The sequence below is a fragment of the Lagenorhynchus albirostris genome, chromosome 2, assembly GCF_949774975.1.
Source record: "Lagenorhynchus albirostris chromosome 2, mLagAlb1.1, whole genome shotgun sequence".
NCBI lineage: Eukaryota > Metazoa > Chordata > Mammalia > Artiodactyla > Delphinidae > Lagenorhynchus > Lagenorhynchus albirostris.
The window spans coordinates 108,196,108-108,484,465 of NC_083096.1; the positions used below are offsets into that span (position 1 = coordinate 108,196,108).

Genomic DNA, 288,358 nt, shown 5'->3' on the forward strand with positions numbered 1-288,358 from the left:
TCCTTTCCCTGATTCTATCTACAACCCTATTATCTCTTCCTCTTCAGGGCAAAATTCCTTCCTTCCATTTTTTTCTCTCTCCCTCCTGGCCTCCCTCCATGCTTCATTTTTTCCTTTAACAAATATTCATTGAACTCCTAATATGTGCCAGGCACTGTCCTAAGATATTCAGGCACTTAGGATATATCAGTGAACAAATGAACCAAAGATCCCTGCCTTCTAGGGCTCCCCTAGATAGGGGAGAGACAATAACTAAATCATAAACATAATGAAATATATTGTAAAACTTATACATGGCAATTGTATGAAGAAAAGAAGTAAGGCAGGGTAGAGGTTGGAATGAGAGTTTTAGGGAAGCAAATTGGAATTTTAAACAGTGTGGTCAGGTGGGTCTCATGGAGGGGACATAGAAGCAGACTTAGAAGAAGAGAGGGAGAGAGCCTTGTGACGATCTTAGGGAGGAACATCCCAGGCACAAGGAATAGCCAGTGCAAAGGCTCTATAACTGGAGGGTGTCTTATATTTGATGAATACCAAAGGTCTGCTGTGGCTGGATGGAATAACCAAGGGATGGAGTAGCAGGTATTAGGCCAGAGAAGTAACATAGGACCTCAAGGACTGGAGTAAGGATAATGGTTTCGTGCTAACCTATCCGTACCTTTTTTTGTTGTTGTTATGTAAAATAATGTTTATTGCAGCATGGTTTATAATTCCTCCAAACTAGGAACAACCAAAAAGACATGAGACTGGGTACGAGCGCCAAATATGTCAGTATTAGCAACTAAAGGGGACTGATGACCTCGCTCTAGATTCTTGAGAAATTTTACTGCAAAATGGAATAACTTGAAAACGTTTTCCTCATTTGATGATTTCACTTTCTCGCACACAAACACACACTCCTCACTTACCCTCAACCCGCTATAGTCTGGATTCCATACCCATTATTGTTCTAAGTTCTCTAATGACCTCCATGTTCTTAGGTTTAAAGGAAACGTCTCAGTTCCATCTGGCTTTACCTCTAGTGAAATACCTGCAGTATTTACCACTGCAGGCCGCTTGGGCCTTCCTAAACCCTAATTTTTTTTTTTTTTTAGATCCTGTGGTGCTGCATGTTCATCAGTTGCCTTTTGTACTCTGCCCTTCTTCCTTCATCTCCTTTGCCTGTTTCTTAGATATTGGTATTTTGTCTTTCTCACTAAATAACTTCATTTACTCGGTATATGCTAGTGACTCCTAAATCTGTAACAGCCTAGTTCTATCTGTTGAATTTCACATCCAGTATCCCATTCGTCATCTCACATAGACATTTTATAGGCAAACCCTATTCAATCTGGGTTCCTTATCTCAGTGAATGGTGCCACCAATCCAGTTGCTCAAGTCAGAAAACCTACAAGTCATTTTTAACTTTTCTCCCCACATCCAAATCCTCTATATAGTACCCTGCCTCTCTTCAATCCATCACTTCTCTCTGCTCCAATTGCCCCTACTCTGGCACCAACCAATGTCATTTCTCAACTAAATTACTAGTCAACTCTTAACAGTTCTCCCTGTCTTGCTCCTTGTAACTTATCCCTGTGGCCCAAACAAGCTTTATAAAATGCAAATGTGATCATGTTACATAGATTAGTTAAGATTATTCCTGTTGCAAGTGACAGAAAGCCTAACCTGTATGGGTTTAAATCAAATAAAAAGGAATTGTCTGCCTCAACATTTTAGGAGTAGTCTAGTTGCAGTTACAGCTTGATCCAAGACTCATATTGTAATATATCACCAAGCTCCATTTCGTAGTTCTGTCTTCTCTGTGTCAGCTTTATCTCCACGTTGTACCTCCTGGATAGAAACACGGCTACAGCAGTTTCTGAGCATCATATGGTGACAAATCCAGCAAATCCAGCAAAAGAGGACACTTTCTCCGAAGCTCCAGCAAATGATATATTGTGTCATATTGGCTCATTCCTGAGCTAACCGCTGAGGCCAAGGGGATTGGACATGCTAACTAACTTAGGCCAATCCAAGGTCAACTTCACATGGACTACATTGGTTGAAAGAAGGGACAGAATGACGAAGGGAGGAAATGGATGAGAAAATGTCTTAAGTGACTTAAAATCTTTTACTCTCCATTGCTCTTAACATAAATGAGTTTTGTTGCTGTTGTTTTGGGTTATTTTGGTGTTGGGGTTTTTAGACGATCATTCTCTGATGCAAACCATTTATTTATTTATTTGTTTGTTTATTTATTTATGGATGGCTGCGTTGGGTCTTTGTTGCTGCGCGCAGGCTTTCTCTAGTTGTGTCGAGCGGGGTCTACTCTTTGTTGTAGTGCGAGGGCTTCTCATTGTGGTGGTTTCTCTTGTTGTGGAGCACGGGCTCTAGGCACGTGGGCTTCAGAAGTTGTGGAGCACGGGCTTAGTTGCTCTGCGTCATGTGGGATCTTCCCAGACCAGGGCTTGAACCCGTGTCCCCTGCATTGGCAGGCAGATTCTTAACCACTGCGCCACCAGGGAAGTCCCGCAAACCTTTTTTTTTTTAACATCATTATTGGAGTATAATTGCTTTACAATGGTGTGTTAGTTTCTGCTTTATAACAAAGTGAATCAGTTATATATATATCCCCATATCTCTTCCCTCTTGCGTCTCCCTCCCTCCCAACCTCCCTATCCCACCCCTCTAGGTGGTCACAAAGCACCGAGCTGATCTCCCTGCCACAAACCCTTCTTGATTGAGGAAAGAATGAGTTCATTACTTAGTCAGGTAAGGGAATCACCCCTGAAGGTCATTTCTCCTCAGTCACTTAGACTCTCCTCATCAGGGCTTACAGTGCCCCGTATGATATGGTCTCCCTCTTAATCCTCCAGTCCATCTTTCCCGTCTTTTCCTACTCAAATGTCTAGTCTTACTGAACTCATTTCAATTTCTAAATGAGCCCTATGCTCTCTACCTTTTAGCAGATGTTATTTCCTGACATTCAGGCATGGTTAATGTAGGTGGTATATTGGTGATGCTTAATTTTATGTGTCAACTTAGCTGCACCATGGTGCCCAGATATGTGGTCAAACATTATTCTGGATATTTCTGTAAGGGTGTTTTTGGAAGAGATTAACATTTAAATCAGTAGACTTTGAGTAAAGCAAATTGCTCTCCATAATGTGGGTGGGCCTCATCCAATCAGTTGAAGGCCTTAACAGAACAAAAGACTGACACACCTCCCCCACCTCCCCTCCCCAACCTTACCACCCCCCGCCCCTGGGGCAAGAGGAAATCCTTCTAGCAGAGGGCCTTCAGACTTGAACTGCAGTATGGTCTCTTCCTGGGTCTACAGCCTGCAGGCCCACCCTGCAGATTTTGGACTTGCCAGCCTCCATAATCATGTAAGTCAGTTTCTTAAAATGAATCTCTTTCTATATATATATATACATACACACACACACACCTTATTGGTTCTGTTTCTCTGAAGAATTCTAATACAAGTAGATTAGCAAAAATGACCATAAGTTGTCTACAAATTCCCAAAGTTATGTAAGAACTCATTTTATGACATTATACTGTATTATAATAATGAGATATGGACTTCACACAATAATGAATTTTTAAAGATTTTTTTTGGAAGATAGGTTTGCCTATCCAAAAGCCAATAATAATCCACCTTCACCTTTGACTACTTCTACTATGGAGGCTAAAAGCCAAAATATCCAATTTCTCAGCTTCCCTTGCAACTAGTCAAAAGTGCCTGAGAAGAGCTTCCCTTCATGGAAAAAGATGAGGCAAAGTTATCCTGAGACTTCTTCGTCTTTTTGTCCTCTTCATTCTTCTACTTTATTCCTACCTGGAATGTATTATAGAAGTAAGGGTTGGAGGTGCAGCAGCCATCTTGCATTCAGGCAGCAACTGGCATCAGAGTGAAAGCCTACATAATAAGGATGGCAGAGCAGAAAGACAGAAGAGACAGACCCTGGAAGCAATTTGGAGCTACTGTAACCCCAGAATTTGTAATGCGTGAGACAAATAAACCCCTGTTTTTTAAGCCACCAGAATAGAGTTTTTTTATTATTTACAGATGAATGAATGAATTACTACCTGATATAGAAGATATGGTACGCAGATCAAATTTTTCTTCTAGAAGATAAACTGACCTGGGCCTGGAGGTAGTGAGAGAGACCAGTCAGAAGGCTCCTGCAGGAGCCCAGGAAGGAGATGGTGAGGTCCTGAAGGATTTAGTATGAGAGAAAGGTAAATCATCACAAATATTTGTCAAACTCATACATTTTTCCCATCATTCTTATGATAAAAACGATTATATAACTACACAGTTACCAAATATTTTAAATCAAAAATTGTCTCCAGATAAAACAAGAAGTCTTCTTGGTCTCAGTTGGTTAAACCCAAGGATAAAATAAAATGAAACAAAAACCTCAACCACATTCATGAGACGTGAGAATTTCATTTTATTACTGCTCTGAGAATACATCTAATTACTCAGTCATACCAATTAAATAGTAACTTCACCTGCTGACAAACAGCTGTATTGGGATAGATCAAAATAAATTGTAGAAATAATTAGATTTTCTAATCGATATTAACTTCATCATATTATACAGCTGCTACTTTCTTTGACATTTAATACGGCATCTTTTTTCTTATATTATGTAAAACTTGTCATTTGTTGCAAAATCTCATAGTAAAAAAGATGAATAATAGTTTTGTCCTTTTGTCAATGAGAGTGGTTATCCTGAACTATTACTTTTTAAAATCTTTACCCCTCTTATTAATTATCCATTGAAAGTATAAACATCATATTTTAGTTGAAATCTTAGAGCTATAGCTTGTAATACCATAAGCTCATTTTCTGTGTAAATTACTGAGAAGACTTTTTTTTTTTTTTTTGCCACACAGCATGGCTTGCGGGATCTTAGTTCCCTGACCAGGGATTGAACCCGCACCCTCAGCAGTGAAAGTGCCAAGTCCTAACTACTGGACTGCCAGGGAATTCCCCCAGATGACTTATTATAACACCACTTTTATAATTATTATTTTTAATTTTTTTTAAATTTATTTTATTTATTTTTAAATAACTTATTTATTTTTAAATTTTATTTATTTTTTGGCTGCATCGGGTCTTAGTTGCGGCATGCGGGACCTTCCTTGAGGCACGTGGGACCTTTCGTTGCAGCACACAGGCTTCTCTCTAGTCGTGGCATGCGGGTTTTCTCTTCTCTAGTTGTGGCGCATGGGCTCCAGGATGCGTGGGCTCTATAGTTTGCGGCACGCGGGCTCTCTAGTTGAGGTACACGAGCTCAGCAGTTGGGGCACGGAGGCTTAGTTACCCCACAGCATGTGGGACCTTAGTTCCCTGACCAGGGATCGAAGCCGCATCCCCAGCATTGTAAGGCAGATTCTTTACCACTGGACCTCCAGGGAAGTCCCTATAATTATTCTTGAAGCATTCTGCTGACCAATATATGTACAAAAGGGTACAAAACTCATGAAAACCATTCAGTTTTCTAAAGATTTTTCTCTCTCTGGAATGCCCTGGTAAACACTAGTCTGCCTGCTCTACCCTGGGAACTGACCACTTTTGAAGGAAAATCTGTGCATGACACTTCACTGGTGAAAGCCCTTCAATGCCACTCAGTCTCACTCAGAGTAAAAGCCAAAATTGTCTCTCTGACCTTGGAGCCCTGCATGACCTGACCCTGCTCTTCCCTAACCTCATCTACTACTCCGCCCTTCCCTCCATGCACTGCTTGCTGATCACCAGGGCTGTTACAGATTAGGTCCGCTGTACCTGAGGTTCCCTCTGCCTAGATACTTTCCACCCAGTGTCCACCTGGCTACCTCCAATCTTTATTCAAATGTCATCTCAGGTGAACTTATCTGACCTCCCATTTAAAATTGTAAATCCTGGCTCTCCTCATCCCCTTTCCCTGCCTTATTTTTCTCCTTAGCACTTACTACCGTTGAACTTAAAATGTTTCTCTCATTCTATTTATCATTTTTATCCCCTCCTAACATACGTACCATGAGACCAAGGATTTTTATTGTTTTGTTCATGGCTGTATCCACAACACCTAAAGCAGAGTCTGGCATAAAGTAGCACTGAATAAATGAATTTCTGCAAATGGAATTTGGCCCTCAGAACACCACTGGTTTTTTGATGTTTTGTTTTTAACCTTGGGTCTCTGTTTGGCCCATGTCTTTCACTTATTAATAGTTTTCTGAAGTGCCAAATATTGTTCCTAAAACTGCAGATATGGTTAGCCAGGCTTCTGAATCACCTGTGCTGAAAGCTTCAGCTAATCAATAATGTGGGACTCTATCTGACCTCTGGAAACCCAATCCCAGGATACAGCACTCAAAGTTGCACTTGGCTCCTGGCTCCAAGACAATTAGATTTAATAGAGTAGTGGTATGCAAGCATTTTTAAGCCAGGGAGTGCATATGTTCACATGCATACGTGCACACATGTACACACATGTACACACACACACACACACACACACACACACACACACACAAGCTTGGAATTACATCTATCTCCTTTTTGCCTGGCAAATAAATATCTCTAATGAGGGCCTGGTTCTCAGTCTGAAATGATGCTGATAACGCTATCTCAGCCCCTGACTTCCAAACCTGGGGAAATGGACACTTGAATTGGTGCAACATCTCTGGAGGGCCATTTCACAATATCTATCAAAATGTTGTATGAGCATGTCTTTTGATGCCCCGATTCTGTTGTTCGGTATTTACACTTTGAACATGCAAACTTTCACCCACAAATGTGAACAAGAATGTTCATGACAGCGTTGTTTATAATATCACAAAACTGGAAACAATCAATTCCTCCATTATTGGCGTAATAGTTCAATAAATTATGGTATCTAGTCAAAGAATGCAGTTCATCTCTGTTACTTGAAAAAAAATGAATAGACTCTTGAACGTGATCTGCTTGCGCAAATAAAACAAAAATACATTAATAGATGATTATCCCTGGGCACGATATGGATGTATCTTTCATGAATTTGAATTATGCAAATTAGGTGTTAGACCACATCAAAATATTAATACAATCTTATGCTCAGAATTTTAAATAATTTTCATTTCCTCAAATAAAAAATTTGTTTGAAAAAGTACGTAACTTCAAGACTGGCAGGCCTCTTGCTTATACAATTGCAATATGGCAGTGTCACCTGAGCTGTAAACAGTGCCATCTTTTGACTAAAATGCTGAGGTTGAAGGAGCTTGGAAAGTCAGAGGAACTGAATGACTGCCAGTGTGGTATGACACCCTCATGCGTAGCCTTTGTTCAGGAAATGGGAGTAGCTGTCTACAGCACTCAACAAATTATCTTAAGAAGTCACATAGTCTTTCTCTTTATTTCATAATCAATTAAATAGAAGTGTATTTCCATATTAATACATACAAATACTTTTGAGTTCCAAATAAAAGTACTCAAATAAAAGGAATGATCTATCACAGAGTATGTAGTTGTTTGAAAGCAAGCCATAACTAAATTCTCATTAACTTAAAGTGTAGCTCATATCATTTTACTCTGGAACAATTTTTTGAAAATTTGAAAGACTCAAGCAAGTTTAGTTATTTTAAATGTAGAAAGTTGCGACCATTTAGTTTAGTGGGAAATTCTTAGGATCTCTATTGTAAAATCAAACTACTGACCTTAGGTTTGTGGGGATTTTTTTTTAACATTAATTTCCACATACCAGAAAAGAAAGCAGAAAGATATACCAATCCCTCATTTGCAAAACAGACAATCATGTCAGACTACAGCCAGAGTTTAACCTAACTGAAAAAGTAAAGATGATAGTCCAAAGACATATTAGGAGTGTGCATTTTGATGAGAATGCTACAAAATTAGCTTGAAAGGTCCAAACATTGGGTGGGAACAGATGAATGCAAAGAGTGGCACGGGCTTCCTATGCAGCTTTTATACTGCATTTGGTTGCAAATGCCATAAAGTCATTAAACAGTGGAAGATTGCTAAACCCTTGTGGGTTTTGTGGTTTTAATAGAAAAACTACATTCAAGTTAACTTTCATTTTTTTTTTTAACTTGAAAAAACCCATCCCAATAAAAGTATTCTAAGTAACTGATGGTGTACTGAATACCACCTCTATTAAGCTATATATGGGAACTGCTTATCTTACTGCCATTTAAAACACTCAAGAGTGGGCATGTTGTTAATACTCAGAAAATAATACTAGTGGTGATAACGTGGACTCTTGTGATGTCTGAACATGAGACACTGAGTAGAGATTACCCATTTTGGCTAAGATCAGTGGCAGAACAGTGGGTGGCAAATGCTTTATTTCACAAGTGTGGGGCGGGTCCTTTCATCTCGTTAATGTGAAAGAGCAAAATCCTAGGTAGGAAAGGTCAGAAAATAGTGAGAATGAGCAGGTATAATGGACAATTTTGTAGAGGAGAGAAAACACTAGGGTAAAAAGAAAGGAAAAGCTAGCCTTAATGGAAAAACCCTCTTCATAAACCTCACTAATTTGGTTTAATTACTCTGAAGAACAGTCAGAATAATGATATTTTAAAATACATTATTTCATTCAATCAATCAATAACTCACACAAACCACAGTTATTGGATGTCTTCTCTATGCAAAAGATTAGTCACAGAGGTCCAAAGGAAAAATTTGGATGCTTCAGCCCTCAGTGAGCTCACCACCATTTATTTTCAAGCACCTGTAGTAGTAGAATCAAGCATGGTAAAGCATTGCTTAGAAAAGGGTCTTGGTACATGAATTGGTTTTTACCACCTAAATTGCACTAAGACCTTAGGGACTGTGTGTATATCATTTTCCTATTTCAAAGGTAAATGTTGCCTCTGTTTCATAACGTTATAACCAAAATTACAATTTTCCTATTTTTAGCATTTATCTTGCTTCCAATGTTATTGTAAAAAACATTGCAATGGACATCTTCATGAATATAGTATCCCATATTTTAGGTTATTTCCTTACTCCAGTTCTCAGAAGTGGGATTACTGGCTCAAGAGGTTTTCACATCTAAATCATTCTGGAGTATTGCTGAATTGCTTTCTAAAAGGGTTGTATCAATTTATAATACTGTGAGCAATATGTGGCCATCATGAGAGACAGTAATGAGAACAATTTTACATTCTCATCACATGGTCATACCTTATAATTAATGTGGAGTTTTAATTTAATACACAAATAATATGAGATTTCTTGAAAATAGGTAGTTATTTTACACAATAAGATTTTTAGCATGTGATTTTCATGGAAACAGTAATGTTAAAATTCTCTCTTTAAGAAAGTGTCAAGTAACGAGTCACATGAATGTTTCATGTTCTCATTTTCCCCCAACAGTTCATTACTTGAAAACCATTAATAGGACTTTAAAGACAAATTTCATTTACACTAAAATAAATATACTTAAAAAACATTTTTAGGAAATTGTACTCTCATATATCATTCAATCTCCCCATGTTTTTTATTATAAAATGAGAACGTTGTTATTTTGGGAAAAAATATTAGCTTCAAAACATTTAATAAAACAACACTAAATAGCATAGTATAACTTTTGAAGTCATACTTAATGGCAAACGATATCTTTTTGGAAAAAATACTGATTTTAAAAGTCACAAGCTACTAGCGTGAACCCTTTAGAGTTATTTTGTTTTGTTTTGTTTTTAGCAGAGTAATTTAGAAGTTTAAAAGAAAACTATTGCCCACTGAACATTGAATTAAAAAGTGAGTTAATTTCTAGTTTTCTATTTATAGATTATTAATGTTTTAAGCCTATATTCTACTTTCTACTTTCTTTTCTCAGTGAACAAGTAGATTTATTCTCAAATGGACAACAAGCTGCCAGTACTGGAGAATCAAAGATTTCAAATAAATCAACAAACAAGTTGAAAAGTTCAATTCAGGATCACATATGCAAGTACATTTAGCAATGGGATATGAGCCAGGCACATTTCAGTTTAGGTAGCACATGAACTGACAAACACAAGTGTCCTTAGGCAGACAGCTGGCCAGAATATTTTAGAGTACAGCTGCCCCACAAAATCAGCCCACATGATAGCTGCAGGTGCACTGCTTGTTGAATCCATTTCCTGATCTTAAGGTCTATAAGGTGAGTTTCTGTATGTTGAGTTTCTAATAGGAGGCATACTTCCGGGACTCTGGAGCCAAATTGCCAGGGTCTAAATCCCAGTTCTACCATTTACTAGCTGTGTGATTTCAGGCTAGTTACTTAACCATTCTGTGCCTCAATTTCTCCATCCATAAAGTGGGGACAATAATAGTATCCAACTCATAGAGTTGTTGGGAAGATTAAATGAGTTAATATATGCAAAGCCTTAAAATAGTACCTGGCACATAGTAAGCACTATATGAGTGTTTACTGATACTATTAATATCATGATTATTGTTTATTGCTACTTCTACCTGTATTCAAATAAAGCTTTATGCCTTTATTAAAGACTAAAAGGATAATGAATGCTTCTAAAAATATAATCTGTATTTCCCAGGGCACAGAAATTTGGGCTTAAAAATATAGTCTTGCAATAACAGTTACATAGTAGGCATGCATAGAAGTGGGACAGTTTTAGAGTCAGTCATTCCTGGCTTTGAATTCTATCACCACCACTAACTTATGTGTAACACTGGGCAATTTATCTATTCAACCTCTCTAAGACTTTAAAAGGAGAATAATAATACTTGCCTGACAAGATAACGAAGAACTAGATAAGATAATGAATGTGAGGTGCCTGACAAATGGCCTCATGCAAAAGGACCTCAGGCCTACTTTCAAGAACTCACCTAGTTCTTGCAGCTCCATGCGGGGCCCTCCCTTTCCCTCTCTGGCTCTCTGCCACCTTCAGCAGGGTTTTACCTTTCTGCCCAGTGAAGCCAAACCAGCAAGAAGCAGGCCCAGGACAATCACCAACTGAAAACTTAGTGAGTAAAAATATCTTTGGTAATTTAGGAAGTATTATAATGCTTTATAAAAAAGGTTTAAAAGTCCATGTTTTTTAGAAATGTAGACTAAAGTATGTATGGGTCAAAGTGATATATGGGATTTATTTTTAAAATACTTTAGTAAAGGGAGAAAAAAGGAAAGAAAAGTATACACAAACAAATTTGGCAAAATCATGATAATTGTTTAATCAGGATGATAGGTATATGAGGATCATAATATTATTGTCTCTAATTTTTAGTGTTTGAAAATCTTCATACATAAAAAAACATTTGAAAAATTAAAATACAAACCCCTCACATTTCTAGAAGTAATACATATGGCCCCTCAGCCACCAGTAAATGAGGTTTGTCTAATATTCTAGACAATTCATCTCATTTCCAAGAGTCCCAGTCAGAGCTGGTCATACATTTCAGTGAATCCTCTATTCTTCCTAGTCCAGCAGAATATGTCATATGACATATTTCAAATATTCTATAATTTCCAATCAAGTATTTGTCAAACCTTGCTTAAGTTAGGAAATTGTCATCTTCTGCAATATCACCATACAGACACTTTTATAACATACTTTTATATATCAGTGTTTCCACAAGCAAGGCCACAGGTAAATCTAAGGAACCTCCATAACATTACGCCAAGAGGAAGAAGCCAGATGTAAAAGACAACATATCATATGATTCTATTTACATGAAAAGTCCAGAAAAGGCAAATCTATAGAGACAGAAAGTAGATGAGTGATTCTTGGGGCTGGAAGTGGAATGGGCATTAACTGTACATGGGCATGAGTGATCTTATTGGGATGATGGAAATGTGCTAAAACTGGGTTATGGGGATAGTTGCACAACTCGGTAAAATTAATAAAAATCACTGACTTCTAAACAGGTAAATTCTATGGTATGTAATTATACCTCAATAAATTTAAAAAATATATATCTAGTTGGGTCACAAACTTTAAAAAATCATTTATTAGGTATGTAAAGCATTTTATACTTGGGAAGAATTATAACCTATCAAGTTGTGATTTTACAGTAGTGACATAAACTTAAAATTTTAGTTTAAAAGTTTAAAAAAGATGAGTTCGCTTAAATAATTGATTTAAATAAATAATTTTATTTAATTCATATAGTTAAGTTAAATAAAAATGATGATATTAACAAGCCGGAAGTTTTGGTAAATGATAGTCTGGGTTATTGATTCCTAGGTGACACAACCCCACCTCTGTGTGTGTGTTTCAATCTCAGGATCAGATACAAAGATTCAGTGGGATTATGTTGATGAAAATGCTTTATAAATTGCCAATGCTGTACTAACAACAAAAAGAGGAATGGCCTACCTAAGCTGCTTCTATTTTAATATAAAAGAAATCTTAACTAGGTTATGACAGACATTCTGGGGCGGGGGCGGGCAGGAGTAATTAACCCGTTGCCCAGCTTCCATCCTCTGGGGTTTCAATTTGTCTGATGGTTTCTTCCTTCCACAAACATTATTGAATGCCTACCGTAAACCATTAGGTGGTAGGTCCTTATCTTGATTCTCAAGAGGTGCCCAGTTCCCTTCCTCCTCCTCTCCCTCTTCTCCCAAGCCAAGATGCTCTACTATGAAAACTTCCTGCTGGATTGGGGTGCAGCACCCCCAAGCTCTTTCGTGGTTGCATTTGGCACAGCTGAAATAAATTGGCATTTTGAAACTTTACCAGATATTGAGGGAGAAAACCCCCCATAAAAGTACAAAAGTACAGTCAAGTTTTTAAATTACAGCACGGAAGACCAAAAAAAAAAAAAAAAAAGCTCTCCCATCCCCATCTGGATTTCAGTTCCTAAACTTCTGCCTCTTGTTCTTTCTAAGGAAGCGAGTCTTTCCCACCTTTCAAGAAAACAATGGGGGCTCAGTGGCATTTAAGTCCCATGCCCAAAAGAATAAAGCAGCCACTATATCCTAAGTTCTCATCCCCAAAGAAACCCTTTTTCCTCCGATTCCCACAGGGCCAAGGGTGGTTTGTTTTCAGCCAAGTAGTGATAGTGTTGCTGTTATTTTTAGTACTATTCTGACATTAGTTTGGCTAATTAATAAATCTAGGGAGCTTTTGCAGTATCTAACCATTTTTGCTAAGTTCTCTATATTTCAGCTATGCCAAATTTGCAAAGACCATGAAAACAGCAGTCAGGTTAGGGCCCACATCTCCCTGCCTCACGGTGTAGTGCTCTTACATGGTTTTGTTTCATCTCCTGCCAATTCTAAAAGGGTTTGCAAGGCAGATACTATTACCCCTTGCACCAAAACGCAAAGGGACGTGCCTAAGAAGACACAGCTTGCTAGCTGATGACAGAGCCTGAATTGACACCTGTTCGGGCTGACCCAAGTGAATTTCTCTTTATTCCAAGTACCTTGGTGGAATCACCCCTCTGGACAAGTAAGAACTGCGCTCAAACTCGAGTAGCTGACTCCGGGCGGGGGGAAGGGTGGTTAGCCATCGGGAATGCAGGCTTTGCCCTCTCCACGATGCCCGGGTTATCTTTGTGTTTTAACTCAGTCAAGTTGAGGGTACCTCTGGTGTAGCTCGTTTGCAGGGTGCCCTTGTGAATTTTCCTAGGTAGTTTCCTCGATTGGCTCAGGCACCATAGTGAATGACCGAAACTAAATAGGAAAATAAGAAAACGCAAAGAACGTGGCGTAGCTCACTTTTCTTGGCCTTTCTCCCGACCCGTAGCCGCGCCCTATTACGACTGCGTGGGCGACTCGCCTATAAAAGCCAGTCTCGCAGCGTTTCTCCGTCACAATCGCTTCCTGTTTGCGGTTCGTCCGTCGTCCTTGGTGGCTGGAATTGCAGTGGCCGTGAAGATGGCGTCTACCAGCCGGTAAGTACGTCCAGCCGAGTTTGGGCAGCTGAGGGGCGGGCGGCGAGTGCGGGGGCTTGCAAGGTGGCCGCTGGCACTTCCGCGTCGGGCAAAACGCCGCGGAGGTGCGGGGAGAGGCGGCAGGACCGGCCGGCCGCCTCGGACAAAGGCACTCCCAGAGGCAGGGCTGACAGGGGTGTTGCAGGGGGTACCGAACCGCCGGCATTTCTCCGCCAGCGTCCTAGGCCGTTTTCTCACCCAGGCACCACCGTGTGAAGGCTCATGTGTCCCCAGCCCCTGGCCTCGCGTCTTTTACGGATATTTCACCCGTCCTTTTTTTCTTGTTAATTTTTTCTACGCTTGGTTTTCCATCTGTGGCTCAACAAGCCCGAGGGTCCGTGAATCCTCCTCTCTAAAGGGAAAGGGTTAATTTTAGGCCCCTATTGATCTGACAAGTCAGAAAGTTAGGGACGTCAGCATTGGTAAGGCTGAGGGAAACTGATTGCCATCCCCGAGGCCTTTTGAAGTGGAAGCTAGGGCATTTCTGAAGAGTTGATAAGTTCTCTTCTAAGAGATTTCTTTACAGATGTTGTCTGCATACTCTTGAAGAAGATCTTGCCTGCAGAAAATTACGTATGCTGGGTAGTCACTCTTTAATATTATATTTTTAAAATGTGATGTACCCGTATCTACAGGAAGTGCATACAGTGCCGTTAGAGACAGCCTTTACTCCTGTGACATGAAAAATGTTTGCAGACCCTAATTATATCTCTCATGACCACTGTGAGGTATATGTTAGGATTTTTGCGTAAGTGTAAACTGAGTCATGCCAATGTTGACTTATCCAAGGTTAGTGTTAGAACAGAGTGTAGAGTCTCAGATATCTATTTCCTGTTGTCACACTCGGCCTCTAGTTAACTCATGTATTAAAAGTATCAAATTAACTTCTGTAGCTTCTGGAAGGCAAGGTAGCTCTGGCATAATTTTTCTGAGCTTGTTATCATCTCTGGAATTGAATTCGCGATGAAAGCCATTATCACAAAATAGTAAGCTGGAGAAATCCAGGCCCTTTCTGGTAAACTACCAAGGCTTACTGCTTTATGTTACTGTATTTTTAAAAGGTTGGGGGAGGAGGCAGCCTTAGCTAAAACTACTTGGACACAGCTCTTAAAGCCAGGGACACTTGTTCACTTGTTACTGAATTAGTAAACACTTGTTTGCTAATTCAGTGTTTGAATGCTAAGTCATTCTAACTGGGTGTGGCTCTGCCAGGTAAGGCTTCCTTGTAGGTAAATGGAGAAATAGCTTCCCAAACCACTTATCTATGACTTGTATTCTCTCATGGCAGTAGATCTGAAAGGTAAACGTGGTCATATTTGGGCTAAGCTTTTGTATATAATAGAACAGGGAATGGTATTTGTAAGAAATGTTGTAATAGTTAAATATAGTAAATTCACTTGATAGATTCTTTACCAAAAGAATACATTTCCTTTGTGTGCCTTTATTCTCTTCATTAAAAAAATCTTTGAAATATTTCTTTGAAGTAAATTTTTTCTAGGCATGTCCAGCTCTTAAATGTATGTCATTGCTGTCCATCTGTTGAGTTTTTCTACCAGTGAGAACAATTAGTATTTCTGTCCTTAGCTTTTTTCCCCCTGAGGAAGATGTACAGTGACTAGGCTATGAAACTGCTTGGTGTTTTCACAGAGAAGAACACAAATGTTGTGACTTAAAATCTAAACTCCACCACTTATTAGTTCTGTGATTTTAGGAAAACCGTTTTCTGAGCATAATCTTTAAAATGGAGGTAATGCTTAATTTTCAGAATTGCTAATGAAGATTAATAATATATGTATAGTACTAGACACATAGTAGGCACCTAATACATGACAGCTATAAAGTGAAGTTTGGCATTATGTGGCTTCTTAGGCAGCCTGAGTTATTTTAATCTCCGTGGTGGTGGTTTACTCCATTCCTTCCCTCTTGTTTCTCTCCCTTACTTCCCCACCACCCCACTCTTGTGCTTCTTCTTTTGTATTACCCTTGTGGGTAATTTCATTAAAATTGACTACTTGAGCACAGTTTCATTTTATTTTGGATAGGTAACACAGGCAAATCATAGAAAAGCAAGAAGAAAAGTGAAAAGCAGTTCCTTCTTTCCCTAGCTCCTAGCCATCTAATTCTCCAAAGCAGTCATTATAACCAGTTTCTTGGTGTTTTCATAGTGATTCTGTGGTTTCACAAACATATGCATATAGTCCTAACCTCTCTTCTTCGAAAAAGTAGTCTAATATAAACACTGTGTGCTACCTTGCTTTTTACCTTTTTTGTGAAATTAGCACACACATTTTAAGTGTACAGTTCAATTACAAAGTGAGCACATACACATAGCTACCACCCAGGTCTAGAAATCAAATACCACTAGCACCCTGGAAGCCTGCCTCCTTTATGCCCTCAGTCATTACCCCTTCCCAAACCTAACCACATCCTGACTTCTAACACCATAGGTTTGTTTTGCCTGATTTAAACTTTATATGTAAATGTATATGTATTCCTCTGTGTCTGGTTTCTTTTATCAGCATTTTGAGATTTATTCATGTTACTGCATATAACTGTAGTTCATACATTTTTCAGTTTTCTGTAAAATCCCCACCTTACTCTTTTCACTTAGGATATCTTTGAGATGTTTCCATATCATTTTTATATACATATACACGCACACAATAGTATGTCTGCTTATTAATAGTATGAAATATATCAGTCCTTGGTATGCTGTGTGCCACATGGCTGCCCATTTTATGCATTTGTAATTACTGTTACTTTACTAACATTTTCCTTTATTTTTACATAGTTTTCTTTAATAATTTATACTAATTTCTTAATGTTTTATTTGTCATAATTTATTAAAATATTTTTCTAGTAGAAATTTATGGAATAAACGTGAATATAAAACAAATCTCCATTCCCTCTTTCCGCAGTGAAAAGATCCAAGATGTGTTCTGGTTAACCTGAATATATAAATTTTGGGAATATGGATTACTTTATCATTTTTTCTGTGGGTATCACCTATGTTGAAAGTTAACATTCTGAACTGTTTGCTACTTTGAGAAACTTTATCCAAAACCACAGATACCTATTTACATACTTTAAGAATGCTTGATGTTGTCTTTTATGTGTATATTTGTGGTGGTCATAACATAACCTTGTTCTGTATTAACTTCAGGTGAACTTTTAAAAAGGGCTTATTTTCAGTGATACCAGACATTTGTGATTGTAAGGCCACACCCACAGAAATAATTACTAAATCTATGTTAAATATCTTTGATGCTTTTTAGAACTGATTCTGTTAGGTCATTTAAGGCTGATGTGTCTTCCCCAGACTGCCTTATTTTCAAAATAAATTAATCAAACAAATTGTTAATATCACAGATTAAAAAGTAGATCTTGAAACAATTTCTTGAGGGCTCACAAACTTAGTTCTGGTCTAAATGAAATCATCAGGTCCTAGCCACCTCTACCACCCTCATTTGTATACCTTTTAGGTTCAGTGTACTATTCTAAGTGTATTACTAAGGTATGCAGCACGTAGAAAACAAAGACTTGAAATTCATTATCTGACCATAGAAGTAAGTGGCAAGGGTCACAAACCCAGATGGTTATGTGTAAATGTTGCACCGTTATTATGGTAGCTAGTCATTTCTATGTTAATCAAGGTTTATAAACATTTTAGTAGCCTACATGTTAAAAGAAAAAAAACACTTGTTTTCCATTTAAGTTTTTAAAGCCTTCCATTCTGCAAACCAATAACTGTTCTTACAAAAAACAATTCCAATTGTATCTGTTAATACTAGCTAGGATTTAAAGTAACCTAACCTAGGATTTTTACTTTGAGAATTTAGCTTAAATATATTATAAATGTAAATGTATTATAAATTTATTGGAAAAATGTTCAAAATCCTCCTCTTTTTCCCCCCAAAATATTAGTACTTTGTTGCATGTTGGTTAGGAGGATATTAAAAAAAAATTTTTTTTTCATTTAGTTTGGATGCTCTTCCAAGAGTCACATGTCCAAACCATCCAGATGCGATCTTAGTGGAGGACTACAGAGCTGGTGATATGATCTGTCCTGAATGTGGCCTGGTTGTAGGTGAGCAGTTACTATGGTTTTAACTGAAATCACTATTTGGGGCATTTTGTTTTTGTGTATTTTCCAAACTCTCTTTTAATGAATACATTCTGACTTTTTCCCCCTACAGGTAATTCATATTTATTGTAAAACAAAAATAATTAGAAAAAAGGAAATAAGTAAGAGTGAAATCAGAGACACCGTATTTTATTGTCTGTACAAACGCATATATTTCATAATGTGGGGTAGGAGGGAACATCTAAAATTGAGATAGCTGATCCAGAAGAAAAGGCCCTTAGTCCTTTGTCTCCTGTATCTGTAGTCTTAAACATTTGCACTCTTGTGCATATGAAATAATGAATAAATGTAATCTAACTTTTGTGACTTTTGTATATTTAAATATGATTTATTTTAGAGTAATAAAGGTAGATAAGCATGATTTATGTTGGAGTAATAAAGGTATATCTTTATAAAGGTACTGAGTGTCATCCAAGGCCTTTTAGTCATCAAAAATGATTTAATTTTCATTTGCTCATACAGAATGATTTGTTTATGAATTTCTAGTGTGAAATTGTTAGTGTCAAAATAATACTTCTTAAAATATCACTTTTATTTCTACTTTCTCACTAATCTAGATATGTAGCATAACTTTAGGATAGAGATAGTCTGTTCAAAAATTTTCTTATGGTGGGGTTGCCGCCAGCACCTGAGAAAAGGAGTACTACTTGAAGTTTGAAATACTCAAGGTTGAAACTGCTAGTAGGATTGTGGGAAGTATAACAGAAACATGGGTGGGGATATACTGTGGAAGTGTCTTGCTTGGAGGACATCTGTAATATTCATGCAAATAGACTGCTTGCCGCAGACCTCCAGTGGGAGTTTTAAATCATAACAGAGTTGTTAATAGGAATCGGAATCCATTTGCAATTATATTCTGCTCAGTAAGCAGTATTAACAGTTAATATACTTATATGCTAGGCACTGTTCTAAGTGACTTACATATTCACTCAGTTTATCCTTGGAGACACTTGTGAGGTGTCTTCATTTTAGAGGTGCAGAAACGGGAGTTTAAGTAGTCTGGCAGTCTAGCTCCACTGCCTGCATGGGAGCCAAATTTCTATCCTGCCGTTGTCTTTTGTAATAAAATGAGTTCAATCTGAGATTGGCAAACTGTGACCTATCACCTGTTGTTATATGGTGTGTGTGCTGAGAATGACTTTTATGTTTTTTAATTTTGAAAAAAACGAGAATAATTTTGGGAACACATGAAAATATTATCAAATTCAAACTTCAGTACACATAAATAAAGTTTTATTGGAACATAGCCACACTCATTTGTTTATATATTGTCTATGGCTGCTTTCGTGTTACAATAGTGGAATCTAGTGGTTGCAACAGAAACCATATGTGGTGCTCTCATCACATCACACTGCTGCTTAGTGCACTACAAATCCCAGTGAAGCAGTTATAAACCCACAGCATTTTTGAGTGCCAGGCATATCTCCATACTGAAACATTTTATTTATTTATTTTGTTACCATTGCATACCCATCATGTCAAAATGAGAAAAAAAGCTGAACTCTGAATGTCATGCTTTTAAGGCACAGTGGAGCGTAGGTTATTTGTTACTGAATTAGGTGGCAAAGCATTGTGTTCATTATGCAGTGATACTGTAGATGTGCCAGAAGAATACAACAGACGTTGACATTACCAGACTAAGCCCTTATCACAATACTACTAACTCAGGAAAACAATGGTCAGAAAATTTAGAAAATATATAGTGGAATATCTCATCACAGCAGAATTTCTTCACAAAAATAAAAGAATAAAAATAAGTCAGTTTGGCCTCTTGACCTGCAAAGCCTAAAATATTTACTTTGGCCCTTTAAAGAAAAGGTTTGCTGACGCCTAAGTTAAATGAGAGCATTCTGTCTCTTCCAAAGTATTAAGATTGAACTGATAATATGTAAGAGTGAGACAGAGACAGAAGACTGAAGATAATTTCAGATTCTTGGCTCTCCTAACTTCTGTAGACACTTAAAAAGAAGTAGTGCAAAAATACTGCATTATATTTCCAGTCTTTCCATCAGCTTCACTTCCACTTTGACTAGCAAGATAGTTGGGTAAATAAAATTAAGCAACTGGAGAAGGAAGATATAATTCTCAAGGCTTACCTGCTTTTTTGTGCTTGGAATCCTTAATTTTTAGTTGCATTTTTCTGTTATATCAAACCAAGGGAAGTTAATTTTCTTTTAGTTTTGCTTTATTATTAGTCTTGAACAGCATCAAAACTACTATTTTTCAATCTAACTAAACCTACTAGGCTAAATTTTAAGACCTGAAAACTTAAAAATGTAATCTGATTAAACTTCTCTATATATAGAAATACCTGTTTATGATACTGTTTTTTTGATGTAAAATATAACAAACACTTGATTTAAAATATACAGTAGCCTTATTCACAGATATTGTGGTTAAATGTGTAATATGATGTCCTGCAAGTGAAGAATCTATTCCATGACTAGACAAGGGGAGGCAGGCAAGAGTCTGCTAAAAAAGTTCTGTTTTGCTAGGGATATCATCAGTCAAATTATGTTGAGAATAGTTTAATTGATCATGACATTCCATGGGTCTAAATTTTAAAAATAACATATACATACGTACATACACACACAAATGTATATCATTGTCATATATCAATAATAAATTTAGATTTGCATCATCTTGCTGGTTTAAAGGCATATGCTTTGCTGCCAGCTCAATTCAACCTTTATCTCTAATACTATGGAAATGGGGAAGAAATTAAGCTGGACAAATATTCTGCAGTCCATTGAGGGCATAAAATTTGTGGCTTCTTTCATGTTTGAGATATTGATGTTCATAGAGATTTATATCTAGACAACATCATCATGTGTTTCCTAATAAATAATCTTGGTGTACATAGTTTGATTGTACTTGCCATGAAATTTTACATTGTCTGAAAGTTTTTATATTATAACATATTTATTGAATAAGCATTTTGAATAGCTTTCTCTTTAAATAATCACCAGACAACCTTAGAAACAAACTCTTTTAGAATTGTTTTTGGACCACTCTGTACTTACTTAATATTTAATATGTTCTTGAAACTTAAAGCAGCCTGTTGTCACTAACTCCCCTTAATTTTAAACCCAAGACTAGATACTGCTCAACTGTTACCTTCAGAGCCATATATTATCCCTCTCAACTGAGTTATCAAGTAGGAGAGCCCATTACTATTATCTTTTTAAATGAAATTCATAATACAAAAAATGTTTTATATAATATACCTTTTTTCTAGTCTCTAATAACACCTTTCTCACTGTCCTTCAAACCTTCATTGGTAGACTCCTTGAGGCCCACCACTCAGTCTTAAAACCAGTGCCATGTGTTTTAGAACTTTCTTAAAGCAACATCGTACTTTCAGGAACCAATTTCTGTTTCAGTAACATGACAGATCACCTCAAAATTCAGTGGCTTATAACAACCATTTCATTTTGCTCATAATTTTATTGGTCATTAATTTGGGAAGGATTCATCTGGGCCATTGTTTTGGCACTGGCTAGACCTGGAGGATCCACTTCCATAACGGCATCTTCATCTGCATTTTGATGCCTTTCTGTTCCTTGACCTCCCCACAGAGGTTTGTCATCCTCTAAAGCTTCTCCATAGTTGTGTTAGAGTAGTCATATTTCATACATGGTGGTTGGTTTCTACGAGAAATATCCCAGGAGCAAGTGTTTTCAGCGAGAACGGAAGCTGGACTCAAGTAGTTAAGGGCTATGCCTTGGAACAGGGTCACTTCTGCATTCTATTAGTCAAAGCAGCCCTAGGACCCACCTAGATTGGAAGGGGAGGAGAAATAGCCCCACCTCAATGTGAGGGTGACAAGGTCATGTTGCAGAAGAACATGTGGATGGGAAATATTATTGCTGCCATCTTTGGAAAATACAATTTGTTACATGTTTGATGTCCTGTTTAATTTTTCCCCAGTATTTAAATGGTTGTGTAGTATTTAGTCTCTCAGGTAATTTAGGTTGTTTCCAATTTTTTGTAGCTGTTTGTAGTACTACTTATAACATGTAATAGTTTAATTGACTTTCCTCTTGTATTTGAATTATAAGATTGTTATTTTAGACGTATGAAGTATTATGATTTGTCATTGGCTGTCTCATCAGTGACCCTTAAGATATTGGTAGTGATCTCTAAAATAGGGCCAATTTTTAAAGCAAAGCTTTGTCATTTCTACCATGTTGGCTGTAACAGCAGCACTGTGTGGGTTTTTTCCCCCAAATCCTGTGTGATTATGACACTTTAAAAGTTGAGCACTAGGTGGCAGTATAATCATATTTAGATTATCACTTTGTTCATAAGTTTGACCTTGTATATTGTTTGGGCATGATTTATAGGCTGCAAAGTGTAAGGTTAGTAAGCTGTCGTAACAGCTATTAAAACATGAAATTGGTTATCAAGACTTTGATAAATTAGGATTTCACAATGAGGTGTTGTTTAGAACTAGTGGTATCATTTCTACTTAAAGCCACTTTTTGTGTAGCATTTAAAATGGAATTCTTCCATTGATTTTAAAAGTAATATAAGGAGGGCTTCCCTGGTGGCGCAGTGGTTGAGAGTCCGCCTGCCGATGCAGGGGACACGGGTTCGTGCCCCGGTCCAGGAAGATCCTACATGCCGCAGAGCAGCTGGGCCCGTGAGCCATGGCCACTGGGCCTGCGCGTCCAGAGCCTGTGCTCCGCAACGGGAGAGGCCACAACAGTGAGAGGCCTGCGTACCGCAAGAAAAAAAAAAAGTAATATAAGGAAAATACCGGAAAATAGTTTAGATGAATTTGAAAGAGAAAAATGAGTCGATTTGACCTTCCCCTCCTAAGTTCATTCTGGATATTGTTTATACTAGTGAATCTGAGACATGAACGTGAATGTACATTAAGAATCAGCTGAGAAATATGTTTAAAAAGATTCCAGGCCCCACTTCCAGAAACCCTAGCTCAGGTCATACATTGGTAACATGTTAAGAAACACAGATCTATCCTGTAAACTTTATAATTTGGCACATTCTTTGTGATCTCTGTACAGTTAGGCTTCTCATCTTTGCTTTCATATTTCCCATGTCTCCAGACCTAGACTGCAAATTCCTATAAGATGTGTGTCCATGGTTCCTAGGGTAACTAGGAGTCAATGGCCCTGGAGTCTAGACTTGACTCTACTACTTAATAAGTTATGTAACTAAGGTTAAGTTACATAATTTCTCCAAGCTTAACTTTCTTTATGTGTAAAATAAGTACACCCCCCCCCCCAAAAGGACATGTACCATACATCTCAGATTTGTTAGGAATTGTTAAGAATAAAATGAGATAATGTATAAAATACATAGTATAATTTTAGTATGAGATTTCAGTGATACGTATTTTAGGGATATAAGTACTCCTTTTTTCTTAACCTTGTAGAAAAAAAGGGTGATTCCAAATCTGAGATGCCATTCTTCCTAGCAAGTCAATTGCAAAATGTGTTTTAGTGATTGTTATGGGTCTGGCATATTTAATGCTGCAGTTGTAGTATTTTAAACATTATCGGATTACCATCTTTAAATTTGCATTAGCAGTGTTTCCTAAAGGAAAATATTCAGCTTTAGTTTACTATAGCCAAGTCATATTTTAAAATTAAGGAATATTTGTATTCACTTTCAAATTCTTGCTTTGTCATCTCTTGTAAGCCCTCAGACACAGCCTTTTTACCTAATTCAGAAATTTTTAATTTAGATGCTACTTTCTCTTAAGCATCAGAGAACCACTAATTTTACTTGGGTAACACAACCATTCTGAGGTAGTTTTTTGATTTTAAAGAAAGGGAAACTGAGGCTTGTAGTGTTTGGGTAATTAGCTCAAGATTCTACACCTAGTAAGTGACACAGCCACTTAAATCCAGATTTATTGGACTTGAAAAGCCTTTGGTCTTTGTACTGCATGTTTCCATTAAACACTGTGCTGGTCAAGGAGAGTGATAGAAAGATGAGGTGCTATAACCAAGCTCTGGACCAATTCTTTGTCTACTGTGTGGAAAGGAGGAAGGTAAATTAAAACAACAAAGAGTTGTAAAAGTTCTATTACAGATCTTCCAAGTTTGGTGAGAACACGTAGGAAGGAAGTGGTGACTTCCTAGGGAAATTACTGTTGAATTTACATTGAAAACATGATCATTAGAATGAGTAAGGGTTTATGGAGGAAAAGTCATTCCAGGTAGAGGGGAAAAGAAACATGTGCCATAAGATGGAGGCCTGAAAGTATCAATATTAGTATGTGAAGGACTAAATGTATTGTGACTAAGTTAAGATGCATCTTCTACCAGAGCCAGGGCTCCTTAGCTTAGATGCTGCTGCTGCTGCTGCTGCTGCTGCTTGCTGCAGACCTGCCCGTATTTCAGGAAAAGCAAGGTCTGTTCACATATTCAAGGATGGAACTTATAATGTATTTTCCTTTACAAACTGTTTTCCTAATGGTAGTTACACTGTTGACTTGTACAGGGGTGTTTTTGTTTTTATTGTTTTTTAATGGTCTAAACATGGATAAAATAGGATTTTATGGGCTGGTCTGGGAAATTAACCATGATATGGTTTGTTTCTAGTGGATAATTCATTTTGGGTTGGTACCCAGTTTACATTGTGGGAACATAAACTGATTTAGAGACTGACTATATTATTAATAGTATTTCTTTATAAAATATCTCTTGATCAAAGTTCCCTTCAAAATTATCTTTAATGCAAGATTTCTGATAAGAATGTGTAGTAACCCTAGACTAAAAATCAGGATTCTTTGAAATGTGAGAAGGAATGGTAGGAAGGGTTAGGTGACTGAGGAAGGTGTGGAAACTAATGATGCATTTCATTTTCAGCATTAGATTTAACAAATACAGTGTGTTGGCTTAAACAGTTTTCCAGAGCACCTTGATTTTTTTTAATTAAAAAATTCAGTGCTTTGGATTTATCCATCTTGAATAATAATACATTTTGATTATTGAAGTTTTTGACTTAGCACATTTTGAAAACTTTTGTAGTTTTAAACTAAATGGTTTTAGATAAATCTAGCCTATGAAAACAAGTAGCTTGGGGGATATTGTTCTAAGACTCTTACTTCTGAATTCCCTACCAAAGGTGGTATGCCAAAATGCTTACAAGATGGCAGAAAGAATTGAAATTCTGGGCAGTTCCTCTTAATATTCCCTTTTTAAAAATTCCTTTATTGGGACTTCCCTGGTGGCATGGTGGATAAGACTCCACGCTCCCAATGCAGGGGGCCTGGGTTCGATCCCTGGTCAGGGAACTAGATCCCACATGCATGTCACAACTAAGAGTTCAAATGCCACAACTAAGGAGCCTGCCTGCTTCAACTAAGACCCCACGCAACCAAATAAATAAATAAATAATTTTAAAAAAATTTCTTTATTAATTTACAATAATAAACAGAAAACAAAAATATCCTGAGTCTAGGTCAGGTTGGAAAGTCAGATTATCTTCAGTATTGGCTTCCTGGCTGCTTTCGATATGTTGCAGTTTTCCCCTTTGTTAAAATTGCTACCTTAAGCCATTATGATTTTAATATTGTACTACAGAATATCTTTGGTTGTATTTACCATTTATAGCTTGCCTGGTAAGAAGGTTAAATGTCTGTTTAATTTGTCTTTGTGTACTGTTTCCTTTATACTATCAAGTAAAGTACCTTGTTTCTACAGGACATCCTTTCTTATCTCTCTCCCCTGCTCCGGCATTATTCCTTGTAGCAGAAGATGTTGGTTGTTTCCCAGTATCTATTACCCAACTCTTTCTTTAATAATAAGAATCCACTGGGCCTGTGGCTGCTCAGCTAGACTGTATTTATTTCCCAGCTTCCCTTCCAGTTGGTTATGGCCACCTGATTAAGTTCTAAGAGTGCACTGTAAAGTAGAAGAGATTTGTGCAATTCTAGATCCTGCCCTAAGGGATGTGCTCTCCCTTTTTCTCCTTCCCATTGGCTAGAATGCAGACATGATGGAGGGAACTACCAGCAGCCATCATACACTACAAAATGCAAGTCATGATGAAGATGGCTTATCAAAAAAGATAGGAGGAGCCTGGGAGTCACACTAATCCAAAACTATTAACTATGGTAACCTGAGAAAGTTCTATCTCGTTGAAGTTGCTGTTGTTTTTGCTTTGATTACAGACCTACCTGTATCCTTCCTAATATATTTTTGGAATCATATTGGGAGTTTATTTTTGTTTGGATTCTCTGTTGTCTGCCAGGGATTTGTGAGTACCCAGAGAGGCTGGGAGTACTTAACAGTGGTGGATTGGAAGGTTTTCCAACATCACTGCCACCACTGGACTTGGATTGATAATTCTTTATTACAGGATGAATAAGCATAAACATCAGCCTGAGGCTTTTGAATACAAACTACAGTAAAGACGAACAGTGGTCCTATGGACTTAACAGAAAATTCTGATTCTGATACAGTTTACTAGAAAAAAGTTATAGAAAATAACTGCTTTTTGTGATCAGTGAAATAAAGCTTCCTTAATGTTTCTATTAAAAGTGGTCAGAAATAAAGAAGATAGTACAAGGAGACAAACACAGTAAAACTGTTTCGATAGCAATGAGCTGACTTAACATTCTAGAAAATCGAATCAGTAAAGCAGAAAACAAACCTGAGAATATAAAGAGTGAATTTTGGAAAGTGGTAAAGACAAGATAGCCACTATGGTACTACTTGAAGATCCAGCTGAATATTGTAAAATATTAAAGGTGCAATAGAAGAAAACTTGACATTCCTCACAGAAGACCCTTAGGGTTGCACATCAAGATTCGCACGCACCACTGGGGAATGTATCCTTTTAACATTTAAAAAGTTTTATTAATAAAAATTTGCAAGCAACCAACCAGTAAAAACATTACTTTGAAGGGACCTAAAATTTTATTGATGGAATACAATGAAGTTAAGTCTGATTCCTGTTTGTCTTGTGACACAGAAAGGAGGTCATAGAACAATCTTTTTAAAATAAATTTATACATAAATCCACAAAAATACAAAGCTGAGTTTTATTTGCTAATTGTCATGTGGAACAGTACTGATGACTATTCCCTGATATTTCTGGTTCTTCTCTTTTGGGCCACATGGTGCAATTGTATTTCCCCACTCCCGTTTGAAGTTAAACATCACCACTTGACTGGCTTTGGCCAATGGTATGTGAGTAGAAATGTTACTATTAGAAACCTATTTCCCTAGCATGGTGACTGGCATGTCTCAAGTGGTAGGAATTCCATCAACTTGAATAAGGACTGCATAGAAAGCAGTCCTGGGCTTTCTATTCATACCATCCTCGGCCAGCTTTTTTTTTTTTTCCTCCCTGATCCAACTTGTCTTTTTTGAGGCAGTACAAAGCAAACACTAAAAGAAACTCATGCTAAGTTACTTTGGGGCCAAAAGGAAAATGTTATGAAATGAAGCATGTTGGCTAACTAATACTTTATCTTTAGAGTTCTAGAGAGACTTAAAAGATGTGAGTTAGTAAAGATAAAGTATTCTCTTTTTTAAAAAAAAATTAATTTATTTATTTTTGGTTGTGTTGGGCTTTCGTTGCTGTGTGCGGGCTTTCTCTAGTTGCGGTGAGCAGGGGCTACTCTTCGTTGCAGTGCACGGGCTTCTCGTTGCAGTGCACGGGCTTCTCGTTGCGGTGGCATCTCTTGTTGCAGAGCACGGGCTCTAGGCACCTGGGCTTCAGTAGTTGTGGCACTTGGGTTCAGTAATTGTGGCTCGCGGGCTCTAGAGCGCAGGCTCAGTAGTTGTGGCACATGGGCTTAGTTGCTGCGGACCAGGGCTTGAACGCGTGTCCCCTGCATTGGCAGGTAGATTCTTAACCACTGTGCCACCAGGGAAGTCCCTATTCAGATCAATTGTTTAAAATTAATAGACTATAAAAGTGGTTGAATATAAGCATATAAAAGTGGTTGAATTAAAACCACTGGTTAAAAGTGGTTGAATATAAGCATATAAAGTACTATAGCAATTACTAGTTAGAAAATGAGATTCTTAACAACAAAAAGGTCTAAATGTGACATACATGTAATCTGAAAGAAGACCTTGAGAAAGAGTATACTCCCTTGTCCAAGAAGATAGATAAAAATTGTTCTGTCACTCCCCCCAAAGTGTATAGGTTTGATACAGTTTAATTCAAATTCAACAGTATTTTGGTGGGGGTGAATTTTAATTTTTAGTTTATTAAGGTATAATTGCAGACAATAAAATTCAAAGATCCCAAATGTATGGTCTTAAATTTTGTCATTGCATATACTGGTGTAACCAACACACTAATCAAGATATTTAGGGACTTCCTGGCAGTCCAGTGATTAAGACTCTGGGCTTCCACTGCAGGGGGCATGGGTTCTATCCCTGGTCAGGGAACTAAGATCCTGCAAGCCTCACGATGCAGCCAAAAAAAAAAACCAAACAGACAAACAAAACATGATTAGACCATTTCCCTCATCTCAGAAGTTCCCTTATGCCTTTTTCTAGTCAGTCACCTCTACCTCGCCCCCCACCTCCAACCCAACCCAACCCAGCAATCCCTGTACTGATTTCTATCCTCAGAAATTGTTTTGCCTGTTTTTGAACTTCCTACAAATAAAATCATATAATATGGTTGGTTTTTCTTATGTGTGACTGACTTTTTTTTTACTCAAAATAGTGTTTTCGAAATGCACTTGTTACTGCATTATTAGTAGTTTACTTGCTGAGTTTTCCATTGTTTACATTTTCCCATTGATGGACATTTGGGTTTCGAGTTTTTAGCTAATATGAATAATGCTGCTGTGCACATTCTTGTATGAGACTTTATTTTAATAAATTTATTTTATTTCATTTTATTTATTGTTTTTGGCTGTGTTGGGTCTTCGTTGCGGTGTGCGGGGGCTTCTCATTGTGGTGGCTTCTCTTGTTGCGGAGCACGGGCTCTAGGCGCATGGGCTTCAGTAGTTGTGGCTCATGGGCTCTAGAGCGCAGGCTCAGTAGTTGTGGCTCATGGGCTGTAGAGTGCAGGCTCAGTAGTTGTGGCTCATGGGCTGTAGAGTGCAGGCTCAGTAGTTGTGGTGCACAGGCTTAGTTGCTCCACGGCATGTGGGATCTTCCTGGACCAGGGATCAAACTCGTGTCCCCTGCATTGGCAGGTGGATTCTTAACCACTGCGCCACCAGGGAAGCCCTGTATGAGACTTTCTAAAAAATATTTATTTATTTATTTTATTTGGCTGTGTCAGGTCTTGGTTGCTGCGTGCGGGCTCTTCGTTGTGGCGCGTGGGCTTCTCTCTCGTTGTGGTGCTTGGGCTCCAGAGTGCGCGGGCTCTCTAGTTGTGGTGCTCAGGCTCAGTAGTTGAGGTTCACAGGCTTAGTTGCCCAACCAGGGATTGAACCTGTGTCCCCTGCATTGGAAGGCAGATTCTTAACCCCTGGACCAGCAGGGAAGTCCCATATTCTTGTGTGAGATTTTTGTAGGCAAATACTTAGGAGTGGAATTGCCAGATCATAAGGTGGGTAGGTGCCAAAGTAGTTGAACGGTTTTAAACTGGTGTGAATGATTTTGGCAATTATTCTCAATTTCTTCTTGAAAAAATAGATGAAACTCGTTGTAGAATATAGTATAATATCTTAGTTAATACTCTTTAGACACCACTGATATGTGGATTGAGAACTGTGCATGTGTGTAATACCTAGACGTACATATTGAATCTGTTTACCTTTTTGGATGGGGAACTTGATCAGAGTGTTAGAGATCATACTCTATAGATGGAGGGAGGAGTAGTGCTATTATGTACACAACAATCCTGCTATGATTTGGGCTATTAAAAACCTTTATATATAGATTTTCTATCTGGTGTTAATTTTACAAAAATCAGTGTGTGGTTAAGAAAGGAACTGGTGAAAGTTGGCGTGTTTCTCTGTTTCTAGAATGTGGAAGGCTTTGTGAGGTTGTGTGTTATGCGCACATGTGCTAATTGGCAGGCAGCTTCTTGTCAAAGGTTGAATATGCCCAAACAGTATGGCTGCCTTGTACACTTACTCCTTGAAAAATTCTGTAATGCAGTTTCCTTCCAGAACAGCTTTTAAAAGTGCGACCATTTAGATGTTTTCCAAGAAAATCCTTTATGTATTCTGACTTTTTTTCTGAATGATCTGCCCTATTTCTTGTTACTCATGCACTTAATCTGGTGGTCTAGTTGTAGTTTCATGATGTGCTTTTTGAGTTATTTTGGAAATTTTATTTTTTACAAATGCTATGGTTTGAGCAGTAACATATAAAATGAGGGAATAGCTCTTAGCACAAACCACAGATTGTTGAATGAGTCATGTAGATCATTCCCGCGTATGTGGAAAAATTACATCACTACCCAGTTCTGGTCTTTCTATTTATACTATCCTAGGCCAGCTTTTTTTAAAATTTATTTTCTCCCTAATCCAGCTTGTCTTTTTTGAGGCAGTACAAAGCAAGCACTAAAAAAAACTCATGGTAAGTTACTTTTGGGCCAAAAGGAAAATGCTGTGAAGTGAAGCATGTTGGCTAACTAATATTTTATCATAGTTAGAGTCCCAGAGAGACTTAAAAGATGTGAGTTAGTAAAGATAAAGTATTCTCTTTTTTTAAAATTAATTAAAAAAATTTTAACATCTTTATTGGCGTATAATTTCTTTGCAATGGTGTGTTAAGTTTCTGCTTGGCTGCGTTGGGTTTTTGTTGCTGCGTGCGGGCTTTCTCTAGTTGCAGTGAGTGGGGGGCTGCTCTTCCTTGTGGTGCACGGGATCCTCATTGAGGTTGCTTCTCTTTGTTGCGTAGCATGGGCTCTAGGTGCGCGGGCTTCAGTAGTTGTGGCTTAGTGGTCTCTAGAGCGCAGGCTCAGTAGTTGTGGTGCACAGGCTTAGTTGCTCCGTGGCATGTGAGATCTTCCCAGAGCAGGGCTCAAACCTGTGTCCCCTGCTTTGGCAGGAGGATTGTTAACCACTGCACCACCAGGGAAGTCCCTAAAATATTCTCTTAATACAGCCATTGTGTTAATTAAGATATTAAAAGTTAATGATGACATTTGATTTTTTTTTAACTTAAATTTATTAAGTAACCGTAGATTTGAAGGCCACAGTAGTTTTTTGTTTTGTGTACATTTGTGTTTTCATTTCACTGACTAGGAAAGTTGGATTCACTTTTCTCCCTTTGAAAACATGAAGCATGGAGACACTGTGGTATCACTTTGGTCAGTGGATGCTATTAAAGGGACTAAACTTTGTCTAAAAATCTTGTTTTGGGGGACTTCCCTGGTGGTCCAGTGGTTAAGACTCTGGACTCCTAATGCAGGGGGCCCAGGTTCGATCCCTGGTTGGGGAACTAGATCCCGCATGCCGAAACTAAGATCCCGCATGCCACAACTAAGACACGACACAGCCAAATAAATAAATAATAAAAATAAATATTTTCAAAAAATAAAAATCGGGCCTTCCCTGGTGCGCAGTGGTTGAGAGTCCGCCTACCGATGCAGGGGACATGGGTTCGTGCCCCGGTCCGGGAAGATCCCACGTGCCGCGGAGCGGCTGGGCCCGTGAGCCATAGCCGCTGGGCCTGCGCATCCAGAGCCTGTGCTCTGCAATGGGAGAGGCCGCAACAGTGAGAGGCCTGCGTACCGCAAAAAAAAAAAAATAAATAAAAAATAAAAATCTTGTTTTGGTGTTTTGATAGAAATTTAGTGAAAAGAGCTTGTAGTGGAATAGGCACAATATGATATAATTTTAATCTTACAAAAAAACATATATATACACATGAATGAAAAGACAGAAAGAATATATGCCAGAATATTTACAGTGGCTGTCTTTGGATGTTGGTAATACAGGTAATTTTGTTTTGCTTATGTAACTATTTTTTGTAAGCAGCTATTCTGTAAAAAGGAAGAAGAGTCAAGTCTCTTTAGAGTGGTCTCTTGGAGACATGGGCCTTGCTTATTAGTATTATAGTAAAGTTCAGTGCACAGTTACAGATTTTATGTTTCTTTCAGGTAAGTTTTAAAAATCATTATTAATTTATGTAATTAGAATTGCTTCCCAAGTTTAGTGATGTTTGCTTTTATGAGGAGGAAGCAGTGAAATCCATCATGACCATCCCATCAATTTAACTTTTTCTCCTTATTTTGGGCCACCTGCCCAATCTCTGATCCACAGAAGTTGCCTAAACTGATCTCCCTGCTTCTGCTTCCCTTGGTCATTCTTATTGCATAAGGTATGACAAATGGGGATCCTAGCTCTATCCCAGTTCCCTAGTGACGGACACACGATAGTCCAAGTGAGATCTGGTTATTCCCAAGTGACCTGAGCGTTCAGAGAAAAACAGATTTTCCCCAAACCATCAGGAATGAATGATTCTGTTGTGTATTTACCTGTTTTCTTAAATATAACACTAAGATCAGATCACTGTACTCTATTTATAAGCATTTTAGTTAACGTACCATATATAAAAACGTTTAGAAGATTTAGCACAATCTACATGTAGTTCCTTCCTTCTGTTCTCTCCCTGCCTCCTTTGCTGTCCTACTGATCCTACTGATCAAGTACTGCAGCAAAGCACTCTGATATTGATCCTGTAAAAGTCTAATATGGAGATTAATATTTTACAACTGGTGCTCTTCTTATTCAGAATGAATGTCAAAATGTCAGAATGTTTGTTATCTTATTATTTTTATAGCAATAAATAGCTAATATCAAACAACTTACTTTGAACTGGTTTTTAAGCACTTCATGTGTACTGAACCTGTATGAGCTTATTTAATGTTTAAATCTTTAAAATGAGGTTATTGGGGAAATTTAAAGCTGAGGAAGTGAAGGCACAGAAATGAGGAAATTTGTCCAAAGCTAAGCAGCAAGAGTCCACACTGTTAACCATTATATTAATTGACTGTCAATACCAGACTTATTTTTTTTTTAATTCCTTCCTTATTTTTTTTTTATTGGAGTATAGTTGCTTTACACTGCTGTGTCAGTTTCTGCTGTACAGCAAAGTGAATCAGCCATGTGTATACATATATGCCCTCTTTTTTGGATTTCCTTCCCATTTAGGTCATCACAGAGCACCGAGTAGATTTCCCTGTGCTATATATTAGGTTCTCATCATTTATCTGTTTTATACATAGTAGTGTATATAAATCAATCCCAGTCTCCGAATTCACCCGCCTCCCTTGGTATCCCTACTTTTGTTCTCTACGAATACCAGACTTTTAACTACTGAGGTAACTTACTTCTGCCATTCCTTTCTCCTTTGTTTGCTGTGTATAGGCACAGATGAAAATGATCTGGTTCCTGCTTTCAGTTTTATCACAGCTGGTGGAAAAGCTCATGTTTTACGAATGCAGTATAGAACAGATTTTGGAATCCCATTCGCGTTTCAGTTTTAGCTGTGTGATCTTTGGCAAATTAGTTTTATTTCTAGTGTAGCAATAAAAGTGGTACCTACCTTTTATAAGGCTTTCAGTATTGAAAGAGAACATTTACAAAGGGCACAGTCACTAGCATATGCATGTGTTCATGTTAACTCTTGTCTGTGGTTGGAGGTGTTACCAGCCATTGAGCATTCCCCCCAAAGCAGTAATCTACATCAGATCTACCCATGTCTGGCTTCTTGCTTACTGATTTCTAGGCTTAAAGTTTATTCTGTATGAATTATTTGGCCCAAAATATTTTTTCATCAAATAGTTACTAAAACATACCCTTAGGCTTAGATCTTTGCAGAGCATTGCCCATGAAAACTTTGTAATTTTTTAAATGTTAAACTGTGTATATTAATACCATTGTGAATAGTGTTTTCTGTTTTTTTCCATGCCTGTTGCACATTTTGGTTCTTCATGGTTATATTACTTTATCTTTGCATCACATATGAATAGCTTTATTTTGCTATTTGTCCTTATTTTGACTAATTCTTTGTTCCAGGAGTTAGAATATGATTAATCATAGCATAATGTTTAAAGAGGGTTATTATTGGACTGGCGCAATAGGAATGCTATAGGACAAATGCCTGAAACAAGATACTTAAGCTGAAACCTGATGTTTGTGTTGAGATTTTCTGGGAATAATAGGGCCGAGTTGGGCATTAAGTGGCATTAAATAAATCCCATCTTGACAAAACAATTTAGACTTGCACTTATATTCTCAGGTGACCGTGTTATCGATGTAGGATCTGAGTGGAGAACTTTCAGCAATGATAAAGCAACAAAAGATCCATCTCGAGTTGGAGATTCTCAGAATCCTCTTCTGAGTGATGGAGATTTGTCTACTATGATTGGCAAGGTAATAAATCCATTTGGCAGGAAGTACCAGGTGCAGACTGACTAAAGACCTGTTTGGGAACTTTGCAAAAGTATCAGTCTGCCCCAGTGAGTAATCTTGATCTGAGAATAAGATTTGCCAGTACTACTATTGTGAATGATGGTTGCCTTATGCATTTCTTCCATCTTAAATGGGAGACCAATAGATTGAAGTTACAGGCCCTTGTTTTCATGAAGCAGTTTTGCACAAAAAATTGAGTGTAGTATGTTCTTTGAGTTTATATTGACATGTTCCTTGAATATGAATGTTTCCTCTTTTCCCTCGATACCACCTAAGATAAATTGGATCTCAGTATAGACTACTTTCTAATATTGGTGAATTTACTTTCCTCATCAGTAAAGTGAGAATAATACTACTTTATAGAGATATTGAGGGTTACATGGGAATGTATGTAAAGTATCTATAACACATGTAGTGTGTAGAATGTGTTCAATAGATGGTACCTGCTGCTATTATATAAAGCAGGAGCATAATCTTCCTGGCAGCCTGGCTGTTTTTTGCTCTGTTATCTGAATTGGAAGTAGTAGTGGCATTATTCCAAAGGACTCATCAAGGAAGTGTATGCTATTTTAGGACTGAATCTGTATTACTGCATAGTCTATTTTTAAGAAAGTATTCAAAAGTAGGTCATTATTTTTTCATGGTCTATAAATTACATATTAAGTTTGAAAAATGGTGTAGGCTAATTTAAAAGGTTTATAATATTCAGAAATATTTTAAAGTAGGAGGTTTCTGTGTTTGCTTTAGCTTTACAGGCTGGAAAAAAGTATACTAAGGACAGTTATAAATGTTTAAGATTGCAACTAATTAATGCTGTGACTTTTTTAATGTTTAATTTTTTTCAATAGGAAATACATGATTCAAAAACAAAAATGTAAAAAAAACCACAGTGGTTTTTCCTCACCCTTGACCCCTAAACTCTGTTTCTGTTGCAGCCCCCCTTTCCCTGTCAGAACAGGTAACCACTATTAGGTTCTCCTGTTTCTTTTGAAAGTTGTTTATGCCTATATGGCAAAGAAATTTTTTAAGATGGTACATTTGTCATATGTTAAATTTCTGAATGTATTTGGGGATATTTCTGGACTTCGCATGCTTTCTCTAACCTGGTCTAGTTAGTCCAGTGCCACCCCACACTGTTCTGATATCTGGCTTTATTGTCCTTTTCCAGCATTTTCTTCACTTGTCTTTTCCATTTAAAGTTAGGATAACTTTGTTTAGTTTAAAAACAAAAAAACAAAACTTGGGTATTATTTCAACTGAGTTTTGTTAGATTTGCAAATTGCCTTAGGGAAAATTGACTTCTTAAGGAAAAGATCTTGTTATCCAGAAATATAGTATGCATTTTCATTTCCTTAGGTCATATGTGTCCTTCAGTGGATGTTTTAAAGTTTTCTTCATCAAGGTCTTGCATGTTTCTTAAGTTGATCCCTAGATATTTTATCTTTTTTGTTGCTGTTGTAATTGCAGCTTTTTCTTTCATCTTCTAACTGGTTGATTACACATATGTAGGCTATTGATTTCTATTTGTTAATTTTGAACTTGCCCCTCTAATGAATTCTCTTATTATTTATAGCAGTTTGAGTGATTTTCTTGAGTATTCTAGGTAAATACAAAGGTAGTATCTGCAAATAGTTTATCACTTCTGTCTCAAATTTGTACTTCTAATCTTTCTCTTGCTGAGTTTTAATATAATTATACTAATGTAATTAATATAATTGTTATATAATAACATTATATAATTAAAATTACATCATGTTGGTTAGTTTTTCTAGTACAGTGTTAGAAAATGGTAGCGGTAGGAGGTGTTTTTGTCTTCTGACTTCAGTGGTAATGCTGCTAATGTTTCTTCATTAATCATTGTGCTGGCTTTGGACTTGGGAGTTTTGTTTGCTTAACTTTTTTAAGCACCTTTGGAGATTATCATGTGACTTTTCTCCTAGGTCTATTAATATGATGGTTTATATTATTAGATTTTCTAATATATTTACATTTAAAGTATTTGCTAGAAAACCTCTTTAAAACCATCTTAACCTGGTACTTTTTCTTTTGAGGAATAGAGAGGTTGCTCAGGGTAGATTTCTTGGGTAATATGGAGTCAGATTGTATAAGTTAAGTTTTCTCAGAAATTGTTCATTCAGGTTTTCAAAGTTTTTTGTGTAAAGTTATAAAACTTTGTTTTATAGGGTACAGGAGCTGCAAGTTTCGATGAATTCGGTAATTCTAAGTACCAGAATAGGAGAACCATGAGTAGTTCTGATCGGGCAATGATGAATGCATTCAAAGAAATCACTACCATGGCAGACAGAATCAACCTCCCTCGAAATATAGTTGTAAGTTCTTGTCTTTAAGCCATGCTGGCTTTGACTTAGCATAATTTAGTGAAAACATGAAATTTTGCTATTGTGGCTAATTAAATGGCCTAGAATTAATTAAACTTAGTTTCTCTGCTTTGAAGGATCGAACAAATAATCTGTTCAAGCAAGTGTATGAACAGAAGAGCCTGAAGGGAAGGGCTAATGATGCCATAGCTTCTGCTTGTCTCTATATTGCCTGCAGACAGGAAGGAGTTCCTAGGACATTTAAAGGTAAGTTTTTAGTTGCTTAGATATAAATGTTATCTATTTCATATTAAAGTGACAGACCAAAGTCAAGCAGCTTTGACAGTAGGTAGATAAGTCATGTCTTCCTGGTTACATACAGTAATCCACCTAAGTACCTTTCTAAACACCACCTTATTTTATTCCTTGACAAAAATTCTGTGATCATACTGATCATGTTCTTTTCAGGCTGTTTCCCATGTAAAGTCATGTTAGTCCATGTATGCCCTCTGTTCTTTGCTAGTAGGATATTCTGACTATATCTTGTGCTTTTTGAGGCCTGGCATCAGAAGCCTTTGTAGTAAGTCCGTACACTGGATGCACAGAAAAGTTTACGCTCCCAGCACAGGTCTCTACAGGTGAGGGAGTCAAGCCTTAGAAAGCATGAATGAAACTTTTTCTCTTGAGTTAGACAGTTTATATTTTCACACTTCGGTTGGAGGCTTTGCAAGAACCAGTGTTTTTCATCTAATTTGTAGTTTACCCATGAAAACATTACAGCTTATCCACAGTGTTGCTGTGATACTTAGCACATTTTACCTTAAGACTATAATTACCCTTCATTCATCCATGAATATTTTTTACGTTTTCTTGTGTCAGAGTGAAGAGGCAGTGACCATTATCATTACCATCTTTTGGGTTATTACAGCTAAAACTAAGGCTTTTGTTAAATTTATTCTGAAAGTGGTAGTTGAATTTTTAGAATAACAGGGTCAAATATTTGATCTCATTTTTCTATAGCCTGTAATCTCAGGGATTGCATGTACGTATGACATTGTGTAACTTGAGAAGCCTTCTTTAGTTTGAGTATTTTCTTTCATCTTCTTGACATACTCCTTACAACAGATTAATACATAAATATCAAAGAAGTTTTTGATTGGTTGAAGAAACTTGCATGAATTGAAACTTAAGAGAAGTTAATATTTTGAAATATTAAAACCTACATTTAACTTTTTAAAAACTTGTTTTAAGTGTAATAAACATTTAAATTAACAGAAATTTTAAATTAGCTCTATGAGAAGTATCACTGAGAGGATTAGAGATTGATCTTTAAGGCATGATTGGATTTTGCAATTAGAATATATTACTTTTATAATCAGAAATGATAGATTTTACAGTGAACTACATGGCCTATGTGGATTTATTTATTTATTTATTTTCTCTTTTTAGAAATATGTGCCGTATCACGAATTTCTAAGAAAGAAATCGGTCGATGTTTTAAACTTATTTTGAAAGCTTTAGAAACCAGTGTGGATCTGATTACAACTGGGGACTTCATGTCCAGGTTTTGTTCCAACCTTTGTCTTCCTAAACAAGTACAGATGGCAGCTACACATATAGCCCGTAAAGCTGTGGAGTTGGACTTGGTTCCTGGAAGGAGCCCAATATCTGTGGCAGCAGCCGCCATTTACATGGCCTCACAGGCATCAGCTGAGAAAAGGACCCAAAAAGGTAGGATTGTTCATCAGGAAGGGTAGTGATGAAATTAATGAAGGCTGTAGTATGTGATTGTATTTCCATTTTAAGTACGAAGCAGGTACAGGCCTACCTGGTTCTGTTGCACTTTGCAGATGGAAGGTTTATGGCAATTCTGAATTGTCAGATGATGGTTAGCATTTTTTTAGTAATAAAGTATTTTTTAGTTGAGGTATATGCATTATCTTTTTAGACATAATTCTTCTGCACATTTAATAGACTACAGTATAGTGTAAATACAAATTTTATATGTATTGGGAATCCCAGAAATTCCTGTGATTTGCTTTACTGCAGTATTGGCTTTATTTCAGTGGTCTGGAACTGAACCTGCAATATGTCTGAGGGATGCCACTAAATATCTAGAGCCCATGTTTAAGAGGTAGTTCCTTAGCATCAAAACTTAAGAAAATACAGCATTTTAAGTGTCTCATAAATAAAAATATTTGGAGGCATAACCCTGTGTACAGACTTAACTTTTTTTTTCATTTGAATTAAGTAATTAATTTTAGTTTGTACATTTTTCATTTTTAGAAGTTTTTATTTGTTCCCCCTAAATTCTCCTGGTTATTTTGAATAGTCTGTTTTTCCCCTCAAAGCTTAACTTTTTAAATCTTGAGAGGAGGTGGCCATGCTTTGTTTCTCATTGGCTGGCATGGTACCCTACAGAGAGGCACACTATAAATATGTGTTGACCATCAAGTTTTAACTTTCTGTGAAACCTGTTCTCTTTCTTCTTTTGTATGCTATTCACAATTTCTTCGTGAAAATGCTAACATAAGCAGTTAAACCTTCTGCAGCTATTTTTGAATTTACTGTTGTAGAACTTTCAAGCAGAAGTATTAAGTGAATTTCTTTACAAGCATGCATTCCTTAATTAGTTCCATGATCCTCAAAAAGATTTATAAAGAAAAGGGAGCAGTCAATTCTAAATTTAAAAGTGAGGTAGTGAAATTACTTGCTGCCCAGCACCCAGTTGACATTCACATAGTTGACATTGATTGGTATTTATGTCTAGAAAAATATAATGCAACATACGATAAGGAAATTTAAAATTAGCTAATTGTGCACTGATGGCAGCATCCACACTGAAAAGCTGTAAAATCTCACTGATTTGAACTGGCTCTGAAAAGATGGTAAAATGAGTTTGTATTAAAGGGTGTGTTTAAAAAATCTATTTTGATTAAGTATAACTAACCAAATAATTGTCAAGTGGCAGTCCTTTGGGGCTTGGTTTAAAAAATGGAAGGAAAATATGACACTGACTTTGAATGGTAAAAGTGGATCCTTGGATTCTGTAATAGACTGTAGAAATAACTCATGTGAGCTCAATATATATGCTCAAGTATGTGTTTATAATAGTGAAAAACATCTATATCATGCTATAATATACAGCTGTTTGACCTCAGATATGTTAAGTAGAAAAAAGAGGCTGTAGAAAAATACTTACAGGGACATCCCTGGTGGTCCGGTGGTTAAGACTCCAAGCTCCCAATGTAGGGGGCCTGGGTTCGATCCCTAGTCAGGGAACTAGATCATCATACATGTCGCAACTAAAGATCCTGCACGTGGCAACGAAGATCCCACGTGCTGCAACTAAGACCCAGAGCAGCCAAATAAATAAATATTTAAAAAAAAAAAATACCAACATGATCCCATTTTGGTTTTAACCTAACGAGAACCTCTTAATAGAGGTTTAGCTAGGGGAGACGTTGCAGGGGAACTTTTAAACACAGAACTAATAAAGTGAATTTCTTTACAGAAATGTATTCATAGATTCTGTGATCCTCAAAAAAATTTATTGTGAAGAAGTCAGTTCTAAATACAATGAGCAATATAATAGCTATCACACATTGTGCTATGCCTTGAGCACTGTTTAAATGTTTTCCGTATAGTAAACCTTTTAAACTAATTCGACAATGCTTTGCGAAAAGTACTAATACCATTATTATTGTTGTTACTGTAGCCCTGCTTTCTACTTTTTAGTTTTTGAAAGTATTTTTGTTTTCTTTTTCACTTAAGACGTTTTATAGTACCATGTCTCACAAACGCAGGTAGTAGAAGGGGAGGTAGGATGGAAGTTAAACTTAATATTTTGATTTTTGTCTTTTAGAAATTGGAGATATTGCTGGTGTTGCTGATGTTACAATCAGACAGTCCTACAGGCTAATCTATCCTCGGGCCCCAGATCTGTTTCCTACAGACTTCAAATTTGACACCCCTGTGGACAAACTACCACAGCTATAAATTGAGGCAGCTAATGTGAAACTCCTATGAACACTGAACTTTTGCCTGTTGTACATAGCCTATACAAAGTGCTGGATTGAGCCTTTAATAAGGAAAAACGAAAGATATGGTACGCATTCCAGGGCTAAATATTAATTGCTTGGCATTCATATGTATATACTAGTGAAACATATTTAATGACATTTCTTATTCAATTTGCTTCCTTTTGTAGCAATCTAGGAAACTGTATTTTGGAAGATATTTGAAATTACATAATTCTTGAATAAAACATTTTTCAAAACTAAAGGTTTTGTTACAGTTATGTTACATGTAATTTATAATTTATATAATTTATAATTACAAATAATGCATATTGTAGCTAATGAAGCTGATAGAGGTCCTTGTTTTCCATTATTTTTTCATATATATTTAATTTTCTTATTTTAATAAAGTTATGGAAATAACAGGCTTTTGAGGAACCACTGTTGAACATATTTAGTTTGCAGTTTAAAAGGAGGTGTGTGTGTGATTTCTTAATATATGTATATTAAAAAACAAGAAGTGATGAACAGGGCCTTGAACGGCACTGGCTTTAGAGATATAAGAATGTTTATGTGTTTTTTCTCAGTGAGCTTATTGAGCAGAAGATGATGCTAGTAAATAATTAGTAACAGAGACAGATTTCAATTTCCAAATGTTTACATTTCACTGTATAGAATCTGTGTATCTACAGTTCTTTGTTATTTCTACTAATTGGGATACTCATAGTCTAAAGAATATTTAAAATGGAGATTATTGGGCCTGAGGATGTCCAGGAATTTGTTTAACCAGCACCTTCCCCCTAGGTGATTGTGATGTGTACATGTTTTGCATCTCAGTCCGAGGAACACTGATTTAAGGTCTCTTGACTGCTAGGCAATGTAAGCGAAGACCAACAACGTTTTGCCCTTTTGCCAGCTAGGTAGTTTGTACAGGGGACTTGAATCCATGCTAAACAAACATACCCACTGCTATGAAACAGGTGTCATGGTTCTTACACATTTGTAAAAGGGTTAGCACTAGATTAAAAGGACAATCTCCTATTGTGGCCTTGGTGGGCAGATTGCAACTCCGGTCCAGAGAGGAACTTTCCCCTCTGTAAGATCAGACTTCCACTGTCATTTCTGTTGACCATGGGAGGGGGATAGGTATTGGACCACGAAGACAAATGGTATTTCTCCCTTACACAAAATGTAGGACACTCAAACACTACTACTTAAAGCTGTGGAAGAACACCAGACAAATCAACACAAGAACAATATAACCCAAATACAGGATTGCAAGGATAGTGATGAAATGTATACGCCAGGCACGTAGAACCCATCTTACCCGGAGTGAGACCGAAGAAGGAAAGAAATCCTAGGTTTATGTCCCTAGGTTAATGTTTTGGTCCCCAGCACCACACATCTCCATCTTGCCAAGTATGAACTGAGAGCAGTAGCCTCCCTCCTCTAATGCTCCCCAGTTTCTAGTGATTGACCACAAAAGTCCCATTCAGTAATGCCTGACTCTGCAAGCTGCAACCAGTTAAGTAAATCTTAAAATAGTTATTTTTGCAGTTATCGAAGGTTAGTGCATGCACATTATAGAACATTTGGGAAATGCATAATGAAAACATCCATGAGCCACCCAAAAATAGCCACCAGCGTTTTGGCATTTTTCTTCTTTCCAGCTGTTTGCTGTGCTTTATTTTTAAAACATAGGTGCAGTTCAGGTATAGTAATGTGATTTGTTTAGTTTCTTCATTTTCCTGGCTATGAAAATGTATTAGATAACTAGAAAAATGCAGCTAAGCATAAAGGGAAGGGAGGGACCTAGCTCCTGCCACTCAACTATGTCAACATTTTGGTCTATTTTTTAGAATACATTTTAAAAACATGGATCAATAAAACTGATTTTAAAGAGTAATCTGTGGGCAGAGGGGTGTACTTGCTGTTTTAGAGAGTGGAGCTTACAGCCTTACCTCCAGGTGTGGAAAAACTCCCCATACATAGGTGGGCAACCACCTCACTGGGAGCTGATCATACGTAGAATGTGAAGCCTGTTTCTGTTTGGGGCCTGCATTTTTAGCAGGTTAGGAATATTAGTGAGCTATGCAAGGCCATTTCTATGAAGATAAAGTAGATCCATCCTGTTCATGCTAGCATCTTTAAACAAAGAGTTGAAAACTTGGTTACTGTGGCCCCTTCCATTCGGGTATTTAAAACAAAGACTTGCTGGAAGCCACTTTTATGAACAATTTCTATTACTCTAGTTCAGGGATTTGGTAAGTTTCATGGAATCTGAGTTTGCTGCCGTCTGATCTCCCCATTTTGTAGTTCAGAGAAGCCTAGAGAAACCAAAAGCTTTGTCCAAGTTCACTTAGCAGAGATGGGACTCACTCAGGTCTCTTGATCACTCAATCCACTGCTCCTTTCCACTGAACCATACTGTTGAAGCTTACTTCACAGGAAGCTGCTTCAGGCCTGACTTAAGTTGTAGCTTTCAAATAGACTTCTTTTCAATTTATAAATGAACAGAATTATTCAGTGCAATACATGTATCTGGCTCTTTGGGGAAAGCTCTTCAGAGTGAGTTTTTGAATTATTTTTAAATCCGCTCAGGAGACAAGGAGTTAATAGCTAGAAATTGTTCTTTTAGCTCTTCCTCCGAATGAAATGCTTCTTAAACTAAATATCTCTTGATAGTAAGCCTCTGTTCAAAGCAACAAATGTACTTTACCTAGGGTTGTCTTTGGTTTCTGAGCTAATTTTGTATCACAGGTGCAAGATTTACTTTGATTATCAAGATGAACAGCTGGGAGGGGTCAGCCTATTACCCATCTGGTCCTAATCCAGCCAAGAGGCCTCTCTGCCCCATGCCAATATTTCCAATTGTCAGTGGCCCTGACTTTTCCTGTTGCTGGAGTTTTAATCTCATTTGCAAATTATGGAGCTACTGAGAGATTTTTGGCCCCCTGAACACCCACCTCACTCTCTCCCTCCCAGGTATTACACATACATACTTCTTACATCGGGATCTCAAGGTCCTAAGGTGTCATGCAGAACCACTATTTGGCTGATCTCTAGGCCGCAGGGATGCCAGCATCTCTCAAAAGCACAAACTTCCATTCATAATCCTTACTGGCATTTCTCTGGCTGGGGGGACTTTTAACTGCCATTCTAGGACGCTCAAGCTTATACTTGGTGAAAGAGGAGCAGGGAAAAGGTGACCATGAAACTTCTGCAGAGTATCACAACCTCATGGTTTTTCTCTGATCTGCAACAGCCTATGGCTGCTATAGCCGTTTTGGGGTTTTTTTAGGTCATCATTCCTCTTTTTTTAAGTGAAGTCGATTTACAATGTGTTAATTTCTGCTGTACAGCAAAGTGATTCCATTATATATACTTTAAGATTCTTTTCCATTATGGTTTATCATAGGATACTGAATCTTTGGTGTACAGTAGGACCTTGTTGTTTATCCATTCATTCTATATATAATAGCTGCTAACCCCAACCTCCCACTCCATTTCTCCAGCAGCCCCCGCCTCCTTGGCAAGCACAAGTCTGCTCTCTATGTCCATGAGTCTGTTTCTGTTTTGTAGATAGGATCATTTGTGCCATATTTTAGATTCCACATATAAGTGATATTATATGGTATTTCTCTTTCTGACTTCACTGAGTATAATAATCTCTAGTGGCATCCATGTTGCTGCAAATTAAATTATTTCATTCTTTTTTATGGCTGAATAGTATTCCATTGTATATCCATTCATCTGTCAGTGGACATTTAGGTTGCTTCCATGTCTTGGCTATTGTGAATAGTGCTGCTATGAACACAGGGGTGCATGTATCTCTTTGAATTAGTTTTGTCTGGATATATGCCCAGGAATGGGATTGCTGGATCATATGGTAGTTCTATTCTTAGTTTTCTGAGGAACCTCATACTGTTTTTCCATAGTGACTATACCAACTTACATTCCCACCAACAGTGTAGGAGGGTTCCCTTTTCTCCATATCCTCTCCAGAATTTGTTATTTGTAGAGTTTTTAGCAATGGCCATTCTGACCAGTGTGAGGTGGTACCTCGTTGTAGTTTTGATTTGCATTTCTCTAATAATTAGTGATGTTGAGCATCTTTTCATGTGCTTTTTGACCATCCATATGTCTTCTTTGGAGAAATGTCTGTTTAGGTCTTCTGCCCACTTTTTGACTGGGTTTTTTGTTTTCTTGTTGAGTTGTATGAGCTGTTTGTATATTTTGGAAATAAAGCCCTTGTCATTTGCATCATTTGCAAATATTTTCTCCCATTCTGTAGGTTGTCTTTTCATTTTGTTGATGGTTTCCTTTGCTGCTCTGCAAAAGCTTGTAAGTTTGATTAGGTCCCATTTGTTTATTTTTGTTTTTTATTCTATTGCCTTGGGAGACTGGCCTAAGAAAACATTGGTACAATTTATGTCAAAGAATGTTTTGCCTATGATCTCTTCTAGGAGTTTTATGGTGTCATGTCTTATGTTTAAGTCTAAGCCATTTTGAGTTTATTTTTGTGTATGGTGAGAGTGTTCTAACTTCATTGATTTACATGCGGCTGTCCAACTTTCCCAACACCACTTGCTGAAGACATAACAACCGACACTGCAGAAATACAAAAAACCATAAGGAAATAGTATGAACAATTAGGCCAACAAATTTGACAACCTAGGAGAAATGCACAAGTTTCTAGAAACACAGCCAACCAAAATTGAATCAAGAAGAAATAGATAATTTGAACAGACTGATCACTAGAAGTGAAACAGAATCTGTAAAAACTCCCTACAAAGCAAAAGTCCCCTCCAAACAAAAGTCCAAAACCAGATGGCTTCACAGGCAAATTCTACCAAACATACAAAGAACTTATACCAATCCTTCTCAAACTCTTCCAGATATTGAAGAGGAAGGAATACTCCCAAGGACATTCTATGAAGCTACCATCACCCTGATACCAAAGCCAGACAAAGACACCACCACAAAAAATTACAGGCCAATATCTTTGATGAATACAGATGCAAAAATTCTCAACAAAATATTAGCAAACCAAATCCAGCAACATATAAAAAATCATATGCCACAACAAAGTGGGATTCACCCCAAGTTCACAAGGATGATTCAATATACACAAATCAATCAATGTGATACACCACATAAACAAAAAACACATGATCATCTCAATAGACACAGAAAAAGCATTTGACAAAATTTGACACCCATTCATGATAAAAACTCTTACCAAAGTGGGTATACAGGGAACATATCTCAACATAATAAAAGATATTTATGACAAACCCACAGCCAATATACTGCTCAATGGTGAAAAGCTGAAAGCCTTCCTGCTAAAATCTGGAACAAGACAAGGATGCCCGCTCACTTCTTATATTCAACATAGTTTTGGAAGTCCTAGCCACAGCAATCAGACAAGAAAAAGGAATAAAAGGTATCCAACTTGGAAGGGAAGAGGTAAAACTGCCATTATATACAGATGACATGATACTATATATAGAAAACCCTAAAGACTTCACACAAAAACTACTAGAACTGATAAATTCAGCAAGGTAGCAGGATACAAGGTTAACATGCAGAAATCAGTTGCATACTTGGGAATAAACCTGACCAAGGAGGTGAAATACTTATACTCTGAGAACTATAAAACATTAATAAAGGAAACAGAAGATGATTCAAAGAAATGGAAAGATATCCTATGCTCTTGGCTTGGAAGAATTAATATTGTTAAAATGGCCATACTACCCAAAGCAATCTACAAATTTAATGTGATTCCTATCAAATTACCCATGAAAATTTTCACAGAACTAGAACAAATAATCCTAAAATTTATAGGAACCATGAAAGATCCAGAATTGCCAAAGCAACCCTGAAGGAAAAGAACAAAGCAGGAGGCATAACTCTCCCAGACTTCAGACAATACCACAAAGCTACAGTAATTAATCAAAACAGCATGGTATTGGCACAAAAACAGACACATGGATCAATGGAACAGAATAGAGAGCCCAGAAATAAACCCACACACCTACAGTCAATTAATCTTTGACAAAAAAGGCAAGAATATACAATGGGAAAAAGACAGCCATTATTTGAAATAAATGTTTTGAGACATCTGGGAAAGAAGATCATTGGTATGTAAAGTACTTAACAAGAGTAATAAAAACAAGCAAAGAGTGATATTATGTTGAATTTAAGATTCTGTCAAAAGATATTTTGTTTTAAATTGACATAGTTGAGAAAGTTAAAACCACAAAAGAATTGGGTTTAGTGCTCTTAAAGACGTTGGAAAGGCTACTTTGTTCTATACTGTTCTGAAAGACAGGTCTAGGATGCAAAAGTTGCATGGAGCTCCCAGACGACCATATGGTCAGGTTGAAGACTTCACTGAAGGTATTTAAGCAGAGACTTAGCTGATCTGTAAGAGATTTCTCTGGAAAGACCTTACTGCCTCTGTGGTTCCTTCTAGCTCTACAGCTATGAGACACCAGAAAACTTAATGATGGACTCAGAACTTTCAACATCCTCCTGCATTGCTGTGGCCCAACAAATATTATCTGGTATTTGAACAACTCCTCTTTCACTGTCCTAATTTGTCATTGTGAGCAGAGGTCTTGCTCTTCAGTACAAAAGAGGGGCTTGGATTTTGGCCCTTATACCACAGTTTAGCTCAGTGACTTTGAGTCGACCATCATATTGGAGATGGTCAATGACAGCTCTAAGGCATTTAATTAAGGGTCTTCTAGTAGCATGGACATCAAACTGTGTAGGCTTGGGGCTTTGACGGAAGACCTCAGAATTAGTTCCAGTGAGTGACAAACTGGGCCCTCAGCCTGCTTCTGCTCTGACTTTGTTATGTGCTGGAGTAATGCTGAAGATTTTGTTTGAAAACGAAGGTTAAAAATCAATGACCTACTATAACTTCGTCATTTTACAGATGAGAACATTAGGGTGAAATGTTCACATATCACTAGTAAGGTGAAATCACTTGTCCAAGGTCACACTAATAGTAGCAAAATAAGGGCTAGTCCTAGGTCTCTTTGCTACCTCCATGTGATGATTTTCCAAGTGGCTATAAGGTTTTGTTTTTTTTTTTTTTTGTGGTACATGGGCCACAAAAAGGAGAGGTCACTGTTGTGGCCTCTCCCGTTGCGGAGCACAGGCTCCAGACACGCAGGCTCAGCGACCATGGCTCACGGGCCCAGCCGCTCCGCAGCATGTGGGATCTTCCCGGACCGGGCACAAACCCGTGTCCCCTGCATCGGCAGGCGGACCCTCAACCACTGCGCCACCAGGGAAGCCCGCTATAAGTTTTAAGTGACAGCTTATATGTGGAACTTCTCTACAGATTAGGAAGAACTAAACTTAAATAAGGGATGACTCTTGTGGTGGTTGTCAGAGGGACACTTTTATTATGTTGGAGCCCAACTACAATTCATATCAACAACTAATCGTAGGCTGAATCTCAATCACTCATAGAAACTTCCTAATATTTTATATTATTCTAAATGTCTTTATATAGAGCAAAGCAGGCCATTCCTTCATCCTCCACTATGAAGACTCTGGAGATACAAGATACAAGAGGTGAATAAGGCATGCCCTGTCCTGACGCTATGAGCGAGTATAAGATGGAGGTGTGTACAAAGCCCAAGGGAGTCAGAGAGAAGGAGACATTCATTGTACCTGTGTGGAAAGAGCAGGGCACAAAGAGGAAAAAAGTACTTAACTGGAAAAGGCCCTTAAAGGATAAGTGGAAATCACATTGCTTGGGGAGACATTTCTGTGATGTGGTTGGTATATGGCCCCTATGGGCTACCTGTAGTCAGTCCTAGTCCTTTGTTTCTACCACCTGAAGAGGCTTTATTCACCCACTTTTCTCTCTCCTGACTGCCTTACCCTAGTTTAGGCCTTTATCATCTCCCACAGTTGCTGAGGTGGCTCCAAGCTACTGCTCCAGGCTTCAGACTTGAACCCTCTGATCCATTCTCCCCATGCAAATCTAACCACATTTCTCCCAGCTGAAGATGCTTCAGTGGCTCTGAGGCATAGGTGATTTATCAGAAAGCTAATGAAACTTAAGGTGCACTTGCACAGACCCCTTCCAAGGCTCTGAACTTAATTCTGTAGCTATAAATACAAAATCATGGATTTCTTAAAGATGGCCCCCCAAATTGTATATACTTTTGGCCCCACAAAATTTAGATCTGCCCCTATGACAAATAACCCTTTCTGATGTGGAGAAATGGGAACCCTCCTACACTGTTGGTGGGAATGTAAATTGGTACAGCTACTATGGAGAACAGTATGGAGGGTCCTTAAAAAACTAAAAATAGAACTACCATATGATCCAGCAATCCCACTCCTGGGCATATATCTGAAGAAAACCATAATTTGAAAAGACACATGCACCCCAATGTTCATAGCAGCACTATCTACAATATAGCCAAGACATGGAAGCAACCTAAGTGTCCACCAACAGATGAATGGATAAAGAAGATGTGGTACATATATACAATGGAATATTGCTTAGCCATAAAAAAGAATGAAATAATGCCATTTGCAGCAACATGGATAGACCTAGAAATTATCATGCTAAATAAAGTCTGAGAAAGATGAATATCATATGATATCACTTATATGTGGATTCTAAAAATAATGGTACAAAGGAACTCATTTACAGAACAGAAACAGACTCACAGACTTCGAAAACAAACTTATGGATACCAAAGGGGAAAGGTTGGGAGAGGGCTAAACTAGGAGTTTGGGATTAACATATACACGCTGCTATTTGTAAAATAGACACCCAACAGGACCTACTATATAGCACAGGGGCCTCTACTCAATATTCTCTAATAACCTATGTGGGAAAAGAATCTGAGAAAGAATAGCTATATGTATATGTATAACTGAATCCCTTTGCTGTACACCTGAAATACAACATTGTAAATCAACTATACTCCAATATAAAATAAAAATTAAAAACAAACGAGCAAAAAAACCCACCTTTCTGAACACAGCCCACAATGCCTGCATTTCCTAGTCTTTACTCACCTACTCCATTGCAGTTTTTACATATACTCCAGCTACTGTGAAGTTTCATTTCCTCAAAAGTGCCATGTTCTTTCATCTGTATCATTAAGCTCTTGGAGCAAGGTGTACACAGATGAACAAAGAGAGCATGGATGTTAATCCTTTTTGTCTTCTAGAAAGGAAGAATAAGAAAGAAGGCTCCAGTGGTTAACAGTCTGGAAGTTTACATGTCAGTTTTGCAACTGTTCCATTTTTTTTTTCCCAACAGAAAGCATTTATTGAGCAACTAACTGGACACTCTCAGTATGTGTTATGTTTAACAAATGGTGTGGTAGTTCATTTGTGGGAATTTTGTCCTTCTGAATTCCTTGATACCCATCCATTCATTCATTTATTCAATCTTGCATTGACTATAGTGAGCTTAAGAGCATGAATCTTGCTAACAGACTGGGTTTGAGTCCTGTCTCTTCCACTTACTATGTGACTTTGCACAAGTTACTTAGCTCTCTTAAGTCTCAAGTTTCTTATTTATAAAATGAGAATATTACAGTGCTTTTTTCACAGAGTTGTTGTGAAGATCCAATACGGTAACACAAAATACCTGATTTTTTTAAATGAAGGTTATTGCTTTATAAAAGGCTATTACTATTTATTGAACACTACAGTGTATCAGCGACAGAGCTGTGCACTTGGCATCTAAGATGAATAAAACACAACTTATGGAGAAAAGAGACATGTAAACAAATAAATGCAATAAAGCATGGAGAGTATTTTGCAGGTTATGGTGGGGACACAAGAGGATTTGATTAATTCTATGTTGGGAGAGAATGGTCAGAGAAAGACTGTTTTACTTTAGCAGAATCTGGAAGATGATTAGCACTTAAGTTCACTGGGTTTAGCCCCATCTCTGGGAAGAGTGAAGATGATCACCATGAATTAAACAAGGAGGCCTCATACTGCATGGTTCTGTGGGGATTACAAGCAGTGTGGCTGGCTTGCTCCCTCCCATCAACATGTAAACACATTCCAATGTCTTCTGTGTCCTAAACTCCTTGATCCCTGGCACTTTCTTGCTCTTCATAGCCAAACTTCTTGAAAGATTCCCCCTCATTCCCACTGTAAAGCATTGCAGGCTAGTTTCAGCCCTGGGCACACCAGTAAAACTACTCTCATCATGGTCTCAAAAATATCCATGTTGCTAAAGCAGGTGGAACATCTCAGACCTCATCTTCACCAATTAACGCTTCACATTGTTGTCCATTTTCAATCCTCTTTGAAACTCTCTTTCCCTAGGCTTTCATAATACTAATTCTCTCCTTATTTCCTTCCTACCTCTGGTTACTGCTTTTAGGTCTCTGTTGAGTCTTCCTCTTCTACTCATCCCTTAGAATTTTGTCCTTGGTTGACCCTTCTATCTTGTTGCTCTCCACACTCAACCCTAAGTGACCTCATCTACCCCTGTGACTTCAGTTACCATCCAACGACCCTCATATCTCCAGCCCAGTCCTCTTCCTGAATCCTATGCTTGGACATCTCTACATGGATAAGTATAAGACATAATACAGAAAAAAGAAATATATATGCCTTGTTTTATTTAATTTATATAGGTTTTATTCACTAAACTAGAGGTAATTTCCAGTTCAAAACAGTTATGCACACTTCAATTCAGACTGCTCTTTTCTTCAAAGGTCTCATTTCAAAGGTCTCCAGTTTGGAGTGTTAGCTTCAAATGACAACATTTAAAGGCCATTTTGGCATTTATTTTCTACCTATTCTAACTAGACTATAACACAAACAACTTGAGGGAGGAGTAAAGCAGTAGTATCAGTGTGTAAAGATAAAGCAGGTACCAAGGAGGCATCAGGGGTTCTTTAGAAATCGAATTGCAATTTATTTACTTTATCCAAAAGATCCTGGGCTTTGATGAGTCCAGGATGGTGGATTAGAAAAAGCTACAACTCTTTTTTACAGTGTTTAGGTGCTAGAAATCCCTGGACGTCTACTAAGTGGTTTACATGCAGTTTGGGGGTCAGAGATAAAATTACTGGGATTAAGGTTTTTTCACACAATTTCAAATTTGTAAAAGATAAAAGCAGTTACTATTTCCATAGAAACCTAACTCTTTTGTTAATACTTACACTCTTAAATATTTCATGCATACTACACAGACTGCGTTTATCAGATAAGGCAATAAGGTATTTGTCTTTTGCATATTGTTTAGTTTCGGTTAGTACGCATTTTTCATTATTTTTATTGTATTGCATTATGTCCATATTTCAAGAAGTAAACCAGCAACTCAAAAGTAGCTCACTGAAATATAAAAGCATGAAGAAGCAAATGCTACAATTCAGCATAATGCTGTAAATGTCAAAAATACTGAACTGGATTCCATTGAGAATCTAAAATGTGAATCTGTACGCTTGGAGAAGTAAATGTGTGACTGTGATGACTTTGTATAAACAGCTAAAAAGAAAATAGAAATTAGGAATTATAACAACAATCACCTGAAAACGATTTTTTTTTTAGGACCACTGCTTGCCTATTTCCTACTGAGGCATTGAAAGTAGAGACATGAGGTTTTTAAACTTTCATATTAATTATATATATTTTTTTGGCCGAGCCGCACAGCATGCGGGGGATCTTAGTTCCCCGAACAGGGATCGAACCTGTGCCCCCTGCAATGGAAGTGCGGAGTCTTAACCACTGGACTGCCAGGGAAGTCCCTCCTATTAATTTTCAAATAAAGTATACTGATCTCTTTGGTAAACTGAACAAATTTTTCTAAAACAAGTAAAAAATAATGCTTTCTAGTATGAAATTGAATCACCATATAGACTCTTAAAAATGAGGGTCTATAATGGCAGAAGAGAGATGAAAATATGAAATGAGGTTAAATTGAAAAAGAATCCTGTGAGGCTCCATTTAAATTAGCATGAACTCCTGATTTTCAAAGAGGTTTATTTTCTTCGTCTATCAACTGAAAGGGTCTAGATATCATGACTTCACAATAGCAATCAGATTTTAGTTCCTAAATATTCTTTCTCAAAAAAAAAAAAAAAAAAGGGGCTTTCCTGGTGGCACAGTGGTTGAGAGTCCGCCTGCCGATGCAGGGGACACGGGTTCGTGCCCCGGTCCGGGAAGATCCCACATGGCGCGGAGCGGCTGGGCCCGTGAGCCGTGGCAGCTGAGCCTGCGCATCCGGAGCCTGTGCTCCGCAACGGGAGAGGCCACAACAGTGAGAGGCCCGCGTACCGCAAAAAAAAAAAAAAAAAAAAAAAAAGGCTAATTCCAGGTTTGCAGGGAACACACAAAGTGGGCCTGGAACATCTTATAGTGCAAGAAAGCAAGGAGGTACTCAAAGACAAATGGGCTCAAATCTGGGAACAATTTAAGCATCCAAGAAAAAAGCAGTAATAGTAATGGATTATAACACAATGATTTTAAAAAGTCCTTGCATCTATAGTGATACTCAAATTTAAAAAAAAAAGTGAGGTTATGAGGAAAAAGGAAAAGCTTAAAAAAAACAAGAACAAGAATGGCAGCTAATGCATGTAGATGAAATACTAGAGTTGGGAAATTATTTTGCAACTTCTAGTGTAATAATTTACTCAGATGAGTATTGGGAGGAAGGTTTTTGGAAATCAAATGATCCTCAAGTATTACCTCGGATTGTCTATTAGTTATAAGGGTAAAACGGTATCTTCAGAAAGAGAGATCTGATGATCACCACCTCAACCAAGTGATCAAACTTAGTGGAAAAATTTGAGATTACTATCTCCCGATGTGATGCAGTAAGATGTAATACCACTGATGTAGTTAGTATTCCTGGGGGAAGGGAGAGGGGAGTTTTAACTTTATTCTGTCTTCATCTTACTTTCAGGGGGAGTTAACTATTGACTGGTCTAATTTAAAACCAACTTAAACAAAAAGTTTGTAGTGTAACAGAAAAGGTACTGGGCAAGGAAAGGGTCATAGTTCTGGCTCTGCCACTTAGCAGCTGTGTGAGCTGGGGCAACTTACTTCACTCCACCAACTTCATAGGGTAGTCTTGGGGATTAAATGAGATCATATATGGGAGACTAAAGTTTTAAAATACACTATTTTACTTCTAAAAACAGAAAAAGATGGTAATACTAATGTCACAAGCACTCAATGGTTTCAAGTCAGAGAACTGATTAATACAGGATGACAAGCAAGTGAATAAAGTAGATCTGAGTAGAAAGGGGGAAAAAAAGGCAAGGTCTAAAAAGTCAGTGAAAATAGGAACAGTTAAACTGCCCTAGAAAGTCCAGTGCCAAGATGGTGATCTTGATATCTTGGATTTCTGGCTTTCTGTTTATGTGTGTTCATGCCTAGGAGATATACAGTGCTGATTATCTGAAGGGAGGAGGGGTATTTTACAGATTAAATAGGTATTTAATTTATACAAATACCTACTTGGCATGCACACACACACAAGAAAGAAAGAAAAATAAATTTTGTAACCAGTCTTGTCTCTCATTCTACTCCATCTCTTACAACATAGTTCCTAGATGTTAGCCCATCATTTACACCTATTCTCAATTTAAGAATAGCAATGTGTTTTGATGCTAGAGGACAAACTTATTCCTTTGACATAAAGACAGTATTTCTGTCTCCAATGTAAAGGAAAATAAAGCTACAGCAAAATCAGCAAGCAATCAAAATTGGAATGAGAAAAATGTCAAGCAAGAAATAAAAAGGCATCCAAATTGGAAAGGAGGAAGTAAAATTGTTGTTCGAAGATTATACGATCTAAAGAAAACCCAAGACTGAACCAAAAAAACTATTAGAACTAATGAACAAGTTCAGTAAAGTTGCAGGATGTGAAATCAACATATAGAAATCAGTTGTGTTTCTATACACAACATCTGTATTACCCAAAGCCATCTATAAATTCAATGCAATCCCTATCAAAATTCAAATGACATTTTCCACAGGAAAAAAAAATCCTAAAAATTTGTTTGGAGCCACAAAAGACCTCGAATAGCCAAAGCAAACCTGAGAAAGAACAACAAAACCAAAGGCATTCACATGTCCTCATCTCAAACAGTACTACACAGCTATAGTAATTAAAACAGCATGGTACTTGCATAAAAATTGACATAGAACAGTATAGAGAGCCCAGAAATAACCATCCCCTGCATTTATAGTCAATTAATATTTGACAAGCGATCCAAGAACAGTCAATGGGGAAAGGATAGTTCCTTTAATAAATGGTGTTAGGAAAATGAAAAAAATGCAGAAAAATGAAACTGGACCTCTCTCATACCACTCACAAAAGTTAACTCAAAATGGATTAAAGACTTAAAACATAAGACCTAATACCATAAAACTCCAAGAAGAAAACATAGGAAAAAAGCTCTTTGACATTGGTCTGGGCAATGATTTTTTAGATATGACACCAAAAGCACAAGCTACAAAAACAAAAATAAGTAAGCAGGATTACATCAAACTAAAAAGCTACTGCACAGCAAGAGACAACTAACAAAATGAAAAGGCACCCTACAGAATGGGAGAAAATGTTTGCAAACCGTGTATCAGATAAGGGCTTAATATCCAAAATATATAAAGAACTCATACAGGGCTTCCCTGTTGGCGCAGCGGTTGAGAGTCCGCCTGCCGAGGCAGGGGACACGGGTTCGTGCCCCGGCCCGGGAAGATCCCACATGCCGCGGAGCGGCTGGGCCCGTGAGCCATGGCCGCTGAGCCTGCGCGTCCGGAGCCTATGCTCCGCAACGGGAGAGGCCACAACAGTGAGAGGCCCATGTACCGTAAAAAAAAAAAAAAAAAAAAAAAAAAGAACTTATACAACTCAATACCAAAACAAACAATCTGCTTGATGAAGCCCATGTACAAATCCTTCCAGTGATTCTGATACACCGTAAAGTTTGAGAACCACTAGACTAAGGAAATTTAGTATTGACTCACTTCATGGTAGTGAGATGAGTTAGCATGGTTGTTCAGATGCAGAAATAGATTTAACAGGGGTTTGGGTGGGAGTTTAACAGGGTTGTACAAAGAAGCAAGAAAGGAGCAGGGAGCTGAGGATCACATACGTGGGAGAGTATGATGGATATGGCAATTTAAGGTGGAAAAGGAGAACAGTGAGGACTCAAGATGGTGAGGAGTATATTATTTATTAATATACTGAACTGATTAAATCACCACCCAAACTGATGACCTAAAATACTACCAGCATCTTCTACCTGTCAGGATATTCTGCACCACTATCATATTCTTCTGTCTCATCAGATAACCCCTATCTTAATTTTCGTTCAACAATTACTTGCTTTAAAAAAAAATCACATTTATGTTTAGTTTGGCTTAGTTTTTAAGTTTTAAAAAATACCAGGCTGAGTTGGAGGGGAAGATGGCGGAAGAGTAAGACGCGGAGATCACCTTCCTCCCCACAGATACACCAGAAATGCGTCTACAGGTGGAACAACTCCTACAGAACACCTACTGAACGCTGGCAGAAGACCTCAGACCTCCCAAAAGGCAAGAAACCCCCCACGTACCTGGGTAGGGCAAAAGAAAAAAGAATAAACAGAGACAAAAGAATAGGGACGGAACCTGCACCAGTGAGAGGGAGCTGTGAAAGAGGAAAGGTTTCCACACACCAGGAAGCCCCTTCGCGGGTGGACACTGCAGGTGGCAGAGTGGGGGAAGCTTCAGAGCCACGGAAGAGAGCGCAGCCACAGGGGTGCGGAGGGCAAAGCGGAGAGATTCCCGCACAGAGGATCGGTGCCGACCTGCACTCACCAGCCCGAGAGGCTTGTCTGCTCACCTGCCGGGGTGGGCGGGGCTGGGAGCTGAGGCTTCAGCTTCCATCAGAGCACAAGGAGAGGACTGGGGTTGGCTGCGTGAACACAGCCTGAAGGGGTTAGTGCACCATGGCTAGACGGGAGGGAGTCCGGGAAAAAGTCTGGACCTGCCGAAGAGGCAAGAGACTTTTTCTTCCCACTTTGTTTCCTGGTGCGCGAGGAGAGGGGATTAAGAGCGCTGCTTAAAGGAGTTCCAGAGACGGGCGTGAGCCGCGGCTAACAGCGCGGACCCCAGAGACGGGCATGAGACGCTCAGGCTGCTGCTGCCGCCACCAAGAAGCCTGTGTGCAACCACAGGTCACTATCCACACCGCCCCTCCCGGGAGCCTGTGCAGCCCGCCACTGCCAGGGTCCCGGGATCCAAGGACAACTTCCCTGGAAGAACGCACGGCGCGCCTCAGGCTGGTGCAACGTCCCGCCGGCCTCTGCCGCTGCAGGCTCGCCCTGCACTCCGTGCCCCTCCCTCCCCTCGGCTTGAGTGAGCCAGAGTCCCCGCAGCAGCTGCTCCTTTAACCCCAACCTGTCTGAGCGAAGAACAGACGCCCTCCAGCGACCTATACGCAGAGGCGGGGCCCGGGAGCTGTGAGAACAAAGAAAACAAAGGGAAATCTCTCCCAGCAGCCTCAGATGCAGCGGATTAAAGCTCCACATCAACTTGATGTACCCTGCATCTGTGGAATACCTGAATAGACAACGAATCATCCCAAATTGAGGAGGTGGACTTTGAGAGCAAGATTTATGATTTTTTTCCCTTTTCCTCTTTTTGTGAGTGTGTATGTGTATGCTTCTGTGTGAGATTTTGTCTGTATAGCTTTGCTTCCACCATTTGTCCTAGGGTTCTATTAGTCCGTGTTTTTTTTTTTTTTTCTTTTAAAAAAATTTTTTTCTTAATTATTTTTTATTTTAATAACTTTATCTTACTTTATTTTACTTCTTTCTTTCTTTCCTTCCCCCTTCTCCATCCATCCCTCCCTCCCTCCTTTCTCTTTTCCTTCCTTTCTTCCTTCCTTCCTTCCTTTCTTTCCTTTCTTCCTTTCTCTCTTTCTCTCTTTCTTTCTTTCTTTCTTTCTTTCTTGTTTTTCTCCCTTTTATTCTGAGCCGTGTGGATGAAAGGCTCTTGGTACTGCAGCCAGGGGTCAGGGCTGTGCCTCTGAGGTGGGAGAACCAACTTCAGGACACTGGTCCACAAGAGACCTCCCAGCTCCACATAATATCAAAGGGCGAAAATCTCCCAGAAATCTCCATCTCAACACCAGCACCCAGCTTCAGTCAACGACCAGCAAGCTACAGTGCTAGACACCCTATGCCAAACAACTAACCCTGCCCATTAGCAGAAAGCCTGCCTTAAATCATCGTAAGTCAACAGACACCCCAAAACACACCACCAGACGTGGACCTGCCCACCAGAAAGACAAGATCCAGCCTCATCCACCAGAACACAGGCACTAGTCCCCTCCACCAGGAAGCCTACATAACCCACTGAACCAACTATAGCCACTGGGGACAGACACCAAAAACAACAGGAACTACGAACCTGCAGCCTGCAAAAAGGAGACCCCAAACACACTAAGATAAGCAAAATGAGAAGACAGAAAAACACACAGCAGATGAAGGAGTGAGATAAAAACCCACCAGACCTAACAAATGAAGAGGAAATAGGCAGTCTACCTGAAAAAGAATTCAGAATAATGATAGTAAAGATGATCCAAAATCTTGGAAATAGAATAGACAAAATGCAAGAAACATTTAACAAGGACCTAGAAGAAGTAAAGATGAAACAAGCAATGACGAACACCACAATAAATGAAATTAAAAATACTCCAGATGGGATCAATAGCAGAATAACTGAAGCAGAAGAACGGATAAGTGACCTGGAAGATAAACTAGTGGAAATAACTGCTGCAGAGCAGAATAAAGAAAAAAGAATGAAAAGAACTGAGGACAGTCTCAGAGACCTCTGGGACAACATTAAACGCACCAACATTCGAATTATAGGAGTTCCAGAAGAAGAAGAGAAAAAGAAAGGGACTGAGAAAATATTTGAAGAGATTATAGTTGAAAACTTCCCTAATATGGGAAAGGAAATAGTTAGTCAAGTCCAGGAAGCACACAGAGTCCCATACAGGATAAATCGAAGGAGAAATACGCCAAGACACATATTAATCAAACATTCAAAAATTAAATCCAACAAAAACATATTAAAAGCAGCAAGGGAAAAACAACAAATAACACACAAGGGAATCCCCATAAGGTTAACACTGATCTTTCAGCAGAAACTCTGCAAGCCAGAAGGGACTGGCAGAACATATTTAAAGAGATGAAGGATAAAAACCTGCAACCAAGATTACTCTACCCAGCAAGGATCTTATTCAGATTTGGTGGAGAAATTAAAACCTTTACAGACAAGCAATAGCTGAGAGACTTCAGCACGACCAAACCGGCTTTACAACAAATGCTAAAGGAAATTCCCTAGGCAAGAAACACAAGAGAAGGAAAAGACCTACAATAACGAACCCAAAACAATTTAGAAAATGGGAATAGGAACACACATATCAATAATTACCTTAAATGTAAATGGACTAAATGTTCCCATCAAAAGACACAGATTGGCTGAATGGATACAAAAACAAGATTCATATATATGCTGTCTACAAGGGACCCACTTCAGATCTAGAGACACATACAGCCTGAAAGTAAGGGGAGGGAAAAAGATATTCCATGCAAATGGAAACCAAAAGAAAGCTGGAGTAGCAATTCTCATACCAGACAAAATAGACTTTAAAATAAAGACTATTAGAAGAGACAAAGAAGGACACTACAGAATGATCAAGGGATCGATCCAAGAAGAAGATATAACAATTGTAAATATTTATGCACCGAACATAGGAGCACCTCAATATATAAGGCAAATACTAACAGCCATAAAAGGGGAAATCGACAGTAACACATTCATAGTAGGGGACTTTAACACCCCACTTTCACCAATGGACAGATCATCCAAAATGAAAATAAATAAGGAAACTCAAGCTTTAAACGATACATTAAACAAGATGGACTTAATTGATATTTATAGGACATTCCATCCAAAAACAACAGAATACACATTTTTCTCAAGCGCTCATGGAACATTCGCCAGGACAGATCATATCTTGGGTCAAAAATCAAGCCTTGGTAAATTTAAGAAAATTGAAATTGTATCTAGTATCTTTTCTGACCACAACGCTATGAGACTAGATATCAATTACAGGAAAAGATCTGTAAAAAATACAACAATGGAGCCTAAACAATACACTACTTAATAACGAAGTGATCACTGAAGAAATCAAAGAGGAAATAAAAAAATACCTAGAAACAAATGATAATGGAGACACGACGACCCAAAACCTATGGGATGCAACAAAAGCAGTTTTAAGAGGGAAGTTTATAGGAATACAATCCTAGCTTAAGAAACAGGAAACATCTCAAATAAACAATCTAACCTTGCACCTAAAGCAATTAGAGAAAGAAGAACCAAAAAAAAACGCCAAAGTTAGCAGAAGGAAAGAAATCATAAAGATCAGATCAGAAATAAATGAAAAAGAAATGAAGGAAACGATAGCAAAGATCAATAAAACTAAAAGCTGGTTATTGGACAAGATAAACAAAACTGACAAACCATTAGCCAGACTCATCAAGAAAAAAGGGGAGAAGATTCAAATCAACAGAATTAGAAATGAAAAAGGAGAAGTAACAACTGACACTGCAGAAATAAAAGAGATCATGAGAGATTACTACAAGCAACTCTATGCCAATAAAATGAACAACCTGGAAGAAATGGACAAATTCTTAGAAAAGCCAACCTGCCAAGACTGAAACAGGAAGAAATAGAAAATATGAACAGACCAATCACAAGCACTGAAATTGAAACTGTGATTAAAAATCTTCCAATAAGCAAAAGCCCAGGACCAGATGGCTTCACAGGCGAATTCTATCAAACATTTAGAGAAGAGCTAAAACCTATCCTTCTCAAACTCTTCCAAAATATAGCAGAGGGAGGCACACTCCCAAACTCATTCTATGAGGCCACCATCACCCTGATACCAAAACCAGACAAGGATGTCACAAAGAAAGAAAGCTACAGGCCAATATCACTGATGAACATAGATGCAAAAGTCCTCAACAAACAGAATCCAACAGCACATAAAAAGGATCATACACCATGATCAAGTGGGGTTTATTCCGGGAATGCAAGGATTCTTCAATATACGCAAATCAATCAACATGATACACCATATTAACAAACTGAAGGAGAAAAACCATATGATCGTCTCAATAGATGCAGAGAAAACTTTTGACAAAATTCAACACCGATTTATGATAAAAACCCTGTAGAAAGTAGGCATAAAGGGAACTTTCCTCAACATAATAAAGGCCATATATGACAAACCCACAGCCAACATCATCCTCAATGGTGAAAAACTGAAACCATTTCCACTAAGATCAGGAACAAGACAAGGTTGCCCACTCTCATCACTCTTATTCAACATAGTTTTGGAAGTTTTAGCCAAGCAATCAGAGAAGAAAAGGAAATAAAAGGAACCCAAATCGGAAAAGAAGTAAAGCTGTCACTGTTTGCAGACGACATGATACTATACATAGAGAATCCTACAGACGCTACCAGAAAACTACTAGAGCTAATTAACGAATTTGGTAAAGTGGCAGGATACAAAATTAATGCACAGAAATCTCTGGCATTCCTATACACTAATGATGAAAAATCTGAAAGTGAAATCAAGAAAACACTCCCACTTACCATTGCAACAAAAAGAATAAAATATCTAGGAATAAACCTACCTAAGGAGACGAAAGACCTGTATGCAGAAAATTATAAGACACTGATGAAAGAAATTAAAGATGATACAAATAGATGGAGAGATATACCATGTTCTTAGATTGGAAGAATCAACATTGTGAAAATGACTCTCCTACCCAAAGCAATCTACAGATTCAATGCAATCCCTATCAAACTACCACTGGCATTTTTCACAGAACTAGAACAAAAAATTTCACAATTTGTATGGAAACACAAAAGACCCCGAATAGCCAAAGCAATCTTGAGAATGAAAAACGGAGCTGGAGGAATCAGGCTCCTTAACTTCAGACTATACTACAAAGCTACAGTAATCAAGACTGTATGGTACTGGCACAAAAACAGAAAGATAGATCAATGGAACAGGATAGAAAGCCCAGAGATAAACCCACGCACATATGGTCACCTTATCTTTGATAAAGGAGGCAGGAATGTACAGTGGAGAAAGGACAGTCTCTTCAATAAGTGGTGCTGGGAAAACTGGACAGATACATGTAAAAGTATGAGATTAGATCACTCCCTAACACCATACACAAAAATAAGCTCAAAATGGATTAAAGACCTAAATGTAAGGCCAGAAACTATCAAACTCTTAGAGGAAAACATAGGCAGAACACTCTGTGACATAAATCACAGCAAGATCCTTTTTGACCCAACTCCTCGAGAAATGGAGATAAAAACAAACAAATGGGACCTAATGAAACTTCAAAGCTTTTGCACAGCAAAGGAAACCATAAACAAGACCAAAAGACAACCCTCAGAATGGGAGAAAATATTTGCAAATGAAGCAACTGACAAAGGATTAGTCTCCAAAATTTACAAGCAGCACATGCAGCTCAATAACAAAAAAACAAACAACCCAATTCAAAAATCGGCAGAAGATCTACATAGACATTTCTCCAAAGAAGGTATACAGACTGCCAACAAACACTTGAAAGAACGCTCAACATCATTAATCATTGAGAAATGCAAATCAAACTACAATGAGATATCGTCTCACACCAGTCAGAATGGCCATCATCAAAAAATCTAGAAACAATAAAATGCTGGAGAGGGCGTGGAGAAAAGGAAACACTCTTGCACTGCTGGTGGGAGTGTGAATTGGTACAGCCACTATGGAGAACAGTATGGAGGTTCCTTAAAAATCTACAAATAGAACTACCATATGACCCAGCAATCCCACTACTGGGCATATACCCTGAGAAAACCAGAATTCAAAAACAGTCATGTACCAAAATGTTCATTGCAGCTCTATTTACAATAGCCCGGAGATGGAAACAACCTAAGTGTCCATCATCGGATGAACAGATAAAGAAGATGTGGCACATATATACAATGGAATATTACTCAGCCATAAAAGGAAATGAAATTGAGCTATTTGTAATGAGGTGGATGGACCTAGAGTCTGTCATACAGAGTGAAGTAAGTCAGAAAGAGAAAGATAAATACCGTATGCTAACACATATATATGGAATTTAAGAAAAAAACATGTCATGAAAAACCTAGGGGTAAGACAGGAATAAAGACACAGACCTACTAGAGAATGGACTTGAGGATATGGGGAGGGGGAAGGGTAAGCTGTGACAAGGCGAATGAGAGGCATGGACATGTATACAGTACCAAACGTAAGGTAGATAGCTAGTGGGAAGCAGCTGCATAGCACAGGGAGATCAGCTCGGTGCTTTGTGACCACCTAGAGGGGTGGGATAGGGAGGGTGGGAGGGAGGAAGAGATATGGGAACATATGTATATGTATAACTGATTCACTTTGTTATAAAGCAGAAACTAACACACCACTGTAAAACAATTATACTCCAATAAAGATGTAAAAAAAAAAACAGGCTATATACAGTCTTTAATTAGCTTCTTTCACACATTTTGCTCTTTTGTACTGTTCACTATAAGGGCAGCTGATTTTCATTGCCCTATAATATTTCATGGTGTAATTATACTATATTTTATTAAACTGTTCTCTTCCACTGATGAGCATTTGGGTTGTTTCCAGTTTTTGCTTACAAATAATGCTAGGAAAATTCTTGTTCATGACTCTTGGTGCATATGTAAAAAGTTTCTTCAGGATACAGTACTCAAGTGGAATTGCTGGGTATCATGTTCAGCTGTACAAGACAATACCAAATTGTTTTTCCAGAGTGGGTATTTCTATATACTCCTCACAGCAATTTACATGAGATCTCATTTTTCCACTCCATCTCCATTACTTGATATGGTGTGAATTTAAAATTTTTGCCAATTGAATGTGTGCAATTGTATGTGAGTATGGTCTTGAATTTGTAGTTTCTAACTACAGTTGAGATTGGGCATGTTTACTGTCCCTGTGAAATATCTGTTCATATCTTTTGAAATTTCCCATTGTTTTCCTTATTGAGTTTCAGGAATTTTTAATTTATGTTAGCTATCATTCTTTCTCTGTTACATGTGATGGAAATAAATCTACTTCTAGTTTGTGACTTGCCTTTTTACTTTATGATGTCTTTTGATAAACAGAAATTTTGAATTTTATTAGTTGAATTTATGAATTTTTCTTACATTTTAGTGCTTTCTTCTCCTACATATATTTCCAAAGTTTTAAGTCTTACTTTTTATTTCATTTGAAATTTTTATAACGGTGTGACACAAATTGTTTTTTTCCCTTTCCATATGGATAAACAATTTTCCTAGCTCTACCTATGGAACATTTTCTTTTTTCTCCACTAAATTAACATATTGTTTCTTTTACATATCAGTTTCATATATGTGTAGGTCTATCCCTTGGCTCTCTTTCTCCATTTGTAATATGTACCAATTCTACAATAATTGCTACATTTTCATAATTCTTGATATGTGGTAGGGCAAATTCCCTCTCCTCCTCTTTGTTCTTCTGGAATTTCTTAAACTGTTCTTTACTATTATTGCCCTTTTGCTCTTCTACATAAATCTGAGAATGGGTTTGTAAAGTTCTATAAAAAAATGTTGAGATTCTGACTGGAGTTGCATTAAATCTACAGAGCAACTTGAGGAGCACTTGACATCACACCATAAGATGGGATATTCTACATTCACTTAGGTCTTTAGTGTCTCCCAGTGAAGAATTAGAAGCAAAACAAAACCAGTCTTGCACATCTTTTGTTAAATTTATTTCTAGGTAACTTAGTTTTGTTGCTATGTAAAAGTTGTGTTTTAAAAATATTATGTATTCTAATTATTTCGTGATGGTCCACAGATAAGTCACTGACTTTTTTATCTTCATCTTATAACCAGAATCTTGGATAAACTATGATTGCTAGCAAATTTTAGTCTTTTGAGTTTTGTAGGTTGATAATCATATCATCTGCAAATAATAACCATTTTATATCCTCCTTTTAACCCTTATATTAAAGGAGTTCAATGTTGAAAAGAAGTAGTAATGACAGGCATCCTAGTTCTATTCCCCAATTTTAAAGAGAATGTTTCCTCGTATGGGATGATGCTATTGATTTTAGTTACTTGTGTTTTTTGTTTTACTATAGATACCACTTATCAGTTTAACCAGCTCTGTCCCACCCCATTAAAGCAAGAATGTGATCAGCTCTTTCTAAATCTATTACTTTTTCTCCTTTAATCCGTTACTATGGTAAATGACAATTATAGATTTTCTAATATTAAGCCATCCTTACATTACCAGGATAAGCCAAATTTGCTAATGGAAAAGTGTCTTTTGCATACATCACTGAATCTGAGTTGGTAATATTTTGTTTAGTATTTTTAAATCCATATTCATGAGTGAAATTTGCTAGTAACTTACTCTTCTTGTATATTTTGTTATCTAGATTATACTGGCTTCATAGAATGAGCTAGAAAATGTAACTTTTCCCCATTATCTCAAAAACTTTCTATGTGGTTAAAATAATTTCTTCCTTGAAATTTGGAAGGATTCACTTGTAAAGCAATCCAGACCCACTGTTTTCTTTGTGGAAAGACTTTTAACTTCTGCTTTTATTTTTTTAATTGTTATGAGATTATTCAGTCTTTTAATTTCTTTCTAGGTTAGTATTCTTATCGTTTTCAAAGATTAACTCCACTATTTTAAGTTCTCAAATTTATTTGTGTTATGCTGAAGTATTTTCTTTCAATTTTAATTAATTATTTTTGCTGTGTTGGGTCTTCGTTTCTGTGCGAGGGATTGCTCTAGTTGTGGCAAGCGGGGGCCACTCTTCATCGTGGTGCGCAGGCCTCTCACTATCGCGCCTCTCTTGCTGTGGAGCACAGGCTCCAGACATGCAGGCTCAGTAGTTGTGGTTCACGGGCCTAGCTGCTCCGCAGCATGTGGGATCCTCCCAGACCAGGGCTCGAACCCGCGTCCCCTGCATTAGCAGGCAGATTCTCAACCACTGCCCCACCAGGGAAGCCCTCGTTTCAATTTTAAAAAATCTTTCTCGCACTTGCATTTTCATTTATAATAGGTAGTATTTTTTATGCCTTCTCTCATTTCATCTTTTCAGAGCTGTGTCTACTTTGTTAGCATTTTAAAGGAACAAGATTTTGGCTTTTGTTTCTATTATATTGACTATTTTTACTATTTACTTTGGTTATTGGTGTTTTTTTTCCCCTATCTTTTTAAACTGAACAATTTGATCCATTTTTAACCTTCCTTTTTCTAATAAGTAGTTAGTTTATAAAGTTCCCTGGAAGAACCACTTTTGCTGCATCTCAAGTTTTGGTATGTAATGCAATGTTTTTACTATTACTCAGTTATAAGTATTTAATGATTACTATTATTTCATTTTCTCCATTATTGAAAGGGTAAATTTTTTTCTCAAATACTTTATATACACACACACATATATATACATATATGTAATTTTTTTGTTCTAAGCACGTAGGAAATATAATTGGTATAACTATACTCTGTAATTTTCTGCCATTTGTTTTATGGCTCAATTTTTGTAAATGCTCCATATGTACTTGAAAAAAACTGTGGAATCCCTTAATTGTTGGAGGCAGAAATCTATGTACGTCCACTGGACCAAGTTTACTGTTTTCTTCTAACATTTTATATCTTTGTTGATTAGAAAGTCTGTTGTCCAATAATGAGTTGAATTCTTCCACCCTGATGGATATTTGCTAGTTTTTTAAAGTAGCTCTAAGAATTTTTGCTTTATGTATTTAGAGACTATTTTATTAGATACATATATGCTTGGAATTATTATATCTTTTTGGTGAATTGAATCTTTTATCATTGTGTAGAAACACTCTAAGTGACACATTTTTTTCAAGATGGGTCTAAAATCAGTTTTGTTTGATATTAAATAGAGCTACCATAGCTTTAGTTTGATTGGTTTTTGCATTATATGTATTTCCTCCTACTTTTACTTTTAACTTCTCTGCGTACATATGTTTTAGATTTATCTTTTTGTAAACATTATAAAATCAGATTTCCTTTTAAAAATCTATACCTTGGTTTTAACTAGTGAGTCTGCTCCATTTATATTGCTATACATTTAGAGTTCTACCATGTTACCTTTGGTTTGGAATTTATACACACTATATTCTTTCAGTGAATATCCTTGACATTTTATGATTGTATATGATATACCTTGACACGCAGCTTACCCTTCCCTGACAAAGTGAGAGAGTGGCATGGACATATATACACTACCAAATGTAAACTAGATAGCTAGTGGGAAGCAGTCGCATAGCACAGGAAGATCAGCTCGGTGTTTTGTGACCGAGCTGGTTAAACTGATAAACTGATAGAGGGGTGGGATAGGGAGGGTGGGAGGGAGACGCAAGAGGGAGGAGATATGGGGATATATGTATATGTATAGCTGATTCACTTTGTTATACAGCACAAACTAACACACCCTTGTAAAGCAATTATACTCCAATAAAAATGTTAAAACAAAAAAGACCTAGACACCCCAACAACACAATAGAATACTTTAGCTCTGATCTTCTCTATTTCAATTTTCTTACATCTGTTGTCCAGAATTTCTGTTGACTTAACATAGAAAAAAAAGGCTTCTATGTATGGATTTGGTTTATTTAGATTTACCTAAGTGTTTACCATTTTATTTGCTCACAAGCCTTTTTTGTATCTTTGATCATCTTGGGGGATCATTTTCTTTGTTCTTGAAGCACTTCCTTTAGAGTAGGACCTTGATCATAAACCCTCCTTTAAAAAATATTTTAACTGATTTCATTCTTAAAAAAAGTTTACGTCCTACACAATTTCAGGTTGACATTTTATTTTCCAGTGCTCTGAAGGCAATATTCCACTGCTTCTATTATTGCTATTGAAAAGTTAGCTGTTAGTCTTTCCTTTCTCCCTGGGTATTTTCAAAATGTTGTCTTTGTGGTCTGCAGTTTCACTACAATGATTCTATGCATAAATTTATATTTATTCTGTATGGAGAATATTGTACTTATTAAATGTTTTTCTTCTCTGGGAAATTTGCAGCCATTATGTCTTTACATATTGCCTCTCTTCCATTTATTCCAATTGTGTCTCCCTTCCATCTTCCATATCTCTTAACTTTCCTTTGATATCTTCCATTTCCTTATCTCTTTATTTGATTTACTTGGGATTATTTTTCAGATGTATCTTTCAGTTCTCCAGTTCTTTTTTCACCTATGTAATCTGCTGTAATGCTTCCACTGAGTTTCAAATTTGGTCATTTATATATTTTTTTTAATTTTTGGATTTAAAAAATGTTTGTTAATTTCTTTCAAATTTCATTTTACATATTTATCCTGGTAAATTTTAGGTATATAAACTTTTTTATATAGTTATTTTAAATTTTGTATATGAGAATTCTAATATTTGCAATCTTTTGGAGGGGCTGTCTATATTTACTATTTTTATTGGCTTCATTCAAGATAACTTGCTGTCTCTCATGTAGTTGGTGATCTGTGATAGTGTATTACTTGATCTTAACCTGTTGAAATCCTATATATTTCCATCCAGGAAAGCTTTCATTGAGAAAGTATTTGATTCTACTGGTAGATGGAGAGTGATCTGCAAAGTAGAACTTGAGCTCCTCTAGAGAATTTTAGCACAGAACATATAAGTTCTACTGCAATTCCAAGGTGTGTTATCCTCATAAAGATATTGCTATAGAAATCCATCCTTGGCAACTCCACTTCTGGGTGTCTGCATTTCCAAAGTCAGCTCCCTGCCATTTTGGCTCTTATCCTCTCCAACTTCCTACTTCTCTGGCCTAATCTGTGGACTCAAGCTTCCATCCCAACCTCTGAGTATTCTCACTTTTGTGCTTGGATATTCCCTAACTCTTAGGTGCTGAAGCCCTAGTGTGTGCAGATTCATGCTCAAGTTTGTTTGCTTACTTTGGGGTGAGGGGTTGCCAGAGACCACTCTTATCTTTAATGAGACCAGCAATGACTCAAATTATGTTTCGTACTGGATGTCTGAGAGTTTCTACTTAGTCAAGATACTAGAAGAAATTACACAAGATTTTTGACACTTAGAAGTTACTTTACAAACTTACCTCTATTTATATATGTATATATTTACATACATATATTTATAAACACATGTAGTTATATATGTATATACATATAAAGCTTATATCTCAGAGAAACACTAGATCTCAAAAGATAGCTAGAAGGTAAACAAGAATTCTATATTAAAAATATGATCCGGCATTTGTTCTTTTGGGTTTCTCATACTCACCCTCAGTTGCTTTGGGAAGATCAGCAGCACCTGTAAAAATTTTGTTAGATTTGAATCTATAATGCAGCTTTCACCTAGTCAACATACAATGGTGATTACATTATGACCTTAATCTGTGTCACAGAGATAGCAGGGTTCTTTTTACATTTCTGAAATATTCCATTTGTAATTTTTGAATAAGATGACTATAAAATAGCTAGTATTCTGTTTTCATTTACCTATTTTCTGAAAGGTCAGATTCTAAAATTAAATAAGTTATTCTCAAACAAGAGAAAAGTACATATAGTACTAGTGCTTGCATTTTAGCATTAATGTTTACCATTCTTCATTTATGAAGACTTTGGTGCCTTTTTTTTTATCACCTTTCTATCCTTAGTGTCTAGCACACAGAAGACGTCCCATAAGTAACCACTGAATGAAAGATGCTACTAAACTTACAGGAACAGAATGCAAAATTTCCCCACTGTTACCAGTGAAGTAGACAATTTGGTTTGACTCTTAATGATTTTACCCTTCCCTAGGACAAAAAGTACCTGCAAGAAGGCTAACTAAAGTTAACTAGTCTTTGAGATCTTGAATCTAGGAAAGCTAATACATATTCTGACCAATAGGAAGTTTCCAAAAGGAAATAATACTTAAAAACAAAGTTACAAATTACAATCTAATAAACTTTAATTTGTGCATTTGTGGTAATTTATGACTGCAAAACACTTTTTCTTAAAATGACATAAAGGCACATTTAATTTGAATGCATAGTGTACCATTCTAAAATATCTTAATTTCCTTACAAAGTGCTTGAGCAGTCACTTACACATACAGTAATAACAAAATATATTTACATTCTATAGAGTTTAAAAATTTTTAATCTGACTAAAATATATATATTTTTGAAACTACAGAAAAAAATTAGTGCTTTCTTCAGCTTAATTAGTGAATATACCCTGCCCTCTAATTTTTTTAGTGATTGACTTCAATTAAAAAAAAAATTCTGTACACTGTGTAGTTACAAAATGCTATGTCAGTTTTTAATGCTAAACGCCTATTTTAGACATTGCTTTCTATGCATATTTGAGAACCAGAAAAGGTGAGCAGACTGTACCTCAAAAGTATTTAGTGTTTTTTTTAATGTTGTGTTAACACTGTTTACATTAAAACCAGACAATTAAGCTAAGATCCTCTACTGTCCTTCACCAAGGAAGTTAACTGGCATTTTAAAAGAATTTTAAACAACATATTGCTGCTCCCTCTTCCTGTAAGATTTTCCCCCAAAGGATCATGGGTAATAATCAATTTGTAAGGAAACAGGAATTATCTCTGAACAATTTAACTGTTCTCAGAGTATAGCAAAAACATGCCAACACATCCTGGCAAGGCTGAAATATTCATATATGTTTTAAGCTTAATTCTCTATAAATCAATGTGCTTTCATTTTTCTCATAGGATTTAAACTTGAACAACTTTTGAGACATGAGATCATAGTGATTAAATGGTTAACTCAGTATGGTTCGTTAACAACTTGCTATTCCTGAGGTATGATGGCCCTAACATGCTAAGCACAGAATCAAAGATGTTATTACTGAACTAGGGAAAAACAATAAAGTCAGACTAGGAGGGAAAACAATTAAAACAAAACAAAAAAACCCAAAACTCCAGGCAAGTAGAAAAGTCATGGCTTGCAGAAAGACTTCCCTATCCTTATAAGAGCATTAAAAAGCCACAAATGGATCCTCTGAAGAGTTGTAAAAAAGTATTTGATCAAATTATTTTTGAGACTTTTGAGGTACAGCTTTAGTGTTATAATAATTTTTATAAAATATAGACTGTTTTATCAAAAATATTTATACATTCTGTTATAAAATATTGCTTTTGCCCTCAGTAACTGCCAATATAAAATCTGGATCCAGTGGCCTAAAATGTACAAATGCACTTAACGTAAATGCTGGAGTCTGAGGTGTCTGCTTGGCCACTGTACAAAAGTGATGAAGTGGTGAAATTAAATAATAAACCTACAACATAGAATACATTACAACTTGCACATATACATGTTCACAGCATGTATACAATGATAATCCCTATGTTTTAACAAAGATATAGTTCCCTTCTACAGTAGACACAAGAACAAGATGAACTAGGTTGATAAATGTACAATATCAAAAAAAGGAGTAATCAGTTCACTGGTTTGGGAAAAAGGTATGACTGAACATACTGAGTATCTAGACTTTGGGAATGCATACAGGTAACAGTATCTTGGTTCAGGCTGATAGTAAGTCCTCATTCTTAAAATTTTAAGTAAATGTAGATGTTTAGTTGTTTCTGTTTGTTTCAGCATAGTTGGTTTAATAAACATAATTGTTTGGCAAGTAGCTCTGTTGGAAAGCTATGAGGCTCTGTTACACGGTTGGTAAAGATAAGGCAATAAAAATTTTCTCCTAATAAATATAGAAAATTTATAATACATCAACTCATTCTGTTAAAGAAAAAAAGCCCCAAAATGTGCACAAACTAATTTTTTTGATATTACAGTAATTTCTTTACAAAAATAAGAGCATTTGCCTTATTCAAACAGAATCATACTATGTGTGAATAGTAATAGCATCCCAAGCCCTTTTTTCCTCTTTTTGTAAAACACAGCTAAGGAAAGTTAACTGATTAATTTTCCTTCCATTTAAGACAGGAGTACAGCAAAGCTAGGGACTGTAGAAGAGTGGTTTTCTTTGTTTCTTCCTTTTTTTAAAAAATAAGACTATTGATCCAAAAGTATTCATTTCTGATAGATTTTCATGGCCGATGTTCATTCAGCTTAAACTCCATGAAACTGTTTCCAGTGTTCAGATTTACGTTGAAAATACATTGAGAAGCCACTTTTCAAGAAGGTATTAGAATAGTATTTTTAAACACATCTTCATATGTTTAAAAAAAACTCAGAAGCTTTTGTTGGCACAGAGAGCAAATGAAGGGTTGCTATTTTTAGGAGGTCTTCTTATGAGTCAGTCTGCTTGGTTTCACATTGTGTAGCAACTTAACACCAATCAGCAATGTAGTCAAAATCTCTGAACATTTCTTGCTCCTCTTCTGAAAGTATCCTTGGTTCTCGAGGTGGAGTCAGAATAGGTGCTTCTGAGGTAAATTCATCATCAAAATTACTAACATCTTCCCGCCCTCTAATTGTAGGTACAAACGGCGGCTTTACTTTTTTGTCCATCAGAGCACTCCAATCAATTAGCTGGATTACAAAATATAAAATGACCAGTTTAGTTTCCTACTCCTAATTGCTACAGTTTCATAAAAAATTTTAAACTTTCATACTTACTCGGAAAAATGGGTGCTTTTTTACATCCTCTGCATCTTTTTCACCAGCTCCAAGGCGCCGCTCAGGATTTCTTCTTAATAACTAACACAATATAAAGGAAGAAAGTTAATATAAGACCAGGGACTCATTGACAAGGATTCTCATAACTTGCAAAGCTTTAGATGTTTCTTTTGGTATGTGTTTGTCTAAACCATGCAACATCTATACCTGAAAAACAACTTCTAAAATTCTACTGGGAAATGTTCTTTAAAAACTTTCAGTAGTTTTATAAATCATTAATTCTTACCCTTCTCATTATTGAAATGGCTTCTGTAGATAAGAACCTTGGATACCTTACTTCATCATTTACAATACTGTCAAAAACCTCCTCTTCATCATCACCAGGAAAGGGAGACTAGAAGAAATATCCTTGAGTCAGTCAAAATGAGTTTCAATACAGTAAAATCATCTATTCAAAGTTCCGAAGTACAATCAAGAACCAGATAGTGAGGAAAATAAGAAAAAGGAAAAACAAAAAAACAGACCCACCAAAACATCAAATAAGGACTACAAGAAATCACAATAGACACACAATAGATAGGTAACTACTAACCAGAGGATACACCATATACTCTTATTGAAATCTTCTTGTGGAAAGACAGAAGGAAATGGGTAAGGCAAATACAGTAATACATGTTACTACAGAGGGAAGCACAGACTTTGTAGAAATACATCAGACATGGATGTGGTTTGAATTTCACAGTCAACAGCAAATTAATGGTGGCAAAACACAATTAGAGACTGCAGGCATAATGACTGCACTTAGAAGTAACTGCCGGGACTTCCCTGGTGGTACAGTGGTTAAGAATCATCTGCCATTGGAGAGGACACAGGTTTGAGCCCGGGTTCGAGCCCCGGTCTGGGAAGATCCCACATGCCATGGAGCAACTAAGCCCATGCGCCACAACTATTCAGCCTATGCTCTAGAGCCCATGTGTCACAACTACTGAGCCTGCGCCCTAGAGCCCACGCTCCACAGCAAGAGAAGTGACCGCGGTGAGAAGCCCACGTACTGCAACGAAGAACAGCCCCCGCTCATCGCAACTAGGGAAAGCCTGCATGCAGCAACAAAGACCCAACGCAGCCAAAAATCAGTAAGTAAATAAATAAAATAAACCTATTAAAAAAAAAAGTTCAAGTATGTCAGAGCTTACAGAAACAACTAGTATGAGTACTTCTGGCACTCACAGAAAATAAAGACCACTGTGGATTAGGGATAAAATATATCTTTCCATCTTTATGCTTTTCTAAATAGAGGTGAAAAATTCAGATCTGAACCCATGGTCTTAAGAAAAGAAATAAATTTGGGTATATTAAATACCCTATCCTGCAGGCAGCAAACCACAATGGTTTACAGACAGGTTAAAATCCCAGCTCTACCATATGAGAGCTGTGTAACTTTAAGCAAGCTATTAACTTCTTTGTGTTTCTATTTATGCATCTGGAGATAAACATAAGACTACTATTGAGCTCATTAAAGTTTGCTGAAAAATGAAATGAGCTAATACTTATAAAGCACATAGAATAGTGCCTAGCACACAGTAAACGTTTTAATTTGCTATTTCTTTTCCTCCTTTTCCAAGTTTCCACTCCAATTTGACATATCAAAAGGTACTGTCATTGGATGAACTAAATTCATTTATTTACTTGTTTGGTATAAGTGCCACTAAATGACAATCACAGGGCAAAACTTCAGAAATGTCTGACATTCAATAATTTAGTCATTCATCATTCAGCTACTAGTTTTTTCATGCCTAGAATGTTCAAGGTTGGTCATTGGCATCAGGGAAACGGCAGAACAATGAACCAATGCAAGGTAATTTTTCTTGCATCTCAAGATCATCAAACCCATCTAAGTAATTTTCAATTACTTGTCTAAATATTTACTCTTTTTTAATTCCACCCTAATTTATCATTTCCAAAAATTTATAACAAAATAGATTAGTCTCTTCTTACTGCTTTATTAATTAGATATAATTCACTGTTTTCTAAGTGTAACAATTTCTGTATACAACTAAGTTACCCCCAGAAATTTATTTTAAGTTAATCTAAAGAAAATAGTAGGAAAAAAAATGTTAATCTTTTCAATTCTACTGTATCGCTTTTGAAGGTAACATTTATTTTTGACTAATATATAGCTGACCTTTCTTTACAGGTACAGAGTACATTCCTTTTATCAGTCTTCTTGCTTTCTATTTCTTATGAAACAATCAGTTATGTGTGATTGTGTTTAAAAATATAACCAGAGCAACACTGAAATATAAGAATCTATTTTTGAAGCATTGGTAAACATTCCACAGATAATATAAAAATCTAAAAAAGATGGTGAAGGTAATATAGGATCATAGGCAATTACTAATATATATATAAATATTTATGAAGCTTAGGTTCTACTTACGCAGGAAACATATTAAGTGGTTTTATAAGTGACATGCTTTGTTCTTTCAATCACGTTTCCCTTTTACCTATTTTATACTGCTTACCTCACCAACGAGCATTTCATATATAAGTACGCCAAGGCCCCACCAATCTACAGCCCTTGTATAGGATGTTTCTGTTAATACTTCTGGGGCAAGAAATTCAGGAGTGCCACAAAATGTGCTTGTCCTATCTCCAAACCCCATTCCTGAAAAAGGTAAAATTCAAATATTTGTTAGCAAAGAAAAAAATCTGGCAAAAAAATTAGAAGATATCCTTAGGAAGCAAAATTAAAGGTGTACATTTGTGCATGGTAATCAAACTCAAAATACATTAAAGACTTTAGCTAACTCGTTTTCTAAATATGTTTCTCAAAATTTAGTAATAAATTAGTCAAATATACATTCTACATATTGAAGAAAATGTCTCATTGTATTCTAAACTGCTAAAAGCACATTATACACATCATCTTATGAAAGCTGACTTGTTAGTTGGGATAGGAGGAGAGGAGCCTCAGGTAACTTATCTGCAGAGGTGACACCTGAGTTGAGTGAAGGATGAGCAGACATTAGTCAGCAAATAGAGCTGAGATGAGTGATAGTGGTGGAGAGACAAAGACTGTAAGCAGTTTATTGTTGTTGCAACAGAAAGTACTAGGCAGACAGCTACAAGAGATCTGGCTGGAGAAGGAGGCAGGCAGATCAGGAAGGGCAATGTATATCACATCTTTGCCACTGAAGGTTTTCAGTAGCGGCGTACCATGGTCAGATTTGTATTTATATGTGCCCCTTTTGCATTTTAGCAATTACATGGCAGACTGATTTGAGGGAGAAAAAGAACAGAGACAGAAAAGTTAAAAGGCTATTAAAGTAGTCTTTTCAAAACAAGATGATGGTTGGCAGAGGTAGAGGGAAGATGAAAAACTTAAGAAATATTAAGGCGGTAGATGTCAGCACAATTTGGTGATTAACAGGATGTAGAAAGTAGTGAAGAGGAGAGAGTCCAGGATAATTCCACATTTTCAAATTGGGAGATTGAGAGGATTGTGGCACCATCAACTTCAAACGAGACTGAGGAAAAGAAACTTGCTTGTGCAGCGTTTGAGGTACCTGCTGACCAAGTAAAACTGTCTAGTAGATAGTTGACTATATATGTCAGGAAAGGAAATAATAGATTTGGAAATCATTAGAATATAGTTGCTAGTTAAAAACTACCTGAGAAAAGCAATGGGCTAAGGCCAGACTCTAGAGGAACAAAAGCATTTAAGTCAATAGTGTCCAAAAAAAGAAAAAAAACTTTCATTAGATTCAATAATTAGGAGGTCAGTTGGTAACTGATGGACACAGATTTATAAAGTTCATTCATTAATTCATCCAATTACTTATTAATTAAGCATTCACTGAATACTTAAGCTGTGCCAAGCACTATACTATATACTATGGAAAGAAAGCTGAATAAGAAACAGGAAGCTATCAGAGTAGAGGGGGAGACAGACAATGTTTGCTACAATACAGTGTATTAAGTGTACCTATTTACATACTTATCTCTAATTCTCATAATACTCCTAAACAAGAAGGATTATATTTATTTTATAGCTAAGGAAACAGACTCAATGAGGTTAAAAGTAACTTGTCCAAAGACACAGGGCAAATAAGTGGCAGCGCCAGGATTCAAACTTAGGACTGTGTGGTGCCTAAGCCCATGCTCTTTCTATTTTCTTATGCTACCTCTTGATTCAAATTTCCCCAGTTTACATATTTATTTACATATGTTTGTGTGTGGACTCACACACGTATAGGTACATAAAAGATTCTTGAGGCATATGCATATATTTTTCCTATTTTAAATGTTAAAAGTTTTAAGAAGCAGGAGAGAAGTTTTTAGGCACGCATAATTTACTCTGCACAATCTCAGCAAAGCAAAAAATTTGGTGCTTAACCAATGCTTTCTTAGAGTAGAGAGAATTATTAATCATACAAAGAGAATCTTATTTTTATACTATGATTTCTGAAAACCTAACCTTATTCATATTCACAGAATAAATTCTTAATAATATGATAATTAGGTTATATGAACAACCTGTAAGTCTCAATAAAGAATAAGTTAAAGTTTAATTTTTAATAAATTAAAAAATACATTTTGCTCTCCACAGACAAATTTGAAAACTTCCAAAGTACAAAGGAATAGTAATCTATTAGAAAAGGCACTTTAAAATACCCAATTACCTTCTTTGCAAAGACCAAAATCAGCAATTTTCACAAAGCCCTCTGTATCTAGCAATAAGTTATCCAATTTCAAATCTCTGTTCAGGATAAAAAAAATGCAAAATGAAAAAAAAATCAATAAAATCAGTAGATAATATAATAAAAATATCATTTTAATAGGAGCCGTACTTTCTCTTTACTAGAAATGAATTTTTTCAAGTTATGGTTTGAGATTTAAATACTATATTACAAATGTTCATTTTCTTCCTTTTGGCAAGTTTATTACTTTACAAAAAATAATTTCTGAATATTTTCCCCGTTATGCAGAAAAGGAAGAATGTATCTAAAAGAGAAATGTTTGATCTATTTAAATATATATTTTAAAGCTCAGAAGGAGTTCATGGATCTTTAACTCAAGTTTAATTAATTAATTAATTCTTTAATTAATTAATGGCCATGTCACGCAGCTTGTGGGGATCTCAGTTCCCCTACAAGAGACTGAACCTGGGTCACGGCAGTGAAAGAGCCAAATCCAAAGCACAAGACCATCAGGGAGCTCTCGGACTTGGACTAACTTTGAAGTTTGCCTACACGCCATCCATAAGAATGAATTATCAAACAAACAGTATAAGTAAGGTATAAGGGAGCAGGTTTAACCTTCTAAGAGAATAATTCAAAATAAAGAGGAAGCTATTAAGTCATATTAAATGATTACAAATTAAGTTGAAAATATTTTATTCTTTAAGTTAAATAGGGCCATTAGGAAACTGTTATCTTGGAAACATTGTTAGATGTTTGAATAAACTGATGTTTACAGTCTTTTAATTCTTACTGGCCTTCCCATAATGTGTCTGATCTAGAGCAATGTTATTCAAAGTGTTAACCATAGACTAATTGCTGGGCTATGAACTATTTCGAACTAGTCTGCAATTTGGTAAGGAGTTTGTGCCAGTACCTAAATCAGGTATGTCACCAAGTACACTGTCTAGTTGACAGCAGGCTCAATGAAGGAAGCAAGGTGATGTTTTATAATCTGGCACAAGTGGATCAGCTGAATATAAAGTATTCACCAGGATGAATATTGCTGGTAAATTGTGTTATCATAGGTCAACTTATAATTTGACTATTCTAACTAGGTAATGGGCAGAGGACCAGTAACAAAGAAATTTATCATTAATTATTGTGTTAACCATGTCTTTCAAAATTGGAGTTTAACTTTTTTAGTGATCAGTTATCATACAAAAGAGAAAATTAAGAAGCTGGTTAAACAAAATATCCTTCTTAATTATCTTTAATTCTACTTCATATCAAAATAAGCAATTAGAAAATATCAAAACTTTACTTACCTATAAACAATTTTGTGTTCATGTAAATACTGCAACCCAAGAACTACACATGCAGCATAAAATCTGTTTTAAGAATTAAATCAAAAGAAGTTTAATAAATTCCACTACTCATGAATCCCAGTTTATACTTTTATGCTTCAAAGCAGAACTCTGTAGTTAACTAATTTCACAAGTATTTATTTAGTCCTTACTATGTGCCAGACATATAAGTAAGATATGTGCTAAATATTAGGGGTGAAATTTAAAAATAAGAAAAATGCAGTCTCTAAAATGGAAGCCATTAACTTTGCCTGGTGGAGTCATTGAAGCCCTTGGGGTAGACATTTGATCTGGTTCTTCGAAGAAAGTACAATATGCCATCATAAAGGCAGGACGGTATGAAAGGTAGAACTTTTGTATGGGAAATATAGGGTATGCTCCTAAGAGGGAAAGGAATAGGCGTGTAAAAGGCATAACCTGTTTGACAACCATAATGAGTTTGTTGTGGCTGAAGTAAAGGATGAGGAAGAAGTAGCGGGAGATGCAGCTGAAAAGATAGCCTGAGATCAAGTTGTGAAGGACCTTGAATGTCATATTATGAACACAGGCATACCTTGTTTTACTGTGTTTTTACTTTATTGTGCTTCACAGACAACTGTGTTTTCTTACAAATTGAAGGTTTGTGGCAACCCTGAATGGAGTAACATTATGGGCTCCATTTTTCCAACAGCATTTGCTCACTTCAGGTCTCTGTGTCACATTTTGGTAATTCTCTCAATATTTCAAGTTTTTCATCATTATTATTTTTGTTATGGTGATCTGTGATTTCTGACATTATTATTGCAAAAAGATTACGACTTGCTGAAGGATCAGATGATTGTTAGCATTTTTTAACAATAAAGTATTTTTTAATTAAGGTATGTATATTGGTTTTTTTTAGACATAATGCTATCGAACACTTAATTGACTACAGTATAGTATAAATGTAACCTTTTTTTTAAAAATTTATTTATTTATTTATTTATGGCTGTGTTGGGTCTTCGTTTCTGTGCATGGGCTTTCTCTAGTTGTGGCAAGCAGGGGCCACTCTTCATCATGGTGCGCAGGCCTCTCACTGTCGCGGCCTCTGTTTTTGCGGAGCACAGGCTTCCAGACGCGCAGGCTCAGTTAATTGTGGCTCACGGGCCCAGTTGCTCCGCAGCATGTGGGATCTTCCCAGACCAGGGCTCGAACCCATGTCCCCTGAACTGGCAGGTGGATTCTGAACCACTACGCCACCAAGGAAGCCCTGTAAATGTAACTTTTATATGCACCAGGAAACCAGAAAATTCACGACTCATTTTATTATATTTGTTTTATTATGATGTTTGTTTCAGTATGGAACTGAACCTGCAATATCTATGAGGTATGCCTGTACTGAAAATTCTTCTCTTAGTGATAGCAAATCAAACAATTTTAATCAGGGCAGAATAATCAGATTTATGTTAAAGAACTTTCTTGATAGTAGTATGAAGTGGAGTGGAAGTAGGTAGATATCCAGAGGGAAAAGGAACAGATAAGGCTAAAATGATAGTACAGATGAAAGATCATGAGTACCTCTAATGTAGTGGCAACAAAGAGAATAAGAGATGGATTCAAGAGAAACTTTAAAACGAGCATGATAGGACTTGGTGTCTCATTAGCTATAAAGGATGAGGGAAAGGGAAAAGATGAAGATAACTCTCAAGGTTTCCTTTTTATTGTAATGAATAGGTGGAGAAATACAGAAGTAGCCAAAGTTTTGTGGGGAAAGTGAGTTTGCCTTTACACATATTGACCTCAAATTGCCTTGGGACAGGTGAAGAGGTCTAGAAATTGGATAAACAGGTTTAGATCTTAGAAAAACTTCAACCCAGCTAGAATATTAACTCTTGAGGGATCGGACCATGTTTGTCTTTTTCAGTGTTTAGCCTAAATGCTTAGCAAAATGCTTGATACACAATAGCCTTACTGAATAAGGAGGTAGGTAATAACTAAATGAATGAATTAAAAAATGCAGATCTGTCTTCAGTGTAGAATACCCTATAAGGAGACACTTCGGAGAATCAGTTCTTAATTTTACAAGTAACACATGGATATTTCCTCTATAAAATACACATAATACCCCTACCCTAAAGCACAATTTTTCATTCATCCATCTCCATTTCACCCTGATGCCACTACTATCCATAAAGGTAACTACTTTTGTTAGTTTGGTGAATGTCCTTCAAATTTTAGAATGCATTTACGTGTACATGTAGATATGTTTTGTGTTTCTTTATTTTTACAAAAATGGAACCATAATTTGGAGATTTTTTAAATGCAACTATTTATAAATATTTGATTATACATTAGATCTTATGTAATTATTTATCATAAGTTTAAAAGATTTAGCTTAAGTCCATTAAAACAAATGTGATTCTAAAATTGCTTAAGGTAGTTTTTTTTAAGCAAACTTATTTTGGTGGCAAAACAATACTGTAACAATCATAAAAATACCTGATTTCTCTTTTGCTCCATTATTTGTAAACAGATTGTCCTAATGATACTTAATAAATAACTGGGTATACTGGGTATCATCAAATCAAACCTTTAAGATAAATATTTTACAGAAGCAGAAAATGAAGCTCTCAGAAAGAGTAACTAATTTATCTAAAGCGACATAGCCAGAACACAGCAAAGCTAGGACTCAAATTAATTTCGATGCCTTCATCTCAAGCAATAAGAATACAATGTTTGCCTAGCATATGTGAGTCACCCTTCTAGGTGTTCCACTAGTACATAGAATACACATAGTCCTTGTTGCTCCCCTTTAGTGAGGGGAGACAGACAATAAAAATGTAAAAAATAAATAAGGTGATTTCAGGTATAAAGTGCTATGAAGAATATAAAATAGAATAGAGTGTGGCCTGATTTAGACGTTAGTGATACAGTGGTATTTTAATTAAAGTAATGAGGAAAGACCTCCAAAGGAATGACATTTGAGGTGAGATCTGAATGATTAGAGGGAGGTACTTTAGATATGAAGTATTGCAATAAAGCGTTTTATTCTTGTATTTCACTGGGCTTAATTGTTTCATTGGTACTATATAATTTGTACTCTCAGCAAAAATAAAAAGTTTGTTAAGGCAGAATAGGATTTTATATTTATTAAAGAAAAGGCATAACAAAATAAATTCCCAAGGCAGTTAGCACAAGGCTAGTAGTAGTAGTCTAGATGCCCTGCTTTTAATTTTTAAATATTAATTTTTAAATATGCAGGGAATTAATTATTAGTAGCCTTCTATTATTTTGTGGCTTTTGCCTCCTTTTCTGAAAGCTTCACTATCCATCAGAACTAATGCCCTAGTACTACTATCTGCTGTATTATACTTCTGATGGTTATGAGAATCAAATAAAGGAATGAAAGTAAAAATGTTACACAAATGTCAGCTGTCAGAATACAGACAAGTGATAAAAATTCAATAAAGTTTTACTACTGGTTTATGATTTTTATGATTTGGGTTATGTTTTGGAGGTAGAATTTGGATGTTGCATGTAAGGAAAAAAGAGAATCAAGAATGACTCCTGTGTTTTGGCTTGAACAACTGGTAGATGGTATTGCCATTTAATAACAGAGAAGCCTAGAAGAGTAACAGGCTGGGGAGTGGTGGGTGAGGTGGGGGAAAATGGGAAATATCAGGCGTTCATTCTGAGATGTTAAACGAGAAATACTTATTAGCCATATAAAGGGAAGAGTCAAGTTGGCTGCTGAATGTTGTTGGAATTGGAAGTTTAGGTAAGAGGTAAGGGCTGGAGATATACATTTGGTAAACACCTGCATATACAGTGTAGCTATTAAGAGCATTTTCCTAGGTTCAAATCCTAGCTCCAACACTTAAGAGCTTCAAAACTGGGATAACAACAGGGGAAGAATATATATAATTATGTTTAATCACAAATGTTTGCTATTATTTATTCTTTTGCATCTGAATAAGTAAAACCTTCATATAATATCAAATTCAAAAACTACAAAAAGGGGTTTAGTGATAAATTAAAATATTTAACACAGTACCTGACATCCTGTAAGCATTCAGTGAAATATATATTTTAAACAGTATACCCAGTTATTTATTAAGTATCATATCTGGATTCCATGCCTTTCATTGGAGGCGATACGCATACCAATTTCTTTTATATTCTTTAGAGGTATTGTAAGCACATGCAAGCAAACACTTAAGACATATTCTTTTAAATTACCCTTTAAAATGCAAATACAAATATGTCATACAAATATATAATACAAACTCTTCTACATTTTCTTTTTTCACTTAACAGTGTACTTTGAGTATAGTTAATATTTAAAGCCATGGTCCTAGATGGCATTCCCTAGGGAGAAAATATACTGGAAAAAAAGAAATTTTACTAAAATAAACCTAAATTGTATATCTAAATTATCAATTGTGATTTAGGGTAATCCATGAAATTTTCAACATGAACAACAGAGAAAAATAGATACATTTTTTTATGGCAAAAAGGTAAGTAAGGAGTTCTATTATTTCTTCATCTATTTTCCATATGAGGGAAAAAAATAAATCTAAAATTCAGAGAGCTTTTTTCCTTCCCAGAAAGAAATCAGTCATGAAGAAACTCAGAGAAATGCTAAATACTCACACAGCTCTTGGTTCAGAAAAGACATCAGTATGAATGTGCATCATTAGGTCCCCACCGGCAGCATATTCCATTACAAAGCAAACATGCTCTTTGGTTTGGAAACATGCAAAAAGGTTCACCAAAAAGGGATGCCTTACACTATTCACAGTTTCAAAAATTCTTTTTTCACACATCAGGCTGTAAGAGAAAACATTTAAAAATCACTGGTATTTTTTTTTAAAGTTCTAGTTGGAAATAACATTCTTTAAAAATTACTAAACTCTAAAATGAGCAAAGTTCTTAACCATTATAACTTTAAAACCATAAAACGTGTCCTAGTTTTGCTACAAATGCTTTGAAAAATTTGGGCTACTTGATATATATAACTTTAATAGAAATATATTAATGAAAACTAAATATGATTAGCATGACATAAGTTCACATTGATAGTATCAGAGTAGCACACATATGGCTAGTGGTAACAGTTAATAAAAAAGGCTTAATTAGGAGTGAATTGTGAAAAATTTTCAGGAATTGGTCAAAGGATTTAGCAACCTAAAGCATAATTTTAAAATACAAATTTTCTGCTCAAGGCAATTTCAAGGACAGTATATATTTATAATTCACAAGCTATGGTATCCAAATATTCTATCATATAATATATGAAGCTGAGAGGTAAAGATACACTGCATAAAATTTTAATTTAGAAGGCTAACTGGAAAATAAAGAGGTTACATGGAGAATTCTATAACATACTTCAAGGAAGCTCCTGGAAAATGATACAATTTATCTATAAAATCTATAGCTATCACAGGTTTCCCTGTAAGAACTCTTACAAGCTGCTTAAAAGAACAGTGGTCAAACTTACTGACTCTGAAACAATTTTGCCTAAATAGCAAAAAATACCACTCTTCTTCCCCCTGAAAATATTTAGTAAATCAACCTGACTTAAAACTCAAAGCAGACATGTACACACTGCTGTATTTAAAATGGATAACCAACAAGGATCTACTGTATAGCACAAGCAACTCTGTTCAGTACTATGTAAAAACGTAAATGGGAAAACAATATGAGGAAGAATAGATACATGTGTATGTATAACTGGGGAAAAACAAAAAAAAAGAAAACAAAATCTAAACAACAACAACAAAAAACACCTCAAAGCAGAAGAAAACCAGGTCAAATATTATTCAAATACAACTTGGAATTAACACTTTAAACACCTGATCAAAATAAATATACCTACAGACGTATTTTATTACCAATTAAATTACGTTTATGTTTCTAATACAAAATAGGCATTTTTGTTTGTTTTTGAGACTGGAATCAAAAATTGACATTAACGTTTGTTGAAAAGCATTAATAATGCTTTCATTTTTAAAATTAAAGAACTCCTTAGATGTGTGTGTGTGTGTGTGTGTGTGCGTGTATTTGGTTATTGATTTCAAAATACCAAACCAAAAGTCTAATGTTAGAAGGAGGTAGACCCATTCTCCTTTCTTTTGGATCTCTTCAGAGTTAATTTTAAAAAGTTTAACTTAAAGATTAAAGCATTTGTTTGGGTATCCAGATTATACTGCTATGAACATTTAAGAGTATACCTGTTGTGTAGAAGGAACATGGAATTTTTATTGCTCTGTTAATATAGTCATATTCTGAATTATGAACTAAAACACCTGTTCAGTTTTAAATACTGACAGTAAATGCAGCTATTATGAAATAGTGTTTAAACTCCATTTAATATGGTCACATTCTAGATGAACTCTTACCCTCTTATTTCACACAATCTGTTTACAACTTTACATATACTCAAAACAGAAAGCCCCACTGTAATTGTTTCTAAAGTGTTGGGCTTATGTCTCCATACATTTGCAAGGTTTCTAAATGTTACTACAAATTAAGTCACTATTAGAAATAAATTCACAGAAGATTAGAAAGAACAGTTAACAGCTTTGACTATCACCATTTAAATTTATTGGAAAACAATGTCTAATTGGGCAAGATCTGTAAGACAGATTCTAAAACAATTGATTTACTATGTCAATCTAAATTTTGGCTAATGAGGATAAAATATTCGGATGAAATAAGACAAACTGGCAAGATGTTTTGGGCTCAACTAGATGGCAAACGTGGCCTCTTCACTGTGTATGGTTTATGGGTGAATTACTAATCCACTATGGGTGAATTACTAATTCTCCGCTGGATAAGTATAAGGTTAGACCTGTGTTGAACATGTAAATGGTCTAAAGGATTAACCAGAATTCCTCTTAAAATGGTTTTAATGCCATTCATAGAATTGTTTGATGAGGACTGACAATATTGATGAGGGCTGGATAGATGTTTTAGGACTATTAGGTAAAGGAGGAAGGATCTTTATAGACCCCAACAGGAACAATAATTTTAATTTTAAGCATTATACAGCACACCAGAAAGCTGCTCCGTAAGTCTTTAACTTTTCCCAATCTAATCTAAATTGTATATTCTCCTTAAAAGTCCATGAAACAATCCAACCTTATTCAAAACTTCAAACTTCATTCTGTCCAGAACATTTTCCTCTATCTTGTCATTTCTCTCCTCTCCATGTTCCCAAATATCTTCCATCTGCCAAAGATCAGCACAAATCCAATCTTCTTTACAAGGCCTTACCTAAATCCACCAGCACACCTTCATTTGATGTTCCCCCTGTTATGAGCTGCGATTATCTATATTGTTCAGCTTAAACTCAAACATATCTAATCTGTTTTATTTATATAACTAATGTATTTATGTTTTATCTCCCTAAGTGACTAGTTCCATTCTAACATTTTTTGGTGTACTTCCTTCAGTACATTATTAGACATGATAGAAACTTAAAAACTATATAAATAGTTATTTTGGTCAGTGGAAAATTACAACATTAATAAGGCTAATCTTAGGATTAAATCATATATACATATATATGATATATATAGAAAATCTGGCTAGCTGTGTTTTTGTTCTGCAACTACAAAAATATACTTCCAAGTCTATCCTGTTGTTTTGAAATGTGAACTGGTAAGACAAGGAAGCTGAGTGAGGCATAACAGTAACACACATTTAACATTCCTACTCAGGAGTGGGGGAAGATGGCACTCAGAAAGAAGTTCTACTAATGGTAGGTGGAAAACGTGATCTTTGTACATGAATTACATTACTTTGAAGTTAGTGCATAATTTGTGTTCCTTAATAAAGATGTAGATTTGTGGTTACCAGAGATGGGGTGAGGGGAGGGGAAATTGGATGAAGGCAGTCAAAAGGTACAAACTTCTAGTTATAAGATAAATAAGTACTAGAGATATAATGTACAATATGATGAAGTTAACATTGCTGTATGTTATATATGAAAGTTGTTAAAAGAGTAATCTTAAGAGTTCTCATCACAAGGAAAATTTTTTTTTTCTATTTCTTTAATTTTGTATCTCTATGATGTTCACTTATTTTGACAATCATTTCATGATGTATGTAAGTCAAATCATTATGCTATACACCTTAAACTTATACAGTACTGCATGTCAATTATATCTCAATAAAACTAGAAGAAAAAAAACCAAACCAAATAACAACAAAAAACAAGTTGATTTGGAATTTTCTATAAGTAAAATAATAAAATTCACACTAGAAAGAGAAAATTTAGAAAGGAAAACTGTCGTTAAGAAACATCAAGTATTTCAGAAACATCTATAGGAAAAAAACCCCCACTGATATGCAATAACATTGAATTCTATGGCTCTATTAAAAGGATGAGATAGAAAGTGGATATAAAAGATTTCTGCTTAGTTGTTTACTATTCAGACTTGCAAGTTATATAACTTTTAAAAACATGCTGGTCTGTTTTCTTATTTCCTAAATTAATTTTTTTTCTTGTCTTCCTCTAATTGCTCTCTTTTCTGCTGCCTTCCTCAAAGTCCTCTAAGAGTGAGTTTTATTTCTCACTCTGAATTTTACATTTCTCTGTTTTTCTGGTTCTACTGGAGATTATTTTACTTCTATGTTACTGAATATATGGATTTATAACTGAAGTTAGATAAAGATTACTCATCAACTTTTCACTAAGGCTGGATTAAATTTAAGTAGGGGTAATGTCCCAGGTTCTGGCTAAAGCTTCATCCTCTAATCCAGACATTCTTCTTTAATAGTAATAGTAATATTATTCTATCTATATTTAATTAGGAAGTTTTTTCCTACAGAGACGTGGCTCAAAGTAGTAACAATGTAGCAGAAAGTTATATAAACCACCAAGTAATTACCACTTTCCCATTATTAACTGGGTAGTACCAGTCTCCTATTATTTTAGGATATAAATGAATTTACCATATATGAATCTGGAATAAAGCAAACATTCTTCCAGAAAAGAAAAACACTTGACCTTACTATTATTGTAATTAAAACAAACTGACAGTGTAATTAAAGGTTTGCTTTAACTACTTATGTAACAGAAATATACAGTTGTTAGCATATACTCTAGTGTTCAGAATATTTCAAAAATATTATGCAAAATCTCTCTAAGTAGTTTTAGATCAGGGAGGAGTTTATTTTTATATAATTGAGAAGTATGAGAAATGGATAAAAAACAAATAGGCAAATCCAAAAAGAAAAGATTTTTTTTTATATAAAGAAACCTGCATCTTTTAAGATCTATCCTAATTCTAAGAACTTCCCATATCACGGAAAAAATATTAAAAATAGCAATTTGATATATCTATATGGCACTTAATATAATTCGGTAAGGCAAGTATTACCAAAAAATATATTTTAAAAATATGTGGGTTAACTGAGGCTCAAAGATGTTCAGTGAATTGCCCTGGGATCAAATCATTAATTAAGAAGGAACAATCAGAACTAGAGAAGTCTTCTCACTGATAATCACAGGCTGTTCTCATTATACAGGGCTGTCTTCTATTAATATCAACTGGTGCTTCCTTAACTGGTGGTTTAAGAAAAATACTGCTGCTTCTAAATATCAAATGAAAGCCTCATTCTGTAATAAATATGCCATTTTATTATACAATAATTTCCATGTTGAACCACTCCATTAATTTGAGATAGTCGTTTAAAGTATATTCTCTAACCTAATTACAATATTATCCCCAAAGTCCTTACGTTTTAATAATTGTAGAGGCAGAGGTATCCGTATCAATGTACACCCAGAAATGTAAGATGCTGTGGTCAAAAAATACCATTTTCAGAAACATAGAGCAAAAAATAGATGTAGGTGCATTTTCAAAAGCAAAATATATTAACCATTCAGTTAACTGAAGATTATTTGTAAATGACATCTTATTACTTCTGTAGTATGAACAGGAAATAGCCTCACCAAACCACAGATGTATAACAGTTCCTATTCCATATAAACAGTTTAAAATTTCCAAGTATAAAAGCTTATTAGAATTAATTTAAACATTTCATCATCTTTCCTTGGTATTCACTCAGCAGTAAAATGTCTTAAGAAGGGGAAGAGGGAGTTAGCTAGAAAGAAAAACATTTAATTAATGCCTACCTTATGCATTAATTTATTTAGTTTCTTTACTTATTACAGTTGACCCTTTAACAACATGGGGGTTAATTCGTGCATAATTTATAGTCGGCCCTCTGTATCTGCAGTTCCTCCACATCTGTGGATTCACCAACCATAGACCATGTAATATTGTAGCATTTACTGTTGAAAAATATCCATGTTTAAGTGGATCCATGCAGTTGAAACCCATGTTATTCGACGGTCAAGTGTATTAGGAAAATAGAAAGTTTTGTTGTTGCAATACATACACTGATTTTTCACGATAAGCTACATTTTCAGAAAAATAAAGGATTTCATTTTTAAAAAACTAACCTGTCTACTTCATCTCGAGCCACAATGTCTCCTTTCTTTAAGGCTTTTATAGCAAACATTTCATTAGTGTGTTTATATTCAGCCAAAAGCACCTGAAATGAGATTAAAATAATTATTTCCCATGTGAGTTATTACTTTTGTAGGCATTCCAAGAAAATTTAAAAGATTACCTTTCCAAAATGTCCTCTACCCAAGACAGCACAACACCGGAAGTCTTGTAGATTAAACTGAAACATTTGTTGAGATCTGAAAACAGTAATGTCAATCAAAAATAAGGCAAAAGTATGGGACTAAACATGTAGCAAAGCTGTGTACATATTCTTTACCTTCTGTCCTCAAGTTCATGAATATCACTATATTCTAGGCCTGATTGAGGAATATCAGGCTCATATTCAGATTGAGATTTTGGAAGTAGTCTATTTCTGTCATTCTCAGTATCAAAAACTGTTTCTGAAACCTGTAAAATATTAAACACTCATTAAATCATAGAAACATTCAGAAAACAACTTATTAGGTAAGGATAGTTAAAGAAAAAAATGTTAAAAGTTGATATAAATATGAGTGAGAAAATAAAATTCAGATATTGGATATTCATTTTTATGGTTATTAATTATATATTACTCTTATCTAAAAAAGGTAAAAAAATGAATACATTGGAAAAAACAAAAACACTAATTTGAAAAGATACACGAGCCCCAATGTTCACAGAAGCACTGTTTACAATATAGCCAGTTACACAGAAGCAACCCAAGTGGCCATCAACAGACGATTGGTTTAAGAAGATGTGGTACATACAGATGGCCAACAGGCACATGAAAAGATGCTCATCATCACTAATTATTAGAGAAATGCAAATCAAAACAACAATGGGGTACCACCTCACACCAGTCAAAATGGCCATCATTAAAAAGTCTACAAATCATAAATGCTGGAGAGATGTAGAGAAAAGGGAACCCTCTTACACTATCGGTGGGAATGTATTTAAATTGGTACAGCCATTATAGAAAACAGTATGGAGGTTCCTCAAAAAACTAAAAATAGAGTTGCCATATGATCCAGCAACTCCACTCCTGGGCATATACCCAGATGAATTCTAATTCAAAAAGATACACGCACCCTTATGTTCATAGCAGCACTATTTACAATAGCCAAGACATGGAAACAACCTAAATGTCCACCAACAGATGAATGGATAAAGAAGATGTGATATATATATATACACATATATATATATAGCACACACATACATACAATGGAATTACTCAGCCATTAAAAAGAAATAATGTCATTTGCACCAACATGGATGGACCTAGAGATTATCATGCTAAGCAAAGTAAGTCAGAAAGAGAAAGACAAATACCATATATCACTTACATGTGGAATCAAAAATAAAACACAAATGAACGTATCTATGAAACAAAAACAGACTCACAAATATAGAGAACAGACTTGTGGTTGCTAAGGGGGAGGGGGTTTGGGGGAGGGAAGGATTGGGAGTGTGGGATTAGCAGGTGCAAACTATTACATATAGGATGGGTAAACAACAAGGTCCTACAACATAGCACAAGGAACTATATTTAATATTCTGTGATAAACCATAATGCAAAGGAATATGAAAAAGAATATATATATGTATAACTGAGTGACTTTGTTATACAGCAGAAATTAAACACAACACTGTAAATCAACTATACTTCAATAAAATTTTTAAAAAATGTGTGTGTGTGTATACACACACACACACACTGGAATATTACTCCCCCCCAAAAAAGAATGAAATAATGCCCTCTACAGCAACATGGATGGACGTAGAAAATATTATGCTTAGTGAAGTAAGTCAGACAGAGAAATAAATAGTATATGATATCACTCATATGTAGAATCTAAAAAATAATACAAATGAATGTATATACAAAACAGAAACAGACTCATAGATTTAGAAAACAAACTTGTGCTTACCAAGGGGAGGAGGAAGGGGGGAGGGACAATTTAGGGGTATGGAATTAACAGATACAAACTACTATATATAAAATGGATAAGCAATAGGATATACTGTATAGCACAGGGAATTATACCCATTATCTTGTACTAACCTATAATGAACTAGAATCTGAAAAAATACTGAATCACTATGCTGTACAGCTGAAACACAATGTTGTAAATCAACCATATTTCAATTTAAAAAAATGAATACATTACTTTCATCTTACATGCATTTTCAAAAATCATGTTAACCTAGTTAGAAGATGCACAGTGTTTCAGGCAACAGGTCATCCAATATCAGCCATGCTCCTGTGCTCCTAGATTAAGCAGCCTATTCCATCTCTCCTGGCTCATGAGCATCCAGAGGTTTTTATGTTTCATTCACAAGAAACATAAACAACACAGTTCACACAGGCATTTTTTAACTAAAATGTTAAATGAGATGTTTTTAACATCTCATTCACTATGATGCTTTTACTGGTAATTCATTTGGTGAAAAGGAATTATACAAGGTTTAAAATGCCTTACCTGTCCTTGTGTATCCAAATCTCTTAATTCAGCAGATTCATCTATTTCTCCAAGGGAAGAATCACGTGGTGGGGCCAGAGGAGGTTCAGGTTCAAGATCAAAGTCCAATTTGGTTACTGCAGAATCACTTATAAAAGATAAAGCAATTCACCAAAAGCAGTAATCAAAAGTATATATTTTAAATAACTTTACAATTAAGGCAAACAATTTTATTGTTTTAAAAGTAAGCAGAGCACTAGTTTCAAAATACTATTTGGAAAAAATGAGACTTTTAATAGGCTCACTGTAATCAATATGTACAAATGTCACAATAACTATTTTATAAAAGAAATGCTTAAAAATCTTAAGACACATACCTAGCTGGAGGTGCTAGTTCAGGGATGTGCACATCAACCACTGGCACTGTAGGAGGCACAGGGGCTTGAGGGCTGAAGGTGCCAGAATGATTTACTGTAGGAATAGCTCTTCTCACTAGTCTTCCCCAAGTGGCAATATTAATATTCATTTGAGGAGCTCTGAGAAATGTTTTGCCTGTGGATATTGTAAATAAAGAAAACAGAACAAGTATTTTTTAAATATATTACCAAAAGCCATAATTTAAGAATTCATATTCATCGGTTTATAACTTATGAAGAAAAAACAATATTTGTCACTTAAAAAACCAGTTCCTAACTATTCATTATTAAAGGCTAGTGCAAAAAAGCAAAATCAGTTTTAAAAATAAATACGTAGGAATTGCTCATTTAAGTCTAGTAATGGTATGTGGTTAAGGTTTTAAAAACAGAATTCTTATCTTTTAGAGATACTAACTGTAATATTTATGGATGAATCTATATGATGTCTGGGTTTGCTTCAAATAATCTGAGGAAGCTGTGAGTGATGGAACACAGATGAAACAAAATTGGACATAACCTGACTGTCATTGAAGCTGAGTGATGGCACATCACACTAGTCTCTATACTTATGCATGTTTCAAATTTTCCGTAACAAAATTTAGAAGTAAATAATTGAACAAATAAGAAGAAAACAAAAAGAAAAGATGGATATCACTTTTTAAATAGTATATACATTTTTAAAGTATTTAAGATAACACCAAAACACTTTGTACTTGATTTCTCAGTAATTACCTTGTTGTTTCGAAAAAATTTTCTTTTGTCTTTGGAGTTTTGGTCTTCTTTCAATAACTGGATTAAAAAAGGTAACCTGCAGTGAAGAAAATTCAAGTTGACATGACTATAGCATTAGATTTATGGTTCACGAAATTCAATAAACTTGCAAGTTTGAAAACTTAGAGAATCTGAGATATAATTTAGTTCCATCTCCTCATTTTCTAGATGAGAAAACAGACCTAGAGAGGATAAATGACTTGTCTTAGGGTAACATACCTATTTAGTGGCAGAGTTGAGCCAAGAATTCAAGGTGTCTGCCATTCAGCCTAATACTCTTCCCACTTCTACATCATGTTGCCTACATATATAATTTCAATGGTAGTTATGCATATTTAATAAAATACATTTATTACCTCTGCAAATAAAGTACCCTGCGGTTCCAAATAGAGACACATGCCATGCCGTTGGTTGTCTAAAAAATCTTCTAACCTCAGAAATTTTACAGCACACAGAGATCGCCAATCACGCCAATAAACTGAAATTTCCAGTTCACGTGACTAGAATAATTAAATAAAAAATAAAGAAAACAGGGAACACATCATTGGACACACATGTGAATAAAATATTATAAAATATATAAAATACAAATACAATAAACAAAGATAACATATACAACGGTTGCACTATTTTAAAGAGTGCTTTTATAATGTTTCTCTATTATATATTACTTTAACAAACTTACACATTTTAACTAAAAGGAACACATTCATATCCCAACATTCTCCAGTTAAGGTATTGCTTTTAGATAAAGAATACACAACTGGGAACAATCAATACATTTGAATGACCACCGAAACTCTTTCCATCTCAGAGCTTCAATCTTTTGGATTTTCCTTCTCCTATTGGCTTCATAGGCTGTGCTGTTGCTAGACTTCAATGTTCACCTCAAAGAACCCATTTCAAACCTTCTTATTTCTTTATCCCAATGTTGATCAGGAAAAGGTCTGTGAATAGCATTTATTCTCCACTTTCAGTGTGCCACACACTATGCCAAACACTTTAAGAATGTTAGGTCATTTAATCTTCTAAAGAATACCACCGGGTAATAAGACCAGTGATTACAGGGGCCTGCGTAGGTAGGTAGCAAACAGGAAACTAAGTTTTATACAGAAAAATGTTCATTTATTACAACATCAAACACAACAAAACGAAACAAAAAAGCCCCCCCAAAACCAGGGACAACTTAAGAGTATTATACCATATCTACATGAGGGAACATTCTGTAGTCATTAAAAATAATGCTTATGTGGAAAATATATTTAAGGTTTTAACCATCAATTATTAAATGTACTTGTAGGACACAGTTTATAAGCTGGAGGTCAAGCCATAAATTGACCTCTACATATAAGTCATAATCTGCATATATTTTAATTATAAAGCATAAGACTTCTCCATTATTTTGTTTTTCAGGATTTTGTGGATCACCCACAAAAAGAGATAAATGTTTTTCCCTTTAGGCTCAACAAAGTAATAAATTACTTCTTTCAAATAAAAACTTTCAATTTGTGAACTTATGCATCTTATTATCTAAGCTTCTAGTAGGCATAATAAAAAGCCATTTGACTTTAAATAATAAAACTAGTTGATGCAAATGAACACAGAAAACACTTATAAAAAACAGAACATGAAAAAAATGAGTCAAGACACAATGTGCCAAAAGGTCTCATAGACAGAAAAAAAGGACTAGAAAAAGATATCTTGGCAGTGAGTATATGAGCTCAGGACTTCCTACCTCATTGCTTCTCTCTGACACATAATTACTATGGGAGAGAATACTTGTCAGGAAAGGGTAAGGATGAGTAGAGGATAATTATTTTAAGATCAGCAAATGGCATTTAGAAGTGGTGGGTATTAATGCTATAATATTCCATTCAAGTTAAAATTTTAAGTATTTTGAGAACAGTTATTTTGGGAAATAAACTGCATAACTGAACCAGGGGTTGGTAATTTAGACTACTTTATTTTAGATTAGAAAAGGAGAGGTCTACTTTCTCCTATCTTCTTCCACGGTATCAGGGAGGAAAACTTGTTATGGATAAGGCAAATGCAAGTGGTATAGATACTAGGGACGAAATTAGTAATTCTTAAAAGTGCTTATACTTTTCACACTGCTAAAATTGTAAGAGTATATCTTTCTCTGGATGAGAGAAGGTCAAATCACCTCCTTTATATTTTTTCTAGCCACTCTGGTAAAACTCACATATTAACTCATTTCTCTTTCCTCTGTCTATTTATTCCGTTCTTCAACCTGAAGTATGTTAGAAACACCTGAGATTTGGGATGGAAGGTTATCTTAAGGCCTACATTAGCTTTCCTGGAGTTCTACATGAAATTTTAGGTATAAAGCTCTTCACTTTTTGTTACTTTGCATTGTTCCCTGTATCACTCTCTCTACAATTTAAGGGGGGAGAGTGGCTACAGTCCAAAGCAGATTAAGATATTTTATGTCTACTCATAACACTGTTGCATGGAACCCCAATCCTCCTTTAACTCCTAACATCTACTGCAATTCAGTAAAGCAGGGATATAGTATCTGAAAAGCAAAGTACTCTCTATATAGGGAAATGCCACTGATATTTATTGAATTTAAACTGCAAGTATGACTGCTCATTTGCTGGCAATTTTCCAGATGAAGCAGGTCCATTCCATAAAGCAAGGGCATGTTTGTAGGTAATGTCAAACCTCAAGAGCAACAAAATTCTACATGGAGTAAAACCACTGCCAAAATAGCTGAGCGGTATGATCTGAGCTAAGTACAGATTGGCAATACTGGCAAACTGTCCCAACTTGTGTTTCATTTTGTCGTCTTATGAATCTGAACCTAGGATCAAAGAAGAAACTGTGGTAGAACTAAGGAATCTATGGTTTGTCTGAAGTCTCTGTAAGGCCCAAAAGTAAATAGTAGCTACTTTTTCTAAAGTAGTTGGCATGATGATTTGATACACATATACATATATATACTAATAAAGAATTCCTCCCATCTAATTAACACATCTATCACCTATTTTACACACACACACACACACACAAAATATTTATATTTGGTAAGAACATTTAAGTTCTGTTCTCTTAGCAAATTTCATTCACACAATATAGTATTATTAACTAGTCACCATTATACATTGCACTACACATTAGATGCTCAGACCTTATTTATCTTATAACTGAAAGTTTGTACCTTTTTACCAACCTCTCTGTACAAGCATTTTTCTACTCTTGGTTTCTATGAGTTTGACTTTTTAAGATTTCACATGTAAATGGTACCACGTAATATTTGTCTTTCTCTGTCTGACTTCTTTCACTTAGGATAATGTCCTCAGGTCCAACCATGTTGTCACAATGGCAGTTTTTCCTTCCCTCTCATGGTTAAATAATATTCCATTGTATATATGTACCACATTTTCTTTATCCATTCATCTTTTAATGGACACAGACTGTTTCCAGATATTGGCCATTGTGAATAATGCTGCAATGAACATGGGAGTGCAGATATCTCTTCAATATCCTGTTTTCATTTCCATTGAATATATACCAAGAGTTGGATTGCTGGATCATATGGCAGTTCTATTTTTAATTTTTTGAGGAACCTCCATACTGTTTTCCACATTGGCTGAACCAATTTATTCCCACCAACAGTGCACAAGGGTTCCTTTTTCTCCACATCCTCGCCAACACTTATCTCTTGTTTTCTTGATGACAGCCATGCTAACATGTGATATCTCACTGTGGATTTGAATTGCATTTCCCTGATGATTAGTGATGTTGAGCATCTTTTCATGTAATTGTTGGCCATCTGGATGTCTTCTTTAGAAAAATGTCTATTCAGTTTCTTTGCCCATTTTAAATCAGATTATTTTTTTGTTGTTCTTGCTATTGAGTTGTGCAAGTTCTTTATATATTTTGCAATATTAATTTCTTATCTGATAGATGACTTGCAAATATCTTCTCCCATTCTGTAGATTGCCTTTTCATTTTCTTGATGGTGTCCTTTGCTGTGCACAAGCTTTTTGTTAGTAACTACTTCTTTTTTTAATTTAATTTTAATTTTTGGCCACACTATGCGGCTTGTGGGATTTTAGTTCCCTGACCAGGGATCGGACCCGGGCCCTTGGCAGTGAGAGCATGGAGTCCTAACCACTGGTTGTCAGGGAGTTCCCAGTAACTACTTCTTAATAAATGGAACTACTGGGCATTTCTTTTGGCCTAGAGACGCACTGTAAAAAAATTACTGGAACACTGAGGATGTTGTGAATCGAGAAAGTTTGGGAACCTCTGATAGGTGAAAATGAGAGGGAGATTTCACTGCTGAAAAGGAAAGAAAGGGCAAAAAGCAAATTTTCTGCAGCTACTAAAAGAGAGAAAATTATTCAAAGCATGGAAAATTCAAAAGCCAAGGAAAGGTGAGATTTGTAAAGGTGCACATGTCAGGTGTCACATTAATTGGTCTCTTCCTTTGATTATTTGGTCTTCTATGGGCTTCTGAGGACAACATAGGCTTGGGAAACATCAACCCAGCAGTAAAGAGACTGCACACTCAAAAAGAGTTTAAGTTTTAAAAATTGGCTATTTATGAAGGTAAGATTCAGGTTAGGGAATCAACAAGGATGGAAGTATCTGAGGATTAGCTACAGTAGAAATCTATTACCACTCCTAGCCTGAATGAGCAAGAAGAAACAGTTATCAGAATTCAGTGAGAACTGGATCTTGGAAAAGGGACTGTCAAACAGGAACTGTAGCCATAGATGAACACTGCTGTAAAAAAGGGAAGGAGAGAAGGAAACAAACACCCTGATTACCCTCTCCTCCTGCCCTTAGATCGTCTAACATTGTCTCCCCTTTCATGTCAGAGCCCACTGATTCAAACCCGCAGCTATCAGCCTCCAGAGACAAAGAGAGGGACAGGGAAGGGGACCATCAGAATCTACTATGCGGCAAAGAGAAAACTACCACCTCAGGAAACAGTAATATCTGTTTTCAGTTCAGGAGTTCAATGAGGGTGATTCTCAGCTGGAACTAATGTGACAAAAAGAAGGAAACCTTAGGATCTTTTGGGAAAATGAGAAACACAGAGAAGACTGAGACTGAGATAATGGAGAATACAAAGCTATGACCTCTGCTTGAAAAGTCTGCCCCCTATAGATGTGGGAGCAGAAAAGAAAACAATTGTGATACAAACTATTTAGTGCTGTAACAGTTATATATAACTGCACCCTATATCAATTCACATCCTAGAAAAAGTTCCAAAGACTCACTATTATTCCAAACCTATTACAAACTTTTCTGCCTCAGTGTATACACATATAGTTCCTATTTCTAATCATGTATCTTATTTCCCAACCAAAACCTACATACCTATAAAGACAAGGTTGAAGGATACTGTGGGGGCATCAGTAAGGAAATGGTAAAGGGTAACAATAGTTTTAGGGTAAACAGAGAAGAAAATGAAATTTTCTGATGGCCCCTTCCTAAACTCCTTCCTGAAGAATCAAGGAAATGGAAATGTTTGACCAAACATCTAGCTGTGTGGTAACAAAGAAGTAAAAGAGCCAGAGGAGTAACAATAATAACATAAGCTATCATTTACAGCAAAACCATTATGTACAAGGGGTTAAACTAGGTGCTTTATGCAGATTTGGTAACAGTTTAGGATACTAAATTTAAGATTTCAGAACGATTCATTGCTAAAATGACAAGGAGCAAAGGTATACTGGGGTTGATGCATTCAAAGAAGTTTGAAATAATATGTTAAATGGGTTGTTGTTTAGATAGTTAGATGTTTAAAATCCCCCATAATGATGATGGGATGCTGGAGTGAAGAACCAAAGTCCTTAAGGATACTGGCAAGTGCCTGGTGGTCAAGAGATGATAGAGGGATGGGGGGAAAAGAGAATTATATATATAGTTCATTGGCTCAGAGAACTCATATAGCCTCAGAGGATATGATGTGTCATTTGATAGTAATAGAATTGGAAGCAGCAAAAGAGGTAAAAAGGGTAAGTATTATTATAGCTCCATTATAAGTTAAAAGACAGCAACTCAAGAATAAAATACCTAGGAATAAACTTACCTAAGGAGGTAAAAGACCTGTACTCAGAAAACTATAAGATACTGATGAAAGAAATCAAAGATGACACAAACAGATGGAGAGATATACCATGTTCCTGGATTGGAAGAATCAACATTGTGAAAATGACTATACTACCCAAAGCAATCTACAGATTCAGTGCAATCCATATCAAATTACCAATGGCATTTTGCACACAATTAGAACAAAAAACTTTACAATTTGTATGGAAGCAACAAAAGACCCCGAATAGCCAAAGCAATCTTGAGAAAGAAAAACCGAGCTGGAAGAATCAGGCTCCCTGACTTCAGACTATACGACAAAGCTACAGTAATCAGGACAGCATGGTCCTGGCACAAAAACAGAAATACAGCTCAACAGAACAGGACAGAAAGTCCAGAGATAAACCCACGCACCTATGGTCACCTAATCTATGACAAAGAAGGCAAGAATATACAATGGAGGAAAGACTGTCTCTTCAATAAGTGGTGCTGGGAAAACTGGACAGCTACATGTCAAAGAATGAAATTAGAATACTACCTACACCATACACAGAAATAAACTCAAAATGGATTAAAGACCGTTCTGAATGTAAAGTCAGATACTATAAAACTCTTAGAGGAAAACATAGGCAGAACACTCTTTTATCGCAGCAAGATTTTTTTCTACTCACCTCCTAGAGTAATGAAAATAAAAACAAAAATAGACAAATGGGACCTAATTAAACTTGAAAGCGTTTGTACAGCAAAGGAAACCATAAACACAACTAAAAGACAAGCCTCAGAATGTGAGAAAATATTTGCCAACAAAGCAACTGACAAAGAATTAATCTCCAAAATATACAAATGGCTCATGCAGCTTAATATCAAAAAAAGAAACAACCCAATCAAAAAATGGGTGGAAGACCTAAACAGACATTTCTCCAAAGAAGACATACAGATGGCTAAAAAGCACATGGAAAGATGCTCAACATCACTAATTATTAGAGAAATGCAAATCAAAACTGCAATGAGGTACCACCTCACACTGGTCAGAATGGCCATCATCAAAAAATCTACAAACAATAAATGCTGGAGAGGGTGCGGAGAAAAGGGAACCCTCCTACACTGTTGGTGGGAATGTAAAACTGGTACAGCCACTATGGAGAACAGTATGAAGGTTCCTTAAAAAACTAAAAATATAGCTACCATATGATCCAACAATCCCACTCCTGGGCATATATCCAGAGAAAAACATGATTCGAAAATATACATGCACCCCAGTGCTCACTGCAGCACTATTTACAACAGCCAGGACATGGAAGGAACCTAAATGTCCATCATGGAGGAATGGATAAAGAAGATGTGGTACATATATACAATGGAATATTACTCAGCCATAAAAAAGTATGAAATAATTCCATTTGCAGCAACATGGACTGGACCTAGAGATTGTCATACTGAGTGAAGTAGGTCAGACAAAGACAAATATATGATATCGCTTATATGTGGAATCTAAAAAAAGGGTACAAATGAACTTATCTACAAAATAGAAATAGAGTTACAGATGTAGAAAACAAACTTATTTGTTTACCAGGGGGTTACCAGGGGGTAAGGAGGGGGGTGGGATAAATTGGGAGATTGGGATTGACATATATGCAATACTATATATAAAACAGATGATCAATAAGGACAGTACAGCACAGGGAACTCTACTCAGTACTCTGTAATGGCCTATATGGGAAATGAATTTAATAAAGAGTGGATATATGTATATGTATAACTGATTCAGTTTGCTGTACACCTGAAACTAACACACACTGTAAATCAACTATACTCTAATAAATATTAAAACAAACAAACAAACAAAAAATAGCATCTCAGATTAAACAATATGCCGAATGTGGGAATTCCCTGGCAGTCCAGTTGTTAGGACTTGGCATTTTCACTGCAATGGCCTGGGTTCAATCCCTGGTCAGAGAACTAAGATCCTGCAAGCCACGTGGTACAGCCAAAAACAACAGTAGTATGCTAAATGTTAGCTCACACATGGAAGAAATTAAAATTTCTTTGTATTTGTATTCTATGGCTTGTTCTATATTAAGATGTTTCACACCCCATTTAGATGTTTGCATGCATTTTTATCCTTTTATAGGGAGGAAAGCATCTTGCTCATTATCATGGTTTCTATGAGGAATAATTTTCATTATTCTCCTAAATATCTAGGTCTCCACCTTAACCCTCTTATTCATCTCCTGGAGTGAGTTATCTGATAAAAGACTGGGAGAGAAACAGGACATGAATAATCCAGTCCATTTCTTCCTTCCTTCCTTGAGAGCTGGGCTGTTAAATGGAAGTATACAATTTGTTTTTCTCTGCTATGCCTTAAGTTTTATATGAGCTGGAGCCCACAATGATCTAAGGGACTGAGTATAGCCCCATTATTGTTGCACACCCAACCACATTTTCAAATATCAGCTCATAATGACATTTTACTTTCCATTAGTCACACCTTTCTTTATTTTAACTAGTTCAGAACTTGGGTAAGGAAGAGCCCCACATACAAAACTTCCCATCATTTTCTTAACGGCTCATTTTAAGACAGCCAAGGGTGGCCATATATTTCACCAAATCTGCAATATGATAAACAGAGATTATGAAATGGATCTCAGGATAAATAAAGACAATTAATTCAGGGAGAAGAAAACGTAAAACTGATATCCTCTAAAATGTAAGAGAGGATATTATCCCCGTGAGAGGAAAACAAGATATTTAAAAGAATAAACTTTTAGAAATTAAAAATATAATATCAGATATAAGTTTGTCAATCAAATCTTGGCAAATAAAAGTATCAAACTTTCCCAGAAAGCAGAACAAAAAGACACACTGACAGACAATAGATAAAAGATAAGAAAATCAGAGGGTCAATCTAAAAGGTTCAATTAGCAAGACAGACACTGAAAATGAAGAGGAAATTATCAAATAAATGCGATTTCTCAAATATGAAGAATGAGCTTTCAAAACTGAAGGTGCCACACAGTATCACAAAGAGTGAAAACCACCTACGCCTAAGGTACACCATTAAGAAATCACAGAACCCCAGGGAAAAAAAGATAAAAATCTTTAAAAAAGAAAAAGCAAATCAAAATCAAAGATTAGAAATCAAAGACACGTAAGCAATCTCAACTACAATACTAGAATACAATTCCTTAAAATTCTTAATGAAAATAATCTCCAACCTAGAATTCTAGACTCCAAGCATGACAGCAGAATAAAGATATTTCAGATATGCAAGATCTCTAAAACTTTCATTCACTCTTTTCTCAGCATGTAAATGTGGGATATGATCCACCAAAATGAGGAAGTAAAACAAGAAAGCTGAAAGAGAAATTCAAGACTCAGGTGATCCAATAGGATTATGGTGAAAGATAAAAGCTATATGGCAGTCATTTAAATTGGAGCAGAAAGATGTAAGGCTCCAGAAAGGATGTTGCTGGGGAGTAGAGTGGGTCCCAGGATGACTGACAGCTTGCTGATACAACTGCCTACATAGAGTTAATTCTAGAGTCCTTCTGGAGATTCTGGTGATAAAGGATAGGTATATACAAAACTAAGCAAAGCAAAACAAAATAAACAATTAAAAAAAGGGCAATTATTTGCCCAAAGTGAGTCTTGGTACTAAAAAGAGAATGTAATCATGGTATGGAACATGGTTCATCTGTAAACAATATTTACATAGTCATAATAATATAAACACTGAGTTACTGATTTAACCTAATTATTTGGAAGAATGAGGATAGGAGTGTGGATGGTTTAAGAGTAGTATGTATAGGCAATTTCTGAAAATGTGAAACCAATAAATAATAAGAATCCCTTGAGTTCTTGGATACCTTAGCCTCTCACTCCTACCAATATCTACAATCTTTCCACAATCTCAGCTGTTTGAATCCTTCTCTCTGACCATCACCTCCTAACATTCTACTAGCTCACTCTTTCTAGTCCCTCAACATCCACTGGTCCTTCAATGCCACTGTTACTTCTAATCTATTAACCCTATTACATTTTTACTGGCTCTCACTTCCTGGATGTTCTCTTCTTCCTTTTCCATTGATCAGTGAACGTTCTCTAGTACTCTGCTCTTAACAGAGCTGGCTCCTGCTAAAATTTTTCTAAGTTTCAGTTCATCCTGTTTCTAATATTCATAAAGATCGTTCTCTATTACATTAGCAAAGTAAATCAAAAGGAAATGTGAATGGGAAAAGGTTAGATATAAAGGGTCCTGCTTTTTATTTCAATCTCTCATGGGAGGATTAAACTTTTACAGCAGGAGGGCTGAGGGAATTCAGAAAAAATGTGAAATTACATAGCTACTGTGTTTATAATAAACATTAAGAAAGAACAAATTTTATAAGAAAATATAAAAAGGGTAACCTGATAACAGAAAGAACACAGAACTGACAGGACACTTCAGAATCCTAGATTATAGCTCAGGCTAGTTATTTAACCCCTAGGCCATAATAATATCCTTATTAATCTGTAAAATGAGGGGGCTGGATTACACCAGCAATTTTCAAAACTTTTTTTTTTTTAAAGCGGCAAATTCCAAATGACATCTTACCCAGAATCTCAAAACAAAAAGAAAAAAAAAGGGTCTGTGTTGCCATCTGAAATAATTCTGCAGAGCCCTGAGCTCCCAGGAACATAATTGAACTTTTCTAGATCATTCTAGATCTAGATAATTTCTACAGTATCTCAAAACTCAAAAAAGACCTATCTGGGTGTTCCCTGGTGGCCCAGTGGTTAGGATTCTGGGCTTTCACTGCCATGGCCTGGGTTCAGCCCCTCGTTGGGGAACTGAGACCCCACAAGCCACGTGGCGTGACCAAAAATAAAAAATAAATAAATAAAAAGTCCTATGAATTTTTGTATTTTGGAAAGGATAGAAACAGTATAGACAACTTAGTTCCAGAATGTCATAGGAAAGAAACTTGACATTTGAGGCAAAATACTGAGCATGAACATGTCAGTTTAAAATAATATTTTCTATAAATGTTTCTATAAACATTTTCTATAAATAAATATTCTATAAATATAAGGAATAAAGTAAAAGACTAAAAAAAGCACATGAAAAGTAAAATGTACTGTGTAAACAGAAGGATTTATCACAATAAGGAATGTGGACTCCAAAGAGGAGCTTATAATCCAATTAGGGATACATAACATGCATATCAGGAACCCAGAAGGTCTAACTGGCCTCTGGGAGAACAGCTTTACTTAGCTATGCAGTGTCTTCAACGTTTTTAAGGGAGGGTTACTCCAAAGTGGGAAGAAAGTCTGATGCCATGAAGAAGAAAAACAATTTTAGGTGAGAATTAAAAGTGCAAGTAAAAACAACCAATCAACAGTTATCAGTCTTTCTAGTTTTCTAAGCTTGTAGCTTGGGTAATATTAAATTATTTTCTCTTTACCAGGCTTTCATCGTCTTCTGCTGTTTCTTCCTTTTTGCCACTAACTTTCTATCTCATACAAATCACCACAGAGGAAAGAGCAGTTTGAAGGACACTCGAGGTCTAGTACCAGCTCTGAAATTTATCAATATGTAATCACTATGGTTCTCAGTTTCCTTAATTATAAAATGATGGCAAGACACTTAACTACTTTTAAGTTCTATTTTAAATACAAAACTCTAACACAATAACCTGGCTACAAGAGAAATCTTCTAACCAGCCATTTTCCCTTTAACAATAAATGTCTTAAATTTCATTTTGATCATAACACTCATTAAAATCCTATAATTACTTTAAATAGGCTCTGAAATGAAAGAAAATGACATTCAACCAGTTAATTTCCCATTACTTAACATGCTCTTCCATTATACTCAAATTCATAGCCACATGTCACAGCCTAGGGCTAAAGAAAGAACTAAAGTCACTGAGTAGCTAAATGTGCCAGGCAACACAAAGCATTTCTTCTTAACAGTCCTGTAAGGATTATATTTTATCCCCATTTTAGAGATGGTGAAATAAATGCCCAGTAGTAAGGTTATGTATCTTGTCTACCATCAAATATCTAATAAGTAAGTGAATCCAGTTTGTCTGGCTTCAAGACCAATGTTATAGCAAACCTATTAATTTAAGAATGAATGGAAACTGAAATATTTTAGAGTCATAAATATTACATGTATTCACAGTTTAGAAGGAAGATGCAAATATAACAAGACATGTATATAACGATATCCATATACACTAACAACCTCAACTGCATTTCCCTCTCTGGTGGGCTTGACTGAATTATATTGGTCTAACTATTTAATTAAACAGCTAATTTACAGCATGTAACAATACTAGTTCTAGCAAATATCAGAGCTGAAAAAAAATCAGAGTTGAAAAACAGAAAATATCAGACTTGAAAAAAATCTTGGAAGTGTAATCTTTTTCTGATACAACAATTCCCTTAAATCTCTCTTATATGAGTTGCTCATTCAACTTTATTGAGAGAGCCTTAAGAAACTAAAAATAGAGCTACCATATGATCCTGCAATCCCACTCCTGGGCATTACCCGGAGAAAAACATGGTCCGAAAGGATACATGCACCCCAACGTTCACTACAGCGCTGTTTACAATAGATAAGACATGGAAACAGCCTAAATGTCCATCAACAGAGGAATGGATAAAGAAGATGTGGTACATATACACAATGGAATATTACTCAGTCATTAAAAAGAATGAAATAATGCCATTTGCAGCAACATGGATGGACCTAGAGACTGTCATACTGAGTGAAGTAAGTCAGACAGAGAAAGAGAAATATTGTATGACATTGCTTATATGTGGAATCTATAAAAAAAAAGATACAAATGAACTTATGTAAAACAGAAACAGACTCACAGACTTAGAGAACTAATTTGTGGTTACCGGGGGGCAGGGTGGGAGGGAGGAATAGTTAGGGAGTTTGGGATTGACATGTACACACTGCTATATTTAAAATGGATAACCATCAAGGACCTACTGTATAGCACAGGGAGATCTGCTCAATATTCTGTAACAACCTAATTGGGAAAAGAATTTGAAAAAGAATACATACATGTATATGTATAACTGAATCACTTTGTTGTACACTTGAAACTAACACAACTTTGTTAATCAACTATACCCCAATATAAAATAAAAAGTTAAAAAAAAACTTTACTGAGAGAGAACTTACTACAGCAGCTCAGTTCATTTTTTAATAGTACTATTCTTTGTACTGAAATGAAATCTGCCATCATTGACTTCTGCTTTGTCTTCCACACCCACAAAGTATACAGTCAATCCAAGGATGGAAGGAACCTGTACTACGGCTTACCACTTGCCCCTTTTCCAAGCATCTGGCAAACACTGCTACTTGATCAGCATAAACAAGGACCCATCCAGTAAACCTTGACAGTGAGCTCCAGAAAGTTACCACCAAGCCATCAGAGTCAACACACACAAAAGGAAATCTCATTGCTATCACTAGTTTAATTCTTGTTTTACGTGTTCCTCCTTTTAACTTTAAAGAGTTACCAAATCTTTGTTAAATCTCTTCTTTAATAGATTTTAAATCCCATTTTCCTTCAAAAGTTCCATATGTAACAGGATTTTCATCACCTCACCATTCCAGCAACTCTTCACTCGATAAGCTTTTATAAGGTTAAGATCTGATCTAGGGTATGATCTGATCCAACCCAGAGTTTTCTATTTCTCTTTGGCAAACCTTCCTTCTCCTCCTGTACTTGGAACACTACTTAAGATTTGATTGTTAGACCTTTTTATTCTTTCTTTATAAACTCTTTCCCATTATGGGCTGCTAACTCTTTTATTAGCTTCTATATTTATATTATTTCTATTTGATCATCTAAATCAGATGATGAAAAATCCCCTATTAAAAGTCCTTCACTATCTTCTAATTTATTGACTATAAAGACCCTAGTAATCTGACACCCACCTGCCTCTGCTCTTTTACTTCTTTACACTGATCTCTGTTCATGATTTTTATTCTTGCAACACATCAAGTTTTCTCCTACCCCAAGGCGTTGTATGTTTTTTCTCCTTTGCTGGGAACACTCTACCTGGATCTTTGTAAGTCTGGCAACTTTCCCCCCATTGGTTTCAAGTCAGACGTAGCCTTCTCAAAGAGACTTTCCCTAATTATGTCCTCTACCTAAAATAGCCCCCACCCCCTTATTTACAATACTTTATTTACTTCCTTCATTGCACTTGAAGATTTAAAAAAAAAAAACTCGTTAACTATTTGTCTTCCCTCATTAGAATATAAGGTCCATAAATATAGGGACTTTGACTATTTTGGTCAATCATAACCAGCATCTAGAATGGTGCCTGACACAGAACAGAAAATCACTGACTATTAAGCCTAAGAGTTCCATTACAGCAATTCCTATATATATATCTCTTTCTTTCTATTCCTACTGCCACATTTTACTTCAAGTTCTCTTCACCTTACAGTTGTAGCACTGGAGTAACCTCCTGACAATTTATATGCCTTTAGTCTCTATTCTCTCAAATTCATTCTTCATACATACCCCAAGATCAATTTTTCCATTATGTCTCTCTCATCCCCACTACCAACAAGTATAAACACCTTAGCCTAGTATTCAATGTCCTCAATATCTTTTTAACTGAAATCATACACAGTTTCAGACGTAATGGTAAAAAGTCTGCAAATAATCAGACATATACTGAGAAGCCACTGAGGTATAAGTTCCTTAAGGAAATCTGGAGAGATCTTGTTTATATTGTTTGTTGCTAATCTATCACCTGGAAGTGCCTGGAATACAGTATGCATCAAGGAATAAATGAACAAATAATTTCATAATAATTTTTAATGAATTAAATGAATGATCCTAAACTAGAGAATGAATGCCTAGATGAAAGTATTATTCTTTGAAGATCAGTCTGGTTCTCAGACACATGGAGATTAGTTAGTAAATTACTTTAGTAAAAATAGCCAACATTAATTGAGTTCCTACCACTAGCCTAAGATTTTTACATGGATTTAATCCTCACACATTTCAGTGAGGTAGATAGTATTAAAGATAAGGAAACTGGTATACATAAAAAGTTAAGCATTTTGTTCAAGTACATTTAATATTTATGTGTCAGACACAGTATGTGAACCAAGAAAAGCAATGATGAGGGCCTGATTAAGATACTGGCTGTGAGACAGAAAAAAATAAACTGGAAAAAGTATTTTAAAAGTAGAGGCCAGAGCAGTAATTGCCACCTCACATCATCAATAAGCACTGTAAATCTGCTCTCACTAATATATGTAATTTTATTTTTTTATATTTGAATTTTATTTTATTTTAGTTTTTTACACAGCAGGTTCTTATTAGTCATCCATTTTATACATATTAGTGTATACATGTCAATCCCGATCTCCCAATTCATTCCACCCCCACCGCCACCCCCATATATGTAACTTTTAAAATGACATATGTACCATCAATCTGAATACTAAATGATAAAAAGCTTAATATCTTTCTTATTTTTTAGATAAAATTATGATTAAGTTTTAATATTTTCTTCCCACACCCCAACGGATAGATTAGAATCTAAATAATAAAGTTATCATCGTGGATTTAAATCTACTGTGGACCAAGTTAACTTCTGCTGGGTTCTACAGCTACAGATTGCATTCTAGCCACTCACATTATTCATGAAAGCCACTGAGATACATGGAGGAATGGTTGTCTGAGCACAATAGCTCACTTCAAATCCAGCTTTGATAATATAACCAACAAGTGGTGAGTCAGAAGAATCACCTTAGTTGTCAGAGAGCACACTATTAAAATAAAAAAAATTTCAATATTAGATGTCACCTGATTGCTGATCTTTCAGGGTAGTACAAAGTATACATTTTCAAATCACTGCACAAATGAAAACTCCTGCAGCAATCTGATAAGGTAGATTTATGTATACCTCATCAGATGAGAAATGTCAAAAATACCTAGGTCCTTCTTATATGCTGTTAAGAATAAAACTTACCAAAGTCTTCTAAAACAAAATTTACATTAAAAATGAATTATAAATATAATGAAAATTCAAGTAAAAAGTTTCTCATCTTACCCTGTCTAGTTCCAGTGTAAACTTCTGGTCCCACGACTGATTGGAAATGGGTTTCCAGCTAGTTTGGCCAACCACAGTATTATCTAGCTTCAAAACTGCACAGACATCATCTGTAATTACAATTTAAAACTTGCTTAAATATTTTAAAACCTTTAAAATAGAAATGCCACTGTTTAATATCAACAAAAGTCTTATGATCCTTTGAAAATAAGTTTTTCTTACTCACTACTGAAGCTTTTGAATCTTAAATGGCTAGTTTTATATATACACTCCCACTAGACCCTCCCAAGTTATCCTTTGTGTTTCACAAAAACACAAATAGTAATCACTATTTCGTTTATATTAAAATGTAACTGAAAGGACTAACAGGTGACCAGTAATTGTTTGTCAGGTGTGTGTGTATATTTATATGTCAATATCAGTCATCCAGTTTTTCTCTCTCTACATTTGCTATTTATTAATGTTGTTACCTTAAACAATTTTTATTTTCACATTTTTCCTAAAGTCTCTCTCTAGATACAGGAAAGCACAGACATACTGTACTAGGCTGAATTGTCACATGCCTTTTCCACCAGTTGTATAATTACATCATAGTTTATGATTACTTTACAGTGTCTCCAAAGTACTTCATAAACCTCTCCCATTTTACTTTACCACCTTTACCCACTGCCCCATTTCAGTTTACTTCTGGGACCCAGTCCTAGTTAAACATGTTTAGTTCAGTGGTTAGCTATCAGAATTTCAACGTTAGTTTAGAGGTGTCATTATACCATTAAAAGAATCAAGATGTGACACAAAGAGTTTGACATAAAGATGTTCAATATTTCATTATTCCAAAAGAATTAATGTTATATGTCATTCAGTTTTCTAACATATTTTCAGCAGGGTAAATTTTGTAGTCTTTTAAATTTTCCTGTCATTATAGCTTTTAATATTTTAAATTTAAATTATGGAAATCATAATTTTAAAGTTTGTTGTCCAACTCTAACTCGTCTCACTCTTCTCTGTCCCCACTGCTCAGCCCTTTGTATAGGTCCTTTAATTTGTTACATGATTGATAAAAAAATCTGATTACTGAACTGGATAAGTCATCGGTTTTTAGGAGATTTCGACTACTTCCACTTTTACTTTTACTCGTTCTGCTCATGAAAGATGATCTGGTTTCACTTGGACTCCAACCAGGTAGTGCAACCGATGCTGCTTTTGACCGTCCGGGGACATTCTCTAGGATATCTTGACAGCCCATTAGACGAACTTCCAAAGTACCTGTAGCATGAACAAATATCAAATAAGAAAACATCAATACTCAACATATAAAATGATGTCGTTGTTACCTATTCAGAAATAGGGGGGAAAAATATCTGCTAAAATAACAAAATCTCTTCTTCCAGAGCATCTTCGAGGTAACTATCATCTTTACTGCTTTATTTAGAGAAACCTATTAAAAATTCTTAATTAAAACAACTATAAAAAATGTATAGAAAGAACAGCACCAGCTGTCGGGCATAGAACAAAACTAGTTACTTAAACTTCCTGTGTATCTGAATACTCATTTCTATAATTCCATGGAAAAATTACAGAATTATGTGGATAAAACATGTGGGAGGGAAACATAAAACTAAATAATATGCCTACTAAAATAAACATAAAGAAATTAGAAACAAGGAAATCTGACAATGTAAATAACAGTTGTGTTTAATAGTTATATAGCTAACACAGGAAAGGACTATAGGGGTTTTTTTTTGGCATAAGTAGATGGAGTTCTGTTCTATTTGAGATGTAAAATAACATTATCTTCTCACTTTAATAGTTTAGTTAGTCAAATAATTATGGGCTATAATTATCTAAGCATAAAGTAATTATAATTTCCTTAGGCAAATACAAACTAAAAGTGTTCAAATGAAAATGAGGAACTGTGAGCTTAGGCATCTGGAGATATGGCTTTGTCATCATCTGGGCTAGACTTAGTGTATTAAAATTTTAAATGGTGCCTCAGTATTAAAATTTTAGATACTGCCCATAGTATAGCACTTTAGAAAGAGTATTTCCTGGTAGAAGCTGTCCTATTAAACTTAAATAATTAAAACTTAATTTTTTAATTATTTAAAAGTAACCAAAGGACTCTTTCAACAAAGTAAAAAAGTCTGTATTTAATCTCAACTCAACCAAAAAAAAATAATCAGACAAAAAATATGAAAAAAACAGTGTTAAAGGAAAGGGACATCAGGCAATGAAGAACAGTGATCCCTGAGAGAAGAGTCCTAAGATTGCTTACTACCTTGAGAATATCTAGGACACAGCACAGGGAAGGAGAACTCAGGTGGAGCCAAGTGGACTACCTGAGTTAAGGAGACAGAACTGAGAGTATTGAGGCTGAACTGACTGAGGTGGCGAGATTTCACAGGCAGAGTAAAGGAAAAAATACAGCTGTCCAAAGACAGAATCCCTGAGATGTGCAGAAGGTTCTCCAGACCAAGTCTTCAGTCTTGCCCCAGGAGTAGAGAATAGTTACCCTTAGACTAAATGATGCTCTAGTCCCACATAACAAATCTTAAAAGCATTACCCAAAAGATCAAACTGTTTCCAAGTAACCTAACTATGACCCAGAACAAAGCTCAAAAATATTTGTAATATTTGTAATATTTGTAGGAATACAAAAATACCCAGCACCTAACAAGCTAAAATTCCAAATGTCTGGCATTTAATCAGAGATTATCAGGTATATTTGTTTTCTATTGCTGCATTACCAACTATCACAAATGTAGTGGCTTAAAACAACACCCATTTATTATCTAACAGTTTTGTAGGCCAGAGTTTGAGTGGGCTGGTCTGCATTCTCTGTCAAAGATCTCATAAGGCTGAAATCATTGTGTCTGCCAGGCTAGGCTCTTATCTGGAAGTTCTAAAGAAGAACCTGCTTCTAAGCTCATTCAGGGTATTGGCAGAATCTAGTTTCCTGCAGCTGTAAGAATAGGGATCCTATTTCCTTGCTGGCTGACAGCCAGGGGCTGTTTTCAAGTTCTAGAGTGGACCTGCATCCCTCATCATGTGACCGCCCCCCCATCTCTATGCCAGCAATGGCACATAAAATCCTTTTTATGATTCATATCTGACTTCCCCTTCTGCCACTGGCCAGAGAAAATTTTCTACTTTTAAGGGGCTCATGTGATTTTATTAAGCCCACCCATATAACTGTCCTTTACGATAACTCAAAGTCAACTGATTAGTAACCTAAATTACATATGCAAAAATCTCCTTTGCCATGTAATGTAATATTATCACAGAAGTGATACCCCATCATATTCATGGGGGAGGGATTCTGGGGGTCATTCTTAATATTCTGTCTATCACACCAGGGAAGCAAAGAAACAGAAAAGTGGGACCCATCAAAAAAATAAAATGAAAACCAATACAAAACTGATATAAATGTTAGGATTAGCACACATTCACACAGTTATTATAAATATATTCCATCTGTTCAAAAAGTTGAACAGGGACACTGAAGAAGTCAGAAAAACACAAAACAAATTTCTAGAGATGAAAATAACATTGAGATTTTTTTTAAAAACCCCAAAACTGGATGGGATTGGTGGCACATTACACACTGCAAAAGTAGAGGCTACTGAACTTGAAGCCAGCGCAACAGAAATGATCAAAAATAGAAGACAGAAAGCAAAGATTTGGAGGGCAAAACCCAGCACATATGTGAGCTGTGAGTTTAACTTCTAGTGGCCTAATACATGTGTACTTGAAGTCCCTGATGAAAAGCAAAGAGGATAGGGAACAGAAAATATATTTGAAAAAATAATGACTGAAAAATTGCCTAATGTAGTGAAAACTATAAATCTAAGAAGTATCCAAGAAGTTCAATGAACGACGAGCAAAAGAAAAATAAGTAAATTACACCAAAGCATAACATAATCAAATTTCTCAAAACAAACAATAAGAGAAAGTATTAAAAGTAGCCAGAAAAAATGACATGTACATATAAGATTAGGACAGCAGCAGATTTCTCATTAGAAACAATGAAAGCAAGACAGAGAAGCAATATCTTTAAAGTACTGAGGAAACAAACCATGAACTTAAAATTCTAAGTCTACTAAAAATTTCTTTCAAAAATGAAGCTTTTTCAAATATAAAAATGGATAAAGAACCCATTATCAGCAAATTACCATGTGATCCATCCACACAATTCCTAAGTATTTATCCCAGTGAAGTGAAATCTATGTTTACACAAAAACTATACAGGGATCTTATTAGCAGCTATATTTGAAAAAAGTACAAAATGGAAACAACCCAAGTATCAATCACAGGTGAATGGATAAACTAGTTATGGTATATTCACACAACTGAATACTACCAATAATAAACAGAAAAGAACTACTGATACATGCAACATAGACAAATATCAAAAGAATTATTCAGAGTGAAATGGCCAGATTCCCACCCCCAACAAAAAAAAGAGTATGCACTGTATGATTCAATTTATATACAATTCTACAAAGTGAAAACTAATATCTAGTGACAGAAACAAGCCAGTGATTGCCTGGGGACAGGTGTGGGGAAGGAAAGCATGAGAATAGCAAGAAAGAGAGATTACATAGAGGCACATGAGGATACTTTTGGGGATGATGGATATAATTATCTTGATTGTGGTAATAGTTTCAAGACTTTAAATAGATGACAAAACTTGTCAAATTATACACTTTAAATATGTGCAATAAAACATGTTCTAAAAACTGGATATTGATAATGGTGGCTCAAGTATATGTATTTCCTAAAAATTTAAAACTATACTTAAAATCGGTGAAAATTTATATACTATAGTGTATAAATTATGTCCCAATAAAGATTCTAAACATGAGGGGAAACTTCAATCTTACGTTTGGTTAGGCTATGGAAATCTTATCTTACTGTAAAGTATTAAGGCAGATTAAGTATAACGGAAATCATTTCAATTCTGGTTCAAAAGAAGCAACTTGTGTCTGTGTGTTTTATTTGTTTTTTTGTTGTTGTTAAGGTAGCAAACTTAGTTCATTTCCACTGTAAATGCTCAGATGTAAAAGTCATCCTGGGAAAACTGTAAACATCTGGTTACTACTTCAAACCCCGGTAGCATATAGCTTATTAAAGATTTTAGTAATTTCAATGTATTAGGAGATGACAATGTTCAACACCTGCTTTCATTTGGAATAAAACCTGGAGGGATTTAAGATCTTTATTAAGTATCTAGAAGTTTCTTTCTTTTATGAGGTGACACAATTGCTATTGCATATAACCATGTAAGAAGTGGCTTAAAATTACATTTTTTACTTTTATGACCCATAATATGAAATTTTAAAAACAAGCAAATCCAAAAAATAAATGTTTGTATTCATAAGCAATAGCTAAAATTCCATTAGGACTAAATACTTTTTTATTTCTTTTAACTTTCTGGAAAAACTGTTTTATATCAATTTTACTAATTCAGTATTTCATCTTGGTACAATTAACTTTTCTTTAATTCTGAGGAATCTTCTTTTATAAAAACTAGTAAATGTCTCAAAATTTGGACTAAAAATTAAATTATACTTTATATCAAAATAATTTGCAAATTTTAGTATTATAATCATACAACCACGAAAGAAACCAGAGTATAAATGAGATAAACCACAAATAATAGCATACAGTAAAAACTCAGGCCAGTAAATACTCCTACTACTTATCTATGCTAACACTTTATCATGTCTAATCCTTTATTAATACCACTACTATTTCTCTTCCTAGTTAACTCCATATTTAGTTTAAGGTCTGGTAGATAAAGGAATTTAAAAAAAAATTTTTTTAAATTTTTAAAGGAATTAAAAAAAAATATCTTAAGAATTATAAGATACTTACTTTTAGACTGGTGATTTACATCACTATGAGTAAAGTTCATTAAGGGAATGAAGAACAAGGAAAGAGAGAACTAAAAAGAGGTTAAAGAGTTGGGAAGAGCAGCCAACCACAATAGAAAAGGAAAATAATTTCCAGCCATATCAGCTGATTTTCAAAAATGCGGCTTTATTACTTTTCTAAAGTAACAACGATATTTTAACCAATAGATCATTCTGAAATTCTTGAATATTAAAAACATGTTCAGCCCTGAGCCATAAGATGGTGAAACTTGGATGTACAGTCCCTGCCTTATTATCAAATGACATTTACCAAATATCTACTGAGTATATAAAGTATCTTGTGATAGGGGTTAAGATTACATGTAGGTAGACGACAAGGTCTTCATAGGTCTATATCCCAGTTTTGATTTAAAAAAAAAATAGTAAGAAATGGATAATAAGTCAAAGACATTAAATAGGCACTCTGCACTAACCAGATTAATTGTAATAGAAGATTCATGGTAGGAGTTATAGAAGATGTGGCTGGAAACATAAATGCTTTATTTTATTTACTTATTTTTTTAATTGGAGTACAGTTGATTTAAAATGTTGTGTTAATTTCAGGTGTACAACAAAATGAATCAGCTATACATATACATATATCCACTCTTTTTGGATTCTTTTCCCATATAGGCCATTATAGAGTACTGAGTAGAGTTCCCTGTGCTATGCAGTAAGTCCTTATTAGTTATCTATTTTATATATATTTTATATATAGTAGTGTGTATATGTCAGTCCCAATCTGCCAATTTATCCCTACTCCCCCTGTGTTTCCCTCAAAAACTTAAAATATCCTGTTGTACCCTCGTGAATTCATTTTGGCATCCCAGGGTACCTCAGATTTAGGAACTCAATTTGGTAACTGCAGATTTAAACTGATCTTAATAGTGGCAACAGCATTGTTCAACTGTAAATTTCTCTTTCAAGGTTGAATGTAAAAGTCTGCCATAATATAAAGCTGATTAATGGTACCCAAAAGTACTAAAATGTGATAGTATGCTATGCAATTCTGAAGAACACTTTCATATCCTCAAAATATTTAATGACGATTGTTTTTAAGGTAAAGCCCTCTCTGACATTCATATTGATAAGATAATTTAAGGATTCCTGGAGAAGAGGGAGGCCTGTGTATCAAAAATATGCCACATTCACATGGGCCATAAAAACCTTTGTAGGTAATGGTAAGAAAATGCTAGAGTTGCAAACTCCAAAGGCAGTTTCTCCACAGAAACACAGGAAAACAAACAAATAAAACCGGGAAACTACTTATAATCAACTTGAACAAAAATCTGGGAAACAAAGGTTTACTGCAACCAAACAAATGCTTGATCAAAAAATGCAATGAATACTTGGTAGGAGAGCTTTCTGGCATTTTACTTTATCTTTGCTTCATCCCTCCTCCCCCCAACCCCTAATGGTTTGGTGATAGTCCTGAAGATAGCAGGCTGCATTCCTGGTACAGGGTCCCAGTGCCAGAGGGAGCAGAGAAGACTTCATACTCAAAGAACTGTGGATGCCTGCTTTGACCTCTCTGAAGGCTCCCTGAAGGACTAACAGAAAGGGTTTATCTTTTTTTCACCTAAGAAATCTCTCAGGACAGAGAAATAGCTAAGTGGAGGGCATTTAAAGGCAAATGAAACAACCACTGAAGCCAGGAGCAAAGGATATCAGTTGTCTATATTGTTTAATAGACATCCTAGAGTCTTGGCGAAAAGCTAGGGAGTAAACTGTTTTAAGGAATAAGAGCTTTGCAATGTTTCCACGTGTTACTGGAAAACTAGAAGGCTAGATGCAAAAGGAGACATACTCAGAAGAGATCTGAAAAGGCCCTAAGCTCTCACATCTGGCAGATCTTCAAGCTCTGTGCAAGCAAAGGCAGAGTTACAAAATGCCTGGGTGAATGCTGAAGGTATGCCTTGGCACACAAACACAGAATTCAGCTGCAAACATGGCAAATTTTCTTTCTGCTTGCAGGCATTTGGAAGTCCTAGCCACAGCAATCAGAGAAGAAAAAGAAATAAAAGGAATACATATTGGAAAAGAAGTAAAACTGTGACTGTTTGCAGATGACATGATACTATACATAGAAAATCCTAAAGATGCCACCAGAAAACTAGAGCTAATCCATGAATTTGGTAAAGCTGCAGGATACAAAATTAAGGCAAGAAATCTCTTGCATTCCTATACGTTAACAATGAAAGATCAGAAAGAGAAATTATGGAAACAATCCCATTTACCATCACAACAAAAATAATAAAATACCTAGGAATAAACCTACCTAAGGAGGCAAAAGACCTGTACTCGGAAAACTATAAAACACTGATGAAAGAAATTAAAGATGATACAAATAGGTGGAGAGATATACCATGTTTTTGGATTGAAAGAATCAATACTGTGAAAATTATTACACTACCCAGAGCAATCTACAGATTCAATGCAATCCCTATCAAATTACCAAGGGCATTTTCCCCAGAACTAGAACAAACAATTTTACAATTTGTATGGAAACACAAAAGACCCCGAATAGCCAAAGCAATCTTGAGAAAGAAAAACGGAGCTGGAGGAATCAGGCTCCCTGACTTCAGCCTATGCTACAAGTATAGTAATCAAGACAGTATGGTACTGGTACAGAAACAGAAATATAGATCAATGGTACAGGATAGAAAATCCAGAGATAAACCCACACACCCATGGTCACCTAATCTATGACAAAGGAGGCACGACTATACAATGGAGAAAAGACAGTCTCTTCAATAAGTGGTGTTGGGGAAACTGGATAACTACATGTAAAAGAATGAAATTAGAACACTACCTAACACCATACACAAAAATAAACTCAAAATGGATTAAAGACCTAAATGTAAGGCTGAAGACTATAAAACTCTTAGAGGAAAACACAGGAAAAACACTCTTTGAAGTGTTTTGAAGTGTTTGAAACACTCAAATCACAGCAAGATCTTTTCTGACCCACCTCCTAGAGTAATAAAAATAAACAAATGAGACCTAATTAAACTTAAAAGCTTTTGCACAGCAAAGGAAACCATAAACAAGATGAAAAGACAACCCTCAGAATGGGAGAAAATATTTGCAAATGAAGCAACTGACAAAGGATTAATCTCCAAAATATACAAACAGCTCATGAAGCTCAATATCAAGAAAAACAAGCAACGCAATCAAAAAATGGGCAGAGACCTAAATAGACATTTCTCCAAAGAAAACATACAGATGGCCAAGAGGCACATGAATAGATAGATGCTCAACACCACTAATTATTAGAGAAATGCAAGTCAAAATTACAATAAGGTATCACCTCACATTGGTCAGAATGGCCATCATCAAAAAATCTACAAACAATAAATGCTGGAGAGGGTGCGGAGAAAAGGGAACCCTCTTGCATTATTGGCGGGAATGTAAACTGATACAGCCACTATGGAGAACAGCATGGAGGTCCCTTAAAAAACTAAAAATAGAACTACCATATGACCCAGCAATCCCACTACTGGGCATATACCCTGAGAAAACCACAATTCAGAAAGACACATGTACCCCAATGTTCATTGCAGCACTATTTACAATAGCCAGGACACAGAAACAACCTAAATGCCCATCAACAGATGAATGGATAAAGATGTGGTACATATATACAATGGAATATTACTCAGCCATCAAAAGGAACCAAATTGGGTCATTTGTAGAGATGTGGATGGACCCAGAGTCTGTCATACAGAGTAAAGTCAGTCAGAAAGAGAAAAACAAATATCGTATATTAATGCATATATGTGGAACACAGAAAAATGGTATAGATGAATCTATTTCTGCAAGGCAGAAATAGAGATGCAGACATAGAGAATGGACGTGTGGACACAGAGGGGGAAGGGGAAGGTGGGATGAATTGGGAGATGAGGTTTGACATAAATACACTACCATGTGTAAAATAGATAGCTAGTGGGGACCTGCAGTATAGCACAGGAAGCTCAGTTCGGTGCTCTGTGATGACCTAGATGGGTGGGATGGGGGGGAGGGGGGAAGGGAAGTCCAAGAGTGAGCGGATATATGTATACATATAGCTGATTCACTTTGTTTTACAGCAGAAACTAACACAACATTGTAAAGCAATTATACTCCAATTAAAGAAAAAAAAAAGTCTGTCAAAGCACTAGTTGACCACTAACTTAATGGAGACTTCAGTGACCACACATGACAAAAAATACAGTCTTTAGCAAATAAAGTCACTAAACAACTACACCCTGTTTCAAAGAGCAATAAGAAATTATAGAAAAGGGGAGTATCTTCCAGTTACACATTATAATACTCAACATATCCAGCTTTCAATAAAAAATTATGAGGCAAGCACAGAAATAAGAGAGTATGGCCAATTCACAAGAAAAGCAGAAATTCACAGAAACCATCCTTCAGGAAGACATTGGATTTACTAGACAAAGACTCTATACCCACTGTCTTACATATGGTCAAAGCTTATATGTGGTCAAAGACCTAAAAGAAACCAAAAGGAAAAAGACAGAATAGTATTTCAACAAATAGGGAATATTAATAAAGATAGAGAATTTATAAATAAGAACCAAATAGAAATCCTGGAGTTGAAAAGTATGCTAACTGGAATTTTAAAAGTTTACTAGAGATGTTCAACAGCAGATTTGAGCATCCAGAAGAATAAGAAAACTTAAAGATAGTTGAACTGAAGTATCCAGTCTTAGGAACAGAAAGAAAAAAATGAAGAAAATTCAATGTAATTCTATGTTACTTCAATAATTGGGGAATGAGGGACATTACATGAAGGGAAACATTGATAGGAACTACAGCTGACTTCTCATAATATTGGGTTGGCCAAAAAGTGCCTTCGGTTTTTAAATAAAAATGAAAGACACATTTCACACTTTCACCAAGAACTTTATTGAACAACATATTCACCCTTTTGTTCCACTACCTTCTGCCATTTTTCAGGCAACTTCATAATTCCATCTTCCCAAAATGTTTTATCTTTTTGAGCAAAGAACTGTTCCAGGTACCTTTTACAGTCTTCCAGGGAATTGAAATTTTTTTCCATTAAGAGAATTTTGTGAAGACCTAAATAAATGGAAATATGAAGGTGCAACATCTGGTGAATACAGCAGATGAATCAGAACTTCCCAGCCAAGCTGTAACAGTTTCTGCCTGGTCATCAAAGAAACATGCGGTCTTGCATTATCCTGATGGAAGACCATGGTGTTTTCTGTTGACTAATTCTGGACACTTGATCAAGTGCTGCTTTCAGTTGGTCTAACTGGAGCAGTACTTGCTGGAATTAATCGTTTAGTTTTCTGGGAGGAGCTCATAATAGAGGACTCCCTTCTAATCCTACCATATATACAACATCACCTTCTTTGGATGAAGACTAGCCTTTGGTGTGGTTGGTAGTGGTTCATTTTGCTTGCCCCATGATGTCTTCTGTTCCACATTATTGTACATATCCACTCTTCATCGCCCATCACAATTTGTTTTAAACATGGAACACTTTCATTACGTTTAAGTATAGAATTGCAGGCAGAAATATGGTCAAGAAGGGGTTTTTTGTTTAACTTATGTGGAACCCAAACATCAAAGCAATTCACATAACCAAGCTGGTGCAAATGATTGTCAACACTTTATTTGGTTACTTTGAGTATGTTGGGTATCTCCCGTGTGGTATAACATTGATTCTTCTCAATTAATGTCTCGATTTGATCGCTATCAACTTCAACTGGTCTACCTGACCATGGAGCATCATCCAGTGAGAAATCTCCAGCATGAAATTTTGCAGACCATTTTTGACATGTTTCATCAGTCACAGCACCTTCTCCATACACCGCACTGGCATTTCAGTTGTGTTTTAACCTTTCTTGAAATAATAAAGGATAATATGCCAAAAATGTTGTTTTTTTCTTCCATCTTCAATATTAAAATGGCTACACAAAAATTCACCAATTTTGATAAGTCATCTTTAAAATGCAGGCTGATATAACAGCTGCACATACAAGCTAACAAAATTGTTTTGAATGAAGTTAACGACAACTAAGTGCTACTAGAGCCATCTTATGGAAAAAAACAAAACTTTTGGCCAGCCCAATACAAAGAGGAAAGCTAGAAGACAATGAAATCACATTTTTAAAGAGCTGAAAGGAAAAAAACACCTATAAAGGTTTTCTACCGACAATATTCTTTAAAAATGAAGATGAAATAAACAAGAAAAAAGTGGAAAAATTAGACTCTACCACATCTTCACTACAATAAATGCTAAAAGAAATGGCTAAGGGCTAAAGGAAAATTCTAACAGGAAATCTCAAGTACAACAAGAATAAGTGAAGAATAACAATAAGGATAAATGAGCCATTAGATATAAAGAACAATGTTTTGTTTTGTTTTTGGAAAAATACTTTGTAACGAAGTAAATTAGAGTTGACCCTTGAATAATGTGGGGGTTAGGGGAAATGACCCTTCTTGCAGTCAAAAATCCACATGTAACTTAACAGTAGGTTCTCCATATCTGTAATCCCACACTCACAGATTCAATTAACCACGGATCATGTATATCCTTAAAGTTCTTAGCTCTTTAAGTAAAAACAACACTAGAAGATGTACAGTGGAACCTTGAACAACATGGGTTTGAACTGTGCAGGTCCACTTATACATGAATTTTTTTTCACTACATACATAACTACAGTACTGTATGATCCACAGCTGGTTGAGTCCACAGACATGGAGGGCTGACTGTGAAGTTATATACAGATTTGTGACTGCACAGAAGGTTGGTGCTCCTAACCCCAGTGTTGTTCAAGGGTCAGCTGCAGATTAAGGCACAGGTAGAAGTAAAATATATTACAATGAGGATAAACAGGGTGAAGTGGAAGAATTTGCAAATATTTCTCCATAAAATTTTTAAACAGATTTGGAAGTAAGAGAGTACACTGTGATCACAGACTGTAATAAGTTCAATATGCATACTTGAATCTCTAAAGTAAGCAATAAACACACCACACACATGCACAGGCGTAATTAAAACACTGTTATGGGACATGAAAAGGAATAATGGAACTATTTGCTTCAAAAACAACTACAAAGAGAAAGAAAGGATGAACAGAGAAAAAAGAGTAAATGCAATTCAAACATCAAGAATTGAAGAGTTAAATAAATATCAAAAATAATATTAAAAGGACAGTTTATAAAGGGTACATGGAAACTTTTGAGGGTTGATATGACAAAAGTTATCAAATTGTACATATCAGATACGTGCAGTTTATGTATACAAATAAAGCTGTTAAAAAATATAAGACTAACAACTTCAATTAGATTTTCAGGTTAGATAAAAAGAGACATCTATATGATGTACATAAAATATATCACTTTAAGTAGAAAAGAACAAACAGGTTGAAAATAAAAGGATGGAAAACTTCATTAGGTTAACCTTAGGCATAAAAAGGATAGTATGGCTCTACTAATATCAGACAAAGTAAACTGTAAGTCTATTTTCAGAGATAAAAGGAAATATTTATAATGATAAGAGTAAGTTGATCAGTAAGACATAAAACTAAATGTGTATGCTACTAATTAAAAACAAGACAAAGCAAAGCAAACAGAAGGTAAAACTCAACAGACTTAAAAATGATTTGCAATCGACCTAACTAATTTGATACCTGGCTTAATATGTTAAGAGACTTCATGAGAACTTCTCTTTGAGCTCTACTAAAGATAGGTTTTGGGAGAGATCTTGGTGTTCATGTTTATGAACAGGCTCATGGGAAGTTGCTGGTGGGAGGACTCCCTGAGTTCTGCTGCTTGTCTCTGCTTCATAATATTTGATATTCATGAAAGCTGATGCTTGTTTCTGTGTTTACATCTGTCTCTGAGCCCCCCTCAAAATGTCTGTACATCAATAAACATTTGTTCTACACAAACAAATAAACAAAAAAAACCAGAGACTAGGCGATTTCTGGGATACCATAAAGACTACAAAAATACACATTATGGGGATCTCAGAAGGAGAGAAGAGAGAAAATGGCAGAAAGAATATGTGAAGAAATGATGGCAGAAAACTTCCCAAATCTGATTAATGACATGAATCTGCACATCAAGAAGCTCAAAGAATTCAAGTAAAAAAACTCAAAAGAAATTACCATTCTGAGATGCATTATAATCAAATTGTGAAAACCAAAGACAAAAGGGAATATTGAAAGCAGCAAGAGAGAAGCAACTCGTCACTTAGAAAGAATCCTCAATAAGTTTAAAAGTTGATTCTTCATCAGACAGCATAAAGGCCTGGAGGGACTGGGAGGAAATTTTTAGAATGCTGAAAGAAAAAAGCTTGTCAACGAATTCTATACATGCAAAACTAACCTTCAAAAATGAACAAAATAAGCGATTCCCAAAAGTTAAGGGAGCTTATCACTAGTAGACCTTCCTAGAAGAAATGCTAAAACAAGTCAACCAGATTGAAATGACAGGACACTAGACAGTAACTTGAAATCACAGAAAAAATAACACCAGTAAAACTAACTAGGTAAATTAAAAAGCCAGTATTACTATATTTTCAATTTGTAACTTTGTTTCCTGTATGACTTAAAAAACAAATGCATACAACAATGATTATAATCTAATATATAATAATATAATATAAAGGGCACACAATGTATAAAGACATAATCTGTGTCAACAAAAATATAACGATGGGGAGGCACAGCTGTATAGGAGCAGAGCTTTTGTAGGCTACTGTGATAAATTTAGGTTGTTAACTGTAACCATTAGAGTAACCACTAAGAAAGTAATTTAAAAATACACAGAAAAGGGGGAAGAAGTCAAGATGGCATTCTGGGAAGACACAGAGTTAGCGTCTTCCCACAACTAGGGTGCCTGCCAGTCGCTGGTGGGGGACTCTGACCCCCAAGGACATGGGAGGAACCCCAGAGTGAACTGGTAGGACGTAGGGGGACCAAGGGGAGAGAAGAAGTAGAGGCCAGACAAGATCAGCCCTCCTGAGGCCGGGGAGATCAGGAGAGGCAGGCCGGTTCCCCCACCTCCAAAGCCCCATACAGGCAACGTGGGTCCTGGGGGCATAGGAAGGAGGCTGGGGAGATTAGGAGAGGCAGGTGGGAGGGGCACCCTGGGAGGAGTGGGTGAGGGGAGGAGGGCGATTGCCCTGCCCACTGGGGCCCCGGGAGCCTGCTGAGCTCCCAGGCCAATCCCCTGCCCTCAAAGCCCCCTCCAGGTTGCCTGGGTCCTTGGGGGCATAGGAAGGAGGCCAAGGGGAGGAAAGGAAAAGAAGGCAGGAGGTGCCCTTTGGGAGGAGCGGGAGAAGAGGGAGGGCAATTGGCCAGCCCACTCAGGTTTGGGGAGCCTGCTGAACTCCCAGGCCAATCACCTGCCCTCCAGGCCCCCTCCAGGCTATGTGGGTCCTTGGGGGCATAGGAGGGAGGATGGGGGGATCAGGAGAGGCAAGCGGGAGGGGCCCTCCCAGACTCCAGACTGGAGGAGCAGGAGAGGAGAGGGCGTTTGTCCTGCCCACTCGAGCAGGAAGCCTGTTGGGCTCCCCGGTGAGGTGCCCTGACCTCTGAGGCCAGGGGTGGGGGACATACCTGGGCCCCTTCTGTTCCTTGAACCTAAGCTCCACCCCCCACAGCCCCCAGGGCCTTTTCTAGCCCTTTGGGTCCTGAGCATTGGCCCCACCCACTGCCCAAACCTCACCCTTGCCTAGGCCCCACTCTCCACAGCCAAGGCCTCCCACGCCCCCCACCCCTTTTTTTATTTCTTTTCCCTCCTCCTCTTTTTTATGATTGTGGTACTGATGTACCTTCTGGGTGTTGATTCATCTATATTTTTATTTTTACATTCTTTCTAATAACATATCTGTTAGTTTCATAGTCTAATTTTATTTTTTACTTTGTTACTTTTTGTTTTTTTTTGCCACCCCACACAGCTTGCAGGATCTTGATTTGCGAGCCCAGGGTCGAGTGGAAGCTCCTGCAGTGGGAGCTCTGAGTCCAAACCACTGGACAAACAGAGAACCTCAGACACCAGGGCATATTCATCAGAGTGAGGTCTCATAGAGATCCTCATCTCAACACCAAGACCCGGCTCTACCCAATAGCCTACTCCAGCGTTGGAAGCCTCAGGCCAAATAACCAGTAAGACAGGAACACAATCCCACTAATAATAATAATAAAAAAATGAGATGCCAAAAAAATATGTCACAAATGAAGGAGTAAGGTAAAAACCTACAAGACCAAATAAATTAAGAGAAAATAAGCAACTTACCCGAAAAAGAATTCAGAGTAATGATAGTAAAGATGATCCAGAATCTTAGAAATAGAATGGAGGCATGGATTGAGAAACTACAAGAAATGTTTAACAAAGATCTAGAAGAACTAAACAACAAACACACAGAGATGAATAACACAATAACTGAAATGAAAAATACATTAGAAGGAATCAGTAACAGAATAACGGAGGCAGAAGAACAAATAAGTGAGATGGAAGACAAAACAGTTGAAATAACTACCAAGGAGCAGAATAAAGAAAAAGAAATGAAAAGACTTGAGGACAGTATCAGAGACCTCTGGGACAACATTAAATGCACCAACATTTGAATTATAGGGGTCCCAGAAGAAGAAAAGAAAAAGAAAGGGTCTGAGAAAATATTTGAAGAGATTATAGTGGGAAACTTCCCTAACATGGGAAAGGAAATAGTCACCCAAGTCCAGGAAGCACAGAGAGTCCCATACAAGATAAACCCTAGGAAAAACACACCAAGACACATATTAATCAAACTAACAAAAATTAAATTCAAAGAAAAAATATTAAAAGCAGTAAGGGAAGAAAAACAAATAACATATACAAGGAATCCCCAAAAGGTTATCAGCTTATTTTTCAGTGGAAACTCTGCAGGCCAGAAGGGACGGGCATGATACACTTAAAGTGATGAAAGAGAAAAAACCTACAACCAAGATTACTCTACCCAGCAAGGATCTCATTCAGATTTGATGGAAAAGTCAAAAGCTTTTGAGAGAAAAAAAAAGCTAAGAGAATTCAGCACCAGCAAACCAGTTTTACAACAAATGCTAAAGAAACTTCTCTAGGTGGGAAACACAAAAGAAAAAGACCCACAGAAACAAACCCAAAACAATTAAGAAAACAGTAATAGGAACACACATATCGATAATAATCTTGAATGTAAATGGATTAAATGCCCCAACCAAAAGACACAGACTGGGTGAATGGATACAAAAACAAGACCCATATATATGTTGTCTACAAGAGACCCACTTCAGACCTAGGGATTCATACAGACTAAAAGTGAAGGGATGGAAAAAGATATTCCATACAAATGGAAATCAAAAGCAAGCTGGAGTAGCAATACTCATATTAGATAAAATAGACTTTAAGATAAAGACTGTTACAAGAGAAAAGGAGGGACACTACATAAAGATCAAAGGATAAATCCAAGAAGAAGATATAACAATTATAAATGTTTATGCATCCAACATAGGAGCACCTCAATACATAAGGCAAATGCTAACAACCATGAAAGGAGAAATCGACAGTAACACAATAACAGCAGGGTACTTTAACACCCCACTTACACCAATGGACAGATCATCCAAACAGAAAATAAATAAGGAAACACAAGCTTTAAATGACACAATAGACCAGGTGGATCTAATTGATATTTATAGAACATTCCACCCAAAAGTGGCAGAGTACACTTTCTTCTTCAGTGAACATGGAACATTTTCCAGGACAGATCACATCTTGGGTCACAAATCAAGCCTCGCAAAATTTAAGAAAATTGAAATCATATCAAGCATCTTTTCTGACCACAGCGCTATGAGATTGGAAATCAATTACAGGAAAAAAAACCTGGAAAAAACACAAATATATGGAGGCTAAACAGTGCGCTACTAAATAACCAAGAGATCACCGAAGAAATCAAAGAATAAATTTAAAAATGCATAGAAACAAATGACAATGAAAACATGATGACCCAAAACTTATGGGACACAGCAAAAGCAGTTAGTTCTAAGAGGGAAGTTTATATAGCAATTCGATCTCACCTCAGTAAACAAGAAAAATCTCAAACAATCTAACCCTACACTTAAAACAAATAGAGAAAGAAGAACAAAGAAAACCCAAAGTCAGTAGAAGGAAAGAAATCATAAAGATCAGAGCAGAAATAATTGAAATAGAAACGAATAAAACAATAGCAAAAATCAATAAAACTAAAAGCTGGTTCTTTGAGAAGATAAACAAAATTGATAAACCCTTAGCCAGACTCATGAAGAAAAAGAGAGAGGACACAAACCAATAAAATTAGAAATGAAAAAGGAGAAATCACAACTGATACCACAGAAATACAAAGGATTATAAGAAACTACTACAAACAACTATATGCCAATAAAATGGACAACCACGAAGAAATGGACAAATTCTTAGGAAGGTACAATTTTCCATGACTGAACCAGGAAGAATTAGAAAATATAAACAGACCTATCACAAGTAATGAAATTGAAACCGTAATTAAAAATCTTCCAGCAAACAACAGTCCAGGACCAGATGGCTTCACAGGTGAATTCTACCAAACATTTAGAGAACAGCTAACACTGATCCTTCTCAAACTCTTGCAAAATATTGCAGAGGAAGGAACACGCCCAAATTCATTCTACAAAGCCACCATCACCCTGATACTAAAACCAGAAAAAGACATCACAAAAAAATAAAATTATAGACCAATATCACTGATGATCATAATACTAGCAAACAGAAATCCTTAACACTAAGACAACTTGACTATGCTAATTCTTTTTTTTTTTTTTTAATAAAAATGTTAACTGGAATTCCCACCACATACTCCTATCCAGTGGAAAGAAAATTCCAGACCTGCAGAAGCCTGGATGGGAGTAATTTGATGATAAGTACTCTTGATAAAAAGTTAAGTACAGGTTTCTATACATCCCAACTCTTTTATTTGCAAGTGAAAGTAACAATGTTGACCACATATATTTTTTACTGCCACTTAAAAAAAAAAAAAAAAAAGAATCCAACAGCACATTAAAAGGATCATACACCATGATCAAGTGGGATTTATCCCAGGGATGCAAGGATTCTTCAATATATGCAAATCAATCAATGTTATACATCACATTAACAAATTAAGGAATAAAAAAACATATGATCATCTCAATGGATGCACAAAAAGCTTTTGACAAAATTCAACACTCATTTATGATAAAAGTTCTCCAGAAAATGGGCATTGGGGGAATGTACCTCAACAAAATAAAGGTCATATATGACAAACCCACAGCAAGCATCATTCCCAATGGTGAAAAACTGAAAGCATTTCCACTAGGATCAGGAACAAGACAAGGATGTCCACTCTCACCACTCTTATTCAGCATAGTTTTGGAAGTCCTAGCCACAGCAATCAGAGAAGAAAAAGAAATAAAAGGAACACAAATTGGAAAAGAAGAAGTAAAACTGTCACCATTTGCCGATGACATGATACTATACATAGAAGATCCTAAAGATGCCACCAGAAAACTATTAGAACTAATCAATGAATTTGGTAAGGTTGCAGAACACAAAATTAATGCACAGAAATCTCTGGCATTCCTATACACCAACAATGAAAAATCAGAAAGAGAAATTAAAGAAACACTTCCATTTACCACTGAAACAAAATGAATGAAATACCTAGGAATAAACCTGCCTAGGGAGGAGAAAGACTTGTACTCAGAAAACTATAAAACACTGATGAAAGAAATCAAAGATGACGCAAACAGATGGAGAAATATATCATGTTCTTGGACTGGAAAAATCAATACTGTGAAAATGACTATACTGCCCAAAGCAATCTACAGATTCGATACAATCCCTAGCAAACTACCAAGGGCATTCTTCACAGAATTAGAACAAAAAATCTTACAATTCGTATGGAAACACAAAAGACCCCGAATAGCCAAAGCAATCTTGAGAAAGAAAAACGGAGCTGGAGGAATTAGGCTCCCTGACTTCAAACTATAGCACAAAGCTATAGTAACCAAGGCACTATGGTACTGGCACAAAAACAGAAATATAGATCAATGGTAGAATAGAATAGAATGCCCAGAGATAAACCCACGTACATATGGGCACCTAATTTATGACAAAGGAGGCAAGAACATACAATGGAAAAAAGACAGCTTCTTCAATAAGTGGTGCTGGGAAAACTGGACAGCTACATGTAAAAGAATGAAATTAGAGCACTCCCTAACACCATACACAAAAATAAACTCAAAGTGGATTAAAGACTTAAATGTAAGACCAGACACTATAAAACTTTTAGAGGAAAACATGGGAAAAAACACTCTGACATAAACCACAGCAAGATCTTTTTTGACCCACCTTCTAGAGAAAAAGAAATAAAAACAAAAATAAACAAATGGGACTTAAAAGCTTTTGCAAAGCAAAGGAAACCATAAATAAGACAAAAAGACAACCTTCAGAATGGGAGAAATATTTGCAAATGAAACAACAGACAAAGGATTAATCTCCAAAATATACAAACAGCTAATGGAGCTCAATATCAAAAAAACAAACAATCCAATTAAAAAATGGACAGAAGAGCTAAATACATATTTCACCAAGGAAGACATACAGATAGCCAAGAGGCACATGAAAAGATGCTCAACACCACTAATTATTAGAGAAATGAAAATCTAAACTACAATGAGGTGTCACCAACCACCAGTCAGAATGGCCATTATCAAAAAAGCCAGAAGCGGGCTTCCCTGGTGGCACAGTGGTTGAGAGTCTGCCTGCCGATGTAGGGGACATGGGTTCGTGCCCTGGTCTGGGAAGATCCCACATGCCGCGGAGCGGCTAGGCCTGTGAGCCATGGCCACTGAGCCTGCGTGTCCAGAGCCTGTGATCCGCAATGGGAGAGGACACAACAGTGAGAGGCCCGTGTACCGCAAAAAAAACAAAACAAAACAAAACAAACAAAAAGCTAGAAGCAATAAATGCTGGAAAGGGTGTGGTGAAAAGAGAACCCTTCTGCACTGTTGGTAGGAATGTAAATTGATACAGCCACTATGGAGAACAGTATGGAGGTTCCTTAAGAAACTAAAAATAAAAGTACCATATGAAACAGCAATCCCACTACTGGACATATACCCTGAGAAAACCATAATTCAAAAAGAGACATGTACCACAATGTTCACTGCAGCATTATTTACAACAGCCAAGACATGGAACCAACCTAAATGTCTCTCAACAGATGAATGGATAAAGAAGATCGGGCACATATATATAATGGAGTATTACTCAGCCATAAAGAGAAACAAAATTGAGTTATATGTAGTGAGGTGGATGGACCTAGAGTCTGTCATACAGAGTGAAATAAGTCAGAAAGAGAAAAACAAATAACATATGCTAATGCATATCTATGGAATCTAAAAAGAAAAAAAAATGGTACTGATGAATCTAGTTGCAGGGCAAGAATAAAGAGGTAGACATAGAAAATGGACTTGATGACATAGGGTGGGAGGGCAAAGCTGGGATGAAGTGAGAGTAGCATCAACATATATACACTACCGGATGTAAAATAGTTGGCTGGTGGGAAGCAGCAGCATAGCACAGGGAGATTGACTCAGTGGTTTGCAATGACCTAGACAGGTGGAATAGGGAGGATGGGAGGGAGGCTCAAGAGGGAGGGGATATGGGGACACATGTATGCATATGGCTGATTCACTTTGTTGTGCAAAAGAAACTAACACGGTATTGTGAAGCAATTATACTCCAATAAAGATTTGAAACACACACACACACACACACACACACACACACACACACACACAGAAAAGGAAACAAGGAGAGAATAAAAAAGGTAAACTAGAAAAAGTCAATCAAACACAAAAGAAAGCAAAAGAATTCAGGAAAATAAAGATTAAGACTTACAGAAAACAATTAGCAAAACGGCCAATGTAAGCTTCTTTGTTCTATAATAATGAATTTGGCTGGTTTATTTCCCTGGTTCTTAAGAGGGAGCTTTTAAACCCTTGCAATTTCCCTAGTAATAGCAGCATCTTTCTTATTCACGGTGGACTCCTCAGACCACATGTGGGTTTATGCTAACAAAGTGACTCTCGGTAGGCCCATACACAGTTCCAGAATGGGCGCTGGCTATACCATAAAGACCAACTACATAGTTAGAGGGCTCATGCTTTGAGCCACATATCAACCTGACCTTTGGTCTTTCAGAAAAAGGTTGGGGGCTGGAGATTGACTTCAATCAAAGTGGCCAATGATTCAATCACTCCTATGTAATAAAGCCACAAAAAAAATTCTGAATACTCACAGCTAAAGTAAGACTCTTGGCTGGGGACACAAATTGATGTTCTCAGAGGGTGCTGCATGCTGAAAGCAAGGAAACTTTAGGTACCCTGCCAGATCTCTCCCTAAGTGTCTCTTCTTTGGTCCTAATTTGTAGCCTTTGTAAGAAAACTGTAACTGTAAATACAGAGCTTTCCTGAGTTCTGTGAGTTGTTCTATGGAATTACTGAGCATGAGGTGGTAGTAGGAACCCCTGAGTTTGCAGCCAGTTGGTCAGAAGTGTGAGTGTCTGGGGAAACTCCAACCTGGCAGCTTGTGTCTGAAACGAGGACAGTCTTGTGGGGGACTGTGCCATGAACCTATGAAATTTGACCTAACTCTGGGGAGTCAGCATCAGAATTGCTTTACACTTTATCAGTAATTATCTTAAACACATATGGATTAAACGGCTCAAATTAAAGGCAGAGAATGGCAGAATGGATTAAAATACATAAATAAACCCAAACTATGATCCAATTATATGCTGTCCAAAAGAGACTCATTTTAGATCCAAAGACACAATCAACTGAATGAGAATGAATAGAAAAAGATATTCATGTAAACAGTAACCAAAAGAGAGCTGGAGTGGGTACTCTAACGTCAGACAAAATACTTTAAATCCAAAATTGTTACAGGAGAAAAAGGATATTATATTTTGATAAAATAGTCAATACATTTAGAAGATATAAAAATTATAAACATATATGCACTTAACAGAGCCTGAAAATATATGAAGCTAAAATTGACATAGCTGAAAGGAGAAATAGGAAAGTCTACAAAAATAGTTGGAAACTTCGCTACCTCACTGTCAATAATGGACCTAGTAGGATGGCAATAATAAAAAAAAAAAAGGGGGGAAATAACAAGTGTTGTTGAGGATGTGGAGAAATTGGAACCCCTGTCAATGTGAAATGATGCAGCCCCCATGGACAACAGTTTGATGGTCCCTCAAAAACATAAACATAAAATTACCATATGACCTAGTAATTATACATCTAGGTATATACCCTAAATAACTGAAAACAGGTGTTCAAACAAAAACCTGCACACAAATATTCATAGAAACACTATTCACAGTAGTCAAAAGGTAGAAACGACCCAAATGTCCATCCAACAGATAAATAAAACCAGATATATACCTGTAAAACAGAATATTACTTAGCCATAAAAAGGAATGAAATATTGATACATATTACAAGAAGAAAGAACCTTGAACAGTACAGAAAGTGAAAGAAGTCAGACACAGAAAGCCACAAATTATATAACTCCATTTATAGGAAACATCTATAATAGACAAATCTATAGAAACAGAAAGCCAATAGTGATTGCTAGGGGTTGAAGGGAAAGGAGGAATCGGGAATGACTACTTAATGGGTACTGAGTTTCCTTCTGGGGTGATGAAAATACCCTGGACTAGAAACTGGTTATAGTTATACAACAGCTTGGATATACTAAATGCCTATGAGTTGTGTATTTTAAAATGGTTAAAATAATAAATTTTGTTATGCGTATCTTACCACAATATTTAAAAATTCTGTAAACACATTTTTATTCATTTATTAAACCAGAACCAGATGTAGATTAAAAATGCACGAAAAATAAAAAAAAAATCAGGATGATATATGCTACGTACCTGTTAGTGCTGCTGGTTTGGATAGGGTACTGTATTGGTTTTGTGTAGATATCATACTTTGACGTGGACTTAGTGTTGGTGATGCAACAAGTGAAAGTTCCTCAATAATAATACTGCTTTTGGGATGATTTTTGGGAAGTTCATTTAATCTTTGCTCTAATGAATACTTCAAAAGGTCCAACTTCTGACTTGATTCATTAAATCTTGCTTGAGCCTTAAACAGGGAAAAGACAATGGTGTCATTTAAATAGTTATATTCTTTGACTAACATATTTATTAAGTTAAAATTTTTATTTAAAATTACTTCTGAAAGTGCTTTTCTGTCTGTTACTTTTCCTGAGCCAAGTAATTTCATTACATTCTTTGCACCTTCTGCTACTGCAAACTCTATCCTAAAATGATGCCTTAATTCTTCCATCCGAAGTTCAAGAGGACTTATGACAGGTTTGGCTAGAGGGGGACAAAAAAAAAAACAAACTTAATTGAACCATTTGTTTGACTTTCTAATACGTAGGGATTAAAACTCAAGAAAAAGAAATAAGTTCTTACAACATTAAAAGTTAGTTCTTAAAAGTCAATAAACACTGAAGTAATACTTAATAGACACAATGTTAAAATACAGTCTTTCATCTTAGCCATCAAAACTCAAAGATAAAAACTCAAAGATAAAAACTCAAGATAAAAACTCAAGAATGCCTCCTCCTCCTTAATTTTGAACCACCACTTCTTTCCTTAAAATTTATTTAGCACTATACATGCCCATAATAATAAGAATGACAATTTATCTCTGTTCCATCACCATTATCAAAAGCCAATTCATTGGTCTGGACTGCCTGAAGAATCTGCATTCGTATCACTTCTATTTTTGTCTTGCTGTCTTGGAGCAGCTGTTGAGCTGTGCCATGGAGTTTCCGATCCTATTAAGAATAAGTTTGAGAAGGTAAGCAGCTACAGAGACAAATAAACCATTTTTATAACTTCTTAAGTAAGATCAAATGACATCAGCAAGTGAAAAACAAGGGTCAAAAGAATACTGTGAGCACTATAATATATATACTTGGGGTAGATACATTTATTTTGAAAGGCATCAAACTGATAGGGTGAAAAATAAGAAAAACAACTCCATTAGTTAAAAGTTAGGGAGTAAGTTATAGTGAATAAACTTCTATCATGTCTAAAGACTTCAAGAAAGGTCCTGATATAAGTGAAATAATGTTACTGTCCTACCTCCCAGTTTAGTTCCAGTAATACTGAATCACAAAAAACTTACCATTTAATGACCCAACCCAAAGATGTCCATGTGGCAATCCCCAGAACCTTGTGAATGTTACTTTACATGTGAAAGGGAAATTAAGATAGCAGATGGAACTGAGGTTGTTAATCACCCAACCTCAAAATACAGAGGTTATCCTGGATTATCCAGATGGACCCAATGTAATCATAAGGGTCCTTAAATGTAGAAGAGGAAGGCAGAAGAGGAGGTCACATGAGAAGAACCGGAGCCACTGTTTCTGGCTTCAAAGACAGAGGAAGAGGGCCACGAGCTAAGGAATATGGGCAGCCTCTAGAAGATGGAAAGGGTAAGGAAACAAATTTTCTCCTATGCCCTCCAGAATGTGAAATCCATTTTGGACTTCTCAATTATGAAACTGTAATGTAATAAATTTGTGTTGTTTTAAGCCACTAAATTTTTGATAATTTGATACAGCAACCACAGAAAACTAACAGAATTTTTTTCAAACGTTTCATGAGAAAAGTAACAGAAGTTAATGCCATCTCCTACTTAGTTATATTAGTTGTCAAAGTCTAGTAGGCTTCAATCCACAAAAAAGAAATGATAAAACTAAGCATCAAGTTAGGAAGCACTTATTCACAAGAAAGACCAATATTTGCATATTATTTAAGCATCTCTACTTTTATCACTGAGGCAGTCAGTATTAATCTGGAAATAAAATAGCATACAATCAACCTATATTCTCCAGAAGACTCAAAACTACTAGCTAAGAGACAAGCATCAGATGTGCAGCATCATATCAATAAATCAAACACACACAGTACATCATGACACTGAATTAAGGGGAGGATGGAGATACTTGTGATGGGAGAGACAATACATACGAGAAAAAAATAGTGAGCTGAAATATATCACATTAAACACCAATACAACACATTAAAAAAGTGAGCTGATATATATCACATTAAACACCAATATAACTAGTTAAACACGTTATATACAGTGGAGGAAAAGCAATTAGCAAACTTATGAATTTTTCTTTCATTTCTCTCCTGTTCCCATGGTCACTCATTTAGGAGAGAGTTTCTGGTCAGATTTTGTTCTTTATTAAATAAAATATTTGGATTTCACATTGAGTTGGGCTTAAATAGTTTACTAAGTCCCTTAAATATTCATTTACAACATGAAGCACACACACACACTATACTTTTTTAAAATTATGCTTTACCATTAAGAACATTAGCTTGAATCTGGTGTTTGTCTATGACTCATTAGATATGCTTTTATGAATATACCTATTAACCTTCCAAATTTAAAATAAAAATACTTTTTAATTCCTCTTGTTATCCAGTATCAGGAACATCAAACTGAAGATATGAAATAACTTTTCTATTTCTCTAAGACCAGATTAGAGTAAGAGAAAAAGTTAGTATTTCAAATTTAATGGGACAAATTTAATGGGACAAATAGGTTTCTTGAAGAAACTATGTAAGCAGGGATACCATTCTCTAAAATACAGAGCTTCTGTAAGCATTAGATAAAACTAAAATTATATTGCCTAGCATATGATTGGCATTAAAATGTTCTCTTTTAGAGGAATAAAAATAATGATTAATTATAGGATCTCAATGAAGTTCTAATGTAAAAGTATAAATATTTATATATGCTTTTCAATTAAGCTACTCCTTTTATTATTTTATCACTATGCGAAAAGACAGTAGTTCTGTCATTTACTTCTTTAGAAATGCCCTTCTTAACTATTTCAATTCAACGTGCAAGGAAAAGCATTTGTATTTCATTTTAAAAAGTAAATGATTTTTCCCACACATATTTCTGGAAGATGTACATAGATGTCAAAGTATGATAAAGGTTTTTAAAACTGACATTGGATATTACCTATCACAGGCAATTTACAGTTACTACATGTCAGTCTTATGCTTTCCAGCATTCAATGAATTTTTATTGTCAGTTTTATGTTTTCAGGCATTCAATGGATTTTTGTGTTGCGCACCTAATATGTTGAAGAGGAAAGCTAGATCCAAAGCATATGAACTGGTTTATATATTAGAGAAATACTGGCTTTTATGCTAAAACTATGAGAAGATTTTTACATATATAGGTTGAACCATATGAACATGCCAATATGATTCTAAACTAAAAAAACAGCAATTTCATATGGTTCAAACTAACAGACTAGATCAAGTCGTTAACTATTAGTAATTAGCATACTACATTCTACAAGTAATTATATTTCAAATGTACAATATTTTACAATTATAAATAAAAATCAAGTACATTTTATATTTTCAAATTATACTTTTTTACTTTATAAAAAATAACTTTTTGTTTTAAAAGTCATAGTGTGATATTATAAATAATAAACTACACTATACACACAGCTTTCAGAAATAAATAAACCAATTATCTTTATTTTTCCATTACATATTTATGGCTTACTTTGCATGAATTAAATGTTGCCACATCCAGTAAAAATACAAAGATTAATCAGTTAGAATGCTACCCTATAAAACTTATAGTTTGAAGAGATACAGATATTATTATATGTAACAGAATGTTAAAAGTAGTCACAGAAAAATTCACAGGAAGATGGGATCAGTTTTAGTGGACGGAATCCAGAAAAATTTTGTGAGCTTTTAATATAGGTTAAGACTGGAATATGTCAATTTTGGAAGATCTGAGAAAGGGAGGCCTAGATAGATGGTCCAGTACTTTCAAATGAGGAAAAAGAAAAGACTTGGAAGCATTTAAAAAAAGAAAAAAAAAAGTGATAGAGGCTAGAAAGAACCCCAGATATTAATAAATAGCTTAGTTTGTCATATGAATATATGAACAGGAAACATTTCTTCAGCATGTCTTATCAACTCCTCAGAGATTATTCTGAAAACCAGTGGTGCTACTTAGCCATGAAATTTACATTCTAATGTTGAAAATAGATGATAAAGAAATTGATTGTTATTTCAGGTAGTGGTAATGCAGTGGTAATGCAGATAAGGAAAGACATGGGTTGCTATTTTACATAGGATAGTAATGAAGAGCTTGCTGAAGTGGCAGCATCTGAGTAGAGATTGTAATGAAGTGAGAGAGAAAGTCATGAAAGTACTTGGGAGAAGAGCTATCTAGGCAGAGACAGTAAATGCAAAGGCCCTGAGGTAAAAGTGTCCTTGGTATGTCCAAAAGATAGCAAAGTAGTCAATATGGCTAGAGGGTAATGAGAGAGAATGAAAGAGTTTTGGAAGATAAGATTGGAAGGTAGCCAGGGGTAAATCATGTATGAACTTGCAGAATCACAGTAAGGACTCTGGATTTTGTTCTAAAATAGCTAGAAAGCCACTGGAGGGTTTTGAACAAGCATGTGAAAATATCTGACTTAACTTTTGAAAAGACAACTTTGGCTATAAAATGTTCAGGGGTAATAATTTTATCATACAGAATCCAATAACCAGAGTTCTGAAGAGGACTATCTACTGCCAAGCTGAGTTAATCATACCTATCACTAAATTTGCTCCCCATTATGAATTACCTATCATTGTGAAGGGTACCACCATTCATCAGTCTGTTCACATAACCAATCTAAGAACCATCTTCAATTCTTCCTTCTTCCTCATATCCAGACACCACACATTTATTCTACCAAAACTGCTTGACTCTCTCTTCTTTGCTTTCATTGCTGTTACAAAAGGCATTAAGCATGTTTAACCTGGACTACCACAGAAGCCTCCTTAAACTTGCTGCCTGTAGACTTGACCCTCTCTAATTAATTCTTCAAGTCTGAGGAAGATGGATGTGAACTTTCTAAACTGTAAATCTGATCGTGTATTTTCTTTGCTAAAAGTCTTTCAGCAACTCCCTACACCTTCTAAGATAGAATCTCAACTGCTTAATTTTGTACAAAGTACTTTATAATCTGGTTTGTCTTTCATTATGCTACACCTCTCACTATACTTCATGTGCTTAAAGCTCTTCTGGTGGGGAACAGAAAAAGTCCTGTTGGATTCATCTGAAGGACTTTTCCCAAATAAAAGGTGTCTTTCTGCAGATTCAGATGTTACCCCAGTAGGGCATGGCCTTTCATTGAAAATAACTGCTAGAGTTGATGACTGTTACCATTAGAAGTGCATCCTACCTACCCTCAGGTATGTCAGATAAGAAATTGCCATACGAAAGCACATCCTTAGAGCAAGCCACTCTATCCCACAGTTCCTTACCCTGTATATACTGGGCTTACCCACATCACTATCCCTAGAAAGTAATTCCTTCTTAAACTCTGAATCATCCTTCAAGTCTTATACTAAGACTTTAATTATTTCTTCTGATAGTTAAGTGATTCTTCTCCACTGTGCTTCTAAGTAACTTGAACATACCACTATTATATATTGTAGTTATTTATACATGAGATCTGCTTTTTAGGTAGTGTGTCTCTTGAAAGCAGGATATTATCTGTTGAGTACCTACTACGTATAAGACACTACTTTTATAATATTCATACTCCAGAGCCCAACATAATAGTTATCAAACTGTTAACTACGTAATGACTAAATTAATATTCTACATAACTTCAATGTACAACTTTCCCTATTCTCATAAAGATATACTTTGATCCTATGAGAAGTTTAAAGATGAGAAATGAAACAGTTACCACCAAATCTCGACAAGAATAACTGGCAGGCCTACCTCAGAGACTATAGCAGCTGTTAATATGCTCTGGACCTCCACTTGACCCCTTCTCAAATTAATGGATCTCCTAATTAAAAATAAAAGGCTACTGGAACTTATCTATTTGTTTTAGCAGGCTTACTAGTAGCCCTGTTTATTTTGGACTTGTGGTTATTGTAAGTTATCTATTTCCCTTTTAATACATCCATAAACCTGTTAAATTTGGGAAGTGGGGGTGTTGGTTACAGACCACTTTGAGAATACAGTGAAACCTATGGCCCTCTTATTCATCCATTTATCAATATACACACTCACTTTTCCTATAACTTCAAAGGATTCATGAACCTCTCAATCTAGTCCAGCAACCGTAGGTTAAAAAACCTTACTCCAGAGGTGTTTTAATTTTAAAACACTCAGCATAATATGGTGCATTCACAGTTCCAAGAACGCAGTATTTGCCTTAAAAAAAGAAAAAAAGCCCAAAGTAACATCTGATAAAAATGAAAAAAAAAAAACACCCCAAACTAAAGGTCAATATTAAAAACAATAGAAAAACCAACTCTACCATCCCATAATAAATGTTCAAAGTTATTGAAGTCCCATAATAAATGTTCAAAGTTAGTGAAGTAGTATACTATCAAGTATCGGATCATGTAAGTAATACATCAAGTAGGAATAAATACATTTCTCTAAAAATAATTTAGAAATTATTTTGAAATATGGCATACAATTGAACTAATTTTCATAAATAAGGTTAAAAAAATCTTATACATATACACATTTCTCTCTTTTCAGCATCTTCACAAATTTCATCTGAATGGGTACATAGGGTACTTGTCTCCAAGCAAAGATTCCTACTGTCTCCTCCACTCCCCCCAATTTCAAATTCTTCCTAAACTTAAAAAACAAAAAGAAATACCTAAAACTTTTATTCTGAAATTACTTAAGATCTATTAAAATATGGAAGAAACTGATTTGCAGAGGCAAAAATCTTTAAGATAAATGAGTTGAAAGTAGAATGGTGGATTTTATAATAAATCAACCTTTCTAAGACGTTTTGCAAATTATAAAACTATAGAACCTTAGATTGGAAAGGACCTTCATGTTAATCCGGTTCAGTTGTTCCTATCATTTTCTCTTCCACATTATATCTCAGAAAAAGGACACATTCCTATTAGTAACAAGTGTTCCCCGTAACACTGGTTTTTAATTAGGAGTTACATGCCCATACCAGATTCCCTGAGAACCCAAAGATCTAGTCCAAACAATCATTAATGACAGAACGTCTTCTCTTTTCATTTGTCCTTTCTTAAAGATCTGTATGTAGTGATGGAAAACTCATTATAGCCAAAACGTTTTTAAATAAATTTTTTGTTTTAGAATAATTTTAGATTTACAGAAAGTTGTAGTTTTCTGTGGAGAGTAGAGAGTTCCTGTGTACCCTTTACTCACAATTTTACTTAAAAATTTTTTATTGATTGATTTTGGTAGAAATAATTTTAAAAATAATATTTTAGAAATCTTTTGTTTCCAATTTGTTGTATTGTCAATACACAGATTTGGAGGCTAAAATGATCTCAGAAATCCTAATACAGCGTTTAAACAGCAAAATCATGAAAAGCAGAAAAACGCAAAAAATGTGGTACTAAATAGGCGATGAAAAGGATACTTGTTTACAGCATAAGAGCTTAAACAAGAAGAGTATCATCTTGTTCAACATAAGCTGTGAACGTTCACATCAGATAACTCAAACTTTTTACCCCTCTGTGCATTGCCCACAAATGACTGTGAAAGTACCACAAGTACTGATGTTGGGTTTCAAATAAATTTTATCAGGTAGGTTAATTCACACATGTGGAATCGGTGAATAACAAGGGTTGACTGTATACACACATTTATTTACTGTACTTACCTTTGAAGATCCATTTGAATACATCTGTATCATATTCTCTGCACCTTGCTTTACTTTAAGTTCTATATCCAATTGTTTTTGTAAGGCCATCAGTCTATTATTGCTGGTGGAACAACGAGGGTCACTACTGGGAGTATCTGGAGTCCTTGGGCAATCTGTAAGTTAAATAGTATATTAAAAATTATTTACTAGGACCAACTGCTGCTTAAAATTGGAAGTTAATATTTTCAAAGAATTACAAGGTTTGAGATGAGCTTTAAGTCACTTAAATGGAATCTCCTTATGCTTACAGAAAATACAAGAATTCAAGTCAAGAAAATATTCAAGTAGAGTTGTAGAACTATCTGCCAGGGATACTGCAGAAGTGACTACATTGAGTCTGAAGCTGAGTTAGATCATTGTCCAAAGTTTTTCTAACACAATTTCTTTAAAATTAAATCAAATCAATTTGACTAGCGTATTTAAGAATTAAACTAAATTCCCTACTTATTACCTGATTGATTAGAGAACAAAGCATACTCAAAATTATACAAATTATACTAAAATAATTACCTATAAATAGGACTAAGGGTACTTCAAATATAATGCTAGCATTAATGAAAATAATCTAAGTGTATGCATAAAAGTCTTCACATTTTGCTTTCTACTATGATGGTAGGGGGTGTAGTCCACTGCTTTTCATAAAGCATACCATGGTGCTTCTATTTTGAAACAAAAACAAAAACTTCAAAATAGAACACTATTCTCAGTAATTCATTAGTGTTGAAACACATCTAATAATTCTACCACATAACTAAATTTCTTCATATTGAAGTTATTTTGTGTTTTATCCACACCAGGTCTCTAGATTAAAAAAATAAATAAATAAATAAAGCTACAAGACTAGGGTAATAGACCTGGTTTAGTTATAAGTAGCTTGGTAATCACCAGAAAACTGCTTAAACTGCAAGTCATTTAACCTTTGTGCTTCAGGGTTCCCTTCTCTCTCTAATAAAAGATGGTGTGACTAACCAATTTTAATAAATATGTTTCATATTTGGTTTTATACTTCTTTAAAAAAAAGTCACTAGTTCAAAAACATTTGAACATAATTTGTTAATTAACTTACAAAAATACAGATGCTATGTTAGATACTGATATAAAATAATATTATTTTATCATTTACATACTACTTTACAAGGTCTAAGTCCTGATCTAAGGGCTTTATTGACTCATTAATCCTCATAACAACCCTGAAACAAGTATTACACCTATATTACTGAAAAGAAAACTAGAGCACAGGGAAGTTAAGAAACTTGCCCAAAGTCATACAGGTAGTAAGTCAGTTCTGTTCCAAAGTCTAGCTTAATAACTGCTGTGCTATGCTGCCTCTTTGCCATTTAAAAGCCTTGTAAACAGCTATACTAAACACTGTGTGTATGTGTGTATACTTACATATATAACAGTATAATTATACACACACACAAATGTGTATGTATGCATATTAATCCTTAAAATAACATTTTGAGACAGATATTATCCACACTTTACATATCAGGAAGTTACAGTTATTAACTAGGATTCAAATTCAAGAAAGGTTTCTATTGCTACTGAATTCCCAAATTACAAATGAGCTGCTCCAAAAGTTGATTTTTATAAGTTGACATATGCTTAAAGAAAACTACTATAAAAGGTAGACAAGCTTTCAGATCAGGCACACAAAAGAACTACTTAACATATTGCTATGGTCGGAATGTTTGTGTACCCCCAAAATTCATACATTGAAGCTCTTACGTGAGGATACTTGGAGGTGAGGCCTTTGGGAGGTAATTAGGTCATAAGGGCAGTCTCCCTGTTATGTAAGGATATGGTGAGAAGACACTGTCTACACACCAGGAAGAGGGCCATCACCATAACTCTGACCATGTTGGCACCTTAATCTCAGAGTTCTCAGCCTCCAGAACTATGAGAAATAAATTTCTGTTGTTTAAGCCATCTGTCTATGGTATTTTGTTAAAGCAGCCTAAACTAAGACATAAATAAATACACACACACTCTCTCTCTCTCTCTTTCTCTCTCTACTGGCTGTGCCTAAGTCTGAATCTCAGTTTTGGCACTGAGATTTAGTACAAACCATGTGATATGGGATAAATTACTTAACAGCTCTGTGCCTCATTTTTCTCATCTGTTAAATAGTGAAAATAACATCTACCTCACAGGATTATTGTGACTAAATAATTTATGTATAAAGAGGTTAGAAAAGGCCATGGTGCATAGTAAATATCCAGTAAACAGTAACTAGTACTAGTCAGTGTACAAGTGTCAAGTATATCTCTGTTGAGTCCATAAATGAAGTGCACATTTATAGCAATGACTGAAAAGTGCATTCAGATCTGTGAACAGATAGGTTTTCTCCCCCACTTCCTGCTTTTTTTTTTTAACATAAATGATACAAGACTCTTGGAAGAAACTGAAATTATACAAAATTTGGTACATAAAGTTAATTTATAGCAAGCACATTTTTAAAAAGAACTGGAATGCATTCAGAGTAGAAGGACCTCAGCTGAGAAAAGTATGGAAATTTGTTGTCTGTAAAATACTTGATGGTGTTTAGCCTAGGGTAAGAGAAATGATTCTTGCCTAAACATTTAAACAACTGTCCATAAAAGAAGCTGTCTTCTTACTATCTCCTCACAGGGCAGAGAATTAGAACCAAAGGGTAAATGTAGTGAGTGCAAAAATTTCATCCCAGGACAAAGAGAAATTCCTTATAAAGTTAAATGGTTTACCTTAAAAAATGTAATAAAATCCCTTGTCTCTGGAAGCATTTATATAGAAGCTAGATTACAAACCATTGAAGATACTATATAAGAAATTCTTGCACATTAAAGAAGGTTGTCCAAGACACTGAAATACCCACTGATTCTATCGGTCTGTGAATTCGTAATAATATTATAATATCTAACACTGTTTTCATGGAAAAGTATACTTTCAGTTTTAATAAGAATTTTAAGAACATAAGAAATAACACAACGGTTAAGAGTCTGGGCTCTTGAGGTCAGAATGTCTGGGTTAAAATCCTGTGATTGTTACTTATTCGTGTGATCTTGATCAGATACTTACTTAATATGTGTTATAGTTATCTAACCACAAATTTGGGGTTACTGTGAAGATAAATCCTGTACAGTGCTTAGACTAAAGTGTAGGGCTCAATAAAATTACATGTCAGGGCTCAGTTAAGCAGCTATTTCTGCCATCTAATCTTCAAAGGAACTAACAATGGTTTGTAGTATAACCTTATTTTAGAAATAAGAAAGCAAACTCAGAGAGGTTAAGTAATTTGCAACGGTCACAAAAGTATATGCCAAGCCAGAAATTTAACTTGAGAAATGTCTTGTTTTATAAAGACCACTTTTTACTCATTTAGAGATTAGAGAAACACTTTGCTGTCTTCCTTAGATTTCACCTATTTTCCCTTTCAAACTATTTTTCTTCCTTCCATTTTTTTTTAATTTTTAAAAATTTTAATACAATTTTTAAAGGTTACTTTCCATTTACAGTTATTACAAAATACTGGCTATTACTGGTGTTGTACAATACATCCTTGAGTCTTACACCAACAGTTTGTACCTTCCACTCCCCCACACCTATATTGTCTCTCCCACCTTCCCTCTCCTCACTGGTAACCACTAGTTTATTCTCTGTATCAGTGAGTCTACTTCTTTTATGTTATATTCACTTATCATATTTTTTAGATTCCACATATAAGCAATATCATACAGTATTTATCTTTCTGTCTGACTTACTTCACTTAGCATAATGCCCTCCAAATCCATCCATGTTGCTGCAAGTGGCAAAATTCTGTTGGCCATTTTTATGACTAAGTAGTATTCCATCATATGTATATATATATATATATCACAGCTTCTTTATCCATTTATCTGTGGATAGACACTTAGGTTGTAGCCATACTTTGGCTATTGTAAACAATGCTGCTATGAACATTGGGGTGCATTCATCTTTTTGGTGTTTTTGTTTTTTTCAGATATATACCCAGGAGTGGAATTACTGGTTCATATGTATTTCTATTTTTAGTTTTTTGAGAAACCTCCATACAGTTTGCACCAATTTACATTCCCACCAACAGTGTATAAGGCTTCCCTTTTCTCTACCTCCTCGCCAACATTTGTTTTTTGTAACTTTTTGATGATAGCCATTCTGACAGCTGTAAGGTGATACCTCTTTGTGATTTTGGTTTGCATTTCCCTGATGATTAGCAATGTTGAGCATCTTTTCATACGCCTGTTGGCCATCTGTATTTTCTCTTTGGTAAAATGTCTATTCAGTTCTTCTGCCCATTATTTATTTATTTATTTATTTTTAATGTTGAGTTGCATGAGCTGTTTACATATATTGGGTATGAATCCTTCATTGGGTCATATCATTCGCAAATATTTTCTCCCATTCAGTAGGTTGTCTTTTCGTTTTGTCAATGGTTTCCTTTGCTGTGCAAAAGCTTTTTAGTTAGGCTCCATTTGTTTAATTTTGCTTTTATTTCCTTTATTTTAGGAGAAGGATCCAAAAAATAACTGCTGTGATTTATGTCAAAGTGTTCTGCCTCTGTTTTCTTGTAGGAGTTTTAAGGTTTTTGGATTTACATTTAGGCCTTTAATCCATTTGGAGTTTATTTTTGTATATGGCGTTAGAGAACATCCTAATTTCATTCTTTTGCATGTAGCTGTCCGGTTTTTCCAGCACCACTTATTGAAGAGACTGTCTTTTCCCCATTGTATATTCTTGCCTCCTTTGTCATAGATTAAGTGACCGTAAGTTCATGGGTTTATTTCTGGGCTTTCTATCCTGTTCCCTTGATCTATTGTCTGTTTTTGTGCCAGTACCATACTGTTTTGATTACTGTAGCTTTGTGGTATAGTCCGAAGTCAGGGAGCTTGATCCCTCCAGCTCTGTTGTTCTTTGTCAAGATCGTTTTGGCTATTCGGGGTCTTTTGTGTTTCCATAATAAATTCTAAAATTATTTGTTCTAGCTCTGTGAAAAATGCTATTGGTATTTTGATAGGGATTGTACTGAATCTGTAGATTGCCTTGGCTAACATGGTCATTTTAACAATATTGATTCTTCCAATCCAAGAACACCGTGTATCTTTCTGTTTGTATCATCTTCAATTTCATTCAACAGTCTTTAGTTTTTGGAGTACAGTTCTTTTGCCTCCTTCGTTAGGTTTATTTGTAGATATTTAGTTCTTTTTGATGCAATAGTAAACAGATTGTTTCCTTAATTCTCCTTCTGATAGTTCACTGTGAATGTATAGAAATGCAACAGATCTCTCTGTATGTTAATTTTGTATCCTGCAACTTTACCAAATTCATTGATGAGCTCTAGTAGTTTTCTGGTGGCATCTTTAGGATTTTCTATGTATAGCACCATGTCAGCTGCAAAAAGTGAGTTTTGCTTCTTCCTTTCCAATTTGGATTCCTTTTTCTTTTTTTTCTCTGATTGCTATGGCTAGAACTTCCTAAAAATTATGTTGAATAAAAGTGGTAAGAATGGGCATTCCTGCCTTGTTCCTGATCTTGGAGGAAATGCTTTCAGCTTATCACTGTTGAGCATGATGTTAGCTGTGGGACTGTCATATATGGCCTTTATTATGTTTAAGTATGGTCCCTCTATCCTCATTTTCTGGAGAGTTTTTTTTATCATAATAGATGTTGAATTTTATCAAAAGCTTTTTCTGCATCTATTGAGATGATCATATGGGTTTTTTTTCGTTTTTTTTTTTTTTTTTTTTTGTGGTACGCAGGCCTCTCACCGCTGCGGATCACAGGCTCCGGACGTGCAGGCCCAGCGGCCACGGCCCACGGGCCCAGCTGCTCCATGGCACGCGGGACCCTCCCAGACCGGGTCACGAACCCGGGCCCCCCACATCGGCAGGCGGACCCCCAACCACTGAGCCACCAGTGAAGCCCCTGATCATATGGTTTTTATTCTTCAATTTGTTAATACTGTGTATCACACTGATTGATCTGTGGATATTGAAAAATCCTTGCATACCTAGGATAAATCCCACTTGATCATGGTGTATGATTCTTTTAATGTACTGTTAGATTTGGTTTGCTAGTATTTTGTTGAGAATTTTGGCATCTATGTTCATCAGTGATATTGGCCTGTAATTTTCTTTTTTCGTGATATCTTTGTCTTTGGAGGACATCCTAGGAAATTATAATTCTACAAAAATAACTCAAGAGATAACAATTACCTATAAAAATCAAGGTGCTACAAGGCACCTCAAATAAGTTATAGAGTCAGAAGATATTTGCAATCTTTAAGTACCTAAAATGGTGGGTTGACTAACTTAATACTCCATGTGCAATCTCCTTCTCTCTTGCTTAAATTAAGAGCAGGTTAAGGGGACAAAGAAAACAAAAAAACAAGATTTCTCAGACTTACTTGCATTTGGGGGATAGGGAGAAGGCAGTGAATGCATGGTGCATGTGACACAATCCCGGGACAGATATAAGTAGACATTTGTACCTTTGTGCTTCTGAGAATGTTTTTGCTTTTCTGAACAAAAGAGACTTATTAGGCTCTCATCATCCTGATGAAGTAAAGCTTGGATTTTAATAAGAGCCCAAGAAAAGGCCCAAGGACTCTTAGAAAGTAGGCAGTCAGATCAGGAAAAACATGATTAAAGACAGGAACCTAAAAAGTTGTCATCCATAACAGGTGAATTATTTGTTGACTTGCTTTTGGCTTGGGGTGACTGGCGGGGAGGGGAAATGGATATTCTTTAAAAAAAAAATTCTTACTGCTCTCATACAGGTTTGAGGCAGGAAATCATACTATCTATGTGCCCCCCCAAAAATTAATCATAAATTTTATTTTAATTGACCTCAGGTTGATAATGCTTTCAGGCATCTTACAGAAACAAATGCAAGTCCTCTTTGAAAGAAAGCACTTTAAATCCAGACCTAAAATAATTCCCACAGATAAAGTTCCAATGAAAATGGTCCCATAACTAGAAATCACAAAGTTCCGGCAGAAAAAAAATTCATCGTGAGTTAGAAAAAAACTACAGGAGTAGCACAGTAAAGATTTCATTTGTTGTCATAACCTCACACAAAATGTGAAAAAGTACATTTTATAGGTAAAATTAAATAGAAAGGCATCAAAAGAATGACGAAAACAAGAGACTATCAAAAATTACCAAGATTAACAAAACAGAACTTGTAGTAGTAAGTATATATATATATATATATATATATATATATATATATATAAAAAATACATACACAAAACAGAAATTAGAAATACAATATACTTGGTCAAGAGCAAACTGGACACATGGAAAGAATTAGAGAAATGGAGATAGACTTGAAGAAATTATCATGCATCTAACTGGAGTTCCAAAATGAAAGAGAAGAGGGAATACAAGACATGCAACATTCAACAAGATAGGCGCTAAGCACTTCCCACAATCAATGAAATACACAAATCTCAGATCCAGGAAGCCCAACATATCCCAAGCAGATCAAATGAAAAGAAATCTATACCATTCAGCAGAACACTGCAGAAAAAGAGTTTCTTAAAAACAGCTAGGGAGAAAAGGCAGAATATCTGCATAGTTTAACCATTAGATCAGTAACTGCCCCCTCAAAAACAACAGGGGAATCCAGAAGACATAAAATAATAGTTTCCAGGTACTGAGAGAAAATAAATGTCAACCTAGAATGATATACCCGTGGAAATATCTTTCTAAAGTCTACACCTTTAGGAAGAAAAAGAAACAAGATGAAGGAAGGCCTGAGAAGCATGAAGAAATGTTGAACAAAGAAAATGATAAACACGTGGGTAATTATAAACCAACAATGACTATATAAAACAATAATAATTAATGTAACTTGTGGAACTGAAGATAAAATGATAGAACTAGAATATGAACAATGACAGCACTTAGGTCAACTGGAGTTAGGTAGATTGAAATTAAAGTATTCTAAGTTTGTTATATGGTATGTAAAGAAGGTATACCATTCAGTCTAGTTGACAAACAGAAACCACACTAGATATTTTGAACAAAGGGAATTTAACGCAGGGAACTGGTTACATCATACATATTCAGGTATTGTGCAAAGGACTTGAGAAAAAAATTCCTTTCTCAAAGGGCTTAGAGTCAGGTACAACCTCTATGTACCTATATAAATGGGTATGTGTGTCTATTCATGCAACAGTGTATGTGTGTATATATGAACATTTTCAAATATACTGAGAAGATGATAGAATGGTATAGTGAGCACCCATAAACCCACCACCTAGATTTGCCAATCTACACACACACACACACACACACACACACACACACACACACACACACATACACACACACGTGTAGAAAGATAAAAAAAGAGCAAACATAAATGGTACGAAGAAAGATGGGAAAATTAGATTTGGGAGGAACAATTTCAATCAGAAATTGAAGTTACTAGCAGAGGCCAGATTATATGAAGGGCATCTCTGTAATGCTATTAATTTGTACTGTATTCTGTAGGGAATGGAGAGCCACTGAAAGGTTTAAAGCAAGAAAGTAACAGGATCAATTCTGAATACTAAGTAAAAAATATTGGTAGTAGTGTTTAGGTTGGATTAGAGAAATACTTAACTTGCAGGCTTTAGCAGTAAGGATGGAGAAGAGATACAGATTTGAGACCTATGTCAGAGGTAGAATCTATAGGGCTTGGTGACTTGACTTACACTGGACAGTGGAAGTAAAGAAAGACAGACATCTACAGTAGAAGTCAGATTTTAGTTACAGATTATAGGGGTCATGCCATTAACAGGACAGAAAACAAAAGGGAAAGATTTAGAGGCAGTGTCCCAGGAAGGAAGAGTTCAACTTTAAACATGGTAAGAGGCAAAGCCAACAGGATAATAATACCTATATTCAGGCAATATCCATAAGGTTATAAGGCTGTAAATTATGAGATGAAGCCCAGAAAATCCATTTTGGTTTGAAATACTACTTTGAAAGTCAGCAGAAAACACAACGTGGTTAAAATCTCCTCAGGGATGAGATTTTCCAAGGCTAGAATGATGAGTAAAAACTGAATTTGTTAGTAGTTTTCCCAACAATGTGTAGAGCAACAGATATGCTGTTTCTGGTATTTTGTATTTTCTCTAAATCCACAACTGAGCAGTTGGCTTCCAAAATGAGTTAAGAGTTCTAGAAAACAGGAGCAGTCCCGATCCTTAGAAGGCTCCTAAATAAGGTTTAGCCTTAAACTGGTTACTTCATTCTCGTGGAGGTTAGTAACGTAATTGACCTTGAATCTTTACTTCCTAGCCCCAGGAAAGCTTCCTCAGATTTTACTTACATCCAGAGGTTTCATGTTCAGAATTAGAAAAGCTTAAACGCCTCATACTTGACCTTTCCTCAAGCTATTAAAACCCTTGTTCACAAAACACCATAGAGAGAGCATATACAGTCTCTATTCTCTGTTTTATGAACGAGAAAAACAAGGCCTGGAGGGGTTGCAAGTGATATACAAACACATAACTATGTAACGATCCAGCTGGGATAAGACCTTGGATTATAGAAACTTTGTTCTTTAGTTTATACCCAGCTGATTCCCAATGCTCAATATTCATAAAGTGGTACCTGTACAGCCAGAATGTCTGTTTATGGAACAAGGCTATTTATTTCATTCACAAAAAAATAAGAGGAAATATAACTGAAGTAAATCTAGCCAAATCTAAATTAATAAAGGTAGTAGTATGAGTATGCTGACGCACTATCTTACTATTTAACTATCTCCACAAACGTCCATCTCTAAGTCTCGTAGTTACTGTTCACTGGTCAACATTTTGGTTTTCACTTAGTACTTACAAACAGATATTTTTTAAAAAAGCTGCTCCAGATTCTTGACATGTGTTACAATTATATTAACTGTTTATATTTCCCCCCAAATCCATCTTTCTTGTTTAAACAGATATGCTTACCTTATATAGTCATCTGGAAACTGCTCAGATTATAATAAATGCTCACTAATTATTAATGGATTCTTAAATCAGTTATTTTGTGTACTCAGGATGACCTATGTCAGATGTCACCAACTGAACTAATTTTGCTGAAATATTTTATAACTAACACAACTTTTGGTTAAGCTTTCTTAGTATTTTACAAAAATAGCACGGATAAGATTATGGGTTGTAGTGTTTTTATTTAAGGTAAAATAAGCAACCTAGGCATTAAAATTTCAGCACTGCCTATATATGTTACATTATATTTTTTAAAAAAAATTTATTTTATTGAAGTATAGTTGATTTACAGTGTTGTGCCTAAAACTGGCTTTTTACATAATGAAGATTTTTTCTTTTCTTTTTTATTGGAGTATAACTGCTTTACAATGTTGTGTTAGTTTCTGCCGTACAATGAAGTGAATCAGCTATATGTATATCTATATTCCCTCCCTCTTGGACCTCTCTGCCACTGCTCCCCCTCCCCCAGGCCACCCATCTAGGTTATCACACAGCACCAAGCTGAGTGCCCTGTGCTATACAGGTTTCCACTACCTATTTTACACATGGTAGTGTATATATGTCAATCATAATCTCCCAATTTGTCCCACACTCCCCTTCCCCCACCCCCCGTGTCCACATGTCTGTTCTCTACATCTACATCTCTATTCCCGCCCTGCAAATACATTCATCTGTACCATTTTGCTAGATTCCACAAATATGCATTAATATACGATATTTGTTTTTCTCTTTCTGGCTTACTTCACTCTGTATGACAGACTCTAGGTCCATCCACATCTCTACAAATGACCCAGTTTCGTTCCTTTTCATGGCTGAGTAATATTCCATTGTATATATGTACCACATCTTCTTTATCCATTCATCTGTCAATGGACATTTAGGTTGCTTCCATGTCATGGCTATTGTAAATAGTACTGCAATGAACATTGGGGTACATGTGTCCTTTTGAATTATGGTTTTCTTGGGGTATATGCCCAGTAGTGGGATTGCTGGGTCATATGGTAGTTCTATTTTTAGTTTTTTAAGGAAGCTCCATACTGTTCTCCATAGTGGCTGTATCAATTACATTCCCACCAGCAGTGCAAGAGGGTTCCCTTTCCTCCACACCCTCTCCAGCATTTATTGTTTGTAGCTTTTTTGATGATGGCCATTCTGACCGGTGTGAGGTGATACCTTGTTGTAGTTTTGATTTGCATCGCTCTAATAATTAGTGATATTGAGCATCTTTTCATGTGCCTCTTGGCCATCTGTATGTCTTCCTTGGTGAAATATCTGTTTAGGTCTTTTGCCCATTTTTTAATTGGGTTGTTTGTTTTTTTTGATATTGAGCTCCATGAGCTGTATATTTGGGAGATTAATCCTTTGTCAGTTGCTTCGTTTGCAAATATTTTCTCCCATTCTGAGGGTTGTCTTTTTGTTTTGTTTATGGTTTCCTTTGCTATGCAAAAGCTTTCAAGTTTAATTAGGTCCTATTTGTTTATTTTTGTTTTTAGTTTCATTACTCTAGGAGGTGGGTCAAAAAAGATCTTGCTGTGGTTTATGTCAAAGAGTGTTTTACTCTAAGAGTTTTACAGTGTCTGGTCTTACATTTAGGTCTTTAATCCATTTTGAGTTTATTTTTGTGTATGGTGTTAGGGAGTGTTCTAATTTCATTCTTTACATGTAGCTGTACAATTTTCCCAGCACCACTTATGGAAGAGGCTGTCTTTTCTCCATTGTATGTTCTTGCCTCCTTTGTCATAAATTAGGTGACCATATGTGTGTGGGTTAATCTACAGATTCAATGCAATCCCTACCAAACTAACAATGGCATTCTTCACAGAATCAGAAAAAATTTTACAATTTGTATGGAAACACAAAAGACCCCGAATAGCCAAAGCAATCTTGAGAAAGAAAAACGGAGTTGGAGGAATCAGGCTCCCCAACTTCAAACTATAATACAAAGCGACAGTAAACAAGACAGTATGGTACTGGTACAAAAACAGAAATACAGATCAATGCTACATTACATCCTAATGTTTAAAAACTGCATATTGCATATCTCTGGTAGGAAAGACTTCTTCATTCTGTACATAACTCTGTACCTAGGGCATGCGCAGTTCTTTCATAAATTCTCCTTAAGATGATGCTATTTTATTTTTCTTCTTTCCTCCTCCTAATTACAATAATATATATCATCAACCACTATACACCTGTTAGACTGGTTAAAAAGTACATTAAGTAAAAAGTACCAAGTGCTGGAGGAGATGTGGAACAACTGGAACTCTCATATATTGCTGGTGAGAATGAAAAATAATATAGCCACTCTGGAAAACATTTTTGCAGTTTCTTATAATATTAAACATATTCTAACATATGACTTAGGAATCACACTCCTAAGTGTTTACCATGGTGAACTGAAAACATGTTCACACAACAACCTGTTAATGGGCAGTTACAGCAGCTTTACTGATAACTGCCAAAAACTGGAAAACCACCCTAATGTTCTTGGTGAAGGAATGGATAAGTAAATTGTGGTACATCTATAGAGTGGACTACCACTCAGCAATAAAAAAGAATAAACTATTGATAAATGCAACAACCTGGATGAATCTCAACAAGCAATATGTTGAGTGAAAGAAGTCAGTCTCAAAAGGTTATAAACTTTATGATTCCATTTATATGTTATTCTTGAAAAGCAAACTATAAGTGACAGAGAACAGACCTGTGGTTGACAGGGGATATGGAATAGGAAGAGGGTGTGACCACAAAGGGATAGTACTGTTCCTTTTCCTGATTGTGGTGGTGTTTAGATGAACCTATATGTATATTAAAATTCATGGAATGATGTACCCAAAAAGAATCAATTTTACTGTGTATTAACTTAAAAAATATATATACCAAAGAATTCAAGTATTAGGTGTCTATGAATCATTTAATTTCATGATTTTAAAGATGAGAAAACAAACCCAGGGGCATTAAAAGTGCCTTGTTAATTAACGATCACAGTTACCTACTTAACAGCAATCCTTTACTTAAGAGTACACAACTTGTGCCTCCCTGGTGGCGCAGTGGTTGAGAGTCCGCCTGCCGATGCAGGGGACACGGGTCTGTGCCCCGGTCCGGGAAGATCCCACATGCCGTGGAGCAGCTGGGCCCGTGAGCCATGGCCGCTGAGCCTGCGCGTCCGGAGCCTGTGCTCCGCAACGGCAAAGGCCACAACAGCGAGAGGCCCGCGTACCACAAAAAAAAAAAAAGAGTACACAACTTAATACAAAATGTGCTTACCTCAAAATGAGAAATTCAATCAGAAATAAGGAATATGTAGAAACTGTATAATAAACCAGGCCACACAGATTTTAATAAATATAAAATTCAACTATAATTTCTATGCTACATTTAGGTGGATAGGCCAATAATAAAAAGAAATTTAAATTCTCACTTCTTCTCATTCAAGAAAGACTTCATAAACTACATTTCAGTCATTAAGAAGACTCCCTCAATATAGATATATCTCTGGGATTTAGAAGAATTTCCAAGGTTAACTCCAAAAAATTCCAGGGAATTCCCTGGCAGTCCATTAGTTATGACTCTACACTTCTACTGCAGGAGGTACGGGTTCGATCCCTGGTCAGGAAACTAAGATCCCACGTGCTGTGTGGTGCAGCCAAAACAAACAAACAAAAACAAAACAAAAAAACCACACACAAAATTCCAATACTAAATCAATATTTTCTTTCTGAACACTATATATTAAAGAAAATATTCATTACCTCAAAAGGTAAAAATCAATCTAAGCTTGGTGGGGTCTGAGAAAATGGAAATGGGAAGAGGTACAAGAGAAGGAAGTAAGATAAAAACAGAGGGAATTACACTACACAAATTATTAGTTATACCTAATAAAATATGATAAATATTCTTGTCCTCTTCTTTAGGGATGATATATTGAGTCCAAAGATTCAGAAAATTAGTTCTTTCTTAAATATTTCCTTTCAGAGTCTCAGGTATCAACTAAGGCTTAGATTACTAATCCACTTTACAGAGCTCCAATAACTTTTTTCACAAGGTGCATTCAGCCTCATTTTATAATATGTTTATAATTTCCATGTGGGAATAATGATAATACTCTATGATACTATTCTTGAAGTATATGGAAGGTGAACAGGAAGCTTAGAGTATCATGGGCATGAAGAGAACATCAAACAGTCCCAAATGATCTGATCTTGACATTATAATAAGCAACATTTCGGAGAGTTTTATAGCTAAAAGTCTTTAAGTTCATTTGATAAAAGTCCTTATTTTACAAATTAGAACCTAATGGTTAACAGAGTTAATTATTGCAGAAGTGAGTTAAGAACAGGCCTCCTAACTGCTTACATGGTAATCATATATACAATGCAAATTTAAATTCTGTCCCTCTTTCCTTGAATCATTCATTCTGCTTACATACCCACAAGACAACAGGAATTAGCCGAATACTTCTGCACATACTTATTAATCTACATACTTTAGAGAACTGAAAGCAAAATGCTAGGCCCTTGACCCTTTATGTCAGATCTAAACAAATTAAATGATTTTGCCTACTTTAGTACACAATGTAAAACATAAAATTTTATGGCAATGTGACCTAAAATTAACATTGAACTACCTTTAACCCTCTGTGTTGTTGTTCATTTTAATGCAGTCAAATAAGTAGTATGAGAAAAAAAACAAACAAACCAAAAAACAACTTATTACCAAGATGTGTGAATATGCCATTTGCAAAGAGAACTGTTTTTTTAATATATTCAAACTGTAACCAACTTGTCAAGTTCATTCCAAACAAACTGAAGTGTTAAGAAGTCACAGTAGAGAGTTATATTTCATATAACATTCGCCCTGCAGTTATCTGATAAGTCAATAACAGCAAAGAAAGTTTCTGGAATTATTTCTCCTAAAACTTTTATTTAAGGCTTTATTCCCTAAGTATTAAATATTTAAAGTACCATGATAAATTACGCTTTGGTATTAATTACAAAAACTAATACAAGGTTTTTATTTGTTGGGATTTTTTTTTTGAGATATAATACTCTCAACTAAATACCTACTATACTCCAGGCTTTATGATAAACCTTGAAAATAAATGAATGAAAACATGGTCCTGTCCTCAAGGATCATACAGTTTAGTAAGTGATATAAAAATGTACAGAAATAAACTGTAATACAACAATGAGTGGACAAAGTAGAATAGAAAGATAATCAGAGAAAGTCAAGGAAGGTTTCATAGAGATATCCAAATTGGCTTTTGAGGTAGAAAAGGAATTTGATAGTAGGCTAAAAGGTCATTTCTTTATAGGAAACTCTAGGAAAGACAAATCTAATCTAAAGTGATAGAAGGCGGACCAGTGGTTACCTAAAGCCAGGGATGGGGACTGGAGATTGATTGCAAGTATGTATACAAGAGAACTGAAGTGATGGTCAGGATCCCTAGTTGTAGTGATGGTTACCTGGGTATATACATTTGTTAAAACTCATCAAATCATATACTTAAAATATGTGCATTTTATCATATGTAATTTACATACTTCAGTAAAGTTAATTTTTTACAAGGGACTGGGGAAACCAAATGGGCTACTCTTTGGGTGGCAAAAACACTTCTATATTCCAATTACAAGGTAGTTATTGGTATTCCGTGATTATCAAAAATGTTTTCTCTAAACTGAGTTTAAAGCTCCAGCACAGTTTCTTATTTTAGACCTCTCCTAAACAAGTAATGGGCAAAGAATGTAGAGCTCGGTAGAGTTCCAACAGAATAGGCTATATCTAAGTTTATATGATATTGCTGAAGAAAAAGCATTTCATAATACAAATTTCCATTTATAATGTAATTACTGAATTTGTGGGTAAGAAAATACTAGATTGAAGAGTTCTTTATCTAGTTTTGTAATTCTGGGCAAATTAATTCACATCTTTGGGATTATTTCAGCTATAAAATAAGAAGGCTGGTTTATGATTTCTTTCACTTCTAAGATTTAATTATTCTTACAAGATTGAAATCTCTACATAGACAGTCTCCAATTGAAACCCCTAAGGTAAGTCCCAGATGTTGAAAGTAATGCATTAAAACAAGCTCTGTAAGTACACTGAATATCAGAAGCACTGTACACAACTTTTAAGATTAGAAATTTGTGGTTCCTGGTCAGATTTATGTACTTCCTTAAGCAAATTTAATTTTACTTATATCTGTTTTTTCTTGGCTAATCATACAGGTTCTTCTAAAATTTCTGTGGTGCTAGATACATCATTCTACGTATACCACTCCTTATCTTTGCAAATGAAGAAATTAAGGATTTAGACATTAAATAACTAGCTCAAAATATCCTCTCTGCAAAGACAAAACTATTAGATCAAATGTGTCTTATACGATTGTTAAGTAAAAAGGTTTAGAAAGAATGTATATATGAATGGATGGACATTGATACAAATATAGAATTTTTTTTCTGGAAGGACATAACAACAAAAAACTTAGTAATGCTACCTTTAGGGAGTGGGCCTAGAGTGGATAGAGGTCATTTTTCTATTTTTACTTTCTGTACCATTGAAAAATTTCCAGCATGAACATCTGTTAATTCTACTGTTTAAAAATTATGCTCTTAGGTTGGACTTATAGGTTGTATTTTCCTTTCATTTTCTATACTGGAGAAAAAAAAAAAAAAGTAATGTTTGGCTTTTTAAATTTTCTTCTTTTTTAAACAAAATGCCTGGTAGTGTAGTTGTTAATTCAGTTGCTTAGAGCTCAAAGAACAAAGGTCATAGGTTTGATTAACTATATTTGCAAAAAATAAAAATATCCCTTGGTCACAGAATGCATTTTTAACTTTAAAAAGTCATCTGGCAAACTCGTGCTGCTGATCTCAAGGATGAATCAGGTAAGAGCATATGGTTGACTCAATACAAAACATAAATACTGGAAAATAACTTTAAGTAATGTCTTCGTGACAGCTAAGAGAGTAGACAGAGAATTACTCATCTCTAAGTAAACGTTTTAATTTTCATATTCATCAACTCACTGCACCTTCTGAATAGAATATAAATAAGACCTTAACTGTAGGAGAAAATACAGTCCCTGTACTTTCAAAAAAGTTAAAGACTATACATGTCACAAATCTTATTATTTTTAAAATAATACATTTCTTATTAGTATACTATATAAACATCAAATAAAATACCTGTAACATCTTCTGGATCTGATACAACAATATGTGCATTTAGTTCCTGTAGCTTGTGATGCAATTCGTCTAATTTTTTATTTGATTTTTTCAAAATGTTGTCCACATAAGCCAAACTTTTTTTATCTGTTGTGACTTTCCTCAGATTTTCAGCTCCTTCTTTGATTTTCAGTTCTTTTCTTATTTCTCTCTTAATTCGATCCTTGATATCATCCAATTTCTGTTGCACCATTGTATCTGAAAAGTCTAATTTTTGAACAGCACTCACATTCTCAGAAAAGGGAAGACTTCGGGAATCTCCCTACAGAAAAAAAATAAACACACAAATGTGGGAGTTTAGGAAAGTTAGCTGCTCAGTAAAATAGGCCATATAAGAATACAACTGTACTTAAAGCAATTCTTCAAAAACTCTGCCCACTCACTAAATAGCATTACCTGACAATTTTATATTAAAATAAACACATCTATACACAAAGACAACTTTGGGCTGTATAAACAGACAATGAATTTTTGATATTCCGTGAACCCAAGTTAGATTCCAAAATTCTCTACACTGTGAATCTTGAGCAAGTTATTCAACCTTTCAAATGCTCAATCTAATCGTGTAAAATCTAAATAATAATATTAGGCACTTTTCAGAGATAATGTGGTAATTCAAAATATTGTATGTGAAGCTCCAAATATAATTCTTGGCCCACTACAGTCACTTAATAAGTGAAGATTATTATTAAATTCCATAGGTGAGATAAAATTCTATTTTATCTTCTATAAGAAACCTCTTGAAAATAAACTAATATTGGCAAAAATAAAATAAAATTATATCCTTATAACCACTTTTTAGTTAAGCAATTAAATGCATTAGGGCTTGGGAAGACTAATTTCAGAATTCTATTCATATATTTCATGACTATCTATCCCAATTGATAATTTGGTTGACTGACTACATAAACATCACTACTAAAAAATGTCTAAATTATGTCCTACTGACAGAAGCTAAGAGAGTACACAGTATCAGTTATTCAACTTAAAATGAAAATCAAATCAGGTAAGTACATCTAATCTACATTTAAAACAGGCAAAGTTATGTTCTGGCTATTTGTATATCATTCACTATTTTAAACTCCATTACTACAATACTATTGGTTTTACATTTTTAATTTCTGAAACACAAGAAACTAGAGTTAACTTTTGCTTTTGGGAAGAGGAATCGAGCTTGTGAAGGACACAGAAAAGAGATTTATATTTCACTGTGCACCCTTTATGTATCTTTTGAACCACAGGCCTAAGTAATTATAAGATTTTCTTTGACTTCTTTGGGAATTCATCACACCCATAAAATAAGTTCTATTTAAATACTTGGTGCAAATACTCTTTACGTCTAATTCTTCACCTCTGAAAAACATGTATTTTGCAAAACAGTGAGACAATGGATGGTAAGATACAGGATTTAGTCTTGGCATTGGTACCAATTTACCTGGTGCCAACAGGCATACTATGCAAAAAATGAAGTAGTTGATGTATAAATTTGTTCTTAACCTTTTTAGGGCCAACAACCCCTTTGAAATTGACCAAAAAAGAGTAGAACAAAGAAAATTCATGTTTGTATGTACTATTGTATGTACTATTTCCAGGTACCACAGATCTTAGATTCAAAATTCCTGAAACTGGTGATCTACATCTATTGGCCTTAAATTTCTGATTCTTATCTATACGAACATAGAATGATCTCCTATCTGGGCCAAAATAATGTCGAGGCTTTTCACTATTTATAATGGACTATAAGTCATATCAATCCATTTATTCGGTTTCCAAAGTTTATAAATCCACCTTTGTCTGGTTATCAAAAACATATGACTATTGTCAAAAGATAAAATCCCAAATTTCTATTGTCTACCTTCAGGTAAAGGGAACGGAGGCAAACAATTCTTAAATGAGAAAGCTTAAGCTAAATGCATTCCTCTAGATAGTTTTATTTCTATCTTTATAAACTTAGAAAACACTACATGAATTGCTTTCACAAATCTGTACTTTAATATTAGGTACTAAGCCAGAACGTTAAGTGTCTCAGTAATTTTTTCTTTATGATGCATAGGCTAAAAGAAATACCTAACAATTCCATTTATTAAGTAGTAAGGTCCAAATAACTTAATCAATACTTATAACAACTTAGTAGCTGTCTGAAATAATACAAATTGAAAGAAAATTACATTTGTATTTCATTCTTTAATAGCCACAGTTACTTATTAATGGGATATATGTCTGCTATTGGGTACTTCACAATTTCTCAAAACTTGAAATCAGTTGCACATTCCCACCTTCATCCTATGCGGCCAGTACAAAGGGGTTGTAGAATATCCTTAATATTGAAACTTTACTGACTCTAGTTAGTCCACATGGTATCCAACAAATGGTGTCACTGTGTTTCCCTGAAATTTTTAAAATATACTGCAGCACCCTGAGAGCTTGCTGAGGCACTCCAGAGAGCCTTGTTGCAGAGTTTGAAAATCATGGTACTAATATTTAAAGGCTGTTAAAAACAAAACAAACAAAAACAACAACCAAAAAACACTGTTACCCTTGGCTACTTCAACTTCCACTTTCCAACTTGCTCCCTAAATGCCACTCATATCAAATTACAGAAATTTACTGCCAGAGACAATCTCTTTTGGCTCAGCTACTACGCATGCTGCACCTTTCGGATGCATCATGGGATGCATCATTTTCCCTTCTTTCTTCAACTATCTCTTCCTAGTCTTTCTTTTCTTAGTTAACTTTTACTTTGTTTCAAAGTTTACCATAATTTTTTCCCCAGGAAAGAATTTCCTGCCTATGCCCTCTCTTAGAATTTAGATTAAATGCCTCTCTCCTGTGTGCTCTGATAATGTGGATTTTATTTAAACAAGTATTCCTTTCCTTATCTGACAACTCCAAAGACTGTGAGCAATTTGAGGGCAGAGCGGTTTTATTTTCTTAATGATTTGATTACATTATTTAATATTCTTATTTCAGAATTCAGGAAAGTCTATCACTGCTAAGGAAGTCATGCTTTCCTCTTTCTGGTAAAGAGAACTCATACTCCAGGAAGCTCTAAGGCAAAACTGATATTCAATCATAGCAACTATACTGGCTAAAATTAGATATTAGATATAAATTGTATATGGTTAGCATGTTTGCTTCCTCTTCCTAAAAGGCCTGAATTTCTAGTAACCATATTTTTACTCCCATCTTTTGTTGTGACATGGCTCAAATACCTTTTGGAAAGGAGCAGGAGATACATACACCATAATCAATAACTTAAGATAAACTATGCCCCCTGACAGCAGATAGGAAAGGTTACAGTACTTTCTATTACTCTTTTCCTAAAAATTTTAGTTGCAATAAACTGTGAAAGTTATTGGAAAATACAATTTTCTTGCATTTGGAACAACTGAAATGAGATATTCCATCTATTAAATTATGTCTCTACCCTTAAAAAAAAAGAGCAATTATATCATAAATGGAATCAGTACTAGGCAATGTAATAATATTCTTGACACAGTAAAATAAATCAGCCTCAGGAAAAAAAAAATAGCTATTTAAGCAGTGAAAATCTTCAGCGATAATCTGTCTCAGTAGGTTCTCTTAGAGGCAGTAGTAACATTATAGTAATTTATGTTTATAAGCTTTACCCTTTCATCCACCATTCAACTCTTTGTACTCTATAGTTCACACCTCCCCCAAAAGTAAACAGTAGATACCTTTTCTCATGTTTTCAAAACCAAGCAAAGTAAGATCCAACCTCTAATCACAAACTCCCTTTTAAATTCATTAATATGCTCAGAAAGAAATAAAAAAAGAAAGGAAAAAAACACAAAAGTAATCCTAAACATAAAACTAAACTCCTAGTAGTATTCATGATTCTCTACCAATCATATATACATAAAAGAAACCCCATTAATTCTCAAACCTTTTGTCACTGAAATCAACAAGCTTAGTTAGCCACTCCATTCTAGTCAAATTAATCTAACACTTTGCTGTTATATTCTCTTACCCATCCATGTCTTTCTTTCTTATACCCTATTCCTTTCACTATCAATCGAAATCCACCATCATGTTTAAAAATATTTCAACTCTTTCATGATTAATCCTACCTATTTTTAATGTATTTTATATCATCTATATCCTTAATGCAGCCTTTCAAATCAGATGGGCCAAATCCAAAAACAAGGAAACCATTAGTGAAATTAATACACTCAGGATTTATAGTAGTACCATCGAAATGATTTTTAGGTTAAGTAGATTTCGAGCAGCTAAATAAATAAAAGAAGGAATAGAGACTTCAATGAGTAAGAAACAAAGAGTAAAAATTAGATGGAGTTCAAAGGAACCAAAATAAATTAAAAACTCAGTGGACAGGTTAAAATAGCAGATTAGACCAAGCTAATGAATTAGTATCCTGGCAGATAGATAACTTGAGGGAATTACTCTGAATTCATCATACAGCAATATGAGAAATTTAAAGGCATGTAAGACAGAATGAGAGGATCCAAGATCCTCGCAGTAAGAGTTCCAGAATAACAGAATAAAGACAATGGGGGAGAAGCGCTACATGAAGAGAGAAATGGATGAGAATATTCCAGAGTTGAAACATGATATATCCTTAGACTGGAAGGTCATACCAAGTTGCAAATAAGATAAATGAAAATAACGCAGCAACTACAAAGTAAATAGAGAGAAAAAGCGTTTTTATCTACAAATGAATGATAATTAGATCAACAGAAAACTATTCTTAATAACAACAGAGGCTCCAAACTAGCAAACTTCTACACGATTTTCAGCCTTTATCTTCATATATTGCTAAGGCTTTCTCCAAAATTAAAAAAAAAATTAAAAACCAGCTGCTTCAAATGTTAACATTCTTGGGGAAATGACAGATGAACTAACCCAGTGCCCATGTTACACTTACATCATTCCCCTGCTTACTCTCCTGTGTATGTTCACTTCTATTGAAGAAAAAAAACTTGTGCTATGGAAGAAGAGACTGTACCATTTTTACCTCTTAAATTGACAAAGAGTTTTCTAATCATAATGTTGGCAAGAATCCAGATGTAAGCTGTAAAACTTTGTAAGTTGGAACTATACAAGAATCTTTAAAATAGTGATTCCCTTTGGCCCAGTAATTCTAATTCTAGAAATGTAAACTAATAAGATAATTAGGAATTATTAACTATATAGAATGGTAAATACAATAATTTTTAAAATAATATATGCTGGGCACAGACAGACTCCCTTACAAAACTTACAAGTAGCAGGGCTTTAAACCAACTTATAGAAAAGAGAAAGTTCAGGATATAAGTGTCATAACAAAAGAATTTCAAACAGTCTAGGGAATAAGGAAAGGTTTCTTTTATTTATACTCTTTATTATTCCTCAGCAGTATGTCCAGCTCAATGTACTGCTACTATGTACACAGTTTTATTTCAAATTATGTTTAAAATAAGAATGGACAAAAAGAGACTGGGAGGAAAGAGATTAAAATATTAACAATAATTATCTCTGGGTAAAAAAATCTAAGAAGATTTTCATTTTGTTCTTCCAAGTTTTCCATATTTTCTCAATTTTTTTTTTAGCAATTAATATATACTGCCTGTCTAATAGGAGGGAATTACATTTTTTAAAGACATCAAAAGTAACTTTCACTTTATTTCAATTTTGGTAAATGCAAAAGCTTATAATGATACTTTACACTCTACAGTATATTTGCTATTATTTAACTAGGTTATTTTGAGTCAATATAGTTCCACTGCAAAGGATGAGACTACACATTCCACTCATTATAACTAGACCACGTCATATGCCAGTCAAGTATTCCAAGTATGAAAATGTGTTAATATGTATTTGATAAATACAACTATTTTTATTTTATGAAATAACAAAATTCTGATCTGTAGAATAAAATATAAACTGACATTTTCTATTTACTACATTTCAACAAACTCACAGTGAAGTTAAGAAAAACACTAAAATAAGAACAGGATCAGATTCAAAGAACAAAATGAAGAAAAAAGTCTGTCACTTATGACCAAGTACTTCATTTAGGGAGAGACAGGAAAGGATGTTTACTTCTCACTGGCCAAGTTCCCAGAGAAGAAGTGAAAAAGCTGTTACTTTCTTTATATTATAGAAATATAAAACAGTCTGACCTGATAGATGCCAAGAAATGTTAGAGCACCCATAAAAACTCAGTGGGTACTATGATTCATATACTGTTTAGCTAGAAGGAATTTCAAAGATCATGTAGTGTAACTCCCTTGATTTTAGTTTTGAAGAAAGCAGGTTCAAAGCAGCTATGCAACTTGCCTAAGGTCACAAAGAAAAGTCAGTGAACTGGCTGGGTTTAGCATACTAGTCTCCTGACTCCTAGTTTGGCGCTCTTTTACTCCATACCACCTTCTTATCCACTTCCCTTTATTTGAACTACACCCTGACCTAACTGATTTGCATTAATTAAGGGATATTATGTGCCTTAATTCAGGGGTACTGGCAGGACATATTTCCTCTTATTCTCTCATATCACCCTAATCCAACCTTCTGTGTCTAAGGGGAGAATGCTCTCACCAGAGAGCAAGAAACCAGTTCTTACACCAGCTCTCTGTCACTAGCTATGCAACCCAAGCATGTTATTCCATCTCTGTACCTGTTCACCCATCTGCAAAATTATGTTTGGTTCTCCCACCTTTTAGTTCCTTTAAAACTTCTTTATTCAAAATATTCACTGAATGCTAGGTAATGGAAATGACACAATCCTGCTTTCTTTCAGGTATTCAATTTACTAAAGAAGACAGACATGAAAACCAAACAAAATCTGAAGCAGTAAAGCTTTAAACAAATGTAGGCTATATTGTGTGTGTGTGTGTGTGTGTGTTTGTGTGTGTGTCTTAACAGAAAGCTCAGTTAGAATGTAGTATGATGGAAAGAACTAAGTATTTGGAGTCAGACTGGCCATGTATAAATTCTGATGCTGCAACCATGCTAAAGCTTTAATTTCTTTTTTCTGTAAAATGGAATTATTACAACTACCTTGACTGTATTATTTCTAAGTCTCATAATGGCTGTGCTAGGAATAAGAAGTATGCTTTCATAGCAATAGTATATTTCCTACACATAGTACTGAGAGATAGTGCTGGGTGCCTACATAATATTCAGCCTCCCCCTTTTCCTCACTAAGGAAATTTCCATTTTGGTAGATGCAACAAAGTGCTGAGATAAAATTCTCACTTCACCAGACTCCCTTGCAGCTAGAGGTAGTTACATGACAATTCCTGGCAAAGGGAAGCCCAGGATTTTGGGGAAAGCTTCCAATTTTCCCTTTCTTTTTGCCTAGAATGCAGACCCAAAGCCTAAAGGTGTAACAGGCAAATAGAACAGAACAAGGATGACAAAGCAGTGTGGAAGAGCCTAGGACCCCAATGGCTTTACTGAACTGCTACACAAGTCCTAGACTGCCTACTTTGGACTTCTTGTCTCAGATGAACTATAAATCCCTCTCTCACTAAGGATCATATAGGGCCTTGTAGGCGAATATAAAGACTGGCTTTTATTCTGAATGAAATGGTGTAGGGCTTAGGGAGAGAAGTAATGTTGTATGACCTCCTGTGTTAACAGATTTGAGGGGGCAGGGAAAACTGCTATGAAGCTATGGTAGATTGTTACTAAATGGACTCAAATGAATCTTGCTTTCCTACATTCATATCATCATGTAGCCTCCTTCCACACTGACTCAAAGCTAGCCTTCTGACTTACTCTAACAGTGTAATGGAAGTGACATTCTGATGATGGGCAGGGAGCTTCAAGAAGACGCCTCAAGAGGACTCATAGCTTCTGTCTTCCTTCTTGAAAACTCAACTACTATTTAAAGAAGTCCAGATTATTCTGCTAGAGAGAGGACCCTGGAGGATGAGAGAGGCCATGTGGAGAGAGGCCATGTGGAAGAGAACCAAAGTACTCCAGCTGTCTCATCCATTCCAGCTGAGGCAACAGACCTGTGAGGAAGGCCACAGTGGACATTCCAGTCCAGTTTAGCCACCAGCTGAATGCAGCTGCATAAGTGAGCACAGGCAAGACTAGCAGAAGAAACACCTCTTATACCCACAGAATTCTGAGATGAGTTTATTACACTACCAGAGACATATGATACAGAGGCTACTGCAGCAATCCAGGCAAGATAGCTCTTAGAGCCATAATGATAGCTCTAAGCAGTCTCTTCAATTTTGATTATTAACTACTTTTTGTTGACTCTCAATAGATAAAGGGATGGGGGCGTTAATAACATCATTATGTTAAAAAAGAAAAAACAATTTTCCTTCTTTCCCACTTTATACCTCTCCATCCCAACACTTTGAGAAGATGTAGATAGAGAAAATCAGTAAGGACACAGGTTGAGCATCTAAATCCTTAAATCTTTAAACATGCTTAAAGCAAACATACCCTCATGCCCCTAAACTCATTAGTCATAGTGCCAACTAATTCATTTTTTGCTTAAGTTGGTTTGACTTAAGTTTTCCCTTACCACAAATAAGAGTCCCAAATAATATTGATAGGTATATCTCCCTGCTCTGAAACATGAATTTTTTTTTTTTTCTTCAGTACGCGGGCCTCTCACTGTTGTGGCCTCTCCCGTTGCGGAGCACAGGCTCCGGACACGCAGGCTCAGCGGCCATGGCTCACGGGCCCAGCCGCTCCGCGGCATGTGGGATCTTCCCGGACCGGGGCACAAACCCGTGTCCCCTGCATTGGCAGGCGAACTCTCAACCACTGCACCACCAGGGAAGCCCTGAAACATTAAATTTTATCTCTGTAATATAGTAATGATACCTGCAATTCCAGATCTATATATATATGATTTTTTTCCAATATCAAGACCAATGTTCCCCTATAAGTGTTTGTGTTCTCTACCACTCTAATCTCATTTTATACCACAGAACTGAATTTAGGGTCACATTTCCACCCTTGTTCCAAAGGATGCCACTAGTAATTTTTCATCTTATTTTGCATACTCTTCTCCCCTGAGCTTCTGGGAATTTTTTTTAAATAAATTTATTTATTTTTGGCTGTGTTGGGTCTTCGTTGCTGTGAGTGGGCTTTCTCTAGTTGTGGTGAGCAGGGGCTACTCTTCTTTGCAGTGTGCGGGCTTCTCTTCGTTGCAGTGCGCGGGCTTCTCTTCATTGCAGTGTGAGGGCTTCTCCTCGCGGTGGCTTCTCTTGTTGTGGAGCACGGGCTCTAGGTACGCTGGTTTCAGCAGTTGTGGCTCGCGGGCTCTAGAGCACAGGCTCAGTAGTTGTAACACAGGGGCTTAGTTGCTCCGCGGCAGGTGGGATCTTCCCAGACCAGGGCTCGAACCCGTGTCCCCTGCGCTGGCGGGCAGACTCTTAACCACTGCGCCACCAGGGAAGCCCTGGGAAATATTTCTTATCTCACTCAAACCATGTGTTTCTAGTGAGGTCTTCAATGCTCTTACATGATCCTATAGATCTGTGGCCACAGTTGAATGATCTAAGGATGGACACCTCACTAAATTAAACCAGAGTTGTCCCACATCCTGGCCAAACATGATTGATCCATTCATCCTGCAAATATTTACTGAATACCTATTATATGTGCTAGATGCTGTACTCAACACTGGACATACAGTGGTTTAAAAAAAGACATCCGTATCTACATTAAGCTAAACATGAGTTCATAATGATGCAGAAAAAGCATTTGACAAAATTCAATGTGCATTCATAATTAGAAACTCTCAGTAAACTAGAAATAGAGACCTTCCTCAATTTGATGAAGAACATCTACAACAAACTTACAACTACCATTATATGTAGTGCTGAACGACTAAATTCTTTCCCCTAAGATCAGGATCAAGACAAGGATGTCTACTCTCAGCACTCTTATCCAACACAGTACTGGGCATCCAAATCACTTCAGTAAGACAATAAAAGGCATACGGATTGAAAAGGAAGCGATAAAACTGTCCTGTCCCTATTAGAAGATAACATGGTCATCTACATAGAAAATCCCAAGAAATTTACCAGAAACTTCTAGAATAAAAGAGTTCAGTACTATCACAGGATACAAGAACACTCAAAAATCAATCATACTTCTGTGTACTGACAATGACCATGTGGACACCAAAGTCAAAAACACAATACCATCTAATAATTTTTGCTTAGATGCTCCTGTGAGATGATCCACAGTACGCGTGCACATACCCTATCATATTGCTTAGAACAACTTAGTTTGTCTTCCCTGCTTGACAATAAGACAAGCCCTCTCTAAGTACAGAGGCATTATCTGTCTTGTTCATTACTGTGTCCCCAGCATAGTATCTGGTACATCATAGGTAATTAATAAATACTTTTAAGGGAATTTAAAAAAAAGAAGAATATGCTTCAAGTTTCCTAAGTAGAATAGCAATCCCCCATATCCAAACCCAAAACTCTACCCTCCCCCACCAAAAGCTCTAGTTATAGAAAAAGTTTCAGGCAAAAAGAAAAGGAAGGTATTGAAACACACAAACAGCTGGAGTCAAAAATCAAGAAAATCCTCACATTTATAATATGGAAAGGGCTTTCAGACACAAGTCTTTGTTCTTTTCAATTAAGTCATATATATTCAAGCAGAAAAAAAATTATACAGCGAGTAAAATCTGAATTTTGTTAGTAACTGTTCTTTTAATGACTTAGGTTAATTTTCCTTTGTTACTTTTTTCCTTTATTTATTCAAATTCTTAGAACCTTTTAGGTTTCATTATCAAGTGACAGACATTAGAGCTATGAAAAACTAGTATAGTGTAATCACCATTCCACTGATCAATTTTACCAATTTTCCAGCAGTGGTTCTCAAAATCTTTTTGTTTATGTGGACTGGGGTGAAGGTAAGTTTTGTTTATGAAGGACTGGGGGGCGGGGCACAGATTACAGATCTACTCTGGGATCCAGATGGAAGCAATGGACTCTCAGAAAATTCTATGTGTGCAACACACACACACACACACACACACACACACACAGTGGCAGGAGGTTAAGGGGTTCACAGATCCCTAAGCCCATCCAAGCACACCAAGTTCAGAGCCTATGTAGGTCTAGCCTTTTGTCAACCAGTTCCAGCTATTAGCTATTTCTTAGGAACCTAATATGCAAAAAAGACTTTTAAGGAAAATATACCATATTCGCAAAAAAGGCATACAATAAGACCTTGATTAACTGATTTCCCAGAATACCTCCTTTATATAAAATTAACCATGTTAAAAATTTAAACAACTTCAAAAATTATATTAAGCAGAGCTCCAGATGACCAGAGAAACAAATCCTTCTCAGTGCCTAGATTCTATTTGTTCTCACATTTCTGAAGGTAAAACAGTTGATCTTCGTTCTGAACCTCCCCCATTCCTGAGCTTCCCAGGAGATAAAACATACAAACCCTGTTTTGTGTCCACAGTCCTAACAGTATAAGAAATAATGATAATAGTTTCAAACACCTATTACTGACCATTATACTTTAACTGAAACTCTTAAAAACAAAGGGTAAAAAAAAAATTTTAAAGGGCTATTTGCACATTATATTTTTCTTTCATCTCTAAATGTGAACCACAAGTCATTTCCCCTAGCCAGAGCTTCTGTTAGGGACTTCACCACCTCCTAGGATCATTTTGGAAATATTTGGAAATTCTGGTTGTGAAGATGACAATAGGATAGAGACAGACGATAGGCAGGGAAGTGACCAGGCAGAGCCAGCTACTATGAAATAGAAAGCCAAAAAACTCCAATAAAATAATAACACCTACAAGCACATCAGAACAATCAAGATCAATCAAGATTTTGTCTCAAAGGAATACAAAATGATTAAATTAGTAAAATATAAAAATCTTTGTCACAGTATCTGACATTTCTCATTTAGTCAATTATTACCATTATGACTAAAAACAGTCAAAAAGTGAGCAAAGGATAGTAGGATATCAAAATGAAGAAAATATGGGACAAAAATTAATTTTTATTTGTCATGCTTAATTTAGAACAGATCTATCACACAAAAACTCCAATGTGCTAAAGTGTTAAATATTTTTTAGAATGACTAAGCGTAAATGAAATAGATAACATGTAGCATATCTACTTCAAGCACAGTGTTAAGAATTTGGGAGCTTAAGAATAAAGAGATATTAAGAGAAAAAAGACTGCAAAGGAAAAGCCCAGAGATGCTCTTGTTGTTTGAAAGTATACAATAAAAGACAACCAAACTAAGACTTTAAACAGACAGATAGATGGACAGACAAATATGGAGAGAAAAAGGGAGGGAGGGAGGGAGGGAAAAAGGGAAGGAGGGAATCAGACTGGGGCTCTCATTAAATGCTTTATTTCACTGATTAGGACGAAGAAATAGAGAACAAGTTGTCAGTTTCTCAGAGCTGGGCCTGGGAACACAGCAATGAAACTATACAGAATACAAAAGAAGGTCCCCGAGGAAGTAAAACTAATTAGTCAATGCAAGATAAGTAACAGCTATTTACAAATAGAAACAATAAGAGAGCCAAGAGACTTCGTTGAAACAAGTTAAAAATTAGTGAGTGATAAAGTGTTTTAGTGGCAAATTGATAGAGATGTGGTACATGAAAGAAAACAAGAGCAACCTTCCGACTGTCCTTCATATTGGCCTTCATGTCTGCTGATGACACAAGGAAAAGAGGGTTTCAGAGCTAGAGATTTCATCAAGAAACAACTTCTGGTGAGGAAATGATTTATAAATATACCAGATATGGTATAGTAGTTGGGGGTGGAGGGATGGGAAAGGAAAGAAATGTCAGAGAGAGGTATCCAGAAAGCTTCATTCGACTGCATTGGTAATGTGTATTTCTTTAAATCGGTAGTGAATACAATGGTGTTTTATTACTCCCTATGTACCTTTTGGTATGCCTATAACATTTTGTTAAAAAATGAGGAAGGAATGATACAAGAAACTAAAGGAGAGCACTATCTAACAGTAAAGATACTGGATTTCATTGCTGAGAAAGTAGTTTCGGAAGGCTATAGAATTCTAATGTAGGATAGTCCCCTGTCTGGAATTTTGGAGGTAATGGCCTCCCAACCTCTTAAAATTGTTCTACTCTGAGAGTACATTTTCTTAAAAACATGATAAGAATTTTTAAGTTTAAATGCCATGTTACTGGGTATATTTCAATACATAAGAAACATTAAATATATATTTAAATTTGTGACCAATGTAATACATAAACTTCTTTTATAATTCTTAAAAATGAAGTTTCTTAGCTATTACTTAACTACATTTTTAGTATTATCTCACTGATTTTTTCTCATATTATAAAGCTGGTGTCCACAAATATTAATATATCAGATAAAACAATTAAAATGGCACAAATGTATTACGAGTCAAGTTCGTGTCTTAAATGGATTCTGAATAACAGCCTTAATTTAAAATATTTATACTTTATGGTATATTATTTTAATAACACTGTTTTTAATAATTCATAACAAACCCTGGTTATTACCCATCTGAAGGAATCATACACATTACATTATTAGCAATTCAGAATATGGAGTGCTTAGTTCTCTTAATTTTATAGTAGTATATAATAATCATAATTGCAACCATGTTCCTCCTACAAAAGTCATATTCCATGAGGTACTACAAAAACATACATGGGAAGAAGTAGCAGTAGCCAACAGTAGTCTGTTCAGATATAAACCATAATTTGGGTCTTGACAGGTAGGAACTCTCATATACCTTCTGTCCTACAACTTAGCATACAAGTTTGTGTTTTAAAATCTGTTTCATTCAGCAACAATTTATTAAATGTCTACTACGTGTAAAGTTCTATTCTAGACACTGATGATACAAAGATGATCAAGCCAATCTTCCTATAAAGTAGTGGCTCAGATCTAAGTTCACAGAAGCGTTATCTACTTTAATATAACTTTTTTAAAAACTTTAGTCATGTTATCTTAAAAAGCATAATTTTAAGCCACTAAAGTATACGTAAAACAGAAATAACTTTTTAAACCAATAATGTGTCACAAAAGTTTACTCATCTTAGCAATAGAATTATGAAGGCACAGGAAAAAGAAGTAGGTTAAAAATGATTTCTCCACATTGTATCCATTTTCTTACCAGGCCTACACATATATAAATATACCAAGTATAATAATTTTATAAACCAACCAAATCATAAATATGTTTATATTAGAACTGTAGAAAATTACATAAAACACAGTTCCTTCCTCCCCAAATTTTGATTACCTTCCTCAAACCTCCTTTTAATCCAATAGGTTTGAAATTATGGAGATTTCATCTCTCTACTTCTTAAGCAATAAAAATGATCACATTTCTATCTACAATTGTAGTGTTTTATAAGCATTCTAGAAGTATATACATTTTATTAAAATGCCTTGTATATCCAAAGTAATAACTTAAACATCTATGATTTAATCACTTCATTAATATGGAAATCATTGTTTCAGCTCAATCATATCTCCTATTTAATATTACTAAAATTATTATTGGTAAAAATGACATCTCAATTAAAAAATGTAGTTAAAAATCATACCTATTTTAATAGCATGTGCAAATCTCAGGCTCTCACATGCTTCCAACACAGAAACACTTTTCACAACCAAAACTATCCATAATGATTAAGCAAAGGTAGGATATTAAAGGCAACAGAGAGAGAGAGAGATTATGAATAAGAAAACCGAAATTCTAGTCATGGTTCTGTCACTGATTTGCTATAAGACCCATGGCAAATTCTTAAACTGTGTTTCAATCTTTTTTTTCTAAAACAGTCATTTAGCTCTAATTTTAACTCAAACTTTACATTATATCCATTATGAATCCTATAAACAACTTTTGCTGTCATGATGATTTGCGATTGTATGCTTCCTTTTTCCCCCATTCATTATTTAAGTTTAGTAGTAAGTCCCAATATCCCTGTATAATTACTTAACGTGTATCTTCCCTTCCACAATTTAAGTTCCCTGAGAGAAGGAAGTATATTTGATCACTATTAAACATTTTGAACCTTATTTTATAACCAGGCCCCAGAATAATGCTTCGAATACAGAAAGTGCTCAGTCAATATTTGTTGAATGGAGAAATGGCTGCTCAAAGTTGACATACTGAGTAAGAAGTAATACCTGAGAGAAAAAGAAGAAGAAGAAAAAAAATAGAATCATACTAACCACTAAAGTCATCTGGTACAGGAATAAGGAGTACTACATATTTCAAGAAAGAGTCAAACTTTCTATGTATGTTATGTAAATCAGGCAGCAAAATGTGACATACACTACATAAATGTAATTTCTAAAAACAATGTTAAAAATCAGTGCTTCATATGTTTAAAGGGTTAAGAATACTTTATTTGGAAAATATACTTCATTCCCCATTGATGAGACATTAAAATATGACTGAATACATAATAAAAGAAAACTACATTTTAATCACAATTTAAAATTGGTAATTTTGAAGTATGACTTGATATCGTATCACAACACATTCGGTCACATTCTCCAAAGTGAAGAACCAACTTTTCCGCTGGTATAAGGAGCACCCCAAAGGAAGATAAATAGTCACAATAAGACTTCAAGCTATCTTATTCTTTACTACCAAATAGAACAGAGTTTATAAAATGACATGTTCCATTATGGGTGGGGTTAGATAACAAAAACCTACAGAGAACCAGTCAATAGCCGTAACTAGTTTCCTTTTATCTATTCACATTAACACAAGAACTACAGGTTAGACAGGCTGAACCACAAAAACATAGACGATAACAGGTAGGCTATAACTGAAGATCTACAGAATTTCACTAAGGCATTATGTATAAAGGAAACACTTAATAACAATAATAATAATTTGAGATTCCCCTCCCCCACTCCAGGTTGTCAATCAGCATTAGTGTTACTCATGCTACTGAATGTAACCAAATGGCAATAACTTTTGTTCCCATATACTGTCCAATAAGCTGGATTTCCTTCAAATATACAAAACAAGTAAAAATGCATCAAAAGAAAAATATAAGAACAATTATTGACCCAAGTACTGTAGTAATTCAAATGTAAATTATTCATGGATTACTTTTGCCATTATCTAGAGCACTCTGGGGTAAACAAATGTGAAATGTTAGAGTCGCTTTCCCTCAATATTTTGGTTAAAAAAATATAACCAGGTAGAATTCAGAATGGACAATAAGCATATGAAAAACTACCAAACCTCTGTTAGGAGATGCAGTTAAAATAATGAGATATTTTTCATACCAAAATGAATTATTTCTCTCCCAGGCATTTACCCAAGAATGATAAAAGCATAAATCCACTAAAATACTTGCACACAAATGTTCATAGAAGCTTTATTTGTAATAATCAAAACTTGGCAACGACCCAAATATCCATGTACAGGTAGATGGATAAACAAATTGTGGTATATCCATACAATGGAATATTACTCAGCAATAAAAAGGAACAAACAATTGCTATATACAAAAGCATGGTAGAATCTCAAAAATCACTATGTGGAGTGTACGATGTTAAAAAAAAAAGTACACACTGTAAGATCCTTTCATGTAAAACTCTAGAAAATGCAAATGAATCTATAGTGATAGAAAGCAGTTTTCTAGGCCTGGGAATTGGGGAAGAGGGTATAATGGCAAGATTACAAAGGGACCCAAAGAAACTTCAGGGAGTGATAGACATGTTCATTGTTGATTGCAGTAATGGTCTCGTGAGTGTAGAGGTGTGCCAAAACTTATCAAATTGTGTATTTTAAATATGTGCAGTTTATTGAATGTCAATTAGATTTCATTAAAGAAAGGTTTTTTTTTTTTTAAAGAGAAAGTCTTTTTAATTATCTTATTCCCTTATTGTAGACATGGTCATATTTTCCTTTTATTAAATTCAAGGTTGTTCATTAAAAATCTCTACTCAAGTTAGGATATCTTGGTTCTAGTCTCAGCTCCCTTACTTAGTGATGGCAGACAAATCACTTAACCTCTCTGGGTCTCATTTTTCTTATCTGTAAAATGAGTTTAGGCTAAATTGATATATGCCCATCTCAATATTTTATGGATCTATAGACTAGTAGCCTCAGCTTTTTATCATATTATGTTGTATGCCCATCTCACTTAATATTTTATGGATCTATAGACCAGTAGCCTCAGCTTTTTATATTATGTTGTATGCCCATCTCACTTAATATTTTATGGATCTATAGACTAGTAGCCTCAGCTTTTTATCATATTATGTTGTTCCAAGAATTCTATAGTAAATCAAATCACATCTGTGATGGGGGAAAATGTTTATTACAAAATTCAACAGTAAACCTCTGTAATTGTTTAAAATATTAAAATATAAACTGTATAGTGAAAAGAGCATTGGTTTAGATTTAGATAGAGCTAGTTTCAAATTCCAGTTGGGCTAACTTGCTATGTAACATGAACAAGTAATTTTATTTCTCTATGCCTATACAAGATACAATAACCAAGATATGGAAGCAACTCAAGCACCCATCAATAGATGAATGGATAAAGAAGATGAGGGGTGTGTGTGTGTGTGTGTGTGTGTGTGTGTGTGTGTGTGTGTATAAAATGGAATATTACTCAGTCATAAAAAATGAAATCTTGTCATTTTGACTACATGAATGGACCTAGACGGTATTATGCTAAGTGAAATAAGACAGAGGAGAACAAATACTATGTGATTTCACCCATATGTGGAATCTAAAAATTAAAACAAATGAACAAACAACAAAATGGAAACAGAGTTATAGATACAGAAAGCAAACAGGTGGTTGCCAGAGGGGAGGGAAAAAATAGGTGAGGGAGATTAAGAAGTACAAACTTCCAGCTGCAAAATAAATGAGTCATTGGTATGAAATGTACAATTTGGGGAGTATCGTCAATAACTATGTAATATCTTTGTATGGTGACATATCCTAACGAGACTTATTGCTGTGATCCTTTGAAATGTACAGAAATACCAAAGCACTACGTTGTGTAACAAGAACTACCATAGTGTTATAGGTCAATTATATTTTCAAAAACAAGCAAATGGGGCTTCCCTGGTGGCGCAGTGGTTGAGAGTCCGCCTGCCAATGCAGGGGATACAGGTTCGTGCCCCAGTCCGGGAAGGTCCCACATGCTGCGGAGCGGCTGGGCCCGTGAGCCATGGCCGCTGAGCCTGCGCTCCGCAACCGGAGAAGCCACAACAGTGAGAGGCCCGCGTACCGCAAAAAAAAAAAAAAAAACCAAAACAAAGAAAAACCAAAAAACAAAACAAGGAAATGAACTCATAGAAAAAGAGATCAGATTTGTGGTTACCAGAGGTGAGAGGTGGAAGGAGAGAGAAAAGTTATTTTAAAAAGTTATAAAACTATTTGCATCCTTTAGACTTTATTGTAATACATGAAAATAATTACCATTTATTAGCATAAATTAAAACTACCACTTTAAAAAGTATCTCTCACTATACATTTTAAAAGACAAGAATTTGGTTACTCATGATGATGATGAGGAAGGTTAGACAAGAATACTTATTGAGTGCCCACTAAGTATCAGGCACATAAAGTAATAAATGCTTTATTTCATGTAATCTACATAAATAAACCAAGAAAACAGAAGGGGGATAAGGAGTGCTGGAAGGTAGGGTGGGAAGTACTGCTACTTTTATATAAGATAATCAAGGAAATGCTCTCTCTCTCATAAGGATTATTTAACAGGGATTTTAGTATATTTTAATTCATAAATCATTTTCCTACTCAAAATATCACTGCATCAGTAGTCAAAGATTTCCCCGGCTAAACTACTTAAGAAGTCATCCCTTTAAATTGGTGTATGCATGAACAGAATACAAAATATTTCAAACACCATGCTGCAAGTTAAATTCCCCCAAAGAAAAGATCCAACAACTACTAAACAGAAAAAGTTTTCAACTGAAACTACGATACCTCATGAAAACTAAACATTTGAGAGCTTTCATTTGCTTTTCTCTTAGCTCTTTGAGTTAAAATATCTTTCATCATACGAGAAAGAAGTCATAATTGACTAAAAAACTTATAAGTGGTGAAATCTGCATATTCCAAGTAAAAGGAGTAAATATGATATAAAGGAAAGCTATTTTTTAAAAAATAGGCTTTATCAGTGTTAGGTTCACAGCAAAACTGAGTCGAAGTTCATAAAGCTATTTTTTAAAAGTTCACATTCTTTACATCTTCTTGGCTGTTGACCTCAAAGAATAAAAACAGCACGATGCCTTATTTCTCGAGCTGTTGACAAAAGTTTAGAACCAGCAAATATATCAAGGCCAATTTCAATTATTAAATAATGTGCCTGTTAAAATACAAAAAAAAAAACAAGAAACATAATTTTGGGCAGCCTTCTAAACGAAAAATAGGAAGTTTTATTTAATTTTCCCTGCCTGCATGCATTTGGGTCCCATTATCCCACTCTCCTAGAACATCTTTTTCTCTTAATAAAATTCCACCTATCCCTTGAGCCAGTTTAAATTTCACCTGCTCCCTAAAGTTTATCTTAAAGTGACCACTCCCTTCTCTGAAGTCCTATAGCAACTGCCTGTACAACTCACTGAGAAATGGACCTCCAGTCATCTCTTCCATTGCTATCCTGAAATATAACTTCAATCTTGTACTGATGGTCCATGATGGTCTTAGCAACTGAATTTAGTTTCTAGAGCACCACTGTCAGTGAACAGTCCCTAACCACATGCAGCTGTGTATATTTAAATTTAAATTAAACTAAAAAGACAGTTCCTCAGTTGCACTAGCCACAATTTACATATGGCCAGTAGCTACTATATAGGGCAATAAACAAAATGATATATAACATTTCTACCATCCCAGGAAGTATTATTGAAGAATGCTCTTCTAAAGGGTAGTGGCCAGGTCCAATGTTCATTTGTATATACCAGAGTTCTTAACATAGTACCTGAATATGGTAGGCACTTCAATATTTGATTTAATAAAGACAAATTACTGTAGTGGCAGAGATGATCCTACAAACATGTCTTGTTTGATTAGAAGTCTTTTAAGAATTTAAACAAATATTTTAAAATTTAGAGTATATCTCCCCACAAAAAGGCAATGAGAGCCCATATGGAAACAACCACAGCCAAGAAATGACTGACACCAGCTGCTTTTATACTTGTCAATTCCACATTGTGTATATGTTCCCTACATTCACCTGCTTCACTATTTTGTTACTTGCCTAGATCCTGAAGGCATGTTAGTTGCGACGTCTGCTCTATATTCTATGTACATTTAAAAATTATTTTTTGGGCTTTCCTGGTGGCACAGTGGTTAAGAATCCGCCTGCCAATGCAGGGGACACAGGTTCGAGCCCTGGTCCGGGAAGATTCCACATGCCACAGAGTAACTAAGCCCGTGAGCCACAACTACTGAGCCCGCGTGCTGTAACTACTGAAGCCTGCGCACCTAGATCCTTTGCTCCGCAACAAAAGAAGCCACCACAATGAGCACCCACTGCAACAAAGAGTAGCCCCCACTCGCCGCAACTAGAGAAAGCCCGCGCGCAGCAACGAAGACCCAATGCAGCCAAAAATAAAAATAAATAATTTTTTTAAAAATTTATGTTTTTATTAATATAAGAATTAATTTTGATCAGTTTTCTAAAGCTATAAATAGTGTACTTTAAATTGAATGGCTCCAGTTTGATACATAATCCTTTCAACAATGCAAGCCCTTAAGTAAACTGTTCTTTTTATATAAACGAAAGGTTCTGAGTAAGAAATTTTCATACGGTGTCTAGTTGGCAATGCCTGAATCATAAGAATTAATCGCCTTTCAGGGAGAGCCTCTCAAATACATGTCTTAATAATGCAACTTTTGAAGTTAACTTCTTTAAAACGTTCCTTTGGGGACTACTGAAACAAAGAGAATGTGTCTATTTTAACTTCACAATAATACCAAAATTCATTTGCTCAAATATGATTACAACAGTAGGTACACAATGGCATTCCTATTGACTGAATTAATAAATTATATCCTTGCCTAGATATGAAAAAACTTGTTGCAAGTATCATCAGATAAAAACAAAATGTTAGTGTTCAAATAGTGAACTGTGAAATACTGGTTTTATAACTCTTTCCTGAACTAAATATTTGTTATTTGTTTTTTGCTATTTGTAGGTGTTTTATGGTATCTACATACACTAGATTTTAAAAATTATCTACTTTCCTCAGCTTCAGCCACTTCTCATTATCACATCAGCTCATTATCTGTAACTGCAGAAACCCAAGTTATTAACAGAAAAACAAAAGTTTCTGTTTTACAAAGAGCTGGAATGTGAACTGGTATCCTTTCTTAGCTCAACTCCAATAATTAAGCCTAAAAGGATATCTTTTCCAGAGTTGTTTATTGTCAATAATCACTCCCTTCTCTTTCTACAAGATCAGAACAAACAACAGCCTAAGTTTTTGCTCCTTAATACTAGTTCTAACTAAAGATTGTTTTTAAACTAATGCAATAACAGTTAAAAGTTCTGATATGGAAAAAGTCATTTGATAGATTTTTAAAAATGAGATTAGATCAATTTCCTTTTACTTCTGAAAAGAAATACATGAACCATTATTCTAAGAAATGAGGAATTTTATTTTTGGCTTACAGTCTTTCAAATAAGATGCTCATAGAATTAATAAAAAGTTAAAAAAATTACTTTTAAAATGCTAGATTTAAATGAGCTCAAGCTCAAGCACTTATTCAGCAATAAAATTAATTTCTAAACATAGCCAGCAGGTTCAAAAACAGTTTCATGCATTTTAAAATATACTGTGATACATTTTTAAAAAGTAATCTAAAAAGATAAGTCGATAAACTGGTATTAATAAAAACACACAACACAGAGTAATAAAGGGAATGCTACACACACACACACACACACACGCACACACGCACACACGCACACACACCATCTGCCCCACCAGTTCTCTAAAGATGGCATTTGAGGTTGTCAGCAAAAAAAAAAGCTTCATCTAATTTCAGTGATAGTAAAAATGCTTAAGAATACAGTACAGAATTTCTAGTTAACAATACTGTATAGTATACTGGAAAGTAGCTAAGATAGAGCTTATGAAAGTTCTCATCATAAGAAAAGAAAAACTTGTAACTATGTGTGATGATGATGTTAACTAGCATTGTTGTGATAATCTTTTAGCAACATATACATGTATCAAATTGTTATGTTGTATACCTAAAACTATTACAATGTTATACGGCAATTATATCTCGATAAAAAAATAAAATTTAAAATACAGAATTTCTAGAATAAGTTGTTTTAAGATCTCAACATGAAGAAACTGGACAAATTACTACTAATCATCGTTTGCTGTCTTCTACACCTGAGATCAATTAACTCCAACTCCTAAAAGCAAACACAACACATACTCTCCTAACTAAGAGAATAATGGATATAAAATATGATTTCAAACTCAGTCTACTTTCCTGTAAATCTCTGATATATACAGATATATACACTTTACATATTTTTAATATATTAAACTTCTAAGACATTGTTTTACTTCACTTGAAAACCAATTTAACATTCATTCAGCACAAAGTACTTTAATACTTTCCAGTCAAGAGTGTGAACCCAAAACTCTTGACTCACTGCAAAAAATGTCTTTAAACAGATATAATTATTTTCTAAACAAAACTAAAACATTTCTTTATTCAAATATAAATAAAAATATTTCCATAATTCACAAGAGACTTTTCTGTCTTCCTTAAATTCAAGGTATTAAAATAAGCCTGTGCATTCATTATACAGCACTGTTAATAGAACTTTCTGTGATGATCAAAATGTTCTATATATCAATGCTGCCCATATGGCAGTCACTAGCCACATGTGGCTACTGAGCACTTAAAAATGTGGCTAATGTGAATGAAGAATTAAATTTTTTTTTTTTTTTTTTTTTTTTGCGGTACGCAGGCCTCTCACTGCTGTGGCCTCTCCCGTTGAGGAGCACAGGCTCTGGACGCGCAGGCCCAGCGGCCATGGCTCACGGGCCCAGCCGCTCCGCGGCACGCGGGATCCTCCCAGACCGGGGCACGAACCCACGTCCCCTGCATCGGCAGGCGGACTCTCAACCACTGCGCCACCAGGGAAGCCCCAAGAATTAAATTTTAAATTTTATTTAATTTCAATTAATTTAAACTTTAATAGCTACATATGACTAGCGGCTACTGCACTGAACAGTTATACCCTATCAAACGATCACAACTAGGTACAATACCTCAGTGCAATATATATTAAAAAAAGATCATCAAAGGAAGCAAGCCAAGGGTCCATTAATGGATGAATAAACAAAATGTGGTATATACATACAATGGAATATTATTCAGGATTAAAAAGGAAGGAAATTCATGCTATAACAAAGATGAACCTTGAAGACATTAAGCTAAGTGAAAAAAGCCAGTCACAAAAAGATATACACAGCATGATTTCACTTATATGTCAAATTCATAGTGACAGAAAGTAGAATAGTTTTTGCCAGGACCTGAGGAAAGGGGGTAGTGAGAAGTTAGTGTTTAATGGGTACAGTTTCAGCTTTCCAAGATGAAAGGAGTTCTACAGATGGATGGTGGTGATAGTTGTACAACACGGTGGATGTACTTAATGCCACTGAGCTATATACTTAAAAATGATTACCATGGTAAATGTTATGTGCATTTTACCACAATTAAAAAACTTTTTTAAGAGCATCATAATCTGATCAAATAAGTACTTCTGATAAAAGAGCTAACTGGAAATCTAAAGTCACCAAAAAAGGAAATACAGTGCTTTTTTTTAACAGAAGAAAACATCAGATTTGCTGAAAAAAAGTTATAGTAACCCCATTAGGAATCAAGTTGTATTACATTATCCCATTATAGCCTAGCCAAGAGCTGAGCATTTTACTTCTACAGGATCTAGGTGGACAGAGAATATTGTCTTTTTTAAGAAGGCACAAGGTTAGACAGAGTAAAGTCAAAGCTGAATTGCAAAGTATTGATACTTAGTGTTTTGTTGTTTGGTTTGGTTTGGTTTTAGGCACTGGCAATAGAGCTGGCCTTGAGCGAGCCACATATTGAGCAACAAGAAAAATAAAACCCAGAAATACATTCAGTTAACTGTATAGCTATTTTTAACTTCCTTAGAAGATAAAATGAATTCTATTTTAGTGGTAGGGCATAATAAAAGTACAGTTCTCAGTCTGTAAAGAGCGTAGCAAGGAAAAACCAGGGTAGGGATGAGAATACTACCACTAATAAGAAATTACTTAGGCACAAGAAAGGAGGATAAAATTAATGTAGATAACAAAAACAAATAGATCATCCTTTTTCTCACAAATCTATCTGAATGTATTTAGGCCCAAATACTATGATCACTAGAAGTGTTAACATGTTACAACAAAATATTTTAGGAAAGTTATTAGATGCTCAAGTGGAAAAGGGCTTATAAAATGAAGTTTATTCTAAGGTGTTTTAAAAACTTTTTTATTTAAAGCAGTTTATTACTATAAGATATTTGCCCCCACAAACAAACTTAGAAGTAAGTGCAGACTAAATTTTAACATCAGAGAGATATATATTATTCCTTTAAAAGATATAAAATGAGTAATTTTTCAGTGCACTAATATGTCTCATGCATATAAAATACTCACTTTGCAAGTCGATATTGTGGGTAACATGATTGGCCTATTTAAACATATATAATTTATAAATATAGAAAATATCATTCAACTTTATTAGTAATAAATTCTTTAAATGATTTTTAAATTATGTATAAACTTTAAACCATGATAAACTCTCCAGAAGTTACACACTACTACTGCTGGAATCACTATGCCTCTACAATATTTTTATCTTATAAAAATTCTACAAAGGACTTTGATACTACCGTGAATACTCACAACTAGGTGGCAAACTATATATTGCCTTTATAGCTGTTCTGTTCCCTTGAAAAAAAAATGACATTCATTTTTAAAATAGCTTTAAAAATGTTAACCATTTTTTAAGCATAGTAAAGAAAAAGATTACAACTTTAAAAGTTAATAAAACTAGAATTGTATAGAGTACTAAAATGAGGGATAGGAGTCAGAAGATAACGGTTTAGGTTAAAGCAGGCATTGGCTGAGTAAACATGAACACCTGAAATAATACATATAAAAGTGCTTTATAACTCAAAAATGCTTCACAAACAGAGTGATATTGCTATTATTAATATTACTCATATTTTTTCTACATCTTCCTTTATTTTGTATGAGGTAACCAACCAACACCAGTTTCATTTCTATAATTACCATTACAGTACAGTAAAATAAAGACTATCTGCCATCTTGCTAACTTCAAAAAAAAGGAAAGGAAAGGAAAGGTCCACTTTTTTTTTTTTTAAGATTTAGTCAAGTGGTTTTTTTTAGGGATTTGATAAGTAAGAATTTTACTTTAGATCTGATATTTAAGATTTCCAATCCTTAAAAGGACAAACCAAAACTAAGTGTAGAATTTTATATAGAGTTTTATGAGGTTTTAACACAATGAAAACATACACCAGAACAAAAATTTATAGTAAAATGATGCTGGAGTGCAAAGACAAGGTTTCCACAGCAACAAAATGAAAAGTCAATTATTCTAACCAATAAGCAACAAACAATTGGACATTTACTATAACTTACACATCAAAGCTCAAACATATTCAATTAGAGTTGATATCATTTATTAATATTCAGAAGTATATTACCACAAGTCTGTTTCTCCAGTGCTGAAATGTGAGGGACCATTTTGGAATCTGCAGATATATAATCTTAGTTCAAATTTATAAAAAGTCCAAAAGCCTCTAGGAAAGGACAAAATAAGGATCTGAACTTATTTAAACTGCTTCATGAAATCTCTGAATTGTTCTATTGCTCAATATTTACAATGCATATTTTTTGCATGACAACAGACGCTTATATGAAAGCTCAATCCTAGAAGTTCATCATTTATCAAACTATCATTTTCTTATTATTCTTACACACATAACTGCAGCATACTGATAATTTAAATTAAGACAATCATGGAAATACACACATCTTTCAGATAGCTATCCTCATTACACCCTCTACGAAGCAAAAGAGGAAAGAAAAGAGGGGAAAACAACCTATGAAGTATGATCAGTTCTCTAGATCTCTTATGCCCAACTTCAGCCAGCCTGTCAACCACAAAACTTAAATATTTAAAGAAAAATGAAGTAATCCTAAAACATAAACCTGCAGGGGAAGGATTACTGTTTATTATATACCAGGAACTTTATGTACATCATTTAAAAAAATACATCAGAAAAATGCAAATCAAAACCACAATGAGATATCACTTCACACCGGTCAGAACGGCTATCATCAAAAAGAACAAAAACAACAAAAGACAGAAAAAGAAAAATATCGTATGATACTGCTTACATGCATAATCTAAAAAAAAAAAAAATGATACAAATGAACTTACTTACAAAACAGAAACAGACTCACAGACTTAGAGAACTAACTTACGGTTACCAGGGTGGAAGGGTGTGGGGGAGGGAGAGTTAGGGAGTTTGGGATTGACTTGTACAAGCTGCTATATTTAAAATGGATAACCAACAAGGACTACTGCATTGTGCAGAGAACTCTGCTCAATATTATGTAGCAACCTAAATGGGAAAATAATTTGAAAAAGAATAGATACATGTATATTTATAACAGAATCACTTTGCTGTACACCGGAAACACAACATTGTTAATCAACTATATTCCAACATAAAATAAATTTCAAACAAATAAATGCTGGCGACGATGTGGAGTAAAGGGAACCCTCATACACTGCTGGTGGGAATGTAAATTGGTGCAGCCACTGTGGAAAACAGTATGGAGGTTTCTCAAAAAACTAAAAATTGAACTACACAAGACCCAGTAATTCCACTCCTGGGTATGTATCTGAAAAAAACAAAAACACTAATTCTAAAAGATACATACACCCCAGTGTTCACAGCAGCATTATTTACCATTGCCAAGATATGCAAGCTACCTAAGTGTCCATCCACAGATGAATGGATAAAGAAGCTGTGGTGTATATACAATGGACTACTACTCAGCCATAAAAAAGAATGAAATTTTGCCATTTGCAGCAACATGGATAGAGTTGGAGGGTATTACGCTAAATGAAATAAGTCAGACAAACACTGTATGATATCACTTACATGTGGAATATAAAAAATACAACAATCTAGTGAATATAACAAAAAAGCAGCAGACTGACTGATATAGAGAACAAATTAGTGGTTACCAGTGGGGAGGGGGAGGAGGTAGGGGCAATATAGGGGTAGGGGATTAAGAGGAACAAACTATTACGTATAAAATAAACTACAAGGATATACTGTACAACATAGGGAATATAGCCAATATTTTATAATAACTATAAATGGAGTATAACCTTTAAAAATTGTAAATTACTATATTGTACACTGTAACTTACATAATATTGCACATCAACTATACTTCAATTAAAAAAAAACCTTACAATAGCCCTGAGCCAGAAATTATCACCATTTTTATAAGAAAATTTGCCTCATGGAGCTAAATAACCCACAAAGTCAGACAGCTAATTTGTGCTAAATATGGGATTTAAACCTAGATCTGTATGATTTCAAAACTTTACCTACTAGACCAGTGATTTCAACTAGGCCTTAAAATTATTGATCAGTAAATTTCCAAAAAGAAATTTGGCAGATATATATAATATTACTGATTTATTATTTTGCCAGTTAGAATATAACTATCAATTATTCTAATCATTTCTTAAAAGAGAGTACATTTTGACATCAAGAATGGAAGGATATAAAGAGAAGCAGAAACAGCAAAATCTCAGAATGGAGTACAGTCCGCATCTCTACTTATAAACTGGCAACTTTATATAGACATATACAGAATACATACTCATACAACATTGTTCTTAGGGTGAAAATATCATCATGAACAGCACTGGTCCATGACTTGCTAGTTGTAACATGCTTAAGTATCTTAAAAAAAAATGCCTACTTTTAAAACTCAACGCTTCCTTTTCTTTACGTATCAAACTGATAATGCATCAAGAATTGATAGGGTCAAGTATCTTTATTGTCACAGGCACTTCTAACTGACAGGCTCATTAGTAGATAAAAGAATACTTCCCCGCTCCTCAAGGCTCCCAAGAGAACAGAAAATTAGATAACTTTTACTGACACAGCAAGAAATAAGTTCTGCTGTTTACAACTATACCTGTTTTCTAAGGAGGACTGATTCTTTTAATATGTAAGGTCTTGTTTGATGAACACTTGAGGAACTTGGCTCTGCCTTTTGAGAGGAAGAATTTGAGGGAACTGAACTGTTCTTCTTCAGGGAGAGAAGAATTTGGAGTTTTGATGGCAAATAAGAAAGAAAGGATTGAAGAATAGACAGGAAGTTGAGGAGAGAGGAGCCAACCATGGACTATGAAACTGGGTATACTATGGGGGAGAGGACTAAGTGAAATATAAGTATCTTTGCTGAAACCAATTAAGTTGTTACATGCCTATAAACATATATAGAAACAGAAACCCAGGAAGCAGAGTGTGCCCTGAGAATTTAAGAGCTTCCCACCAGGAAAACAAATCTTGGGGAGACTTAGGATTTCCATAGGCCATAAGATTGTGGGTTCAAGCCTATCCTACCTAGAGCTTGAAGGTAAGATCTGTCCTTCAGATCAACTAGCTAGTCATCAAGAATAATCCTAGTGAAAAAGCAAACACAGGCATTGTTGAGAGAGAAGGAATGATATAAGAGATGCTGCACAAAGTGAAAGGCTAGGGTAAGAACCTGAGCAGACAGGAGATAGGGGGTGGTTACTGGAGTGGGGTGAGTCTGGGAAAAGGAGGAGCAGAGAAAAATGCCAAAAGAAGAAAGAGAAACTATAGTATATGGGTTAAGATGCTCTCAAGTGAGAGAGCATCTTGGTTCATGCCAATTATGTGACCATGGAGGTTATTTCCTTTAAACTTTTGCTTTCTTGCCTATAAAGTAGAGATAATAGTACAAATTCAGTAGAATTGTCTTAAGGATTCAGTGAAATAACATCAATATAAATTAATTATAATTTGTTTTTAATAATATAAAAAATTGCTATTTATTATTACTTGCTTCAGTTGTATCTAGACTTTGTTCCTTCTGTCAGTAGAAAATTCTCGGTCTGAGATGAGGAACTAAATTATTACGACTAAAGGTAATAAACTTAAAATCATGTACATGTCAAGTGGCCCTACCCAAAGAAAAACGACACAATGCAGTTCTGCTCCCTCAAAAAGACCATAACAAAAGCAAGAAAAAAGTTTTAGGTAATAAACTTAAAATCTGGGGACTTTTGGACATGAGCCTGTTATTTATTCAACAGACACTAACAAGTAGCTACTATTTATAAGTTGCTCTGCTAAGGACTAAAGGCGTAAAGGTGAAGACAGGACATATAGTTCTTTTTGTCAAAGATTTTAAGCATTCAACACAGCAGAGAAAATGAGGTAGGATGCAAACAACTATGGTGCAATACAATGTATGGTAAAAGTCATGAGATAGAAAATATCCTACGTAAATTTTGAGGAGACATTATACATGACTAGGGGAAAATAAGAAAAAAAATTAAAAAGCAAATCTAAACTAGGCCCTAAAGAAACATTCCAGTTGAAAAAAATAAAACAATAAAATACAGACAGAATATAGGTGAGGAAAAATCACTAATCATGGTATGCCTAAAACACAGGCTGTTTGCATGAAAAGAGTTAAGAATTAAAAGGTATTTTGGGGGGCTTCCCTGGTGGCGCAGTGGTTGAGAGTCCGCCTGCCAACGCAGGGGACATGGGTTCGCGCCCCGGTCCGGGAGGATCCCACATGCCGCGAAGCGGCTAGGCCCGTGAGCCATGGCCACTGGGCCTGCGCGTCCAGAGCCTGTGCTCCGCAACAGGAGAGGCCACAGCGGTGAGAGGCCCACGTACCGCAAAAAAAAAAAAAAAAAGTATTTTGGGGGGCTTCCCTGGTGGCACAGTGGTTAAGAATCACCTGCCAATGCAGAGGACATGGGTTCAAGCCCTGGTCTGGGAAGATCCCACATGCCGTGGAGCAACTAAGCCCGCAAGCCACAACCACTGAGCCTGCATGCTACAACTACTGAAGCCCGTGTGCCTAGAGCCCACGCTCCGCAACGAGAAGCCACTGCAATGAGAATCAACGGGGAGCAGCCCCTGCTCGCCGCAACTAGAGAAAGCCCGCGAGCAGCAATGAAGACCCAATGCAGCCAAAAATAAATAAATTAATTAATTAAAGGAAAAACGAAAGAAAGAAAGAAAATCCTCCACAGGATTGCCTTTGCACCTGCATCAAAAATAAATTAAAAAGAAAAAAAGGTATTCTGGGGCCACGGCAATGACAGCTTTCAGCTCTGAGCTAAGGAATTAGGACTGTATCTCACAAGCAGTCAGGACTCACTGAATGCTGCAGACAACTTCTGAATCTAGCAGCTGTACATAGTCTAAACAAAAACAGAATGAGACTGAAGAAGTAGAGGTGGAATATCAAGATACTGTAATCATCCAAATGATAATGAGAGCCCAAACTTGGGCAGTGGCAAAGCAATGAATGAATTCAATTTACATAAATAGAAGAATCAACTGAAGAGGCTGAGACTGCAGTCAAATGATAGTGACCAGCAGATCTTTCTAACACGGGCAACAAAAGAATGATCACCTTCAGAAATACAGAAAAGTCAGATGTAGTAAACGGGTCACAGAATTAGTCACAGAAATCAGTCATTTATTTATTAAGCATTATTTATTCAAGTATATATCAAGTGAAAGCCATATGTCAGGTGCTAGGGGCATAAAACTGAGTAAGACCTAGTTCCTGTCCTGAAAGTGGGAGACACACATATAATTTAACAATTAACTGCCATATTGGATGATATATTCAATCACAGGAGCTGCAAAATGAGAAGTAGGCTAATTTGTCAATGGATCAAAATGCTACATGACGAACCACTAAATTCACTTATTTATTAAAAATGTACCTTAAGTAAAAGTCTTCTTGATTATATGATATATTTATATATTCAACAAATACATTTTTCTCAGTGGAATTTTAAGGAGTGTCCAATTAGTCAAAAGTTTTTTAGGCATACCATCAATAAATTTAACAAATATTAAATTTAGTTTTTTTTTTCATCAACAGATATCACAGCAATGGCAAGAACTGCATTTAGGATTCCAGGTTTGTAAATACCAGTAAATTCTGCAAGAGATGATTATTTTCTATTTTATATCCAGTATTAAATCTGATCAGCTACAGCACTTTACTGACAAGCTATGCATATGACTGAATGACCAATTCACATAATTCTAGACTTGGAATATATTGTCCTTCAAATGAAAGAATGTTAATAATTAGTAATAGTAATAAATTTGCACTGAAAAGATATGGAATGGGAAAATAAGCAACTGATGAACTATTTACATATATAATTTACACTATTTATTTCTAAATTTACCCTTTGAGTCAAATAACATTTGAGTGCCTAGTATGTGTTAAACAATACAATATTTTATACAACTTCCTATAGTTATTCCTGTGGAAACTTTGTAAATCCATGAGTCATAAACTGTATAACTTTACCCTTTCTATACCAAACCTAGACTAGATATTAAGTGCAGGCTTGCTGATCACAATGATGTAAATGATTTTCAATATTTGCCAAAAAGGTAAAACACTTAAACTGTCCCTCCCACAAACCCCCAAAAGAAAGTGAAAAGATAAGTTACAAACTGAGATAAGACATTCACAATACACACAAAGGATTTATATGAGGAATATAAAGAACTCTTATAAATCAATTTAAAAAACACAGAAAAATAGGCAAGACTCATGAACAGAAATTTCACTGAAGAGGAAACATAAAAGGCCAGTAAACATTAAAAAAAAAAATATTCTACAACAGTGATGATCAGGAAAATGCAAATCAAGACCATTTGATGAGATCGCATTTTACACTCTTCCGATTTGTAAAAATTAAAAGACAACAGCAAATGTCAGAAAGGATGGATGACCAAGGGATCTTTTGTCTCTTACCTGCTGACATGACTATAAATTGGCACAACCACACTGCAAGCTGGGCATTACCCTGTGAGGCAACAATTCTACATCTGGGTATATAATTAATAGAAACTCTTACATATATGCAATAAGAAAGAATGCACAGAACATCCATAGTATCATCGTTCACAATTACAAAAACCAGAAAATAAATAAAGGCCCAACAAGGAAAAGTCAGTGGATAAATATCCAAATATCCAATAAGGGGAGAGTTGAATATTTTACTCATTGAAATATCACACAGCAATTAAAATGAGTGATTACAGCAACATACAATAATATGGTTAAATCAGCAATAATAAGTGAAAAATCAAGTTTAGAGAGATTATATTGAACACAATTATATAAAAACAACTAAAATAAAAGATATAACTTTTAGAATTGTATATCCAACAAAACTAAAAAAAGAGAATGAACACAGGACTCAGGATGATGGTTACTTTGGATGACAAGAAGGTGGAGGTAGGGGGATGGAATGAAGAAAAACCATGTATAGGTTAAGTTCCTAGCTTTTAGGGGGAGTTGGGGAGTGAGTGCTGGTCCATGGGTGTTTATTACAATGATATATGGATGGATAATGATTAATCCAAACCAGTGTACCTAAGGTTTAATAAATGGGAAAAAAAATCTGAAAATTTAATGAAATTTATTCAATGAAAATTCTGAAACAGACAAAAAAAGCACCTCCTTAGAGAATCTCTAAGGAAACAACTACAGGAAAGGGAAAACAATATGATTAATTGTAAAATATATGATATTTAGCATACGTATTGGGTGGTAAGTATATTTTCTATAATCTAAAATAAATTCTAAATTCTGTGATAACAACTTTCCAATAAATTATGATGTTTGTAAGCCAGGGCAGTAAAGCTTCAACCAATTAGAAAAAGTAAACATTGCCAAGTTCCTAAAATAGATATATCCTAGTAACAGTATATATTATGTAATTCTTGTCTATCAGTTCATCTCTATAACATGACACCAACAGTTACCTTCAAATCTAAGGTATTTATCATCAAATACACTCCTCCCAGGCTTTCCTGTTCTTCATTTTTAACAGACAATATTTATGTATATAATATTACACAAATTTAATTTTTCTGAGATTGTGAAAAACTGAATGTGACAACAGAGCTAGTTTCAAATAAGATTTCATTAAATAAAATTAAGAGAAACTAGACATGTATCAAAATAAATGTTCTCTATTTCTACTTTTCTAAGATATCAGAAGTTTACTTTTTCATTAGTATGTTTTTCTCAGTCAAGATTTTAAGTATCTTTTTAAAGCTTTTAACTAGTTTCGACTTTCTTTGTTGCCAAGTTTGAACTCTGCTGCATACCAAAAGTTATTCGTATTAAATGTTACATGATTTCTGTCATACTCTGATGAGAGTAAAATTGGTTTTTGAAATAGAGTAGACATTTGACAATTGTTCAACAGAGTACACAGTACTAGAAAATGATGTAAAATTAACTACTCTGTTCAAATATCATATATGTTTCTGGAAGTAACATTATTTTAAGTGATATTCATCTCTCTATTAACTAATTAGAGATGATCGAAAAACATGATCATTTTAGAGCCATCATTTTATAATACCAGTTTCAGCACAAAGATTTACTCAAAATAAAAATATTTTGAGATAAAAAAGTCAATAAAGCTACTTTGATCCACTTATCTAGAACTAGTGGCAATTTTTTTTTTACCTACAGCTATTTCTATCTTAAAACTCTATAAACCTCATTTCTCTTTACAATTCTAATAAGTAAAATAGGATACAGAAGGGAGGAAAAATATCAAATCAGTATGTCGTATACCTTAAAATCACACATTGTATGTCAAATATATCTCAATTTTTTTACAAAAGGGAGGAAAAAGAGGAAATGGACTCAAATGCCATGGGACTTATAAGTTGGAAAAGCTTGTCAATTACTCTGATAGAACTATTAGCACTTTCTATTTACTTTGATGCTTTTCTGCATTTTCCAGATTTTCTAGAATACACTTGTATTACATTGATAATTTGAAAAAAAACTGTAAAATGTGTCTTAACCATCTACCTACTTTCTCATGCTACATTCCCCCAACTCATGCTAGTCTTAATCCTCCCAACACAGACACCTTCTACGTTCCAGTATCACTGCAAAATTAGATGCCACCTCCTAATTTCCCATCAAATGTGTAAAATAAGAGGGTGCTGCTGTATGTAGATATAACATAACTAGTGCAGAAATCCCTTTTGAACTTTTTAAGGGAATATTTTTGGGACAAGGGATTAGAAATGTAAAATAAAGAAAACTAAGTAATTTCTTAAGTCAATGATCATAGTCAACTTTCAACAGTCAAGACATTTCTCATCCTAGGTAACAAATGGAGCCTTCTCATCAATGTACTGTGTACCTACTCAGTGCCAAACACACAGCTTGGTTACATAGCTTAAAATTTTAAAGCAAAGTTTATCTTACGGACAGTCTACAGAGAAACGTGAAATCTTTTGGAAGGTTTTGGGTGAACATCTGACAACTTTCATCAGAAACATTAATTGTTAAATGAAGAAAACCTGCAAAAATGTTATTGTACTGTTATTCTTTGTAGAATGTTATACCTTATTTGCAATAATAAAGCACTGTTAAATTATAGACTACCGGGGCTTCCCTGGTGGCGCAGAGGTTGAGAGTCCGCCTGCCGATGCAGAGGACACAGGTTCGTGCCCTGGTCCGGGAAGATCCCACATGCCGCGGAGCGGCTGGGCCCGTGAGCCATGGCCGCTGAGCCTGCGCATCCGGGGCCTGTGCTCCGCAACGGGAGAGGCCACAACAGAGAGAGGCCCGCGTACCGCAAAAAAACAAAAACAAACAAACAAACAAAAATTATAGACTACCAAATAAAATGTGGAAATCACTTTTCCTTGTTCGAGAGGAACCTAACAAGTAGTATAAAGTTTATATTAAAGTTAACTCTGGTTAACTACATTTTGGGCCAATTTTTAGAAAGTTCACACATTTACAATATTGGAATGCAAAACATTTATGGGTCCACATATTACAAAATGGTGTAGTGGAAAAGATATAAATCCAAATTCAAACTCAGACTTAACATTGTGAACATGAATGACTGACTTAACTATTCCTGAACTTAGTTTCCTGATCTGTAAAATGGAAATAACAACATTCACTTTATTGGATTGTTTTAAAGATTACATAAGGTACACAGGGTACCAAGTACAATGTCTATCATACAGCAGATAATCAATAAACGTTATTTGTACTCTCCTCTAGAAAGTAAAAGCCATATCCTGTCATCTTTATGCCCTCCAATATACCTTTGGTAGCTACTCAATAAAGGTTTCTTGAAATGAATCCCTGTAACTTAAGACCAGCTACCTCAACCTTCCACTTGAGCAAGTCACCTTTACCTAAATAAATTCTGCTGAGAATGGAATTCAAGATTCCCAACACTTTATTAGCTATTTTGATGAAGATGAATATCTGATAATCAACAAGGTAACTTTATAAGTATGCTACTCGATATCTGGGTCTACACTCTACAAAATTATTGTTGTAGCCAACATTTTCATTTTGAGATTCTTTATATCGTTTTCATTATTAACTCAGTTTCCTTGAAAATAAACTTTAATTTCTTTGGCCTCATGAAAGTATCACACTCATTTTCCCACTACACTTCAAATAAAAAACAAGAGAACTTGACATAACAAGTTAATTACAAGAGATAAAAATTAGAAATTGCCAACTAAGTTTATGTTTTTTAACAGCCTATTTTTATTTTTACCACAGCAAATATTCTTCCTTACACATTGAAGCCTCTAGCCTTCAAAGTTTGTATATACTTTATTAATGATTCCTTGTTGAATGTCTCTTAAATTACTAACAAGAGTTAGAAACATTACATTATATAGAAATATTACAATTAACAAGACTGTGGTTTCAGATTTTCTTTGTCTTTCCACAATCAAAACTTATTAATAAGCCAATTCCACCTCAAGTAAAGTATTTCAAATTCTGCCATATAATTCGAAAAATAATTTTTTACATGTTGGATGTACAATGTTTCTAAATAAAGTATAAATTTCATTAAAAGAAGTTGTAACATGTAACTTTCAGAGTGAGAAAAGATATGGCAAAGTAACAATTTCAACTAAACAATTTAAAAACTTGCTACACAAATTATTATTTAATTACTTAAAATCTGTATGGCAGAAAAGCATTAAGAACCTCACATTAAACAACTTTTCAATTTAAATACATTCAAACAACTTAGAAGGTTTTTAAAAACTGGTTCTCCAAACAAGTTTGATAAATATTTGGTTACTATATTCTAGTTTCATGACCCAATGAAATAATAAAATGTTTGAACAGATGCATATACTTGGTGAAGCAAATTTTATCATGGTTCATCTTTGAGTGCTGATATAAATACTATTTTCAATTATTTTAATAAACATGATAAAGCCCAAATGCAATAACTTTTATTAGAATTGGGAGTCAAATACACCAAGAAAAATGTACTGGATATACATGACAACCTAAAATGTAACACTTATTAAAAACTATTCTTTTACTGGAGGGAGTTACATTTTAGTTTATTTAAAAGTCTAACTTTAGATTGGACGTTCCCCTAGTCTGGTCCCATTTTTAAAATACTCATATTTAAATATTCCTATTTATTTGACTTGCTTCTTTGTTATTGTAAAAAATGGTTTTATTAAAAGTCCCTAAATGTTATATTTTAATATACATGAAAATATATTTTCACATTCAGTACCAAAATAAGAGTTTTTTACATCAACTTTCTATAAAATACAAATAAGGATGCCAAATACTTTATGATTCTGAAGCCACTCCACTCAAGGAAAAATTCTGTTATTTTCATGGCTTTTTTTCAGTCAGAAGTAAAATATGCTTTTCAAATTTCAAGACTAGGCAATGGAAAGCATTTCTGATGTGCCTCAAACTTCTTTTCAAAAGCTCACGTAAAGTAATAAAACAATAAATTCCATTCATTTAGCTAACTGGTATGCTGGAAGACTTCCTTAGAAAAGACTAAGAGTAATTAAAACACTATATAGCAACATGTTCAATAATATGAAATTCAGCCTTGCATTTCCAAAGGATTCCAAATTTGCAAAAGTGCATTGATATACCTTGTTGAAATCTATTTTTATGGAGGAAATATCGAGTATTATATGCCTTCAAGCTTACATCTAACCGCACAATAAACCAAGCTAATATAGGAATTTATCGAAAATACATTTAAACAGCAAAAAACTTAGAAGCAACTGAATTTTGAAATCATCAAGAATGAACCCTTCAGAGTGTCTAGATTCAGCCTTCTCAAAAAAAATTAACTGCCCAACACACAAAAACGAATGTACGTAGGCTATTTTTTTTCTTTTAACTCCCATCTCAATCTTCGAGTAGCTAAAAGACGACTATATTTAAACAAACCAAAATAAGTTTAAGTCAAAGAACAAGCATGAAACTTTAATCCAGATGTAAACATCTCTGGGACACTCCAAAGTAAAGAAAAATAAACCCAACAAGGTAGCGCACGTACCCTGCACATCAAAGAGACCTAAACACCAATATCGTGCCTACATCATCAAATATTTAGCTGGAAAATGGGAAGAATAATACTGCTAATCAACGTGGACTTTAATTAAGGGATCTATTTTGTTCACATCTTCTGCAAGCATGTGGTGCCCAACATTTTCCCTTAGTCGACTGCTTTGCCGTTTTTAAACAACTTCTGTAGTTCTTTTTTTGGTATTCAAACAGGAGGGAAAATGAAAGCCTGAAAAGCATCAGCATCTGAGCTTCCGGATCTGAGCCGGGAGTAGCTGAGAAGGGGACCATGTAACTATCACTTGGTAAAAAAGAAATAAATGGGTTAGCCCTCAAAATAAAAGAAAGAAATCTAGCCACCTAAAGAGGGTTGGTGAAGTGAAGCCAGCATTGGGTGAGACACTTTATTTTTGTTTTTTCTTTAAAAAAAAAAAAACTTGTCTGGGGACTGGAAGTTATGGGGGCGCTCTTTGTGCAGAGTCTGAGGGGAAGGGGAGGGACAAGAAAACAGCTTGGGAGTCATTCAAAGGAGTTTAAGGAGCGGTGTTCGAGGGAAAGGCGGGGCGGGGCCCGGCCCGGCCCGCAAGAGGTAGGGGGCGCCAGGGGTGTCCGCGGGCGGCTCTGACACAAGAGAGGGGGAGGCGAACTGGCCGCCCCGGAGACCGGGTGAGAGCAGACGCCGGCCGCAGGATGGGGTCCCTCTGGTAGGCAGAGTCAAATTAAGTTGGTGGCAGGCCACGGCTCCGGCGGGGGCAGAGGCTCTGGCTCCAGAAGGAAGCGGCTCCCGAGTGACATCCCCGAGTTTCCTCACTTAGCGGGCTAGGGGCGCGGCGGCCGCACGGCTCCCCTAGGCCCCCTACCCCGCGCCAGACTCTCTCCCTCTGCTCCGCCAGCGCCTCGTGCACGGGCCGCGGCCCTTACCTGCAGCTCCGTGAGCAGAATCTCCCCCCGTTCGGGGTTGGACGCCATTGCTTTCCGCTCTGGACTCCACACCTGGACGCGGCCGCTGCTGGCGGGCGAAGGGAGAAGGCGGGACGGGATCCGGGGTGGGGGGTGAGGAGCGGGGAGAGAAAGAAAAAAACCTAGGGATTCATGGAGGCGCAGCCCCTGCTGGAGGCGCGGCTTATTTCGCCCGGTCCTTGGAGAGCGGCGGGGAGCCGGGACACTCGTAGCGGGCTCCCCCTCGCCGCCGCCCGCCCGTGCTGGACTCTCTTGCTCAGTCGCTGCCTCAGGGCGACGCCAGGAGCCGCCTCGAACCTCTCGGTGCGGGGCTGTGCGGCCGCGGCGGCAACTCCTCCTGTCGCACCGTTTGGCTGTCACCGCGTCGCAAAAGCGGCCTCACTTGGCGGCTGCCAGGGCACGTGACGGCCGCGGCCGCCGCCTCCCGCCGGGCGAAGGAGGTGGGGCGGAGGGGACCCAGAGGGCGGGAGCGGGGCGGGGCGGCTTCCGACCAGGCTCCGCGGCGGGGACTGCCATTGGACCCAGCCAGGGTGAAAAGCGGGGGAGCGGGCTGGGCTCGCGTCTCCTGGGAAGCGGGAAGAGGAAGAAGAAAACACACGCCCGCTTTCCTGCTTGTTTAACTGCCCCGCTGTGAACGCTGGAAATCGGGAAACTACTCGCTTCTTTTTGTTTTTTTCCCCAGGTCCTTTTCTCTTTGCTTGCCACAGTTTAGACCTAACGTAAACGGACCCTTTTCTAACCTCCAGAACCCAAAGAGTTTCGGGACTCAAACCTGATAGAATATTCCCCAGCCCAAGCTATTAATCTTGCCTTTTGCTTGCACCCACCCTCTGCGCGCCTCTGCGACCAGTAAGGTGCACAGCTGGCGAAAGTGGGGTGTGGTCTGTACTTTTCAAGAAATGTTAGCGGCTCTCGACCTCTGGCAACTCAATGCAGTTTTTTGTTTTGTTTTGTTTTTGTTTTTGTTTTCTTGCGGTACGCGGGCCTCTCTCTGTTGTGGCCTCTCCCGTTGCGGAGCACAGGCTCCGGACGCACAGGCTCAGCGGCCATGGCTCACGGGCCCAGCCGCTCCGCGGCATGTGGGATCTTCCCGGACCGGGGCACGAACCCGCGTCGCCTGTATCGGCAGGCGGACTCTCAACCACTGCGCCACTAGGGAAGCCCTAATGCACAGTTTTTTAAAGATACCTTTTCCCAAGCGCTGCACTACTGTGGTTTGGGCTTTTGAATTTTAGAATTTAATTAGTTGGCTTCTTGAATTGTTTTAACTGAATTTAAAGTGAAGGCGGTGGGGCGGGATTAGCCCCATGAATGGGAAAAAGCCAACTTTCCCTGTTGTAGTAAACATCCAGGTTAACCTATTAGTAACATGTAGCTAAGTAGTCTTAAATTGGGGGTTTAAGAAATGACACTATAATATTCAGGAATGTCAACAAAATCTCCATCCCGTAGCTTTTGTCTGAGGAGTGAATGCATATTCTAGGCACCTGCTTAACTTTTGATTATTTGAGGCTGAGATGCCATGGCTTTGTTAAAAACTACTTAGGGAAAGTGATAAGGATAGTTTAGTTAGATAGCTACTTGAAGAATGGCTTAGTAGGCATACTTCTTAAGTATGCTATCATGAACCTCTTAAGCTGCATGTAAGATCTGTTGGGCTGATGCTAGGACTTAAGTTTATCTTTTTACCTTCTAAAGTCTAATGCATTTATTTGACAAACACTTGTCTAGAGTTCTGTGATCACATTTTCTGAACTCCAATTCATGTGATAGAGAATTTTTCTGGTGAGTCTTTCAAAAGTTTAAAAACTGTTTATATGTTTAATACATAGCCTTGGTTGAAAATGATAATTAAAACATATGCTACAACAACACTTGGAAAAACCAGGATAAAAATGCCCTCCCTGGTAAGAGCCAGACAGTGTTCTAGACCCTGGAGCTACAGCTAGGATTAAGAAAGAGTCCTTGTCCCTGGAGTGATTGAGTCCTTTGGAGAAACAGACTTGTGTCCAAACAACTATAGTGCAATTTTAAATGATAGTCACAAAACGTTAGGGGACCACTGCATTCAGATAGATGATAGATAGATATACATATTTTGTGTGTACTAAAAATACATTACATAAAATTTACCATTTTAACAATTTTAAGTATACAATTCAGTGGCATTAAATGCATGCAGATATATTTTGCTTATTTTTCTTTTGCCTTACTCCAGAATGGATTTGAGATAGCTGGCACACATAGTAGGTGCTTAATAATGATGTAATTTAAAAGTACCTATGTAAGGAGTTAGAAATATAGTGAATGAGCATTCTTTTTAAAAATAAATGTAGATATAAGAGAAAGATGTTCACCTTTTAGTACCATGGTATTTTAAAGGTAGAAGAGACTTAAAATGTTGAGTCCAACACTTACTATACGTAGAAGAAAAATAAGCCATAATTTACTTAACTCTTAGGAGCATGGGAACATTATTACCCTTAGTGGCAGAGATGGAAACTGGAATCTAAATCTCCTAATTGCCAATCCTGTGCTTCTTTAAACTTAATCCATGCTGCTATAAGTACTTTAAAATAGATTAAAAAATGAACTCAAAGCATTATAGTCTCTCAAATTTTTTACCATAGAAAAAGATTTCAAACTTTACATATTTCTAGTGCCAAATCAAGTATTAATAGTAATTTTAATTTTATATATCACGTGTAAATGTAAGCAACCAGCATAAAAAGTTTTTTAAATTATAGGAATTATTTATGAGATTAGTTATGTTGGGGAAAGTGGTACAATACAAAAGGGAGCCAAGACAATATAAAACTGCTTGAGAATCTGGAAAATGTGATGGTTTAAACAGTAAATTAGCTTAAGCTGAAAACTACTACCCAGATCACAGTTTATGTTCAGGGGGTGGGGGGTGGTAAATGGGGGAAAAGAACAAATAATAGGACATGGAATATATTTATCAAAATGAAGCATACTTGAAAAAGTTTTAATGGAAACGTATATCATGTTGATTCAGATGAGCTATATTCAGTCCCTACTTGCAGATGTTTTTGAGGAATCCTAAATATAGTTCACCTCAAGTTATGTTCTAATTTATATTAACAATGAAAAAGAGGAATTTTTTTAATTTTACTAATTTCCATGTAAGAAATTAAAGACATAAAAAAATCTGAATTGTGTCACTAATTTTGCAGGTAGCTTTTAAAATTTTTCATAGATATTTTAAAGGTCTTTAAGAAGTAGAGATGACCAAACATGTAGAAATAGTGATTTGTTTGTTATTATTACTTTTTTTATTTTTGGCTGCACTGCGTCTTTGTTGCTGCGCGTGGGCTTTCTCTAGTTGCAGCGAGCAGGGGCTACTCTTCGTTGCGGTGCATGGGCTTCTCATTGCGGTGGCTTCTCTTGTTGCGGAGCACGGGCTCTAGGCACGCGGGCTTCAGTACTCATGGCACATGGGCTCAGTAGTTGTGTCTCACGGGCTCTAGAGCACAGGCTCAGTAGTTGTGGTGCATGGGCTTAGTTTCTCTGCGGCATGTGGGATCTTCCCGGACCAGGGCTCGAACCCGTGTCCCCTGCATTGGCAGGCGGATTCTTAACCACTGCGCCACCAGGGAAGCCCCTGTTATTGTTGTTTTTGCAAGTTAGCGGGAAGAAAAAAAAAAAGTAACTCCCTACTCCCAAGGGATAAAAGTAAAGTAGCAGTGGTAATCAAACTAAGAGACTGCCAAAGGAGAGGCAAACTCAGAGAGACAGTCAGAACTACTTGGTCACCACCTTTTTCTTCCTTAGGAAACCCCTTGCAGGGATGTTCCCTTGCAAGCTCTATGAAGATAATTTTGAGAACAAGATTCTTAAAGTTGAGAACACAGTACAGTTAAGTTGTAGCGACCATAGCAGATATTTTTGGAGGTGTCTGCTCAGCCCACATTCACTTCTCTGAGAATTACCTCTGCCGCCAGAAAAGAAGTCTCTGTAGCCATGTTGATTTGGCTTAATCTAGATCTTTCAGCAAATTATGGGTGGGCCATGATAGAACATGTCCAAGTTTAGCTAACCAGATTACCTCCCCAAGAATTTGAAAATAGAATATTGAAATGTTGGTCAGTTGGTGGCCCTAGACCAGCAATGGTGGGAGGGTTATGGTTGTAGGGCTAGAATGGCTATTTTTTGCCATGTGTCCAAACATGCAGAAAAAGCTGTTTTTGGAAAGAGAAACGAAGTCCTTCCTCCCTGTCACTGGGAATATAATGGTTATTGAGGCATAACTGGCCTTTGTCTTGATGGGGCTTATGGTTAGTTAAAGAGACGTAATGACAAAGAAGGTGAATTCAGGGTACTTTAAACACAGGTCAGGCAATTCTTTCCTAAGTACTTCACACTTATGCTGAGATCTCACTTGTATATGTTAACTGGACAAAAAAGGTGTAAAGAACTTTCCAAAGAGAAAGAATAACTTAGATAAATGTTCTAGAAGGGGAGGGAGCATCTTAATTAAGTACTGAAAGACCAGTGGAACTATAGCAAAGAAACAAAGCAATAAGCAGGAGCTTATAGATCATGTGTATCAGTTAGGATGGGCTAGGTTATGTTGAGTAACAAATGATTCCAAAAATTCTCAGTGGCCAACAATAAGGTTTATTTATCTTTCATGCTACATGGCCACCAAGGTTCTGCTCCATGCCGTCTTCACTCTGGACTCAGGCTAACAGTGCAGTCTTTATCTGGAGTATTGCCATTGTCATGTCAGAAGGAGAAGAAAAGTGGTAAATCACCCACTGGTTCTTAAAGTGTTTGGTCATATTTCTTTCACATTTCATCAGCCAAACTTTTGCTGTGCCTGAAAGCAACAAGGGGCAGGGTTGTATAATCTTCCTACAGAGAGGGACACCACAACGATGGGCACTGAATGTAGGTGAATAGTAATCCAGTTCCACACCATGTTTAAGATTTTGATGTTTATCCTAGGAGCAATGGAAAACCATTGAATAAATTTTCCATTTTTTAACAAATCACTCTGGCTATGGTGACAACAAGATTAGAAATGGGCAAGAGTAGACTGGGGGAGAAAAATTAGGATTAAATAATGAATAGTAGTTTAGACTGGGGTCATGGCATTGGAAATGGAGAGAAGCCAAGAGATTTAAAAGACAGGAGAATCTGGTGATGTGGAAAGAGAAGCAGAGGTGAGAGACTTTGTGGCACCAGGACAGTGGAAGAAATGTACGTGAATTAGTTCCCAGTGTCTTACCATTTGCTTGCTCCAGTCTTCTGGGAAGTTCAGCTACTCTATTCTCGTGTTTTGGGAGTCTCCTGTGTTCCCCTAATAAGTCTTTCTTTTTGCTAAAGCTACTGTGTGTATGTGCCCCCCACACACACACACTCTAAAGCAGACGTTAAGCCATCAAGCCAAGGTGAGAACCATCAGAGAACGAATGACACCACCATTCTGGCTATAGGGTAGAAGTGGGTAGGACAAGCAATAAAAGTTAAATACTGCTGTCTCCTCTTTCAATGACTCATTTTCTATCCAGTCTACTTATTATTCCCAAAAGATTCTGACAAAATATATATTCAATATATATATATATTCATTCTGACAATATATATTCAGCAAATATACAAATTATAAACAAGTATATATTAAACCTAATATGAACCTCCCCACAGCACTTCATTGATACATCTATTTGGGCACTTAAATTTCTTCTTTGTCAAGTCATTGTATACAATATTTTTCTCCTGCTAGACTTAAGCCCACCTAAAGAGTGTCCATGTGTCTATAGGGCCTAGTATAGTATCTCTTATGCATAGATATTATGTATGTAGGTGTGTTTATGTATGTATTGCAGAAATATTTTAGGATAACTGTCTGCTAGGTAAGCTTACCGTGAATGCCCAGTTTCATAGCCTCTAAAGTCAAGAGACTCTGTTTCTCCCAATCCAGTTTTGGGAACTCTGACATGTTATTTACACATGCTTTCCTGTTTCTCTGTCCCTCCACAAACACTCCCATAACCACTCCCTACTGTCCATGGCCCTTGTTTCTGCCTATATTTACATGGACCTAAAGCTCAACCCATGACAAGTTATCCCCAATACAAGCTGTTTTCAAGCATTTATTAATTCATTAACCTCGTACCAAAGATTTAAGAGGGGTCACACTATAGGATATGATGACTTTCCCCCTGACGCTGGGTCTACCTCTCTTTTTCCACCCTCAACAGATTAACAAGCAAATCCTGCTCCTTTCCCAGGCTTTTAGAGTTTGACCATACTCATGGTCCTTCTGATTCTCAACTGTTATACCAAACAAGATTGTTTGGAAATTTCTCCCCCGAATATGCAATGTCCTCCTGAAAAGGATACCAGAAAATACCATTTTCCTAGCTCGGTACATGACATCAAATGAATGGTAACATTTTGAATTTTATGTATTTGAAGTAATGGAAAACAAATGTTTTAACCACCATTGAGAAGTTAAACTTTTTGTTCTAACCCTCAGGATCCCTTCATACTCTTAAGAATTATTGAACACCACAAATAACAAATATTGGCAAGGTTGTGGAGAAAAGGGAACCCTTGTGCACTGTTGGTGGGAATGTAAATTGGTGCAGCCACTATGGACAACAGTATGGAGGTTCCTCAAAAAACTAAAAATAGAACTACCATATGATCCAGCAATCCCACTCCTGGGTGTCTATCTGAAGAAAATGAACATTAATTAGAAAAGATATATGCACCCCAATGTTCATAGCAACCTAATATGGAAGCAACCTAAGTGTCCATCAACAAGTGAATGAATAAAAAAGAAGTAATGTGTACACACACACACACACACACACACACACACACACACACACACACACAGAGTGGAATACTACTCAGCCATAAAGAAGAATGAAATTTTGACACTTGCAACAACATGGATGAACTCGGAGGGTATTATGCTAAGTGAAATAAGTCAGACAGATAAAGACAAATACTGTATGATATCACTTATATGTGGAATCTAAAATATAAAACAAACTAGTGAGTATAACAAAAAAGAAACAGACTCACAGATATAGAGAACAAACTAGTGGTTACAGTGGGGAGAGGGAAGGGGGAGGGACCAGATAGGGGCAGGGGATTAAAAGGTACAAACTACTATGTATAAAATAAACTACAAGGATATATTGCACAGTACAAGGAATATAGACAATATTTTATAATATCTATAAGTGGAATATAACCTTAAAAATTGTGAATCACTGTGTTGTAACCTGAAACTTATATAACATTGTAAATCAACTATACCTCAATTAAAAGAAATTAATGGGGAAAAAATTTAGTCTGCAGGCATTCATTTGCCTGTTGCAAAAAAGTAGATGTTTCATGTATTACATATGTATTACATAATTTAAGTAAAATGTACTCTACAATCAGCAAACCAGCTGGTGGTTAACATATAGATTTTTGTTAACTTTTTGTTCTTTTGGAATGTATAAAGTATTCCATAATACATTTTAATAATTAAAAATTAAAATTCTATTGACCAAAAAAACTTATTGAAGACTCTAAAGAGCTTTCGTTTATGTGGGTTATATCTTCTAATGTTTACTGTATTAGAAGTTAAAACTGAAGAGTTTTTAAAGCACAAGAATATACAAGCTCACATTTCATTAGCCATCAGAGTGATGACCTCATCCCATGAACTTAGCCTCTGAAAAACTCTACCTTATGTCTGTGGGAGAATAAAAGTGAAAAAGGTGAGTTACATCTTAATATTATTATGAAAATAGGTTTGACCTTGCAGACCCCCTTTGAGAAGTGCTGTTCTAATCTATAAGGCTACCTCTGATGATTCTGAATTAGTACAGTTTCTCTGCATATGAATATGGGAATGTGATTTCTGTGTTTCCGGAGTTTAAGATCTACTACCATGCCAAAATAATTACAAACTTCTGGACTTTTCAAGTGAAATATTGCTGTGGTACATGAAAAATGTGTCTGTCCTTGTCAAAATGAAAGAGGAATATAGTATGAAAAAAATTGTGTAAATCATGACAGTTTTACTATTGGCACTTCCTCTAGAGGAAAACTCTTCTGAAACTGCAAAATGCCAAAAAAATTAATGGATACAAAGAACGTAGTATCAGTCATACCAAACATTTTAAAGGGTTTGGGAGGTGAACACCAGGGAGGTGGCTTTCCCTACCATCATTCCAGCTATTATTGAATAATGTGCATCTACTCTCTGAATTAGAGTAAAGCTAAACTTTTAACAAAAAGACACAAGACTGTGGTTTAAAGAACACTGAAATTTGTTACTCCCTCACACGCAAGGACTGCACAAGGTAAGAAATCCAAGTTATCAGACTGGCTGTGCACTGTGAGGCCATCCAGAGATTCAGGGGCTTTCTGCTCTACTTCTCTGCCATCCACCATGGCATTATTCTCAACTGCATCGTTGAAGCTGGGTCAAGCAACTCCACGGTCTACCTTGTAGGAAGGAAAAGAGAGCCTCATGAGGGATGATATGTCCTGTGTTTTAAGGCGCAGGCTCAAAATTAGCACATATCATTTCTGCTTCCGTTCCATTTGAGAATGCAAGAATTTGACCACACAGCCCCAAACGAGGCTGAGAAGTGTACTCTCTAACTAGTCATGGGCCAAGCCACAACTCTTTTACTGAAGAAGAGGAACAAGTTGGATTTTAATGGACAATTCACAGTATCCATCACATAGACTTTCTAGTCAATGATTTTTGTTTTGTTTTGTTTTGTTTTTGTTTTTTGCGGTACACGGGCCTCTCACTGTTGTGGCCTCTCCCGTTGCGGAGCACAGGCTCCGGACGCACAGGCTCAGCGGCCATGGCTCACGGGCCCAGCCGCTCCGCGGCATGTGGGATCCTCCCGGACCGGAGCACGAACCCGTGTCCCCTGCATCGGCAGGCGGACTCTCAACCACTGCGCCACCAGGGAAGCCCCTCAATGATTTTTTTGTAATCAGCAAAGTGTTCTACTTCTCAGGCTTTAAAATGCAAGCTCTGTACCTGTAACTATCAGATTCTTTAGTCAGTCACTAGAGTAAATATATATTGTATCAGTTTAAAAAAAAACCCATAAATTCTTTCACACTTATAGCAAGTGTTACTATGTTAAAACACTTGCTCTCTTAGAATACTCCCTCTTAGTCTGAGCTTTCTTAGAACCCAGCCACCATTCTGCGAGAAGCCAAAGCCTCACCGAAAGGCTATATGTAGGTGTTCTGGTCAATAGTCCCAGCTAAGCCCAGCTTTCAAATCATTTCAGCCCAGACACCAGACAGGTGAGTGAAGAAAGCATTTTGGTAACAAATCTTGTCTCAGCTATTCCAGCGCCTATTTGTTCAAGCCACCAGCTGTTAGAATCATCTTATTTGAGGCCATAGACATTATGGGAAGAGACAATCCCTGCTATGCCCTGTCCAAATTTCTGAATTTATAATTTGCGAGCATAATAAAATTATTTGTTTTAGGGGTGGGGGAGCAATAGATATTCATAGCAATAGATAATTGGAACGTACATTTCAAGCTGGATATTTAGATAAGTCTTCTTCTCAAACTTCCCATTGATAGAATTTTTCTGAAATATTTAATTTACATTCTCTAATCAGTTAAAAACAAAGTTTAGCTTGTATATAATTCATTCATTTATTTGACAATATTTATGAAGCATCTACCACTTGCTGGGGTTATATCTGTAAGCCACACACCTTAGGACCGTGTTATATTCACTCTTATATTTCCCAAGTAGATTTTAAGCTTCTTGAGTGAAAAAGAAATTAATATATATCAGACTTCTGTAATCGCCACAGCATCTAGTATATGTAAAGCTCATTATGAGTAGAAAGTACTTGATAAGAACTTGTTTGATCTATAAGAATTTTTAAAATTTATAATAGAAGTGTATATATGTACGCATTCTTCGTGTTCATACCTATGGCTATAGTTTAGTCAGGTATGGCTGAAGAGATGTGTATTTTCTAATTAAAAATAAGAACTGTTAGTTATAAGTACTTATGCATTATAAAAATGACTTTAAAATATATCACTTTATAAGGATTCTTATGAAGGGTTTCCTATTAAAGATGTTATTTTGGAAAAGAGTATGTACTGCAGTCATTTGCATATTTATTTTTACATGCTGGCAATTCACATGATCTGTGTAATGCTTTTACCGTTTAACTGTAAGCTTCTCGCCGAATGAAATTTTATTTTTAAAGTATCTTATCACCACACACACATGCACAAGCAGTTTGAATGGTGTAAAATATAACATCCACATTTCAATTGCTTTACTCTGTTGCCTATCACAACTAGAGCTTCCTAAAGTTCTCTTTATCAGAACAAAATGTCGATGATTCAAATACCATGCTTCAGCTGCCTTCATCATTTGAATGAGATAAGCTCTCAGCAAGATGTATTCAGGAAACTATGGTTCAAACTGTGTTATCCTGCTATAAAGCAATCTGCTAAACATTTCTGAAGCATTTTAGACCGCTGTGACTTAGGTGCAAACAATGTGGGCACTTAATCTATTGATTTGAAATTGGGGCTGCAGAGAAGATATTCTCACGATTTCATTTGCTGCATAGAAAAACACTTCCTATTTTTTACGTGCTAAGAATGGAAAGCTATTCAGAACTATTTATATTAAAACAAAGAATGAAAATGACTGACATAAATTAGGTTTTTATCAAAGTTTGTAGTAATGGAGATACAATGATATAATACAACCTATTTTAGGTATAAACATATTTTAAGGGCTTTTAGTCAAACGAACATGACATACTTTTAGTTTTTTTCCAGGTTATATTTACTTAGTATATAGTGGTAAATGGCTTATCTATATTATCAATATCCCTTTTCACTGTTTTCTTATGCTGATAAAATCTGTATTTGGAGTAATTATTCACCTAAGAAATGCATGCCTTCCTGACTTGAAACACATTTCATAAACAATTCTCTGTACTGAGACAGTTAATAAAATGTTACATTAATCAGTTACATTATAACCTTTGATACTGATCAAACCATATTAAAATTTGAAATTCACTATGATATATTCATCAATATATGAATTAAGACAAAGGAATATAGATACATAGAGGAGATACATAAGGGGAAATAAATGCTCATTTTTTACTTTTTTCAGTTATTTAAAAGATATTATTTAGGTTATGACTATATTTTATAGCTCACTGTGTAGACATCATTCGGGTATAACTATACAATGATAAAAATCAGTTATATTTGTTTAATAAAGCCAGCAGATAAGCTAGATTTTATTTTCAACTTCTTTCTTTGGCATTACATGAGTATAGTTAACAGAATAATAAAACAAATAACTTTTTATAGCCTATTGATTATTTATCAGATTTTATGGTACCTCAAATTTTTCACTTTTGAACTGTCATTCTAAAACTATCAACTTTCTAATACATCTTTCTCCTCCCACTGGCTTGTGATATAGATTAACAATGCCAGTAATGACAGCTCTGAGTGAATCATTTTTCATTAGCACCTGTTTTACTTGCCCTAGGTACCAAGTGAAAGGTGATTTCAGTTTGGCCCTTCTCCTATCCCTTAAATGTGAGATAACTTAAATTTCTTAGCTATAATAATACATTCAATTCATTTGTTTTTTTTTGAAAAGTAAATGAGGCCAGAAGCTATAAAAACTTTTATGAAAAACAAAGCTAAAAAATATTAAAGATTTGATTTGTTATCTATATGCAGTTCATACAGAACATCCTTTGTCTAAGGCAGTGTTAACTGATGAAAGATAGAACATTGCTGAGAAAGATATGAAGTGAGATAGTCAGGTTTTTCTACATATTCATTCCTTCTACACTTGCTGTGATATCGATGTGTCTCTTTGATGGAGATGGCTTGTAGACAAACTGTAGTTATATCTATAAGTGGCAAAATATGCTTTTCAATATACCATCATTTTTTCCTCTGACATAGATGCCCTGCCCTCCCCTACTCACCTCCTTCTTTACCTCACATGGTTAGAAATTAGGTGCAATGGATTGGTGAAGTAAGACATGTAGAATAAGGGTAATATCCCACAGCTACGGCATCAGTTCATTTCAGGGTTTGGATTTTTTTTTTTGTCCATATATATACTTTAAAAAATTTATTAATTCTAAAGAGTTTTGTATCCCAAGAGAATAATCCTAACCTTAAAATTTCCAAAAGAAAATAATCCATCTGTTCCCCATAAATTACAATCTTAAAATTCTTCCTTTTGTCAAATCTACACATTTTTTTCAGTCAAATTGTCAGTTCTCCATTCTCAATTTGAAAAATAGAATAACTATCTGATTTTTACATTTAGCAATTGAAAACAAAAGAAATAATTTACAGATATATGCATATATTAGAATTAAATTAATTGGATGACTTATTCAACTCTCTGTCCAGCAATTGTCAATCTGTTTACATGTGATCCAAATTTAATTTTCTTAAATATCAAAGGAATGTATTAGGGTCCCATTTGCTTCTTAATTTGAATTATCCTGTGGACCTTATCAATATGACCAGACAAACTGCAGAAAAGAAAATTGTTTCTTTTCATTTCAGACAGGAGATTTTAAGATTTGAGTTCTAGCTTTAGTTCAAATTGCCCTTACAATTTTATTGTTATTGTTTTTACATGACTGTGTTGCACTGTTTGGTATTTCTCTGTGTGATTATATTGGCATCTATTTAATCGAGCCACAAAGAGTAAAACAGTAAAGAACAAAGAAGCAAAGAGGATGAAACAACAACAGAACTTAGAAGTTAAATAAAACACACATTCAATTTTACCTCTCTCCAGAGGACCTATACTAGCTCTAAGTTCAACTCATCGAGACTGAAGTGAAGATTCTCTTTCTGTCTACCTGTTTGCCTTGGTACTCATTGTACCCAACCGTCACATACGACAAAATATAACGTGTATGTATGTATGCATATTTGCATGGTTTGAATATATTTCTTATGACAATAATAAACATTTATGCAAAGTACTATTCTGAATGCTTATATTTTATCTCCCCAACAGCCCTACAAAGTAAATACTACTAGTACTTATGTTTCATAGGTGAGGAAACTGAGGCTCAGAGAAGTTGAGTGAACTGCCCAAGGCTTCAAAGCTGTAAGAAGCAGAACCAGGATTCAAAGTTGTCTGACTCCAGAGCCTATGCTCTCATAATGCTAACACTCACTCATCCAACAATGAACACTAAAATCTATTTATTAATGGATTGAGGCAGAACACATGTACAGAAACCAAAGAAGTAGAGTGAGGCAGTTACTAGAAAAAGAGGATTTGGGACACTGTTAAATTAATTCCAGATATTTTTGTGAAGTTCTTAATGAGAGTGGTACCATACTGAATACTTCCTTTGGGTTTCTTTCTTTTCTTTTTCTTTTTTTTTAAATGTGATGGTTTCCTTAATTAGAAAAAAAACAATTTTAGTTTTGACTGCATTGGGTCTTCGTTGCTGCATGCGGGCTTTCTCTAGTTGTGGCGAGTGGGGGCTACTCTTTTTTTTTTTTTTTTTTTTTTTAGCGGTACGCGGGCCTCTTACTGTTGTGGCCTCTCCCGTTGTAGAGCACAGGCTCTGGACGTGCAGGCTCAGCAGCCATGGCTCATGGGCCCAGCCACTCCGTGGCATGTGGGATCTTCCCGGACCGGGGCACAAACCCGTGTCCTCTGCATTGGCAGGTGGACTCCCACCCACTGCGCCACTAGGGAAGCCCGGGGCTACTCTTCATTGCGGTGCGCGGGCTTCTCATTGTGGTGGCCTCTCGTTGCAGAGCATGGACTCTAGGTGCATGGCTTCAGTAGCTACGGCTCATGGGCTCAGTAGTTGTGGCTCGCGGGCTCTAGAGCTCAGGCTCAGCAGTTGCGGCACGCGGGATTAGTTGCTCTGCAACATGTGGATCTTCCTGGACCAGGGATCGAAGCTGTGTCCCCTGCATTGGCAGGCAAATTCTTAACCACTGCGCCACCAGGGAAGTCCCTCCTTTGGGTTATTTTGTTCTTCCTGTTACACCTACTCATAATAGTCATTCAAAAAATTTTTTTGGTTGTTGATTCACTGTCTGGGAGGTCTGAGAGCTTTCAGAGCTAGAAGAGAGCAAAAAAATGATAGGCCAGAAACTTTATTTTCTGACTCCTGACCAAATGGTTCAGTCTTAGGGCTAAGTATCAGATAGATGGGCCATAATTTTGATACCTAATATTTATTGACATATTATGCCTTGATAGTAATAAAATCTTCCTCTTTGGACAAAATGCAGCAAAACTCCTTTAAAAATTAAAAATAAAATGTTTTATTGAAGTACAGTTGACATACAATATTATATTAGTTTCAAGTGTACAACATAGTGATTAACATTTATATACATTAGAAATTGATGCCCATGATAAATCTAGTAATAACCTGTCACTATACAAAGTTATAGTGGTATTACTGGCTATATTCCCTATGCTGTATTTTATATCCCCATGACTTATTTATTTTACAACTGGAAGTTTTTACATCTTAATTCCCTTCACCTATTTCCCAAACCCCACAACCACCTCCCTTCTGGCAATCACCAGTTTATTTTCTGAATCTGTGAGCCTGCTTGTGTTCTGATATGTTGTTCATTTGTTTTGTCTTTTAGATTCCACATATAAGTAAAATCATACAGTATTTGTCTTTCTCTGTCTGACTTATTTCACTTAGCATAATACCCTCCCAGTGCCTCCATAATGTCTCAAATGACAATATTTCATTCTTTTTTGTGGCTAATATTCCATTGTGTATATATATCACATCTTCTATATCCATTCATCTATGGATGCACACTAAGGTTCCTCCCATATCTTGGCTATTGTAAATTATACTGCAATGAACTTTGAAATGTACATGTTTTTTCAAATTAGTGTTTTCATTTTCTTTGGATAAATACCCAAATGTGGAATTGCTGCATGGTACAGTAGTTCTACTTTTAATTTTTTGAAGAACCTCCATACTTCTTCCATAGTGGCTGCATCACATTATATTCCCATCAACAGTGCACACGAGTATGCTGAGCATCTTTTCATGTGTCTGTTCGCCATCCGTGTTCTGTGTGTCTTTCTTGGAAAAATGTCTATTCAGGCCCTCTTTTTTTTTTTTTGGCTGCACCGCACTACATGTGGGATCTTAGTTCCCCAACCAGGCTAATGGTTTATCAATTTTGTTTATCTTCTCAAAGAACCACCTTTTAGTTTTATTGATCTTTGCTATCGTTTCCTTCATTTCTTTTTATTTCTGATCTGATTTTTATGATTTCTTTCCTTCTGCTAACTTTAAGGTTTTTTTATTCTTCTTTCTCTAATTGCTTTAGGTGCAAGGTTAGGTTGTTTATTCGAGATGTTTCCTGTTTCTTAAGGTAGGATTGTATTGCTATAAACTTCCCTCTTAGAACTGCTTTTGCTGCATCCCATAGGTTTTGGGTCGTCGTGTCTCCATTGTCATTTGTTTCTAGGTATTTTTTTATTTCCTCTTTGATTTCTTCAGTGATCACTTCGTTATTAAGTAGTGTATTGTTTAGCCTCCATGTGTTTGTATTTTTTACAGATCTTTTCCTGTAATTGATATCTAGTCTCATAGCATTGTGGTCAGAAAAGATACTTGATAAAATTTCTATTTTCTTAAATTTACTAAGGCTTGATTTGTGACCCAAGATATGATCTATCCTGGAGAATGTTCCTTGAGCACTAGAGAAAAATGTGTATTCTGTTGTTTTTGGATGCAATGTCCTATAAATATCAATTAAGTCCATCTTGTTCAATGTATCATTTAAAGCTTGTGTTTCCTTATTTATTTTCATTTTGGATGATCTGTCCATTGGTGAAAGTGGGGTGTTAAAGTCCCCTAGTATGAATGTGTTACTGTCGATTTCCCCTTTTATGGCTGTTAGTATTTGCCTTATATATTGAGGTGCTCCTATGTTCGGTGCATAAATATTTACAATTGTTATATCTTCTTCTTGGATCGATCCCTTGATCATTCTGTAGTGTCCTTCTTTGTCTCTTCTAATAGTCTTTATTTTAAAGTCTATTTTGTCTGGTATGAGAATTGCTACTCCAGCTTTCTTTTGGTTTCCATTTGCATGAAATATCTTTTTCCATCCCCTTACTTTCAGTCTGTATGTGTCTCTAGGTCTGAAGTGGGTCTCTTGTAGACAGCAAATATATGGGTCTTGTTTTTGTATCCATTCAGCCAATCTGTGTCTTTTGGTGGGAGCATTTAATCCATTTACATTTAAGGTAATTATCGATATGTATGTTCCTATTCCCATTTTCTTTATTGTTTTGGGTTCGTTATTGTAGGTCTTTTCCTTCTCTTGTGTTTCTTACCTAGAGAAGTTCCTTTAGCAGTTGTTGTAGAGCTGGTTTGATAGTGCTGAACTCTCTCAGCTTTTGCTTGTCTGTAAAGGTTTTAATTTCTCCATCAAATATGAATGAGATCCTTGCTGGGTAGAGTAATCTTGGTTGCAGCTTTTTCTCCTTCATCACTTTAAATATGTCCTGCCACTCCCTTCTGGCTTGCAGAGTTTCTGCTGAAAGATCAGTTGTTAACCTTATAATAACCTTCCCTTGTGTGTTATTTTACCCTTGCTGCTTTTAATATGTTTTCTTTGTATTTAATTTTTGACAGTTTGATTAATATGTGTCTTGGCGTGTTTCTCCTTGGATTTATCCTGTATGGCTCTCTCTGTGCTTCCTGGACTTAATTAACTATTTCCTTTCCCATATTAGGGAAGTTTTCGACTATAATCTCTTCGAATATTTTCTCAATCCCTTTCTTTTTCTCTTCTTCTTCTGGAACCCCTATAATTCGAATGTTCGTGCATTTAATGTTGTCCCACAGGTCTCTGAGACTGTCCTCAGTTCTTTTCATTCTTTTTTCTTTATTCTGCTCTGCAGTAGTTATTTCCACTAGTTTATCTTCCAGGTCACTTATCCGTTCTTCTGCCTCAGTTATTCTGCTATTGATCCCATCTAGAATATTTTTCATTTCATTTATTGTGTTGTTCATCGTTGTTTGTTTCATCTTTATTTCTTCTAGGTCCTTGTTAAATGTTTCTTGCATTTTGTCTATTCTATTTCCAAGATTTTGGATCATCTTTACTATCATTATTCTGAATTCTTTTTTCAGGTAGACAGCCTATTTCCTCTTCATTTGTTAGGTCTGGTGGATTTTTATCTTGCTCATTCATCTGCTGTGTGTTTTTCTGTCTTCTCATTTTGCTTATCTTACTGTGTTTGGTGTCTCCTTCTTGCAGGCTTCAGGTTCGTAGTTCCCGTTGTTTTTGTTGTCTGTCCCCAGTGGCTAAGGTTGGTTCAGTGAGTTGTGTAAGCTTCCTGGTGGAGGGGACTAGTGCCTGTGTTCTGGTGGATGAGGCTGGATCTTGTCTTTCTGGTGGGCAGGTCCACGTCTGGTGGTGTGTTTTGGGGTGTCTGTTGACTTATTATGATTTAAGGCAAGCTCTCTGCTAATGGGTGGGGCTGTGTTCCTGTCTTGCTAGTTGTTTGGCATAGGATGTTCAGCATGGTAGCTTGCTGGTCATTGAGTGAAGCTGGGTGCTGGTGTTGAGATGGAGATCTCTGGGAGATTTTTGCCATTTGATATTATGTGGAGCTGGGAGGTCTCTTGTGGACCAGTGTCCTGAAGTTGGCTCTCCCACCTCAGAGGCACAGCACTGACTCCTGGCTGCAGCACCAAGAGCCTTTCATCCACACGGCTCAGAATAAAAGGAAGAAAAAGTAGAAAGAAAGTATTAGTAGAAGTAGGAAGAAAGAAAGAAAGAAGGAAAGAAAGAAAGAAGATAAAATATAAAAGTTATTAAAATAAAAAAATAATTATTAAGAGAAAAAAACAAATGGACGGATAGAGCCCTAGGACAAATGGTGGAAGCAACCCTATACAGACAAAATCTCACATAGACGCATACACATACACACTCGCAAAAAAAGGAAAAGGGGAAAAAATTATAAATCTTGCTCTCAAAGTCCACCTCTTCAATTTGTGATGATTCGTTGTCTAAAGGACGGAAGGAAGGAAAGAAAGGATGAAGATAAAGTAAAATAAAATAAAGTTATTAAAATAAAAAGTAATTATTAAGAAAAAAATTTTAAAAAAATACCAAAAACGAACAGATAGAACCCTTGGACAAATGGTGGAAGCAAAGCTATACAGACAAAATCTCACACAGAAGCATACACATACACACTCACAAAAAAAAGAAAAGGGGAAAAAAATCATAAATCTTGCTCTCAAAGTCCACCTCCTTAATTTGGGATGATTCATTGTCTATTCATGTATTCCACAGATGCAGGGGTACATCAAATTGATTGTGGAGCTTTAATCCGCTGCTTCTGAGGTTGCTGGGAGAAATTTCCCTTTCTCTTCTTTGTTCTCACAGCTCCCAGGGGCTCAGCTCTGGATTTGGCCCCACCTCTGCGTGTAGGTCGACGGAGGGCGTCTGTTCTTCGCTCAGACAGGATGGGGTTAAAGGAGCTGCTGATTCGGGGTCTTTGGCTCACTCAGGCCGGGGAGAGGGAGGGGCACGGTGGGCGGGGCGAGCCTGTGGCGGCAGAGGCTGGCGTGACGTTGCACCAGCTTGAGGCGTGCCGTGCGTTCTCCCGGAGGAGTTGTCCCTGGATCCTGGGACCCTGGCAGTGGCGGGCTACACAGGCTCCCCGGAAGGGGGGTGTGGATAGTGACCTGTGCTCGCACACAGGCTTCTTGGTGGCGGCAGCAGCAGCCTTAGCGTCTCATGCCCGTCTCTGCGTTCCGCGCTTTTAGCCGCAGCTCGAGCTGTCTCTGGAACTCCTTTAAGCAGCGCTCTTAATCCCCTCTCCTTGCGCACCAGGAAACAAAGAGGGACGAAAAATTCTCTTGCGCCTTCGGCAGGTCCAGACTTTTCCTCGGACTCCCTCCCGGCCAGCCGTGGAGCACTAACCCCCTGCAGGCTGTGTTCACGCCGCCAACCCCAGTCCTCTCCCTGCCTCCTACCGAAGCCCAAGCCTCAGCTCCCAGCCCTGCCCGCCCCGGCGGGGAAGGAGACAAGCCTCTCGGGCTGGTGAGTGAAGGTCGGCACTTATCCTTTGTGTGGGAATCTCTCCACTTTGCCCCCCGCCCCCCTGTTACTGTGCTCTCCTCCGAGGCCCCGAAGCTTTGCCCCTCCGCCACCTGCAGTCTCTGCCCGCAAAGGGGCTTCCTAGTGTGTGGAAACCTTTCCTCCTTATGGCTCCCTCCCACTGGTGCAGGTACTGTCCCTATCCTTTTGTCTCTGTTTATTCTTTTTTCTTTTGCCCTACCCAGGTACTTGGGGGGTTTCTTGCCTTTTGGGAGGTCTGAGGTCTTCTGCCAGCGTTCAGTACGTGTTCTGTAGGAGTTGTTCCACGTGTAGATGTATTTCTGGTGTTTCTGTGGGGAGGAAGGTGATCTCCGCGTCTTACCTTTTTTTTTTTTTTTTTTTTTTTTTTGATACAGAGTTGTCTGAGTTCTTTTTATACTTTGGGTATTAACCCCTTTTCAAATATATCATTTGCAAATATCTTCTGCCATGAAGTAGGCAACCTTTTCGTTTTGTTGATGGTTTGCTTTGCTGCGGAAAACTTTTTAGTTTGATATAGTCACATTTGTTTATTTTTGCTTTTGCTGATCTTGCCTGAGGTGACAGATCCAAAAATATATTGCTAAGGCGAATGTCAAAGAGCATACTGTCTAGGTTTTCTTTTACAAGTTTTATGTCTTATATTTAAGTCTTTAATCCATTTTCAGTTTATTTTTATATGTTGTATAAGAACATAGTCCAGGTTCATTCTTTTGCATGTAGCTGTTCAGTTTTCCCAACACCATTTATTTGAAAAGACTGTCGTTTCCCTGCTGTATATTCTTCGCTCCTTTATCATAAATTAATTGACCATATAAGCATGGGTTGATTTCTAGGCTCTGTTTTGTTCTTTTGAACTATGTGTCTGTTTTTGTGCCAGTATCATACAGTTTTGATAACTATAGCATTGTAGTACAGTTTGAAATCAGGGAGCATGATACTTCCAGCTTTGTTCTTCTTTCTTCTTTCTTAAGATTGCTTTGACTATTCAGGGTCGTTTGTGGGTCCGTTCAAATTTTATGACTACTATTTCCAGTTCTGTAAAAAATGACATTGATATTTTGTTAGGGATTGCATTCAATCTGTATATTGCTTTGACATTTTAATATGGACATTTTAACGGTACTAATTCTTCCAGTCCATGAGCACTGTATATCTTTCATTTGTTTGTGTGGTCTTTAATTTCTTTCACTAATGTCTTATAGTATTAAGAGTACAGATCTTTCATCTCCATGGTTAAATTTTTTCTTAGGCATTTTATTCTTTTTGATACAATTGTAAATGGGATTGTTTTCTTAATTTCTCTTTCTGATGGCTTGCTATTAGTGTGTAGAGACACAACAGATTTCTGTATATTGATATTGTATCCTGCAACTTTACTGAATTTATTTATTAGTTCTAACAGTTTTTGGTGGAGTCTTTGGGGTTTCCTTTATATAGGATCATGCCACCTGCAAATAGTGACAGTTTTACTTCTTCCTTTCCTCTGGCTGACTTTTATCTTTTTCTTCTCTGATTATCAAGGCTAGGACTTCCAATACTATGTTGAATAAAAGTGGCAGTGGTGGGCATCCTTGTCTTATTCCCAATCTTAGAGGAAAAGCTTTTAGCTTTTCACCATTGAATATGGTGTTAGCTATGGATTTGTCATATATGGCCTTTATTATGATGAGGTATTTTCCCTCTATATTTACTTTGTTGAGAGTTTTTATCATAAATAGATGTTGAATTTTCTCAAATGTTTTTTCTGCATCTATGGAGAAGATCATAAGATTTTTATCCTTCATTTTGTCAATGTGATATATCACATTGATTGATTTGTGAATACTGAACTTCGGCGTTTGACATTTGAATCCCTGAAATAAATCCCACTCGATCATAGTGTATGATCCTTTTAATTTATTGTTGAATTCTGTTTGCTAATATATGTTGAGGATTTTACATCAATTCTTGTCAGGAACATTGGCCTGTAATTTTCTTTCTTTGCAGTGTCTTTATCTGGGTTATGCTGGCCTCCTGGAATGAGTTTGGAAGTGTTCTTTCCACTTCAATTTTTTGAAATAGTTTGAGAAGGATAGGTATTAACCCTTCTTTAAATGTTTGGTAGAATTCACCTGTGAAGCCTCCTAATCTTGAACTTCCCTTTATTGGGAGTTTTTTTTGATTTCTGATTCTATTTCATTACTAGTGATTTGTCTGTTTAGATTTTTTGTGTTTTCCTGATTCAGTCTTGGAAGATTGTATGTTTCTAGGAATTTATTCATTTCTTTTAGGTTGTACAGTTTGTTGGTGTATAAGTGTCTACAGAAATTTCTTATGATCCTTTGTATTTCTGTGGTGTTGATTGTAACTTCTCTTTTGCTTCTGATTTTATTTATTTGGGCCTTTTTTTTTTCTCTTTCTAGTCTGGCTAAAGGAGTATCAATTTTGTTTATGTTTTTAAGGAACCAGCTGTTAGCTTCATTGATCTTTTCTATTGTTTTTTTTAGTCTCTATTTCATTTATTTCCACTCTGATTGTTATTATTTCCTTCCTTCTACTAACTTTGGATTGTGTTTGTTCTTTTTCTAATTCCTTTAGGCGTAAGTTTAGATTGTTTATTTGAGACTTTTCTTGTTTCCTGGGCTAGGCTCTATTGCTATCAACTTCCCTCTTAGAACTCCTTTGGCTGCATCCTATAGATTTTGGAATGTTGTATTTCCATTTTCATTTGCCTCAATGTATTGTTTAATTTCCTCTTCAATTTCTCTGTTGATCCATTGGTTGTTTAGTAGCATGTTGTTTAACCTCCATGTGTTTGTGTTTTTCCAGTTTTCTTCTTGTAATGAATTTCTAGTTTTAAGACTTGTTTTGTGGCATGCCATGTGATCTATTCTGGAGAATGTTTCATTTACACTTGGAAAAAAAATCTGTATTCTACTCTTTTGAGGTAGAATATTCTACATATACCTATTAAGTTTGTCTGATGTAACATGTTGTTTAAGGCCAATGTTTCCTTATTGATTTTCTGTCTGGATGATCCATCCTTTGATGTAAGTGAGTGTTAAAATCCCCTACTATTTTTGTTTGTTTGTTTTGTTTTGTTTTGGTGCACTGAGCAGCATGTGGGATCTTCGTTCCCTGACCAGGGGTCAAACCCATGGCCCCTACAGTGGAAGGGTGGAGTCCTAACCACTGGACCACTAGAGAATTTCCTAATACCCCCTGCTATTAAAGTGTTACTGTCAATCTCTCCCTTTATGTCTGTATTTGTTTTATTTATTCAGGCACTCCTATGTTGGGTGCATATACATTTATAAGTATTATATCTGCTTGTTGGCTTGATCCCTTTGTCATTATTTAATGCCCTTCTTTGTCTTTTGTTACAGTCTATGTTTTAAAGTATGTTTTGTCTGATATTAGTATTGCTACCCCAGTTTTATTTCCATTTGCATGAAATATCTTTTTCCATCCCTTCACTTTCTGTGTGTATATCTGTGTGTGTCTTTAGATCTGAAGTGAGTCTCTTGTAGTCAGCATATACACGGGCCTTGTTTTTTTAATCTATTCACCCATCCTGTGTCTTTTGATTGAAGCATTTAGTCCATTTACTTTTAAAGTAATTATCGATAGGTATGTAGTTATTGCCATTTTGTGAATAGTTTTCTGTTTTTTTTTTGGTAGTTCTTCTCTGTTCCTTTCTTCTTCTCTTGTTCTCTTGTGATTTGATAACTTTCTTTAGTGTTATGTTTGTATTCTTTTCTCTCTATTTTTTTTTGTATCTGTTATAGGTTTTTGGTTTGTGATTACCATGTGGTTCTCATATAACAACCTGTGTACATAGCAGTCTATTTTAAGTTGATGGTCACTCAAGTTTGAGCACATTCTAAAAAGCACTTGCATTGTTTCATGTTTGTTATATCATATTTTACATCTTTTAATTTTGTATATCACTCAGTTATTTTAGATATACATAATTTTTTACTACTTTTGCCTTTTAACCTTAATGCTAGCTTTGTAGGTGGTTGATCCACTACCTTTACTTTATATTTGCCTTTACCAGTGAAATTTTTCCTTCATAATTTTCTTGTTTCTAGTTACGGCTTTTTCTTTTTCACTTAAAGAGGCCCTTTAATATTTCTTATAAGGCCAGTTTTGTGGTGGTGAACTTCTTTAACTTTTGCTTGTCTGGAAAATTCTTTCTCTGTCTTTCAATTCTGAATAATAACCTTGCCAGCTAGAGTATTTTTATTTGTACGTTTTTTTCCTTTCAGTACTTTCAATGTATAGTGCCACTCCCTTCTTGCCTGTATAGTTAATGCTGAAAAATCAGCTGATAGTTTTATGGGAGTTCCTTTGCACATAACTAGTTGTTTTTCTCTTGCTGTTGTTAAGATTCTCTTTATTTTTTAAATTTCGACACTTTAATTCTAATGTGTCTTGGTGTAAGTCTCGTTGGTTTCATCGTATTTGGAACTCTCTTTGCTTTCTTGACTTGGATGTCTGCTTTCTTTGCCAGCAGAGGGAAATTTTCAGCCATTATTCCTTCAAATAGATTTAGTGTCTCTTTCTCTTCTCCTTCTGGGACCCCTATCATGAAAACGTTAGTATACTTGATGTTGTCCCAGAGGTCTCTTAAACTATCCTCATTTTTAAAATTCTTTTTTCTTTTTGCTGTTCTGATTGGGTGATTTCCACTACCCTGTTTTCCAGATTTCAATCCATTCTTCTGCATCCTCTAATCTGCTGTTGATTCCCTCTAGTGTATTTTTCATTTCAGTTATTGTTTTTTTCCGTTACAATTGGCTCTTTTTAATATTTTCTATCTCTTTGTCAACACTTTCACTGAGTTCTTCTCCCAAGTTTGGTGAGCATCTTTATGACTATTTCTTTGACCATTTTTCTGGTAAATTGTTTATCCTCATTTCTTTAGTTCCTTTTCTGAGGTTTTTGTCTTATTTTTCCCTTTGGAAGGTATTGCTTTGTCTGCTCATTTTTCCCTAACTCTCTGTGATTGTTTCTATGTATCAATATTAGGTAAGTCAGCTATGTCTCCTGGTCTTGAAAGAGTGGCCTAATGTAGAAAGTGTTCTGTGGGACCCAGTGGTGCAACCCCCCCCCGGTCACCAGAGCCAGGTGCTCCAGGGGTATCCCTTGTGTGTGCTGCATGTGTCCTCCTGTTGTGGTTAGGCTGTGAGTGCTGTAGGCATGCTGGTGGGTGAGTTTGGCCTTTAGGTTGGCTGGCTGAGAAGCCCTGCTATGACTGTGGGCACACTGATATGCTGGACTAGTCCCCAGCATGACTGGCTGCAATGTCCAGCTGCAACTGTTGTGGGAATGCTGATGTGTGGGCTGGACCTCCCAGAGCAGGAGCTACTTTGGAGGGGTACTGCTGGTGCCGGCCAGTGCTGCCCACCAGGTGAGGAGGGGTAGGATCCATTTTGGAGGGGCCTGCTTGGGTAGGTGTGTTGGGCAGGGCTGGTCCTCAGAAGAATGCTGGGGCAAGGTGCATGGTGTTAGCTAGGTTGATAGAAAGTGACGAAAATGGCACCTACCAGCACTATGCCAGCTAGGTGGAAGGAGAGTTAAAAGAAATGGTGCCACGAATGCTTCCATCCCTGGAGAGAGTTCCATCAGATCCATGCCCCTCTGGCACATGCTCTAAAGTTAGTCATTGAGGTTCCTTCTCATATGACCCATGTGCTTTTCAAGCTGCTGCCTCTGTGCTGGGACTTGGAAGGAATAAGTTTTTGTGCAAGTCCTTCAAGAGTGGAGTCTTGGTTTCCCACAGCCCTCTGGCTCTCCCAGATGTAAGCCCCACTGGTTTTTAAAGCCAGATGTTATGTTGGCCCATCCTCCTGGTGCAGGTTCCCCAGGCTGAGGAAACCAGTGTGAGGGTCAGACCCCTTTCTCCTCAGGGGAGAACTCCACAGTTGTGATAACCCTTCCACATGTGGGTCGCTGTACTGGGCATGCGGGTTCTGACTAGACCACATCTCTGCCCCTCCCACCCTTCTTGGTATTGCCTTTTCTTTATATCCTTAGTTATAGGAAATCTGTTCTGCTAGACTTCAGGTCATTCTCAGAGACAATTTTTCTATAGGTAGTTGTAGTTTTGGTGTGTCCATGGGAGGAGGTGAGCTCAGAATATTCCTACTCTTCCATCTTGATCTACCAGCCTCAAAACTCCTTTTTTATATGTGATTTTGGAAGATAAGATTATAATCTGCTCTACAGAGAATAAGGCTTTCTCTAGGAATGTATTTTATTTGATCTCTATTCAAATCTGTGTAATAGATAGAATATAGTATTTAATATTAAAATTACTTAGAGAATAGGAGACCATTATGATCCTTTCATTCCTACCTTTTCATTTCAAATCATTTTCATAGGCAAGAACACCATATGTATGTTCTACTGGTACGTAAAGGACATATAATGGGCTTATTTTCATATTGCCAGTGTACTACTTTTGAAATAAACTCTTTATTACTATTGTATTTTTCCTAATTACTCATTTCTAATTATACTCACAAGTCATCATTAATAATATCTTACTTCCTTATTCAGTTAAATATTTGCATAACATTCTTTATACAATTAAACGTCAACACAGATACTTTGGATTATACAGTATACTAAACTCTTCAACATGGTATTTGAAAAGGCATATTTCATTTGCACCAGTTCAAGGCAGTAATTGAATATCCTCAGTTCACATATTTGAGATTAATATGTAGGAAAAGACACCCTCACATGTCAAACTTTGGTCCCTAGCACCTCCCTTGGTTATCTCATCTACTTTTCCAGCTTCCACTGACCTCACTGAGAGATAACTGCCACTCTAGAAATGTAGACTTGACCTCTCTCATTTAACTTCAGCCTCACATCTCTTATCACCTACTGACTATTCTGAATATTTCCACTTGAATATTTCTCATTCACCTCAAACTCAAATTATCTAGAGCTGAACACATCACCTTTCCCCTTAAAATAGTCTCTCTGTCAGGTTTCTTTATTTCTATGAAGATTACTTTCTTTCTTCTAGTTATTCAGGCCTAAAATCACAAGGTAATTTTTGATTCCTTAACTCTCTACTCCTTTCCCACCTCACCCATTGTCAATTTCAAAGTCTTGTCTGTTTATTACTTCATTAGTGTTTCTTACATCCATCTCTTATTTTTTTCCTAAGATCACTTCCCTAGTCATGGTCTCCAATATATCTCATAGGCTCATAATATCTCTTATTAAGTATTCTCCCAAATCACAGGATTTTTGGATGAGCTGTTCCTACAAAATTGGCTGCTGCATTTTCTGCTGCTAGGATCTGCTTATTGCTGTCAACACCACCATGATATTGTTCTCTACGTTCTCTCCAGCACTTTTCTCTTGGCTGGTTTTCTTTTTTCATCATTTGGGGCTAACAGCTACACCTGAAGGCCTAGATTCCTTCTGTTTTTCTATTATGACAAATCTTGTAGCAGAGCCCACATCTCTGGCAGCACCATCTCTGATTTGAAATTCTCACTTAGTCTTAAATCCCCTGTGTTTACAGCTTGCTCCTTCTGAATTACTAGAGGAGTGAGCCATGGTCTCAAAGAAGATCATTCTCTTTTCTTACTCACAACACCCCATCCCTAACCTACCTTCAATCTTCTCTTCCTAACTATAAAGTGGAACTTTCTTTCCCTGGAGACTACTGACATATACTAAAGCTCACATAGGCCCCCAGTTGGCCAAACAAACGAATTCCATTTGGCGCTTAACATGAATAGTGAAATCACTTGCATGTTTAGTGATGACAGTTGGTCTCTACTCCCTGTCCCCTTCAAAGCTTTACCATAGTGTCCATCTGCTTTGTGGTTACACTTTAGGCATTCTGCTGCTGCTACATATAAAGGATGAAGTTCAAATCTGTGACACACTTGCTAATATGTTTAAATAAGCTTGTGTGAATGTTGTGAAATTAACCAGTTGTGAATTAACCAGTTATTCAATGTTGTGAATTAACCAGTAATTCTGATCATTTTTCTTCCCCTTTTATAAAGCATACAAGAGTGCAAGAGAAAGAAAATAATGTTATCATAAGAATGACCTTAAATCTCTAAAAAAAGAGAGCACTGTTAGCAAACTTTAAAAGCACATCTCTATCTGGTAAGAATTATTTGAGATATACTGCATATCCTTCACAATAGGTAGATACACCATTGTCCCATGACCTTGAGGTTGAGGACATTGCCATTGGTGGGTCTTTATTTTCTTCAAAAGATTTACAACAAAGGAGTGGTTAGACTTCTTGCTTGAGCTCAGTAGGGATGCACTTAAGTAGATGTCCCTTTTGATTTTGATCAGGGACCATATTTTCAAAGCTTACAGGGGCTAAGTGGGTTATGTTTATGAGTGATCTAGGCAGAGCATAAGGAAAACAACACTATAAGCTTGAGGATAAATGACAACTGGCACAGAACACAGTATCTGGGAGATATTAAGAAATGATGGGGACATCAGTAAAAGTGCATCTAAAAGTGCAGTTGCTATTTGAGGATGGAAGTCAAATGTTAAGGATTGCAGAGCAGAAAGGCAGAAGGAGCCTGGATCCCTGATGATTATGGAGTCACCATACTGTCCCAGGACTGCCTACCTCCTCACATAACTGGTCAGTCTAGGCAAGTGACAGCTTCAGGCATACCAGACCCAGGGATCGACAAGCTTTCTTCATATCTCAGGTCTTGCTTTCCTTTGCTCCTCCTGGAATGTTACCTTTGGTATCTCTTGGATTATTTTCTCCATATGGTGGGAAAAGTGCTACTTCTCATTTCACACTTAACATGAACAGTGCAACCATCTGCATGCTTTAGGCTCCACACTTGGAGCTTGTGACCCAAAAGCAATATAGGTATACTACTTCCATTCTAACTCCAGCAGGAAAGCTCTGAGGAGAACTTTCATTGACCTGGGACAGTTTCATGCCCATCCCTGAACCCATGCGATTGGCTCTTTCAGATCAGTGGCATTGAGGAAGAATTGCCTAAAGGAACTAGGAGGAGACAAACACAAACAGTACTTCCCATAGTCCACTGTTCTCCTGCATTGGAATTGTCTTTTTAGTTCTCTGTCTCCTCTACTGCTTTGTAAGGACTTTGAGAGCAAAAACTGTGCCTATTAATCTTGTACCTACTCAACGAAGATATAGTAAGTATTTGCTGAAGAAATGAAAAAGGAAAGCCAGGCAAAGAATTTCAAGAAGAGCAGGCTAGGAACCCATGACAAAACTTTGAGCAATAGGTATAAAGTACCAGCAATAAACAGTGGCATTATGACCACTAAACTAGCCTTCAATGTGGGAATTTTATACAGTTCTGTTGGTGACAGGAACTCATTGCAATGTGGCCAGTTCATGCTGAATAAATATGTGATTGGCATATAAACTGTGTGCAGAACAAGCAAATATTTTTTAGCAGGACATTCCTGAAAAGTCTCTTATAATTTATTGTTTAATCTTGTTAACATTTTTAATAAGTCATGTTTCAAAATGTATTTTAGGATGATGGGAATGTAAACCACCATGAGAAATGTTTGACTGCCCCAAGTGAAACTGGTAATTTTAGATTCAGAATGGCAGGACAATTGTAAGATCATTTTATAGACAAGTCTCAGTTTTATCAACCCTTTCCCAAAGCATGAGCTTGAGTGGGACAACATAATTTAGTAAGAGAATTGTGCCAAGAAAAGATAAAAATAAAAGCTAACATGAATCAAGTTCGAAATTGACTTGTTCGGGAAAGAGTTTGAAGATAGTGTGTGAGGGAGACTACATGGTAAGAATTGCTGTATTCAGGTTAAGTGTGTATAGAGACAAGACACATTGAGTAGAATATTAGCTACAGGATCATTTTTGAGAAAAGCCAGTTTTGAGGCAATAAGTGTTAATCTTGAGGAAGAAATCATTTGTTGAAGAGGTGAGCAGAACCAAATATAGTGTTGTCAATATAGGTAAAACAAGTGAAAAGTTTGCTTTGAAGAAATTCATTTTATACTCAATTTTGAGTAATATCTCTATTCTTTAATATGTTGACTATTCCTCCATTTGTTAAACTGCTGTACTCTCTGACTTGACTGTCAAGCATTTGATTTATTTAAAATATTTAAAAAGATGCACTGAGATGGTTTATATACTGAATGTTATCCTAACCTATTGTGATGTTACAGAGGGCAAAAATTTCATATTGTATTCATCTTTATATTCCCAGCACCTAATAAGGTTCACAAGCCACAGTAGGCACTCAATAGATGTTTATGGAATGAAAGATTCTTTAAATTCTACAGTGCTTTACAATTTTCAAAATTTCACACACATGATTTCATGTGATCCCATAATAACCCTTTGAGGTATTTATAATATATTTTTTCAGATGAGAAAATAGATTCAAAAGAAGAAAATAACTTCCCAAGTCATAAAGATTTTGAATCCAAATCTTCTTCTTTCTGGCTTAGTTTAGTCATAATGTCTACTTTCAATGAATAAAGTATGTTTTAAATCGTGACACACCCAGAGACATGTAGACATGTAGAGGATATCTAGTTTTTGCCTGTTCAGTACCACACCTCTTTTAAGGCACTAAAGGCGGCCATTCATGCTATTCTACCCCTCTGGTCATTAGGGTAGGAAAGTGATCCATTTCCAGCTAGTAATAGTACTCTGACTGCAGCATTTGGCTGAGGTGAGGGTATGGTCCAAGCCATGTCAATCTGAATCCTTCTCTAGGAGTCTTTAATTTAGAGATAAGAAAGTTATTGCCCTTTGAAATCACAGAGGATGAAGGATGGAAAGGTGGGTCTGCTTACGACCATGGAGAAAGACTAGTTGTAGTTGGAGAACATAAAGCAAGCTGACTGTGAGATGGAGTGATACAGAGCCCCTGGGCTGCTCATGCCTAATGGGTCAGCTCGATCCTAGATATGTTGAACCATATGATATTACCATTTGTAGGTCAAAATGGCTAAATATCATCATTTTCATTTGGCTCAACCTACTATACAAGTTAAAAGACCACACTTCAATTTTATCCAGAATCTTAGGAGACTTTTCCAACCCAACTTTTTCTTGTGATAAATGGGAAAATGAAAGCCTAGAAACTTCAAAGGACTTGTCCAAGGTTACTAATGCCAAGTAATGCAGGTTTTCTGAATTTCAGTCCAGCACCCTTTCCATTAGGCATAATGAGTCCAAAATTTTAAATTAGTCATTTTCAAATTTTGCAAACCAGTTGCGTTTCACTGCTTGTTTTGCTTTTAACTTTAGATTTTTTTTCCTTGTTAAGCCTGTGGAATCATGCTGTTATGAATCAAAGCAGGCAAATTTATTTGTTATAAACTTTTCCAGAAAAAATAATCTCTAGATTTTGACTAAAACCATGAACTTTAAAACCAAAAGAAATAATCTGATTCAAGTAAAATACATGGTCATTTTAAAGGCAAAACTCACATATCCAACTTCTGACTACTTTTTCTTCTTCCTTTTTATTAGGTCTTCCAGAAGAACTTCTCAAACTTTGGTGTGTATAAGACACAGCAGAAGTTGCTTTCTAAACATGTAGATTCCTGAGTCCTGCACCACTGAATCAAAGTCTCTGGGGGTGGGTCTAAGCATGTTCGTTCTAACAAGCTTACTGGGTGTTCTACACACACTGAAGTTGAAGCAGTAGTGCCTTAAGTATTGCCACTCTTAGGGATTCTGTCACTTTATGTTTCTCAACCCTCAAAGGGGAGACTGCTGAGAGCATGTGCCTATAAAGTCACTATATTGCCACAGTCACCAATGGGGCTGTGATATATCATGCAGGTGTGTTGGGCTGGGAAATGGCTAGGAACCAGTGTTTCACACCTGGGCCAGCTCATCAACTCCTATTAATTAGGCTAATACTTATGCATATCTGTATCCTGCTCGTACTTTTGTTCTAATCAACACAATATTTCTAAGAACAACCAAGTATTTCTAGCTCAAACCCCACATATCTTCAACCAAGCTCATTTTATTGTTTTTCCCAAATCTGCTTTTCCTTCTGTATTATCTACTTTAGTGAATGGCATCACTAGCCACCTAATTGGGCAAGCCAGAAAACTCAGAATTGTCCTCAGTTCTGTGTTTTACCTCTCATCTAATACTAGTCATGTCAAACCTACTCTTCTAACATGCCTCAGATTAGTTTTCTTCTCATAATCCTCATGGCCATTGCCTTTGGGTCCTCCCTCAGATGCTTGTTGCCTCTTCTGGGCTTCTGAAATAGGCTTCTAAAAGGATTTCCTGTCTCTAGCCTCACTTTCTCTGTAATCCATCTTCTACACTGCCACTGGAAATGCATTTCTAAAATGCAAATCAGGTTTTGCTACTCCTTCTAAGGTGGCTCCCCATTACCTCCCAGTTAAGGTCCAATTCATTTGTATGTCATACAAGGCCCCTTGTGATCTAGATTATTCAGAGTAATAATCTATTGCTATTTCTGCCAAATCTCAAATGATTCAAATGCAATAGTTTTAGAGTTCATGGAACTATCAAATATTGTATTATTTTCGTCTTTTTTAAATGGCCCTAAAATAATATCTTGTTAGTGTTTATTAATTGTAAAATCTGGGGCTTTTATAAAATGTTTTGAAAATGATTAAAGCCTAACTCATACCAAACCAAGGACTCCCTGTGAACAAAACAAAACTGTGCCACTGTTATCTATGCAGAAAATTATGTTGACATCCTATAATTTATCCCTGTGTAAAGATCTGTTGTTAGCAGGAAGTAAGAACTGGAAACCCTTCTCTGCTGTCTCAGGTCAGCATTAATCTGATATTCTAAGGATGTCTCCTGAAAAGTTTGAGAAAGAAATGCAAAGGAAAAAAGTATTACTTCCTTGTATTCAAGATGGGAACACATGTTCTGTTCCAACCTACACCAACTCAAGACTCTGTACTGTAGGATTTCTAGGTATCGTTTCCTTCTGTAAGTAGTAGACTGACTCTTCCACATGTATTTCCAGTTTCTCATCCAGCCTTACCCAGTGTCATTGCTCTGCACTGCTAATGTAGTGAATTATAGGTCAAGACACGATATAAAGTGGGAAAAGCGTAAGATAGCCAATTTAGGAAGAGTCAGTTTGCATTACAGATTTGTCTGCACATTTTCATGAGGCTAAGTTTAAGACAATAGGAAGCAGCCTTTAGCATAAATGTAATGAATTGTGGAATAAGTCGTAAATAAGAAAAGAGAGCATATTGCAAACGAAACAACATGTAGGACTATGGGAAAGGAAAATATACTAGTATGTACAAAAAATTGAACAGTGGTCATCATGGGGCTCTAGAAGGAGGTGAATAAAAACGTCAGTACTGACCTAGGGCAGTTCAAGAGGCCATATCTCAAATAGTCCTGAATACACCATCAAAGAAAAGATACAATCCTTTTATTTTTAAATGGAGCATAGAATAATTCTTTAGGCTCTCTCTCTCTCTCTTTTTTAAAATAAATTTATTTATTTGTTTGTGTTTATTTATTATTATTTTTTGGCCATGTTGGGTCTTTGTTGCTGTGTGTGGACTTTCTCTAGTGGTAGTGAGCAGGGGCTACTCTTCCTTGCGGTGCGTGGGCTTCTCATTTTTGTGGCTTCTCTTGTTACAGAATACGGGCTCTAGGCGCGCCGGCTTTAGTAGTTGTGGCATGTGGGCTTCAGTAGTTGTGGCTCGCGGGCTCTAGAGCGCAGGCTCAGTAGTTGTGGCGCAGGGGCTTAGTTGCTTCGCGACATGTGGGATCTTCCTGGGCCAGGAATCGAACCCGTGTCCCCTGCATTGGCAGGCGGATTCTTAACCACTACTCCACCAGGGACCTAGGCTCTCTTATCATCTTTAGCACTGCAGTTGTCTTCCCCTGCCAGTTCTTAGCATTTTTCTCTAAGAGGTTACACCAACCTTAAACTCACATACCTTGGTCCCAAATATCTTTGAATGAATTTGTCCCTCTCAACTAGGGGCTTGTTTCTCACATGCTGGGGGTCTCTCTTTTTTTGCCTCTTCTCTGAACTGGTTAGCAGGTAGGTTTTTTTTTAAAATAAATTTATTTATTTTTGGCTGTGTTGGGTTTTTGTTGCTGCGTGTGGGTTTTCTCTAGTTGTGGATAGCGGTGGCTTCTCTTGTTGTGGAGCATAGCCTCTAGGCACTTGGGCTTCAGTAGTTGTGGCACGCGGGCTCAGTATCTGTGGCTCGCGGGCTGTAGAGCTCAGCCTCCATAGTTGTGGTGCTTGGGCTTATTTGCTCCACATCATGTGGGATCTTCCCGGACCAGGGATCGAACCCATGTCCCCTGCATTGGCAGGTGGATTCCTAACCACTGCATTACCAGGGAAGCCCGGTAGGTGTGTATTTGACCCAATAAGGTCCTACCTTTCTTCCAAGTTGCTTCTCTTTGTCTTTTCTTGTGAAACACAGCAGACACCACAGACTAGACCTGGATGGTTGCTGGGTATAACAAACACCCCGTGTCCCTCTTCCACTAAGCACTGTAAGATAAACATTCTGTTCTTTACCAGTCACTCACTAGCTGGACTATAAAGTCCTTTCGTTTGTATTCAGGAACAAGGTGAATTATTTACTTTCTTAGCTGTGGATAGCTTAGCCACTAGCATCTTCAAAAACAGCCTGAGGTCACTGAAGTTGTCAGTATTCCTAGAATCGAGGAGCACAGTAGAAAACTTTAATAAATTACATTTCCAGAACAGAAAATTTGACCATCTCATGAGTTAATCTATTTTAACGACTAATAAACCTGCTATCCAAAAACATTGCCATTTATGGCAAGACTTCAAGTTGTAGGTTAAGCCTGTTTTATCTTTTGTCATTAGTGTACATGGTTACAGTTGGTCTCTGTCCTATTATTATAGGACCTTTCCTTTATCTTTTCGGGAATTCCATCTTCTAATTTTTTTAAACTTTATATGCATCCTCAGAGTTGTCACGTCAACTTAGGTTCTAATATCTCTACCTTGCTCTTAAAGTGGTGGCTGTCAGCATTAGTGTGTCTTGTGGTAGAGGTTGCACTAGCACCGAACACACCAGGGAGTTTGCCTGGTGTTCCTCACGTACCAGATTCCTGTTTACGGATCAGAAAAAAGTGGAGGGCTTCATTGCTTATTCATGGTCAGCTACTTATTCACTTTGACCCTACATGTTTTGCTGACATGCTTTTGTATAGCCACAATCCCTTTCTTTTTAAAAAATTGGTTGTTGCTGTTTTGTGTTGCACCTGTTCCACTTAATACTATATTCTTTGTTTCTAACACTTCTCTAATTATCCAAAGTCATTTTGAATTCTGATGCAACCTTTTGGCTAATGGTTATCCATTACCAGAGACATATATATTTTTTCTTTATTGGAGTATAATTGCTTTACAATGGTGTGTTAGTTTCCGCTTTATAACAAAGTGAATCAGTAATACATATACATATGTTCCCATATCTCTTCCCTCTTGCGTCTCTCTCCCTCCCGCCCTCCCTATCCCACCCCTCTAGGTGGTCACAAAGCACCGAGCTGATCTCCCTGTGCTATGCGGCTGCTTCCCACTAGCTATCTATTTTACGTTTGGTAGTGTATAATGTCCATGCCACTCTCTCACTTTGTCACAGCTTACCCTTCCCCCTTCCCGTATCCTCAAGTCCATTCTCTAGTAGGTCTGTGTCTTTATTCCCGTCTTACCCCTAGGTTCTTCAGGACATTTTTTTTTCTTAGATTCCATATATATGTGTTAGCATATGGTATTTGTCTTTCTCTTTCTGACTTACTTCACTCTGTATGACAGACTCTAGGTCCGTCCACCTCACTACAAATAACTCAATTTCGTTTCTTTTTATGACTGAGTAATATTCCATTGTATATATGTGCCACATCTTCTTTATCCATTTATCTGTCGATGGACACTTAGGTTGCTGCCATGTCCTGGCTATTGTAAATAGAGCTGCAATGAACATTGTGGTGCATGACTCTTTTTGAATTCTGGTTTTCTCAGGGTATATGCCCAGTAGTGGGATTGCTGGGTTATATGGTAGTTATTTGTAGATTTTTAAGGAACCTCCATACTGTTCTCCATAGTGGCTGTACCAATTCACATTCCCACCAGCAGAGCAAAAGTGTTCCCTTTTCTTCACACCCTCTCCAGCATTTATTGTTTCTAGATTTTTTGATGATGGCCATTCTGACCGGTGTGAGATGATATCTCATTGTAGTTTTGATTTGCATTTCTCTAATGATTAATGATGTTGAACCAGAGATATTTGGGAGTATCACTTCTATCTTCTCACCCAGGTTCACACTAAGTTTGCAATAATTTACCTACATATCAGCAAATATCAGTGAGAAAATCCCTTTAGGGTAATTTCACCCACATAGCAACAAACTATATAAAATACCTAGCAATAACCTTAAGAAGAATCATGTGAGACTCATGTAAAGAAAAATACAGGACTATTGAGCTATAAAATAATTTTTTTACAGGTTTTGTAGCTGAGAAGGACTTAGCATTCACCCAGGAGGCACTATAGTGAGTGAGTTAAGCAAACGGATGCTGGTGTATCTAGCGGAAGAGCTGCTGTTGGGAAGCCACACCACTTTGTGACTTGTTACTTTCTAAATACACCAAATCAAGATGTATTTGGAAGGTATCCCAAATTACAACCCAAATTACTGCAACCCAAATTACAATAGACATGCTAATTATAATGAGCATTCGGTCAGGTTGCGGTGTTCCTTGCAGGCAATAGTTTTTAGTTTTATTTTACGAGAAAATATAGGCATTTTTGTTAAGAAATTAAAAATCATTGTGGACTCTCATTGATAGATTTAAAATGTGATTATTTATTTAAGGCCAATAGACATTCAGCTTTAAAAAATTGCACTTTAAATATGTAACTAATTGGACACTTGAGCTTCAATGTAATTAAGTTTTTTAAAACCTTCACATGGCTCTTTTTCACATAGAGTAAAACTGAAACCTCTGGTGTCCTGAACACCTAAGAAATGAGTTTCTGAGATAACTTAGTCTTCTCCATTAGTTCAAAAAACTTTAAATATATAATCATTTTAGATGGAAGTTTTCCTTAAGACTATTATATATACCTGCCTCTGTGAATGAACATTCAGAATAAAACTTAGCTTTCACTTGATGTCACAGGTTCAAAAGAAGAAGAGACACAGGAGATTAAGGAGCTTTTTCTATGCAAATTCTGGTTCCATCATTTAACATCTGTGCACTTGGGCAAGTCTGTCAATCGCTCTGAGCCTTGGATTACACACAACCTGAGCTATTTACTTTTCCAGATTGTTGTGAATACCTGAGAGAGAAAATCATAGCATGGATTGTACACTGTGAAATATAGCAGTATTGTTTGAAGTTGAATTTGGGATTCAGAAGTGAAAGAGAACTAATATATTTTTTTGAATGGTGGTGTGGCCAGATATTTCAAATGTTTTGTCTCCTCCTATATTCATAACAACTTTAAACGTGGTTATTATTATTCCCATTTTATAGATGAGATATTAAAGCTACAAGAAGTTAAGTAACTTGCTCTTTGTAATAATGATGAGAGAATGAGAGTTAAGTGGGGCAGGAATTTTCTTCATTGTATGAGCTATGAATCGAAGTCCAGAATTTGCCATGGATACATACTGGACAAAACTAAGATTTAAACATAATTTTTTCACTGTCAGTTCATTGTTTTATTTCATTTTATTTTTGTTCTTAATTTTTTAAGTTTTCAGTTTTTTACATTAGTAAAGGAAATATATGACTAGATATTTCTTGATATTATACTATTAGTTTCGAAGGTATGATAGTGATGTTATGGTTACTATGATTTTTTTAGAGTCCTGTTATGGACTGAATATTTGTGTCCCGCCAAGGTTCATATGTTGAACCCTTACCCCCATGTGATGGTATTAGGAGATGGGGCCTTTGGGAGAGTAGGGTCAGAAGAGGACTTGAGGGTGGAGCCTTCATGAATGGGAATGATGCCCTTACAATAGTCAGGAGAGAGCTTGCTTCCTTGCTCTGCTCTGCTATGTGAGGTTACAACTAGAAGTCAGCTGTCTACAGCCTGGACGAGGGCCAGAACTTGATGTGCTGGCACCCTGACCTCTGACTGTCAGCTACCAGAACTGTGAGAAATAAATTTCTGTTGCTTATAAGCTACCCAGTTTATGGTATTTTGTTAGAGTAGCCCAAGCTGAAAAAAACAAGTCCTTTCCTTTAGAGATACATTCTAGAATATTTGTCAGTGAGCAGTTATGATTCCTGGAATTTGTTTTTTAAATTACTTGGAGGTGAAGGGGGTTGGGTGTGGGTTGGGATATAGGAGAAACCAGGTTAGCATGAGTTAATAAATTTTGAAAGTGGGTGATGAGATCGGAGGTTCAGTCTGCTTCATTCCAAAGCCCATACACTGTTTTATCAGGTGTGACCTTCAAACACCATTAATTACAATACCATATTTCCTAGGTCTCCTCTAAATTCATTTTAAATGAATAAAGTAAAGTAGTGATTTTTTGAAAACCACCTATTATGATGAACTCTTCCTTTATCTTCGCCCGGAATTCTTATTAAACTTCCTCTAAAGGAGTCAGGCCTTGGGAAAGGAAATAGAAGGCGTATGTTTTCCCTCTGAGCGATAATGTATAATAGCTCAGGCCACTCTTACTACTGACTGACGTGGTCAAATTCATGTGATGCTTCCTTATTTTGCTGGCAGAGATTTATCCCCTGGCTGAAGACTCTGTGTTGTTGCTGGTGCTGTGTGGCTTGAGACTGGAAGTGATTCCCAAAGTCTTCAAATGGCCGCTTGTGGGAGTGTTCCACTATAGCTAGCTAGCTGCCATTGCTGCCATTGATGTCTTCCACTGAACTTTCTACAGGTTCCCAAATCTGAACTGGAAATTGTCTGCTCATGCAGAAGTGGGTTTATTATGAAGTTATTGAAGGTTAAGCTTCAGGGCCCACCACCCGTCTAGGCTGCTTCCAAGACCCCAGCAATATGGTTAATTGAATGTTGTGAATTCAAAGAGTATCTTAACATAGTTCCCGCCAAAAAAACTTGAATTGCCCTAAAATCTTGTAGTTGATTTATAATAAAAATTTGATATTTTCAAAATTTGACAGCAGTCCTAAAAATGACATTGGGAATAGTGAGCTGTGAACCTGAAAGACACTTTTCTAATCTATAGGTAATAAAAAAAAAATTTTGATCAACCATTCTAGAGGAAAGATGAATTATCTTTGAATTCCCTCTATAGGTAATGTTATAAAATCACCATCATTTAAAGATGTTATCAGGGGACCTGAAATCTTGAGATGGCGGACGAGTAAGACATGGAGATCACCTTCCTCCCCACAAATACATCAAAAAAAATCTACATGTGGAACAACTCCTACAGAACACCTACTGAACGCTGGCAGAAGACCTCAGACTTCCCAAAAGGCAAGAAACTCCCCCATGTACCTGGGTAGGGCAAAAGAAAACGGAAAAAACAGGGACAAAAGAATAGGGATGGGACCTGCACCTCTGGAGGGAGCTGTGAAGGAGGAAAAGTTTCCACCACTAGGAAGCCCCTTCGCGGCCGGAGATGGGGGGTGGGGGGAAGCTTCAGAGCCACGGAGGAGAGCGCAGCAACAGGGGTGCAGAGGGCGAAGCGGAGAGATTCCCGCACAGAAGATCAGTGAAGACCAGCACTCACCAGCCTGAGAGGCTTGTCTGCTCACCCGCCAGGGAGGGCGGGGCTGCCGTCAGAGCGCAGGGAGAGGACTGGGGTTGGCTGTGTGAACACAGCCTGAAGGGGGCTGGTGCACCACAGCTAGCAGGGAGGGAATCCGGGAAAAGGTCTGGACCTGCCGAAGAGGCAAGAGACCATTGTTTCAGGGTGTGCAAAGAGAGGGGATTCAGAGCACTGCCTAAACAAGCTCCAGAGATGGGCGGGAGCTATGGCTATCAGCATGGACACCAGAGACAAGCAGGAGATGATAAGGCTGCTGCTGCAGCCACCAAGAAGCCTGTGTGCAAGCACAGGTCACTATCCACACTTACCCTGCCGGGAGCCTGTGCAGCCCGCCACTGCCAGGGTCCCGTGACCCAGGACCAACTTCCCCGGGAGAACACACGGTGAGCCTCAGGCTGTTGCAATGTCATGTTGGCCTCTGCTGCTGCAGGTTCAACCTGTATTCCGTACCCCTACCTTCCCCCAGCCTGAGTGAGCCAGAGTCCCCTAATCAGCCACTCTTAACCCTGTCCTGTCTGGGTGGGGAACAGACGCCCTCAGGTGATCTACATGCAGAGGCGGGGCCAATCCAAAGCTGAAGCCTAGGAGCTGTGCGAACAAAGAAGAGAAAGGGAAATTTCTCCCAGCAGCTTCAGGAGCAGCGGATTAAATCTCCACAATCAACTTGATGTGCCCTGCATCTGTGGAATACCTGAATAAACAATGAATCAATCCAAAATTGAGATGGTGGACTTTGGGAGCAACTGTAGACTTGGGGTTTGCTTTCTGCATCTAATTTGTTTCTGGTTTTATGTTTATCTTAGTTTAGTATTTACAGCTCATTATCATTGGTATATTTATTGATTTGGTTGCTCTCTTCCTTTTATATATATATATTTTTTCATTTTTCTCTTTTTGTGAGTGTGTATATGTATGCTTCTTTGTGTGATTTTGTCTGTGCATCTTTGCTTTTACCATTTGTCCTAGGGTTCCGTCTGTTTTTTTTTGTTGTTGTTGTTTTAGTAGAGTTTTCAGTGCTTGTTATCATTGGTGGATTTGTTTTTTGGTTTGATTGCTCCCTTCTTTCTTTCTTTTTTCTTTATTACTTTTTCTTTTTTAATTTTAATGACTTTCTTTTCTTTCTTTCTTTATTCCTTCCTTCTTTCCTTTTTTTCTTTCTTCCTTCCTCCCTTCCTTCCTCCCTTCCTTCCTTCCTTCCTTCCTTCCTTTCTTTCTTTCTTTCTTTCTTTCTTTCTTTCTTTCTTTCTTTCTTTCTTTCTTTCTTTCTTTCTTTCTTTCTTTCTCTGTCTCCCTTTTCTTCTCAGCTGTGTGGCTGACAGGGTTTTGGTGCTCTGACCAGGTGTCAAGCCTGAGCCTCTGAGGTGGGAGAGCTGATTTCAGGACATTAGACCACCAGAAACCTCCTGGCCCCAAGTAATATCAATTGGTGAGAGCTCTCGCAGAGATCTTCATCTCAATGCTGAGACCCAGCTCCACCCAACAGCCAGCAAGCTCCAGTGCTGGATGCCCCATGCCAAACAACTACCAAGATAGGATCACAAACCAACCCATTAGCAGAGAGGCTGCCTAAAATCATACTAAGTTCAAGGACACCCCAAAACACACAACCAGACGTAGCCCTGCCCACCAGAAAGAAAAGATTCAGCACCCCCCCCACCAGAACACAGGCACCAGAAAGCCTACACAACCCACTGAACCAGTCTTACCCAGAGTGGGCAGACACCAAAAACAATGGGAACTACGAACCTGCAGCCTGAGAAAAGGAGACCCCAAACACAGTAAATGAAGCAAAATGAGAAGACAGAGAAATATGCAGGAGATGAAGGAGCAAGGTAAAAACACACCATACCAAACAAATGAAGAAGAAAAAGGCAGTCTACCTGAAAAAGGATTCAGAGTAATGATAGTAAAGATGATCCAAAATCTTGGAAATAGAATGGAGAGGATACAAGAAATGTTAACAAGAACCTAGAAGAACTAAAGGGCAAACAAAGAATGATGAACAACACAATAAATGAAATAAAAAATCCTCTAGAAGGAATCAATAGCAGAATAACTGAGGCAGAAGAAAGGATAAGTGACCTGGAAGATTAAATAGTGGAAATAACTACTGCAGAGCAGAATAAAGAAAAAAGAATGAAAAGAATTGAGGACAGTCTCAGAGACCTCTGGGACAACATTAAATGCAACAACATTTGAATTATAGGGGTCCCAGAAGAAGAATAGAAAAAGAAAGTGTCTGAGAAAATATTTGAAGAAATTATAGTTGAAAACTTCCCTAACATGGGAAAGACAGTAGTCAGTTAAGTCCAGGAAGCTCAGAGAGTCCCATACATGATAAATCCAATGAAAAACTTGCCAAGACACATATTAATCAAAATTTCAAAAATTAAATACAAAGAAAAAAATATTAAAAGCAGAAAGGGAAAAACAACAAATAACATACAAGGGAATCCCCATTAGGTTAACAGCTGATCTTTCAGCATAAACTCTGCAAGCCAGAAGGGAGTGGCAGGACATATTTAAAGTGATGAAAAGGAAAAACCTACAACCAAGATTACTCTACACAGCAAGGATCTCATTCAGATTCGATGGAGAAATTAAAACCTTTACAGAAAACCAAAGTTAAGAGAATTCAGCATCACCAAACCAGCTTTACAACAAACACTAAAGGAAATTCTCTAGGCAGGAAACACAAGAGAAGGAAAAGACCTACAAAAAAAACCCCAAAACAATTAAGAAAATGGTAATAGGAACATACATTTAATAATTACCTTAAATGTAAATGGATTAAATGCCAAACAAAAGACATAGACTGGCTGAATGGAAACAAAAACAAGACCCGTATATATGCTGTCTACAAGAGACCCACTTCAGACCTAGGGACACATACACACTGAAAGTGAGGGGATGGAAAAAGATATTCCATGCAAATGGAAATCAAAAGAAAGCTGGAGTAGCAATTCTCATATCAGACAAAAGAGACTCTAAAATAAAGACTATTGTAGGAGACAAAGAAGCACAGTACATAATGATCAAGCGATCAATCCAGGAAGAAGGTATAACAATTGTAAATATTTATGCACCCAACATAGGAGCACCACAATACATAAGGCAAATGCTAACAGCCGTAAAAGGTGAAATCGACAGTAACACAATAATAGTAGGGGAATTTAACACACCACTTTCACCAAAGGACAGATCATCCAAAATGAAAATAAATAAGGAAACACAAGCTTTAAATGATACATTAAACAAGATGGACTTAATTGATATTAATAGGAAATTCCATCCAAAAAAAAAAAAAAACAACAGATTACACTTTCTTCTCAAGTGCTCATGGAACATTCTCCAGGATAGATCATATCTTGGGTCACAAATCAAGCCTTGGTAAATTTAAGAAAACTGAAATCGTATCAAGTATCTTTTCCAACCACAATGCTATGAGACTAGATATCAATTACAGGAAAAGATCTGTAAAAAATACAAACACATGGAGGCTAAATAATACACTACTAAATAACCAAGAGATCACTGAAGAAATCAAAGAGGAAATCAGAAAATACCTAGAAACAAATGGCAATGAAAACACGATGACCCAAAACCTATGGGATGCAGCAAAAGCAATTCTAAGAGGGAAGTTTATAGCAATACAATCCTACCTCAAGAAACAAGAAACATCTCAAATAAACAACATAAACTTACACCAAAAGCAATTAGAGAAAGAAGAACAAGAAAATCCCAAAGGTAGCAGAAGGAAAGAAATCATAAAGATCAGATCAGAAATAAATGAAAAGGAAATGAAGGAAACAATAGCAAAGATCAATAAAACTAAAAGCTGGTTCTTTGAGAAAATAAACAAAATTGATAAACCATTAGTCAGAATCGTCAAGTAAAAAAGGGAGAAGACTCAAATGAATAGAATTAGAAATGAAAAAGGAGAAGTAACAACTGACACTGCAGAAATACAAAGGATCATGAGAGATTACTACCAGCAGCTCTATACCAATAAAATGGACAACCTGGAAGAAATGGACAAATTCTTAGAAAAGCACAACCTTCTGAGACTGAACCAAGAAGAAATAGAAAACATAAACAGACCAATAACAAGCACTGAAATTGAAACTGTGATTAAAAATCTTCCAACAAACAAAAGCCCAGGACCAGATGGATTCACAGGTGAATTCTATCAAACATTTAGAGAGGAGCTAACACCTATCCTTCTCAAACTCTTCCAAAATATGTCAGAGGGAGGAACACTCCCAAACTCATTCTACGAGGCCACCATCACCCTGATGCCAAAACCAAACAAAGATGTCACAAAAAAAAGAAACTACAGGCAAATATCACTGATGAACATAGATGCAAAAATCCTCAACAAAATACTAGCAAACAGAATCCAACAGCACATTAAAAAGATCATACACTATGATCAAGTGGGGTTTACACCAGGAATGCAAGGATTCTTCAATATATGCAAATCAATCAATGTGATACACCATATTAACAAATTGAAGGGGAAAAAACATATGACCATCTCAATAGATGCAGAAAAAACTGTTGACAAAATTCAATACCCATTTATGAGAAAAACCTTCCAGAAAGTAATCATAGAGGGAAATTACCTCAACATAATAAAGGCCATAATGACAAACCCACAGCCAACATTGTTTTCAATGGTGAAAAACTGAAACCATTTCCCCGAATATCAGGAATAAGACAAGGTTGCCCACTCTCACTAGTATTATTCAACATAGTTTTGGAAGCTTAGCCACAGCAGTCAGAGACGAAAAAGGAATAAAAGCAATCCAAATCACAAAGGAAGAAGTAAAACTTTCACTGTTTGCAGGTGACATGATACTATATATAGAGAATCCTAAAAATGCTACCAGAAAACTTCTAGCACTAATCAATGAATCAGGTAAAGTAGCAGGATACAAAATTAATGCACAGAAATCTCTTGCATTCCTATACACTAATGATGAAAAGTCCGAAAGAGAAATTAAGGAAACACTCCCATTTACTATTGCAACAAAAAGAATAAAATACCAAGGAATAAACCTACCTAAGGAGACAAAAGACCTGTATGCAGAAAACTATAAGACAGTAATGAAAGGAATTAAAGATGACACAAACAGATGGAGAGATATACCATGTTATTGGATTGAAAGAATCAACATTGTGAAAATGACTATACGACCCAAAGCAATCTATTGATTCAGTGCAATCCCTATCAAACTACCAATGGCATTTTTCACAGAACTAGAACAAAAAATTTCACAATTTGTTTGGAAACACAAAAGACCTCAAATAGCCAAAGCAATCTTGAGAAAGAAAAATGGAGCTGGAGGAATCAGGCTTCCTGACTTCAGACTATACTACAAAGCTACAGTAATCAAGACAGTATGGTACTGGCACAAAAAAGAAATATAGATCAATGGAACAGGATAGAAAGCCCAGAGATAATCCCATGCACATATGGTCACCTTACCTTTGATAAAGGAGGCAAGAGTATACAACGGAGAAAAGACAGCCTCTTCAATAAGTGGTGCTGGCAAAACTGGACAGTTACATGTAAAAGAATGAAATTAGAACACTCCCTAACACCATACACAAAAATAAACTCAAAATGGATTAAAGACATAAATGTAAGGCCAGACACTATGAAACTCTTAGAGGAAAACATAGGCAGAACACTCCTTGACATAAATCACAGCAAGATCCTTTCTGACTCACCTCGTAAGGTAATGGAAATAAAATAAAAAATAAACAAATGGGACCTAATGAAGCTTAAAAGTTTGCACAGGAAAGGAAATCATATACAAGACACAAAGACAACCCTCAGAATGGGAAAAAATATTTGCAAACAAAGCAACTGACAAAGGATTAATCTCCAAAATATACAAGCAGCTCATGCATTCTCCAAAGAAGATATACAGATTGCCAAGAAACTCATGAAAGGATGCTCAACATCACCAATCATTAGAGAAATGCAAATCAAAGCTATGATGAAGTATCACCTCACACTGGTCAGAATGGCCATCAACAAAAAATCTACAAACAGTAAATTCTGGAGAGGGTGTAGAGAAAAGGGAGCCCTCTTGCACTGTTGGTGGGAATGTAAATTGATACAGCCACTATAGAGAACAGTATGGAGGGTCCATAAAAAACTAAAAATAGAACCACCATATGACCCAGCAATCCCAGTACTGGGCATATACTCTGAGAAAACCATAATGCAAAAAGAGTCATGTACCACAATGTTTATTGCAGCTCTATTTACAACAGCCATGACATGGAAGCAACCTAAATGTCCATGGACAGATGAATGGATAAAGAAGATGTGGTACATATATACAATGGAATATTACTCAGCCATAAAAAGAAACTAAATTGAGTTATCTGTAGTGAGGTAGATGGACCTAGAGTCTGTCATAGAGAGTGAAGTAAGTCAGAAAGAGAAAAACAAATACCATATGCTAACACATATATATGGAATCTAAAAAAAAAAAAAAAGGTTCTGAAGACCCTAGGGGCAGGACAGGAATAAAGATGAAGATGTAGAGAATGAACTTGAGAATATGGGGAGGGGGGAGGGTAAGCTGGGACAAAGTGAGAGAGTGGCATGGCCATATATACAGTACCAAATGTAAAATAGATAGCTAGTGGAAGCAGCCGCATAGCACAAGGAAATCAGCTCGGTGCTTTGTGTCCACCTAGAAGGGTGCATTAGGGAACCTTGGAGGGAGACGCAAGAGGGAGGAGATATGGTGATATATGTATACATATAGCTGATTCACTTTGTTATACAGCAGAAACTAACACACCATTGTAAAGCAATTATACTCCAATAAAGATGTTAATTAAAAAAAAAGTTGGACTTCCCTGGTGGCACAGTGGTTGAGAGTCCACCGGCCGATGCAGGGGACACAGGTTTGTGCCCCTGTTCGGGAAGATCCCACATGCTGCGGAGTGGCTGGGCCCGTGAGCCATGGCTGCTGAGCCTGTGCGTCCGGAGCCTGTGCTCCGCAACCGGAGAGGCCACAACAGTGAGAGGCCCGTGTACAGCAAAAAAAAAAAAAAAAAAAAAAAAGTTGTTATCGGAGAATACACAGCCAAAAAATATAGAAAAAGATTCTAGTTTATGTCATAAAATTAATTATTAAAATATTATTTTTCTGGATTTAGGGATGTTTGTGATATTTTTCAGCTTTTGAAAGTTTGTAATTTATTGTCATTTCTTTTCTTATTCTATACGAATATTCATTTTTTACCCTAAGTGTTTTAAATTCATAAGTTTTTATTCCTTTTCTTAAAAGATGCTCCCAAATTGTGTTAGCATCAGGCGTCACAAAACCTGGACCCACCCTTGTACCCACCCCACTCTCTCAGCATCATTTACATACTGAACTTTTTATTTTACACTATTTTTGTCTTCCTATAAGAAGTTGACAGAGCCTCCCCAAAGGCTTTCTAGTTCTTCCTTTCTTGGAAAAAAGAGACATACCCTGAAAATTTAGCTTGCGATGTTGACCCCAGGGCAGCCAGGCAGTAGTACTCAGTGTTCCCTTGTGTCCATTTGTCTTACAGATGGGGGTTGGGGGTTGTATTATCACAGCTTTCACATCTTCTCATCTGAGACATGTGATCTGAGCTGAGTCACAGGACTGGCTATGAGAACTGGTTCCTTAGTATGCACACCTGCAGGTCCAGTAACTAGCTCTCCAGCTGGGTTGGGGCACATGCCCTGCCACCTTAACAAGATTTATGGTGGCTTCTCTCTAAGCCTTCCCCTTAGCAGAGGGCCTCTGCATGTACTCTTTAGACTCAAGCTCTCATTCATGGAAATCCTGGCCCCTAATCATGGTCCCTAGTACTTGGAGCACAAATGACTCAATAGAACTGGGATCGGTGACATTTCCTCCAGGACACAAGCACATTCAGACACTCTCACAAACTCTAAGCTACATTTCATTATTAATTGTACTTAATGCTAAGTAAGTTTGGGGTATAGTAACTATTTTTCTGAATTGAAAATTAGGGAAAACAGTTCAAAAATTTTGAGTGTCCCTATGGGGATTATGGAAATAAATACTTAAAATCTGAAGTGTCCTGAAAAATCCAGAAAACATGTAATCAAAGAGCAGTTTGCTGGTGTTTTAAATGACCCCAGGTTGTTGTGCATTTTAAATAAGTTCGGCTGCCCTTCACAAGTCCTCTCTTCCCTTGCTGTCAGGCCATTTCTTGCTTCTGTCTAGGGCCTGCCAGCTAATAGCCTTTCTTCACAGTAGAGGTTGTGGTCTTAAGAATGAGTCTGGAACCAGGCTGTTTGGGTGGAAATCTCAGATCTGTCACATAAGAGCAGGAAAGCCTGGGTAAGTTTCTTAACCTTTCTGCTCTTCAGTTTTCTTTTCTTTTTTTTTTTTTGGGACGTGGGCCTCTCACTGTCGTGGCCTCTTCTGTTGCGGAGCACAGGCTCCGGATGTGCAGGCTCAGTGGCCATGGCTCACGGGCCCAGCTGCTCCGCGGTACGTGGGATCTTCTCGGACCGGGGCACGAACCCGTGTCCCCTGCATCGGCAGGCGGACTCTCAACCACTGCACCACCAGGGAAGCCCTGCTCTTCAGTTTTCTTATGTATGTAATGGCAGATAATAATAGCACCTACCTCGTGAGATTGTCATGAAGATTAAGTGAAATAAAACTGCTTAGAAACAATGCCTGGAAAATAATGGATGCTCAATAAATGTTTATTATTGTTATTCTCTTTCTCATTTTTTATTTCAAATCTGCTAAGAATTAGGAAACCGGATAACCAGGCTTATTCAAACTCTAAATAAGATAAAATGAAACGATCTTTGAGTGAATGCTTAACCAACTAGCTTATAAGGAAAGGCAGCATTACTGCAGCTGGCCCATTCAGGCAGGAAAAAGCTTTAATGAGGCATCATTCTGTTAAGAGGCACTGCTTACCTGACCTGCGTTTTTCTGATCAACAGAATCTTGACTCTTATTATTGGTCTAGAGAGAATTTTAATGTTATATATAAAAGTATTCTCTAACTCAGGTTTTTATAATGGAAATGGCTCAGCCCGAAGTATGAGCACATAACTTATGAGTGTATTAAACAACAATGCTCAGAACAAACTTTAATGTTCTGTGTGGTTTTGATGTTGATCTCTAATATTCTATGTCCAGGAAATGGTGACACCCTTAGTCAGTGGTGGGTGAAGAAATGTCTCTGTCCTTGTTCAGTTTAGATTCTTCTTCCATCATCCGGGTTTTCACAAGCTTCAGCAGTTCTGTTTCATCCATTCTAGCTCTCCTTCCTTCTTGTTTTTCCAGAACAGCCCCACGTAATGCTGAGATTTCCAGTGCACAGTCAGCCTCAGCTTAATTCTGAGACAAGGTTCTGTCTCTGAGATGAAAGTCAGTGGAGATTATGATGTACAGTACATAGCAGTCTCTCAGTAAATATTAAATGAATGGATAATTCCTCTGGTTTTTGGTGGGAAGAGAATAACACACATGGTCTGGAAAAATGACCCTCAATTGCGCAGAAATCAATGGCCCTAAGCTGTTGCGTTTCCTATGCCACACTATCAAACAGCATCCTGGCTCTTCCAGCCAGGACCTGCACTGTTTAATGCATACACAAAACCATTGACGCATGAAGCCATCTATAAACCAACCCTGTGGCACTTGTGCTGGTGGGTCAGAGGTATTTTTTGCTTGGTTTGACTGGATGGGTCACATTGTTCAGTAGCAGATTACAGATAGGAGGGCAGCTAATGTAGTTATTAAGCATATTAAAGTCTGTTTAAGTTGAATTTCTTATGTATTTTGCTTGAAATTCTGAACTTTTGTCTATGATCAATCTTTTCTCACAAAGCTTTAAGTTTACAAGCATAAAATGCACTAATAGCAATGTAGTTTTGTTAAATTTTCTCTACTAGAGACTATAATAAATGTACAAACATCTGATAAAGAAAAAGAAACGAGAGCAGTTAATAAGTAACCTAAAATCCAGACTAAATTCAAAACAAGCTTAAAGGTTTGCCATGAGTGAAAAAATATAAAATTTAATTGCTCCATCTAGTGGTAAACTTTAGTGAAGACTTTATAACTTTAAGTGAAGAGATTTTATAATAGTTTTTCATGGCGAAGGTTTTATTCAAATTTTGGTCTAGTAAGCATTTAATAGACTCACTATCTTATTATGCCACTTAATTGACAAAGAATTATTCCACATAAAAAGAAAACATCACTACCTAATCTAAATAGACTTAAAGATGTATTTGCTAACCAAGTCAAATTTCAAATAATTGTTTCTTCCTCAGTCTAGGAACTAGCACTGATATCTATGATATCTATACCTACATTTAAAATCCATATATTATCCTGGAAATATAAGAAAATTTAGGGCTAGCCTGGATTAGTATGAGAGAAATGCTAGTAGAAAGATCAGCCCTTCTGAAGTTAAGAGCATGAGTTTGACTCAGGCCTTAATAAGGTCTAAAATGTGTTCTGAGTTGTGTGAAAAATATCAATCTAGTTTAAAGGTATTTAGAAATAAAGATTACATGTGTACTTGAATGTAATAAACTGTGGTTAACATGGGCTCCAGGTCAGGCTACTTGGGTTCAAATTCTGGCACCAGCACTGATTAGCCAGAGAGGCCTTTGTGTCTCAGTTTCTTCATCCATAAAATGAAAATAATACTACCCCTCTCATGGAGGTTAAATTAGGTACTGCATGGAAAGCACTTGGGACTATCTCTGACACAGAATAAATACTCAGTAAAATTTTCCTAGTATTATTACTGCCTTTTGTGTATTTGTGGATTTCTGGGTGTTGATTTGGTGGGTAATTGAATTGTGACAAGCATTCAGGTATCCATTTGGCAAGCCCTTGGGAACCTCTTGCTTCCCTGAGTCAGTGAAGTGTTCCCACTGAGGGAGGGTCTCTTCATTGCAATATCTTAAGTGTGACAGCACCCAGATCCCATCCTGCAACATTATTTATATAGTCAGTCATTCACTTTCCAAATCCAGGTTTCTCTCCCAGGATTTCAGCACTCACCTGGAAAGCAGAGATGGTGTGCTTGCTCCTGGGCATTCCCAAAGTCTGATAATCCCCTCCTCAAATCTTCAAAACCATGGTGTGGCACTAAAGCCAAACTTTCCTGATGGCAAATTTATCAGAAAAAGAAGAAGGACAGTTTCCATAAAGCTACTTGCATACGTATTCCAGGAAAATAGCACACAGGGTTGACTAAATTAGACCATATTTTCTTTGGAAATGTATCTGCCATGAACATACCTTCCTTGGAAAGGTGTCTACCATGAACATAACTTCATTCTTCCTGGATCTATTTGCAGATTCCCTTAGGAGCATAGACTATGGACATGCCTAGTTTTAAATCCCAGCTCCACCATTTAATAGTAGATAACCTTGGACAAATTATTGACCTCTGTGGGCCCTTGTTTATTCATTTGTAAATGGGAAATCATTTTACCTATCTCAAAAGTTGTTCTGCAAAGTAAATGAACTAATTTATATAAAGCACTTAGAATAGTGACTGGTAAGTAGTAAGTGATATAGGGGTTAGTTGTTACAGAGTTGTTGTTTGAAGATACTCATATACTCTGGTCTTGAACTTTTTTTGCCTCTTTCCAGTCATTTATTTCTAATTTTTCATCTTAGATGGTTTTGTACACTTCAGAAACTCTTTTCTCTTGTTAACACATTTTTCTCTAACCCTTTTACTTCTTACTAGGGAATTCCTCAAAGACATGAACTATGTTCATTCTTATATATTTCTGATGTCTTGTATAGGGATAGAGCCACAGGAGGTGCACAATAAACATGCATGAATAAAATATATAGAAAAACCAGCTTGTATTTGCACCTGAAGCTAAGCACTGTGCTAAGTGTTTTATGTAGCATGGCCTCACTAAATGGCATCAAGAATTTTGGGGGTAAATTTTATTAGTTTCATTTTACAAATTAGGAAGCTGAGTTTCAGAAAATATAAATTACTTGCTCGAGGTGTCGCTGTTAATGACCAAAGCCCCTTTCTCCTGAAAAAGCCCCCTATTGGTTATTGAACAACTCCATTTTTTATTCCTCCTAGTATGTCAGTTTAGGATGGGGCCACAGATCTTTGGTCTACTATCTCCTGCAGGCAAGTGCCTTTGCTGAACTTCCCCAGAGAACTACACCTTTCAGAGGCTGTATTTCTTGTGCGAGGGTATGAGCTGTGTCCCAAAGAACAGATCTGACTTAACTCCATCCCAGTATTGTCAGTCAGAAAAGCTAACCCAGTGTTGACAGGTACTCTGATTTTTCAAGAGCATTTGGAAATCTTGAATTTTGTGTTTAACCTCTAAATTCAAAACCTGAATTTTAAATGTTGACCCAAATTTTAAAAGAACACTGTGCAGGCCAAACAAAACAGGACTATGGGCCAATCTAACCCTTGGGCACCATTTGCAACCTCTGACCCATACATTAAAAATGGCCAAGCTCTTGGTTTCTCTGCTCTGCAACTAAGTCCCAGGTCCAAAGACATGCACAGATATGATCTGCAAACAGTTGTCACTGGCCTGGGGACCATGTGGCCAACATCAGGGGCCTATAGCTCATTTATCAGCAAATAGACTGCTGTGTAGAATTTTTAAAAATGATCTCTTTTACCTTTTTCTGTCCTTCTCTTCTTTTTGATGCTGCTTGTGACTGGGAGCCTGATCATTCCTATCTGTAGCAAACTCAAGCAAGTTCTTGACCTGGAATACTTCCTTGCCTCTTTGGGGTTCCTAAGTAAGGATTTAAAAATTTTAATTCTCTGTGAAGAAAAACAACTTTTCATAGTAAATCATTTGATGGAGTAAGAGGTTAAATAGTAATAACTGAATCTCTTAGAAGGTTTAAAAATAAAAATAAAAAAGGAGCCAGAGAGAGAAGAAGAGAAAATAGGCCAGCATCTGGGTTCTAGTCACCAGCTTGAATAGGTAGGCTTCTAAATCTTCCTCTCTGTCCCTGACTTTTCTTCAAATCTTCCTAGTCCTTTAACTGCCCAGGTTATACCCCAAGCTCCACGAGTATAGAGACCTTGTCTGTCTTGTCACAGCACTAGCCGAGGCTTCAGCACATTGCCTTAACACAAAGTAGGGGTTCAATAGATATTTGTTGATTGACTCCTGGATGTATCCCCTTGTATGTTATCCTGCCACCCCAAATCTGCTATGTCCAAATCTAACGTGTCTCCAAATCAGCTCCCTTCTGAATATCCCTGTTCCCATGAATGGCATTATTATTTTCTTATTCACACAGGCTTTGAGTCACCCTTGAGATCCCCATTTTCCCCGTCCTATCAGTCACCAGAACCTGTGAATCCTCTGTGAATGATGTCCTCTTGGCCTCTCTGTCCTTCCCTTCCTCTTCACATGACTCTAGTTCAAGCCCTTGTGACCTCACGCCTCCAGGGACTACTGCAAGAGTTGCTCATCTCCACAGGTCTTGTGTCTTCCACTCCCTAATCTGTTCTGTTCATCACAGAAAAACAAATTTTTGAGGATTTTAGTCCCTTACTAAAAAGCCATTGTGGTTTCCTATTGCTTATTACGGAGTCCCAAGTCAGCTCTTCATTATAGACCAGCCACAACTTATTCACACCTAATACTCCAGTCTTAATTTCCATTATGCCCTTACCTAAATCCTCTGCTTTAGTCAGAATGGTTCCATTGGCAGTTCCTGAAAATGCCAAGCACCGACTTTCTTTTTCTTTTCTGCTTATGATATTTTCTTAGCTTCTTCCAGTTAAGTAAATCTTAACTTAAATTTCTGTTCTATACTAGTTTTTTTGTGAGACAAATTCTTGTCTTCCTCCCTCCCTCCCTCCCTCTCCTTCCTCCTTCCCTTCCTTCTTTTCTCCTCCCCACCACCGTTTCTCTTTCTTTTCCCCAACATGAATTTCTCTGACACTCCACCACACTCATTCTATCATGAATATGGAATTCCATATACTGTTTTGTAGAAAAGCAGTGGAGTATAGTGGTCCGACATATAGATTCTGGAGACAGGCAACTGACTTCAAATCCTGAGGCTACCACTCACTATCCTGGTGCCTTCAGTCAAGTTGCTAAACCTCTCTGCACCTTAATTATTTCTACCCTACATTGAGATAAAAATAATACCTATCTAACAAGATTTCCGAGAGGATTAAATGAATCGTTGCATGTAAAACAATGCCTGGCACAAGGTAATCACTAAATGATGATGATGGAGGTTGGTGATGGTGATGTTATTTGTTCTTTTATGTGTACTTCATTTTCCCATAACTGATTCGTAAACCCTTTCAAGTCAGACATTTGCACAGAGGAGACTCACAGTGGGAGAGTGTGATGCAGAAGTTTATGGTGGTCAAGAGAGCAGGCATATCAGATTAGATAGGTCTCACAACTTCTTTGAGACCCCCATTTGCTTATGTGTAAAATGGAAATATTTTTTCTTGCATTTATATAGTGTATTAAAGTGTTTCATGTACAACTCATTTATTATCTGCCTACTTACCTCACGTATAAGATAATTTACGTGAAACACATTGGAAACTGAGGCATGAAGATGTAAACTGTATTACCAACGTGCTCAATAAGTGCTTTTTGAAAAATGGGATCAAATATTTGTCTTTCTCTCCCCTCCCCTCAGTGTAAACTCCCTATAAAAAGGGTTAGAGTTTCTTTTTGATGTTTTCAGGCAATAATGTTCTGATCTTGTTATGGAGCACCCTCTCACCCTCTCCCCAACCTTCCAGAAAAGCATTATTTCTTTTAGAAGGGCAAGTGGTGAATATGAATAGAGGCACCTAGTATACTGGTGCCTGGAAAATAGTAGGAATGAAGAAATCTCTTAAAATAATCTTCTAACTCTTGCTCCATAGAATTTAGTTTTCTGTCTACTGTTTATCAGAGTGATTATTATCTCTTTTCTGAGGTAAAAAGAGAAGCTAGACTTAAAGAAAGGGGAGTAGAGAGAGTGAGGTATAGAGAACCCAATAGTCATCAGGGGAGAGAGGAAAATCAGAAACCGGAAACTGACATAAGGACAATAAAGGTATTAGATTAAAAATGAATAAAAGGTAGAGCCATATAAAATAAATATATTTTTTAAGGCTAGAAACTGTGACTCATTTAGTCTTTGAGAAGCAGAATATTATCAAAAACCATAGTAAAAATAATGAGTACAGAAGGGTATATGATATGGCCAGCTGTGGGAATTTCTAGGCTGGCTTCTGTGCTAATTATGAAGTATCCCAGCTCTCATTCCATATTCAAACTAAGCATCCGTAAACTTCTCTCTCTAGCAGGATGAGACATAGGAAGTATTCAAATACCAAAGTATCTATGGAAATAAGAGGAACAAAGAATTCTTGAAAGTCTCTGGGTAAAGATAAAAGGAAAACAGAATAAAGATCTCACAGCAGGGTCTTGTGACAGATCTCCAAATCAGGAAGTCAGGGAAGATGAAGTGGAACAAAGCCAAATCTCCACATCCAGGGAGATGGACCATAGATTTCAACTACCCAGTTAACTTTCAGATAACTCACTCAGGAGAACAGAACTGGAAACATATAAAACGTAAGTTTAATTCTCTCAGTAAATGATGCAGAAAGAGTTGCAAGAATTTTGAAAACAGTCTTACATTTGGAAAAAGATTTTATAGACTGTCTGAATGTCTTAAATAACCTGGAGAAGAATGATCCTGAATTAGCCAAATTCTAAGTATGAGCATCATTCCAAAATATTAGGAAACCAAGCTTAACTTGCTTATAAATTTGATGGGTTAAGAAAAAAAAATATCAAAAAAATTTGAAGGAAGATTATAGATTTGTGTCATACCAAATAAAAGGCAAGAGGTACTTGTAAATATATATTTAATATAAATGACTTATTGGATCCCTGTTTTCTTATTACAGTCTGAAATTAGCTGTGAGTTTTGTGATGTATGTTATCTGTGTCTGCATCCCCCCCACCCCCGAAATCTGGAAATTTCCACATGGTTTCCTATCCTCTTATCTGGCATGTTCACAAGGTCTCTTGAGGCCTAGGCTTATAATTCTCGCAATGTCACTTCCTCCTCATTCAGTCAGAACCAAATCTCAAGGCCAGCCCCTATTCAAGGGATGGGGAAATTTCCTCCTCTTCATGAGGCTAGATAGAAAGAATTGGTGGCTAATTTTCATCTATCATAGGTGTTTAACTCAATTACAAAATGGGGTAAGAGGTATGAAAGAATCGGACTTAAATGGAAAACTCCTGAATCACTGCAGAGTGTTACTGTCATGTAGCTGACCCATTGTTCCTTCTCTCCTTCTCCAGGGTCTTTTTGGCAGGTATGCTATTGAGGAAGTTCAAGACAAGATACTGCAGGCATACCAAGACAATTGGAGCATGTTTGGGGCTTTGGCCACTACCTATTTGTTCCTTGCTATTCAGTATTTCATGTATGAGTCTGTTACCAGTTCAATGATGCATAAATTGAATCGGATTTCAGAAAGGAAGATTTTTCTGTGTGCCGTAAATCTTGTGATAATGTTTGTCATTAACTCAAGTACTGATCCATAGTGCAAAGGAAATTTACACTCCAACACAGTAAGACAACTTTTTATCTTCTTAAATCTTGGTACCAGCAGGCCTAAAGAAAATAGTTGAAAAGGAAAAGTTAAGGTCGAATTACCTTATTTATTTAGCTGTGACATCCTCACAAGAATTCAACAGTGACAATGAGCCTGAGTGGACACCTCTTGTGGGGGATCCACAGTGCAGGGTTCCCCTTCTCTGAGGAGCTGCCAAGATGCACAGATAGGGCCTCTCTTTTCCCCCACCCTGACAGCCATCTCAATGTTAGGAAAGTGTCCCCTGGACCGTGGCTTATTGTTTCTGGTCTGTCATCTCACCTAAGGCGAGCCCATCAGTTTGTTTCTCCCATGAACTGGAAATGTTGCTAGAAGAGCATCAGTGTTATTAGAAGTTGTTGGTAGCTGAGACACATTGCAGTGCTCTGAGAGAAAAGCCCACAGCCTCCTACAGAAGAAATACGTGGAGTTGCCCTAGTTCCTACCCTTTCTGAGCCTTGGTTTAATTCTTCCTTAGATTCTGTAAGATATTCCAGTATTCTTGCAACCAATTCCCTGTTTTTGCTCATACTACTAGAGTTGGTTTCTATGACTTGTTATCAAAAGAAACTTAGCTAACACAAGACGGCCACAACCATGGCTGAATGGTTGGAAGAAAATGGTTTATCTGTATGCCATTTCATTGATTCATTCAATAGTCATTTATTGAGGACCTATTATATGTCAGTCACAGAGATAGGCACACAAATAAGACAGGAAGAGGTGTGGGGAGACGGTCCTGCAAACATATGATTACACTAAATTGTGATAATGTTCTGGTAGAGAAGCTTACAAAGTGAAGTGGGAATACAGGTAAGAGTATGAATGAACTCTCTGGAGAGGTTGGGGAACTGAGGTTAATCAACTTGGAGAAGGATATAAGCTAAGGACTAAATCAAAGTTATACAGAAAATTCAATCTCATTACATTACAGTGGCAGCAAATGAAGAATTTCTACATAGAGGCTGAAGACCAGCTGTTCTCAATGTCGACTCAGCTCTGCCAAGTGGAAACTGATTTTTTAACAGCAGCATGAGAGACTTAGATTATATGTGGAAGAATTTCCTGACAGTGAGAGGTGTTAATGTTGGGAGATTTTAGAATCTTCTCTGGAGGTTTAAAAAATAACATAGCTCTTCATCTGCCTGGGATAGCATTATTGTGATGTTGTCTGAAAGTAGGGAAATGGAAGATAATAGTCCAAGGTCGTTTCCAGCTTAGAGTTTTTATAATTCTGTCACTTTTAAGAAAAACTTCATTGAATCAATGAAAAAAATAAAAGGCAGAAATGTAATACAAAAAATGGGAAAATAATCAAATTATTAATTCTCTCTTGGGTCAGGAGTAAGAAAGAAGTGAAGAGACTCAAAAGCTTAAGTATTTGTTAATTTAGAAATTATTTTGAAATCACATAGTCTATTGGTTGTTCTAGAACTTCCTGGTTGGGGCTCAACTAGCTATAAACTAATAGAGGGTCCTGTCTTTTCCTTCCCAATTCAGAGTGGTTTAGTTTCCTTTAATTCACTTCACAATGAAGCTCATCTTGTAGATTTTGTATATGTTTATAAATTTCTTTTGATTGTGAACTGAAGCAACTTTATAGAATAAAACAGTCAAATGAACATTAGCTCTTTACGTCACTCAAAATTTACATCCGTCCTTTTAAAGTTTAGCTACATACATTCTATTTATAGAATTTTTGAATTCTGCTTTCTTTCACAAGATTGGTTTCACTTATACTCTTTCATGGGTTGATGTAGTCCCTATACTTGCCACATTTAATAGCACTTTAGCACATTACTGTGAATCCATAGATTTTGATATATGTAATAAGTGGGGTAGCTAGAGCTCAGTGGGAGGACAGATGCCCTGGGAGCATCTGTCCCAGGGCATCTGTGATGGGATGAAATTAGCTCATCCAGCTAATCCTTTTTCCCTTCCACCCTCCCTCTCTTTCTCCTTCCCTCCCTTCCTTCCTTCCTGTCTCTCCCCATCCCTCCCTCCTTCTCTTTCTTTCTTCCTGTCTCCCTCATCTCCCTTTCTTCCTCCTTCCCTTCTTTTCTTCCTGTTTCCCTCTCTCCTTCCTTTTCTTCCAGTTAAAGAGACTAGCAGGAGCTTAACATTAGAGCATGTGTTCAGAGAATTATAGGTCTAATTGAGCTAAAGTTAAGGTATATAATTAGAAAATAAAATTGGAAAGTTAAGTTAGGTAAAGTTATGTAGAATTTGTTAAACCACAGGGTTTAGTTTATTGGTTGGATTTGGGAAACAAACACAACATTTGGAAGATAAGCATGGAAATGGTGTATAGTGGAAGGCTACTGAGAATGGTAATCACTTTAAAGAGTCAGTTAAAGTAGGGAATCATTCAAAATGATACATTAACATTTTACTTTATATTAAAACCCAAAGCTGTACATATATGCACCAATATTTTGATGTTAGGTTAAGACCTTATTTTGTTCTAAGTTTTTTTTTTTTTTGCTACAACCATAACCGTAATGCATTGCCTGTGATTTCCAGTTTTGCTTTCTTGAAAGCCAAAGAAAAGTTTAAAGATCTTGCAAAACGACCTTAGTGTACTATCCCTTAAGATTTTAATTTTTTCCCCCAATCTTTTATGCTTGTCTCACCTACACTTACGATGACGGCAATTTTTTTTAGCAACTGCTTTTATCTAGTCTTACCAAAGCATTCCACTTAAATTTCATTAGAGAAATTTCTCTCTTTTTTCTCACACATACTTCATCAGTTTACAAAATTTTTATTTCAGTAGAGCAATTAGTAATGAAAACACACCACAAATTGATTCTTGATAAGCATACAACTTAGCTGATGTCAGAGATTCACCCCATGTAGTGTTAACTCCCTTTCATTCATGGGGTATGCATGTACGGGTACTGTAGCATCTGGGCTTTGATATCAATACAGAAGGCTCAAGGTAACAAGTGAGAAGTGTGCAACATGGGGATGAGGTAAGGATTGTGCCTGCATGAAGTCAATCACTGCAGTAGTAGTTCAAAGAGACTGTAAGGCTGAGACGGACAAGCTTGAGACACGCACTAAAATGGTATGTATGCCATTCATGTTCGATACATGGATCTTCTTCAGTTCTAAAACATTTTCTGCCATTTTATCTTCAAATATTACATCTTTCTGATTCTCACTCTTTTGAAATTTCTATTGACTGTCTGTTGGAATTTCTCACTTTATCCATAATTTCTCTTAATTCTGCTTTCATGTATTTCATCTCTTTTTTCTCTAAACTGCATTTTGAGTGATTTTCTCCGTTCTATCTTTTAATTCATCAGTTCTCTCTTCAGCTGTGTCTACTTTACATTTCAACCTATCCATTAAGTATTTAATTTTAGTGCTTGTATTTTTCACTCCCAGAATTTTTATTTCATTATCTTAAAAAGTCTATCTGTTGTTTTATAGAAGCACAGTTCTTTTATTGCCTTATTATATTCTTCTTTTATAATTTTAAACACTTCATTTATTTTGAAGTTTATTTCAGATTTTTATTTTTCTCTAGTTTTTAAAGATAAAAATCCTGTTTTTTTTTTTCTTTTTTTAAATGTGGATTGTTTCTTCGTGCAAGTTGTTTTTCATAGGAATCCTGGGTCCTGGAGAGCTTCTTATGAACAGTTTCAAGTTTGCTTTTACTTTTAAGAGTTCCATCTGTTCTGGACCAGGTTTTTTATGTCAACTTCCTAGCTTAGGATACCTCACCATATAGGTAGTTTGAATTCAGACCACATGCCCCTGTGCAGCTTAGACCATGGATTTAATATTTTTTAGAAGTTTTTAATCTCCTGCACCACAGAGAGAACTGCTTCTAGCATAGATGAACCTATTCGAGGTCCATGTCACATAGTGAGCTGCCTTCCTCACTCCTAGGCTCATGCATGTAGCTCAGGCCCAGGTCCCCGAGGTCAGGTATCTGAGGCTTAGACATCTCTGTCCCTCAGGTAGGTATTAAAGACCCAGCCCCCAGGCCTCTTTTTTTTTTTTTTTCTAATTACCTTGTAAATTTTTGGCTTCAGTTTCTGCTTACAGCTCTCATTTTGAACTCTGTCTTTATTTCTAACCCCTAGATAGTTTTTCTTTCTTGCTCACAATTTATCTATGCATTTAAAGTTTGCCATTTTTGTTAAATTGTGTCCAGAATTTCTATGTGTTTAGAGCCAGGGCAGGGGTGTCAAGAGTGGGGCAGAAGCAGGGAGTGCAGAGACTTCCTCATCAATGATCTGTTTCCATGTATGAACCTTTTTACCTCCTTGGCAAGGTTATCCAGTTTAGGGATCTGTGACTTGTTCATCATTGTATCCCCAATACTTAACATAGCTTTAGGTTCCATAAATAATAATACCTAGCATGTTCCAGGTGCTAAGCAAAGTATTTTCCTATCATATATTATTTAATTCACCAGTGCAAAATACTAGAAATTGTTATTGTCATCTCCATTTTGCAGAAGAGGAAACTAAGACTTAAAAAGTTTCAATAATTTTGGCAGATACAATCAATAGATGACAAAGTAAGATCAGCACCCAGGTCCTACAGAAATGCTTAAAGCCTAAATGATGGTGCACTGCCAGCCTCTCCAATCTTTCTCCAAGGGGGACTTCCCAGGAAAGTGTGCCATTCCTTATTCCTTGATGACATTATCCAGGTTGTTAGTTTTCTGACATTTGATTATATAGCTTATTCCACCTTATATCTTTGTCTCTGCCCCCAAAGAACGCAGGACTTTAAATTACATATGATTTCTAAAGGCAGAGGAAGACTAGATTAAGGTTGGTGGACTATAGTGTAGATTTTTTCCTTGGTGCCCAGTTCAAATAGTATCAGGGAGGTGAGCACTAAATAAATATGCTCCAGGACTGAGGGAATTTAATAGAGTTTATGTGGGGAATTTACAATCTCCTTTCACCTTTCCTGTGAAATTAATTCTGTCTCCACCTACTTTTTTCTTAATACCTAAACTTCTCAGTCAAAGAGATACCTTCTCTCCTGTACCTTCAATTTCTTCTTATTGATTCCATCCCAATGACATTTAAATGTGTTAAATCTTTTCTACTAATTCAAACACAAACCTTGGGCACCTTCTCAGATTCTCCTGGTTACTTTCTTTACAAAGACACTGCTTGCCCCTGGACCACGCTGTTACCACTGTCATCACCAGCACCTTTACTCTCCTTTGCTGAATTCTCTGAACAGGCTGCAGTCTGAGTTGGAGCCTTAGGCCTGCCTGGCTCTCCTGGCTCACACACTGAGTCCTCTGTTCCAGGGTGCCCTTAATGTTTCATTCAGATCGGATTAAAAACTATACTATGGGCATGGGATTTAACTTCCTGATGACTGCGAAGGCCAGGTGATATAGCCTGGAATGTGAAGGGGTGAGTTGCCTATGGGATGAAACTTCACCATTGAGATTCAAGAGTAGGAAAGGATAAAATAAATTCCCAAATCTTTCCCCTTTGCAGACAACTCTGAGGCGTGATTTCTTCTAACAGCCTTTCAAAAAGCCCTGCAGATACACCTGCTGAGCAGCCCATGTTTCTTTTTGGATCATTATAAATTGGCAATCTGTTCTTTAAGCAGCTCATCACATTGCTTTGCATCTCTCCTTGCCTTATTTCCCACTTTCCTTACCCTTACTTCCCTGGACTCACATTTCACAAATAAAGAAAAGTGTTTTAATCCTTACTTCAGGCTCTGTTTCCTAGAGGATGTGGGCCAAGATACTGATTATAAAAATGTTGTCCTCAATCCCACATCTTCCTCCAGCCATCCCACTTATATCTCTCTTCCTTTGAAACATTTTGAAATAGACTTTTTTTTACTCTTTATCTCTGTTCTCTTATCTGCCATTCATTCCTCAGTCTAGATTCTCTCTACCATTTCTCTACAAGTGCTTTCACCAAGATCAATAATGATCTGTTATTCTTAAATCCGAAGGATAATTTTCAGTCTTTATCTTACTTGATCTGCCTGTAGCACTTGACACTTACCTTACCTCCTTCCAACATTGTCTTGCCCTGAATTCTAGACAGTGCACTCTTAGTTTTTATCTTGCCATTGTAGCTGCTCCATCTCAGTCACCTTTTATATGTCTTGTAAATATGTCTTGATGTTTCCCAGGGTCCTGTCTTCAGCCCCCTCCCCTTCTATCCCCTCTCTTTCTCTTCCCTCCTCTCCTCTCCTCTTCTCTTCTTCTCTGGTATAAACTATCCCTGGGCAGTATCATTCATTCACATAGCTTCAAGTGCCATCTCTATGCCAGTAACTCCCAACACTATATTTTAAATCCAACTTTCTTTCTTGAGTACCAGCTTCTTAAAAGTTTCTAATTGTCTACTGGATATTTCCATATTCTCTCTTTAATGTCCTATAGGCTCCTGAAACATGCCCCTAAATGAAATTCAGTGTTTTCTTCCCAACTGAATTTGTTCCTATTCCTGTCTTCCCTGTCTCAGTGACTGGTACCTCCATTCCCAAGCCAGAAATTAGCTGTCATCCTCACTCATCCACAACTTCAACTCCCATTAGGGTCATTAATTCATCTCAGTTTTCCCAGGACTTTCTGGGTTTTAGCGTAAAGGGTCCCACATCCATGGAAACTGGAATGGCTTGCTCGGAGTTGTCCCCATTTTAAAACTGGAAATCTCACATCTTGGGAATCCCTCAGTCCTGGGCAAACCAGGGAGGCTGATCACCCATTCCCTCTCATCCAGTCACTCATCAAGATCCACTGACTCTAACTTTTTAATATGTCCAGTTGTCCAGTTCTCTCCATTTCCACTGCTACCAGTACAAGGCTTTAACATTTCTTGTCTGGATTGCCGCAAAGCTTTGTAACTTTTCTTTGCCTCTATCATTGCTTCCACTACCCCATTCTCTGAATTGCTGCTAATCTTTTTAAACTACAAACCTAATGATGTCATTCTTCTGCTTCAATCTTTTTAACTGTTCCCTATTTTCCCTGAGATAAGATGCACGCATTTTTAGATGGCTCACATGATCTCTCATAAAATCACCCTGCTTATTCTTCCAGACTCATCCCTTCTCACTGTCCTCTTACAATTTATAGAAACTCAGAGTCCAACTGTCTCCTCTATAAAAGCAACCTTTGTTTTTTTCTTACACCCAGGTGGACATAGAACTCTTACATGTCTTCACATTCTGTTACCAAATCCATTTTTACAAAAGTCCTAGTGAGAAACACAGAATTCACAGGGGAGATGAGGGAATATTCTATCATATGTGGTATAGTAACAACCTCCAATTCACCATCTGACACTTTTTTTCCCAAAGTTTCTTTTCTGCTGTGGCATTCTTAGGACATTTCTTTTTCTTTGTCTCTACTTTCCCCCCAAGGTATACAGTCTTCCTGGATCTACTCCTGCTTGCCCCCCACCCCAGCTCTTTACACTCATCCCTTTATTATACTGAGCAATTTGGCTTTGCCCCAGCCCCTGATTATAAACGTACATTCCCAACTCCATCCAAGGGCTCAACAAAACAAAGTGCCCTTCTATTTCTAGATTCCATTCTTGCTTAGTGCCACTACTTTTAGGTTGAATATGTCCCTTGTAGTCTCACCTCTCATCCCAAGTAGCTTATTAAACAGTTTATTTAAAAATATTGTGTTAAGCTCCTAGAGGAATTATTCTACCAGCTGCTAAGAGAGTAAATGTTTCTTCATTTTGTTACACATGTTTCAGCCATACTGGCTTTCCTGCAGTTCTCATAGTATTCCTTGTTCTCTGCTATTATGTCTTTGCATAAGCTGCCAATTTACTGAGATATTTTAGTATCATTTAAAGAAATTGACCGATTAATAAATATATTTAAAGTTATGAGATTTTTATGTCTCCTTGCCAAAATTTGTCTTCTGCATCAGGGGGAACAGACTGATTTTTATAAACGGAATCAGTGTTAGATATAGTTCATGGAGCTTGATTTGCACAAAGAAATTCCTAATTATATCATGACTCATTTCAGCATTTTTAATCATCATGGCATGATGAAATTCACTGCATTGATCTCTAGGGGATTAGAAAGAAAATTAATTTCAGTTTTTGAAAGTCATTTTCAAGACCTCCAAAGAAGGTTTATAAAGGACATGAAAGGGCCTAAGAATTACATAGCTCTCAGTTTGACTCTTAAGTCCGAGAATTAGTACAATTAATCAAAACTGCAATCTACAGCCCCTTAGAAAACAACAATATGCAAAACACATGGCCATTGTGTGCAGTCCAAGCAATCATATACGTTTACAGGTTGGTCATATTCAATTAACCTCATTTGTTTTCTTGATATCATCATTGAGTATATCTTCATTTTTACTAATGCAAATGATTGAAGATATTGAGATGGCAGTAGAATAAGTTCTTATTGTGAATAGAGAGTCACACTATTCGGGTTTCTCAGTGGCCTTTTTTATTCTCAAGCCCTTGCTTCAAAGCCTGGAGAGGAATGTGGATAAACAAAACAAATACAGAGCTAGAATTCAGAAAATTAGATTTCCATACAGCTATGTTTTCTTAAGTCATTTAAAACTCTCTGCACTTTCTTATATTTTAAGCAATCTTTACACTTACATGTTAAAGATAGATTGTCCTTTGTTTTCTTTCTCACTCAGGAAAGTAATATAAAGAAAATACTTTGAAAATTAAAAATGCTTTGCGGGCTTCCCTGGTGGCGCAGTGGTTGGGAGTCCGCCTGCCGATGCAGGGGACACGGGTTCGTACCCCGATCCGGGAGGATCCCACGTGCTGCGGAGCGGCTGGGTCCGTGGGCCATGGCCGTTGAGCCTGCGCTTCCAGAGCCTGTGCTCCGCAACGGGAGAGGCCGCGGCAGTGAGAGGCCCGCGTACTGCAAAAAAAAAAAAAAAGAAAAAAAAAAAATGCTTTGCAATAGTAGGTGGGTCTGTCATTTTTCAGATTTGCAAGGGGCAACCATGAGGAAATTCACTGTACCAATCTTTTCATCCTTCCTAAGATTCAACTATCCATCAATCTGTCTTTCCTGTCCTTTTTTCCCCCAACGAGTATTTATTGAGCACTTAGTATTTGTATATAACAAATAAGATCCCTGTCCTCATGGAACTTATACTCTTGTGTAAATAGTAAATAGACAACTTAAATCCAGTTTTATAAAGACCATAGTTGGGAAGAAAACTGTGGGATGGTTAGATTAGGTAGGGTGGTGGTTAGGGAAGGTTTTCCACAAAAAGTGATGTCTAGGGTGAGAGCTGATCCTTCAGCTCTCATGGGAAAATATGAGATATATTGAGGTCTCATGGGAAGTATGGGTAAGAGCAGGGCAGAGAGATGATAGAATGTTCCAAGTAGAGAGAACACTGTGTGCAAAGGCCCTAGGCAAAAGTCAGTGTAGTTTAATAAAAATTTCAAGATAGCTGCTCTGCCAGGTAAGAAATCCTCACTTGAATTGTTTATGAAAAATGTAGTAGTTAGTTCCATTGAATATCTGGTGTATGAAAGTTGTAAGGTTTATCCATTTGCAACTGTTCTTTGGCCTCAAGTCTTAGATGGAATTGTACCATCCCTGAAAGCTCTCTCGGTATTTTTTTAAAAAATAAACCCCTGGACAGTGGATTGGTAAGATTCCAAAGCTTTTGGTTTTTAAGATATGACTCTTTGAAATGAAACACTGCAATTATCAGTGGTACTCAATACCATTATTTCCATCTCTTCTCATTTTAAAGGGAAGAAACTGGGTCACAGAGAGTTTATATACCTTTCCAGAGGTTACAGAGCCATTAAATCATGGTTATTATATCAACTATAGGCTAGACCTAGGGCAACAATGTTCTCCACATATTAGAATCAAGAGCAACATGACCACTGAAATATATGAAAATCAAGAATAACCACAGAGGTTGACTACTACCTGTAAAAATACAGGACAACCAGGGAACTAAGACTCTTATCATAGACAGAAGCATATTCATTGTCTGATTCGAGTGATCAAGCCCTTCTAGTCTGAAAACACTGACAATATCACCCGCCATCGCTCCTTCCTAACATCCTATTATTAGAGTAGTTGAGTCTTGGGAACATGAATTTTCTCCTAAAATTCTCTTAAAGTCCATAACTTGTTGAGCACAAAAGAAGTTCCTAGGCAATGCTTAGTAAAGATAGGAACCTGGAACTGAGGAATAAGAGCAAGACAAATGAAGTGGAAGTTTAAGAAACCCAAATATAAAAGTCTATTTACATAGGCTGACAGTTTATGATTTCTAGGGAAATTGAGCAATCAAACATAATCAGAATGATTGCTAAACATCTCTAGCCTTGACTAACAACTAATCACAAGAGTAACAACAAGAAAGAAAATAGAGTCCCTCTCCAGTCTGATTATTTAGATACCTGGATAAGTTAAGTATGGGGAAGAGAAGCAGGTATGTCATACATGAAAGTAGTAGACTAAAGTCTATGAGGTATATATCACACCAAGAAACATTGGTGATTCGAATCTATTCACACCCACTTCCCCAGTACACATACATGAGGCAATGGCAAAACTTCTGTTGCAGTTGTTTTCCTGCTACAGGAAACTTTGCAGATGATGTCCTAACCCTTGAGTAAAATGAAAAGGTCTGAAATGTGAACCTTCTCTTATCAGAATTTTTTTCTACCATAAAACTTTCTGTGTCTCTTAGAAATCTTTCAGTTGCATGTGACAAAATAATTAACTCAAACTTGTGTAAGCAAAACATTTATTGGCTCAAATATTTGAAAGGGCCAGAGGTAGGTCTTGTCATAGATGCAGTTTGATGTGGGAGATCATATGATGGGTTTCTCATCACCTCTCAACTCTTTCTTCCTTGGTGTGGCAGCTTCATTTTTGGGTTGCTTCTTTAATGAGACGAGATGGTGGCAGCATTTCTAATCTTCATATCTTCACCTACAAAATCCAGTGGAAGAGTGAAAGCTTCTCTTCCTGCGAGCTGGTCACCATGGCCAGGGAGTTGGGGTTGTGAGGTTTTGCTTCAGTCAATTAGTGTCCTCCACGGGGGTGGGGGTGGGGGTGGGATCTTTCCCACTCAGCTGAGTTGGCAGAGACTCAGGCTTGGAGGATTTTGCCAAAGGAAATTTTGTTTCTGGATAAATGGGGAAATGGAAGGTAAAGAGCAAAGAAAGGATTTTTGCCACCCTTAATTTTTTTCTTCTCTCTTTTTTGGCATTCTACCTGATAAGGACTTTCAGTTAAGTTTAGTTTCTGTTTAGGTTAGAATATAGTTTCAGGTGCATGAAATAAAGACTCAAAATAACAGTATATTAAACAAGATAGAAATGTATTTCACTCTTGTTTAAAGTCTGAAATGGTATAGTGGCTCTACACTGTAAAATTGGAAAGGACCAGGGTGTTGCTCTGTCTTTTCCAGGGTGTTGCTGTATGGTCCAACATGGGTCATTACTATGTCCCAATTCCAGTGGAAGGGGCAAAGGAGGGGAGGATACATCTCTTTTCTTTAAATCAGTTTCTTAACATTGGCACTATTGACATTTTGGGCAGATTATTCTTTGTTGAGGAAGGATGTTTTGTGCATTGTAGGGTGTTTAACAGCATCCCTGGCCTCAACCCACTAGATGCCAGTAGCATCCCCCTTACCCCCAGTAGTGTCAATGAAAATGACTTCAGACCTGCCAAATATCCACTAGGGGGACATATTTTACTTCTGCGCATATTCTTTGGCTAGAACTGAGTCATATGGTCATTCATAGTTACAAAGGAGACTGGGAGGTGTGATCCTTTTCTTTTTTTTCTTGATGGCTCTGTGTCATCAAGAATGAGCCCATTAACCTTCTTAGTCACAGGGTTCAAGTGTAAGTGTGCCATCTTTGTTAACATCAACCTAGGGGCATAATGATGATAACAGAATAATTAGGTTTCGCCTTCATCCGCTTCCAGGATTCCACAAAATTTCCTTCAAATATTTCTGAAGCCCTTTGGGATTTCATATTTGTTAACATCCTTTTAGATTTCAACTCTGGGAAACTTGGAAATCCATGAAACTCTATGTAGGTGTTTTACAAATGAGGTTTTCACTGGTGCCCATTTTGAGGGCACTGAAGTCTGTGTCAAGTGTAATTTCTAGTCACTCTCAAAGCTTTCTCTCCAAAGCTGTTGGTGCAGCCTTATGCCTGCCATTTCTGCTAAAGCCATTGGTGCCAACTCAAGCCATCACCCATCCTGCTACACTTTAAATCACCTCCCAGCCCATCTTTGGTCTTGATGAAGTACTGATGAGAGCTTCCAACATGTTATAGACATTTTAGTGAATCTAGCTTTTCCACATGGCTTCTTCTCTCCTTATGGCTCACAGCAAGACTGGGTGTTGGGATGGAAGACAGTTCTGAGTAACACAAAACACAAAACCCAATGTTCTCAAAATCATTCTTCCATTCTCTGATGATTGAAACATTGTTATTAAGTCACGCTTACATGCTTGACTCGTAGCAGAATTATTTCCCCAAATTATTTATCAGTCCCACAAATGAATAGAATTCAGGTATAATATACCGTATGCTTTCCTGACCAGCCCAAACATGTGGACATCCAGTTTAAGGCTGAAACTGGAGATCTTGGCTAATTAATTAATTAACTCATTGTTTTCACTTAATCAACACATTTACTAAATGTCTACTACATAAAGGCATGTTCTGGGTCTCAGATTTGCAGCTGTGAACACCACTGACATGACCCTGGCTTATCCAATCTAACAGCTCCCTCCTCCTCCACATTATCAGTCTGTGGATTATGTACTTTGTGCATTCTTTCATTGGAAGTCCTAAGTTAGACCAGAATCTCTCTGCTACCAGTTGCTGTCAATGGTGCATACTCAGGAAATTCAGTATTTCTGTAGACCAATCCTACTGATGAAGATGGACCCAAGACAAAAAGTAAAAATCACCCAGTCACACATTCTCAAATTAAGCAGAATGTCTGAGTTATTAAGAATTTGGGATTGTCTAGTATTTACTGAATCTGAGCTGCACTTTATCTTTATGAGCTTCAGTCAGATTGAGGGTTAACTACATTGTAATGTGTGATTTAATCTGTAAGAGCTCATCATCTGAAATGCATTTTTTTTGAGAATTATTAAAAATATTTTATTGTGGTAAAACATAACATTTATCACTTTAACCATTTTGAAGTGTGTAGTTCTATGGCATTAACTACATTCACATAGTTGTGTAATCGTCACCATCATCCATTTCCAGAACTTTTCCTCTTCCTCATCTGAAACTCTCTACTCATTAAACTCCCCATTACCCCTTCTCTCTAGCCCCTGGCAACCACTGCTCTACTCTATGTCTCTGAATTTGACTACTCTAGGTATGTCATATAAATGGAATCATATGGCCTTTGTCCTGCCTTATTTCACTTAGCATAATGTCTTCAAGGTTCATCCACCCTTAAAAACCATATGATAGGGCTTCCCTGGTGGCGCAGTTGTTGAGAGTCCACCTGCCGATGCAGGGGACACAGGTTTGTGCCCTGGTCTGGGAAGGTCCCACATGCCACGGAGCGGATGGGCCCGTGAGCCATGGTCACTGAGCCTGTGCGTCCAGAGCCTGTGCTCCGCAACGGGAGAGGCCACGACAGTGACAGGCCCACATACCACAAAAAAACAAACCAAAAAAAAAAAAATACCATATGATAATCTCAATAGATGCAGGAAAATCTTTTGACAAAATTCAACACCCATTTATGATAAAAACTCTCCAGAAAGTGGGCAGAGAGGGAACCTACCTCAACATAAGAAAAGCCATACATGACAAACCCCCAGTCAACATCATTGCCAATGGTGAAAAAGTGAAAGCATTTCCTCTAAGATCAGGAACAAGACAAGGGTGCCCACTCTCACCACTGTTATTCAACATAGTTTTGGAAGTTTTAACCATGGCAATCATAGAAGAAAAAGAAATAAAAGGAATCCAAATTGGAAAAGAAGAAGTAATACTGTCACTGTTTGCAGATGATAGTATACATAGAAAATCCTAAAGATGCCACCAGAAAACTACTAGAGCTAATCAATGAATTTGGTAAAGTAGCAGGATACAAAATTAATGCACAGAAACCTCTTGCATTCCTATACACTAACAACAAAAATTCAGAAAGAGAAACGAAGGAAACACTCCCATTTACCATTGCAACAAAAAGAATAAAATACCTAGGAATAAACCTACCTAAGAGGGCAAAAGATCTGTATGCAGAAAACTCTAAGACACTGATGAAAGAAATCAAAAAGATGATACAAACAGATGGAAAGATATACCATGTTCTTGGATTAGAAGAATCAACATTGTGAAAATGACTATACTACCCAAACCAATCTACAGATTCAATGAGATCCCTATCAAATTACCAAGGGCATTTTTCACAGAACTAGAACAAGCAATTTTATAATTTGTATGGAAACACAAAAGACCTCAAATAGCCAAAGCACTCTTGAGAAAGAAAAAGGGAGCTGGAGGAATCAGGCTCCCTGACTTCAGACTATACTACAAAGCTACAGTAATGAAGACAGTATGGTACTGGCACAAAAACAGAAATATAGATCAGTGGAACAGGAGAGAAAGCCCAGAGATAACCCATGTACCTATGGCCACCTTATCTTTGACAAAGGAGGCAAGAATATACAATGGAGAAAAGACAGCCTCTTCAATAAGTTGTGCTGGGAAACCTGGACAGCTACATGTAAAAGAATGAAATTAGAACACTCCCTAACACCATACACAAAAATAAACTCAAAATGAATTAAAGACCTAAATGTAAGGCCAGATACTATGAAACTCTTAGAGGAAAACATAGGCAGAACACTCTTTTACATAAATCACATTTTTTGATCCACCTCCTAGAGTAATGGAAATAAAAACAAAACTAAACAAATGGACCTAATGAAACTTAAAAGCTTTTGCACAGCAAAGGAAACCATAAACAAGATGAAAAGACAACCCTCAGAATGGGAGAAAATATTTTCAAATGAAACAACTGACAAAGGATTAATCTCCAAAATATAAAAGCAGCTCATGCAGCTCAATATCAGAAAAACAAACAATCCAATTCAAATGGGTGGAAGACCTAAATAGACATTTCTCCAAAGAAGACATACAGATTGCCAACAAGCACATGAAAAGATGCTCAACATCACTAATCATTAGAGAAATGCAAATCAAAACTACAATGTGGTATCACCTCACACTGGTCAGAATGGCCATCATAAAAAAATCTACAAACAATAAATGCTGGAGAGAGTGTGGAGAAAAGGGAACCCTCCTGAACGGTTGGTGGGAATGTAAACTGATACAAGCCACTATGGAGAACAGTATGGAGGTTCCTTAAAAAACTAAAAATAGAACCACCACATGACCCAGCAATCCCAGTACTGGGCATATACCCTGAGAAAACCATAATTCAAAAATAGTCATGTACCACAATGTTCATTGTAGCACTATTTACAATAGCCAAGACATGGAAGCAACCTAAGTGTCCATTGACAGATGAATGGATAAAGAAGATGTGGCACATATATATATAAATGGAATATTACACAGCCATAAAAAGGAATGAAATTGAGTTATTTGTAATGAGGTGGGTGGACCTAGAGTCTGTCATACAGAGTGAAGTAAGTCAGAAAGAGAAAAACAAATGCCATATGCTAACGCACATATATGGAATCTAAAAAAATAGTACTGATGAACCTAGTGGCAGGACAAGAATAAAGACGCAGAGGCAGAGAATGGACTTGAGGACATGGGAGGGGAAGGAGAAGATGGGACTAAGTGAGAAAGTAGCATTGACATATGTACACTACCAAATGTAAAATGGATGGTTAGTGGGAAGCTGCTGCATAGCACAGGGAGATCAGCTCAATACTTCACGAGGAACTAGAAGGGTGGGATAGGGAGGGTGGGAGGGAGGCTCAAGAGGGAGGGGATATGGAGATATGTGTATACATATAGGTGATTCACTTTGTTATACAGCAGAAACTAACACAGTGTTGTAAAGTAATTATACTCTCATAAAGATATTAAAAAATATTAAAAAAAGGTTCATCCACTTGTAGATTGTGTCAGAATCTCTTCCTTTTTAAGCTAAATCATATTCTACTTTAAGTATATACCACATTTTGTTTATCCCTTCATTCACTCACTGTGGACTGAAATGCTTTTTTCGGCCTTTTAGGTGGAGTGTCATTTTAAATATGCCCTCAAATCTTGCACTAAATAAATATAAGCCATTTAAAGTAGGGCATTTAGGTCTGTGGCATTAATGAACAAGCTATAAAATCTGCAGTTGCCACTCAAGAAGAAAATGTAATTTTACAAATCAGGTTACTGCCACTTTTTATTAGCAGTAGAGGACCTAAGATGAGGATTATGAAATGATTGTTTTATGATAAAAGTCAGTTTAAGAATTTTAGCAGTCTTCATGCCATTAGGAATATTTAAAAATCACGGGAAATCTTTTCCTTATGTGTTTGTGCTGACCAATATGGTAGCCACCAGCCAAATGTGGGTTTTAACATTTAAATTAATTAAAATTAAATGAAATTTAAAAATTCAGTTTCTCAGTCACACTGGCCACATTGCAAATGCTCTATCACCATTGTTAGTGGCTATTGTATTGAACAGTACACGCAGAATATTTCTGTTATCCCAGAAAATTCTATTCCGCAGTGCTGATTGTGTTAGCTTGGATTTTGTCCCCCAAAGTCGTTAGGGATCATTTAAACTTCGTAAAATTCATTCCTGCCTAACAGAGTGTGCTATTCTGATTGCTCCTCGGCTTTGCCAGCCTGTAGTCTGTAGTTGAAGGACAGGACTTAATCTTCTGTGGAGCATAAGAACAGAATCAATATAGTCTTGGTGTTTGCTAGCCACTCACCCACATAAGCACACAGAGCCCGGTATGCACAGAGGAAAGAGAAAAGGTGAAACTCCAGTAAGGGTGAAGGAGGCAGGAAATGAAGGAGTTAGTTCACTGGAAGTTAATAGCATTTTAAGATTTTATGGTTTTTGAAATTTAGTTTGAAGCCTGTCAAGCCCCAAGTAGTAATAAAAATGCACATAGATGGAAATCCTCAATCAATAAAGAACACGTTTGGACCTAATGTTGCTTAATTCTTGTAATGGGATACTTGAAAATCTATTGTAGAGAGAAGTCTCTTGGGGATGGTAAATAGGACCTGATTGTGACAGGGCAGACTTTACACTCCACCTCTTCTTTAGAGAGGTAATTTTCAACTTTTATTTGCAGTTAAGATACCTTGGTGGTAATGGTTTATTTATAATTATTTTGTTATTCTTTTTGTATGACATCATGTGCTCTTAAAGGGAGAAAATGAATTTCGTTTTCAGGGTTTTGACATTCTTTTGACTTGTTAGGACAGAGGCAACTCTTAGCAGCTTGTTCTGTCCCCAGAACCCAGCATAGTCCTTACACATAATTGGTGTGCAAGAAATGTTGAATGAATGAATGTGAATATTCTGGATGTTCTGAAAGGCTGGGGCTGGGAATCATTTTATTAGGAAAATTGATTTTCCCTGAAAGAGACTATGTCAAATCTATTCATCAATAGCCTTGCAGGGTCCTTCTTCAATTTACAAGCAAGCAGCATAGGATAGTGATTAATCTGTTGGACATAAATATGAGATGGCTTGGGTTCAAGTTCCAACTCAAGCTCTGATTAGCTATGTGAATGTGACCGTATTAACCTCTCAAAGCTGTTTCCATATTTGGAACACAATAATAGCTACACTCTAGGATTTTTCTGAGGATCAAATAACTTAAGATACACAAACTGTTTAGTAAAGTGCTTGACATATATTTAACTCTCAGTATGTGTTAACTTAAAAAAAGAGAACACTTTAAGCATTTTGAGGGAGAATCTAGGCTTTGGTTGAAAGTAAGAGAAGAAGAAGAGAGAGAATGCTTGTGTTATGGGAATCTAGAAGAAAGATAGAGCTTGTGTCACGTACAGAATCCAGAGCAAAGGAGATGAAGAAGCGGTGCAACTCTGTTGAACTGTGGGCAGCTGGAACTCCCACTGCTGTAAAGGAACTATTCTGTCCTGGATACCTGCTGGGTACTTGACAGGCCAAACACACTCCAGCCTCTAGGCCTTTGCCTTTTTTGTCTCTTTGTTTGGAATTGTTTTCCTCCAGATACCTGCATGGTCCCTCTCTCACTTCATTTAGGACTGTGCTCAAATGATGTTCCTCTTTGTTGAGCCAACCAAAAAAGGTACCTCCTCCCAATAATGCAGTATCTTCAATTATAATGATAATTACATACCCTACTTTATTTTTGCTATTAAAACTATCACTACTGGTACTATTATATACGCTGTAATTACATATGGGTAGGAAGTATCTTTTTTATTCACTATGTTTTGAATAGTGCTTGTTTATGATAGACTTGAAATGAATTGTTTTTTTGCTGAATTCACATTTTTAATCATTTGATCCTTATAAGAACTTTAAGTGGTAAGCGGCGTTACACTCAGGCTGTGGGGAGAAACATGGCGTTCAGAGACATTAGATGGCTTACTCAAGATCACATAGCTAATGGGTCTTGGAACCAATATTTGTCTTCAAAAACAAATGGTCTTTGCACTATATCACATAGATTAGTTTTATGTTCTTTTTTCAAAAGGAATTGGAGACTTACACATTTAATGGGGATAGTACTCATTATGCAAAATAAGGAAATAAGGATAAAAGAAAACAGAGATCTTCTAGGTAAATTTAAGGAAATAGGTACTCTCTGACATCTGAGATAAGAAAAATGTTGCCACAATTCTTTTTTTTTCTGGGTCCATGGCAGCTGTAGAAATGAACAGGTTCCCCTTGACCTTGCACTCAATCACATATCCCAAGTATTTGAGTCCCAACCTCAGAAGGCTGAATCATCAAGTGAGTCTGTTTTCTTTATTACATTATAAACTCTTTCAGGACAGGGGCTATATCTTAAACGTCTGAATCCCTTACAACCTTTAGCGTGATGCTTTTCCAGATGGTTAATGTCTAGAATGACAGAGATCTGTGCTTCCATCATTGCAAGGGAGGTTGTACTAAATTCTACCCTTATGCCTACCTCTAAGGGCCTATGACTCTTTTGAAAAGTACTTGAAGTGTTGATATGTGCTTACTAAAGTAGAGTCATTTATGTCAAGCCCAAGAATGAGAGAAATTGAAAGGGAATAACAGTGAAAGTTTACATGGGGCATATAGGTGGCTAACCCACCTGAGCATAAACATGAGTGGTAGGTGTACCTGTACTTGGAGCCTCCTTTGTGCTCTGGAAAAGAGCTTTGACTTAATGGCTGCTTGAAGCCCTGAAGTTCTGTGCTATATACCATGAAAAAGATAACTGTACGCAGGTATCACTTTAGAGCAAATGTGCAATTTGATTACTCTTTTATCAAGTAGGGCTTAAATTTGGCTGTGTGCAGTAAAACACCCAAATCATAGTGACTTGAGTTAGAGAGGGGCTTAATTTTTATTCATGAAACAAAAAGTATGCAGGAAGGCAGGCATGGTAAGAAGCTCAGGTATATCAAGTCTGTAAGATCTTTGCTGGTCTTCCTAGCCTTTCCTTTGTGGTCAAATGCAAATGGCTGCTACAGTACCAGCCATCATGCTTGCACTTGAGGATGCATGAAGGCGAGAGAACAAAGGGCACACAGGGTAGAAAGGACATGTCAGCTAAGTCTGTCCCCATCTTCTTTACATATTTTTATTTTTCCTGCTTCCACACACCTACTTATTTCTCCTTGGCTAGAACTCTGACACATGGATGTCTCTGTTCATGTGTACATCTGTCTACAATAGAGGCTGGCAAATTTAGTTTTTATTAGCTGGGCACTTTGCCCTCATCTCCCAACAAAATAAAGTTTCTGTCAGTGAGGAACAATGGGAGAATGGATATTGAATCAACACTAGCAGTCTTGCTGTAACTATCTTTTGAAAAACCTTAGCAAGGGCCCAGGGAACACTTTATTTTAAAGAACATTTTACATTTTGATGAGTCTCCTGATGAATTAGTTGCATGACACGTACTGAAGTAGCTTTACAAGCTTGTCTTTTGTTGAAATATTTAAGAGAAGATCTCCTCTGAAATGTTGAGTATTATATGGAAGGAGCCATGGAATGGGTTCAAACTTTGGCTTCACCACAATTCATTGTGAACCACTTTGAGGTATAGCTCAATTACATGTGAAAGGAGATATGGCAAACTGAGTTTTACATTTATATGCAAGAGCAAATGATTAAGAATAAATAAAACATTCCTAAAGAAGAAGTACAAGGTGGAAGGACAGTTGTTGTTTTTTTTCTTATCAGAAATTAAGAATTTATTATACAGCTCTATTTCTTCAGATGGTCTGGGATTAGGTCAGGGCTGTACATATTGACCAAAAAATAGAAAGGAGAGCCCCAAGACCAACACCAAAAATGGACAATTTATCTTTGACTGAGATGACATTGACACTACACATTGGTTAAGAAAAGATAAACTTTTCAATAATGGAATTGGAACAATTGGTAATCTGAATGTGAAAAGATGACTTCAGAAACCTATCTCACAACATGAAAAATGGAAAAAAAAGGAAATACCTGTGGATTAAGACTTACATGTACAAGGCAAAACTACAATGTTGAGTGGAAATAGTAAGCTTCCAGTATGTCTCCACTTGTACAAAGTCCAAAGCATACAAAACTATGTAATATAGTGCTTGATAAAACCAACATGGTTAAATATAAAGTGGGGAAAAAAAGGTAAAGAGAAAATTCAGGTTTCCATTTCCTCTCAGGAGGAATAAAAGGGGAGATGGAGGATCTAAATGTTCTTGTTTTTAAGTTGGGTGGAGCCTACACAGAAGCTTGTTAAGTCATTATACAGTATACCTTACGCATTTTTTTTAAGCATCTTTATTGGAGTATAATTGCTTTACAATGGCATGTTAGTTTCTGCTTTATAACAAAGTGAATCAGCTATACATATACATATATCCCCATATCTCCTCCCTCTTGTGTCGCCCTCCCACCCTCCCTATCCTACCCCTCTAGGTGGTCACAAAGCACTGAGCTGATCTCCCTGTGCTATGTGGCTGCTTCCCACTAGCTATCTATTTTACATTTGGTAGTATGTATAAGTCTGTGCCACTCTCGCACTTCATCCCAGCTTACCCTTCCCCCTCCCTGTGTCCTCAAGTCCACTCTCTACGTCTGCATCGTTATTCCTGTCCTGCCCCTAGTTTCTTCAGAACAATTTTTTTGTTTATTTTTAGATTCCATGTGTATGTGTTAGCATATGGTATTCGTTTTTCTCTTTCTGACTTACTTCACTCTGTATGACAGACTCCAGGTCCATCCACCTCACTACAAATAACTCAATTTTGTTTTTATTATGGCTGAGTAATATTCCATTGTATATATGTGCCACATCTTCTCTATGCATTCACCTGTTGATGGACACTTAGGTTGCTTCCATGTCCTGGCTATTATAAATAGAGCTGCAATAAAAATTGTGGTACATGACTCTTTTTGAATTATGGTTTTCTCAGGGTATATGCCCAGTAGTGGGATTGCTGGGTCATATGGTAGTTCTATTTTAAGTTTTTAAGGAACCTCTATACTGTTCTCCATAGTGGCTGCATCAATTTACATTCCCACCAACAGTGCAAGAGGGTTCCCTTTTCTCCACACCCTCTCCAGAATTTATGTTTGTACATTTTTTGATGATGGCCATTCTGACCAGTGTGAGGTAATACCTCATTGAAGTTTTGATTTGCATTTCTCTAATGATTAGTGATGTTGAGCAACTTTTCATGTGTTTGTTAGCAATCTGTATATCTTCTTTGGATAAATGTCTATTTAGGTCTTCGGCCCATTTTTCAATTGGGTTGTTTGTTTTTTTGATATTGAGTTGCATGAGCTGCTTGTAAATTTTGGAGATTAATCCTTTGTCAGTTGCTTCATTTGCAAATATTTTCTTCCATTCTGAGGGTTGTCATTTTGCCTTGTTCATGGTTTCCTTTGCTATGCAAAAGCTTTTAAGTTTCATTAGGTCCCATTAGTTTTTGTTTTTATTTCCATTTCTATAGGAGGTGGTTTAAAAAAGATCTTGCTGTGATTTGTGTCATAGAGTGTTCTGCCTATGTTTTCCTCTAAGAGTTTTATAGTGTCTGGCCTTACATTTAGATCTTTAATGCATTTTGAGTTTATTTTTGTGTATGGTGTTAGGGAGTGTTCTAATTTCATTCTTTTACATGTAGCTGTCCAGTTTTCCCAGCACAACTTATTGAAGAGGCTGTCTTTTCTCCATTGTATATCCTTGCCTCCTTTGTCAAAAATAAGGTGACCATTGGTGCGTGGGTTTATCTCTGAGCTTTCTATCCTGTTCCATTGATCTATATTTCTGTTTTTGTGCCAGTACCATACTGTCTTGATTACTGTAGCTTGGTAGTATAGTCTTAAGCCTGGGAGCCTGATTCCTCCACCTCAGTTTTTCTTTCTCAAGATTACTTTGGCTATTCAGGATCTTTTGTGTTTCCATACAAATTGTGAAAGTTTTTGTTCTAGTTCTGTGAAAAATGCCATTGGTAGTTTGTTAGGGATTGCACTGAATCTATAGATTGCTTTGGGTAGTATAGTCATTTTCACAATGTTGACTCTTCCAAACCAAGGACATGGTATATCTCTCCATCTGTTTGTATCATCTTTAATTTCTTTCATCAGTGACAGCTTTACTTCTTCTTTTTCAATTGGATTCCTTTTATTTCTTTTTCTTCTCTGATTGCTGTGGCTAAGACTTCCAAAACTATGTTGAATAATAGTGGTGAGAGTGGACAACCTTGTCTTGTTCCCTGTCTTAGAGGGAATGGTTTTAGTTTTTCACCATTGAGAACAATGTTGGCTGTGTTTTTGTCATATACAGCCTTTATTATGTTGAGGTAAGTTCCCTCTATGCTTACTTTCTGGACAGTTTTTATCATAAATGGGTGTTGAATTTTGTCAAAAGCTTTTTCTGCTTCTATTGAGGTAATCATATGTTTTTTCTCCTTCAGTTTGTTAATATGGTTTATCACATTGATTGATTTGCGTATATTGAAGAATCCTTGCATTCCTGGCATAAACCCCACTTGATCATGGTATACGATCCTTTTAATGTGCTGTTGGATTCTATTTACTAGTATTTTGTTGAGGATTTTTGCATCTATGTTCATCAGTAATATTTGCCTGTAGTTTTCTTTCTTTGTGGCATCTTTGTCTGGTTTTGGTATCAGGGTGATGGTGGCCTCGCAGAAGAGTTTGGATGTGTTCCTCCTCCTGCTATATTTTGCAAGAGGTTGAGAAGTCTCTAAGTGTTTGATATAATTCACCTGTGGAGACATCTGGTCCTGGACTTTTGTTTGTTGGAAGATTTTTAATCACTATTTCGATTGCAGTGCTTGTGATTGGTTTGTTTATGTTTTCTATTTCCTCTTGGTTCATTCTCAGAACGTTGTGTTTTCTAATAATTTGTCCATTTCTTCCAGGTTGTCCATTTTATTGGCATATAGTGGCTTGTAGTAATCTCTCATGATCCTTTGTATTTCTGCAGTGTCAGTTGTTACTTCTCCTTTTTCATTTCTAATTCTATTGATTTGAGTCTTCTCCCTTTTTTTCTTGATGAGTTAAACTAATAGTTTAACAATTTTATTTATCTTCTCAAAGAACCAGCTTTTAGTTTTATTGATCTCTGCTATTGTCTCCTTCATTTCTTTTTCATTTATTTCTGTTCTGAACTTTATGATTTCTTTCCTTCTGTTACTTTGAGGTCTTTTGTTCTTCTTTCTCTAATTGCTTTAGGTGTAAGTTTAGGTTGTTTATTTGAGATGTTTCTTGTGTCTTGAGTTAGGATTGTATTGTTATAAACTTCTCTTTTAGAACTGCTTTTGATGCATCACATAGGTTTTGAGTTCTTTGTGTTTTCATTGTCATACGTTTCTAGGTATTTTTTGATTTCCTCTTTGATTTCTACAGTGATCTCTTGGTTATTTAGTAGTGTATTGTTTAGCCTCCATATGTTTGTATTTTTTACAGATTTTTTGCTGTAATTGAATGTCTAGTCTCTTAGCGTAGTGGTTGGAAAAGGTGCTTGATATGATTTCAATTTTCTTAAATTTACCAAGGCTTGATTTGTTACCCAAGATATGATATATCCTGGAGAATGTTCCATGAGCACTTGAGAAGAAAGTGTATTCTTTTTTTTTTGCTTGGAATGTCCTTTAAATATCAATTAAGTCCATCTTGTTTAATGTATTATTTAAAGCTTGTGTTTCCTTATTTATTTTCATTTTGGATGATCTGTCCATTGGTGAAAGTGGGGTGTTAAAGTCCCCTACTATGACTGTGTTTCTGTCGATTTCCCCTTTTATGGTTGTTAGCATTTGCCTTATGTATTGAGGTGCCCCTATGTTGGGTGCATAAATATTTACAATTGTTATATCTTCTTTTTGGATTGATCTCTTGATCATTATGTAGTGTTCTTCTTTGTCTCTTGTAATAGTCTTTATTTTAAAGTCTGTCTTGTCTGATATGAGATTTGCTACTCCAGGTTTTTTTGATTTCCATTTGCATGGAATATCTTTTTCCAATCCCTCATTTTCAGTGTGTATGTGTCCCTAGGTCTGAAGTGGGTCTCTTGTAGTCAGCATATATACGGGTCTTGTTTTTGTATACATTCAGCCAGTCTATGTCTTTTGGTTGAAGCATTTACATTTAAGGTAATTATCAAATGTATGCTCCTATTACCATTTTCTTAATTGTTTTGGGTTTTTTTTTGTTGGGCTTTTCCTTCCCTTGTGTTTCCTGCCTAGAGCAGTTCCTTTAGTATTTGTTGTAAAGCTGGTTTGGTGGTGCTGAATTCTCTTAAGTTTTGCTTGTATGTAAAGGTTTTAATTTCTCCATCGAATCTGAATGAGACCCTTGCTGTGTAGAGTAATCTTGGTTGTAGGTTTTTCTCTTTCGTCATTTAAATATGTCCTGCCACTCCCTTCTGGCTTGAAGGGTTTCTGCTGAAAGATCAGCTGTTAACCTTATGGGGATTCCCTTGTATGTTATTTGTTGCTTTTCCCTTGCTGCTTTTAATATTTTTTCTTTGTATTTAATTTTTGATAGTTTGATTAATATGTTTCTTGGCATGTTTCTCCTTGGAGTTATCCTTTATGGGACTCTGTGTGCTTCCTGGACTTGATTAACTATTTCCTTTCCCATGTTAGGGAAGTTTTCAACTATAGTCTCTTCAAATATTTTCTCAGACTCTTTCGTTTTCTATTCTTCTTCTGGGACTGCTATAATTCGAATGTTGGTGTGTTTAATGTTTCCCAGAGATCTCTGAGATTGTCCTCAATTCTTTTAATTCTTTTTTATATTCTACTCTGCAGTATTTATTTCCACTATTTTATCTTCCAGGTCACTTATCCATTCTTCTGCCTCAGTTATTATGCTATTGATTCCTTTTAGAGAATTTTTAATTTCATTTATTGTGTTGTTCATCCTTGTTCATTTGCTCTTTAGTTCATCTAGGTCCTTGTTAAACATTTCTTATATTTTCTCTATTCTATTTCCAAGATTTTGGATCATCTTTACTCTGAATTGTTTTTCAGGTAGACTGTCTATTTCCTCTTCATTTGTTTGGTCTGGTGTGTATTTACCTTTCTCCTTCATCTGCTGTGTGTTTCTCTGACTTTCCATTTTGCTTAACTTACTGTGTTTGGTGTCTCCTTTTCGCAGGTTGCAGGTTTGTAGTTCCCATTGTTTTTGGTGTCTGCCCCCAATGGCTAAGGTTGGTTCACTGGTTGTGTAGGCTTCCTGGTGGAGGGGACTGGTGCCTGTGTTCTGGTGGCTGAGGCTGGATCTTGTCTTTCTGTTGGCAGGACCATGTCCGGTGGTGTGTTTTGGGGTGTCTGTGACCTTATTATGATTTTAGGCAGCCTCTCTGCTAATGGGTGGTGTTTTGTTCCTTTCTTTCTAGTTTTTGGCATAGCATGTCCAGCATTGTAGCTTGCTGGTCATTGAGTGGAGCAGGGTCTTAGCACTGAGATGGAGATCTCTGGGAGAACTTTTGCTGTTTGATATTACATGGAGCCTGGAAGTCTCTGGTGGACCAAGTTCTGAACTCAGCTCTCCCACCTCAGAGGCAAAGGCCTGAAACCCAACTGGAGCACCAAGACCCTGTTAGCCACACAGCTCAGAAGTAAAGGGAGAAAAAAAAAAAAAGAAAGAAAGAAAGAGAGAACACGACCAAGAAAGAAAAAAATAAGTAAAATAAAGTTCTTAAAATAAAAAATAAAAAAAGCTATTAAAAATAAAAAAATGAAAAAGTAATAAAAAAGAAAGAAAGAAAGAAGAGAGCAACCAAAGCAAAAAACAATCCACCTATGATAACAAGTGCTAAAACTATACGAAAAAAAAATTGGACAGATGGAACTCTAGGACAAATGGTAAAAGCAAAGTTATACAGACAAAATCATACAAAGAATCATACACATACACCCTCACAAAAAGAGAAAAAGGGAAAAGAATATATACTTCTATATATTAAAAAAAAGGAAGAGAGCAACCAAATCAATAAGCAAATCTACCAATGATAATAAACTCTAAATACTAAACAATGATAAACATAAAACCAGAAACAAATTAGATGCAGAAAGCAAACCCCAAGTCTACAATTGCTCACAAAGTCCACCACTTCAATTTTGGGATGATTCATTGTCTATTCAGGTATTCCAGAGATGCAGGCACATCAAGTTGATTGTGGTGATTTAATCCGCTGCTTCTGATGCTGCTGGAGAGATTTCCCTTTCTCTTCTTTGTTCGCACAGCTCCTGGGGTTCAGCTTTGTATCTGGCCCTGCCTCTGCATGTAGGTCGCCTGAGGGCGTCTGTTCTTTGGTCAGACAGGACGGGGTTAAAGGAGCAGCTGATTAGGAGGCTCTGGTTCACTCAGGCTGGGGGAGGGGAGTATGGAATGCAGGGCGAGCCTGCGGTGGCAGAGGCCTGTGTAATGTTGCATAGCCTGAGGCACACAGTGTGTTCTCCAGGGGAAGTTGTCCCTGGATCACAGGACCCTGGCAGTGGCGGCCTCCACAGGCTCCCGGGAGGGGACGTGTGGATAGTGACCTGTGCTCGCGCACAGGCTTCTTGGTGGCTGCAGCAGCCTTAGCGTCTCATGCCCGTCTCTGGTGTGCAAGCTGATAGCTGCGGCTTGTGCCTGTCTCTGGAGCTCATTTAGGTGGTGCTCAGAATCTCCTCTCCTTGCGCACCAGAAACAATGATCTTTTCCCTCTTCCACAGGTCCAGACTTTTCCCCAGACTCCCTCCCGGCTAGCTTTGGTGCAGTAGCTGCCTGCAGGCTGTGTTCACGTAGCCAACCCCAGTTCTCTCCCTGGGATCTGATCTCCAAAGCCGGAGCCTCAGCTCCCAGCCCCCACCCGCCCCAGCGGGTGAGCAGACAAGCCTCATGGGCTGGTGAGTGCAGGTCGGCACCGACCCTCTGTGTAGGAATCTCTCCACTTTGCCCTCTGCAACCCTGTTGCTGTGCTCTCCTCTGTGGCTCCAAAGCTGTACCACCCCACCACACCCCATCTCCGCCAGTGAAGGGGCTTCCTAGTCAATGGAGACTTTTCCTCCTTCACAGCTCCCTCCAGAGGTGTAGGTCCTGTCCCTATTCTTTTGTCTCTGTTTCTTCTTTTTTCTTTTGCCCTACCCAGGTATGTGGGGAGTTTCTTGCCTTTTGGGAGGTCTGAGGTCTTCTGCCAGCGTTCAGTAGGTGTTCTGTAGGAGTTGTTCCACATGTAGATGTATTTCTGATGTGTTTGTGGGGAAGAAGGTGATCTCCACCTCTTACTCCTCTGCCATCTTGCTACACATGACTTTTAAAAGATTTAAAATGTAGATATGGAAAGATTTCAGTCTTGTTGGATTATTGTGAATATCTGACATGAAAGTATTTGAAGTATTAAATAAACATGTTATTTTTATCTACTACACTGTGCACTTATTGAAGGCAGAATTATTTTTTATTCATTTTTGTATCCTTAGCACAGTGTCTGCAATACACTGTGTACTTAATAAACATTTTTTTATCAGTGAATGAATGAGTGAGAAAGTCATTTTGATGTTAGCATATTTAATACAGGTTTTTAATTTTGGTATTTTTAGAACTGAGCTGCTCCTTCTAGTATTTGCTAACAAACATATCACTGTTTTCACTCATTTACTTATTTATTAATTTATCCATTTTTCAAATACATAATAAGGCCTACAATGTTCCAGATACCATGGTAGTTAGTAGGAGATACTGAGATGAACTATACATATTTCCTATTTCCAATGAGCTCATCGTCTAGTGTGAGAGACAAACAAGTACCTAGACAATAATAATTGCTTCTGTAAATCATTTCTTAGTAGTGATAAGACTATCACTACTATGTATGATAAAGGATGCTTATCCTCCTGGTTGATTTTTTCTTTTCTTTAGACAATGAGGACATTTTCAAAGTTTGCCTTGATGAGTGGTAAATCAACTTACTTAACTCTATTTCATAAGCATTTCAGGGAAATGAGATTCTATTATCTCACATGAACTGGAGGCCAGGGAGGTGGCATGTTTGTGCCTTTGAATTGAGTTTAGTTCAGACTGGAATCAGGTGTGAATAGGAAAGGGATCTATTTAATCAACACCTGTGATGAGACCACTGACACTGAGAGAGAGGAGTTTTAAGTACAGAGAGTTTGTATATGAGACTTCAGCACCTAGCAGGCAACATGATAGCAAGTGCCAAGATGGGACCTGATTGCTGTGGGGAATATGAGCACAGCCAAGGTGAAATCCACAACAAGGAGTGAGGAAGATGGAAACTTCAGCTGGGTTGACGCTAGGGTGATTACATTAAACAAGATGGACAAGTATTGAGGCCAGGATTTCCCAAATCATATTCCTTAGAATGTCATTCCTTCAAAGATACTTTATGAAAAAAAGGAATTGAAATACATTTGAGAAATGCTAAGCCTTTCCTTTAATGTAGATTCACAATGCAGAATATCATATTAAAGACCCTCATGAAAACAGTTCAACTTCATTTAGAAAGACAACAAAATTATGTGAAGAAACTGCTCAATTTTTGATGTCGGTCATTTCTATTTTTAATTATGTCTTTTTTTGCCCAACAATGATTTCTTGAATGCCTACTGTAAGGCAATGGAACAACTGACTATTAAATGAACAGAGATTTTGGAGAAGGTAAAATAATTTTTAAATAAATGAAAAAAAGGCACAGCTTGTTTTTATTGTATGTCAGTTAATTGTGCTTTGCAGATATTGCATATTTTACAAATTGAAGTTTTGTAGCAACCCTGCATCGAGCAAATCTATTGGCACCATTTTCCAAACAGCATTTGCTCACTTTGTGTCTGTGTGTCATGTGTTAGAAATTCTTGGAAATATTTCAAATATTTTCATTATTATTATGTTTGTTATGGTGATCTCTGATCCGAGATCTCTTAAGTTACTATTGTAATTGTTTTGGGGTGCCACAAACAGTGCCCGTGTGAGATGGCGAACTCAACTGATAAATGTGTGTTCTGACTGCTTCACTGACTGGCTATTCTCCCACCTCTCTCCCTCTCCTTTGGTCTCCCTATTTTTTTTTTTAACATCTTTATTGGAATATAATAGCTTTACAATGGTGTGTTAGTTTCTGCTTTATAACAAAGTGAATCAGTAATACATATACATATGTTCCCATATCTCTTCCCTCTTGCGTCTCCCTCCCTCCCACCGTCCCTATCCCACCCCTCCAGGCGATCACAAAGCACCGAGCTGATGTCCCTGTGCTATGCGGCTGCTTCCCACTAGCTATCTATTTTACATTTGGTAGTGTATATATGTCCATGCCACTCTCTCGCTTGTCACAGCTTACCCTTCCCCCCCCATATCCTCCCCAAACCTGTATTAAATGGACTAAAGTCCATTCTTTAGTAGGTCTGTGTCTTTATTCCTGTCTTACCCCTAGGTACTTCATGACATTTTTTTCCCTTAAATTCCATATATATGTGTTAGCATACAGTATTTGTCCTTCTCTTTCTCACTTACTTCACTCTGTATGACAGACTGTAGGTCCATCCACCTCATTACAAAGAGCTCAATTTCGTTTCTTTTTATAGCTGAGTAATATTCCATTGTATATATGTGCCACATCTTCTTTATCCATTCATCTGATGATGGACACTTAGGTTGTTTCCATCTCTGGGCTATTGTAAATAGAGCTGCAATGAACATTTTGGTACATGACTCTTTTTGAATTATGCTTTTCTCAGGGTATATGCACAGTAGTGGGATTGCTGGGTCATATGTTAGTTCTATTTGCAGTTTTTTAAGGAACCTCCATACTGTTCTCCACAGTGGCTGTATCAATTTACATTCCCACCAACAGTGCAAGAGGGTTCCCTTTTCTCCACACCCTCTCCAGCATCTATTGTTTCTAGATTTTTTGATGATGGCCATTCTGACTGGTGTGAGATGATATCTCATTGTAGTTTTGATTTGCATTTCTCTAATGATTAGTGATGTTGAGCATTCTTTCATGTGTTTGTTGGTAGTCTGTATATCTTCTTTGGAGAAATGTCTATTTAGGTCTTCTGCCCATTTTTGGATTGGGTTGTTTGTTTTTTGTTATTGAGCTGCATGAGCTGCTTATAAATTTTGGAGATTAATCCTTTGTCAGTTGCTTCATTAGCAAATATTTTCTCCCATTCTGAGGCTTGCCTTTTGGTCTTCTTTATGGTTTCCATAGCTGTGCAAAAGCTTTGAAGTTTCATTAGGTCCCATTTATTTTTGTTTTAATTTCCATTTCTCTAGGAGGTGGGTCAAAAAGGATCTTGCTGTGATTTATGTCATAGAGTGTCCTGCCTATGTTTTCCTCTAAGAGTTTGATAGTTTCTGGCCTTACATTTAGGTCTTTAATCCATTTTGAGCTTATTTTTGTGTATGGTGTTAGGGAGTGATCTAATCTCATACTTTTACATGTACCTGTCCAGTTTTCCCAAGACTAATTATTGAAGAGGCTGTCCTTTCTCCACTGTACATTCCTACCTCCTTTATCAAAGATAAGGTGACCATATGTGCGTGGGTTTATCTCTGGTCTTTCTATCCTCTTCCAATGATCTATCTTTCTGATTTTGTGCCAGTACCATACTGTCTTGATTACTGTAGCTATGTAATATAGTCTGAAGTCAGGGATCCTGATTCCTCCAGCTCCGTTTTTCATTCTCAAGATTGCTTTGGCTATTCGGGGTCTTTTGTGTTTCCATACAAATTGTGAAATTTTTTGTTCTAGTTCTGTGAAAAATGCCAGTGGTAGTTTGATAGGGATAGCATTGAATCTGTAGATTGCTTTGGGTAGGAGAGTCATTTTCACAATGTTGATTCTTCCAATCCAAGAACATGGTGTATCTCTCCATCTATTTGTATCATCTTTAATTTCTTTCATCAGTGTCTTATAATTTTCTGCATACAGGTCTTTCGTCTCCTTAGGTAGGTTTATTCCTAGATATTTTATTCTTTTTGTTGCAGTGGTAAATGGGAGTGTTTTCTTGATTTCACTTTCAGATTTTTCATCATTGGTGTATAGGAATGCCACAGATTTCTGTGCATTAATTTTGTATCCTGCCACTTTACCAAATTCATTGATCAGCTCTAGTAGTTTTCTGGTAGCATCTTTAGGGTTCTCTATGTAGAGTATCATGTCATCTGCAAACAGTGACAGCTTTACTTCTTCTTTTCCGATTTGGATTCCTTTTATTTCCTTTTCTTCTCTGATTGCTGTGGCTAAAACTTCCAAAACTATGTTGAATAAGAGTGGTGAGAGTGGGCAACCTTGTCTCATTCCTGATCTTAGTGGAAATGCTTTCAGTTTTTCACCATTGAGGACGATGTTGGCTGTGGGTTTGTCATATATGGCCTTTATTATGTTGAGGAAAGTTCCCTCTATGCCTACTTTCTGCAGGGTTTTTATCATAAATGGGTGTTGAATTTTGTCAAAAGCTTTCTCTGCATTTATTGAGACGATCATATGGTTTTTCTCCTTCAACTTTTTAATATGGTGTATCACATTGATTGATTTGCGTATAGTGAAGAATCCTTGCATTCCTGGAATAAACCCCACTTGATCATGGTTTATGATCCTTTTAATGTGCTGTTGGATTCTGTTTGGTAGTATTTTGTTGAGGATTTTTGCATCTATGTTTATCAGTGATATTGGCCTGTAGCTTTATTTCTTTGTGACATCCTTGTCTGGTTTTGGTAACAGGGTGATGGTGGCCTCATAGAATGAGTTTGGGAGTGTTCCTCCCTCTGCCATATTTTGGAAGAGTTTGAGAAGGATAGGTGTTAGTTCTCTAAATGTTTGATAGAGTTCGCCTGTGAAGGCATCTGATCCTGGGCTTTTGTTTGTTGGGAGATTTTTAATCACAGTTTCAATTTCAGTGCTTGTGAATGGCCTGTTCATATTTTCTATTTCTTCCTGATTCAGTCTTGGCAGGTTGTGCATTTCTAAGAATTTGTCCATTTTTTCCAGGTTGTCCATTTTATTGGCATAGAGTTGCTTGTAGTAATCTCTCATGCTCCTTTGTATTTTTGCAGTGTCAGTTGTTACTTCTCCTTTTTCATTTCTAATTCTATTGATTTGAGTCTTCTCCCTTTTTTTCTTGATGAGTCTGGCTAATGGTTTATCAATTTTGTTTATCTTCTCAAAGAACCAGCTTTTAGTTTTACTGATCTTTGCTATCGTTTCCTTCTTTTCTTTTTCATTTATTTCTGATCTGATCTTTATGATTTCTTTCCTTCTGTTAATTTGGGGGTTTTTTGTTCTTCTTTCTCTAATTGCTTTAGGTGCAAGCTTAGGTTGTTTATTCGAGATGTTTCCTATTTCTTAAGGTAGGATTGTATTGCTATAAACTTCCCTCTTAGAACTGCTTTTGCTGCATCCCATAGATTTGGGGTTGTCGTGTCTCCATTGTCATTTGTTTCTAGGTATTTCTTGATTTCCTCTTTGATTTCTTCAGTGATCACTTCGTTATTAAGTAGTGTATTGTTTAGCCTCCATGTGTTTGTATTTTTTACAGATCTTTTCTTGTAATTGATATCTAGTCTCATAGCATTGTTGTTGGAAAAGATACTTGATAGAATTTCAATTTTCTTAAATTTACCAAGGCTTGATTTGTGACCCAAGATATGATCTCTCCTGGAGAATATTCCATGAGCACTTGAGAAAAATGTGTATTCTGTTTTTTGGATGGAATGTCCTATAAATATCAATTAAGTGCATCTTCTTTAATGTATCATTTAAAGCTTGTGTTTCCTTATTTATTTTCATTTTGGATGATCTGTCCATTGGTGAAAGTGGGGTGTTAAAGTCCCCTACTATGAATGTGTTACTGTCGATTTCCCCTTTTATGGCTGTTAGTATTTGCCTTATGTATTGAGGTGCCCCTATGTTGGGTGCATAAATATTTACAATTGTTATATCTTCTTGGATCGATCCCTTGATCATTATGTAGTGTCCTTCTTTGTCTCTTCTAATAGCCTTTATTTTAAGTCTATTTTGTCTGATATGAGAATTGCTACTCCAGCTTTCTTTTGGTTTCCATTTGCATGAAATATCTTTTTCCATCCCCTTACTTTCAGTCTGTATGTGTCTCTAGGTCTGAAGTGGGTCTCTTGTAGACAGCAAATATATGGGTCTTGTTTTTGTATCCATTCAGCCAATCTGTGTGTTTTGGTGGGAACATTTAGTCCATTTACATTTCAGGTAATTATTGATATGTATGTTCCTATTCTCATTTTCTTAATTGTTTTGGGTTCGTTATTGTAGGTCTTTTCCTTCTCTTGTGTTTCTTGCCTAGAGAAGTTCCTTTAGCAGTTGTTGTAAAGCTGGTTTGGTGGTGCTGAACTCTCTCAGCTTTTGCTTGTCTGTAAAGGTTTTAATTTCTCCATCAAATATGAAGGAGATCCTTGCTGGGTAGAGTAATCTTGGTTGCAGGTTTTTCTCCTTTATCTCTTTAAATATGTCCTGCCAGTCCCTTCTGGCTTGCAGAGTTTCTGCTGAAAGATCAGCTGTTAACCTTATGGGGATTCCCTTGTGTGTTATTTGTTGTTTTACCCTTGCTGCTTTTAATATGTTTTCTTTGTATTTAATTTTTGACAGTTTTATTAATATGTGTCTTGGCATATTTCTCCTTGGATTTATCCTGTATGGCTCTCTCTGTGCTTCCTGGAGTTGATTAACTATTTCCTTTCCCATGTTAGGGAAGTTTTCAACTATAATCTCTTCAAATATTTTCTCAATCCCTTTCTTTTTCTTTTCTTCTTCTGGAACCCCTATTATTCGAATGTTGCTGTGTTTAATGTTGTCCCACAGGTCTCTGAGACTGTCCTCAGTTCTTTTCATTCTTTTTTCTTTATTCTGCTCTGCAGTAGTTATTTCCACTAGTTTATCTTCCAGGTCACTTATCCGTTCTTCTGCCTTAATTTCATTTATTGTGTTGTTCATCGTTGTTTGTTTCATCTTTATTTCTTCTAGGTCCTTGTTAAATGTTTCTTGCATTTTGTCTATTCTATTTCCAAGATTTTGGATCATCTTTACTATCATTATTCTGAATTCTTTTTCAGGTAGACTGCCTATTTCCTCTTCATTTGTTAGGTCTGGTGGGTTTTTATCTTGCTCCTTCATCTGCTGTGTGTTTTTCTGTCTTCTCATTTTGCTTATCTTACTGTGTTTGGGGTCTCCTTTTTGCAGGCTGCAGGTTCATAGTTCCTGTTGTTTTTGGTGTCTCTCCCCAGTGGCTAAGGTTGGTTCCGTGGGTTGTGTAGGCTTTCTGGTGGAGGGGACTAGTGCCTGTGTTCTGGTGGATGAGGCTGGATCTTGTCTTTCTGGTGGGCAGGTCCACGTCTGGTGGTGTGTTTTGGGGTGTCTGTGGAGTTGTTATGATTTAAGGCAGGCTCTCTGCTAATGGGTGGGGTTGTGCTCCTGTCTTGCTAGTTGTTTGTTATAGGATGTCCAGTACTGTAGCTTGCTGGTCGTTGAGTGAAGCTGGGTGTTGGTATTGAGATGGAGATCTCTGGGAGATTTTCGCCATTTGATATTATGTGGAGCTGGGAGGTCTCTTGTGGACCAGTGTCCTGAAGTTGGCTCTCCCACCTCAGAGGCACAGCACTGACTCCTGGCTGCAGCACCAAGAGCCTTTCATCCACATGGCTCAGAATAAAAGGGAGAAAAAGTAGAAAGAAAGAATTAGTAGAAGTAGAAAGAAAGAAAGAAAGAAGGGAGGGAGGCAGGGATGGAGGGCGGGAGGGAGGAAGGAAGGAAGGAGGGAGGGAAGGAAGGAAAAAAAGAAAGAAAGAAGATAAAGTAAAATAAAATAAAGTTATTAAAATAAAAAATAATTATTAAGAAAAAAAATTTTAAAATAAAAAACAAAACGGGCGGATAGAACCCTAGGACAAATGGTGGAAGCAAAGCTATACAGACAAAATCTCACACAGAAGCATACACACTCACAAAAAGAGGAAAAGGGAAAAAAATCATAAATCTTGCTCTCAAAGTCCACCTTAATTTGGGATGATTCGTTGTCTATTCAGGTATTCCACAGATGCAGGGTACATCAAGTTGATTGTGGAGCTTTAATCCGCTGCTTCTGAGGCTGCTGGGAGAGATTTCCCTTTCTCTTCTGTGTTCTCACAGCTCTCGGGGGCTCAGCTTTGGATTTGGCCCCGCCTCTGCGTGTAGGTCGACGGAGGGCGTCTGTTCTTCGCTCAGACAGGACGGGGTTAAAGGAGCCGCTGATTCGGGGGCTCTGGCGCACTCAGGCCGGGGGGGGAGGGAGGGGCACTGCGTGCGGGGCGGGACTGCGGCGGCAGAGGCAGGCGTGACGTTGCACCAGCCTGAGGCGCGCCGTGCGTTCTCCCAGGGAAGTTGTCCTTGGATCCCGGGAACCTGGCAGTGGAGGGCTGCACAGGCTGCGCGGAAGAGGGGTGTGGAGAGTGACCTGTGCTCGCACACAGGCCCCTTGGTGGCAGCAGCAGCAGCCTTAGCATCTCCCGCCCGTCTCTGGGGTCCGCGCTTTTAGCCGCGGCTCGCGCCCGTCTCTGGAGTTCCTTTAAGCAGCGCTCTTAAACCCCTCTCCTCGCGCACCAGGAAACAAAGAGGTAAGAAAAAGTCTCTTGCCTCTTTGGCAGGTGCAGACTTTTCCCCGGA

General features: G+C 36.5%; 2 protein-coding genes and 1 non-coding gene across 3 annotated transcripts; 2 read left to right on the forward strand and 1 right to left on the reverse strand.

Annotated features, from left to right (window-relative positions):
* Positions 1-13,247: 13,247 nt before the first annotated feature.
* GTF2B (general transcription factor IIB) lies at positions 13,248-40,937 on the forward strand. The gene is made up of 8 exons (XM_060139619.1): positions 13,248-13,377; positions 13,675-13,822; positions 17,842-17,948; positions 34,163-34,296; positions 36,519-36,665; positions 36,791-36,920; positions 38,103-38,384; positions 40,519-40,937. The coding sequence occupies exons 1-8, from the start codon at positions 13,287-13,289 to the stop codon at positions 40,650-40,652; spliced, it is 1,173 nt and encodes a 390-aa protein (XP_059995602.1). The 5' UTR covers positions 13,248-13,286; the 3' UTR covers positions 40,653-40,937.
* On the forward strand, positions 31,285-31,357 carry TRNAR-CCU (transfer RNA arginine (anticodon CCU)). Its single transcript has one exon. It is a non-coding gene; the product is annotated as a tRNA-Arg (tRNA).
* Positions 40,938-42,378: 1,441 nt separating the features above from the next.
* PKN2 (protein kinase N2) lies at positions 42,379-196,706 on the reverse strand. Its single transcript, XM_060139618.1, has 24 exons — positions 196,347-196,706; positions 157,648-157,948; positions 140,434-140,588; positions 133,413-133,530; positions 132,918-133,063; positions 132,614-132,827; positions 109,775-109,960; positions 108,695-108,804; positions 92,899-93,042; positions 92,504-92,579; positions 91,733-91,907; positions 91,377-91,503; positions 89,192-89,322; positions 89,036-89,111; positions 88,866-88,957; positions 83,042-83,218; positions 78,392-78,454; positions 77,067-77,143; positions 74,907-75,049; positions 72,671-72,778; positions 72,385-72,465; positions 69,075-69,104; positions 49,733-49,883; positions 42,379-42,817 (listed from the first exon to the last, which is right to left on the reverse strand). Exons 1-24 carry the CDS (start codon positions 196,392-196,394, stop codon positions 42,762-42,764), a joined length of 2,985 nt encoding a protein of 994 aa, XP_059995601.1. The 5' UTR covers positions 196,395-196,706; the 3' UTR covers positions 42,379-42,761.
* Between the last annotated feature and the right edge of the window lie 91,652 nt (positions 196,707-288,358).

What these genes read in the sequence shown, in the direction of transcription:
- GTF2B (XM_060139619.1), top strand. Translation starts at nt 13,287, where the DNA reads ATGACAGAGCCTGAATTGACACCTGTTCGGGCTGACCCAAGTGAATTT. An exon ending in TGAATGTGGCCTGGTTGTAG is followed by an intron (nt 17,949 to 34,162) that starts GTGAGCAGTTAC and finishes TTATATTCTCAG; the next exon opens with GTGACCGTGTTATCGATGTA. An exon ending in TGAGAAAAGGACCCAAAAAG is followed by an intron (nt 38,385 to 40,518) that starts GTAGGATTGTTC and finishes TTTGTCTTTTAG; the next exon opens with AAATTGGAGATATTGCTGGT.
- PKN2 (XM_060139618.1), bottom strand. Translation starts at nt 196,394, where the DNA reads ATGGCGTCCAACCCCGAACGGGGGGAGATTCTGCTCACGGAGCTGCAG. An exon ending in AGATCCAGAAGATGTTACAG is followed by an intron (nt 140,589 to 157,647) that starts GTATTTTATTTG and finishes TTTAACTTACAG; the next exon opens with ATTGCCCAAGGACTCCAGAT. An exon ending in AAAAACCGATGACTTATCCA is followed by an intron (nt 108,805 to 109,774) that starts GTTCAGTAATCA and finishes TTGTAATTACAG; the next exon opens with ATGATGTCTGTGCAGTTTTG.